This window comes from Pelmatolapia mariae, linkage group LG16_19 (genome assembly GCF_036321145.2).
Source record: "Pelmatolapia mariae isolate MD_Pm_ZW linkage group LG16_19, Pm_UMD_F_2, whole genome shotgun sequence".
In the NCBI taxonomy this organism is placed as follows: domain Eukaryota; kingdom Metazoa; phylum Chordata; class Actinopteri; order Cichliformes; family Cichlidae; genus Pelmatolapia; species Pelmatolapia mariae.
Window position 1 is genome coordinate 29,220,796 of NC_086241.1, and position 263,111 is coordinate 29,483,906.

The following is a 263,111-nucleotide window of genomic DNA, read 5'->3' on the forward strand; positions in this document are numbered from 1 at the left end:
AGTCTTTGAAATCCAACTTTAAAACCTGCATATGTCTGTCAGGCACATTTACTCTGAATTGCCTGAATTTGTCATTCTCAGTCCCCTTTCTGTGATTAAAAATGCACAATAATGATTAAATGGAAGAACAACAGCCTTTATACTCATTACTTTTAATAATATACTGTATAATCAACGATAACAAAACCCTAAGGACATGTTCACAAACATGAACTGCCTGCAAAAAAGAGTATGATACAATAAGTAAAATGTTACAGTACAGAATGCATTTTAACTGCTCACCATACAGACTGTACAGCATCATTTCAGTTTATGTACTCTTTGTCATTTAGCTCATTCATCATTTTCTAGCAGTAACACTCTCCGTTTCCTCTATAATTAGTACTAAATTACTTTGGAGTTTCTCTGAAATATTGTTGTAATTTATACATAATGTGATATAACCACTTTAGTCAATCAGACACAGTCTCTGTGACTGCTCCTGTCGTCATTTTCAGGAATCAATTTCAAATCATTCATGCACCAAACTCCAGCGTCCCTATAATGTAACCTTTTGACATGAATTTGAACGGCAGCATTTCCAAACGCTATTTATTCATTAGCGCCTTAATTTTTTTTTGCTGTTACATTTTGCAGGCTGCTGTCAGAAGAAATGAGGAGAATGCGCCACATTAGTTTGCATTATTAAATTACAGACAGCAATGTCTTGTCCCAGCGCTTTCCCCAGCGCTGCAGTTTGTCCACAAGTTTAAGCAGCAGCCTAAAAGATTTTACAACACGGCTGCTTCTGCTTCCTCTGGGTCTGAGAGAAGAGAGAAACCAATTTCGCAATTTGGGGCAGCGCTTTACTATTTATACACCACTCCTGAACAGGGAACACGCATAATCACACTGCGGCCCGTGCATGAGAGGAGGGAGCACGAGTGGGGAAGGCTGGCTGCAGTATTTATGGCTCCGTAGGTTTACTGTGTCAACAGCAGGCTTTTCTCTCTCCTCAGATCCCTAACTGTTCATGTCTCCATTTGTACACAACAGCTGGCAGTGGCTTCATTCCCCACATTCACCCAGGGTTTCTGTTTGGCTGTTGATTTATCCATTTGCCATCATTGTTCCGGACAGGAAGGAGTTGAGATGATGATTCAAAATGCGTCAATAAGTGCTACCAAAACAATTTTGTAACCTGATTTACACATTTTTTTATGACGCTACTGATCCACCTGCACAGATGTGGCAGTAGGATTAAAGCAACCACAGTTTTAAGAAGTTACCTTCCTACATTCCCTGACATTCATCTGACAGCTTGCTAGAATCACTTTGAGGCTGACCAAAAGCCGTTAGTTTATGTTTTTGCATTTTCTGCACCTGCTCTACAGATCTGCATTCCTCTTCGCATGAAGTCAGCTGCTCCAGAGTTCCTTAAGCTAACCATGCCTGATAGGACTTCTTGTTCAGCTTGACAGCTCCTTTATCTCAGGTGTCCACCATCTTCTTCAGGGATTACCACCATGACAAGTGAAAAGCACCAACCAGCTTGCAGCCAAAACTCCAAACCTTAGCAACGGAGATGTGGACTTGTTGCTCAGAATGCTTTTAAAGGTCTGTCAGAGGGGAAAGTTGAAGATCCTCCAGATTCTGCCAGATGTTCCCAGCACACTCTCACTATCCATTAAAGTGTACCAGTTTTGTCCAGCATTCTCCCCACCACCTTATCCAAATCAAACCCATCAGAGCTGTCAGTTATCAGCTGACAGCTCTGCTCCTCTCTTCACCCAAGTGTCCTGAACATACAGCAGGAGAGCTGACGACATGTTTACAAAATTGATCATCAACCTGCAACCAAGGGTGTCCTGGTACCACAGACACTTATGGACATCCTTGTGTTTGAACAGGGTTTTTGTTACGGATAAATAGAGGTTAGCACAGAAGTCAAATTACAAAACACCTCTTGGGTTCAGATCGAGCTCATTGCTCATGTGAGTATCCCCCAGCAGGACAATCGGGTCACCAGGAGGGGATTTCCAGCACCCCAACAAGGCCAGATGCTCTGAATTGTAATTTGGCACATAATACAGATGACAGTCACTCACATTCCCAGACACAGAGATCCTGGGAAGCATCCCTCTTGTCTAATGGAAAGAACCCCAAAGTGTAGGCGTTGAACTAGTAAACCCATCCCTGCTCACTGCCTCTCACGTTGGGCAACCGCACACCAGAACCAAGGCTGTGCGTTGAGGCAAGCCTAACTATATCTAACCAGTGTCTCTCAGTCTCAAACACTAGCTCGGGCTCCTTCGCCACCAAGGAGGTTACATTCCACATATCAAAAGTTAGTTTCAGCAGTCGGGGATCAGACTGCCAGGTGCCAAGGCCCCCACTTCTTACTGACACCACACTGCATTCCTCTACAGCCCTTTTTGCAGGTAGTGGGTCCACAACAGGGGTGCTTTTTATGTTCATCTTAGCTGAACCTGGCCCCCGGCGCAACCAGCAGACACTTGGCAATGAGCCCCTCCCCTGGGCCTGGCTCCAAGGTGAGGTCCTGCTGAGCCTAATCCAAGCAAAGCACCGTGGTTTATAACGGTCTCGTGACCCTTCTGTGCAAAACTCGTATTTGACCTTCATTTGAATATTTGTGGACGAATCAGAAGTGATCTAGAAGAACCTGGAGAATTTTTATGTATATAATTATTTTACCTACAATCTAGACAACATAGACAATAAAGATTTTCTTTTTGAAAGGAGAAAGTTTGCTTGTAACTTTAAAGAGACCATAACCTGCTCAAAGAAAAAAGTGAGCTAGAATGCAGGCTATGCTAGTTCACACATTTGAACCAGCATGAAGAGTGTGTGAATGTCTGATCGTCTGTTTCATGAAGTTACAGATACCCTTAACATGAAAAGTTATGAGGGGAGCAGTTTACACAGCTACTGGTATGACGAACATGGAAGGTTACATGCTACATCTGACCTAAAATATTCTTGAAAGACAGCAGAAATCTGGAGCATATTCCTAGCTGTGACACTTTCTTACAAGCTATCACAGTGCCTTGTTTTCAAACCATCCTCTTTTCAAGGCGAAGCAGTAAATATCAGCTCAGCAGCCAGCTGTCTTCTCGCCAAGAAAATCTGCTTGTTCAACATCCTGAAGTGGAAGTGTGTGTGTCGCTGGCCTATAAATAATGCGTGCCGCAGCATTGTGAGGTGGCAGAAGGAGCAGGCCTCCATTAGCCGTGCTGCATCTCTAATGAAGCCTGTTGACAGCGGCTGTAATTAGCCACAGCTCTTTGTGTTCTCTTTGTTGAGTGCAGTGTCGAGACGTTCCTTCATATCCCCCGCCGCTGTCATGTCTAGTCACCAACGCCTGCTTGTCACTACACCTGGCAAGCATTACGGTGGGAAATCTCTTGGGTGAATTTCTATGTGGGCAATTCTGATGCTGCTTCTGGCAGACAGCTGTTTGCAGCTGTAAATGACGACATCAGATGGCATGTCCAAAAGAGCCCACAACCTTTTTAAGTGAAGCAAGTACTGAAAAGGGGAGTAAAGTACTGTTCACAATACAGTTGTTGGCCTTTTTTCAATTACATTTCTGATTCTCACTGAAGTGCGAAATTCATTCAAACACAGAGTTCCCAAAAGTGGAATTGACATGTGAGAATAGTGTGTTTTACACACTACACCCCACAGCCCATTGTTCACCAATTGTGCTAGATTCACTTATTATGCAAATATACTCTTTATAAGGTTGGGGAAACCTGCAATCAGCTGAGACTGAAGAAGTCACATGGATGATTGACGAAAAGTTTCTCCCACTGAAAACGCTACGTCCAGATGAGCACAATCAACTTTTTGGGATTTCCTGGATGATTGAGCATGCATCAAGACAGTGTCCCTTATGTTACTAAATTCAAACTATTGATTCATTAACGTGTACATCATTAACATTTTGCATCTGGTGAAAGTGGGTGTTGCCCACTTTAGCCCATTGTTCCCTCAGTGGTGCTAGTTTCAGTCATTATGCAAATGTAATTTCTCCCACTGGAAATGCTTGTCCAGATGAACGGAATCAACTTTTGGGGGCACTCTTGTGTAGCTCTGTTTTGGGTCTCCACCAACTCCCGTGAGTAATGTCATAGCCTTCAACTACTAGTTACTCAGCTTTGCTCATTAGCTTTGCTCTGTATGTAACTTCTGGAGTTTTTGCAATTTCTTTAAATATTGCATCTGTCCTTGGAGTGAATTTGCTGGGACATCACAGGAAAATTGTTATCTAGGGAAGAGGATGCCATGTTCAAAGTCACTTAAATCAGCGGTCCCCAACCCCCGGGCCACGGACCGGTACCGACTGGACGAATAAGTCGTTTGGTACCGGGCCACGAGAGTTGAGGCTCGGGTGTGAAATTTACGGTTTTTATCATTAACTCGGTTTCCCTGTGTCTTTTCCCGTGTTGTAGTTGTTTGTATTATTTTGAAAGAAATATTTACACGTTACCATAGCAACCAGAGAGCATTAAGGGGCAGAGAGGAGGATGTTACTCTCAATGTTGTTGGTGCATTTCAGGAGGACGCTAATAAAGTTACGCAGTTACACAGTGAATTTGCGTTTATTATTATATTTACAAAATACCACAGTTTTGTCTTGGTCATATCATTTTATTTTGTTGTATTTATCCGCGAGACCTTAGTTTTCCTTGTAGACCATGTCTACAAATCCACTGAGTTGCTGCAGTGGGAATGACTGATTGCATGAAGTAGTTAAACAGTTATATGTATGTATAGTGGCAAAATAAAAAGAAGCTTTTTCTTGATAGATATGATTTTCAGCACATTCATGAAGTAGATGCCACTATTTTCAGCCTGGATCGATGTTAAAATAACAATATTTCCACTTCAACTTGTTTCTAGGAAAAATGTTCCCATGGTGACACCTACTGTAAGGAAAACTTTGAGTACTTTGAAGGTTTTTATTTTTGTATGTCTGTGACTAGAACAGCAGTGTAACAGGAGCAAGATGTAGTTAATAAAGTGTAATTTTCTAACATCACACTAATACCAAAACTGAGCCTCAAGCTTAGAGGTGGGCGGGGACTAACTTATTTGTTCATATTGAAGTTTGCCAGAAAGAGTGCAAGTACTGTTGCTTGCACTGTTCCCATGCGTTTGTGCATAACCAGTAAGCCCTTTATTAATGTAGTGTACGTATTACATAATTAGACTTTAATCTGCAGTATAATTGCATTATCTTCCAAGACAATGTCTGATTTTAAACATGTTAAACATGTTTAGTCTGAGGCAACTAAAAGTGCTAAACATGTTGAACTGATGTCTCATACCATCTTTTGCTGGAAGGTCCTGTTCTTGATGGTGGGTGGCTCGGTGATAAGGTCACATGCAGGAGCAGCGATACAGCATCTCTTTGTTGTGTAAAGACAACTGAATCACAAAATACTGCACAACAGTTGCTTAGCAACCTCTGTCTGGTCAGTGTTTGAAGTGGCAGAAAGCAGCAATCCGCTTCTACTTGATCTGCTGCTGAGATCTGACTGACAAGATGCATAAATGGTGTGTGTTCATGGTGGGAACTTACTGATGTGTAACCTGGAGATTTCAGCACAGAACTTTAGAGTTGAGGTGGTCTTAGGTTTTCTTTATTTTTTATTTTTATTGTAGACAGTAATGAAAAACTACAACATGTAGAGTGGAATTCAAGAATGAAGAATTCTCTCTTCAGCTGTTCATAATGTTACAGATTAGCCTGTTCTGAATTTTAAGATGACTCTGTAGACTTCTAAGATTGAAATAAAGTCTGTGAGTTTGGGAAACCTAAGTTTCTATTTGTGGTGAGTTCAGCATTGCTGAATGAAAATGCTTTTCTGTTTTCCTTTATTTTTTTTTTTGTATAGTGTGAAGCATGTAGTGTTTTATACAATAAAACAGGACTTGATACACAAACGCTGTGCACTTGTAGAGAAACCAGGTAATGAGATATAGGGCTTGTTGTTTTTTTTGTTTTTGTTTGTTTGTTTTAGTCGTTTTGATTTAATTACCCATTTCAAAATGACCCATTTCAGAACAGCATAAGTCAAATTTAGGAATGTACAAATTTGCTTTTAGAAGTAGGAATATTACCGTTGTTGCATTAATAGAAGCACACAACAGGTTCACAGAAATTATTGGTGGGAACAGGAGATGAGCTCCTAACCAGCTGACTGAGCAAAGTTTTGATATAATTGAGTGTCAAATTTCAGATGCAATCCCTCCTGTTAGCAGACTTCTCTCAAATGCTCATGTATGTAATCTGTTATTGGATGAATCTGATGACATTTGAAGAGTTTGCTTTTGTAATTTCTTCTTGTCACTTTGCTCAGTTTGACACAGAGCTAAACCTCCTTAGACTTACAATCTTCCTTTTGCTTTATTGTTACTGTCGGCTTGACTCCACATACTGCTTATCAGCTAATAAATGCCCCACAGCTTCATCAGCACCTTGATTTGCGCTGAGGCAACTGTTTTACAGAGTGGTTACACTGACATCTTGAGGCCAGTTGCTGTAAATACATATTCTTATCACTGAAGTATGTTTTAGAAGGCTCACATCTTTAGTTCTGTTCAGGAATGTAAGTAAATATCTGTAATTTTGCATCTTCATAAAATAAACAAATAAAATAAGTAAAAAAAAAACAATCACATGAAAAGAGTAAATTTGAAATTCATAAATAAGAACAATATTTATATTTTAGCATTAAATATATTTTGATTACAAAGCTTGCATATATTATTATTTCTAATAACCATTATAGAAACATTAAAAAATGGTATTTACCAATACTATATATGCAAGTGAGCTAAAAGCTCAGGTTTCAGACTGCTCTAAATACTCACTCTAATCACTTTTTTTCTTCTCTTGGCTCCTTGTGATGTCAGAGAGAGCTCATATTTCTAATATGGTCCTCAGCCTCATGCTGGGAATGCAGAAGCCCCACCCACCTGCTGCTCAAAGCTTCTGCTCACGAAGAAAAGGCATTTAGACAGATGTTGGCTTAAAAGGAGGGCCAGGGATTCTGAATACACTAAACCCGACTGTATAAAATAGATAAGGATAATTTTGAGCACTAAAACGCAAATTATTTATTTTGGTTTGTGGAGTAAACGTACACTGAGCTGGAGAGAAACACCTGGTGTAAACACAGAGGGTTAACCTCTCTGTGTTTCTCAGGTTAATCCTTTGCAGGGCAGATGTAGTTCAGCTGATTTAACTGGAGGATTAGCGTTGTCTCGCTACGTCCCCCAGCCTGACGGTCATCCACATAAACAGCACTGAGTGGAAGTCTGTGGAGCCCAACATAACAACAGAAAACAAAAACCAGTGAGTGGGTGGGAAAATGTAAATGGCAGTGTTTATACATTAACACGCACACACACAAGATTTAAACTAGCCTGTTATCCTTTGTAAAGGTTATTCTTTCATAACCAGAAATTGCAAGTTGAGTGGTGGGTGACATTCACTAATAATTTAGAAATCATTGAATATTTATGTAGTCTTCTTATTTTAAATAAATAATCATTATTTTTGAGTGTAATCTTTTTTCAGATGCTCACTTCAAGCTGTTTATGTACAGTATGCATGTGTCTGTGTGTGTTGGCCTAATAGGATTGGTTTCAGTGACCTGATCTCTGCCGTGTAAAGGTTTAACCTTTGAGCTCTTATCCTTGACAGAGGACCAGCACACCTGCTCGGTTTCTCAATTTTATAAGGTTAAATTAGGTTGTTGTGTCTTTTTGAATGACATTTTTATCTGATGGTGGCGATAAGGTAAAGTTACTGATATCCATCCTGATGGCCGGGACACTTTGCTCAAAACTCAAATCATCTAATCAAAGTCATTGGGATTCATTCTCTAGGGATCCGAGAGTATTTTGCTACCCACTATTATGACTACAAACCATTGTTTTTTTTATGTATTAATTGTTGATATGTCCAGAATTAGACAGGATATTTGGGGGGAAAGAGCAAGGGAATGATGTGCAGTATGCATAACCAATCTTCCATCAAGTTGCCCAGCAACTCTATCACCCCCAAGAACCTTATGCCTCAACAAGTATCCCTAAAACCTTCCTAATGTGCTACAAAATTTACTCTGTTTTAATATCAGATGGGAATATGTGTATCAAGGTACAGGACAGAGAAGAGTTGGACCTGGTTCTTTTTCGTGATGACTGAGCTGCAGCGTAACCAGTGACTGGATCTCCCGAGAGAACAACTGAGAGATTATCAGCATCCATGGCTTATTTGAAGTGCAGCCAGCAGGTGACATCACAACTGATCCGCCAACCACAAAGCACAGCTCAGCACATGATCCGCCTGTCACTCTAAACCCTAAGACAAGTCTCAAAGCCGGGCTAGCTGCCTTCTCTATGTCTTCTTCCTGCTTCGCCCCACCTTCTCGTCTTTTATTTCCTCTTTTAAATTAAGAGAGGGGAGTTTTTACTGAGAAGCTTTCCTTCAGCTGGATAAGATCAGAAACAGACGAGGACGGTCTGTGGTGTTTTCTCTGCACAGCCACAGACACACTCAGCTGCACAGGTAAGGACAGATACACGCTAAAATGATTATTCTGTACACTTACAAAACTTTAACTGAGGGTTGAGTCAAAGTTGTTACATTTATTAGGCTAATATCTATTCTATTTTTAAGGAAGTCTGGCTTCCGTAGCTCATTTTGTGAAAATGCTGTAGGACACAGAGAGGGGCCTCAGGTAGGACTCAAACCCAGACCACTGCATTTACCCTTTCTTCTCTCACCCCAACCAATCACAGCAGATGGCCGCCCCTCCCTGAGCCTGGTTCTGTCGGAGGTTTCTTCCTGTTAAAAGGGAGTTTTTCCTTCCCACTGTCACCAAAGTGCTTGCTCATAGGGGGTCATATGATTGTTAGGTTTTTCTCTGTATGTAATATTGTAGGGTCTACCTTGCAATATAAAGCTCCTTGAGGCGACTGTTGTTGTGATTTGGCGCCATATAAATAAAATTTAATTGAACTGAATATAGTCACACTGTCCAGCTTCCACCCTGACGGTTAGTCTCATCACCAGTGCCCTTTCCATTGTGTCCCAAATTGACACAAAGCAAGTTTTAAGCATGTGATCTGTTCACACTTGAAAAAATACTTGAAAAATGCATAAAATTAAGTACAGATGTGAAGCACTCATCCATAAATCAGTTAATCAGTTCAATAGCACAGTAAATTATGAAGAGCGCTGCCATAACAAATTAAAAAGTAGACTAAAGTGTCCTTAATTTAGTACATTTAGAATACTTCCCAGTGCACTTACTAGTTTAATAAGTTTAATTAAGTTTTACTGATATAGTGCCAAATCACAACAACAGCCAGACTATCACAACACAGTAAATTTCCAATTCTGCAGTATATCTGCAGAAAAGCACACCTCAAATAAGAAATTTTTATAAAAGTAAAAACAATGTTAAAAGATCATCATACAAGTGATCTATAGATGTTATGAATAGGATCATATGTGACAACAAATGAAGGAGGGATCATAGCTTTTAATATTCTAAAGTAAAGACCCTACAGTACTACAGAGAAAACCCCAACAATCAAGTAACTCTCTTTGAGCAACCACTTGGCGACAGTGGAAAGGAAACACGTCCTTCCTTAACAGGAAGAAGCCTCCAGCAGAACCAGGCTCATGGAGGAGCAGCTATCTGCCACAACTAGTTGGGGTCAACGGGAGGGAAACAAGATGAAGAAGAGAATAACTAATGATTGAATGCAGAGAGCTGTATAAACACATAGTGAGTGGGAAAAAAGTGAGTGAAGAAGAAAAACTCTGCATCATTGGAAGCCCCCACCAGCCTGGTCTTATTGCAGTGTCCATTATAGGAGAATATCGCTCTCTCTTTCTAGTCCCTGTCAGTACTCTCACTGAAGCATTTTGGATCAGCCAAAGGATTTTTAGGGAGTGTCTATGACAGAGTAATAATAATAGATTACAGTAGTCCAGCCTAGACGTAATAAATGCATGAACTAGTTTTTTCAGAATCACGCTGAGACATGATGTTTCTAATTTTAGAGATATGGAAAAATTTTAGAGATAACATCAGTTACCACAATTAACCAGCCAATTGCAGTTACACTGAAACCAATTTGCTGTTCTGCAGGATTACAAGCTGATTTATACTCATGAATTCATTCATTCATTAATTTTACCCAGAGATTTAATAAGTCTATAACATGTCTTGAATGTGGTCAAAATTATATTAACATGTATTTTTAACAACCCCACAGAGACACATTTTGTTCTGACATCAGAATTGATATGAACACATTAAAAGTCAAATACCAGCACATTTCAACCAGTCAGTACTAGATTAATACCAGTAACATGTAGCTGATATTGAATGTGATTAGAGCTGCTAAACCTGACAGTGTTTCTCAGGTTACTATAACACAACTTCTCTCATTTTTTCCACGTCTATCATTCCTTCAGTTAAATGTTAGATGATAAAGTCTTCGAAAGTTTGCTCAAATGCATTGTGAGCACAAGCTACTGATGTTTCATTTTTGATGATGGATTTTAACCCACCACCGCCTTTCTTCATAGAGAGGAAGTTAAATGCTAAATTATGACATTACTGTACAGCACTACATTTGCTCTGTGGTACTTCACAGTCACTGTGTATAAGGCTACGTTCACACTGCAGGCGAAAGCGCATCAAATCCAACTTTTCTGACCCTATGCGACCCATACCTGATCATGGTATGACAGTGTGAACAGCACAAAAACCGATATTTTCAAATCCGACCTGGGTCACTTTCATATGTGGTACTCAATGGTCATGTTGCATTATATCCGTCTTTTACGTTACTGACACAAGACAGATCAGCGCCGGAGAAGCGCCGGAGAAGACATCATGAACGCTTCCTGGCCATCCAGTGTAGATGTCAGTGAAACTGCTGGGAAGACAACGTTGGAGAAACGTGAACATTTTATTTGTACTGTATAATCTGTAGATTCTGACAGAAATCTGCAACTATCCTTTGAAGCACCGCTCCTCTCTAAAACAGCAATAAGGATAATTATTAGGCCATATCTAAATAACAAAATAACTTTACAACTTAAAGCAAAATTGGGAAACGTAAAGTCCGAAACAAGTCTTTATATTAACAGCCATCAGTCAAATAATACTGTTTGGTCTGGGTCTAAACAGAGCGCGTTGTGTGTGACGTCTCCTTTTGCGCATGCGGGTCGCTTTGAGGGTTCACACTAGAGCGTGTTTGCTGTCACATTTTATTTGTAGTGTGAACAAGCAGACAAAAAAATCAGATTTCATCAGAAAATCGGAATTGAGCATTAAGACCTGCAGTGTGAATGTAGCCTAAGTTTTTGTAATCTAGTCACTGATCCTCTCAGTTTTACTCAAGCACTTTTTGTTTAGGCCTTAGGAGTGGTGCATAAATATATTGCCTAAAGTGTCTCCATTCATTGGGCAGGTAGGACAAAACGCTATGTTTGATTCTCAGTTGGGCTAATTAAACTTACAGTGGGGAAAATAATTATTTGATCCTCAAGCCAAACATAACATTGTATTTGGTGGAGAAACCATTGTTGGAAAGCACAACAATACCATGTTTTTTGCAGTTGGTCACCAGGTCTGCACACATCTCAGGACGGATTTTGGCCCACTCCTCTTTACAGAAACTCTAAATCTGTTAGGTTTCTTTTGCTGCTGCTCGGCAACTTCCAAGTGTCAGCTCCTTCCACACATTTCTCCTGACTGAAGTTAGGAGACTGGCTACATCACTCCATGACCTTAATGTACTTCTTTTGCCACGCCTTCTTGTCCTTGATTTTACCTCACGTGACCCCATCCAGTGACCCTTGATGCAGTGAAATCGTCTTTTACCCTCAGCAGCTAAACAGTCCAAAGCATATAGTTTCCACCTCCATGCTTAACTGCTGGGATGGTGTTTTCTGGATCATGATCAGCATTCCTCTTCCTGCCAGAGAGCTCCATTTTGGTTTCTTTTGACCAGAGCACTTTATTCCAAGCCTTCTATGAATCATTTAGATGTGCCTTCTTAAGCATAGGGACTTTGCGGATGCCCCAAGATTTCAGTCCATTACAGTGTAGTGTGTTACTAATGGTGCTCTTCACCAAACCATGTGCTTTGTGCTTTATGGTGTGCTTCTTAACCACCTGTCTTCAGAGCTTCAGCCTAATCCATTTATCTCAAACTGGCATCACCACTAGTCACCTCAATATCCTCATTAACATGAATTAACTGACCTGAATTACTTTCTAAAGGGAGATATTCTGTGAGACACTGAGAGAGATTTGTGATCGATTTTATAAAGACTTTTTCTGTCTTTCTCTTTGTTCTCCTTACAGAAAAACGACACAATGCCAGCTGTCAAGAACAAGAAAAAGAAGGTGAAGAAAGAGGTTGTTGATGAGGAAGAGCAGGGAGAAGGTGAGGGAGTGACAGTCACTACCAGTGTTGGGAAGGTTACTTTTAAAATGTATTCCACTACAGATTACAGAATACATGCCCCAAAATGTATTTTGTAACGTATTCCGTTACATTACTCAATGACAGTAACGTATTCTGAATACTTTGGATTACTTAATATATTATCATGCTTTTTACAACTACATGAATGTACTATTGCTGTGTGATTTATTACTATTACTGAAGGTCCGCGGCTCCGAACCGTAGTAAAGGGACCTCTGGCTAATACGTTGGGTTCCGTGTCGGGCCTGTAGCCGAAAAATAGCTTTACTTTGTTGTCTGGGTCAAGTTTGAGACAGAGAGAGGCGTTGAAAGGCTGCTCCAACAGAACTTATTGTTTCGGAGGAAAACACGAACACAGTGTACAGTCGAGTCTTAATAGCTTACTTACAGCTGGGCTCGTCAGGCACTCTTCTTGGCTGCAGTGCTTATTATTATATTTACATGCTTCCAGCTCCCGTTTCTGCTCGATGACAACTCGTACTTTTCCACTCTCCTTTTTCTCCCTCCTCGCGCTCACAGACACATAACGGTCCATTCTCCCTGCAGCACGGACTACACTGCCCATGAGGCTACATTCTTTAGGGCTATGCCTGTAGCATTCTGCCTATTAGCTTAGCACAACAACAACAACAAAAAGGCGCTCTCTCACCCAGGAAACACACAGTCGCAGAGAGAGCGTCACCCTGTAACCATGGCAACCGTAACGCTGCCGCCTGGAACAACAGAACAAACAAAACCCAAACAGTCCTGACCCGCGACAATATGAAACAGGAAAATACCGCCATGTAATCCATTTATTTCAACAAAGTAACTGTATTCTAAATACCACCTTTTTAAACGGTAACTGTAACGGAATACAGTTACTCATATTTTGTATTCTAAATACGTAACGGCGGTACATGTATTCCGTTACTCCCCAACACTGGTCACTACTACCTGTAGTTTAAATGAAAATGTATTCTATCATCCAGTATTTTTATTTTGTTTTCTTCTCTTTTGTTCTGTTCTAGTCGCCCTGGATGTGGAGATGGAGGAAGTGATCAACAGGAGCCATTCTGACAGTAGAGACCCTTTGACCCCAGAGCCACAGGATCTAGCACCACAGAAGAAAAAGAAGAAGAAGAAGGCACCTACAGTTGGTAACAAAACCTTTACTAGCTTTAACACCTATGTGTAAAATGTTGTGACCCAAATCCAGAGGCAATACTAATTCTATACAGAAGACAAAAAGTACGTCTGAATTTCTGATTCTTTCTTTCAGTCTGTTTGATCAGAATTTGCATGATTTTTTTTTACATGTACTTTACACCCATTCTGTTTCTTACTATATATGCCAGTTTTCCTGTAATTGTCATAGAGGCAGTGGGAGTTCTAAAGGCACAGAATAAACTAGATGTTAGATGATGGGCTGCATGACAACAAGCGAGATTTAAAAAAATAAAGGGCCTCAGCTAACAATCATGATTGACAACTGTGACCTTTAAAGCTTTCACATCATATATTTCTTTGTCAGAGCATGAAACAGAGCATGCTGATATGCCAAATGGCAACATTGCTGAATCAGTGATAGATGGAGAAGAAATGAATGTCGCTGTAACCAGGAGGACAAAAAGGAAGAGGTGAGTACCAGCATTAGGTCAGATCCTCATATTTGAGCTAGATGGAAAACCATCACTGATGGAAAAATGCATCCAAAGAACTAATCCGTTCAATTTTTTATTCAGTAAAGAGTTCACTCATCATTTGTGACAGTCAGGAATCAAATTAGGAAAGTACAAGCAGTAGCATTAACTATGGTCAAAGATCAGCAAATATTAGTGAACTGTGGCAGTTAGCTTTAGCTGAAGCAATGTCAAAAGTTAAACTTAGTCACTGTGCAGTAATATGAAAAAGAATGTTTTCATAGGACTTTGGTAATAAGCAAAACACAACAAATGATTCAGTAGCTTGTAAAACCAATTTCAGTTCAATGCAATTCAATTCAGTTCAGCAAAGTTTTATTTATATAGTGCCAAATCATAAAAACAGCTGCCCAAAGATGTGTTATATTGTTAGATAAAGACCCTACAATATTACAGAGAAAGCTCGAATAGTCACACAACTCCCTATGGATAAGCACTTAGCAACAGTGGAAAGGAAAACCTCTTTAGCAGCAATAACTTAAAGTAATCATTTTCTGCATAACTTTATCAGTCTCTCACAGGAAGGAAATTTGGTCCATTCTCCTTTATATTTGCTGCTGTACTAGGAGCATGTTGTCCTGCTGCATGATAGGAGTACATGGTCAACTCAGTGATTGCAAGGCGTCCAGATCCTGTGGCAGCAGAAAAAGCCCAATTCATGCCTAGTTTACCACAGTGCTTGACAGTCAGTGTGACGTAATTGTGCTGATATGCTGGTTTTTCTCCAACTGTAGCATGTGCATTATAGATAAAAAGACATTGTTCCAGCCGTATTGTGGTTTATTCAGAAACACCTTTGTAAACTGAGACATAACTCTTGGATATTTCTGTAATTGTACTGCTACTTACCAAGATAATATCATGGAAGCAGTACTGTTGGAGTTAGTGTTTCCTGGTCTGTCTTTTGTCACTAAACGCTCATTTTTTTGTTTAATGTAACCTCATAGGGGATTTGAACCAGTAATCTTTCCTTTGCCAAGCTAACGTGTAAACCTCTACATTTCATAGCCTAAATTTATAAAATATGAATATGGAATTGAAAAGCAAAGGTGAGCTGTAAAAATTCATATATACAGGTAATGGAAAATCAAAATCCCCAAAATGTTTTCCCAGAATGGTCTTGTTTCAACACAACAATGCCAGATTACATTATGCACAAAGAAGAGACGTAATGCACTGGCTAAATGTTCCTGTGCCACCTTCTTTGAAACGTGTCACAGTAATAAGACTGAAAATGGTAATATTTTTCATATTCATGTTTTTATGATTGCATTCTTTTTGTTTGTGTGTCTCTGTTTTTCACGCCATCCCAGCAAAAGGGTTTACAAGAACAAAACAAACAAAAGGATTTGTACTAGCATATCTATAAATCAGTAAATTGCCAATGCACCTGTTGTTTAGATCAGTTATGAGCCAATGAGAGCTATCATTATGGAGATGAGCTAAATGACAGTAATAAGAGGTAATGGAAGGTAAAAGGACCTGATGGCAGCTTAATGGAGCAAACTAGCAGCTGAGGTTATCACCTTTTATTCCACTTATCTCCTATTACATTGTCCCTTATTTTCAATGTGAGCAAAAATGTGGAGGTGACATGTCATTAACTGAGTCTGTGTCTGTGTGAATAAAGACACAAGTAAGAGTTGTTTGTGTAACATATAGAGGATTTGATTTTGAAAGGAAAACCTACTTCCCATTTACACTCATAAATTAAACATGTTTCTTTTGAAAAGCTTGCGTCTCTTGGTAGACTCTGGCCTTTAGAGGTCTCTGAGCTTTATGTGCTGATAGTCTAGCATGTCTTTGTAGGTTATCAGTCATCCAGAAGATGGCAGTCATAAGCATTTGAGGTGATAACCCCACTATGGTTAAACACCTGGGACTCACCATCAGCTCAAAAAGCTGTGTTAGCTTGGCTTAAAGCAACAGTCAACAATGTCCAGATAACAAAGCCCAGCATGCAGACGTACACGATCAAAGCCATAATGATTATTACAGTTGTCTCCAATTACTCATTGGATTTCTAACACCTTGCAAGAGTCCCTGGTTGCTATGGCAACTCACAAAACAAAAGGGGAGATGAAAAACTGATTTTTTGTTTGGGGGTTCAATGTTTTTTCACATGTAGTCTTAGGTTAGTTTTGGTTAACTATACTACTTCAATAACACCAAATACAGAGTTTTGAGGAAACTGGATGTACATATTCATGTCAGTCCATGTGTCCACACCTAATAATGACCAAAGTTATTAAAAAACAGTACCATATTTCAGTCTGGATAAATGGATGGACTTAGTGCTGCTATGTGACAAAACCCTCTTCCCAATGTCACCTGGCAGGAAGGCGAAGGCTACAGAGCACTCCAGCAATGATCTGGGAGCAGAAGATGACGATATCGTCACAGACTCCCAGTCGCCCATCCCCCAGCATTCCCTGTTCTCAGCCCCGCACGGACACAGCCATCCGGCTGGCAAAGTGTTTGTGGAGAGGAACCGTGAGTATGAATCAGATTTACCAGGGTCAAATACACGACGTGGCAGCAAGATGATGAGAAGGATGATGATCCTTCTCATTTTTTGACCATGAATGTGAACAGCTAAATGCAGAAAAACATCTAGAGGTTTCAAACTCTACAAACTGCTTCCTTTAAATACTATAAATAAAACCATGACTTGACATGACCAGTGAACATTTCATTTAAGTGGTAAATGGACTGGCAGTTATGTAGTTAAAGCCAAGCCAAGTCAAGTTGCTTTAGTGCCATTTCAACTATGTGCAGTGGTACATTACACAGTGAAGACCATGATTCCTCCAAGACCATGGTTCTATATATAACAGACAAAAAAACTATACACGTGTCAGTGTTCTGTTAGTTTAAAAACTAACAGAACACTGACACACACTCATGATTAGTAGGTGCCCAGCTTTACCTCCTGAGCCCTATATGCCCCCTTTATTTTTTGACTTTTCCAATAAATTATCTAGTAATATTTCACAAAATAAAATTTGCTTGAATTTTTGTTTGTTGGTTTTACTTTTAATTTTTTGAATAAAAATTAGGATTACCTTCCTGGCCACACCACTGGCCTCTTTAATCCATCAGGCGCCTTGTCTATGTAGGTCACTGGCAGCTGACCTCATCTGACCCTGCAAATCTCCTCAGACACTCTCCAAGCACTTGGTGTTGCATGGCTTAACTGACTGCTGGCTCTGAAATGACCGCATGATCATTTATGTCATTGCTGCTCTTCAAGATTTCAAAATGTAAACATTTTTTTAAAAATGTCAGATTGGTGCACCCAGTTTACCTCAGTGGGTGAGCAGGTGACCATTTGCTGTATGGCCAGAGAGCAGTAGGCCTGGGTTTGAGACCAAGCTATGGCTGTTTGCTGCATGTCTTCCTCTATCTGTCTATCTTCACTGTCCCCATCCAATAAAGCTCAGGACAAAGAATAATTTGACTGGTCAACATGTAAAGCTGTGAATGTTAAAAACAAGTTCACTTAACTCCCAATAATGTTTATTATTATGTTCTTAGACAATGGCTGGATTCTGAGGTTTGGATCTGGTTAGGATTATTTTCTCCAGAAAATTGAAGTGATGGAAACATAATTGTGTGTGTGTGTGTGTGTGTGTGTGTGTGTGTGTGTGTGTGTGTGTGTTCAGGGCGGTTTCAGGGAGAGCGAGTGGAGCATCTCCGACACTCTGAGTTGATGGATGACTACATGGAACCCCGACAGCTCTGGACCACCAGAGATGTTGCAATACGAGTCCACAGCAGCTTCAGGTCTGCAGACACACACATACACATAGAATGGGTTACATTACATACAGGAGCTAGCTGCAGCAGCTGTTTCAAACTGTTATGTATCCTATACATGTCTACTCAGCCAATCACATGACAGCAAATGAATGCATTTAGATTTGTAGACATGATTAAGACAAACTGCTTAAGTTCAGACTGAGCATCAGAATGAAGAAGAAGTGATTTAAGTGACTTCGAATGCAGCGTGGTTCTTAGTACCAGACAGACTGGTCTGAGTATGATAGTATAGCATGTATTAGTGACAGGCTGGCAGGCTCAGAATTTGAAATCATGGACCCCTCCTTGCTTATATCAAAGGTTCGGCTGGGCTGGGTATGATGGAGTAATGGTATGTGGGCAAACTTTGGGCCCTTTAGTACCAACTAAGCATCATTTAAACATGGCTTTATCACTACAGTGTACCTGTATTCCAATGGCTGCTTCCAGCAGAATAATGCACCAAAAGAGCACCTGGAATAGGAAATGTGCATCAGCATGTCATCATGGACCAGAATGTTTCCTCCACCTTGTTGAATTTATGCCACAAAGAATTCAGAAAGTTCAGAAGGCAAAAGGAGTTCTAACCCTATACTAGCAGGGTGTAACTAATGAAGTGTCTGGTGAACGTATATCTGATATAAAATATTTCACATACTATGCCGCCATACTGCAGTGGTCCTAAATACACCAATTCAGCAGTTCTTTTCTCTTGTTTTGTCACAGAGAAACAAAGACATCAATTTCAATGAGTAGCATGAGTAGCTGCCATGAAACCAGTTTAACGTGGTCCTGTGGTGTGATCTCCACCTGCAGGGTGATAGGTCTGTTCTGCCACGGTTTTCTGGCCGGCTTCGCAGTGTGGAACATCATTGTTGTGTACGTCTTAGCGGGCGAGCAGATGACCACGCTCCCCAACCTGTTGCAGCAGTACCACCTGCTGGCCTACCCAGCTCAGTCTCTGCTCTACCTGCTGCTGGCCATCAGCACTGTGTCTGCATTTGACAGGTTTGTGAGTTTAATAACTCAGAAGTCTACCTCTACACTCTCATTGAGAAGCGGAGGTGGAACCCATGTCATTATTTAAGCTACTTAAAGGAGTGCGGTTCAGTTTGTGGCCTTTATCATATTTATCATACAATATTTGTCATATTAATTATCTTTGAAGAATCTTTAATTATTCAACTTATGCATTTTTACATTATATCTTTCAGCTCTTATTGTTTTAATTGCAATGTTCTTGTATTTTGTTCATCTCAAATGTTAAACTAACAATCCCCAAAATTCACTGCTCTTATAATTTGAAAGAAATTAAGAATCTGCACTTGGTGGAAACATGTACTGGAGACCTGTATTTCCACCAGCAATTGAAAGAAATAGTCTCATAATTGTCCAAATTCCCGCTGGACTGGAATTGTTGACTTGAATAAATAAGAAGGTGAAAAGTAACAGCTTTGCTGTTTTGCATCATCTGCAGAGTGAACCTGGCCAAGGCCTCCATGGCCCTGAGAGGCTTCCTCACCCTGGATCCTGTTGCTCTGGCTTCCTTCTGTAAGTAAGACAAGACAAAAGCAGAATGATGACGATGTTGATGTTAAGGCCTTAATGTGGTTAAGGACTATGCAGTCCTGTAAAAAACTAGATACACCTTTACTCCCTCCATAGAAATTACAAGAGTAAATAGGACCCAGGTACTGCTAATCAAATGCACCTGATTAATTCAGTTATATAAAGGCTTTAGCAATTTGCTGGTCTGTCATTCCAAAGTCTTCTTTCCAGGAGTGGACATAGCACCAAATTCCCCCCACGGTCAGACTGTGCAGTTAAAAATTGCAGGAAAACCAAGAGCTACATCTCCTGGCAAACTTAAGAAGTAAAAGTAAAGTTTGCCAGGAGGAAATCTCTTTTTCTCTTAAAAGGACATGGCAGCACGGCTTGGGTTAGCAAAGTTACATGTGAACAAACCACAGGACCTCTGGAACAAGACAAAGTGGAGATGTTTGGCCATAATACAAAGGACAGTTTAGAGAAAACCAAACACAGCATATCAGCACAAATACCTCATACTAACTGTCAAACAGAGTGGTGGAAGGATATTGAGCTGGGCTTGTTTTGTAGCGTCATGACCTGGACACCTTGTACTAATGGAGTCAACCATGAACGCCTCTGCATATCAAAGTATTCAAAAGTGAAGTCATCTGTCTGACAGGTAATATTTGGCTTACCCTGGGTCATGTAAAAGAACAATGATCGCCAGTTTGGCAGCAAATTCAAACCTCAGTGCTGTGGGGCTTCATAGAGCTGCGCGTGAACAAATGCCTACAAACTTGAAAGATCCAAGGTTTAAAGAAGAGTGGGCCAAAATTCCTCCACAACAATGTTAGAGACTGATAAAGTCATTCAGAAAACAATTACTCATTGTAAGGCCGATTAAGGTAGATCTAAAGCTAATGAATTCTGAACCTAGGCATGTTGGACCTGGTCATTTTTTATTTTTTTACTGGTTTTTCACAGGATCTCATAGAAAACTGAAAAAACGTTCTTTTTTAAATGCCTGTAAGTATCCAAACATCTTCTCTCTTTGTGTGCTCAGTGTATTTTATAGCCCTGATCCTGTCCCTCAGCCAGCAAATGGCCAGCGATCGCATCAACCTGTATCCCACTGCCAATGAGACTCTGTGGTGAGATTTTTGTTTTCATTTTTATAAGTCAACATTTTTAGCGTGATCTTGGAAAAGCAAAGAGGAAAACAGATGAAAGCAATACTTTCCACAAAAAGATCAAAGTTGACATGGCAACTGAATTTAAAAACTGATAGGAGCTTAAAGGGCTAAAAGGAAATATCTGATGCAGGATGGTTTAAAAGCAGGTGTTTTACATTTACATTATATACAATACTTTATTAATATTTCTGTGGTTCTAGTAGAACACTAAATGTGTATGAGAAGTTTATTTTTTAGCCATTTTTAGGCATTTTCAGGCAATTGTAGTCAAATGTTGTTTTTTCCCATGATGAAACTAATTTGAATATCTTTCTATATATTGAGTAATACTTACATTTTAATTGTATGGCAAATTTAAAAACAAAACTCTTTTAAAAACCAAAAGTATCCAGAAAACATTCACACATTTCCACATAAAAGGAACATCTTCCTTTTAACAACACTGAGACCTGAGGCTCCATTGCCAAAGACTTTTAAGAGGCTAATGCACTTCCTTTATTAAACTTAACTTGGAGAATCTCAGAGTTCTGCTATTTTCTCCTTACCATGGCTGGAAAACCCTCCTGAGGACTCAATCTTGACATGGAATGGTAAAATAATAACTGCTATTCAGTGTTGGGAAGGTTACTTTTAAAATGTATTCCACTACAGATTACAGAATACATGCCCCAAAATGTATTTTGTAACGTATTCCGTTACGTTACTCAATGACAGTAACGTATTCTGAATACTTTGGATTACTTAATATATTATCATGCTTTTTACAACTACATGAATGTACTATTGCTGTGTGATTTATTACTATTACTGAAGGTCCGCGGCTCCGAACCGTAGTAAAGGGACCTCTGGCTAATACGTTGGGTTCCGTGTTGGGCTCTTAGCCGAAAAATAGCTTTACTTTGTTGTCTGGGTCAAGTTTGAGACAGAGAGAGGCGTTGAAAGGCTGCTCCAACGGAACTTATTGTTTCGGAGGAAAACACGAACACGGTGTACAGTCGAGTCTTAATAGCTTACTTACAACTGGGCTCGTCAGGCACTCTTCTTGGCTGCAGTGCTTATTATTATATTTACATGCTTCCAGCTCCCGTTTCTGCTCGATGACAACTCTACTTTTCCACTCTCCTTTTTCTCCCTCCTTGCACTCACAGACACATAACGTGTATGGCAGTCCATTCTCCCTGCAGCACAGACTACACTGCCCATGAGGCTACATTCTTTAGGGCTATGCCTGTAGCATTCTGCCTATTAGCTTAGCACAACAACAACAACAACAAAAACGCGCTCTGTCACCCAGGAAACACACAGTAGCAGAGAGAGCGTCGCCCTGTAACCATGGCAACCGTAACTCTGCCGCCTGGAACAACAGAGCGTAGCTGTCAAACAAAACCCAAACAGTCCTGACCCGCAACAATATGAAACAGGAAAATACCGCCATGTAATCCATTTATTTCAACAAAGTAACTGTATTCTATATACCACCTTTTTAAACGGTAACTGTAACGGAATACAGTTACTCATATTTTGTATTTTAAATACGTAACGGCGGTACATGTATTCCGTTACTCCCCAACACTGCTGCTATTTAACTCCTCATGTCCTGCAGGCCTCCTGGTTCAGAGCAGCAGATCCTGCGGCCATGGATTGTGGTGAACCTGGTGGTGGCGCTGTTGGTGGGGGTGGCCTGGGCCGTCGTCTCCACACGACCGGACATCGACTACACAGAAGGCAAGTTTAGCTAAAACTAACCTGATATGACTTGAGACATTCCATCATCCAGTGATGAAAAGTAACCAAATATAGTTAAGTACAGTTCTCTGGTCTTTTGCATTACTTGTACAAAAATACCCTATTGCTCATAACAAATATGTATTCCTTTTAAGCTACAAAAACTTTTTTTTATAGAAAATGAAACGTAAAAATCACACAGAGGGATGTTACTTAACTTTGGGGACACCTTCTTGAGCAAACAGGAAACATTAATGATACTTCACATCCTGTGGAAACAGTGAAATAAACTAAAAAAAATTGTTAATAAAACTACAATTACAGAAATCGTAAAAGGCTTCTGTAGGATTTGCCAGGTGTTTTGGCCGCACAGCACACGCACATGAAGTCTCCTGGACTCCAAATACACCAGGTAGCCTGAAGGACACATCACTTTTTTTTCTTTTTTTTTCATTTAAATGTAGCTGTACAAATGGTAAATAAATAAATAGCGCTTTACTAGTCCCTAAGGACCCCAAAGCGCTTTACACAACCAGTCATCCACCCATTCACATACACATTCACACACTGGTACAAAGTATAAAGTAATACTTTTGATGCATTGCTGTGTTCCAGGTGTCATTCTTTACATCACCACTAGATAGAAGCAAAGTGAAACATGTTCAAACCCTAAAAACACGAGGTAGACATTCACATGTCATCAAGCCAGTGTGTGTGCGCTTTGTAGAAATGTAAGCTGATGGTCTGGATTTCCTTTTGCAGAGTTTTTGATGACAATGGAAGTGGAGGGTTACCCGAGAGGAGATGAGAACCTGGAGATTCCGGCCTGAAAACCTTCTCTCTCACTGTGTCTTTGTCTTTGACTCCAAGTCTGTTTTACTAATTTCATTGATGTTTTTGTATAATGTAGCTTTGTGTTTGAACTGATTTTGCAAATAAACTAATAAAGGCTATATGGTAATAGGCAGTTGATACTTCTGCAGGGGAATAAGCGCCAGAAGAGCATAAAATACTTTCTGGTGTTTGTACTCCACTTGTAAATGTTGTATGTATTATTTTCATTCCTCTATTTTTGCTTATGGTCGTTTGCACCTTTTAGCAGTTTTGTCTGTGAAGTCATTTTGTGTGTCTGTTGTGTTTTGTGTTCTCATCACTTTGCAGTTTTTGTGTCTTTGTGTGTTTTCTGTTTGTGGTCATTTTACCCATTTTGCCTGTACCAATTTTTATACACAACAGCATTTTTTTATGCTGTGTGTTGTAATTGGGAAGTCACTTTGCATGTCTTTGGATGTATCTGTAGCCATCCTTTTGTGTATCCGTTTGATGTCATTTTGTGTGCCTTGTTTGTTTGTAGCTGTTTTTTAAGTAATTGTAATATTTCCGAGCTCTTTTTGCCTCTTTTACCATCATTATTTGCATCACCTCCTGCATGTATTTCATAACAGTTTGTAGTCGTTTCCGAGATGTTTTGCGTGACTTTGATTAACATTCCCTAAAAAGAAGGTTAAACAGTCAAACGAAACAGTATCATGGCCCCACCTTACGACTGTGGGCTCTACACTTGTGCCTGGTAGTCCCTCAGAGCACTCCCACTCGCCCACTTTTCTTCATGCCATCACAGTAATGAGATTTCCGCACAGCCCCTGAAGGCGCTAGGATCCATCCATTCAGCGCGCGCTGCAGCCGTGTAGTAAAAGCCATGTAAAGATGGCGGAGCTGCAGATGCTGCTGGAGGAGGAAATTCCTGCGGGACGAAGAGCGTTGTTGGACAGTTTTACCAACCTGGAAAGAGTCGCGGAGTACTGCGAAAGCAACTATGTCCAGGTACATGCTCATATTTAAACAGCAAGTGTATAAGTTGGGTGAAATGACACATCGAGGTAATGTCAGTTGGGAGTAGGCGGTTTGGATAGAGGAGTGATGGAATGACCGTGCCAGATTCCGTTATGTTACCCGTTGCTTTTATGTAAAGAGGAAAAGTCACAGCGAATTCAATACAAACACTGACCCGCTGATGCCTGAATAGGAAGGGTGTCGGGGTCAATTCGGTTTTTTAAAAAATATCCCTAAACACATCTTTACTAGTGAAAAATCAACTTTTGTAAGTGGTTTGCGCAGCACCGTGTTGTTTTCTGATGGAGCGTGACTCTGTGGGAATGTGATGGGTGGATTTTGGTTAGTTTTAAAAGTTTGCTTTAACCGAATTAAGTTTGAATATGTTCACTGAATGGGTGCCGAATTAATTGTCGAGTTGCGTTTTTATTGTAAAATGTCTATTGCAAAGTTTGTGATGTTTATGTAAGCAGGCAATCGCTTGAGCAGAGATGGGTTAATGGGAGTCTGGCGCGACACTTAACTGGTATGTGATTGTGGCCGATAACTTACACCGTAAATCGCTGCTGAGATTTATGATTTACTTTTACTGCTATTCGTCTGATGATTTAAACAAAATCTATAAACAGTTTGTTTTTATTTATTTATTTTCATCAAATGATAACCGGCAGAATTAAGGAAATTTGAAGATAATTGTTAGTTTCAGTCCTGATTAAACATTGTTTCAATTTGCCATCAAAGTGGCAAATACGACTGTTATGACAAATAAATGTATCAGAATAATCTTTAGTATTATCCATTATAGATTCCTTGAAGATGCAGCTAATGATTAATATCCTCGCTGATTGACCTGGCAGCTTTTTCTTGATACAAATTATGCTTTTCTTTTTTATGCTGTTACAGTGGTTGATGCTCATATTAACATGGCCAAAGTTTCAGACCATGAGGTCCATGTATGTTCAAAACATACTTTAGAGTGCTCGAAATGCTCTGTTTCAGACACTTTCTTCTCCTCTTTGCTCTGTATGACGTCAGTGACAGCGGAGATCCCTAATATGGTCATGTCAGGCTCACAACTCTGGCTAATTTATGCAAATATGACATGGAGGAAAAGGGGTTTGCACTTATTGCTCTTTCCATCATTGATGGAACCGGATGACGTATGCGTCAAGTGGGCATATGGAAGGGAAGGGGACAAGAGTGGATCTTCTCTGTGGCTGGCAAATGGACCAACAACACCACAAGCAAGACCTGTACTATCACATACTTTGTACACTGTTTCTATCTGACATTAGGCATGCAGGCTGCAAATGTGCTCTGCACGCTGAACCATAATTTTTGTTTCTGGCTGTAAGCACATAAGGCCCACCACCTGCTTTTCAAACCATAGATGGTCTAAAACAGGGGTGGGCAATCTCAGTCCACGAGGGCCGGTGTCCCTGCAGGTTTTAGATGTGTCCTCGAACCAACACAGCTGATTTAAATGGCTAAATTAGCTCCTCAACATGTCCTGAAGTTCTCCAGAGGCCTGGTAACGAACTAATCATGTGATTCAGGTGTGTTGACCCAAGGTGAGATCTAAAACCTGCAGGGACACCGGCCCTCGTGGACTGAGATTGCCCACCCCTGGTCTAAAAGATGGACATAGCCACCATTATGCCACCTGTTGGTTTGTGAAGTCTTATTTTTGAATTTTCAAGCTGATGTTTTTTTCCCCCCCCAAACGTAACGTTTGTCATGTCATTGAAACCGGACGTGACGAGCAAAGGTTGGATCTAAACTGCACATACAGCAATTTTCAACTGCGACTTACTCGAAGCTGTTGTATTATAGCACAGTAATTTGTCATGGGCATAATACAGCCCCTTAAATTTAATGTTAAATTAACACTCATTATCCACTGATGGCTTCTTGAGAATGTGAGATAGTGAGTTAGACACCAGTAGCTGTACTGGGCTGCCATCCCTCCACCCCCGTACTTGGTTAGCGGAGAGTGTGTGAGTGTACGTGGGCAGACGAGGCTGTTACGGACAACTGTTCTTCCTCAGCTGGTCCTGTATACACACCTGTTCATCGCCACATTTCATTTAGATTCGTGTGTTTGTGTGAGTCTTACTGTCAGTCAACAAGTGAAAGTGCATCAACAGTCTTTCTTCTTTAAAGGCCAGAAGCACACAGGCGCTACATGATGCGTCACCGAAGACCGACACAGTGAAATCTTGTTCTGCACATCTACACTTGATGAATACCACAAGGGCACTTTCTTTTTCCCCTCTTTTATTCCTTCTCCTCTCTATTTCTTCCTTCCTTTATAACCTTTGACCTTTTTATTTCTCAACCTGTTTTCACACTGCACTAGCTTGGCATTAGCTTCCTCATTTTTAGCAGTCACATCAGCAGTAACATGTCATCTTCTCAGGAAAACTGAAAGTCTTTTTTAGCTCGTTAGACTGCTCACACTGCATGTTCAGATTGAGCCTAGCAGGGCTAACTCAGTACCCAGAGGATGGCCTACATTTATGCAGCCAGCAGATGATGTGATTGTTACATAATAGTGCAGTGTGCTGATCCTGTTTTATGGGCTAAATATTTGGATTCAGAGTTGACCCGGGTCAAGTCGTTGTTGGTCTTATGTGGCCACATCCTGGCATCCTTGTGGTCCGAATTCAGATTTAAATCAGTCTAGTGCTTTTTGAGGGGTGGGGGGGGGGGGTTACAGAGTGTCTTTATTCTTTTACTCTTGCATTCCCAGAAAGTTGATTCTGTTCATCCAGAATCAACTTTCTGGGATTTCCTTACCTGCATCAAGGTGCTTCGAGTGTTTATTTGTTTCCAGTGAACAGAGATTTTCAGTAACATAATGTTGCAACTGTACAAGATACAGTCATGAAACCTTGCACGTCTGTGGTTGACATCAAAATGAAGGCTGGCTTTGAACATGGGTGTGGTCAGTTTTGAGCATTAAATAAAGGCTTCCTGGAAGTGGGGAGGACAAGGGCTCCTTCCCATTTTATTTTGTGCAATCCCGACAAGCAGACAAACACCTGTGAGCAAACACTTGGCAACAGTGAAAAGGGAAAACTCTCTTTTAACAGGAAGAAACCTCCAGCAGAACCAGGCTCAGGGTGGGGCAGCCATCTGCTGCGATTGGTTGGAGGTGAAGGGAGGGAAATGAGACAAAAGACACACTGTGGAAGCGAGCCAGAGATTAATAATAATTAATGACTAAACGCAGAGAGGTGTATAAAAATGGAGAGCGTGAGAAGAGGTAAATGAAGACAAAACACTCAGTGCATTATGGGAAGGCCCCACAGCAGCCTAGGCATATTTAAAAGTTACTAAGAGAGGATTCGGGGTCACCTCATCCAACTCTAACTTTATGCTTTATCAGAAAGGAAAGCTGAAGGCTCTGTCTCCCATTCTACTTTTAAATATCCTAGGCACCACAATTGAGCCAGTAGTTAGTCTGATGGCAAAATGCTCTAATGAGGTACTATGAGGTCTTTAACATAAACTGGGGCCTGATTATTCAAGACCTTGTAATCTGTTATGTGGTATAAAAACAGATTTCCATGACAAATGTAATCTGAGAATATCTCTTATCTGAACCAGTTGCAAACTGGTCATTAGTTGTGTTTATTAATAAAACTATGTTTGGAAGAGGCAAAGTAGGAGGAGTGTATGGGACTATCGAGTCCGCCTGTATGCGCCGAGTTTCTAACAGCTGTCTGCAGATATCAGGCTGATGTCAGGAGACACAAACAGCAGGAGCTGAGCTTGTGTGCTGACTTTCCTGTTCTGCCTCTGCTCAAAGTGATAATTAAAGTGGATTTTAATGCTCTGCTCTGTTGAAGCCTCTTGTTCTGACTGCCCACAGCTGTGTGGGACTACTAGAATGTGTAAAATGATGACAGCTTTGCAGGTGGTGCAGATCTCAATGTTCTGCTGCCATGCATGTGGCATCCTTAAATAATACAGCATTTCAATTACACATTATTGGTGGAGTTTTAAGTTGTTGGCTCCTTTTAATAATCGGGGAAAAGTAATTTTTGCTGTTCTTGTGATCAATAATAATGATCATTATTGATCATTAACGTGGTCAGTTTTTAATCAGGGAAATGGTCTATCCTACTTTAGATGTTCATGCTTCAAACAGCCATCCAGACTCCTAGCTTTGTCAGGAAAAAAAAACAGAGATGACTGTTCCTGCCTCTTCCAAAGATGCTGGAGACCCGGTTTTCAATATAACACCACCCACACATCCTCCTCCTTAATGCTGTAGGTTTGTAAACTGAGATAAATTGAAGCTGCACTCTAGAAAGTTAGAGCCTTAAATAGCTGCTTTCTTTTTTACAGAAAGTCTGTTGGAATATTTACTGTAACACAAAGGAAAAGATATTAGAGAAAATGATGAAAAATGGTGAGAAAAATAGCAGCAAAGCAGGCCGTTACTACTTTTCTTTTTTTCAGATAAATTGCAAAATGTGTAGTTGTTTAGCGCCTTCAGCACAGAATCCGAGCAAGTCTGAACTGAGCATGTGCAGACACGTTTCTCCCCCTTGCCCCAACTACAGTCCTGTCCTGTTTTGTTCCTTCAGGGTTCTCCACAGCTGGTACCGGTTAGCTGTCAGCAGAGGTAGTTGTAATGTAACTCGACCTCCTGCTGCTCATTGAAAACACATGGTAGCGCTGCAGGAAGCTGGACATATACTCTGGTCATGGCTGTGTGTGTGTGTGTGTTTTGGGTTGAAAACCATGGCAATTGGTGCATCAGCCTCCACTTTCATTACTGATGCCAGGAACAGCTCCTGCGGGGGCGAAACACGCTGAACATTTGGAAAGATGGGTTTGTGATCAGAAGCTTGGCAAACCTGAGGTGATCATACATGCAGGCTCATAGAACAAAAGTTTTTTTTTTCTCTTTTTCTAATAATTATGTGATATTCAGCTAGCACTGTATAATTAATGTGCTGTTGCAGTGCAGGTTGTGGAGTGGCACTTCAGAAGGACAGTACAACAGTCAGTGTCCGTTTAGGTAGTGGTGCATGGTCACATGACTACCCTCTGTGGAGACCAGGTGGAACTGGATGCCAGCTGATGTAGAGACAGTGTTACTCTTTGATTCCCAATAATCTATTCATAATCAATTTAGTTTAGTTCAGTGATAGCTATTTTTTTGGAGCACGTGTCCAACAGAGTGATGTCTGCTTCTGGTACCTTAACACTGGCCTGAGAGTTCAGCTGGGTTTACAGTATGATGGTGTTTATGTTACCTAATCAAACTCCTCAACTAGTGAAATAAGTCATTGTTCATGAGGATGTTAGTTGGCTAAACAATTAGTTGGCACCAGAAATCCTGGTTTGTTAAGATGATGTTTAAAATGTCAGTTAATAAATCCTAGTAGACTGCGGCCTCGGGCCGACAGATAGAGCTGGGATTTTTAAGTAACATTACTGCCATATTGTCATACTGCCCAAACTTACTGACCGGGATGCCACCTGGATGGCTCCCAGGTGCATTGGACTGGTTTGGGATTGGGGGCCAGACCTCAGATTACCATGGGGGGGATTTGTCATCTCACATGCATGCGTGGCGTCCCCCAGGATGAGCTGGAGAAAGTGGCTCACACCAAAAACACCTGGGTTATTTTTAAATGACTGCTTTCATGAAATAATTCTAAATCTGTGGCAAGTATAGTGAACAAATGGAAAATATTTTGCTTTTTTTCCTCCTTTTTTTTTCTTCTACAGTTGGATCTACAGATTTAGATTTTTGGCTTTTTTTTTTCTCCGCCAAATGCACTTAGCTGTGTTTCCATTTTTCTTCAGAAATAATTAAATCTGGCTGTTTGTATTCCCAGTTTAACCTGCAGGAGTTTGAGAAAACTCCTGTAACATTTTGTACTGCCACAGAGAAGAAAATCACGACCGTTCCAAACAGCTGTCGATTTCTTTAAAATGGAAATAAAGCTGGGAGAAAACGTGTCAGCCATTAATTAAGAGTGTCGCACAAGAGGTGGGGAAATTATTGTGATCACAGTGTGTTTGTGGCTGATAGACAAGATGGAAAAGTGTGTGTTGTACATTTTATTATTATTCATGTTTTACTTACTGTGCGACCAAGTGGATTCGGATCCAGTGCAGTTTAAATTCATTTTATTTACTGCTTGGGCTTTGTTTTCTTTACGTTATTGAGGATCAATAATAATCACTAGCGTTCATCTGCAAAAGTGATTATGCTTCCTCATTTATATTACCAGACATTAGAAGCAATGTAAAATTCCATTGTGATTAATACTGCTTGACCCAGCAGCTGTTACCAAGCTGCAGTGATGCTGTGTATTGACATTTAAAAAGAGTGCTTTCACTGAGCGTTAAGAGGAGGATTGATGATGCTGATTTAAAGAGACAGCAAAAAAATATGTTTCTGTTTTTTTTCCTCTTAACTAAACTTTGCGTGACGTTAACTGACAAATTGTCTTTTTTGAAAGTTCCTCATTGTTCTTCTAGTGTGCACAAAGACTGCTTGTATGTTTTATGTAATCGAGTAATAAAAAAATAATAATTAAAAGTAGAAATACCTCCCAAGCCATTAACTTACATATGTGTACACACAGAGAGCGACCTGTCCTTGTAAGGTAAAAGCAGGCTCTTGGCCGTTGGTGGCTGTCTCTCTCTGACAGAAGCTACAAACAAACCTGTGCTTGGTTTAAGATGAACGGTGTAGTGCAGGGACTGATTCAAAGCCAAAGAGAATTGCACTTTCTTCCATGGTCGTACCTCTCCCAGTTGTCCCAGTCATGTGTGTTAGCAATTTGTTAAAATCCATCTCTCTGGCTTTCTCTTTTATTTAAGAGCTGACATAATAAAGGGATGAGATAAAGGGGCAAGAAGTGTATAACATCACATTTACCTTTGCACAGCAGTCATTTGGCGACTGGATCACTGCTCTCAGTTTTTTTACATCACTGGGGATTCACAAAGAAGCAAGTAAGGATGGTTTTACCCTGCCAACTGCATCAGTCTGGTTTGTGTTAGCTTATGTTGTGTACTTGTCTTGAATAAGTGGTGGTATTGTGGGATGCTGATGTGGGATATGATTGTCCTTATTTTTCTTTAAATGTCCAGACTGCTGCAGATGTGCAGTTTCCAACTGTCTTTTGTTATTGAGTCAGTCCTGTGAGCACAGCAGCCCCTCCTACCTGCTCTTCAAACCTTCTGATTGTGAGAGACAGCCAATCGAAAGACTGTTGACCAAAGGAGGGTGGCCTTAAGGAGAGAGCAAAGAAACGGACATGTTTCAGCGAGTGGATTTCTCTTACTTCTTTCCCATGAGTGGTTCCCATCTTTACTTTACAAGTTGTACTCATCACTGGACTTACCTCAGAATCACTGGCTACTCAGCTGATGTTGGAGATGGTGCCACCATTATTCTGTGGGTTTGTGTGGTCTTCGATGTCTTCTATCTCTTCATGTAATCCCACACTGACTCTGTGATGTCGAGATGAGGGCTCTGTGGAGGCTGTACCATCTGCTGCATGGCACCCTGTTTTTCTTAAGATGTCTTGACATTTACGAGCAGCATTTGCCGCCACACTTTGTGGCTGTTTTTAAATGTTGATCTTAGAATAATTAACAGCAGGAATGTGGCTAATAGACCAGAGTCTGTTTTGTTTAAAAAATAAATAAATAAATAAATAAAAAAGAGGTCAGGGGAATTAGAGCGTGTTTATGATTCTACATAGGTCTGATATGATTTATGTACATGAACTTAGTTGGAAAAAGGGAGGAGGGGATAACATCAACAGCATCATTACGTGTGCGGCTAAGTGTGTGCTGCTCTGCCTTCGCCTCAGGCCAGAGGAGGCATCCCTCCAACTAGGTCACTGCTAACAGGGTATCAGATGGCTGATGAGAACGAAGGGAGAGAAAAATAGGAGATATTAGGATGATGTGATAAAGAGGGAGGAGAGGAGAGGAAAGGGAGATGACTAAGACAGAAGAGGATGGAAGAATAGGGAAGGAGGCGGGCTGATTGTAGATTAAACAGTGAAGCAAAGATAAAAATGAGAATGTTTATCAAAAAGGACTGGACTCAAAAGTTACGTTCTTCATTAAGATTTAGAAAGTTTGTGGATGCTGACTATTGCTGTCATGGACCTCCTCAAAAAATGGGGCTGAATTTATGAATTTATTCACTCTTTTAAACTCTTGCTGGCATGGTGGTTAGCACTATTGGCTCACAGCAAGAAGGTCCTGAGTCCCCCGTGTTTGTGTGGGTTCTCTCCGGGTACTTCAGCTTCCTCCCACAGTCCAAAGACATGCAGTTAGTCGGTTTAGGTTATGTGGTCATTCTAAATTGCCCGTGTGTGTGAATGGCTGTCTGTTGCAATGTGTTTGCCCTGCAACAGACTGGCGACCTGTCCAGCGTGTACCCTGCCTCTTGCCCTAAGACAGCTGGGTTAGGCTCAACAGGATAAGCAGATAAGAGAATGGATGGATGGATTTCAAAAAGTCAATGAAAAACATTCACATAATTCTTGTGCCATTCTAAATAGTCTGACCAAAATGTTTACAAACATTTACTAACCTTCAATGACTCAATATAAAGGACAATAGATTGTTTTTGGCTACGTTCACACTGCAGGTCTTAATGCTCAATTTTTTTGATCAAATCCGATTTTGTTCACACTACAAATAAAATGTGACAGCAAACGCGCTCTAGTGTGAACCCTCAAAGCGGCCCGCATGCGCAAAAGAAGACGTCACATAGGGCTGTTCGATATAACGATATATATCGGATGACGATATAAAAACGTCTATTGTTTCATTTTACGCTATCGTTTGTTTCGTGGTGTCGGAAAATAAACTGTTTACGGCAATATTTTTTCACCGTTTTGATGGTCACTGTAGTGGCTATATTAATTTCTTAAAGTTCTCTCTTTCTCTTATATTTAATATAACCACACTACAGACGGACAAGCGCCTGTTTTTATGGGTTGTCGTTAGCAACAACGACGGTAAAACCATCGCGTGTTCGCTTGTTTATTTTCCACATAAACCTTTCACAATAAAGCTCAAGATCCTGTTGAGACTTTTCAAAATAAACGGAATCACGTGAAAGAGTATGCAGAGTGTTTATGGATGAGAAGCAAAAAAGAGTCGTCAGGTGCTAAAAAAATAAACCTTAGACGCAAACGTTAGAACGGGCTTTTCCCCGGAGCACGCCGTGTAATAAATACTCACGAAGAAGACGGCGGCCGTTACAACTTATGTCTAACAATGTATAGTGTCATGCATTGGTTAAAACATTCGACTCCAGGTACACGACGCCCAGCTGGAAACACTTCCCGCAAGTCGAGCTGCCTGAGATTCACAGAATTTTCATAAAATGTAAAATTTTTGTGATTTATATCGTTATCGGACGATAGATGTCTTATATCGGGATATGAGATTTTGGTCATATCGCACAGTCCTAACGTCACACACAACGCGCTCTGTTTAGACCCAGACCAAACAGTTTCAGACTTTACGTTTCCCAATTTTGCTTTAAGTTATAAAGTTATTTTGTTATTTACATATGGCCTAATAATTAACCTTATTGCTGTTTTAGAGGAGCGGTGCTTCAAAGGATAGTTGCAGATTTCTGTCAGAATCTGCAGATTATACAGTACAAATAAAATGTTCACGTTTCTCCGTTGTCTTCCCAACAGTTTCACTGACATCTACACTGGATGGCCAGGAAGCGTTCATGATGTCTTCTCCAGCGCTGATAATTGGCGTCTGTCTTGTGTCAGTGACGTAAAAGACGGATTTAATGCGACATGACCATTCAAACAGCAGTCGCTTTCTAAAACATCAGATATGTATCGGATTGAGTACCACATACGAAAGTGACCCAGATCGGATTTGAAAATATTGGATTTGAGCTGTTCACACTGTCATACCATGATCGGGTATGGGTCGCATAGGGTCAAAAAAGTTGGATTTGATGCGCTTTTGCCGGCAGTGTGAACGTAGCCTTTGTCTCCCATATTCTCGCTTCTGGATATAGTCTGTACAGTTCCCACATCGGTGCCATCAGACATGCCCCGAGCTGGCAGGTGAAAAACCGTTTAACACCACGTCTGACTGAGACCAATATTTGTGCTCTCAGATAAGTGCTAGAAAAGGTCAGTCCTGCAGTGCGTGTTTGAAAACCGCTACAGTCAAAAAAAGGTGGTGACTATTTAAACAAATCACTGTATTACATTTTTAGGAATTTAATTAAGAGTAATTAAAATATCATTGTTCCCTATCAAGGTGTGGGGGCATGGGAGTGGGGACAGCTGGCTTGGGAATGCCTCTGTATCCCCCGTGACCTGGATCTGGATAAGCAATTGAAAATGCATGGATGGAGTGATGGATGAAATGAGGAGCAGTGATAAATTTAGTGTGCAGACATCTGCAGCCTCGACATACTGCTGATAATCAGGTACTGTTACACTGTGTAACTTGTGGCCTTTATTCTGACTAGATTTAAGCAGATAACACTAAAAAAGATCACCATTACACTACACTAGGATGTCCACAACCTATATGTAGAAATGTTATGTCTCATAAATCAAATAGACTGCCAGATTCCTAGAATCAGCACATGAAGCATTAATAAGGCAGACGGCAGAGAATTCGAGCCCTCACGGTGACAAAAATATAATGTTAAAAAAATAGAACTTGCTACAAGTTCTCTGTCCACCCATTTGGAATGTAAAATATGAAAATAAAATCTCACTGTGCTCTTCGAAGTGTTAAAACACTGAGCTGAGCCGTCACAGCAGGCGTCACCTAAAACGGCTGGAAAGTGCTGCACAGCTCGCTGAGGGCAGAGGTCACCGCTTGAGCCTCTGTAACACCTGCTGTTCTCTTTTCTTTTTGCTCTGCTCTCACACATAGTTTATTATGACTTCGGCGTGCGGTTTTTGTTTTTACGCTGTAACAATAGCGACTTCAAATGCAGCATTGTGTCTCTGACTTGGTGAACCACTCGCTGGTTTGCTTTGAGGTTCGTGACACCACTTCTCAGTGTTTTCTTTAATTATGTCACTGAAGAAGTTTTTATGGTTTAGACTCTGCGACTGAATGTAGGGCTCTGGGTCATCTAAACCTATGACACAAACTCTTTGTGTGTGTTTGCATTGGTGTTGTCTATTGTAATATTTTTCACGTCTCTATAAGTGTGTAGTTTGTGTGTGTGTGAGAGAGTACGTGTGTAACACAGAGGCACACATGGATGTCAGTGTGTTTCTTGTCAACCTCGGGCGTGAATGAGTTTGCACTGACCTACATTGTGTTTCAGCAATTATACATACACATGTTGGGCTTTCTGTAGTCGTGGGGACCATAATTCCCTTGCCCCTCAGCTCAACACTGACCTTTATATAACATAAATTATAAATCCCTCAATCAGTTGGAGGGTGTATTTTAAAAGTGAGGAACAGCCAAAATGACCTCACTTCCCACATATGTCCTCGATCCCAAGTTATAAATCACATGTTGGTCCTCACAGAGATTTACAAACATGCACACACTCTCTTTATACATACAGTACACATGTGAACTCGCACATGTAGTTGCTGATGCACGCTGACACGTGCAGTCATGCAAACACACACACACACATTCTGCCAGCTTCTCTCGATAAAATGCTGACTGTGACATTCCAGCAGAAATCATAAGGGTTTTATTCATGTGTATGTCTGTTACTGTGAGGACTAGTTTTGATATTTCTCACTATTTTTGTGGTATTTCATTGATTTGTTGCAAACTAGGCTTCACAGATCAACTACAGTTATTCACGTCATAAATTCATACTAAGTAGGGAGTTAGCCAAACGAGGTCCACCTGAGCATAACTGGGCAAGCAAGGCATGTAATAGAACATTTCTAGTCTGAAAAATCTGAATAGCATATTACTTTGCCTCATCCGTTTTATCAGCCCCACGTTCGTGTGATATTTCTCATTTCCAAGCCTAATTTTTTTGTCTGTGAGTAAAATGGTTGCACTCTGTGACTCCTGTCCTGAATCTGTCTCCTCTCTCCCCGCAGTCTGCAGACAAGGAGCGGGCGCTGGAGGAAACAAAGAGCTACACCACACAGTCTCTGGCCAGTGTCGCCTACCTCATCAACACGCTGGCCAACAATGTGCTGCAGATGCTGGACATCCAGGCCTCACAACTCCGCCGCATGGAGAGCTCCGTCAACCACATTTCACAGGTCCGCTGATCTTTGAATGTTCTCATTTCTTCTTAGAGGATTAAACAGCCGCTTTGTATGTGTGAGGGATGACGTTTAATGAAAATTCCTCCTCGCACTGCCTTTGTTATCCAAGTCAGGCGTCCAGAGGCACGCTGAAGGTTTCAACCTGTAAACATGGTCTAAAATATGAAGTTTGTGAGCAGGAATGCCCGTATACAAAGACACTGGTACACACAATGCATAAAATTATACACACCCGCAAGAGGGCTCCTAAATGAAAGGACAGAACATGCAATCATGTATGCATGCATTTATGTTCAGCAACCCCGAAGGAGTTTGTGCTTACAAATAGGAGGCAAAAATCCAGAATGTTCAGCAGTAACAAAGTGAAAAGAGGTCAAATTATTAGCAGAAAGTGGCTGTGGTGGAGAAACTAGACCCTTTTTTTCTGTACACACTAAGATAAACAGGCTTTGATTGGTAATGTTTTTTTAGGGTTCAGGGTTAAAGCAGCAAACAATCTTTAAATCAGTATTTTTTATGATGGTGTATGCAATGAAAACGTAGACACAATGTTTATGGTGTCTCTGGAGAGAGAATGTGCGGCTCCTCTTTGCTTTGAGTTTTATAATGAGCTTCAGCTCAGGGTTTGGCTGTCTGACTACAACTTCAAACCGCGTTTGTTTCACTCTCTCGGCATAAGAACATCTTTTTCAGCAGCAGCAGGGAGCTGTTTTCAGAGAAGCGTTAAAAGGCCACTGTGCACTGTTCGGCTCTGTGCTGTGAAGTGAAAAACACTTATACCTTTAAATGTTAATGGGTAATGTTGGAATCACGGAGACGGGGCGTTTTCGAACCAGGTTAATACTCTATGGAAACGTAATTCTGTGTATGATCACCGTCAAATCCACGAAGACTCTAAAATGTGATACCAGTGTTCCTGTTTCTTTTGCAGGGGTTCTTTTAATCTTGTTTACATGACTTAGAGTAATATTGAATGCTATAGTAAATGAACAGTAATCACTTTCATTTAAATGCTAACTGTTGGAGAACAAAGAACAGAGCTCTAATTTTGTTTCTGTCAGCTGCTTGGATGAATAAAACCACCTGTAAGTGTGATTTCACCCAACAGTGGAGTGAAAGTGTGTGGTGCTGCCAGGGATCCGATCAGGCTTACACAACACTCTGCACCCACACATCTCACACTGCAGCTGTGTCCAACTTATTCCTGTTCCTAGAAAAACTCTGAGCTGACACGTCGCTCAGTGCACTCTATTGAGAAAAGAGCTATTTTCATTCACTGAGTGTTTAAATCCTCAACAGTCTCTTCACAGAGCAACTGTGTGCTTTGAGGAATAATCGTAGTTTTCAGTGGTACAGGGGCTCCATTCTCCTCGTCGGACCTCCGAATAATTAGTATAATCTGAATGCTCTGCAAGCAGAAATAATGAGATGCTTCTGTCCCTGTTATATCGGGCCAGGCTGTGGTCGCACGTCATAATTGCCGCTTTCTGTTCTGTGAGACACAGTCACATCTGTTGTGTAGGCGAACGCTTCATGCGGTGAGGAATTGCACTGAGATGATCGTTTAAAAATCCATTTTGCATTTGCGTGCTGCAGCGGCCGATAGGAGTCGTGGAAGGTGAGGCAGAGATGTCCCGGCGTGCTCGTACCGCAGGCCGGATGCTCTGTCTTTGATTGGCGTGGGAGTTCATCATCTCTGCTCTAAAACAATCAAGTACACTTTTACTGACCTTTGAAAAAACTGGCTACTACATTATATACTGCTGGAGAGTGTAATCTGTCATAATACAGCATAATTTATTAGTAGACTTCTACTTAGCCTGGGAAAAGCCATCGAGAAATGCAGACTGAGCCAAACAATTATCTCAACTTCACTGTGTGCAGATGACTCTCAAAGCTGTCACTGCAATGTAGATTAACCTGGTTGGACTATAACTGCAAATAAATAAACCAAATCCTCGTCCAACAAACCTCTCGACAAGAGGTGGGAGTTACCCAACACTCTACACACACAATACTTCACTCACAATGCGATTGTGGTGATTTTTAGCATTTTGCGATATGCTGAGTATTGCAATAACATGTATTGTTATTTATCACCTTTTCCAAAACAAATAAAAAAAATAAGAATGTTGGGATTTAGCCTGGTTTTCGCATGCAGCATGACAATTTTGAATTTGTATTATGAGTCTAAATCTGCAAAATAATTAGGATAAGTTTAGTAGTGTAGTGGAATAAATGACATTTCTCCCTTTAAGTATCCCCCTGCAGGCTGTAGGTGTCATTGTTCTGGAGAGAGGAGGCAGCTGCTGTCAGCCTGCAGCAAAGTTTCAAAACTTCATGTTTAAAAGTTAAACAATCATTTTATCTACACACAGACAGCTCTCGTGTTAGCTTGTTCTTTATTCCATTGCACAGTCTGTGCTTAAAACAAGCAGGTGGTACACAGGAGCACTTCTCTTCAGCTTCTTTTAACAGGTTTCTTCATGGCTCTCCACCTGCCAAAGTTTTGACAGCTGTTGTCATATCTAGAAAAACACTTTCCTTTAACCACTTGGGTTCTCTGTCTCAGCTGTGGCGCTGCAGTGTTTCTTCTGTGTGTCTGTGTGTGTGTCAGAGAGGAGATGCCATAAACCTATCATGTGAGCATTAACTTCACTGTTTGGTCAGAAGCTGCTCGGGCTGATCTGCAAGGACACTGTGAACTCGGTGTCTGTTTATTTCTCTTACTGGCTGCATGCAGCTCATATAATTCAACTTCACTTGGACCACACATGAGACCCACTGGCCATGCAGCAGCTGTTTAAAACAATAAGAATTATTGGTTGCGAAATACATTTCAGCCTTCTGAGCGATTAAAATAAAGACACGCGCTGCACACTGTTGGAAGGCTGTGATTAATGAAGCACTAGAGCGAGCAGAGTATGATCAGTGTTTCCAGTAATAATTTTGAAGTGATAGGAACATCCAGGACCAAAGCGATTCAGGACACCATCACTGTGGTGCACTTATAATACACACAGAAGTGTACAGGTTTCTGTTCTAGACTAAAACATGTGATGAGTATGTCCCTCACTCAACAAGGGGAAAAATGCTACATGAAGTTTGCACTTGCTTAAGAATGACTCTCATCATGCATCAACATCTTAATTAAACAAGAAGCTTAATTTAGCAGAGAAAAATGTTAATGTCAAAGTTTCAATCCTGAGTTATTTTTTTCAAAGCTCCCATTTAAACGTGATTGATTGTGATTGTTACCTCTGCCAAGGAGGTTATGTATTTGGTAAAACACTAGATCCATGCTTTTTATTCCCTTTATAAACATGATAGCTGGAAAAGTTTTGAATGAATACTGATAAAACTTTGTAGGTGTGTAGAGTACGCTCATTGTAATATTGTATTAAAGTTTTTCTCATATCCACCAAGGTCTTGAAGGTCAGCTTAAGGTTTATTGGTCAAAAATGGACAAAAAGCCTTAGAACTTAGAAGTCTTACAAGTGTCTTGTGTGTTGTCAACCTATAGAAAGTGTCGTATAAAAAATTTAAAATATGTCACATTTGACCTCTGACCTCTCCTTCAAGGTCAATAGATTTATCTGAAGGTCAAAGTGATAATAATAATTTATAGAGCTGTTTAAAACAGTTTCTTCTAACCTTTCCTTCTCATCAACCTCAGCTAAACTTTGTATTCACTGGTATTGCATTTATGTTGGTGCTACTAGCTTAAGCTGCATCCACACCAGGAGCAATTCATTTATAATCCGTATTTCAGTTTGGAGCACTGACACATTAAAATGAGAGTGCTATTTTTTTGTGATTTTGTTTGTTTGTTTGTTTGTTTGTTTGTTTTTCTTAATTTGCTCATCCTCCATTTTTCTTCTTCCAGACCGTTGACATTCACAAGGAGAAGGTAGCGAGGCGGGAGATCGGCATCCTGACCACCAATAAAAACACGTCTCGCGCTCATAAAATTGTAGCTCCAGCCAATCCAGAGAGGCCAGTGCGCTACATCAGGAAGCCCATCGACTACAGCGTCCTGGATGACATTGGCCATGGAGTCAAGGTAGGCAGAGTAATGAGGAAGGAATGTAATAACATCCGTTTATATGAACTCGCATATTCAAGTGTTTATAAATGATTACATAGATTCTCATCCATGCACTCAAGCGTGTGCATGTACCACCTTTTCTATTTTACTCTTCTTTTTTTATGTATTGCAAGCATTAGTAAACTCTTGAATGAATATCTCTGTACCAGGTTTGCATATCTATTAATAAGAAATACATTTTTAAAAATCTATTTAAAAAGAATTTGATAGAAATTGCATGTTTATGTGTATAACTGAGTGATAGTAGCCACGGTTTTTCTCTAAGCATGTAGAGTGTGCACTTGTAAATAAATAGTTTTTATTTAGGATAAGTAGCAATAATTATCTAGGCATTGTGCTTTCACAATTATTTCTTTAACTGCACTCCTCCTCCTCACTGTCCTCACTTTTCTGTCCACCAGCTCTTCTTCATCTGTATTTCTGCCCTTTGTCTCTAATGGCTGCTGGTATTCGCATGGCGCTGTTGCACTGTAACTAACCTTTAGACTACCCTGTCTCTTCTTTTCTCTTCTATTTGCTGTCATTGGCATATTAAGTGGTTGCTGAGGTTCAAGGTAAGGATGCACAAAACACCTACACAGATTAGAAGTGTGTGTGATAAATGAAGGAAATTGTGTAATGTGGAAAATGCCGTTAGAAAAGCAATAAATGCAGTAATAATCTAAGAAAGTGACTACTGTGCTATTACTGCAGTGGTCAACAAACCAAGCAGCAAAATATGCTAGAATCAGCTTACTCTTCCTCCCTCTGTCTCTTAACACTCAGCCCCCTTTCTTCATGCCAATTTTCACCTGATCATAAAAATCTATTGAATGCTTAATAAGTTCTCATATAAAAATCATAGCAGCCTGGTTAATGAGTTCTGTGCCTTTCATAAATGTATTATTTAGTGCACAGCCTGCCTGCTGTCCAACCGTGAAGTGACAGCTAGTGTTGGAACATGTTCGAATGAGTCCTGAAGGTCTTAAAGGACTTATAAATCATTCTAGCCAGTATCATAGGACACGGTCAGAGGTGGACTCTAGGACCTGATGTTTTAAAGCTGTTTCAGCAGAATGGGGTGAGCTACACAGGGGTGATTGTTGTTTTGGGTAGCTACTGATATGTTGGCTCTGTGAAAGGTCTGAGCTGAGCGCTGAGCATTAACACGGTTTGTTCTCACAGGTGAATGGTCAGCCGAACATGAAACTTGGAGGGGGTCTGTCTCGGTCCAACCCTCCCACACAAAAACCGCCCAGCCCTCCGAGGGCAGGCAAGGGCATCTTGGGGTATGTACACAGCCTAGCACCAACACTCCAAGTATTTATCTTGTCTTATCCTTTGTGCTTCCATGGTTTAATATAAGTGAATGTTCTGTGTATTTATTGGAACTTGGAGTATTTGTCTCAATTTTTTTCTTAAATGTATGGCCTCCATGGGATACAAATCCAATTTTGGAAGAGTTGTGACGATGCGTAAAATGTAAACAAAAACAGAATGCACATATTTGCAAATCTCATAACCCCATATTTTTTTCTCAGTAGAACATATAAAACATAGCAGATGTTTAAACTGTGACCATTTTCTATTTCATGAAAAAATATTAGCTCATTTTGGAAAAAAGTTGGGACAGGACCATGTTTACATGTTTTCACTGTGTAGCAACCTCAACAGTCTGTAAACATCTGGGAACTGAGGAGACCAGCTGTTGTCCCATTCTTGTCTGATAGAGGGCTCTAGCTGCTGAGAGAGCTGGGTCTTTATGTTTTTATTTTTTGCTCCATAATACGCTAAATTTATTCAGTCTAGCACGCTTCAGTAGAACTCACTCTTCTACCATGAAGCCGTCATGTTGTAATGTAATGATTTAGTCATCAAATTGCCTTGTTTTGTTTTTTAATGCCATACCTCAGCGATCATGGATATCCAATATTGATTTTCTCCTTGTCTATTGCGCACAGAGATTTCTTCAGATTCTTGCCTTCTTTAATGACATGCATACTGTAAATGATGAAATACTCAAGTCTTTGTAATTTTACATTGAAGAAGATTATTTCGAAATACTAACCTCTGCCCGTCTTTTATTCCCAAGTATATTATTGACCTGTTGCCAATTAACCTAATTAGTTGGACAATATTCCTCTTGTTTTTCCTTCTAATGCCACTAACTTGGAAAAGTAAATGATACCTTTAATGCCCCCTCACCCCCACCCCAGTGTTTGGAGACATATTTAGTGATTCCATATTTTTCATGAAATGGTAAAATCTCCTTCATATGCTCCGTTGTGAATAAAATATTGGTTTGAAATTTGCAGAATGCTGCTTTCTGATTGTATGTGGTTTTTACACAGCATCCCAATTTCAATATAAATGGACTGATAAGATAAATCTGCTCTCACAGATGTGTTGTTTTCTGAGCTGACTTTGAGATAAGTCGTGTGCATGTGTGAACCTCCTGCAGATTGTGTGTGTGTTTGTGTCTTGTGGAAGGATGGAGCGTCCTGCTGCAAGCTTATTAAAGATTTGACCCGGCAGAAGGGAATGACTGACACACACACACACACACACACACACACACACACACACACACACAGAGTAAAATGCAGTGCTCAGAGGAATAACGTCATGCGTTGTGAAAGCTTGTTGTGTTCTCTCCCCTCAAACATCTAGGTCACCCAGCTGTAGCCCTCCTTCTTTCTCTCTCCTTATCTTCATCTTGATTTCACTCCTTCCTCTCTTTTTTTAAACTTTCTCATTCCTTATTCCTTATTTATTCCCGTTGTCTTACTTTCTCTGGGTCCAGCTTTCTTGAGTAAATATTGGGTGGTCTGTAAAGAAACTTGAACAGTCTGCAGATGCTGTCTTCCTATCACTTTCCATGCTGCTTATGTTATGCTACTCCACAAACAGACCCGGGATAGTATGTAGAGCCAAGGTTACATGTGCTGTGTTTACATTAAAGCATTATGATAGACTATAAGATAACAGAACACAAACAATATATGCAAGTGACAAATGGTAAATGAATTCAGTCCTAGCCACTTTGTCACATGGTCCAATGCCATTTTTAGTTATTAACTGTTTGTTTAAAAGAAAGGTGTAACATTTTGAGAAAGAGATTATTATCACGTTTGTCTGTATATGCCTGTAGATATTCATAACCTGATACTCCTGGCAAATATATGTAACCAGTAGAGTTGGTGAGCTAGCTGTGGGCCTGTTATTTGCTGAGATGTATTCAACATTTGTGGAATCTTACCCATTAAAGCATAGGTGTCAAACTCTGGCCCGCGGGCCAAATTTGGCCTGCAGCCTAATTACATTTGGCCCGCAAAGCCATACCAAATTACACACATAAGTCTATATACCATAGACAATATAAAAGATGGATGTAAGCACTGTTATGTTGGCTGTTGATTTTGACCCAACATTTTGAGGCTTTAGCGTAAGAGTTTGGACCTTCCACCATGCTGGTACTTCTGAGCCAGAAGTTCTTGTATTTGGATTAAAATGATGGAGTGCCTATTAGCTAATTAGTAGCTAACACTAGGCAGCTTTGTGAATACAGCCAGAGACAGTATAAAAGATGGCTGTAGCAACTATGAGATTCACATGAGCATCTTGACCTGACGTCACCCTCTTGGTATTGTGATACTTGACAACCAAGGTGGTGTGGATGTTACCAGGAAACCACACACTAACTGGCTAACGACTTGTCAGTCACATGTTGCTAACCAATAAGCATTTCCTGGATAATCCTACTTTCTAAACCTCTTTTGGTTGTTTTCTCCACGGACTTCTATAGGACCATTATCCTTTTTCTAACCACAGGTATCATCCGCTGGTGGCCAAAAACAGGGATGCAGGTTTGTATTTATGTATTCACTGGCTTCACTTTTCAGACTTGGAAGCTACATCCATGTAAAATCGAATTCACCAAAAGAGAACCACAAGCTTCTTGGAATGTCCATATCAGTTACTAAGTGATAATGGTGGGTAAATTCCATGAAAATGCTCCAAAAGGCACCAACAGCAATAACACACCTAAGAGCTCCAGGTCTCCGGTTAGAGGAGCTAACTTACGTGCTGCTGCATTACCTTATTACAATATTTATTGCAATACTTTGATTGTCTGTGTGCAGCAGGTAGGCTGATAGGTGGCCTCATTCAGTCTGTGTTGTCTGCTGCGTTGCTTCCTATTTCCTGTAACCTGCTGATCAGCCACCTGTTGTACCATGTTGAACAGCACGGCAGGATTGTTTCCCTGCTGAAAGAGCCCTGACTAGCCAAAGATTATCACAAGACTGCAAACAACCCGTAATGCAACACAGTCTTACAATGTTGCGCTACTGCTGTCTCATTTCATAAGCAACACAGAAGTTAGGAATAGGTAGCTGTCTAGTTCTCGGTTATTTAAATAATTCTACTTTTTAAACCTAACGTCCACAAGTCTGACATTTGGTGCAGTATGACAACAAATAAGATGAGAAAGTGTTTGCATTCCTAAGGATGAGGGAGCAGAAGCAGCTCAGCAGTTGGCTGGAACTTTGAGTTGACTGGAGCTTTGGTGCACAAGCCAAATGTCTGCACACACACACACACACACACACACACACACACACACACTCTAACACAAACGTGTGTGGAGAGACGAGGAACAAATCACAGCAGTGAGCTGGCGTAATGCTGTAATCAACAGGCCTTCTGACGACTCACACTCACATAAACAACAACCCAGACGATTCAGAGAGTTTTCACCGTCTAAGTTTGACTGTTCTTTCTTTAGCACCAGTGTTAATCGGATTGGATTAACACTGCGAGCTTTAAACTTGGTGAAATAACAGAATCCTTTGCAGACAGACATAAATGGGAAACCCTAATAGAAAGTCCAAATAAATGGCTGTAAATCTGCTTGGAAATCATGCAGTCTTTTTCTTTTGCATACAGTGATAACTACTTGTGCATTACATGACTCATAGGTTGTTGAAATATTGGACGTAACTGTGTAATTATTCGTGAGGAGGAGTTAACCAGGTGGACACTGTGCCTGCTTTGTGTTATGTTTATGCAGTAAGTGACATTTATTGTGCTGATCCATTGCTGCACTCTGATTTTGGTCAGTTTTTTGTTTTCCTCTGTTGCCGTTCATTCGTCCTTATTCTCTACATACAGCTCTGTGACACGGGAGGAATTGTATTTCTCTAAAAATACACACTGGCCTTTGAACATGACCTTTACCAATTTTATTCTTTTTGTTCCACAGCAGGAAGGAGGCTATAGCTAGCTCACTTGCAGAAGTAAGGTGTACTTGCATATCAGTACTGATGCTTTAAGTGTGCTTGTGGCTATTTAATGTTACTTTCAGGAGCGATCCTTTGTTGCCAGAATCAAATTTGTCTCCCCATTAACCCTATCTTCACCCTTACGTTTCGCATGTACAGGAAGAACTCCCCCTACAGGACACTGGAGCCTGTGCGCCCCCCTGTTGTACCCAATGATTATGTCTCCAGCCCTACCAGAAACAATATGGCAGGGGGACAGCTTCCAAGTCCGGCCCGCACCGCTACCCTCAACCATCGACCCCGAACATACAGGTAGCCGGGTCAGTGGGTAAACGTGGCCTGCCAGAATGGGATTCAGAGCTTTTCCTTTTCCCTGCTGAAAATTCTTTTGCATCTCTAAATTTATAAAACTTTGTCAACTTTAAAATCACTGCTGGGTTTTTTTGTTGTTGTTGTTTTGTTTAGACATATTTTTCATTTCACCCTGACAGATTTGTTTAAGACAGACCAGCTTAAAAAGCTAAAGGAGAGATTGTTTTCTCTCTCATCCTCATGCAGTGTGTTTTAGTTAATGCTTGCATTCTTGGTCATTTACAGCTGATCTAATTGGCTTGCACGGTGACTAAAAATTGAGCATATATTTAAGAACACCTGGAGAGTCATTTTTCAGCTCAAGACAAAATGTATCCTGCAGAAAACATTCCCAGCTTTTAACTTCATCAACAAAATAAGATACAGGGAGAAAGATTTCAATATCACACTACAGCTATAGCCATACAGCCACAAAATCAAAGAATTGGCCTTTAAAAAGTCTTGATCAACTTCAGAAGCTTAAATCTGAACATCTAATGAAATCTGCTATAAAACGTCACTCCAGATACTGACAAACAAACTGCAGAAATACAGTCTTGTACAAAAGTGGTCACGTTTCTCTAGGCCTCTGTAATCGTTCACCTGCTATGGCTTCTCTGCTGTTGTCCAGTGTTTCCTCTGTGGATTTGCTCAGCAATCATGCTCAGGGAGTACATGCTTGTTTTGGTTCATTTCAAATACACTGTTCATTGCTAAAAGGATTTTATGTAGTTATTTTATTAGCCTAATCATACGTGTTAGTGTTACTGCTGAGAGAACACAGAGGACACACAGAACTAACTTTCTGCTTACATCCTCACAGCATCAACTAACTGATTTTATTCTTTCATTCATTTTCAGCTTGTAGTTTTCTTTTGTCTCCTCTGCAGTTTATGTAGCTGTTGGTGTCCTGGATAGGGGAGAGAGGCAAATACTTTGAAAGCAGAGCTTTGAATTTTGCATTCGCAAATAAATGTTTAAGTCTTTGACAGTGTCTACATGTTAATCTCACTGACAGCATAAAAGATGGACATAGCCACCCTGTCATTACCTTTCAGGCTCCTGGTATGAAATTTCTGAACTGAGCATTTTGGCCATCTGTGTGTTTTATACTCTTCATACTCTTTATATGTGATAAAGAGTATGACCAGTTAAGGGGTGGACCAGACTCTCACTTTCCAATAACTTTCCAATAACGTGATTGACAGGTGCGTAGCCAATGAACATAATCCTCTGTTCTGACACTTGGAAAAGTCACAAATGTTACAAAAAGAGTTTCATCATGAACTAGTCATTGAGCCACAGAGCAATAGAGATGTATGGTGCTTTTCTTGTAGATTTCTGTACAACCAGTATGCTTTCTGCAAACACAAGAGTTTCCCTCTGTAAAAAGAATGCAGGTTCACTTTTTTAGACCCAGAATTTACGTTCTTGTTATGCTGTCTGTGGTTGCTCTAAAAGGCACCCTTTGCGGTAATTGTGCAGCGCTGATGTAGCATTTTAAAAATGAATAAACAAAAGTATAGATTATTTAGAGCCTGGCTCTGTTTTGTCCAATCACAGCTCTGCCTCAGACTATTCTCAAGTCCTTCCCATCCAGTCACCACCTTCAACTCAGTCACTCTAAAACTGATCAGATTGCATGTGCTGTGTTTATGGTTTCATTGCTCCTGTAATGATGTTAGCTCTCTCTCTCATTCTGCTGCTGTTTGCTCTGCTGTTTCTTGTCTTTGCACTTTTCTTTTCATCTTCATCAGCGAGCCATCCTCTGCCCCTGCTGCCTTTGCCTTTAATATTAGTTTGCTTTTATCTGTTGCTCTTTTTTTATGTCTTTTGAAAAATCATGACTGAGTAAGCAGTCAGTCAGTGTTTCATATCCACTTTTTTTTAATTGTTTACATTTTCTGGAGTGTTAAAAATTGAGCTGTTTTTTGTTGATTGTGTAATTTTGGAAAACGGTGAAATACTACACATCAAGTTTTCTTGGTCTACAAGTTCAGAGGTCTTTTTTTGTAAACATGATATTAACAATGTCATAAAGCAAAAAAACAAGTTCCTCACAGCAGAATTACTCAGCAGCCTTTCTGCTCATTAAATCCAGTTCCAGGTTGTGAGGCTGAGAAATCGGCTCATATCCAATCTTTTGTTTCAGTTCATTAATTCTTATTAGCAAAGACGAGCGTGTACAAAACATCCAGTTAGAGGCTGATGCCATGTGACTCCTGTTTGCTGCTTTATTAGCGTTCGTGTTGTAAATGACTTGCCAGGCCAAAGGCCAGAGGGCGTAGTGTAAGAGGGCGAAGGCTGGAAGTAAGAAAGAATAAAGTAGAAAAAATAATATGAATATGAAACTATGTTGGACCCGTATTATTGGCGGGCTGATATTAGCTATTTGCATTCATAATGGCTGGAAAATTAAAGGTAATAAAAGCAGCTGCTTAGTGTAAATTATTGAGATTTAAGGTAACGCTTTGGCCCCACAACAGCTAATTTGGAACTGAACAGAGACACCAAAAAAAACTATGGTGTGTTTTTTGTAAAAAATGGTAATTGAAAAATGACTAAAAATAAATAACATAAATATGATTCCTTTATTCCTTTCTGGCTCATTTGTGACCGTATCACAGGCCAGACCTTGAAAATCACTTATCTAGACGATGTGTTTCCTGCATTCACTGCTGAGCCAAATGTAGGCTTGCTTCAGGCCATGTGTGCCCAGCTGCCATCGTGTAGGAGACAGCTCAACTCCTTTTTATCTGTGTAGTGTCAATTTTTTCTCTCATGAAAAGCTGATTTTATTTCAAAGTTGAAACTGTTTTGTTTCAGCATTGTTGAAGCATTTTGATAGGATGTAACTTCAAGCGTGAGAATCCTGGTAATACGACTTTTGGTCATTTTAATTGTGACCCAGGAACCATTCATTAGTAATATTGAGGTTTTTGTCCTGTCTCACTCTCTTCTCTTTGCCCTCACCCCCCAACTTGTCACTTGGCTGCCCCTCCCTGGGCCTGGTTCTGCCAGAGCTTTCTTCCTGTTAAAAGGGAGTCTTGTATTCCATCCCGCTGTCGCCAAATGCTTGCTCATAGGAGGTCTGATTGTTGGGGTGTTAATTTTATAATGAAAATTATACCTTAAACCTAAACCTGAATGTTTGTAGGGCTTTCCACGCATAGAGAGCAATGTCCTATCACACAGTTTACACCAATACATTTTTAAAGACATACTTTGTGTATGTTTGCTATAGTCTCTCCTTATAGGTAGCCTTTAAGTGTAGCCAAAATTAGTGTGTTTTTATGACTTTCATGAGCCAAGTCAAAGAGCTTTACAACCTGTTTGAGAAATTGCTGTTTCGTTTCCATGTGTGCCATAGATAATCTTATCCTATTGGTCACAGAACCTGCTGTAGTACTGGTGGTGAGGTGGGACATTTGACATTCATTTCAATGCTTTTTCAGCTTGAATGCTTTTATCAGAGGAGTCATGAAATAAAGGTTTGATAGGAGATTACTTGGCCTCGCAGCTCAGTGATTCTGGTATTTTACCCATTTGGAACTGAATCCAAGGTGGAACACATCCCTATGCAGGACACTGACTTCCCCCACTCTGTGTGTGTGTGTGTGTGTGTGTGTGTGTGTGTGTGTGTGTGTGTGTGTGTGTGTGTGTGTGCGCAGTGGTAGCAGTGGAGGCAGCCATCCCAGCAGCAGCAGTCGGAGCAGCAGTAGGGAGAACAGCGGCAGCGGCAGCGTGGGCATTCCCATCGCTGTGCCCACACCCTCCCCACCCTCCACATTCCCGGGTAACACACAGAAATATACACATCTGTGCTACACATCTGCCCACCATTTCTCCAATTCTAACTGGACTCTTTGTACTATTAAGATTTTATATTTTAAAGTCCTTCTAAAGTTATAAACTATATAAACAGCTTAATTTTTGAGTGTGTAATTTCTGCGCTTGAAATTCAGCTCCCCCTGCTGTTTGTGCTTTGTCACTCACTCCCTCCTCTAACCTTATTTCCTAACTCCTTCCTCCTTTCCATCCTTCCTTTTCTTCTGCCTGAAGTTTCCCCGACTGCCGGACCTGCTAGCTCATCCTCTACCGCCCCTAACTCTTCCCCTTCCCCATCCCCAACTCCTTCCTCCTTCTCCTCCTCCTCCTCCACCACAACCTTAACACAACCCAACGCACCTCTGCCGCCGAGCTCACCTTCTCAACATGCCAACTCACCTTCCCAAGCAAACTCGCAAGCGAATGCGCCAAACGCCGGCACCTCCCCACCCTCTAACTCTTCCCCAAGCACATCCGAAGTCCAATCGGAGCTGCTTCCCCCTGCCCCTCCACCTCCACTTTCCTCCTCCTCCTCTTCTTCATCACCCACTGAAGGTGAGTTTTCAGGGACACCTCTGCTCTCCAAACATCACCAAGTCCTCCTTTTTTCTCTCTGTTTCTGTGGATTTTATCCCCACCCCAGGGAGCTAATCTTTAACTCTTTCCTTCATGTTTAACACACAGAAAATTAAAATTGAATTGAATCACGAGTCATTGATTGATTGATACGCACTGTATTAAGAAAATATGAGTTTATAACGTTGCCCCTCTTTGCTGGTCAGGCCCTATCGTCCCTCAGTTCTACAGTATGAACCGGCCTCAGCCTCGACAGCAAACCCCACAGGTGGGGGGGTCACTGCCTTACCGCCGCCCCCCATCGGTGACCGGTCAGCCAATTACAACCCAGAATCAGGTCAATGGCGGTCCCTACTACAACCAGAGCCCAGGTATGCAGTATAAAAGCAGCCACCAGTCACTCCACTCCCACATTGAGAAAGTTTGGTAAAAGTTTTGTCTTTTGTGTTTGCAGCCTCTCCCCCACCCCCCTCCCTGCTCCAGTTCACCCCTCAGCTTCCTCTGATGGGGTTTGTAGCTCGAGTTCAGGAGTCCAGTGAGTATTAATCTGGATTCTTTTTCAGTAATTTATCAGAGAAATGTTTCTGCACATCATTTTTCTCGTGAACATCTGTGTGTCAAAACGGATGACATCATCAGCTTTTAAGCCCAGATTCAGTTCAGGTTGTGTAAAGTATCCCCAACCTCCAGTTTCAGACGCCCCCCCTCCCCCGCAGCCTGCCACTGAGAACCAAGTAGCGCACGAGGAGCCCCTGCCCACTCCTCAGCCAGCTGAGGATGGGCATGAAGAGGAGGACTCAGCAGTAGTGGAGTATAACGACCCGTATGCTGAAGAAGACCCACCGTGGGCCCCCAGGAACTACTTAGAGAAAGGTACACCACAGAAATACACAGAGGCAACAAAGTACTTGCAGTTTGCATTGTTTATGAGGTTGTCTTAGATCACTCCATCAGGCGTCCTTGAATTAGTTGCTCATATATGTAGCCTCAAACTGTGTCTCCGGGTAGAATAACACAACTTGGATTTAAGGTTGTCTACCCGGAAAACCTAATTCCCAAAGTTCCCCCAAAAATCTTAAGTCAGGTATTGATGTCTTTTATACTCATTAATTGCTTTGGATATTATTGGATTAGTTGTTGCATTAGTCACAGGGGTGAGCAGTTACATTTTTTTTAGTTTCCATTTGTGCGTAAAAACTGAAATGCATGTAATTACATTTACTGCACCGCTTCTGGTGAAATGACTGAACCCGCTGCTATTTAGTAATCATATTTTGGTGTGTTTGTCGCCCTCCAGTGGTGGCCATTTACGACTACACGGCCGACAAGGAGGACGAGCTGTCGTTCCAAGAAGGAGCGATCATATACGTCATCAAGAAGAACGAGGACGGGTGGTTTGAAGGAGTGATGAACTCGACCACCGGTCTCTTCCCTGGAAACTACGTAGAGTCCATCATGCACTACGCTGACTGAGCCAAACGTGTCTGTAATCACAGCTGCAGTCAAGAACTAGATGGGAAAATGTGACCCTGTTCCACGTTGCCATTTGTCTCCTTAAATTCACACTAATTGGTCACAAGAAAGTCAGAGCTTGTGAAAACAAAACGACCACTTAATCAATAACAGGCTTTACCTTAGTACTTTAGGACTAAGAGGTGTTTCAGGTGTGAGATATTCATTTAAAAACACCTGAGACCTGTCTACCTGCAAGTAAAAAGTCAGTAAAGTTCTTTGGGTATCTTCTTTTCAACCCAGTGTAATTCAAAGAAATTATGAAATGCGGTGCTTTCCAGCCACACAACAGCTCTGTTTCTCTGAAGAATGACTACACACATTTTAGAAAAGAACGTTTAAGTGGGACTTGATGGTACAAGTGTTGCCACACATTCAGGGTGTGACAACACTTTAGTTTTTTCGGGTCTCGGTCATACAAATGTGTGTATGCTGCAGAGGTGATAATTGTCCTAATAATCTAAGTCCTACTAATCAAAAGAAATGACTGCACCCAGAAGATCAAGACATGAGTAGGACACATTTGATTTTATTTTTTTTAATCACAAGAAATTGATTTTAAGATGTTGACATAAGAAATTTGTTCTCTTGCAACACATGTTGTGTGGAACTTTTTTCCATTTCTCATACAGATGTGAAACCATTTAGAATGTAAGTGTGGTTAAATGTCCATAAATGTTTTTAGAAATCATAGACATGATCACAACAGAGTGATTCTTATAATAGTAGAGCTGAAAATCTAGACATAAGCCAGTGATGTTGATTCAAATGGACACTGTAGTGTGGAACTATTAAAAGCTAATCCTGCGTGACTTTTAATGGTGCCAATCTGCCAAAAAACAAAACAAAAAAAACAATCCTAAGAGCCTTATCTGCCAGTGAGGTGAAAGAAGGTGTTCTCTGAGGGAGGAGTCTTGGAGATAAACTTGAGATGAAGGAAACAATAAAAGAAAACACTACAAGTCAGAAAGGTTTTTATGTTAAACAAAGCGAACAGCACAAAGATCTTCAGTAACACTAAACTCAGTGAAGTTGTGTGAGTGACCTTTTTGCAAGTTGATTGGATGCCATCCTGCTCTCTTCATGGACAGTATTCAGTGAAATCTGAGCTTGTCCTCATAGAAAGTTCCTTTAACATCACACATCCTGCTGTGATGTGACGTCTGTAAGTGGAACTGTGTGTTTTCCGGTAGCTGAAGTTTTCTTGTTAGTTCTGTGTTGAATGAAGCTGCAAAGGCAGTTCTGGCTGATATAAATGTATGTGTGTAACGAAACTAACATTTTATCTAATCCACAAGAGATCTGATCAATCACCAAGGTCAGACCAGGCAGCAGAACTAAGCTCTCCTGTGTCCGACCTCATCGTGGGTTTGTTGTCGTGTAGTAAAGTGGACCTGATCTAATCGCCAGGAGGAGATTCTGGAGCTGTTATCAGTTTTTTTTTTGTTTTTTTTGTTTGTTGTTGTTTTTTTAAGTTTACAGTGTGTTTGCCTGCATGCCTGATATATAACGGACATTTTTATTCGCCATATTCTGTTTTCTTTCTTTTCCTGTAGTTTCACCAGCTTGCTTTATGATGTCTGTTTGACCGGCTGGAGGTTGTGATGTTTCTGTGCAGTTTTTGCTTGTAATAGCCCTTTAACTGAAGCCCTGTGTGCTTGGACGTAAGACCGACTCTCAGAAAAAGGTGGATATTTTTGTGCCATATGTGTGTGTGAAGAGTTGTGTGCACGTGTGTGTGAGAACCAGTAAGAACCAAATGTTCCCTTGTTGACTGAAGTGACTTTGGACCTGAAAACAGTGTGTCCTTAATGTACAGTGTAACTTATGAGGTGTTTTACCACAGAAACCAGAGTATGCCAAATTAAATAACAAATAAGATGAGAAACAGTTTTCCCCTATAGATGTTTGAGTTGAAGGAAAAAACTTTTTTTCTTGATGCTCTTAAGGTAAAGATTCTCTCTTGTGTAGCTGCAAATAATTATTTTAATACCTATATACCAAGCTGACATTTTCAGATAACAATAATTGTATTTATTTATATATCCATGTACTTTCAAGTTTAAGCGCAAAGTGTTGTCCAGATTAAAATGAATACAAATCATCAGAAATTTACACACTTCCCAGTAGGAGCACAAAAAGAACAGGTGTAGTGTGAAGCAGCACACAACCCTCTTTGAAAAGGTAAAAAAAAAAAACCTGGTGTAAGTTCATATGTGAACACAACGGTCGCCCGCCTTCAGACAGAATGTCTTTAATGTAGACAGCAAATCGTTTGAGCTGCTGCAAACTTTGGCTCACTCTGGTTTTTGTTTAGCCTGCAATATCCCTTTAAAGTGTGGACTAAAAAATGAGATGAACTGTGAAATGTTATGCACAGCTTCTCCAAGGCCTTTAAAAAAAAGAAAGAAAAGAAAATCAGGAATCTGTTTCATTGCCCTCAGTGCAGACATTAACCTCTAAACAGGACAATTCTGGGTTGAGATTCACAAAATATTTTAAGAGTACCCCCCAGTGCCCCCCCTGGCAAGACTCTCCTATGATAGTAATAATTTCATTAAACGTGACCACAAGAGAAAGTAAGACACCCTACAATCAGCTGAAAAAATTCTGGACACGCCCCTGCTGAATTGCACTCATCACCTTTGAGTTTCTTATAGGAGCTTTGGTTTCTCTTTAGATCATCGCTTTCATTTTATTTCTCCCATCTCATTCTTCAGGATCTACCTGAAAGAACAGGCCTCAGGAGAAGCTTTCTCCTTTCCAAAGTGAACATGACTGAAAGCACAATGTTCTTTAAGTGAAAATACTAAATAAATGTCTTAACAATAAGCATGTGCTACTGTTGTGTGTTTATCAGACTGGACGGTAGAAACTGCGTACAGAAGAGTTAAGTTTTTTTGTTTAAAGGTGAAGATAAGAAATAATAATTAAATACGTATGCACACAAGAACAGAATATTTAAAATATGTGTATGTATGTGTGTATATATATATAGATATATATATATATATAGATATAGATATAGATATAGATATAGATATATAGATATAGATATATAGATATAGATATAGAGATAGAGATATATAGAGATAGAGATAGAGATATAGAGATATAGATATAGATATATATAGATATAGATATAGAGATATATAGAGATATAAATTCACAAACCTGCTTAAATGTTTAAAAAAAAAAACAAAAAAAAAAACGCAATGAAAGAACACTTTTAAGAGTGTATCGACAATGGTCATTTTATTTCGACAGGACAAAACGCCGGAAATGATAACGCGAGGACTGATGGGTAAAGGAAGAAGCTCTTTAGCTAGTCAAACCACTATTTTATGGTCAGCTGTAGTTTTGAAAGTGACTTTTATTGGATGACGCCTCACGCTTTTCGAGTCTAAAATTGCTGCTTTCCTATAGATTACTTAAACGAGTTTATTTTAAGGGGGAAGTGAAACACCACTGTACGAAACTACATCACCCATAATGCAGCTCTGTATGACCGAAGTACTGTCGTGAATTTAAACTGCTAATACATCGGTCACCGACTCTCAACAGTCGTGAAAACACCTGGACAAACTTGGATGTTTCTATCGGTTAATGTTTTGTTAGTTTTTGTAAGACTGTTATGCAGTTTCAGCACCGGGCAGAGTGGAGTTTATGGGGCGGAATATTTGGTATGACTATGAAAATGCCGCTTTATGTCAGTTAGCGCCGCAATGCTAGTTAAGCTAACTTTTTGCTAACAACTCGTTTGATTATTTTCATTCTGTAGCTTTTCAGATTTCCTCTTCAAATATGAATTAAACACACCCGGTTCGTTGCGGGGATGCTGTATTTGCTATATTAGCTATTTAAAGGGGGAAAAAACAGTCTTATAACGGTTCCGCCCAAGCAGAAAAGATTCAGGTGAGGAAACCATGACACTCGCTCCGAAGGAACTGTCCAACCTGCTGAGCATCATCTCGGAAGAGGCTTGCACCAACTCCTTCGAAAGCCTCTCCACTCACTTTCATCATTACTTCGGGAAAGCGGAGCACTTCAGGGTGGGCTCGGTGTTGGTCATGCTTCTGCAGCAACCGGACCTGCTGCCCAGCTCCCCGCAGCGGCTCATCGCCCTCTACCTGCTGTGGGAGATGTACCGCACCGAGCCACTGGCCGCTAACCCTTTCGCCGCTGTTTTCGCTCACCTGCTGAACCCCGCACCTGCCGGAGAGGAGCAGGAGAAGGTGCTGTCCGGTAGGTCTCCGTGTGAAAACGCTTTTTCCTGACTTTGGTTATGTCACCGAGAAAGAAATCAGCCAGGCCTAAACGAGCAGAACATTACTCAGATAAAGTAGAAGCAGTGAATAAGCTTTGATACAAAGTTGAGGTTTTCTCTGAAACTAAACTCAATATTTGAGGGTTGTTTCTTTTCTTCTTTTTTTTTCGAGTGAGTCTTCATGTTGTAACAGTGATGACCTATCAAGATTTTTGGCATCTTATACTCTAGACACAAACGACTCATGTCTCTGTGGCACATGCTTGTGCTTTGAAGGACCACAGCCTTATGTAATGTTGTCCCTATCTGTGAACAAATGGTTTCTCATTTCAGACAAACTTGTTCAGTTCAGTTAAACATTTGCCCTCAGATCTTGCTGCCAGTGTAACACCCAGTTACACTGGCAGTCTCAGTGTGACTGTGTAACATGATGAATGAGGGCATCAGGGATTATGAAGTGTATGAAGTCTCCTCTGTTTGGTGTCCAGGCTTCCTGCCTCCCATCACCCAACCTGAGAAGTTCTTCCTGTCCCAACTGATGTTGGCACCTCCCAGGGATCTCTTCAAAAAGACACCCAGACAGGTGTCCTGCATGGATGTTGGCAACATGCCCCAGTCTGTAGACATCAGTGGGTTGCAGCTAGCGTTGGCAGGTCAGTACCCACTCACCCATAAATGATCTACTGACTGAAAGACTAGGTGTGACTGGTCAAAACTGTCACTTGTTTATACTGGTTTGTTTTAAAAGGCAATTTTTTCTTCTTTAATCTCCAGTGCACTTTGTTTCTCTTATGTTTTAATTCACTGTTTCTGTCTCTTTGTTGTTTAGAGCGTCAGTCAGAGTTGCCCACTCAGAGTAAGGCCAGTTTCCCAAGCATTCTCAATGATCCAGACCCAGACTCATCCAACTCAGGATTCGATAGCTCTGTGGCCAACCAGATCATAGAGTCTCTGGTCACAGGCCCACGCCCTCCCCTGGAAAGTAAGTGTTATTGATGATTTGTTTGTTCATTTTTCAAAAAAGGCTTTTGTTATGCAGAAAACAAAGAACATTAAAAGCAGGTCACCTCAGCAGGTCATTGTGTTCCATCTTTTTCAGAATGATTTGATATGACACAAAGACCCTGAGTCAGTGATTTCTCTGTGTGTGTGTGTGTGTGCGCACAACATGAAAAGAGTGTCTTATCATCATGTTTCTCATCACTAAAAAAAAGTTGGGCTGGTTATTCACTTCTAGCTTACAAGACAGGAGCTGTGTGAATAAGGAGATCACAAATGAAAAACAAGTGAACGTTTTGCTTTGCTGGCAGTTATGTGGGTTTTCAGCTGTCAAGTGCACATCTGACTTATGTTCATCCATAAGTCAGATGAAGCAGCATGGTCACACAAGAACCTGAGTAGTTTCACTAGTGTGTGCATCAGAGCTTCAGCTCTCTGTCGCAGTGTCCCAATATTGCAGTTCATTGCTGTTCATATCCTGAGACACAATGCTTGGCTCTCTGAACATGAGATCACCTTTTAAAGCTGGCACACATGTAGCCATGGTTACTAGAGTAGACCGCCACCCATGAATAAAGCTACGTCTGAAACAGAACAGGATTATCACAAGTGTTTCAATATCGTTGTTTAATCCTCAGGTCACTTCCGCCCTGAGTTCATCCGGCCGCCGCCTCCTCTCCACGTGTGTGAGGACGAGCTGGCGTGGCTGAACCCCACCGAGCCAGATCACAGCATCCAGTGGGATCGCTCCATGTGTGTGAAGAACAGCACCGGCGTGGAGATCAAACGCATCATGTCCAAGGCCTTCAAGAGCCCGCTGTCTGCACAGCAGCAATCGCAGGTGGGTCAGCCATTTAATGCTTGTCTTAAAGTCAGGCACTGAAATTCCATTGAACTGAACTGAAACTATGGTGCTGCCACCAGCTGCCTTTGGAGTGCAACTAGATAAACCCAGAGAGGAATTTCAGGGTTAAAGTTGCTACTTCACAAAAAGGAGAAAAGAACAAGACAAATATATTAAGACAAGACATTGAAACATGTTTTGAAAAGTGTCAGAATGTGAAATCAACAGGAATAAAATGGAATGAGGTGGATTAATCAGAGGATAAAAATGGTAGTTTGCAGCTGATTGATAGTGGGAGTTTATTTCTGTTTCTCCAGACACTGGAGGACAGTATGCATCTTTATACAAGATGGTAATTATTTATAATTAACCACATCCAAACTTAACATCTTTTGTCTTACCATCACTCCCAGACCCAGAGAGATTCATTATACAGTCTGTTGTTACCGAGGATTAGCTCTGTGAACTAGCAATCTGTCCAGAGCATACCTCGCTTCTGACCCCAGGACAGCTGGGATAGGCTCCAGCACCCCGTTGACCCTGAATTATGAAGAGAGGGTTTACAAGACAAAGCATAAAATCTTTGTTTCCAGATGTGGAGCCAGTAATGGTTTGAACTTTTAACATTATGACATTATCAGAGGTAATATATTTATCATTTTTAGTTTTTTCCTCCTTCAGTGTATTTGAAATGCAGCGTGTAACTCTTTGCTTGTCAGTAACTCCCTGCATGCTCTGTCACTGCAGCTGCTGGCTGAGCTGGAGAAGGACCCGAAGCTGGTTTACCACATCGGTCTGTCTCCGGTGAAGCTGCCTGACCTGGTTGAGAACAACCCGCTGGTGGCCATCGAGATGCTACTAAAGCTGATGCAGAGCAGCCAGATCACAGAATATTTCTCAGTGCTGGTCAACATGGACATGTCGCTGCACTCCATGGAGGTCGTCAACAGGTGGGGGCACGGAGCCGTGGAGCTGCTTACAGAAAAAGGCAAAATGTGTGATTTGAAAAAACCAAAACAACCAAAGCCAGGACGATGATCAGAACACTGATGCTCTTAGTCGGTGTGCTGAGTTTTGAAAAGTCAAACTAAAAATAAAGTTTTGGGTTTGTTTGTGTTTTTTTTTTAATCCTGTCTTCAAAAGATTTTCGAGGTTTTGTGGGGTTTGTGTCACTGGTTACTTTTTAATCTGCGCTATGTGTGACTCGAGTAAAGCGGCCTCTCGTCAGTAAGCTCAGTTCTAGTCTCTAAACTAAACTCAGCTCACGCTATGACTCATTCAGAAGCTGACTGACTAAACCTTGTCTGTTTTAAGAGGCGTTCAATGTTTCATTGTCAAAAGTGGAAATGTCACTCTTTGGGGGTTTTTTGTCCGCAGGTTGACCACAGCTGTGGATTTGCCTCCTGAGTTTATCCACCTCTACATCTCTAACTGCATCTCCACCTGTGAGCAAATCAAAGACAAATACATGCAGGTAGAGTACAACACTCGATATAGTGATGCTTCTTCATATTTAATCATAATCCTTGTAAAAAAAACTCCATAAAAGAACAAAGAACTCCTCAAGTTTTGGAGCAGAAAGTCGGTATGTTGAACACACACACCCCTACTAATAAGTACTAAATAATAGACTAATAAAACAGTAGAATGACTTGAGGACACAGACTATAGCTCAGACTTGTTGACAGGGCTGTACCCCACAGCTCACCCCACTCTGAACCAGTTCAGAAGATCCTCATTCAATGTGTTTTCCAGTAAATTGGAGACCATGCTTTGTGTGGTGTTATTAGGTATTAATCACACTTTCTTTCTTCCAGAATCGTCTGGTCCGTCTGGTCTGTGTCTTCCTGCAGTCGCTCATCCGGAACAAGATTATCAATGTTCAGGACCTCTTCATCGAGGTTCAGGCTTTCTGCATCGAGTTCAGCCGCATCCGCGAGGCTGCCGGCCTCTTCCGCCTCCTCAAGACTCTGGACACTGGAGAAAACCCCACCGAGGCCAAACCTGCCAAATAATACTCGTCATAGATGGTACACGGGCGGGACTGAAGCAGCGGCTAAACGAGGACGGTTTGCTCTAATGCACACTCGTAGTGTCCCTGTACATCACAGAAGGAGAAGACTGTGCAGCTCAGAGGAAATACTGTAAATATGTTATGAAGTCGTTCAAATTTGAGTCATTTCTCTATATGCTCATCTTCTACAGTCCAGGTCTGCCTAAAGGACAGCAGCATTTCCTTTTTTCCCAGTGCTCTCCCCTTTGGAAAATGAAACCTCCTGAGTTTGTTTCATTAAAGAGATTGTTTATTTGACTCGGTGTAGTTGTATTTTTGGATTGTTGTTACATTTCTCTTGTCACTCACATCCCCCTGTGCCGCCTGCCTGCCATGGTGAGTACTTGAATGGCTGTGACACTCGAATCCTTTTTATACAGGAGGACACAGTATTTCCTGTAGACAGTTTAAAGACGCTAAATATATTCTACATTTTAAGAAAGAATATATCTGTTAAATATTAAGTTATAGCTAAGAGTGAACATGGTGTCAGTTTAGATCAGTAACTGCCAAAGAAGGCTAAAAACCACTTTTACTGATGTATCTGAACAGCAGCCACGATAAGAGCTGGCTGATCCCACCGCTGCAGTTCTCCTTTAGCATTTAGGACACACTGGTCTACTGGTTATGTTCATTTTTTAGGAATTGCTCCAATTATTAATTTCACGCCACAGGTGCTGAAAGCCTCAATGAAGGTAAGAGTTAAAGTGGGTCATGTAATGAAGAATGGGCGGCCAGGTGAGCAGCAAGTCTTAATACTGGCATCTAGTGTGTCAGGGTAATGGCAGTTGGAGCTTGTAACATTTTCCACTGAGATCAGAGAAAAACAAAACTATTTTCTGAGTGCGACCCGGGTGTGCATCCCACAGTGATGTCACAATGTCCATCAGTATATAATCTTAGTGATTACCCCACTTAAATGTCAGGATGTCAAATGAAAAATAACAAAAGTAGTAAAAAAAATTGTTGGTTTATTGCTTGCAAACATCACATATAAACATTTTGATTTGTAATCAGATGGCTGTGTTACACTGATCACTTGTGGTTTCACAGAAATTTAAACAATGAGATGGGAAATGTTGCAGCTCTGCATAGAAAATAAAACTCTTTGTGATATAATGTGGATTGTATGTATGCTCCGGCTAAGTCTTTAGTGGAAAAAGAACTATTTTTTTCTAATGTTCACAGTTAAAAGAAGATTGAGGAAAAGTGGAAAATTAATACAGCAACAAAGATGGACATTTAACCTCCAATCAGCTGCCTCAAAACCTTTCTCTTCTTTTTTTTCTTTTTTTTTTGTAGCAGACCGTTTTTGTGCTTGTTTCCTGGTTGTACCTGTTTATTTGTCCTCTTCTGTGAGTTGTGGATCAGCTACTGTAACAGACACTGAAGCTAAAAGTCTGCAGTGAAACACTTTGAACTTTTCCCCCTTAGTTTATTTGCTGGAGGTAGAAATCTTTGTAGCTGACTTAAACACTTTGAAAATCAAGACTGGTACAGATCCTTTTCTAATATTCGTATTTTCATGTAAAAACTCATTTAAAGTCACACCTGTGACCTGTGTGATTTTAAAGCAACTCTTTAGGTGAGGTTTAATTTGACCCTTGGGATTATTTCAGCTTCTTGGGTTTGAATAAAACAAAATTTTCTATTGTACATTTAAGAGAAACATGAGTGAAAGACATCAATCACCAGCAGATGTTACAAAATGTGTCCCATAGCCGTATTGCCATCATAAATCCAATATTTCTGGTCATTAAAAAGTTACAGTCTAAAGCCACAACTTGTGAGTGGAGCCTCTGCATTAGCAACTCATTTCCTTTGGCTGCTAGCCTTAGAGGTCCCCTCTTCACAGACGGGACGTGATTGTGGTTTTAGGCCCTCAGGCCACGAGCCATGAGGCAGGCGAATACCGTCATCACCATCTTAGGCTTGACTTCCACCAAGTCCTCGGGGAGTGCATACACCCGGGCGCCGATCTTCCTGGCCATGGAGATAGCGTACCTAAAGACACAGTAATTGTTGGATTAAATCTCCTGCTGCTGGCGATGCAGAGACATTTCTGAACTGTTAAGTGATAAGAAGCTGTAAGAAGAGCTGTACGTACTTTGCGTTGTTGAGCTTCTCCTCCTCAGTCAGGTCTTCAGTCTTCAGCAGGTCGTACCGGATGGATCCAGGCTGGATAGCATCGATCAGGTCAAGAACCGGCATGCTGGTGCTGATGGAGCCGTCCTAACCAACAACAACAGCAGAGTTAATGTAAATCTCTCTTTGTTTAGTGTTACAGATGTGAAACTACACTGCTATGAGCCTGGTTGCCATCCAGAGTGTAACCAAAACCTCCCTGTTGGGTTTTTGTTCTTGTTTCACACAGTGGCTTGTTTCAGACAGAGGATAGACTGTTAAGCAGTTTCATCAAGGCCCAGTGTAACATAAACTTGGATTATTCTGAACCACAAAGCATGCAAAGCAACTCTAGCGAAGTTCAGCAATAAAGATCTGGAGCTGGAAATAAGTAGAATAGGTTCCCTTTAAAGCCGTGATAAATCTGTGCACAGGAAGTGATGCAATCAAAACTTTGACACTGGAGCATTTAATTGGAGGCTAAGGAGGATTTCCATGTCCATACTGTCGAGGTGTGTTACCTTAAAGCTGGAGATTGTGGATTTTCCGGCCCTTGTCAGGTTGTCGTTGACCCAGGACACGATGGTGTCATCGATCACCTTTTGCCCATCGCCAAGGTCCTCTAAGATATTCAGGGTGTACCTGGGTGCACACACAGGTAGCTTAGAGATTCCTGAATGGGGCATTTCTAAGCAGACTATAAGTTAAATAGTTTCTGGTTCCCTACACCCTTCAATGCATTACCACGCTTTCTTTAACAGCCAAACCCCCATTCAAATATCTGCTGATTTCATATCAGGTTAGACCAACAGCCCTATATGTTCGCATCACAAATCAGAGCAACCAAAAGAAGAAGATGAGACCAAAGAGAGGTGAGTGAAGTGAGGTTTTACCTCCTCATGAGCTGCCAGAGCAGAGCGAGGGTGAGGGTTCGATTCCCTGCGTTCAGATCCTGACCCGCAATGCCGACCAGAGAGAACTTGGCCTCCTTCTTTCCTAGCTCCACAGCGTAGTTACAGTTCTCCAGCTGGAACGCACAAACAAAGGCTCGGGTTCAGCACGGATATGTGGATGCTTGAAATCCCTAAGATATTTGAATGTCTGATCTGAGTCCTGTGCCCTGTTGTTTACAGCTGGACACAGGCCAGATCAGATGAATCCTTTCACAGATATGTGTAATGTGTCATTACAACATGCATAGTATGTGTCGTAATGACAAACGTCTTGCTGGTCGTGAGGTTGCAAAAAAAAAAAGAAAAAGTTTTTGAATGAAAACATCTTTCACAAACAATCATTCGCTGCTGTGAATGAATACAGAAGTATTTCAAGAATTCACAGTGGGATCAGGAGAGCGAACATCATTGCAAATTTTGCATATAATATGAATGGAAATTTGATCTTTCTAGAAAAGGCAACGTGGATTTGGTGCAAGGTGTCAAATTTTGGGGGGGGGGGGGGGGGGGTTTCGTATCCATCATAAATTGATGTCTTTCCCCTGGAACAGTGAGATGGGAGGCATTTGAAGAACTGACACAGAAAGAGCCGGCCATCATGAGCCATCATGTCTGACTTGAACTGTGTTGAGCTGTTGTACCTTCTTCATGTTGCTGCTCAGTTTAGGGTAGGGAGGTTTGTTGACTCTGTCCCAGTCCACTGGTACTTTGATCTTCTCGTACAGCTGGAAGATCACCAAGGCGTCGTCGATGTCTCTGCAGCACAAACAAACACATCACGCTGCTTTGGTGTTGTAATCTGGAGAATGTGTTCATATTCTCAACATGCTGCATGTAAAAGGAGGACAGAGGAAGAGCGTTGAGATGTCTTACGCATAGAGATGGTTGACACGAGGGTTGACTCCCAGTGAGTTCATCCAGTTCCTGAAGGTGCGCTCCTCTCTGGTTTCACCTGGAAACAAACAACAAAAAATCTGCTATTAAAAATCCATGGCGGGAAAACGAGAACACTGAGGTCTAGAAAGTTGGGAATCTCTCACATATGAATTAAGCCCACCTTCGATGGAGCTCCAGTCGATGTCCTGGTTCTCTGGCTTCTTCAGAGCCGGGTATTTGTTGAACAGATTGGCGACAAAAGCCAAATTGAGCTTAGGGTTGCCACGGATGACATCTGTAGGCATAACGAACTGTCTGCACCCGAGCCGGTCGGCCTGGTCCAGCATGAGCTCCGCTCGCTTCAGGTCGTCTTTCTCCTGCGGAGCGAGCAGCAAGGCCGACATTAGAATGTCAGAACCAAAACCAGCTGAAAATCAGAGTTTCCTGCACTCAAAATAAGCATGTTTGGAAGAATCAGGTCTGTAGTCAACAAAGGTCTGTTTATGTAGTTAAACTGTTCTTTTTTAAAAAATTTGGCAATTAAAATAATAAAGTTTGTATTTTACGTATTTGGAAGGTCGCCTTTGGCTTTAAGGAATTTTTTATGTTCTGATATTTTTTGTAGAACAAATAATGAAAAAAATAGCATAATATAAATAATATATGCAAATGAGGCAGCAGTTTTTGTTTATATGGGCCCTGCTGATTCCCTCTGAGTCTTTATGAGCAATCAGGGACAGTAACACTGACTGATGTGTGTGAACTAGTCCTATAAATGGTCACTATGGCTATCAGATACATGTTAGGTTGTCTTACCCTGAGTCCTGACATGTCAACGGCAATGGGGGGAATTCCCTCTTCATCTCCTTTGGGTGCCACCTGGTTCAGCAGGTTGTAGTACGCCTTCGAGTCCTGGAACAAACAGTTTGGAAAGGTTACCTTCTAACAGCCGGACAACAACTTCACACTGTAGAGAAGAAAAGGTCTTTAATGTGAGTCTGTCTGTAGTACAGTATCGATTAAAGATTGATGTTGGCTGATTTTACTTTCATTTAAGAATGAAAGTGATCACAACACGGCTACACCAGTTCTTTTCTCCATTTGGTCTGCGGGACTCTGAGAACACAGAGTTAGCTTTACTTTTGCTGATGTTGTTCTCTTGTTTAAACCCAGCTTGTGTTTCTGGGCCTGAGACTGCTTATGCATTATACACAAGGCCCAGATTTGTGTGTGTGTGTGATCACCTTGATGTCATTGCTGAAGTTGTTGATCTTGCCACAGCCCGCCTCCTCCAGGTGATAGTTGGCCCAACGCAACAGCAGCTCCTCGGGGGAAAGTTTCATCAGATCCTCAAGACTCTCTCCATCCCGCAGCAGAGCGATCAGAGCTGCACGCACGTGTTCAGAGATTAAAAACATCCTCATGTGCATGGAGTGAGTATAGATTAGCTGGTTAGCAACTGAAAAGCAGCTGGTGGCTTTGGTTTTGCTTTTGTCTTAAATACATGAATCTAATTCTCAGCAAGTAAATAATATCACTTCCAAAGTATTTTTTTTAAACATCTGATGTCTTTTTTTAGTCTATTTTTAGCTTTCATTGTATTCTAAATGAGAAACACACACACCTTCATTCCTGCTGAGCTCGATGTCAGCGAACAGCCCGATCTTGATGACCTGCCACAGCAGACCCAGGACCAGGTGCTGCCTGCCCTCTTTCAGGTCCTCAGCTCCAATGTTCACCACATGGCAGCCAATGGCTGATGCCGAGTTCAGGGCCAGGTTCAGGTTCTCCTGTTAGATAAAGCAGTAAGATATCCCATGCACAGACACTCTGTTAGACTGCTGATTGTGCACAGTGGTAGGTAAAGAAGACGAAAAGCTTTGCCAGAATCAAGGAGAGTCTCACCTGGATGGTGAAGGGTGTGAGCTTTTTCTTGTTGATTGTTCTCTCATCGATGGTGTCGGCTACAGACAGGTTGATCATTTTACTAACAAGAGAGGAAAAACATCCAGATTGATAACGGAACTGTTTTCTTTCCCCAATTCTAAAGTAGAACTGATGAAGGCTACTTTCATTTCATTCTTTTTTTTAATGTCCCTGAAGCTAAAATATCTCAGCAAAGAAGTACAGAGGGGTAGAAGTTCACGAATCTGCAAAACTACATGGATAGTACATAATATCAACAGATGAATCCTTCATTCAGGCAGCACTCCTTTAAAAACAGGCTGGTTTTGTCATGGGCATGCATGGCCACTACCAAAAGTGCATTCCCAGTTCAAAAGCTTGTATCTGTGATGGTAAGATGGAGGATTAGTGCTTATGGAATTGGAAACTTGCACATCTGGATGACGTCTTTAAGGAAGCCCCTGATCAGACACGGCTAAGCTGCACTGCATCTATTACAACAGGTTGTGTAAGAATCCAGGTGCTGATGCAACACATCATGAAACAAAAAAAAGTGACAAGTTTACGGACTGTTGCTAAAAGCAGAGATGCAACACAGTGGTAAACATAGCACTGTCACAACTTTTTTTAGACCTGTTGCTTCCAAAAGTGAGGTAGTAAAATGTCCCAGTTTAAACATTTGTTTCCTGTGTTCTCTTTCGAATAAAATATACGTTTAAGAGATCTAAAAATTATGACACGATATCACAGTTGTCGTCTTTTTTGGAGTTGGATTTCTCATTTAAACTTTTAAATTTGCTCAAATTTTCAGTTTATAACCAACCAGTAAAGTTATTATAGCTATTTAAAACTGAAGTAATATCCAACCCAAGCACGTCTGTAAAACATATGCAAACTGGGTCAACCCCTGTATTTAAAACCGTGAGTTGAGTTTTCAGGAAGTCAGCTGTTGTTCCTGTGAAAGATAACGTACCAGAGAACGATCCCATCTCCCATGGCGGTGAACAGGTCGTTGGTGTTAGGATCCATGGGCAGAACATGTTTGCAGTCTGGATCCTTCTCCAGAGCTTTATTGATCCAGTTCACAAAGGCTACCTTTTCCTCCTCTGCAGACCAAAAAAAGCAAATTAAAGTGAGCAGCTGGATGATCATCTGCATCAACCACGTGCAAAATATTAACAAAACTGATTGGTTTTTTTTGTTTCTTTTTATAAACATATGTGTGTCAGACTTTGGTGTCTGATTCATTTAGCTGATTCTCTGAGGCAAGTTCAACAATGCACACACATAACAACAGATGTGCTTTTTACTGACTCAGACTATTTGAATTTTCTATCGGTGGCCTCATTTATCCTGATGCGCTTCATTCATACAGTTTAGCATCTCATATTAAATAATAGGTTTGTTTTATTGTTTACATAAACACTTTTAAGCTTGGTTGGCATCAAATCAAGTGAACTACTGATATGAAAACTCTCCAGTAATGTCTAATGTATTCAGATGGTTTGGGTGTGTGTGTGTGTTTCCATATCTTTGTAGGGACCAAAAATTAGAATGTTACTATGCTTACGGGAACCAACAGACCTTATGGAGACAAAATGCCTGTCCCCACAAGGTTGAAGGCATTTTTGAGACTCAAAATGTGGTTTTAGTGTCAGGCTTACAATTAGGTTATGGTTAGGTTTAGGCTAAGGGTTAGGGTTAGGCATTCATTTTTGATGGTTAGGGTGAGTGGGTAGAGAGAAAGTGTTATATCAATTTGATGGCCCTACTAAGATATGAAAACATGACTGTGTGTGTGCTGACCTGAGTAAGAGTGCTGAGTGCCAGTCTGCTCTGAGGTTCCTGCCACATTACAGATGCCCTCCTTCTTGGTGATTGCTTTCTTGAAGGTCTTTGCAACCTCTGCACTCTTTAGTCCATGGACAATCTGGAGATGGGAACAAGAAAGAAAGGTCAGAAATAATAATTTATGCAGTATGCATGAAGTGAGTGATCAACACACTATGTCTGCACTGTGTATTTGTCTGATCATTCTACAGTAAACTCACTTCAGTAAACTTATCAAAGTTGAGCTCTTCGCTGCTCTTGCTCAGCTCCTGGATCATCTCTCTGACTCTGTAGCCGGGCAGTGAAAGGTTGGCGGCCTTGAGGACAGCATCAAGCTCATCCTTGCTGATAATGCCGTCATTGTCCACATCTGGAGGAGGATGGAGGGGAAAGCATAACTTTAAAGAGGGTCCATTAAACTTTCCCTATAAAGTCTCATACAATGAAGACAGTAAAGTAACTCATGTGAGCCGCTCTAAATGGCTCAGGCACAGCTCTGTATGATGTCAGGTGGATATCCTTAATATGGTCATCACAGTGGAGCTTCTGTGCGCCCAAATCATCTCCTCTTCAACTCCAACCAATCAGAAGAAAGATGGAGTGAAGCTAAAATGATTTTAGTAAAATCATCATGCAAAGCTACTCTACTCTACTCTACTCACTCTGCTAACGGTGCAGATTGCACACTGCTCTCTAACACAACGTCCGGCCTGAAATAGTAGTCATAGGAATTGTTTTATTATCTAACTTCATGTCCGGTGTGTAACTTCCTTCTCATCTCTGTGGCTGCACGGGCTGCTGAGATTACACATCATCCTTACTTAAATATTCAAAATGATATTAGTTTAACCTGTTGCTGTGTCTTCTTAGGGATCTCTTCCTTACATGGCATTTGTATTTATTTGAATGGTAACTGTATGAAATTTGGAATGATCAAATCTTTGTCATGAGAAGAAAGAAAAATACTATTAGAGGAAAGAACTATCAAAAGACGGCCAAGTCTGACTTTTCCCACTCACCCAGGACATTTTAAACACACTAACAGAGTCAAAGTCTTACATCTTTTGAGCACACCGTCAGAGATCCTCTGAACATCAGACTTTCAGTCACTTTAATTTTAAAACTGTGTAATTTTAAAACTGTATATACTGTATATTCTGTGTATTTATTATTTCACTCTTATTGCCTGTTCTTATTGTCCTTATCTTCAACGTTATGCTGCTCTGTTGTTTGTTAATTGCCCCTTGGGGATAAATAAAGTCTTCTGATTCTGATTCTGATCTATCTTACCAATTTTAGTGAATGCTTCTCTAAGATCCTCCAGCTCCTCTGCAGTGATCGGTGGGGCGGTCATGTTGAAGCGTGAATCAGTAGAGGAACCTGAAACTGGCACAAGAGAAAAAACACAAGACATCCTTAAATTTAAAAGTCAAAGCCTGTCAGCACTGAGAAGCATGTAAGCAGGGACCATGTGGTGGAGAAAGAAAGAGGAAATTCAAAGATGGTATCCTGATTTTCTACTGTGAAGCAAACTGCTCAGTTCTCACTTCTGCCAGTGTAAAACTTCCTGCTTGTGCTTCACTTCCTGCCTGACAGACAAAAGCCTCTCTGTTCATTACTGCTGCGTGTGTAATAAGATCAGAGCACTCTGAGGTCCCCCAGGTAACCTTTAACCACCCACTGAACAGTCAAGTCGCAAGTACACACAAATTCTTTGCCAAAAGAGGAAACAGCACAGTGATGCTCTGGTTCACAAAAACCCTGTTTAGTAACCAGAATCTTTTCATTCACATTAAGCTGCGTCTGCATTTGTAGATGGCGGTTGTCTAGTCGACATTCAAGCCTCCAGTTTTGTAATTACTACCTCATCAAAAGTATCCTTTGCTCTCGTTGGCGGTCGCATCAGCTGCTCACCTTGAAGCTGAACTTGGAAACTGCCAACTCCCTGACATCCTACAGTCTCCAGTCAACACAACACTGCTGGTCTCTTCCTGAGTGGACATCTCTGAAGAACATTTCTAGAAACACGGTCCCTCTATCAACTCGTGCAGTAAATAAAGGGTCTACCCAAAGCTGTGCAACAACAACAAGTCTCACTCTATGGGGTGGTACTTTTTAATCGCTGAGAATCTTTTGAGGTACTGAGTGTAGCCACTGGTTTAGCACCAGCTACCATCGCTTCAGTAAATCAAGGAATCGCTCTGTGCATCTCTGTTAGTCTAGCTTGATGACTGTTTATGTTGTTTGGACATAAATCAAATGGATTAGGGTCGTCTCAGTTTGACGGTATTTTCTCTGCTGCTAGGCAATCAGGCGGAGCCATCACTCCTACTACTGTGCATCAAAAGAGGTTCTTATGCTAAAAGATCTGTGATGTAACAGAAAATTCAGATGATTGCAGTTTAGAGCCAAATAGAATTAGCTCAGAGACCACAGCAACCAAAGCTGCAGCTGTCTGAGAATTTACATTTCTGGGTGTTATCATTACTGATTTGATTTATAGTCAAAGACGACGTTACCCTGTTTGAGGCTGTGATAAATGATGAACCACAATTTAAGCTAGTGATTAAATTAAGAAGAATTAAACTAATTTATTTAGTTTTTGAGAGCTGATGAAGAGATCAAGAGATGGATCGATCGATGGCATGTTCAAACTCTGTCTAGCTTTCATTTGGGGACAAACATCCACCAGGAACTGGAGACAGAGATCAGCAAACAGAAACTCCCACACCATGTTGTTGCATGCAAGGTCACGTCGCAAATGAGGCATAGCAGTGCCAAACTTCAGACTGCAAGTGTGGAAACTTTGACTATTTGTAACATTTACTTCTGATGCTGTAATGTGACAGAAGGTCCTTTATTTCACCATTCTGCCAGTTTTGGTTTAACACTCTAGATCCAGATTTATTTATTCGTGTACTACTTACGCCACCGAGTAAACCTAATGTTTCCAGTGTCCCTTAGGCAACACAGAGACTAAATGAACAGAAATCATTGCATTATATTCTCCTTGCACTATCATGCGTTGCATTTTTAAAGAATGCGATTTAACTGGAGCGCTGTCGATTTTTGCAGCCAAACATTCACGTTGACAATGACCACATGTGTTCATGACCTGTTTCTTTTTTTCTTTTAAGAAAGGAAAAAGCTGCAGATAAGGAAGAGTGAAGCAGTTCTGAGTAGCTGCCAATCACATGACACACAGGACGTTATATTTCAGTCGGTGATGATTCACTCCGAGCATTTGTCGACTTCAGATCCTTTTTTGGCAGTCGAACGTGAAGAGGCACACAAAGAAACATTTAAGACAAAAGGAGGAAAGGGGGGTACAACAGATTTATAGGGAAGACGCTTTGATGATGACTTTAAAATTTATGGCTTTATTAATAAAACTGTTGGATGAAAAGCAACCTGATGTAAGGGATGATAAGAAAAGGCAAATTGCTGTAAAATGCATATCAATTTACTAGATGGTGTCGCAGTATAAAGAGACGTGTCTCAGCCTGCGTTTCCATGTTATGCAATTGAAGGATATTGATGAAAGATAAGTAACTGATTGCAGACAGCTGTAAGGTAATGACGAAATACTTCGTTTAAAATGACTGTTGTAAAATGACCTGTTGTTCAAACCTATGTTAATGAGGGGCAGCCAGTCAAAAGAAAGCTGCCTTAAAAAGAGCAAATTCAGCTGATTTCAGGTGATGTACCCAAGATAGGATAGATAAAGATGCAGCTAATATTGGTATGAGTCAGAATATGTAAATGTGTAAAAACACCCAAACTTCTTCTCCTTTTCTTTTTCCTATGAATGCTAAAACGGCTAAAGCTAACCCCACTGAGCTACAAGTGACTAACAAAAAATAAAGAAAGACTTAATGATGCAATTTTTGGATCAGATCCATAGAGATGACAGGTTACAGATGTATGAATCATTTGGACTGAACTGTGCAGGTTACACAGTAAATGTTTCTCAGCCTCAAGTGGGTAATAGTGAAATGTCCTTCATGGAGGGCTGGACTGGGTTTTGTTTAATTGTTTGTAAAGAGTGAGAATAGGTGTAGGAGATGATTAGGTCCTTTCTGCTGCAGCCCTTTGGACATGGAAGCAAGGCACTCAGATACACTAATAAAAAGATTCCTCGCCCGCAATGAACATGAAACAATAATTATGAGAACAATGCAACTGAAATATATAAAATCAAAGGTTAATTTATTCAAATAATTCATCATTAAGGAAAATGTGCCTGGTGTAAACTGAATTTGTACCAGTGAAGTAAATTTCATTTGGGCAGATTCCATTAAATGGAACATTTCACATTTACTTGTGTAACTAAATTATTTGGGAAACTTACATGTAATTAAATTAGTTAGCAATAAACACAGCCTGAAGTCAACTATAGATAGATCTATAGATAGTTGTTACAGCAGCATGATAAAGAATAAAAATAGTGCCGTCTAAGATATACAAAGATAAACAACATAGATAAATGTGCCACAAGCACCCAAAAAGGGCCTTATAAGGGCTTTATACTGTTAGATTATTTATACTATTAAATTTGGGCAAATTCTTTTTCTTTTTTTTGAGCGTGGGTGAATGACAAACGCAAGACTCAACCACTGGCAATCAATAAATCTGCTCTGGCACTCTTATTTTGGAGCTAAATTCACCATGTGCACACACGTAAGCTTTTCATATCTTTTAAGTATGAGAATTAGCTTTGAGCCACTGAAAATCAAGCAGCCTGTTAGACAGCAGCCAGCAGTCAGAAGCAGAAATGAAACTCAGCTCAGAGAAATTACGGGTCTTAACACTTTTAATGTGCTAAAAGTCTTGTAATGGGTCATGGAAAATAAATGACTCAGTCTGGCCTTTATGGTGCAAAGTGTTGCTGAGCTCATAAACCCAGCACTGATGCTCTTCTGTGATTTGCCTCAAACTATCTGTTTTTGTCTTTGGCAACAGGCTCCAGTTTCTTTTCACAGTTTTATTTTTAGACATTTTTTATATCAACCAGTTCTGACTGATTTAGCATCTGCATGCATGAGTTCTCCTTTTTTTGCTCATATTGTTTTCCGTTCTGAAAACTTTAACCCCCTTAAAAACAGGGTTTACGGTTCACACGGTTTAACTTTCTCATGTACATGGGTCATGAGTCCGTGTGTAATTCACCTTTTCCCAGCACTGCTTTGCATATTGACTCTGGCTAATACCTGGCCTAAACAGCATTCGTAATAAAACAAAACAAAAATAAATCTAAAGTTAGTTGAATACTGTGTCTGAAATCTCTTATTCTAATTTTTAACATAGTTAAAATAGTGAAGTGTTGCTAAAGCTTTGATGATTTAGGATTAATAAATCTCACCCCAGCAAGAGGCGGGACATGCACTAGCCTGTCGCAGAGCTGACACACAGAAGCAATGAGACAACCACGTTCACATTCACACCTACACCCCAACATGGACGTCTCTAAAGTGCACCCAAAAAGAACCCACGCAGACACGAGAAGAATGTGCAAGCTCCACGCTGAGAGGCCCCAGCTGGGATTTGTACCAGTTCTTCTGCTGTGAGGTGACCCTGCACCACTGTGCCACCTGATATTAAAACAATCTAACGGTAAAGATTTCCACCTTCCACTTTGAAAATAATCGGAGAACATGCCACCAAAGCTCTGCACACTGCTATGGTGAGCTGGCGTCATTACAGAGAAAAGTGTGGGGGAAACATGATGCAAACAGGTCATTTTAGTGTGTTCCATGTGTTAAAGCGAGGGCGGTACGTTTCCTCACCGCAGCGTCGCACATCCCATGTTTCGTGCATGCTGTCATTTGTTTAACAAAGCCTCACACCACAGGAAACGCTTTTACACCTATGTTTCTCCTCATTTCCATTTGGCCTCTTAATGGCCTGCAGCGGCACGATCTAAAACATGCAACACTAGCAAGCGTCAAGAATTTCCTGCACTGAATGTGCACGTGTTACTTCATCTGTGGGCAAGCATCCTGTTTCATCAGAATATTGCATGATTGACAAGTAAAATCAAATAGCAAAGTAGTGTAGCAGAAGTATTATTATTTGGTAAACATGAGTACAAGTACATTAAAAAGCTGCACAAAGCACAAAGAAAGAGGGTCGTCTCTAAGCATCATGGCCCGATCTCATCTCACCCCTCCCTGAGAGCATTTACACATAATTAGTGCACATTGTCCAAGCAGCTCTTAGTTAACTGTATCCACAGCTTAGCATCTTCTCTAATCATAAAGTATTAATCGCTTGTCCTGAGATGATCTCTAAATTTCTGCCCACCCATTGCTACCTTAAAGGGATTTTTTTGCAGTTGAAGTTTGAAAACCGCAAACTTCCTTTTTCAGCTCTCTGCACTGTTCCTCTCCCCCATGCAGGCCTCACTCTGCATCTAACTGCTCTTATTGTTTAATTTATGTATGGCAGGTGTTAAATGATTAAAGGCAACATGCACGCTGTAAACAAGGCGTTTAGGTTTGGAGCAAACAAGGTTTGGAGTTTTGTGCTGTTGGTTTCTGAGGCAGGGCAGGCTTTAATGAATACAGCAGCAAAACTGAGCTGCAGTCAAGAAAGATCCAGCTTCAGTACTAAAATCAATGGCCATATATGCGATAATACAGCATTACAAAGATGTCCTGCAGAGATGTCCTTTATCTCTCGGTCCTTCTTGCTCTCTCTCTCTCTCTCTGTCTTTTAATATTTAATATCTATTAAATATTAAAAAGAAAAATCTGAGTCTTTCTCTCACCCTGCAGTTACGCCTTCAGGAAATACCTGCGTGGATTAGAAGCCACCTGACCTCTAACCTGACCTCTACCTTCTTTACCTGAGAGACGTGGTGAGGAAGCTGATCTCTGGGCTCGGAGGGTTACACTTGTCGTCCGTCTTTATCTCTTTCGTCCTCAGTCGGTTCTTCTGGCTGCTGTGCTGCTCACTGCTTTTCAGACAGCGCACTGAGTTGGGACCGAAAGCAGGGCGACGACGCATCTATTCAAATCTAAGAGGAAGGAAGTGACATGCAACACTTGAAACTAGAAACAGGAATGAAAGGCGTTTTTTGTCTTTATATGGCAATGCACGGTGGCTACAAGTCAAGGTGACCCCCCCACCGCTAAAAGTTTGAAGCTTCTTTTACAGTTTTTGAGCAGTCGCCGGAGCGGTCGCCGTGGGCGTTTAGGTGTCGCAGGACTCCAGTGGTATCATTTAAAACATTGTGACATCAAAAAGAAGGTGTTAGTTAAAAGAAACAAATTCAATAGATGAATCAATACTGAAGAAATCTGGGCAAGTAGTTTTTTTCTGTCACCTTATATCATTTAGTATCTACTTATTTAATCTGCAGTTTAATTTTTATTTGGATATAATTGTGGTTGTTAGTGAGAGATAAAGCAAGGAGGGAAGCTGAGAGGCAGGTAAAGACAAAAAGTAGAGAAAGACTACTAACAGAGAGCTGGAGTTACAAAGAGCCATGCACAGAGGAACAGTTAGGTAGCTACAGACACATAAGCTACAGCTGTTCTGTGAAAAAGAACATTTTCATGCCCACCTGTAAAAAACTAAGTGTGGCATTAATGCTTCCATAGAAACTAAGAGGGTAAGTATCAAGTGCAGTTAATTAAACGACCATCAAAAAGTGTGAGCACCTCTAAAAAGCATAGGTTGTGGCAGTTTGCAGGTCTGGAGTAGTTAAGTGCAGGGGTGTGTCAGCACAGTGCATCAACCTTCCCAAAGTTCCAGCAAATTCCCTCCAAAGTCAGACTGTGCAATTCTCAGAGAAACTGCAAAAATACACAACAAAAAAACAATGTCAGACTTTAGCTTGCTAGCTGCAGTCTTTAATGTTAAAGTTCATGATGGCACAATTAGAAAAAGACTGAACAAATATGACTTGTTTGGAAGGTTTGCCAGGAGAGAGTCTCAGCTCTCTTAAAAGTACATCTCAGCACAAACCACAAAGACGTCTGGAACAATGTCCTTTGGATAGATGAGACCAAAGTGAAGATGTTTGACCATAATGCACAGCACTGTATTTGGAGAAACCCAAACACAGTTAATTAGCACAAACACCTCATACCAGCTGTCAAACACGGTGGTGGAGGGGTCATGATTTGGTCACAGGACCTGGGCACATTGGTGTCACTGAGTCACCGGCGCGAACTATTCTTGAGTCAAATGTGTGACCATCTATCTGATATCTAATGATTCCAAGCACACCCATCAAATCTACAATAGAATGGCTGAAAACGAAAGGAATTGAGCTTGTGTAATGGCGGAGTCAAAGTCCAGACCTCAGCCTGACTGAAATCTTGTGGTAGAAACTCAAGAGAGCAGTGCGCAGACAAAAAACCTCAAACTTCAACAAAGTGAAACAACATTACAAAGAAAATGGACCAAAATTACTCCACAATAATATGAGATACCAACAAGTCATAGAGAAAAGATTACTTCAACTTATTGTACTTAGTGCACTTTGTTTTTCACAGGATTGCTCAGAGTCCTCTGAAAGCTCTCTTTTTCACGACATTATACAGTACTGTGCAAAAGTCTTGAGCCACCCCTCACTTTTTTATAAAACGGAAAATAGGTGCAGTGATTTATGGAAACGGGCAATTGTATCCTTGTAACTACCCTGAAAGTCCATATTTGGCATGGCCACCTTTATTCTTCAGCAAAGCCTGAAAACTCAAAGGTAAGCTACTAAGTAATTTGTGTAATCTCCAAAGGTTGATTCTGTTCATCTGGACGTAGCGTTTTCAGTGGGAGAAACATTTCGTCACTCATCCAAGTGACTTCTTCAGTCTCAGCTGACTGCAGGTTTCCCCAATCTTATAAACAGTACATTTGCATAATGACTGAAACCAGCCCACTGAAGGAACAATGGGCTGGGAGGTCAGTTTCTTGATCATTAATATGCAAATTCTCATGACCACTGATCAACAACCACTGATCAAAGCCCACTGATCAATGTCCATGAGTACCATTCACAGAGAGTTGGGAAATGGCTGCAATCACAGCATTGTATGATGGCGAAAGATGTACCCTTAGCCCCCCTCCTCGATTCAGAGATGGTCTTTCCCTTTTCACGTAAATGGCCTCCTTGACTCCACGCTCAAACCAGCGGGAGGGGAGGAACAGGGAGGAACGCTGGTTTGAGCGCTGAGTCAAGGAGGCCACGTCCAGATGAACAGAATCAACCTTTGGAGATTTACTTACCTGGATGATTGAGCATGCATCAAGATAATTTGTGTAATAGTTTGAACCAAATATTAAAAATATGGATTCATCACTCCACTAGCCCACTGACTGCGTTACCCCTGAATGTGTGGTTTGTTATCTAATTGTGAAAACAACTGGTTGATCCTGGTTGTTCCTAGGGGTCACTTAAGCAAAGTAGTGCCGTGTAGTAGCTATTTGTAGCTGTGCCCATAGAGGGATGTTCTTACAAAACCACTTTCCAAAGAGCCCACATGCTGCCACCCACTGGTAATTTTTCTCCTGGTGACCACTTGACTGTTTCCATCTATTTTAAGATGTGACTAATTACAAACAAAACTGGAGTACATAATATGTCCACTAAAGTGTTTTTGCATAACTTAACTAACATGCCATTTTAAGCCTTAGTGTGTTATTCTGCTAGGTTCTTAGCAACTCAGGACTATAGTAAATGCTAACTAAATCATATTTTTGATGTTTCTCAAACTTTTAATAATGTTCTGGTGATAAAAATGATAGAATTACTGTTGGTCTGGTCCCTAAGCCCGGCCACACTGTTACAGAAGCTTATCTGTTTGGCTTATTGCCATAGTAACTTAAGGGCACTATATCTGATTTAGTTACCAGCACTACTTTCCTTGATAGATGTTATTACCTGGTTATAGGTCAATCAATGGTATTCTGCACTCTCATTGGTAGTCACTTCAATTATTTAACGATTAGTTAGTTATTATTAACCTCTGGTTCTCTTCCACAGTGTGTCTTTTGTCCTGTCTCCCTTCTCTCACCCTCAACCGGTCACAGCAGATGGCCGCCCCTCCCCGAGCCTGGTTCTGCTGGAGGTTTCTTCAGGTTAAAAGGGAGTGTTTCCTTCCCACTGTCACCAAATGCTTGTTCAAAGGGGTTCATATGATTGTTGGGTTTTTCTCTGTATTATTGTAAGGCCTTTACCTTATAATACAAAGCGCCTGTTGTTGAGGCGACTGTTGTTGTGATTTGACTGCTGCTGTTATAAATACATACGTTTTTTCAATGGACAAATTTCAAAGTGGAAAGCTCTCTTGAAAAAAGAAATGGCCTTCTGTTGGCTGTGGTCACCAGAGGAATACAAAAGAAGAACAGAGCACATTCTCACATACATAAATCTTCCTTTTAAAAACAAACGAAAAAACAAAAAATTGAAATGTCGTTGTCTAAATTCAAACCAAAACTGCTGAATCACTTAGTGTTGCTCAAATCTGGTCTGAGCAGCATTAAGTGGATCATTTCAAGTCATCTGGTGAGTCAGTGACATCCAACCCAAAATGGAGCATCACATGGTAATGATGTCAGGTCAACATCTGGCTGATGTTAAAGAAAAGAAAAAAGTGACAGATGATCAATGTTAAATTGTGTTGTAATAACTGCATTTTCTGCAGCCATGTGTAATTTTTTTAAAGTAGACTCCTGGATGCGTAAATAACAGGAAGTGCACTGCGCAATATCTGTGTCTAAACTCTGAGCACAGTCTGTTCCTCTTTCTCAACATATCTTTATTTTTATTTTACCCTTTCATAGCAGAGAAGACACCAATGAAATAAATAGCATTAATGAGTCATTTTTATTTAATGTCCCAGTAAGCGATGAAGCTAGACTAGCACCGTCAGTTACCATTAACACACCTTTGCTTTTCCTGCCTTGACATGTCAAAACAGCTGCTATGAAAAGGCTGTTTGTGTTTAGATGCACATTTATTAATACAGTTCATACATGGAATGAAGAACAGCCAAAGCATCAGATCCATATGGAGCAACAAAGAAACTGTGACCTTTCTCATGTCAGAGAAACTAAACTGGACTGGACAGTTAGTGCCACCTGCTGCTTGTCTCAAGGAAACAGCTGGTGTCAACATGAAGGCAAAGAAAAAGGTTTTAATGAGCTCATTTCTTGAACTCAATAGATGAGATACATTTATAAATAATAAATTAACTGCAAGGCTTTGAAATTTCACATATTTACAGATCCTAAGTCACAAGTAATTTTTGCATTTGTATAAATGTGCAACCTGGTTTTGCTCGTTCACAGGCTGCAGTGCAGGAGGGGCACAGTAAATGTTGGTTTTTGATCACTGTGGGGTGCACACAGCTGGTATTTTTGAATCTACTCAAGCATGAGCGACATTGCTTTTTGCCTCCTACATGGCAGCAGGTGCTTTGACACCTCTGAATGTGGATGGGGCAGGTTTGAGGGGATCCGTCAGGCAGCAGGTTTACAACTGCGTCCGAGAGCAGGCCTCGGGCCACATTTGCACCGTTCTCACAAACAGAGTCACTGAGGGCTTCCACTGCAAACTACTGCAAACACCCTACCCCCACTCCTCCAAAAAACAAAAAACTCAAAGTCAAGTGTCATTGCAATGTGTCGCTTCCTGTTTATCCTGATCTGAGAAGGTGTCGGTTGCTAGTAACTAACTAAAGTTGCTGTTTTGCTAAATTATAACTGCAAAGATGCTTAGGCTCGTACCTCAGAGATTTTACCTACAGGAAAAATCACCAACATAAACTATTGATTAATCATGTTTTGTTAATTGGGGTACTATTTACTAAATGTTTATCAAAAAAGGCTCATTTGCATCATATAATATGGACTGATCTTGGATAAATGTGCAGTGAACCAACAGAGGCTCATAGTCCATAACCAGGAATAGTCCTAACCTTTGTGTTGTTTGTGCTTCCAGCTTACATCATGACGTTGTATTTACACTAATATTCTGATGGATTTGAATACTGCACCTTTCATAAGTAGGCCCAAACTACTTCACCCATCAGGGAGTCAAATTTGTTCATGGTGCCCCAAATTAACACTTTATACTGTAAAATGAACGATATGTGTTTGATTAATAGTCTATATTTGCCTTATCTGACTTAAAAGCTCCCTCTTATCTCACCACCACCATCACACTGGGATTCCCCTGGAAATGTCTCACAGAGTAAGCCTACTGAACCTCTTCAGTAGAGGCGCTTCGTGTTTCTAACAAGTTTTATGAAGCCTGTGTCGCCTCAGGTCTGACCTCGCTAGAAGAATTTGGACTTTCAGGCACAATATCCCATTGCCTGTTAGTATCACATTAGCAACTCTTTGCTACATTCAGAACTTACTCTACACCCAGCTGGTAAACACTAATATGCATTCATAATCATCTGACAGTTCATACTACATACTACAGTTGTAGGTGAAGACACTGGTTTCTCTTTAAGACATTCTGTTCAGCCTATAGTAGTGTCAGATTTTATACACAGGTTGTTTTCATGTAAGATCTAAACCTGGAAGGTAACAAGTATTGTACAACTTCCAGGACTCTGATTATAAATATCAAAAACCATACCTGATTTAAATTTGATATCTCCCTTTCCAGGTTGGCTCCTTGTGCATCTCTTGACCACTTTCATTTTAGCTGCACTCATGGGCTTCAAACTTGCGCAGCATGGAAACATGGGTTTCTTTTGCAAACTGACCCAGTTCAGTGTGGAGGAGCATCACTGGTAATGAGACTGAGATCTCTGGCTTGAATCCTGAAAACAAAAGAGTCTGCAGTGGCCAGAAGGAAGCAGAACAAGTCAGAAGCATGACTGGGAGCATATAGGGAGAGATCATCAGTGTGAGGTTCTACTACTGTATGATCCTGCAGCACCTACAGCAGAACGCTGTGAATTTTATGGTCCTCCAATAATAATAATGTAAGATAAATGTGAAATCATTAAAGCAGTAGATTAGTGAAAGCATTACATTCCTTCATACAAAGCAACAAAACACAAAAACACAGCATGTTTTCTGTGTCAACAGCAGGTACCTATTATCCATTATATAATCATACAGTATGATTGTCACCAGAATGGTTCATATTTTTTCTACAGACACAGGAAGACGCTCCTGGTTTTGAATGCAAAACCCAATCAAATCTGTGTTTCCTCCCTTGAGATGCTCTGGCAGGCCTTTACTGCTTCTCTGTCTGCTTGTTTGAAGGTTATTTTCTTAATCAAGGGAGAAATTCTCCAATCATCCCCTTTAGCTGTCTTCTGTGCTCTTTTGCACCTTTTGGAGTTGCTGAGTTAGCCTGTTCAGAATCAGAGTCAGAAATACTTTGTTAATCCCAGAGGAAACAGCATGGTCACAGTTGTTCCACAACAGTAAGAAGAGTAAGAAATATTATTTGTAATAGTGATAAGTTAAAGTATCAATATTATATATAATACATTATACTATAGAATAGCTTTAATGTCTCTAAATCTCTGCCTAAATAAATAAATAAATCTGGGTAAATTCCCAGATGATTCCAGATGACCCCCCTAACCCCCTTGGAAATTACACCCCTGGCATTGATACTCCAATCAATACTCTAAATTCAAGTTCAATATATAGCCCACTGAATTTTGTAAATAATTCATTTTTGGGGTAAATTAAAAAAATACAAATCAAACACACACTATGAAATTTGTGTGTAACATCTACTAAAAAAAAAACCAATTCTCTCTTTTGATCTAACAAATTATTGTAGAAATAACTGTAGAATGAGTAATCACAGTGATTTAGTGGTCATTAAATTGTGTTCAGAATTTAAAAATACTGATTTATCTCATAAATCCGTTCTACATAAGCTGCCTTTCTAAGTTAAAAGTATTGGTATTGTTATTGCCAATACTAGCCCTGTAGTTACTCCCAGCTTTAATGAAACTTTGAAGTGTATCATAAACAGGAAAATGATATTTGTCTTCAGAATAAAAGTTGTGCCTAACTCCTGCACCTAACAAATTTCCAACAGGTGCGACTTTTACTTTGAAGGACAACTTTAATGGTTTCTGGTTTGCGGGCACTCTTCACAGTTTCCCTCAGGGAGAAGCGAGTCCCTCTTTACTCCCAAAATATGAACTCAAAGTTCACCACCCAGTGTTTAATGGTACATTCATTATACCCGTGCAAACTCCCCTCCTCTGACCTCCGTTGCTACGCAGGAAAGTCACGTGTCGATGACGTGAACGTAAACAAAGGCTGAACCAATCACAGTCGGTCAACTCCGGCAGCTGACAGTTACTTCCGCTAGTGTCACGGAGTTGTGTTGTCAAAATGGGACACGACAACCACCACCACCACTTATCTTTGTGTTTTTGTGATTTAATGAGGTAGGAATTGTCTCGCATGTGTTGCTTTATTTGCACTTCAGTGATAAAATGGTGTACAAAGAGCTGGTGCTACCCCCCCCCCCCCAAACAAACAGGAAAAGTATTGTTGAGAGCTAACTTTAGCTTAACTAGCAGCTAGCTGACTTATCATTAGCGTAATCAACAGTAATAACAGATTTACTGTCGCCTGTCCAGTTCTAACGATAGTAACAGATTAATAATTATCTTGAGTAGAGCTTGTTTTTAAGTGTCACACATTGCCAGTCCTCTTTTTTCCGTCCCTCCGCAGGCTGCTGTGGTCGCTGCTGGTGCCATGCCTCTACCTGAGCCTGATCCTGACCCTCGTCCTCCTGCTGCTCCTTTTGGGGGTCCGCATGTGGCTGCAGGGGCGCCGCAAGGCCCGCCGGGCTCAGGATGATGGCCCGGCGGTGGCTTTCTTCCACCCCTACTGTAACGCGGGAGGAGGCGGGGAGCGGGTCCTCTGGTGCTCCCTGAGGGCCCTCATGCACCGGTAAAATATTTAAAAATAATTTTAAGGGAAAGTATGTCTCACGTTTGTTGTTGTTTGTAGGTTGAAGAGGAAGTCACTTCTCTTCCAGCTCTGTCCTTGATTTCACAGCTATGTTTGGTTGAAACTACCTCTACCATTGTCTCCAAGACCCACAGACCATCTAGTGAGACCATTTAGAGCAGCTTCTTTGCTCTCTAGCAAATAGTATAGTACAAGTGACTGCTTTTAAAAACATAAGCTGACCCTCAGACCACAGAGATAAACCCGAAGTTTAAACACTAATGTAGAGTTTCTGCCTTTATCCCAGATATCCCGGCGTCTCCTTTGTGGTTTATACGGGTGACCAGGGAGTGACCGGTGAGCAGATTCTGGAGGGAGCCCGGCAGCGATTCAACATCACACTGCCTCGATCAGTCACCTTTATCTTCCTGCGTCACCGTGTACTCGTGGAGGCCAGCTCTTACCCTCACTTCACCCTGCTGGGTCAGAGCGCAGGCTCAATGTTCCTCGGTAAGATCTGGGCTAAAATGGAAGACTAAATAAATTCAAGTACTCATTTATATTACAGTAAGATTTTTTTCTTTGATTTAATATATGGGAACAAGATGATGTATATTTCTAACATTTGCTTTCATTGTAGTCTCCACCCTATTTTGCTAACGTTTCTGCAAACATGAAACACATGATGTGTATGTGATTCCTTCATATAGATGTGATCCAGTGCTGTGGATCATATGTTTTGAATTTTACTGAATTTATTCTTTTCTGTGGGATCAACAGGTTTGTAAGTTGAAGTGACGCAGTGTGTGTGTGTTTTAGGGTGGGAGGCACTGACGGCCTTCGTTCCTGACCTGTATGTGGACTCGATGGGCTACGCCTTCACCTTGCCGATCTTCCGCTACCTGGGAGGCTGTAAAGTGGCAAGCTACGTTCACTATCCCACTGTCAGCACCGACATGCTGTCTGTGGTCAGAGAAAGGAACCCAAGGTAAAAGTGAATTTAGACACAGCTCCATTTAATCCAGAGCTTCCCAAAGTGTGGGGCCCGCCCCCTAGGGGGGGCGCAGAGCCATTGCAGGGGGGCGCGGTATGAAAAGGGGGGGAAAAAAAACCCCAAAACGCTTGGACACTGCTAGCACGGGGCGCCCACACAAAGGCAAAGCAGGAGATGAAGCATAGCTGAATATGTTTCCAAACCAACTTCATTCTAAGCCAAAGACTAGAAAATATGGTGAAGCATATCTGCCCTTTGGTTTCACCTGCACAAGTGCCAAGGTAGGTCTCCCCTGCAGAATTGGTTTTCCCTTCGTCGGGAGCATGCGCTGGGCTGTTCAAATCACGGACAAACAGTATCCTACATTCTTGATTTTTAGTTCACAAACACTTGTTGTAATGACTAACTACTCCTGACATTTTGGAGATGTTAGCTCTTTATACAGTAAAGTTACAGTGGGATACAAATAATATCAGGCTGATCCTGCCACGATTTGTTCCCCCAGTTCAAACATTTCCCCGGGGCAAACATTTTTCTTGTAAAACAAAGGGGGTCTAGCAAAAAAAGTTTGGGAACCACTGATTTAATCCAACAACAGCAGCTTACAAATAATGTACAGCAGGCAAAAAAATAAGATCAAATAATCTCAGGCTTACTCTACACGGTTGTGTTGGTTAACAATGGTCACTGTCAAATTAGGCAAGTACAGAGTGATAAGTTCTTGCATTGACTGAAATACATGACTGGTTATCCGTTGCTCATCAGTCAGTCGTACTTGCTGTCTGGTACTGTGTTTGATGTCATCAGGTAGGACACCACCAGTGGCTTCTCCTGAGAAAAAACAAACACTTGCTCTGTGCTTTTATTAGTCACGCTCACAGAAGAGGACCTTAGGCTCCATCTTTTACCATCTTAAAGTGCTGCGATTGCAACTCTCTGAGTGGTAATCATGGACAGAAAGAGTAATTGAAAAAAAATTATCCAGCCTTTCTGTAAAATGAAAACAGAATTGCTACGTACACGATGTGTTCAGTGTGGAGTGTGTAACTAGATTTGCCCTAAGCTATTTGGTTGTGCTGTATGAAAGCGTCCCAGGCATTTGAGGCTAATCCAATCCTGACCTGTAAATGTTCTGTTGTGTGATTACTCTTGCCCAAAAAAACAAAAACCTTACCTTTCATCTTCGTCTTTATATTTCAGATTCAACAATGCTGATTTCATCTCAAGAAACCCCATCCTGAGTGCATTGAAGGTGGTGTACTACTGCTGCTTTGCTCTGCTGTACGGCCTGGCCGGCTCCTGCAGCGACGTCATTATGGTGAACTCCACCTGGACGCTGGGACACATCCTCGCTCTGTGGCGCTCTCCGAGCCGCACCAGCATCGTCTACCCTCCATGTGACATCAGGGCCTTCCTAGATGTCCCGCTGGAGGACGAGGATGAGATGGAGGGCTGGGAGGAGCTTGGAAGAGAAGAAGAGGACGGCGGCAGAGGGGACAGGAAGCGCCACTCCATTGTGTCGGTGGGTCAGTTCAGGCCAGAGAAGGATCACCAGCTCCAGATCAGAGCATTTCGCAAACTGCTAGACAGGAAAGGGGACGGCCCAGGGGGGAGAGAGTCTCTACGGCTGGTGCTGATTGGCGGATGCAGGAACCAGGAGGATGAGGAGAGGGTGTTGATGCTGCGGGGACTCTGTCAGGAGCTGGGCATCGCTGACCATGTTGAATTCAAACTTAATATCCCCTTTGAGGAGCTGAAGAGAGAGCTGGTGGACGCCACCATTGGTCTGCACACAATGTGGAATGAACACTTCGGCATCGGTGAGGACAGCATGTGTTACTAAAACCGTACAAAGTATTTCTTTTTCAATAGTACTTACTGCACAGTTTTCCACAGAAATGAGTGAATGAAAAACTTAACAGTAAGACTTTTGTATCAGATCAGCCGGTCTGAACATTAATCCTCCATCTTTGTCTCCAGGTGTGGTGGAGTGTATGGCCGCAGGCACCATCGTTCTTGCCCACAAGTCTGGAGGTCCAAAGCTGGACATCGTGGTGCCGTACGAAGGCAGGCAGACGGGCTTCCTGGCTGACAGTGAGGACAGCTATGCGGCTGCCATGGAAACCATCCTGTTGTTGTCACCAGCCGCTCGACTGGAAATGCGCCGTAATGCCAGGGACTCTGTAGAACGATTTTCCGACCAGGAGTTTGAGTCTTGTTTCCTGGCTGCCATGGAGCCTCTGATGGGTACTCTAGAGCGATGAGTTAAAACAGATGAGGTGCCGAGTCCACCAGGGACCAGAACGTTGTTGGTCTTTTAAATAGTGCTACACACATATATAGGATTGAACAGTGAGGGTCATGTGTATGTTTAAAACTGCTTAAGCTTGAAGGTTTAAGTGTGATGAGGTGGATCATTTTCAGCTTAATAATCTCACAAAGCAAGTCAACATCATCAAGACAAATTCGGGGTGGACACCCAGAGAAATAATTGGGATGAATAAACAAAACCAACAAAGAGTGTAGGACTGTGCGTGTGTCAAACTTGTGTGAAAGTCTTCAGTGACAGCAGAGCTGGAAGCACGATGACGGGGAAAAAAATCAGGTGAAAAATCACATTCTGTTCACCTCCAAACTGAGTCATGTGTTGATATGACTTTACATAAAAAATTACAAGACACCTTGAGGTTCAGGAAATATCCTCTTTAATCTCATAATTATAGCTATTATTTATGTTCTCTGTCATATACGCTCCAGGAGCAATTTAGGCAACCCTGGATATCCGGAGATCACCTGGGTTTTGTTAGGATGTGCAACAATGGACACTCATAAAAGGTAAAAAAAGACAACAATGAGGCGAGATCATCGAAAGGTAAAGCTAGGTAACAATGAAAAAGAACGTTAACAGAGTTCTCACATAAAAACGAGAGAGGTTTTAACATTCCCCGATGAACGTTTAATTCCCGTGATTTATTTTCATCCTCATATCTTTACAGTTTCAGATTGGATGTTATCCACATAACTGCTTCGCCCCATATGTGCTAACAACCTTTTGTGATTAGTAAACTAAAAATACAGATCGAAACTGGTAGATAAAACTCACAAGACACATTTAAATCCAACAGCTCTAAAGAGCTTTCACTGTTGGTGGAGCTAAGGCTTCTGTGTTCGTGCTAAGCTAAGCCACACTTGCTGCATCTCTGTGCTGGAGAGAAAACTGATTGTGAGAAAGACCATAGGAACACTCACGTTTCTCAAAATGTATTTCTTTAAATAATTTAATATTGCGGGGAGAGTGACATTCCAAGCTACAACACTTTTAAGCGTGAAGAAGTGATTTATGTCCAGTTAATACTGATATAGTTTGATTTTATTTTTTGCAGTGGCGTGATGTTAGCAACATGCTTGTAAATGTACGTGAAGGGAAGGGTGGAAATTGATGAAGAATTTCTTGTAACGCTTTCTGTGTGCACAAGAAGCACTTAAACCCACAGGTTTGTGGTTTTAGACGATGGCCAAAGTACTCTTAATTTAAATGTTTTTTCAGCTGTTGTATTCCTGTTTGTGATGAGGTCCAGGCATGGAAATATTATTATATGTAAAAGGCTGACTAACTTTTATTTTTAAAGAGGAATTAGAACTATTTAAGTCTGTCCATGTAAAAAGGCTGTTTGGAGTTTGTTTCACTTGCAAACTGCAATTAAATTAAATAATGCTGCAATAAATGAAACACTTCAGATTTGTTGTGTGCTGCCAGCCTGTGGTAAAAAACACACATGAAATAAACTAGATGAGCTATCATTCGCAAAAGTAAATCATTACCAAACATGATTAAAACTCATCTGTTAAATGTCATATATGAGACCTGTACTATGAAGCCAGTTTAGCCGCTTTGCTGCGTCCTGCGGTCCATCACCATCAACCAATAACATGTCAGTGAAATAGTGTCATATTATAGTATCATGGAGTCTCCGATAATTCCCACTTGTATTAATTTAGTAGTGCTTTTCCCCTCTTACAAGCCAAAGTGCCTTAAATTTCACAAAAACTCTTGTGCTTTTAATAGTGTATGTTTCCTCACACACACATTCACGTAACTGCACATTATTCAGGCTTAACATCTTATTCCACCGGGCTATTTACTGGAATAGGTTAAAGATAACTTAGAAAGTGTGACTTGTGGTTACGCCAGATAAACAACCTAAATTAACAATCCTTCACAGAGTCATGTATTCACATCATGAAAACAATCACTTTTTATTATCAGATTCCAGTTACTCTTACATTTTTGTCCAACTCCCACAAAATAAAAATGTTAAAGTTTGCGGGCGGTTAAGGAGTCTGATGCTGCTCGTTTGAAGCTGTGGTATGTTGTCTGTGGGACTCGGGCTCAGAAGGAAATACCTTGAACGATCCCGCTTCTTCACTTGAATTCTGGACCTCTGCTTGGATTTGAGGATCTCCAGAGCTCACTGCACCTTCATCCATCTCCTCCTCCATCCTATCAGCTAGTGGTTCGCGTTCCTGCTCCTTTTCGTCTGAGCTTGTGTCCTCCATGACAAACAGGTTCCTCATGGAGTCTGCCACTGCTTCTCTCAGCTCATCCTCTGACTCCTCAAAGTTCCTAATGAGAAAGAGTGGAAAAAATTAACACTTAATGACATGTAAGAGTTTAAAAAAAACCCCACATTGACCAAAATGTTTGATGTAATTAAGTAAGATTTGTGATATTGCAGAATTCTGGGTGTGTGTACACTGCTGAGTAAAGACAGGTAGAGGCTTTTCGACTCGCTACACATTGTGGCACAACCTCTGTGTAGAAATGTGGCTAAAAATATGAAGCATTGCAAAAATCATTGCTCAATGTAAAAAGTAACTTTGTTGTCTATAATACATTCATATCTTATATATCTGGTATTGTTCTATTCCCCCCCTCTGAAATTCAGAGACATGTAAAGCTCTGCACTGTTACATGAATCAGTAGCACTGACGAGCAATTTTTGGTGCATTTTTTCACTAAATTGTTCTGGAATTTATGACTAACATGTCCAGAGTTATAGTTGACAGTCTGATTCTCTTTCATTTAATCCTTTAATTTCTGTACAATACTGTAATAAACTGATATCTGATAACTGTAACTCCATCTGGTTCAGCTCAATGTGGCAGCATGGAGTAAAAATACGCAGTATATTAAGAATGTGAACAGAAGGAAGTGTTGACTTACGTGTCATCGTCATCTGACCTCGGCTCCAGACGCTCTTCATCCATCTCCACATCAGACTCCTCCTCTCCTTCCCCATCCCTTTCCTCCTCTTTGTCCGGGTTAATCTCCTCCTCTGTTCCATCCTGCTGTGTCTCTAAATCTTTTTCACATTAAAGACATTGCAGGACCACTGAGAACAGCACATTTTACCCTTTACACTGCTGGTTTCAACACTGATCAGATGTGAGTGTGTGATGTCTCACCTGTGGCCACTGAATCTAGAGTTGATGATGTGAGCTCAGCCTGAGCCAGAGCTCTCAGCAGGGTGTTAGGGGGCTCGTCAATCCACTGCCTACGACCTGCCACTTCCTCACCTTAAAATCATCATTTTAGTGTCTTGGTTACAATGTCCAATAGAGCGACATTATTCAGAGAAGCACAAACCGACTAATTCTAATAAACATTTTGAGCATCACCACCCAGCTGTTCTGCGGGTATGCTGCACCTTGTCCAGCCTCGACCGCCGTGTTGTAGACTGAGTTGATGTCCATGTTGCCGAGCGCGTTCAGCAAAGTCTGAGGAGTCCTGTTGCTCCACCCCCTCCTCCCCTGTAGCCAATCCTTGAGCTTCAGCTGTGCTCCTTCCTGGAAGGACAGAGTTCGATTCAGTGGATCCACTTCCTGCATGGAAAAGGAACGTAAGAGTGAGAAGAAGATTGGCAGTTAGAAAGATACTAAAGACTATATTTATTATATTTATATTTATTTAATTAATTATTTTACCTTTTCTTTTATTTGGCTTTGATTGATAGCTTATGTAATTTTATTATATAGTTCCTATGTACAGCACTTTTGTGTCAGCTGTGGTTGTTTTAAAGTGCTTTATAAATAAAGGTGATGATGTTGATGATATCTTCTGTCTCTCACCTGGTCATCCTGTTTTCTTCCTTCCTCTTCTTTCTCCTCCTCTTCGTCTTCCCTTAGCTCCTCATTATCTAATCGGATCTCAAACATGATTCCCCTCTGTAGACGTCACAAACCCCCAAAAAAGAGCAAAAGATACAGTAGTCTTCAGTGCTTCAGATGTGTCAACAACTTAAATGATCTGGAAAGGTCTTCAATATTCAAATAGTTTGAATGCAGGTATACAAGTAGAATTACTGGACTTAACCTCTGCAGAATTGTTTTTGTTGGTATAAACTCACGTTGTCTTTGTGTTTTCTCTCCAAAGCTCTCATCTGGTCTCTGTTCTCCTCTCTGATCTGCCTCAGAGCTGCTTCAACATCCTGCAGAAACCAGACACAGAGAAAACTACAGTTATCATGAATTCTTCTGTAGAATGAATATTGTATCCCTAAATATGTGTACAAACACTACAGTGATTGCTTTAAAAATAAAGCAGAATATACTGTCAAAGTATGGTTATAGGGTCGTAATAGTTCATGAAGATAATACAGGTATATGCCATGCAGACACAGGGTGTGATTTGCAAGGAGAATGGACCTTTAATCGATCTACAGTACAAACAACACTTTATGCACTGGCAGTGCTTTGATAGTTGAAATGATATTGCATAGACGTGAATAATCTGGATTCTGTTCTGTTCCAACTTTTCATTAACCTCCTAAGGCCCGAACTCTTCCACGACATGCATTTTTAATTTCTCTTTGATATTTGGGCATATTGGGGCCCGATGAATGTAAAAACAAAGAATTTCCAGATTTTTTTTTTTTACCTTATTTTTGTTTTTAAGAAAAATGAGAGCCACAAATGAGGATATTCATTTTAAATTTTGATAGAACAGTAGCAGTATAATGTCCTCGTAAGTAGATATCAGGCCCATGTAGAGCAAAATTGAGTATTTTGGTCAAAATAACCAAAAATGTGATGTCCACATATGTGGACGGCAGGCCCTAGGAGGTTAAGCACCATTGTTTCAGAGTCAAAACTATTACATTATTAATATAAAAAATAAAATAAAAAGATTTAGAGTGTCACATTTTACAGGACATTCAATACAAATATTTCCAGTGGGTGTCCAATGCATGCCTGGTCATCTACATCAGCATTCCCTAAAAAGGTGAGATCTATAGTCTCTTATTTCATTCCATTGTATTCATTCAGTTATTGTTGTCTCACATCCTGCAGTTACAAAGCCTTGATGTGAAGAAAGGCTACAGTTTGTTAGTTTGGCAGCTGATGGTGACGCTGCTGTGATGGGCTGTTAGAGAGGAACAGTCAGTGGAAAGACCAACCCTAATTTGACCATCATACACTGCATTCACAAGTTAGAGCCTGCAGTCCATGATGGTGCAGAACATGTTACAGAGATATTTTCACATATTTATGAAGTGTTTGTTGCTGGTCTGAATAAATATAAAGCCTTTTCCTCTCTGGAGGTTTGCATATATGAGTAAAAGAGGGGCACTGCACTGCAAATATCACGCTACACGAAAGCAGAAAATTTATAACTGGCCTCTGAAAGAAATTAAATTAGCTTTAGAAAATTGCTCTATATTACTAAAATATCATCAATATGAAGAGAGTATTTGTGATTCCTATCCAGTGATCTATTTCACCAGTGCAGGTGCTGCTTTCTGGGGCTCTTTGTTGTCGACAGATGGTTCTATGTCCTTGGATTGCTCCAACACAAAGGTCTCGAGTTTGTGTTGTGGCTTGGCCTGAAACATGACAGGATGAAAATATGTTAATGCTCTTCATTATTGACTGAGAGTTGCTATTATGTGTATTTACTGCAGAAGGTTGATTCAACCTTTGAAGTGACCCAAACTGTAAAAGGGTAAGTTCAAGAGTTCAGGAGTTTGCACGTACCTCTGCTTCAGCTCTCATCCTCATCTGTTTCATCTCCAGGTGATATTGCTGTCTAATGAGATCGAGCTGACGCAGGTACTCCTGCAACCACACACACTCTAAAAGCTACTAGAAAACATTCCTAGGAGAGTTTTTCTGCATTTCTTTATTTCTGTAAACACATTTTTGTCCTTCATTTAGATACTAAACATAACTGCTCACTTTAATGGCTGCTGTGTCTTGTGAGTGTGTCCCACCTGCTGACCCCCCTGTCTCTTGTCCAAAGGCATATGTTGGTGTTCAGGTTTGCCCACCTCCTGCTCTTGACCACCAGGCTTGCTGTTGCGCTCAGCTGTACATGGACGCAGACCCTGAACAACAGAAAAGCAAAGGCTAAAGGTAAAAGTGGCTAAACGTTGTGAAAACTGTGCCACTTTCATTTCTTACAGTATAGTCTTACAGGTAATAAACTCTACTGTGCATTAGTACAGTTTAATAGTGAACAGTTTTGATGTACTTGTGTTCCACTACACTAACCACAACATTACAGCTCCGCTTATAGTTAATACACTAATAGAAGAGTAGATATTCCAGCAACAGTGCGTGGAGGCACAGAGCTTGGTCCTACCAGCTGTTTCTCTGCTCTCAGCTTGTAGTGGTTGGCCTCCTGTCTTCTCTGCAGGTATTCATTTCGAGCGGCAGCCACACTGACAGACACAGGAAGATTAACTGTTACTCAAGAAAAGAACTGCTCACTTCAGTTCAATTCAATTGTATTTATGTAGTGCAAAATCACTGAACAGGTGCTTCAAGGTATTTTATATTGAAGGTAAAGACCCTACAATGATACAGAGAAAACACCAACAATTAGATCACTGTCTTTGAGTAAGCTCTTGGCAACAGTGGGAAGGAAAACTCCCTTTTAACAGGAAGAAACCTCTGGCAGAACTAGGCTCAGGGAGGGGCGGCCATCTATCATGACCTGTTGGGGTGAGAACAGGAAGGCAGGGCAGGACCGTTCTTCTCCCTTGCAAAAAACTCTGATCTACTTGAAAACTGAACAGCTGCTGACTGTTTTTATGAGTCACTGCTATTTAAATAAAGCGTGCTGCTAGGTCCTGGTATGAGTGCAGTTCCAAATTTATGGTCGTCTGGATGAAGGCTGGTCTAGTTTTGGAGACTTTTCCCTGATGCTAGGGAATCAGAGCTAACCAAGAAGATATAAAAAAAAATGTATCTTTTTATTTCTGTAATAAAAGGTTTTTAGAATTAGGACGGTGACAAAGACTAGTGTGCATGTGCAACGGTGAGCAAAGCAAAGCTCAACCCACCTGACAGAAAAACTGTTTGCAAAAAACCTCCATCAATGGCCACAACACATGAGTGTTTTCAGATCAAAGTGTAGAAATGCTAAACATTTTGCCCAATTACTGAATGTGTGAGATGTGAACACACAAAGGAGTTTAATGTAAAGATATGTTTATGGTATATTACCGTTTTATCCCATTTAACTACTTAAAAAGAACCTTTAATGGCTGTATGTACAGCTGAAACAAATCATTCATTAATGAAGATGAACTCAATTGACAACTATGCTACTGTAATGATAGCTGGATGTACTTTCTATCCAGAACTGTTTTTATTGGTTGATTTTATTTAAAGTTTTTACAGAAACTGTTTCCTGAATAATTGTTAGTTACAGGTGTACTGGTCTTTGGTCACTCACAGCTGATATGGTTCCACAGAGCAAGGAGCAGCTTGGTCTTCACATTGCTCCTTTGGTCTTTCCACAGGAGGAAGAGGAAGAGGAAGAACATCCTCTTTGTTCCTCCTCTGAAAGGCATCCAACTGGGCGTGGTAGTGCTGGTAATGGCTGACAGGCTGCTGACCATTAAACCTGTAATTAATATTACATATTATACATGCATGATAAACCATCATCATTAAGTGAAGCTAATGGTTGATTAACCAAACCTGAGATCTGTATCTGTATGAATGATAAGAAACATACAATAGAGGTATAAGAAAGTACATCATTTCAATTCTAAGGTTTTACATATCAGGACATAACTTGATGAGCTCTGGAGACTTGATGATGATCATTTAAATCAAGCACATTTGATTAGCAGCACATGGCTGCTACTTACCCACTTAATTCCCTCTGCATCCAGTAAGGGTCTACTTTGTCATACACTGCTTCTGCATTTTGGCTTAATTTTTGTTAAATACATAATGACATGGTGTAATTTGTCTATGTTCAAATCCAGTCTGGGGACTTTCTGTGCAGAGGTTGCATGCTTTCCTGTGTCTGTGTGGGATTTCCCAGGGAACTCCAGCTTTTTCCCACAGTCTAAAAACATTCTCGGGGTTAGGCTAATTAGTGATGCTAAACTGACCATACATGTGAATGTGAAAGTGAATGGTTGTCTGTCTCTCTGTATTAGCCCTGTGACAGACTGATGACCTGTCCAGGGTGTACCCCAGCTCTCACTGTGTGAAGCTGGGATGGACTCCCCAGTACCCCAACCCAAACTTGAACTGGATAAGCAGAAAAAGGATAGATGGACGTAATATGTCATGTTCATATGAGGCTGCAGCTAGCTATTATAAGTTCTAATTTTTTTTAAAGATCATCTTGAAATAAGATGCACTTAAAGCTGGTCAGGTTACACAGCTGTAAACAGAAGTGTCAATATCAGGCGGGAATAGGACCAAAGGAGTTACTATGCGTTCACATAATTCTGAGCAAACCTTTGGATCCCTGGAAACTCTCTGTTGGCTGCTAGCTGTGCTTCTCTACGTTGAGGAGGCTGCAATTACAAACAAATGCAGTATTAATACAACAGAAATACAAGAAAAACTAAAGAACTGTATTATACCGACTGAGCTGTGCTTCCATTGCTTTACTGCAGCTTTGTTAAAAGAAGAAAGAGTTGCAGTAAAGCAAAAATCATGCTTGGGTGATACAAGCTCTACTCCAAATCTGAAAAAGCACCTACTAGCTAAGTACAGCAGTTCCACACCACTGGAGGTACAGTAGTTAAAAACAAGCTAGCAAGTCAAGCAAGTCATTAACCGCTGAAATTTACAAAGTTACTTTTTTATGGTGGTAATCAGTGAAACTGTGGATATTGTTTCCATGTTATTACTTTATGGTGGGTGGGTGTGTAGGCTTTGAGAGGGACTTTCCAATCTGGTCTAGCAGGCACTCGCTTGTTGGCATTCCCCGGCCTCTCGGCTACTCTAGCCTTCTGAATCTTACCTGGAAAACATGAGAATCTTGAGTTAGAATAACAAGGAGTGAGCTGTTTTTTGCTGTCTGTGAGCACAGAGTCACACGCTGTGATTGTTGTTGATGGTCGCTGTTTCACAGATAAAGTTCACTTTTCTTGGTTTCTGTGTTTTTAATGTGTCACTTTCACACATGACATAAATGTAGGTTTATATGCGTATACAGTGGGTTTTCTTACTGCTTTGACAGTGCATGCAGTTTTTCAAGTCTTGGTTTTTGCTTTTTTGATTAAAAGACTAAACCACTCACACAACAGGTAAAAATAATGTGCAAGTGTTGAGACAAATAAGTTAGGTAACCATTGTGAAGGAGAAAGTGAAAATAAACACCCCCTCAGTGATGTGTCCTTGGGCTGTGCGCTGATGTTATCAAAACACAATGTGAGCCAGGATGTGAGGTGATTACATTTAGTCCAATCAGGTTCCAGCTCTTCCCCAACGGTTACTGAGTGATACGAGCGGACAGGAGTTTCCCTGCAGCTTATCAGAGGTGTTGAAGGACAGTCGTGGCGTGGGTAAGCTACCACTGGGTGTCACTACAGTATACACAATTGAAGACTCAGAACAGAACTGAAATTATTAAGAGATTCTGTTACTGCTCTTATACCTGAAGGCTTTGCTGATGTTTATCTAATACCACTCTTAGAGCTTGTACTATAAAAAGTAATGCAAAAAGTTGTAGAAAAAAAAAAACACTCCCGCATCACAGATAGTGACTGAAAAGACACCACAGGGAATTATGTTTCATATGTGCACACAGCATACAGAAGCATCCCTACAGGTATGCTTTATGTACTTTAAATTATTTTGAAAGTAAATTAAAACATATAACCATCAATAAACACATCAGACAGACATCTGAAGCCCCTGAATTCGCTCTGCACCATAACAACATGGTCCAAGTCATAATGAACTATCTTGAGCAACACAACAGAAAAAGAAGTACAAACAGAAGTATTGCAGCAGATGGTCTGGGCCGTAAGGAGTCTTGACCTCAACATCATGGACACAGTCTAGGAATAGAATAGGCAGAAGATACTGACAGAACCTAAATCAGAAGGGAAAAAAATCGAGGCATGTTTTCCAGAAGATGTGTGAGGAAAAAAAGCTGCCTTCCAAGTAATTTAAAATTTTGTATTGTAAGTCCAGCTGCACCTTGTGTGTTTGCTGCTCCTGCTCTTGTTTTAACTGGTTGAGACCCCACAGCTTTGTTTCTATGCAACACGGTGTGGCTAAACTCCTCTTGCATCACCTGCTCACACACAAGAAATCACAAAAACAGAAGCAAACCTGCACATTCATATATGTATTTATCTGAGATTTTTATGACCAAGTCAATAACTGAAATTTACAAACATTTGAACTAACACACTAAAATCATTTCATGTAATGTGAGATCTGTTTGAATTCATGCCCCGTGAAGTCGTGTCTGAAAAACAAAAAAATTCCTGAAATCTGAATGATCTAAAATCTCAATTAATATCAATTAATATCAATTAATATTTAGTAATGTTTCAATCTGTTTGACAAATATATTAGGCACTGAAAAAATATTTTAAAATATTTATAACTAAGTAGTTGTTTAGTATTATGCCCATATAGTACTATTTTTTAAGAAATTTGTTTGCTGTGTTTGTATGATCTTGATTGATTGATTGATTGATTGATTGATTGATTGATTGGTTTATGTGTTTGATTTTGTTTCATGAATTAGTGACAGTGCTAATATTATCTTATTCCTAAACTATCTGTTTTATGTTGCAAACATGAACAATTTCCTTTTACTGAGACGATTTGATGACATCAATCATCTGTGAACCAATCCGATTGCAAACCTGAGTATCCAGGTGTTTGCTGATATGTTTCTCCAAAATAGGACGTCGGAGGACTGAGGTGACTGAGGGACGGTCTCGTGGGTTGACCTGAAAAAGAAAGAAAAAAATGTTTGTTTTCATGTGTATGCACAATTAAAGTAAAAACTCAGCACTTCCTGGGAGATCCAAATGTATTTTTAGCAAAGACCCACCATCTCGGTCTACCAATGCAGTCTCTTCCCTGTAGGAAGCATCCAGACTACCTGCTTTTACTCCAAAGTGACATCCTGGTCGCATGACCAAACCACTTCAGATATTAGCCCAAAGGAGCAGTTGTTCTACTCCCTGCTAATTACAGTCTGACTCATTACTAATTAAGTCTGAGTCAAAAGTCCAGCTTCATGTTCATACTTGTTGGTTTTGCACACTTGCTTATCTAACTCATATCCACAGACCAAATGAAAAACCTGGAACTGACATGAGAGTGTCTGACCTTAAAGAGCTGGGTGATCAGCAGGCGTAGGTCGTAGGAGTAGCGGCTGGGTACTGGGCTGTAGCGCCCCCTGCAGATTTTACTGACAAGCTGTCGCAAGCTGCTGGCCTCAAACTGCAGGAGACAAGTCGACACAGACACACACAAATACCCCATGGGATACATATATGCAACACAGAGAGTCAATGTAAATGTCTCTACTTTGGACGACCAAAACAGATCCTGTGTCAGTTTCCTATTTGGTCTAATTCCTGATTCTCTTACTGGCCTCCTACACAGAGGCCAGCATTAGCGTAAGTGTTAGCATTAAGACAGCATTAGTGAAGCTGAGTGTGTGAAGCAGCTTTGTGTGTGCAGGGCGTTGGGCAGCTTACTGGATGTTTTAGGGTACAGAGTTCATACAGGACACACCCCAGAGACCAGATATCCCTGCAGGAAGGAAACACACACACACACACGCACACACACACACACACACAAGGACAAAGGTTAGAAGGAAAGATTTCAAAAACAATCTGACATCATCTTAACCACATCAACTTTCTAGTGAGACACAGACTTTATTACATCACCTCTCACCCCAGTGTTGATTTTTGGGGGTTTATTTACTAAAGTGTGTTTGCAAAGCATGTTAAATTATTATTTCTGATACACCTTGTATAACTCAATATTTCCTTGTGAAACTTAAGTTTCCAGTCCGCTTGAGCTGAACTCACAAACATTACAAACAACACCACAATCTTAAGAGCACTGAAGCAGCTAATCAGAGCATAGCGGCCAATAGTAAAAATTCTTTTCAGGCATTTGCTTTCTTGGCTCAGAGCCAAGCGTGTGTGTGGGGTGTTTGTCCTCTCGCAGTTTGTTGGGACCTTTTAAGTGTTGAGAAGTTAAAGGCATTTCTGTATTCTTTTGAAAGGACAGCTTAGGAGTTTGGAATTAGTTCACGTCAGTAGGGGTGTCACACAAACTGTGTGTGTGTGTGTGTGTGTGTGTGTGTGTGTGTGTGTGTGTGTGTGTGTGTGTGTGTGTGTGTGTGTGTGTATGTGTGTGAGTGTGGGAAAGAGGAAGGAACTTTGACCTCAGTTGTATCAAAATAAGACTGCAGAAGAGAGCAGCAAAAACACAAAAAAGAATGGAGGAAGGACGAATCATCAGCTTAAGATGTTGCATGTGAGTTTGCTTTTGGCAGGCCTGTATGTGTCTCTCTGTGTATGTGTTTGAACACATTGACGTGAGTGAAGGTGCTGCAGCCTGAGCAGATCATGACTGGAAGATTACAGCACCGTGCTCTATTATTACACCCACAAAGCTTATCCACAGTCACAGGTTCTAGCAGGGAACCTCCTCATTCTGGCCTCAGCTATTTGTTCAAACCCTCCCCCATCCAATCACAGCTTAGTTCCCAAAAACAAGGTGTAGCAGGGATTTCAAGATCACAATGATTTCACCAATGATTTCCTGGAACAAAAAAAGGTTTTAGGCTTCTGTGGCTGATTCCGTGTGATGCACGCTGCATACTTGTGTTGCTGTTTCCTCAAGATAAAGATGTCTTAAAAATAAAAGACAATTTTTGAGACAGTAAATTTGAAAACAGAGCAATTTAAAAACTGTTCTTCAAAAACTGTGGGCCTTTAAGGATAATAGTTTTAAGGGTTAGAAGGATTTTTTTTATTTTCAAGAGACTGGAAAACATACAGTCAGGTCCATAAATATTGGGACATCGACACAATTCTAACATTTTTGGCTCTATACACAACCACAATGGATTCCAAATGAAACGAACAAGACATGCTTTAACTGCAGACTGTCATCTTTTATTTGAGGGTATTTACATCCAAATCAGGTGAACAGTATAGGAATTATGACAGTTTGTATATGTGCCTCCCACTTCTTAAGGGACCAAAAGTAATGGGACAATTGGCTTCTCAGCTGTTCCATGGCCAGGTGTGTGTTATTCCCTCATTACCCCAATTACAATGAACAAATAAAAGGTCCAGAGTTCATTTCAAGTGTGCTGTTTGCTTTTTGAACCTGTTGCTGTCAACTGCCAGGATGAGATCCAAAGAGCTGTCACTACCAGTGAAGCAAGCCATCATTAGGCTGAAAAAAACAAAACAAACCCATCAGAGAGATTGCAAAAACATCAGGCGTGGCCAAAACAACTGTTTAGAACATTCCCAAAAAGAAGGAACGCACTGGTGAGCTCAGCAACACCAAAAGACTAGGAAGACCACGGGACACAACTGTGGTGGATGACCAAAGAATCCTTTCCCTGGTGAAGAAAACACCCTTCACAACAGTTGGCCAGATCAAGAACACTCTCTAGGAGGCAGGTGTATGTGCGTCAGAGTCAACAATCAAGAGAAGACTCCACCAGTGTGAATACAGAGGGTTCACCACAAGATGTAAACCTTTGGTGAGCCCCAAAAACAGGCAGGCCAGATTAGAGTTTGCCAAACGACATCTGAAAAAGCCGTCGCAGTTCTGGAACAACATCCTATGGACAGATGAGACCAACATCAACTTGTACCAGAGTGACGGGAAGAGAAGAGTATGGAGAAGGAAAGGAACTGCTCATGATCCTAAGCATACCACCTCATCAGTGAAGCATTGTGGTGGAAGTGTCATGGCGTGGGCATGTATGGCTGCCAGTGGAACTTGTTCTCTTGTATTTATTGATGATGTGACTGCTGACAAAAGCAGCACAATGAATTCTGAAGTGTTTCGGGCAATATTATCTGCTCATATTCAGACAAATGCTTCAAAACTCATTGGACGGCGCTTCACAGTGCAGGTGGACAACGACCCAAAGCATACTGCAAAAGCAACCAAAGAGTTTTTGAAGGGAAAGAAGTGGACTGTTTTGCAATGGCCAAGTCAATCACCTGACCTGAATCCGATTGAGCATGTATTTCACTTGCTGAAGACAAAACTGAAGGGAAAATGCCCCAAGAACAAGCAGGAACTGAAGACTGTTGCAGTAGAGGCCTGGCAGAGCATCACCAGGGATGAAACCCGGCGTCTGGTGATGTCTATGTGTTCCAGACTTCAGGCTGTGATTGACTGTAAAGGATTTGCAACCAAGTATTAAAAAATGAATGTTTGATTTATGGTTCTTATTCTGTCCCATTACTTTTGGTCCCTCAAGAAGTGGGAGGCACATTTGCAAACTGTTGTAATTCCTACACCGTTCACCTGATTTGGATGTAAATACCCTCAAATAAAAGCTGACACTCTGCAGTTAAAGCATGTCTTGTTCGTTTCATTTGGAATCCATTGTGGTTGTGTATAGAGCCAAAAATGTTAGAATTGTGTCGATGTCCCAATATTTATGGACCTGACTGTAGCAGAGGACTGCAGGGGACTGTACTATGAAGAAGGAAGTTTGTACTATGCGGTTTTCCTGTACTCCAAAACAACTCAAAAACCTGGGACCAAAACTAAGAAAGATGATAAAAACGACATTGTGACATATTGTTTCATACTGCTGTCCCATAGGAACATTTAAAAAAGGAAATATTCACATATAAATTATCAGGAATTTATTTTTATGTGGTTTCCTACATAAGCTGCTCCTAATAAACAGACTTTACACTCTGGCTCCACTACTAAAAAAAGATCCTGATCAAAGTTAATGACAGATCAATTTATTTGTCCAGACACTCAGATGTCTGGTTTCAGAGCTGAACCATACACAACTGAAGCTTCAGCCCCACACGTGAGGTATAAAACATCCAAAAAGAGGTTATAATATGGCGCTTACTGGTTGCACAGGTATAACGGAACAACCTGAACAGTATGATGTATCTATCATACTGGCAACCACACATACGTACGTCTTGTTGTTATAGGGCCGATTCTCACAGATCTCTGGGGAGAGGTAGTACGGTGTCCCAACACAAGTCCTGGCCAGCTCCATGGTACTACACAATGCACAGAAACAACACTATTAGGGTAAATAAATTAACTGTAAATACAAGTTTATATATATGCGATCAAAGAACACACTAAATTACTAGTGGTCTCATAAAGCAATATGGGTGTTTTTCATACAAATGTTTTTTTAGTAAGGGCACTCAGTGTAAACAGTTGGTTGAGGCAAAGTCTTGAAAGAAGGATTTGATTTGTTTTTTTGGTCAGCCATGTAAGATGGAAGTCATCATTAGTGGTGACGAGAAACATTAAATATATGTTCTGGAGAAAAGCAAATGAAATGACTTTCTGGAAAAATGTAAACACAAACAAGACCAAACATAACTTTAAACTGAAGCTCCTTTTGTCAGTGAGTCAAAATGTAAGAAAATGAAGCTATGAACTTAAGTGATCAGGAAAATATGTATCATAAGTTAACAAAAACATAACAAAAACACATTCAAGGTAACTGGCAACTAAGCTTAATGGACTGCCATTAAAAAAGCCAAGGTCAAGCCTAACCAAAAGTGCCATCTGAGGAGCAGCTTGACTGCAAAGCGTTATGGTTATTGTAGGTTAAGAAAGTGAAATAACTGGCTCCTCCCACTTTGTTGAACACAGACAACCAAGACCAAACTCGCTTTATTTTGAAAAACCGACCACATTAGTATTTATTTTCATGACATGCAAACTCAATGTGCTGTACACAGAAAACCATACAAACCTGTGAAGGTTCACAATGCCTAAATACAGGGAAAGCAGCAGTTTTCAATGTATGCACAGATGTAATTGATCTAAATAGATCTCAGGTCAGCAGGCAGCCTGTTCCAAAGTACAGGACCACATTAACTGAAAACAACTTCAGCACACTTAGAGCTAATTCAAGGAACAGTTAAAGGATTTGCACTGGATGACCTGAGAGGTCTGACTGGACTGTAAACAGTGAGCAAGTTGGGTGAGTTGGTGGTTGTGGAGTGAGGTGGGGGTTGGGGGGGGTGTTCAAACCGTTGCATGCTTTGAACTAGTAATAGCATTTTATAGGCAATTCTATATTGTGCTGGGAGCCAAACAGAGTGCTTTCAGCCCTGAGGTAATATGATGAAATTTCCTGGTACCTGTTAGGATTCTGGCTGCTGCATTGTGAATGAGCTGAAGTCATCCTACTGATGATTTGGATAATCTGGCAAACAGAGCATTACAGTAATCTATACTACCTGATATGAATGCATGGACCAATTTCTCAGAGTCAGTTTGAGATGATATTGATGTGATTATCAAAACTGAAACCCAGAATGATTGAAAGACTCTAGACTTGGTCACTGTGAGAGACAGAGTGGATAAATATGAATGCATTTTCTGTCTCTGACTTTTTGGAAAAACAATAAATATTTCTGCTTTGTTTCTATCCCACTCTAAAAAACTTTCCAGACATCAAGCAGTTAATGTCATCAGTGCAGTTTGTGAACAGAGGTTAGTTCATCAGAGGAAAAGGATAAGCACAACTATGTGTCATCTGCATAAGAATGGGAGGATATCTTATGATTCTTCGTGATAGTATCAAGTAGGAGTATGTAAAGGTTAATCAGCAATGGACTAAGGACTGAGCCTTGAGGATCCATCCATCCATCCATGCAATCAGGAACCTGACCTGGTAAACCCACTGTGTCATGAAGTCTTTGGTGCTGAAAGCAGGAGTGAGGTCATATAGAACTAAAACTCAGACTCTTTGTGAGCCACTATTAATGTTTAGCAAGAGCCGTCTCTGTGCTCTGAGTGGATTTGAACCCTGATTGGTACTTATGATAAAGACTGTTAAATATATATTTACTCAGTTGTTTGTAAACAAGTTTAAAATATTAAAGAATAAAGAATAAAATATTAGAAAAAGGAAATTATGTCAATATTATTTTTCTTAAATAGTGGTGTGATTATTACATATTTTAGAGAAACGGAAGATGCCAGTATGTGGAAAACTACTGATACTGACTAAATGATTTGTAAAACATGAGCTATAAATTTGAATAGTTTGGTGGGAACAGGGTCAAGGGACAAGGTGCATACTTGATGAATAATTCCTTCCTGATCTTTAAAATTTAAAGCTGAGAATATGAGGCATTGCTAGGTAAATTACTGTAACAGACTAAGATATTACCTCTGGTATCATGAACTTTGCTCTTGTAGAAAGAAAGAAATCCGTCACATTTATTTATTGAAAGAAATTCAGTTGGTATGGTTTTGGAGAGATTAAGTAGTTTGTCAGTGGATGAATATAGAAAAGCAGTATTAGACTGGTTTTCAGTTGGGAGATGTAGGGTTGTCTGGCTAATTTCATTTTATTGTGTATCAGTAAAATATATTTTTATAGAGTTCAAAATTAATTTGTAGCTAATTTTTTTCTTTTCTATCAGCTCTCCTGCAAATCTATGAAAAACACCAGATAGTGATCTTGAAGTGAAGCTAAAGGATAAATGAATGTCAGTCGTACAAGCAGAAGCTGGCTGAACTCCTACAAAGCGTAAATCAAAACTTGCTGGTGGCGCTCATGAAAATCAGTCAAAGAATATTCTTCGGCATTAGGACTCATTCTCTGCGAGCCATGATTTTCTGCCCAAATATTCATCAAACATCCAATTGCTGAGACATTTTGAACATGTTTGCTATTTTCAGTCATGTCTAAAAATTATTGCATGCACAGACTGTTATTTACAGGACATGGATGTGTTTTTATCATTCTCTGCAAGCAGCCAGAAAAACTACAGACAGACCATTATTTCCACAACCATTTGTTTACATGTCCGGGACGACAGTTTGTGGAATGATAATCAGTTGTTTGGAAGTCATCCATGTTTTACAGAGGGCTCAGCGACAGACAGCTGCACTGTGTGTGTGTGTGTGTGTGAAGATGACACTGACTTACTTATTCAACATTCTTGCGATTCCAAAGTCCCCCAGCTTCGCTTTCATCCCTCCGTTGGTTAGGAAGATATTCTAGACCAGAGGGAGAGCAAGAATGAAAGGATGTCTGTGTTCAACAAGGAAGGCACTAACATTTTTTTTTTGTGTGTGTGTGTGTGTGTGTGTGTGTGTAAACGGATAAGACTGATGAAAGACAGTGATGGCCATGAGTAGTCTATGGTCAGTTGTTTTGAGATATTGTTCGAGCTGGCATACAGCAAGGTCTTTGTTCAATGCAAAGCTGATCTCAGGACAGTTCAGCTGTACAATGTGCAATGATAACACTAAATAATTATAAAACTCAACCTCAGTCTCTGTGGGTAATGTTTACCATGTAAATGTCCAATAATGAATGCATGATGTAAACTCTGCATTGTAAAGCTCAGTTAAAGTGATGATTCTTGCTCAGTTTGGTTCTGAAAGGTGACTGTGATCACAATCCTTGTCTGTAAAAATGATAATCACACTTACATTGGTTGTTGTTAGGACACAGACTACAGATATAAATAACAGGTCATGTGCATTTCTTTTACATCCAAAATCTATATGTAAATCATAAAGACATATAACTATTCATGAGTTTGATCACTATTGGCTCAACAGTTGGCAGTTCGTCTTGTAATCGGAAGGTTGCTGGTTCGAGCCCCGGCTCGGACAGTCTCGGTCGTTGTGTCCTTGGGCAAGACACTTCACCTACCGCCTACTGGTGATGGCCAGAGGGGCCGATGGTGCGATATGGCAGCCTCGCTTCTGTCAGTCTGCCCCAGGGCAGCTGTGGTTACAACTGTAGCTTGCCTCCACCAGTGTGTGAATGTGAGAGTGAATGAATAGTGGAATTGTAAAGCGCTTTGAGGGTCTTGAAAAGCGCTATATAAATGCAATCTATTATTATTATTACTATTATTTGAAAAAACACCATTACTATATAAGGCCACCTGTTTTGTGTAATTTGTTGAAAAGTTCGAAGTTTACAAATACCGAATGAACAGAACAAGCTGTTCTGTTCATTCAAAACAGAACAGCTTATTTTGAATGAATTAGCTTTATATGTGATTGCAAGCTGTAGTGAAGCAGGTTGAATACTTGAGCTTTGATGTCTCTGTGGAGAATCTTCCGGTCATGGATGTGTTTGAGGCCCAGACAGATCTGAACAAACCAGTCGACGATCTAAGAAACACACAACTCTGTTTTATTACTGTGGCATTTTCATATGGATAGAGAGTAAATTACCACCTGATGAAGAATATAAATGAAAACCTCCACAAATAATGTCCCGATCAGGCATAACATCATGACCACCTGCCTAATATTGTGTTGGTCCCCCTTTTGCTGCCAAAATAACTCAGCCTAACAACCCATCGAGGCATGAAGGTGTGCTGTGGTATCTGTCAGCAAGATGCCAACAACAGATCTAATCATTAGGGATGGGTATCGAAACCCGGTTCTTGTTGAGAACCGGTTCCCACTGTTTCAATTCCTTGGAATTGTTTGCCATTTTTGCAAACGATTCCCTTATTGATTCCAGTCACCCCGAATGATGTCACCACGTTCCGGAGCGTCATTTACCTGGCAGGAAACACGGCACCTAAGCAGCTCAAATACTCAAAAGTTTGGTTATACTTTACGAGAACGGATGACAACAGGGCAACTTGCAATACTTGCAAAGTAGATATTTCATTTAAGGGAGGAAACAGTACGAAAATGCAAAAGCATTTGCTCACAAAACACACGATGACCTTAAATGAATGTCGTGTTTTTAATTCCACACCGGACATGTGAATCTCAACCCAGCAGCAGCGGTAACGTTTGCACGTCCTCTCCCGTTAATGCAGCAGGTAAATAATCAACTAACTATTATGTTAGCGCAATTTGCCTTATTACAAAACCTGCCATTACTGTGCGCTGCATTTAGGTGACCATGATGAGAGAGACAGACAGAGTCTGGCTGGCTCAGATGCTGGCAGTTCTCGCTGCAGTCTTACTTTGTTATTGCTACAGAAGAATATTTATTTTATTATTTTACATTTACAATTTTTTTTCCTGGGGACCCTGTGACACCCCATTGAAGAGCCGTAGGATGTGGATCTCTTAAGATCTCACTGTTGGGTTTGTAAGGCCATGTTACTCCTAAATTTCTATCTTGTTCAAAGAGAAGATATAAAACAAAGTTCTAAGCTAATTGACCTTAGTGTTCTCCTTTTTTAAAACTAAGAATCGATAAAGAATCGAATCGTTAAACAGAAGTGAAAATGGAATCGGAATCGTGAAAATCCTATCAATACCCATCCCTACTAATCATTAAGTTGCGAGGTGAGGGCTCCGTGGATTGGACTTGTTTGTCCACCACATCCCACAGATGTCCAATTGGTTTGAGATCTGGGGAATTCAGAGGCCGAGTCAACATGTTAAAACTCTTTGTTGTGCTCTTCAAACCATTTCTGTAACCATTTTTGTTTTGTAGCAGTGCACATTATCCTGCTGAAAAAGGCTACAAAAGGCCATCAGGGAGTACTGTTTCAATGGTGTGGTTGGTCTGCAATAATGCTTTGGTAGGTACCTCATATCAAAGTAACATCAACATGGATGACAGGACCCAAAGATTCCCAGCAAAACATTTCACAAAGCATAACACTGGTTTGCCTTCTTCCCATAGTGCATCCTATTGCCAGGTGTTCGCCCAGGTAAGTGAGTCACACAAATCCGGGCATCCACGTGAGGTAAAAGAAAACGGGATTTGTCCAATGACACCCCGTTCTTCCATTGCTTCATGGCTTAGTTCTAATGCTTATGTGCCTATTCCTACCACTTTCGGTGGTGGGCAGGAGTCAGCACGGACACCTTGAGTGGTCTGCAGCTATCCAGCCCCACACACAACAAACTGTGATGCTCTATGTATCTATGTAACCAGCATTAACTTTAAGCAATCTGAGCTACAGTAGCTTGTCTGCTGGATTGGACCACACAGCCCAGCCTTCGTTCCTCACATGCATCCATAACCTTGTAGCTGGTTCACCACTGTCCCTTCCTTGAACCACTGTTGATTAGGTACTGACCACTGCAGACCAGGAACACCCCACAAGAGCTGCAGTTTTGAAGATGCTCTAACCCAGTCATCTAGCCATCACAATTTTTCTCCAAACCTTACACCTTGAGGGCACTTGCTCCCTAATATATCCCAGCCACTAACAGGTGTCATGATGAAGAGATAATCAGTGTTATTCACTTCACCTGTCAGTGGTCATAATGTTATGTCTGATCAATGTGTGTTTGTACTGTTATTACTTACGTGCAGTAATAACAGAGACTGAATGTCCGTCAGTGTGTTTTTTGAACATATTTCAGTGCAAAACTATCACAGTGAGGAAAATCTGATCAGTCTTTATCAAATAGCTAAGGCCAGGGTGAGGTATACCTGCTCCTCAGTGAAAGGAACTCCTTTCTGTATGTTGATTTTCTTCATCAAATCTCCTCCGTCACAGTACTCCATCACTATATAAAGGCTGCCTCTCTCTATACAGACATCCAGAAAACACTTTAACACTGATATAAACTGATACATTACATCTTCTACTCTGAGGCCCACACATACCTTGAAAGGACTGGATGAAGGTGACAATGTTTGGATGTTTCATCTTTGACAGCAACGTCACCTCTTTCTTGGACGATTCCTTTTCCTTTGCTGACATCTGAGCAGCAAAACACACAAAAATAAAAGGAGTAACGTGTTCTTGGGAAAAACACTTCTAAATAAGCACTAAATATACTTTAGAATTGGTCACTTGAGCTTTAATGTTTTATCTGGGCTGCAGCTAACCATTCATCACCAGTGTTTTTCAATGTAAGTATATTATTTACTTAAGTTACTCTTGTAACAAATAACACTTAAACAACACGTTTTTTAGCTGAGAGATGTAGAATGTCTCAAGGCCTGTAGTGACATACAAAAGACATATTCTAATGTACACAGTGAGAAAGACAGCTTATTTAAGACTTGTCTTAGACTGTACTGACTGCAGAATACGAGTTGTTTTGCCATAACCTGATTCCACTACAAATGAAGCTGGTACCTGTATATCAGATAAGCTTAATTTGTGCTTGAAGCATACATTACAAAGCTGAGACACTACAAAGCTGCTTGAATGCATGTGTAAGTCACAGAGAGGGATATAGTGTGATCGTTTTCCTGATCCCAGGCAGCACTGCAGGTAGTGAAACTGAGCTATGCTGCTGTACCTTTCTGAGGCTGATCTCTTTGACCACACACTGTGTGTTTCCACCTCCCCCTTTATCTCTGACCAGGAAGGCTTTTCCAAATGCACCCTGCCCAATCTGTCTGATAACCTCATAGTCGTTCATTGCGCCTGGAAGACAATATGAGGGGCAAACAGCTTAACTGCTGAAACACAAACTCACTGAGACTGAGTAATAATGGAAAAAAAAAAAATCCAATAGTAAACTTTTTGTTCTCATTTTAAAAATTAATGAAAATGTTAAAACGGTGGTAAAACAAAATAAAATAAATGTTAAATAAAATAAATAAATCTTAGTCGCATGCAACGTATCTGGTTATATATACTATGAATATATTAAAAAAAACAAGACGTCAGATAATAAGCACGTAAAATATTTCAGGGGAAAAAGTGTCCCATGTTCAAGTAATTCGGTTTGAGGGGAATTGTGTTTTATGCGTGTAAGCTATTTCCCTATGCCCTCGCCTTAAAAAACGAATCAGTATTATTAACCCTTTCATGCATGAATTATGACAACCTCAATCAGGATTTTTTCTTTCTCAAGTATTTTTATTCATCTTTAGGGCATGAAAAAAGATTTTTGAACTTCATTTTTTTAAACATGTACTATTCAAAGAGTTTTTTACATGTCCACTTAGGTGGAAACCTTGCTGACCAGTGGGTGGCAGGGTATGGAGTGACACATCAGTGTCCAATGTAGTGGTTTATGTGCAAGTATACCATCAACACTGACACAAATACAAGAAAACAGACTTTGAATAGCTTTCCACTGTTGTGACCACTATGCGTGAAAGGGTTAAACAATTTGGAATAAGTTTAAACAACTATTAACGCGTTTATTTTTCTTAATTACAAGTCGCCGTCGAACACAGACGGCACTAAGGCCGTTGCCATGGAGACTGAAACACAGGCTACTAGCATTCAATTTAGCATGTTTAACACAAGTTCACCAAAGAGGAGGACAGTGCTCACTTTTTCTCTCTTTTAGCGACACAGAAGCTCTGCACTTACCCTTTCAAAAGTAGCAAAAGCAGAAGTCACATTGCGAAAGAAAACGGCGGCAAATTACTTATAAAGTCATTAGAAGAAGCGCTTGTCTTCAGAAGTGTTGAACTACGGTAAGCGCGAAAGGAAACCACGCAGAATGCTGGGAGTAGTAGTTTTTGTAGTCGAGTTTGCCATTAGCTTTCGCCTTTATATTTCCCAAGCTGCTCAGCACCGTTTCATTTTGTAGTCTTGTGTTACAGCACCTATTATTCATTAATTCATTCGTTCATTTTTATTTGCGCCATAAACTACTTAAACTGCAACACGTTTGGGCCATAAGGGGAATTTTTATTTCTTATTTTTATGTTAATGTCAATTATTATTATAAAAAAGGTTACCTGTTAAATGTATTTGTCTATAATTTCGTTTAAGTCTAACTTTCAACAGGTTATCTATTAAAATGTTCAAAGCAGCTGTTGCATGTCACTTCCTATACACATTAATTACGCATGTTGCAGTACCCGACCTAGACTCTGTTTTATTTTTACACATAAACAGGATCCTGTTTATGTGTAAAAATAAAACAGTGTGTCCTGTGTCCGTGTCGCGACACGGACACAGGAAGATTATTTTCTATTGTTTGTTTTATATTACTTTCGATTACTTGGTATACCTGCATTGTAGTGTTATCTAAAAATCTTATGTTTACCTGTATCATTTTGGACGTTTTTTTAAGATAAGAACCTTTATTTATACTACGTTTTGGTAGTTATTAAAAATGTATCAGTAAATAGATGTAGTGGACTGGGTGTCTGCCACTTGGAATCAGAGCCAAAGGTGGATCATGTTTCTCTTGTCAGATTTTAGCATTCACACCCCAGATTGATATTCCAGGCAGCCATCATGTCTGTAGTTATTCATGGTGTGTGTTGCTCCATTTGAAAAAAGGTGATGTAATCCTCTGAATAGCTGCAATATAAAATAGATCCTCACATCTTCAGTTATGAACGGGGTATTAGGTAATCATATCTCCGACTGTAATGATGGCAAAAACAAACGGATAGACGTGTTCAGGACAGATAAATCTTTGGAAAAATGTGTATTTGTGAATAAATGTGAAATGCAGCTAATGTAAAATACAAATCACTATATGTACTGTAAAAAGCAAAACAAATTTATATATTATTGGGAAAAAAAAGTAGGAACTTTGGTTGTTTAACTATTACTTAATTACTCTGGTGTAGTGAGAATAGTTATAGGAGATGTCTCTACCAGTAGGAACAAAATTTATACCCCCCTTTACATTTCTGAAAGCTGTCCAGTGGGCCTTAATTGAGTCTTTTCAGGGCCAAATCTGGCCCCTGGGCCTTATGTTTGACACCCCTGATGTAGACCCACAAACAGCATGTAGGCTCCTGTTTGAGGGCCTCAGGCTGGCACAGGTTGGTAAGAGGAAAGCAGCTCTGAAAGACCTAAACTGAATCAGTACAAGCAGACACAATTTGAAATTAGCAAACATGAGTGAAACAATAATGAAGGTTTAACACGTAAAACAGACATCAAAGAAAACTAATAGTTTTTCAGTCCAGTATTTAGAGCAGATGTAACTGTACGAACCTCAGCTTTTATGACCTGTGTGCAAACACCTCCCTGCTCCATCAAGGTGACTTTCCATCCACTGCTTTTCCCATGAGCCCCCTGAGTGAGGGCTCTCTTGATTAGTGCTTTAATCATAGACAAATTTCCACCAGGATCCTATGACACACAGGCAGAGAGCCCACTGTGACAGCTGATCTATGTTAGTTCACTGAGGTAACGACTGCATGTGATGACACCGCTGTAAACAGCATGGCCACTGACACTGTCAGTCTCATTTTTTATCATGAGTTATGATGTGTATGATGAAAACAGAAACTGTGTGGTGAACAGTACACTGACGGAAGAAATAATCTGACCTTTCATTAAAGTCAAAGAACCCATAAAAGATGTAGAGCTGATGCACTAATGTGGCACGCTAAAATATACATGTACTGCTGGTTTCAAGCAGTCTGATCCTTTGCTCAATAACAGAAAAACAGTCAAAATAATTATTAGTGTATATACACCAATTAAAAGTTTATAGGATTTTTCTGAAGCTTCTGGCACAGAAACACACAACACACCATTTATAGTTTCTACCATTTTCTTTATTCTGTAGGTCTGCTTATGTTTATAGAGATCATATACACAAATTGGTACAAGAAGAGTTATCCAAAAAAAAATAATAATTACACATTCATAAAAAGACAGACAACCCCCTGTGAAAAAGATTTTAATATAAGCGTGTTTTTATTTCTCTGAGCTCTCTTTCATCTGAATTAAAATATTGTGTTTTCGGTCAGATTACGCACACTTTAAAGCTCAGCAGCAGAAGCGTGAATTTACACTCTTATTTTAAGATCATTTTCCAGTTAAGAAAACAAGTGCAGTGTATTAACAGCTACAGCAGACAAAATACAAAAAAAAGTCTTTATGGACTGAGTGGTATAAAAGTCGCCCTGTCTTAAAATGTTATATGTGAACTGAAAGCAAGGAAATCTCATATTTACCCACGTCTATTAATGAAGAGCTTGATACTATGTTTGCAGTTAATTTGATTAAAATAATTTACTTTTGTATACTCAGCTGGCTGTAAGCTAATTTATCTCTGAAAAGGATTGCTGTATAGAAATTGGAAAATAAAACAAAAAACGCAATGCTTCACTTTTTTTTTTTTTTTTAATTTTTAGGATCACTGAATATTCACCCAACAGCATCACATTTCACCACGCTCACTCACTCAAACTACCTGAAGTAAAGGACAGGAAACAATAGACAGGTGCGGATTAAAAACACAATCTCACTGCACGCCAGTGAGAGCAGTTGTGAGGCGACGAGGCGTCTTAAGGCTCACAGATCAGGGTTTCCACCACAAACTGACTCCCAAAGTGACGAATCTTGTGGCAGTTCAGAGCCTCACGCTTCTGCATACCTGTGACGTGATCAGAGAATCTCTTATATAAACTTGTATGGCTGCATTTCGTGTCTCATGTTGCTGAAAGAGTACACAGAACTTCCAAACATTCAAATGCACAGATTACAGGTCGCAATGATTTACAATCTCTTAATGCTTGCTAAATATTTGTATGGCAGTGCATTTTGTCTTTGCCTTTCCTGTTTGGCATCTGTAGTCTTATATCTCTGTATGTTTAAACCTAAATGAAAGCCTGACATGCTTACCCAGAATCCTGTCTCTGCGCTGCAGTTTGTAGGTGTCTTTGCCTTTGCAGAGGTTGTTGATGAAATAGCCGAGCTGGTCGACGTGCTCCAGGCGCTCGGTCACCATCATCTCCTCACGGACCAGGTAAGACTGAGGCAAGTAGGTGCCAGCCTGGGCAAAGGGAGGAACCAAATGCAAATTATTTAAAGCATGGTGCAAATATGTAAGAGCTTGCGCTTTTTGTTTCTGTATTTCAATTTTTGGAGATCTCTTCATTTTCTTTGAGGAGTGCCAGATTCTGCTTAATCGTCATTAATACCGGAACCTGTATTAATAGATCCATGGCAAATATCAATTTAAAGCAGGGGGCTTGGTGGTTTCAATTCATTTATTTTCGTCCCAGCTGTTTGGAACAGTTTGAAGTGTTTTAAACGAGGAAGACGTTAAAGCATCTTCCCCGAGCATCAGTTAGGAACTAGTTTGCTTAACATGTCTGGGAAAGTATGGAATGGTAAATTTGAGCATGTAAGACAGCTATAAATCATGTCATCTAAAACCTAGATTATACTCCATAGTGGATGAAGGAACGGACAAAAGGAGACCTGATGACCGAGAAGTCATTCCTGTTAAAATTCTTTCAAGTCTCATGAGTAGTTGGTGCATTGTAATGTAAATTCTGTGGGGACAAACCTGCAGGTTAAAAGAAAAACAAAAGAAAAAAAAAAAAGGCAAACATGTAGACGTCCACACAGACCCTCACACTCACTGTCTGATGATGAAACTGTTACTTGGACCTCAGCAGATTTATGGAAATATAATCCAGGCTTAAGTCAGCACAGGAAGACAAATAGGTCTGAACCCTGCACAGTTACCTTGATATTGATGAGAAGGTCCAAAAAGTCTTTGGGAGGCATGACAATGGAGGTGTTGAGTGGGATGACATAGCACTTGTTCAGACTCAGATCCAGGTAAGCAGTCAGCCTCTGAGAAAGAAGGAATACAGTTAGAAAACAGAAAAGTAACTGGTATTTGCTTTTTTTTTTCTTTACCTAGTAACGGAATAGAAAGCTGAGTTGGTTATCTTTAAAATCTAAATGTTAAATAGCTAAATATATCTGCATACAGTTTCCCATAAAGGTGCCTATGCTGGGCGATTTGTCTCTGTGTCACATGGATGGGTAAATCATCTCAGGCTGAATTCCTACTGGCTGGTTAGCAGACACTGCATCTCTCACAACTCACATGTTCTTCCTAAAATTCTAAAGCTGTCAGAATGTTATTCCAGGTGATGTTTGGTGTACTTTGAATCCCTCTAAATGTGCAACCGTAGCTTTGCGTCAACATCACTATTTCCATCTTTTACAGTACATACCCGGCTGAAGTCGTGGACGATGTCAGCTGGGTCTCCATCTTCAAACTCGGGCACTGGCACACTGATTAGCTCCACCTGCTCTGTCTCAAACACCCGGATCGTCTCTGACATCTGACGCAGGTGGTTTGGCAGCTCCACCTCCACCTATGAACAAGTGCGTAACATTTTTAATAAGTTACAGTCACTGGTTACTCAGTGAAACGCTTTCCTTCTACCTAAACATAATTCAGAATTGTTTTTGGATCAAGTCATATTTTCTTAAAAAATACTTTTGGTACAGAAATAAAACCACATGGAGCAAAGCTTGGAGGCCTGTCAGCTCATACACTGATTTATGGCAGTGATGCGAAACTGACTAGGCTCACTTTACTAAAAGAGCCCTGCAAGCAGAGGTCAGTTAGTCACCAACTCAGGACATTAATCAGTGACTCAGTCGGTAATGATTAAATGAAAACAATAGACACACTGAACCAGTGTCACATCTACTGAACAGAAACATATAAACACAGGCCTGTGTTGCAAGAGAGTTCATCATACTCGTTGTATCTCGTCCTTATCTGGCTTCACTTACCCTCGCATCTTCAATTAGACCAACCAATCAACGCTTTGGGATTTTCAACTCGATACATAACCCAGAGTTTCACAATCTAACCACAAACCCGTTCACACATGAAAGAGCGAGGAATAAGGAATGTGCTAGAAATGATTCACAATCTTATTTAAGATCGCCAAGTACGAGGCTTAGGCTCAGATTTACAGAACAATGATTTAGATTTAAAAATGCTTGCAGCAAAAACCCCCAATTTTCCTAAAAATGTGATACCTGATGGGTATGAAGAGAAAACCAAAAGCTTTTTTCTGTCTCTAAAACCAGCTGGCCCTTCTGCTATCACTCTGGGGTCAAGAAATTGTTTGTTTGTTTTTTTTAAATAAATGAGCAAAATACTCTCCAGAGAACTGATCAGTGGGTCAGTGGGTAGTGATTTCATACCCGCTGGTCTCCAGCTTTGACATATCATGCTCCAGAGCAAATCAGGTTTCCATCTTGAATGGCCACCATATTGATGTAGTCCACTAGCAAATCAACCCCCGTTGTAACCCTGATAACCGAGGGTTAACCCTGAAGTACCTCACTGAGCTCCCAAATCCTGCTTCATAACACAGGCCTCTGATAAGGAAAAGATACTATATCCAGAGTTTTGCCATACCTCATCCTCCTCCTGGATCATGAAGTCTTCTTCGCGGTATTTGACGCCACAAAAAAATACTTGGCCCTCCTGTGGTTAAAAAAAAAAAGAAAAAGAAAGAAGGAAGGAGACAGAGATGTGACATTTTTGACAAATAAAGCGTAACAGAACATACATCTCAAATTTGAAGAAGTCTTATTCCCAGTGAGTCCTTCAGTTTCGTCTACTTCACAGCATTTTGTTATAACTAATAACATCAGTTTTTGACGTTAAAAGTTTAGTTCTCTCTGGAGAAATGCATAAAAACAGATACTACTTCTGTAGACACAAAGTTTTTCTGAATATAGAAACAGTGCATGTTCGCATTTCCTTAAGGAATGTAATGTGACATAGACATGGAGACAATTTGATTCTCTTTAAATTTAGAGAGAATTTGGATTAATAAAAATAGAAGAGGAAATTCAGCCACATCACAGCCATTTACAGAATAGTAAACAGGAAGCCTGTTCAGATCAGTGATAGGTTTATTCAGTCTTCAGCTACAAAAGATGAGCTCAAGTTGGTAAACTCAAAACAGCTTGGTCTAGTTTATGTCTAGAACTGCCACTGTACTGTAGGCGGAGCTTAACGTGACAAGAACAGCTGGCAGTGGCGTACATGCTCCGACCTGTCGCGCTGTGTCAGTTCACATTTACCTTTGCAATTTCTGATCCAAGTTTCATGCCTTTTCTTACCCATGTCATGAACAGAAATTAAATTTGAATGTTTTTTCTTCAGAAAGTGGAGCTGAAATGTGTTTAAAAGTACATATAAATTTGTACCATGTGCTTTGCTCTTCACTGTCAGTGTGAGCTGCAGGAGTACAGCTGAGCACGGCGCTTTAAATGAGGGTGGTTTTGTTCATGGAAGGAAAATAACATCCTAAATTATATGAAATTTTGCCAAGTCAGCAGTAACATACATATGGATGTTTATGTTCATCACTGTCACTGTTTTAAACAGAAAATGTGGAAACTTATATATTCCATTATGAAGTTGATAAAGTGGTGTCACCATTGGCCATTAGTTTTTAATCATAGATGATCAACTCTTCCTGAGCCACCACTGTCTGTGACATTCTGTTATAATGTTGTTAACTGCACTTCTACCTGTCTGCTTTCATATTTAACAACGCACTATTTTCTCCATGCGCTGTATGAGATACTTACCAAATCGTCCTCAGGCTCGCTACTCACCTCCATGACATAGTAGCGATACAGGTAGGCACCTCCGACCACCACTCCAGACAGCATGAGGGCCAGACCGAGGCACATGCACCAGCACCAGGCACGAGACTGGTGACGCACCAGCACAGCAGCCTCAGCGTCCTGCAGGAGAGAGCAAAGTACTGATTAGATATGATTAAGTTTAACTGCCTCCAATTATACATTCAGGGATCAGAGAGAATCCCCCAAGGATCAGTACGCATCTGGTTATTATCGTTAAATACTTGTGATGATTTTCAACACATACCTATTATTTCAAACCCTCACAAATGCATTTTCCTGAGTTTTTTCCTTTAAGTATTAAGCATTCAAAACCACCCTAGCCTTCAAGGCAGGGCCTCCTCCCAGAAAACAAATACACTGGTGAAACTGCAGCTGGTCTGGGGAGAAGCACTTTCTTAAGGATAAATACAGGGAACAAAAATGCAGTTTCATAAACCACATACTTCACAGCTGACAAATACAAATAATGACAGCAACACACTGCTGAGTACCACATATGAAAAGCTTACCATGCTGGACCTACTCAGGTAAAGTCTAAGTTCATGTAGGACAGTGCACACACCAAGTACTGAGGTTATATAAATGTACTTAATAGCACTCCACATTACATTAATGGAAAACAAAAATCGGTCGGATTCCATCCCCCGTGTTGTTAAACTACTAAGAAACAGAAACACACATTTTCAGCAGTATGGGTTGAATACTGTGCACATTTTTTGGTTTTGTTTTTTTTAAATAAATTCAAATGCACTTAGACTCAAATAAAAATCAGAACCCATCCCAACTTTCACCAGCTTTTCAGCTGGGAAAATCTCCTGAATTACGACAACTATTAAACCAGAGGCCAGGGTGTGAGATGAGAAAAGTGTGTGTGTGTGTGTGTCTGTGTAAGAAAACAAAGGCTTTCTTGAGATCAGATGAAGCAGGCTCAACATCTCTTTTCAGACTAACACAGCATCAGGGTGACTCATCATGATGCGAATCACAGAGGGGGGAAACAAACAGAGACAGAGTGAAAAAATACCTAAAAACATGAAAAGAAACGAAAACAGAGGAAATGAAAGTGTGGCTCTCAACTCGTTCTGTTATTACTTCACTGGAATCTTCAGGAAAGGGGAAACTACAATAAGATCAGATTTACATTTTCTGTTTGCTACTTGATTTGTATTTTCTTCTTCTCTCTCTGACCAGTGGGCAGTAAAAAAAAAAAAAAAAAAGAATCTGGGCAAGGTGAGGAAGCATGTTTTCTTGTTCTGGTTTCTCATCTCACTGGAATGATCTCTTCATGCTATGTTCTTTTATTAGATTTGAATCGAGTTGCAAAGGCTGGAAGAACCGATAACAAGAAGTACTGAAGCTGTCCTGGTAGCTTTAAGGCAGCAAATGTTGATTTTTTTTTTTTACCTCCGTTTTCTTTTATTTACCAGTTTCCAACCAGTTCTCTTCTTTGCTCCTGAGCAGCTATTGTACAGTGGCATTTAGAGCCCCCTTTTATTGAAGTCCAAATGTTTTAAAAGGAAGAAAACACAATCCACATTTGTGGAGAACCTTGCACGCTTTCATTTGCTGAGTAGCAATAAATGCAGGGACACTTCAAGGGGCATCTTTACCACCAACACTATAATACTGCCTTTGTGAGGATGAGAAGCTGTTATATTTGCATCAGCTGAAAGTCACGCTCTGCCAGAAGAGGCTCACGAAGCTGCTAGCGTGGCGACATTACTAAATGATATTGCATGCAAGTCCAGCTGGCATTTTTGTTTTAATAGCGATTTCTGTTTATGCCATAAAAGTTGCTTTCTCTGAACAACGTAACAAAGGAAGCTGAGATTCTAACGTGAGCTGAGAGGAGAAATGAAGATTATGGGATTATGGGCAAGTAATTCAACAGCTAAGAAAAGAACAGGGGTTTTAGCTGCAAACAAAACCTACACTGTGTACTCCAGCCGGGCACCTTCTTTTAGGATAAAAACCTCCAACACATTTGATGTTTGGCTCCACAAAATTATTACTGGGAACACGTCTGAAGTACAGCTGATCTGTTGCTTTCCTGTGAATACCATTTTCTTTTTTAAATTTCCTGTTAAGTCTGAAAATAAATTGTGCGGTTTCCGTTACAGAAACACAGATGAAAACATTTCATAATCTTTTTTTGTGGCTGTTTTGGGGGTGGGGGGGCACTGATATTACATAATTATGCTTTATGCTAATTTCCTAAATCCTTATTGGTCTAGAACTGGTTCAGTTCAACAGTATGCTGTATACAATAACACAAGAGTTGACAGGAAAATGCTTATTATTATTATATAATCAAACCCAGGGGATATTATGGTTATTAAATCATCCTGGTTAGACCAAGGTCAGGACTACATGTGTAAATTTTATAAAATGAACAAACACAGCCTTTTGTCACACTGATCATAGTTAATAATCCCTAAAATGTTAAAGGTGTTTTTTCATGTTTTAGTACTTGAACTTAACACATTTATACACTGGATAAAATTTTTTTAGGACATCCTCATCTTTTGTGGTCTGTAGATATACTGTGTCATCACAAAACCAGACTTGTCAGCATGAATTATCTCCTTTGAGAACAGCTGACTTCCAGTTTAAAACTTGTTTTTACGTTTTTGATTGGTCAGTGAAGCATTACCATGCATTTCAGCATATCGGTACACTTTTCAACTTGATAAATGTGGGACATGCCTCAGCACTTTCTGGTCAAAAGCAAGGGGGGGGGGGGGCACATTGGGTAGAGAAGAAGAGTGTTAAGAGCCTTGTCTGGTTTTTTTACAGCAGCAGCAGGGTGGCAGCTGAGAAATAGACAGTCAGCCCCTTCAGATCTACAAGTCAAAGCACAGAAAGCAGGAGAGGACTCTTAGAATGTAACATTTTTCCTGGAATGAACAGAAATAGCGATTAAAAAAAGGAACCAAAAAGCAGACGTTAGCATGAAACCAAATATGAGGACAAATAAGAGGAAGTGGGGGTGAGACCATACACACAGGCTGACAGATCAGCAACATGTTAGTATCAGATGCAGTCAGTTTAATAGAACCACTGCCTGGCAGAAAGACACCAAATTGGGAACAGTTCCTGAGGCTTTTCTCCATCAGCTGTATAGCTGGGGTCACCTCTGCTAAATAAGGGGTTTGCTCCAATCACTGACATGCCTTTTTGATTTTAAGGGTAGAAAAAAAAGTTAGCAAAACATAAAAAGCAGAAGTCTCTGTAGCAAACAGAATAAAGGAGTTCTGAGACCTTCAAGGAAGGACACATGTATTGCAGTTTAATTAAAAAGCATTGACTTTAAGGATCCTGATTCAATATCATGAAAGAGACTTAACACAAGCAAATAGCTCATTCACAGGTACTCACAGCTCTCTCTGAACAGAGCAGAAGGAAGGAAACTAAAGCAGGAAAGTGTAGAGTTGTGCTGTCCAAAACGCTGCTAGGGTGTGAATATTGGTTCCAGTGGCAAAGCTGCAATAAGTTTACTAAGGGTGAGGTTAAATAAGGACTGATGAGGACTTTCTCCCTGAAATGGTGAAATGGATGTTACTAATAACATATATGTCAGACCTGCTCTGTGGCTGAACTGCAGCTGACCATCTATGGTTGGTTCATGTCTTTAATGAAGTATGAGCTGCATGTAGTAACATACAATCTGAAAACTGCTCGCTATTCTCCAACAACAATTTAATGCACAGACCATCAAGCACAACGAGGAAGCACCAGTAGCAAGTTCACCAAGTAAAAACATTTTCAAATTTCAAGACAAAGTTTGTATCAGGACCTCTGCTGTGAAGCACTGCTATGTGTTTTTCCAGTTTTACAACCATCTCTTAAAGTCTCACCAACAACAAGACCTAACAGGCCTTCAGACCAACGTTTCATAATTCCAACACACGCACCCTCATTATACCACTCCTATGTCAACACAGGAAAGCATGCTGACGTCATGAGAACAATATGTACAGTCAAAAACTCTCAACTCAACACTCAAAATTTCAAAATTTGAGGTTAATGTAATCAGATTACATTTTTCAGTACCTGTACACGTTTCTACAGTAATATAACTCGCAATCGCTTTGAAATCTCTTTGGGCTGGATTTCGACTTTCCTTTGTGTTGCCATTTTTGTGTTCTTGTGCAAACACTAAAAGAAAGATTGTGTTTCCTCATTAGGACAGGAATATGTGTTGCAGTGTGGTTTATATTGTTAATTGGTAATTATGTACCAAGTCATTTATAGAGTAATGCAAAAGCAATGCAACAGTAATGCAATAGTAGTGCAATAAGTTACTTTCTCTGGTAAGTAATTAATGGACATACAGCCTTACTTTTGAGAAAAGTAATGAGCATTGTGTAATACACTACACAATATGGCACTCTTTTTGAGGAACAAACCCAACACTGGTGGCCACAGAAATCCCAGGTTTGAGCTGCTGCTGTGAGGATGAAGGCTGCTGGTTCACACTGTGCTGAAGTGTCCTCTGGGCTTCATTCACAACACCACAGGGATCAATGACAGTCTTTGTGTGTGTCAGTGTGTGTCTTTGAGATGAACCTACGGGCTGACCACACTAAACCCACCACAACAAACAAACATTTTCCAGTTAATTATGTCTGTGGATTCACATGGTAAGAGCTATTAATCTCTGTGTGAAGAACTTTAGAGTCATTGTGGCCACAAACCCCCCCCCCTCCCAAAAAAACTAAATAAACAAACCCTGTTAATTTTCCAGTGTTAAGATATGTTTTTTGAATTAATGTTGACAGCCAGGAAAAATAAATGATGTTTGTGCTCAGTGGTCAACAAGTAGTGGAAATCCTACAGAAAAGCTTTAGAGTGTTGCTTATTTGTTGAATGTAAAAGACGATCAAGTTTCCAGAAACAAATCTGAGAAGTGCTTTCTGCCTTTCACGCCTTGATGTAACATAAGACATGAAGTGAATTAAATTAGGGGATCAATGTTGACATTTATGCTTAGCATAAAGATATTAAATGTATGACAGTATAAAGATGAGGAGGAAAAGCTCATTTGAGAAGCTAGAATTCACTGAAAAGCAAAAGTACTTTTGCTTTGAAAGCAACTTCATGATTAAATGTAAACCACTGGCAGTCATGTGTGTGTATGTTCAATTCATTATGGTACGAATTCAGGAATATTTTAGTTATACATATATTCCATTTCTGTCAGGCTTTGGTTACCTATTAATGCAGTTCTTTGTCTTTTGCAGGCATACTGAAAGCTTTAACACTTTTTAGTTCACCTCAACAAATATGTTTTATGTTCTGTATTGTGGCATTTTCCTTGTCAATAATCAATATGCAAATAAAGTACTATTTAGAGCTCCTTGTGATCCTAAGCACGATTCAGTCTTTCAGTAAATGTCTTAAGCGGATAATGCTGTCCATAAGCATCAGGCTACCTGAGGACGGCTTGTGTTTCCATCTCTGTGGATACAGGTGAGTATCATTGTCCAAGGCGGGTTTTATTTCAGTCTACACATGAAACTTTATCTTCACCTCTGAGCTACATAGTGTGTCTGTGAAGGCAGTAACTGGGTTACGTTAGGTCGTAGAAAGAGTTTAAGGAATTTAAAAGAAAGCAGCAAATCTTTGTGTTTAAAAAGCCAAAGGCAGCAAGTGTGTCACACTGGCTTAAAGGAAAAAAACAAACAAAAAGAAACACTGCAGAATAAGAGCACTCATGTCCAACATAAAGAAATTAAAAGAATGTGGATTTTCTAATGGAAATAGATCTAAAAGTAGTTCTTGGTGTACTTACAGAAGAATTTAAGGGAAGGGCTGAAATCTGTTTGACAGAAATCCTATTAGGGGCTTCATGAAGTGTATTACAGGTGGTTAAATGTTGATCCTCCACCACACAAAGTATTTATAAGTATGTAAACATACATTAGGACATAGTTATGTGTCACAGATATAATACTAACAGCATCATGGTGTGAGGCAACCCTACACTTTTTCACTACGTTAAGCAGTGGCTGTGCACACCATTCAGTTAGTGTGCACCATGTAAATGTGCATGGGCTTCATAGCTGCTGACATATATATGTGCCTGCTTAGTTAATCCTCCCTCTTCTTGAGTTTTAGTGGTCGGCAGCATCCTGTGGGAGGCAGCTAAAGCTCTCTGGCTAAGTCTCCAACTGACTGATTAGACTGTAATCCTTTTCAAGCAGCCCACATGTCTGAGACACCAACCAGAGAACAAACAAGCAGAGAGCAACTGAGGAAAGGTTAGGTCTGTAATCCAAATCTGTAATTAGGTTTACTGATGAATGTGAAGGTGGAAGCAAATTTTTTACTGGCACATGTGGAATAGCTCCTTCTCAAAACTGAGAGAAAACATTATTTTCATTAGATTCTTTGCTGAAAGACGTGATAGACGGAAAAGAAAATCAATATTACGTAAAAAGGAGACCTTTTAAATCTCAACAGACTACTAATGATAATGATAATGATTTCTTCCATATAGAGCTGGGCGATATAAGATTTTTTCATATCACGATATGTTTTTTTCATTTCAGGCGATAACGATATATATCACGATATAAGCCAAATAACTATATTTGTAAGATTTAAATGTGCCGTTGCTCACAAGTAAAATGTGAAATAATTAGCAGCTTGTTTTAATTAAAATATTTATTTCCCATAATAAGTTCAACAGGGTAGATGTACTTAAGGAACATGAGACTTCAGTTTCAGATAAATAAAGGCAAATATTGCAAACTACACAAAAGGCAGCCGCTAAAGTGTTTAAGTTTCAAAATAGAACAAACAAAACAGACTAATAAATTGTCAATTCCACTTAGAAACAAAATATTAATTCTAAAAATAAATCTTAGTTTGTTTTACAGAAGAACAGACAAAATTGACTAACTTTTGTCAATATCAAATAAACTGAGAACTAAAAGGAAATTCTCAATCTCTCCTTGTTGTATAGCTTAGCTTTTCAAACAGTTTTAACAGTGACTTTAGTCTGACAAAAGCCGAATGACGAATTAGCGCTTTCAGTCAGAGATTGAGCATGCACCGGTTTATTGTATTTCCAGACTTGCTTTCGGCACAATTTACAGTGCGCGCTACTCTGTTTTTTGTCAGACTTGAAATAGCCGAAATACCTTCACACTACGGAACTTCTATGGCCCTTCCGTTCGACAATCTCTCCGGCATTGGAACCATCATCGGTTTTTTTCTTCGGTAACCTTCGCTCACGCTCTCGGTTGATTTTTCTCTAGTCGGCAAACTCATTTCCTTCATTACCCGGGCAGCCCGGCTGCAAAAACAAATACACATGTGCGCCTTGGCACTTGTGCTGTACATAACAAGTCACGTGACGTGACGCTGCGGCTGTGATTGGTTCGGCTCTGCGCTACTTAATTTGGATTGGCTGTTCTTTTTTTTCTTTTTTTTAAGAGGACAAGAGAGATGAGGCCTATCGCAATAGTTTAATTTTTCTATCGAGAAAAAGTTATTTCGCAATACATATCGTTATCGTTCTATCGCCCAGCTCTACTTCCATAGCTGATTATACTGTCGTCAAACAGGGCAGGGAGGTTCACCAGGTTTCATGCTGAAATTAGGAATCAAAGCACAGCAAGTATGTACATGAAGCTCTTAACCTAAATACTGCAATAAAGTTTTGCTTCAAAATGCCCACAACGTCAACAAGATACAACCACAGGTTCCCTTGAGCATCTGCATAAACAGCAGGTGTAAGCATGTATCTGCTCCGACTCAGCCTCTATAAAACCACATACACTCAAAGTATATGACACCCAAACTGTGAGGCTCGGCAGATACAACTGCTCAAACATTTAAAACTGAATTAATAAGATAAGAAGAACTTTATTTATCCCGAGGGAAATTCTGTTGCAATTCAAAGGCTCCTCCAAATGTATGGGCTCAAAATGTGGTCATAAATATTTTGTACTTGTAAATCAGTTTTGTATGTGTAAAAAGAATTTGTGTGTGCGTAAAAAAGATTTGTATGTGTAAAAAAGATTTGTGTGTGCGTAAAAAAAATTTGTATGTGTAAAAAAGATTTGTGTGTGCGTAAAAAAGATTTGTATGTGCGTAAAAAAGATTTGTATGTGCGTAAAAAAGATTTGTATGTGTAAAAAAGATTTGTGTGTGTGTAAAAAAAAAGATTTGTGTGTGGACTTAGCCAAAAAACCCCTGCAAGTTACAAGTACGGATTTTGACCCTATTTTTCTTCCTTTCATTTGATTGGTCAATGTCATGTCAATCACAAATGTAACAATCCAATCAGAGAACAGATGGGTTTGGCTGTCGGAGGGGCACTTTTTTTGAACTGCAGGTCTTTGAAGGGAATAAATGCCCTTTTACATGCCAACCCAGCGTTTTCCTTCATCACCAGGAAGGAAAACAGTCTGTGGTCGTCTGAGTTTGGTGATGTTTGTGTCACAGGTCTATGTGCTTAATACAGGGACTTCCACAGCCTTTTCAACAGCGCTGCGGACCGAGGGGGGGGCAGTGTTTTGGAAATGACAGTCTCCATTACAAAGCTTTCTTCGTTATGAATTAGCATACATGTTTTTATTGAACATTTGAAGAACTAGCAAAAAAACCCGAAACTCTTGTAGAGGACATAAAGTCAGAGATAGAAACGACAAGGAGCAGGTGCATCTAGTACAGGTAGAGCTGCTGCAAAAACCCACAGAGCCCAGCAGCCAGCGCAACAAATTCTGGATCCTTTGCTTTTAGTTAGCATTAGCAGCACATCCTGTGTCCGATGTGAAAGGACTTTTATGCTGCGCACTGTGACTCACAGCAATGGTCCCGGGTCAGCCCTGACTTTGTGTTAAACTAATCCTAAAGTAATGATGGTATTTCTAACCACTGACATACCACAACTTTATCCTTTCAACAGCTGCTGAAAGTTAGGGGACCTAGCTGCTATCGGATATTTATATAGAGATCCTCCAGCTTCAAACTGTATTACCCTTCAAGGACCTGCAGTTCAAAAAAGTGCCCCTCCGACAGGCAAACCCATCTGTCCTCTGATTGGATTGTTACATTTGTGATTGACATGACATTGACCAATCAGATGAAAGGAAGAAAAACGGGGTCAAAATCCGTACTTGTAACTTGCAGGGGTTTTTTGGCTAAGTCCACACACAAATCTGTTTTACACACATACAAATCTTTTTTACGCACACACAAATCTTTTTTACGCACACACAAATCTTTTTTACACATACAAATCTTTTTTACACATACAAATCTTTTTTACGCACACACAAATTCTTTTTACACATACAAAACTGATTTACAAGTACAAAATATTTATGACCACATTTTGAGCCCATACAAATGCGGCCGACAAATGTGTCCTTCATTTCCCTGGATTTGAAGGATGGGTTGGGGGTATCCTTCGTGGCCCAACCTACCCCAGAATTCACAGCGTGGCCCGGCCAATTCCAGGTTCCAACAATGGCGGCAGCTACTTAGTTTTAATATTACTCTTTCTGGGTCACAAAATTTTCAAGATATTTTCGGGTGACAATGTAGCTGTAAAAACTTCAAATATCTGCTCGATTTATCAAGACATCACATATTTGCAAAAGTGCTCTGCCGTTTTCAGACCCTGCGCAGTCTTTCGCTACTGTTTTATTTGTTCCTGAGTAAATCGGTGCGGCTGATATTAAAGTTACAGCTGAATCGATGTTACAAAGAAAACTGATTAAACAGAAGTGTGAGGTGGTCGAGAATTTACTCCAACGTCATGTTATATTTTAGGAAGCAAGGAGCAAACAGCTGAGTTTACTAAACTCCACGTCCACACGTATTTTTGAAAACAGAGATTAAAAAAAAAAAAAAATCCCGTCCACACGTGCAGTTTTGAATTTTTTTTAAAATCTCAGTACGCATGTAAACGCCAAAAACGAAGTCAAACACTGTCAAGAACATTCCAAATCCTAACCGTGTAGAAATGTTGGCCAATCAGAAGTCTAGAAACCTGGAAGGAAAAGAGTAAACAAGATTTTAACCTTAAGTACTTCTGAAAAGTTTTTGGGGTTTCTGGGAAGGCTGCTAATTTTGTGTTACTTTTAAAGTGCCTCGCTGTTTTCGCAATTTTGCAACTTTGCATGCTGTTTTTTGTTTTTTGTTTTTTAAACAGCGCAATGTGTTCTGCGTTCCTGATTGGCTGTAGACCATTGTCAATCAATCTCGTGCTGTGTCTCCTGTACAGTACAGAATGCGTTCAGCTTGTCAAATTTACATAGATTTTTGATCGCTAGCAGTGTGACTCTGAAGTGCTGTACTGTTTGTTTGTAAGTTTTCTCCCAAACAAACACAACAATGTCAACGAAACGTTTTGCACCCTCTAAGGCACCTGCGGGTTCCTTTGGTTTCATTCTATAATACTGGACTTTATTTTCTACGAAGGTTTGAACTTTGAGAGTGTTTAAACAAGAGAGAAAAGTGTGAAAATGTTCATGTCTGTCTGAGAAAAGTGTATAAAGCGTATAGTGAGGGGTTTTACAGTCTTAAAACATCTCTAATAATTGTAAAAAATAAAGTTGGCTACTTCGCAGATTTCACCTATCGCGGGTTATTTTTGGAACGTAACTACCGCGATAAATGAGGGACCGCTGTATGCTTCTCTTATCTGTACTTCAGCTTAGACACTTTATCAGCTGACACGCACAGGCCAAAGTTCAACCTTATCCTCTTTTTCACTCATCACAGAATGAGAGGATGAAGTCGCACACTGAGATGGTTTTGACACTTTTGCAATATGCATAGTTTGTAGACTCACTTCTTCTATTTGACACATCAAACTTATTATCAAACGCAGCTGCAGAAGCCATTTTGTATCAGTCAGTACACAGAAGGTTGCACGACGTTGGTCCCTGGAACTTGCTCATTTATAAATAAATGAGGGAGTGGTTCGGCTGCTTTGTCCTGATTGTTACTTTTTAAAAATGTATTTATTTAAATTTAACCTGACTTGAAGACAAAAGTGATTTCTCATCACTACATAAAAGTCTCTTGGTAGCTAGCTGTGTTTTACTTATTTAAAAAATATAATTTAAGTTGTGCAAACTTTTTCTCAACATATAATTGAAAGTAAAAAAAAAAAGCCCATCAAGTCAGAAGAACAAAACATTTATATTTAAGCATGAAATTAAACACTAGACTCTTCTGAGACTGAAATTTTCAGCGCAGCGGTTTCCTCCTGTGATGTTCTACACTCAGCTCGACACGGCTGGAGTTGATTTGAGGACAGAGATGTGAAAGCTGATCTATAATAAGCACCACCCGCAACTGCTGTAGCACTACAGCCTGATTCAAACGCTGCCGCTCACCGACTGTGAGGTAAGCACAGGTGCTCCTCCATCCAAAGTTAAGCTGAGGTGACTGGAGGTTATTTGCCTTACCATCTAAGCAGTGTTTGTCATTTAAAACCAAATGATCATATATTGGCCTTGTTTTTCTAATCTTGACATTAAGTACTAATAATGTGTTTGTTGTGTAAATGTGCCTTACAAGTGCAAAACTGCACTGTCTCAATGACAATATCTTAATGTAATCAAAATCTTGTAGTGTGCTGTTGAAGCACTTGGTCAATAAAACTGATAATTTAATAAATAGAAAATTTATAAAGAGAAAATATCTAACTGAAGAGCGCTCTAAATTTGCACAAAGCGGCAATTTTATAAAGCAGATAAAATAGTACATTTATTAACACTTGAAATAAACAATAAGTGGACAAAAAGCATAAAGATTTTACTAAATTTGCAATAATTATTCTGCCGACTTGTAAGTCAAATAACTGTTTTAAACATTTTAATTTGGGGGGTGGGGAATCTAATCTGTTGGCTAAAGCTGAATTTACCATGTCAGACTCAGAAATATTATGACAGATTATTTTCTGTGATTATTTTTTGTGCATTAAATAATAGGATAAATTGACTGCACGAGAGGTTTTTCACTGGACATGAACAAAGTTCTGGTTTTGGACACAGGACGCTACAGCTGGTAATAATACTTGCTGAGTTTCCTAATGTGTTTACGGTCACCTGCAAATTATATGCAAGGTTGCTACTTAAGAGCACTGCTCATGCAAATATTGACACACATACTGTTCTTGTTTCCAGGTACTTCCAGGTATATTTGCATCTCAAGTCATGAATAAGTAAAACAGATAAAACACACACACTGACATCGTTCTATACCAAATGTACACACAGTGGCTACACAGCAGCTGTCTCTTATATAGCAACTAGGAACAACACCGAAAGTATAAAGGTGCAAGTCCAGCACTATGACTGTGCATGGCTCACAGCCATCCTGTATAAAAGAAAGACTGTAAACACAATCAGGCAGGCAATATAAAGGGCTGAAAAGCCACATCACAAACAGCACACTGCTCTGTAGGTGCGGGCATGGCCTTCAGTTCAACTGCTGTGCAAGGATGTTTCTGTCAGACCTTAACAGGTTAAACAATCCCCAATAATCCTGAGTGTGTTTCATACTAACGACAGTCACTGAGACAACTATAGAGGGAAAAATAGGTCAAGCTAAATATTTAGGCTAAGCATATCTTCGTGCTTAGTTTAGCTGTCCCTGAATACACCACAAGTGCTCAAACAGCGTCTGTGGAGCCAAACAGGCTTGCAAATTTGTTCCTGTTATACATGAACCTCTATGTGTTTCATTCACATGGCTTTTTGCTGTCTGGTAATATATACCAAGTCACTTTAAAAAAAATCCCATCTATTTACTCAGAGCAGATACATAATCAAGCACCTTTAATTCATTTGCAACCAATCTTAGAGATATTTGTATTTGATGCAAACACAGTATCCATCATAAAACATGCTGATAACTGTTATTCAGTTTATCTAAATAATACTACAAAATGTCAAGTTTACAAAAGCTCAATATGCTGTTTTTCTGCACATAACTGAGCTAAAATATAAGAAGAATGAAAATGAAAGGAAAGTCAGACAAGAGTTTATCAGACAGACAGTGACTCAAAGAGAGTTAAGAGGAACCAAACAAAAAGAGAAACTATCAAAATTCATAATGGCTTTTCTTGTAAATGTACAACAGTAGCAGATATACTAAACACATTTAGCAGCACATCTAACAACAAAACACTGCAGAAATGTCAGCAGCAATCATCATAGGATCTTTCAGACAGAGTAACTAAAGCTAGACAATTTACTGGATGTTAATTGTAATCCAAATTTAGCTTTCATCAATTGTAGTCACTGTTTAGTTCAGCTAGAGTCAAGATGATGCAAATACAGCCTTTAATTAACAAGATCTATTCACAAGTAGTAAAAATTGGAAAAATGTTCTGTAGTCAAGTTTGTGATTATCAGCAGTTGCAGGTGCTGGATTTTTAACTGGATTGCTGTGGATCTCTCACCCACTCAGCCTCCAGCGGCAAGCAATCAAAGTTTTGGTTAGCTATTGGATCTCTATCATTCCCTGTGAAACAAGTCTTCCAAAGTTCAACAGTCTGCTGTGGTCTGGACCGCTCTTTGCCCCTGCAGACATTCTTTTGTTTAGTCTACCAACCAACAAGGAGCAAGTGGCTGATCTTATGAGACCTCCTGCCATACATAGTAATCATGTGGCATTCTCCCCAATCAGTAATGATTAATAACTGATTAATCCAAACATCCAAGGAAAATTCACAGCTATAACAGGAGGCAGGAATGACCAAAACGTCTGATGAGGGCAGAATGGGATGGCTTACAGACAAACTCACGGTCTGCAGCCTGTCAGACCACAAGACTCATGGCACATTCAAGTGTCTGCCATCAGGCCACCTTGTATCAGCAAGACTTGGCTCATCCCGCACTTTAAAGCATCCTAGCTCCTATTTTTGCATCATAACTCATCTGTTGTTTACTAATCAGCACATATGGCAGTAAACCAGCAAGCTGCTACATTTACAAGATTTGCAGCTCACTGAACTACAACAGTGTCTGTGTTCACATGAGCAATGAGGAAATGAAGATCCTTTGCAGCAGTAAAACAAACAGGAGCCAAGACCTCAACAGATTGACTATTTTTTATAATCAAATAACCTCCCCAACACACACAAACACAACTAGCAAAAACATAAAACATTTGCTAGTTCCTGTTTGGTCCTGTGCGGTCTGACCAGTAGAGCAGATTCCTCCCTCAGGAAACAGAGCAGCAGGAAAATTTCCATGAAGGCAAAATAGATGACGGTGTGATAAGCTTAAGCCTGCTCCATGGGGGAATTTTTTTTTTTTTTTTTTTTTAGAATTCTTTGATTTTTAAATATGTTAGAAAACACTTTCCAACATATTTCCTTGACTGCGGAATGAGGTATGGGCATGGTTAATGGTTTTAATGGTATTTTTAATGGTAATGCTTATCAGTCCATTACTTTAATGGTATTTTTATCAGTACTTTCTGAAGAAGAAATTAATCAAATTAAAAACAGAACTGAATTTACATCACATCATGATTTTTTCCAAACTATTTTCTAAACTAAGGCTAATGTACTGTATTAGCATACTGTTCCTTTCAGCAATTTTTACACATAAACAAAACAAAGTTCAACACGTTTAATGAGAGATTAGAGAACCAGAGGAGCTATTAAAGACTTAATAGTCTTTCACTTATTCAGCTAATATTCATCCACCTATGACCACTACTCAGGGGTACTTAAATCAGATTAGATATGATCCAGTGCTCTCTCACTGCTACAGACAGGACTGGCTTCTCGTGCTGGGTGCGGGCAATAAATAAACTTCCCGTTCCATCTCTGCTCCTGTCCACTTCTGTTGGTGGTTTAGGATAAATGGATTTTTTCTAGTTGCGATTAATTTAAATCAGCTAACCGTCTGTTAAAGCAGCTGCTGACTTATAGCTTTAGCCTGACATTGCAACGTTTGATAACCACTTTTATCAGTTTTCGGATCCTGTTGAGCAACAAGACACACGCCTCGTTCCTTGACTGTAGAATGATTTTTTTCTTTTTTGTTTTGAGGGCATGTTAATACATTTGAAAACAGATCTGATACGGTACAGGATTTTAAATCGCGTCTTAGAAATTTAGTAAAGCATCCTCATTTATGGAGAACTTGTTGACTTTGCCAATGATAAATCAATCATTACTCCCTATCAGAAATGTCTGTTCTTCCACATGAGCACCGGACTTCCTCAACATCTTTATCCTGTTTTGTTTTGATTTCCTCAGTTTGAGATATATTGCTTTATACAGCCACTTTATTATATATTTGCCACTTTTTGACATTTTTGACATTTTATTTAAATGTTAACTTTTTTAAAACTTGCATTGTATTTTATTGCATTAGACTTTTACTTATTTAGCGCCTTCACTTTAGTTTTCTGAACTCTTTTGAACTCTTTGGTTTACAGGTTGAGTTAAATTTTTGGCAGTTGTAACAAAGAAATTTTCAGACTTTTGGGACAATAATGCACTTCTTATCCTATCCAGACTTTGTTAATTTAAATTAAATTAGAGGATAGGGGCTGATATCTAACTCTAAAAAAACCAGAGGATACAATCTACTTTAAAAAAGGTTCATTAAAGGATTTCAAAGGATTACATTTCAAAGAAATGCTACTGAACCCCACGCACGAGACACATGGCACAAAGTCCTCATTTGCTCTCTCCACAAGTGATAGAAAATCCCCCAAAACACAACCCCAAACTAAGTGCAGAATCACCTCTTTTCTACTTCAATCCCCCTGAAGGAGCACATTAAGCTCTGATTATCAAGATTAAAAAGATAAAAGTCTGTGACACTGATGCTCAAGAGGGGGGGGGGCAGCCCTGTCACCTTCATACAGTCTAATCCCACAATAACCATGCAGGCAGACTGTGTGAAAGTTTCCAGATAAGGCAGAACTCTCACCACAATGAGTCAAGATAAGATATTCTCACAGCTGCTCATCGAGAATTACACTTTGTGGTTTGTCACTCAGCACACATCTTTGAAACTACAAGCAGCTGTTTGCGTTTGCAACTGCAACATGTAGCACGGTTTACATCGCAGCGCTCTCTGCATACAGAGAGAGCCCAGAGGTCCTCCGTCAGAGTGAAACAGAAACAACAGGCAGCTCCTTTTACAACAGGGTGGAGGCCAGCGGGAAGATCTTCTTGTAGACTTTACCGTCTGAGAGGCAACACGCCTCAGCAGCCCACACATTCAACTCCACAAGTCAGCTCGAAAGCAGCTGAATAATACAACAAGCTCCTTCGCAGGTTGAGATCACACAGCAGTCACAGCCACTCTGCAACTCCAAAACTGTCATTTAGTTGCACTTTTCTAGTGAATGTTGTGTGAAATGCACTGCAGTGTCACCATACTGCACAGCACTCCTTTGGGTTTTTTTGCTTCTTTTTTTTTGGGGGGGGGGGGGGGGGGGGATTTCTAACTTTTGAATGACATTTCTAGGACACTCTACATACACACCTTTCAGACCACAGAGGATGGCGAAGTGACAGACTCCCATGCCTTCCTGTGAAGCCTTTCCTTCCTAAGCCGTCATTAATTGCTGAGAGGTGCAGATTAAAAATAAATACATTTGCATGGACTTTTGAGTTTAGTGATGGGGAAGTTCCCACCTACTATGCTTTCTCTTTTTTGAGAGTGGCACTTTTCACCAAGAGGCAATAACATAACATCTGCATTTTCTGTTGTGTTTTTTTCCCCCTCAGCACATGTTCACGTCCTTGAAGTTTGAGGCGAACTGATTGCAAAAAAAGGAGGAATAACTGGTGAGAACACTGACAACTCCTGTAATACGAAACCAGATTAAAACCCATCTTAAAATTTGTCAGGTAAAAATCTACACGTGATTTTGGTGTTTAAAAACCCACCAAAATCAAATTCTGTTTATTGACTGATCGGTTTGGAAACTGCACGCTTTAACCAGCTGGTTTACTTGCTGACCTCTAAAACGACATGAAAAGTCAGGCAAAGCTCGTTCCTGCACTTTAGAGCCCATAAACTTACATTTATGTTTTCAGGGTATTGCCAGACCAACTTAAAAGGTGTAAATATTCTATTTATGTGCATTTAGTCGGTGTATAAAATAGATTTAAAAAATGGAAACAAGTAGAAAATACCGGAAACATCAAGAGTATCAAAGGTGAAAAAAACAAACGCCACATGAGGAAGTAACGTCCACCGAACTCTGAATTATTTGACGTTAGTATTTTAAAAACATATTGTATGATTTTAAAATGTATTATTTAAAACTGTTCAAAGAGTGGGGAAACTGAAATATATCAGGAGCCCTGTTAAACAACAGTATTGTGTCTCTACGCATTTATGCTTAACTGCGCCTTTCCCCCCACCGAGAACCTAGTTTGCTGTTAGCCATTTTCTACTCACTTTGTCCTCCTCGGGAATAAGAGTTTCGGCGTCCTTCTTCACATCTTTCTGTGCCAGAGCCGTGTTAAATGATACCTTGACCATCTTGGAACAAGTGGCGACAATCTCCGAGTGAAAGGGGGAAAAAAGCAAAACGACAGAAAGCAAACAACAGCAAAGAGAATTTGCTCCGAAGTAAAAATAAGTCCCACTTCTCTCCCGGCCAAGTCTGATCTGTTGTTGTGATAAGAGCGACGTAAAGCTAGACTTAGAGTCGCCGCGCTTCCGGCTTTAAAAAAAAGAAGAAAAAAAAAGCATAGCCACGACGATTAGTCTGAGACGTTCCGACATTTGACTGAAATACGAAGCAAAATGGCACAATCCAAGCTTAAAACTTAGCTTAAAAGCAACATCAATGTGAAATTATGTAATTATCTGTATCTACGTGCTTTATTATACCTTATTATACTTGCTTTTATTATGCTTTATTTTATAGCCTCTTCTATGTACGACATGTATTTCAAAACGATTTACAATATCCCGAGAAGCACAGGCAATGGGAATGCAGGATAAACAACAAATAAAACAATGCAGAAAACAATAAACGAAAAACTCAGTTAACATATTTAATACTACACCTACTTAAAAGAACATATAAATGACTGTTAAATAATAAAATAGATAAATAATACAAAAAAGACAAGTAACAGTCTAAAATGTTTTATTTAAATATAGAACATTAAAACTGTGCAAATATTATGAAAGTGATTAGATCACGACTGTTGCTCCTAGAGCTGTCAATAAATATTATATAATTTACTTCCGAAATGTAATGGAACACATACACTAAACTCAAGACTTTATTACTATGACTATAATTATATAATTTATAGAGTTTATTACTTTGCTGGGATGTATTTACATAACCAATCCATCAACACCAAAGGGTGGGGGGTGGGGGACAATCCGAGCTACACACACACTGATTAATACGGTAAAAGTAAGGCAGGGGCGTCAAATATAAGCCCCAGGGACCAGAATCAGTTGCCAAATACTCTCCAATTTGACCCCTGGGACAACTTTTTAAACTGTATTTTCACAGGTTTTATGAGTTTTTTCTTTCAATTAAAAAAAATGTTCTGTTTTTATAAGTAAAAGACCATCTGTGCCATAAGCTAATAGAACTTTTTCTTTATTAATACATTTGGGTGTAAATTTTATACAATTAACGTAATTAGTGGGAGTAATTTATGCATTTATTTCTTACATTTTAAGCCCAAAGAGTTGTGCTGAAAAACTTTAGTATTTCTCTGTAATGCAGAAAAACTGAGATGTATTGTGTAATGTGTAGTTAAACTTCTTTGAAATGACAGAAATGGGAGTTAAGATCAAATCTGGTTTTATATTTACACAAGAAGTTTGATATCCCTGCCATAACATAAGAGAAAATAAGAAAATTAACATAATGACAGGAACTTGATTATGACTAAAAACATAGTGTGTTAAGAAATAGCATTCAACATAAAAATCCAAAATGTAAATAATTTAATGGGCTTCAAGGAAATATACACATTTTTGATTTACAGAAAAAAACAGAAGAACTGTCAGTTTTACCTAATGAGCTATATAATGAATTCAGAATATATCTTATTTCTTTGATTCAAATATCTCAACAAACCACGTGAATAAAATCAGGCTGTAATGTGAGTTTTCATCTGCGAAAAGCAATATCCAACCATGAAATACAGATTCACAGTACACAGCTTGCAAGAGAAAAAAGTTTTATGTATTTTATATTTTAATTACTGTGGCACTTTTCCAATTTTGTATAAATGCTTGCATTACATAAACTTTTATGAAATTTTAAGCAGGTTTGTACTTTTATTTTGACGGTCCGGAAGCTTCTTCAGTTTCGGTTTGCGCTGTCTACGGCCTGCCACAGATCGGGGGAAACAGCCTACATCTGGGAAACGGCTGCTTCCCCCTGGTCGGGGACATGGGAACTAAATAAAATAAAGCTGTGTGAACACATTTATATACAGTGACAAAACAAAACAAAACAAAAGATTAATGCAATTCTTTCACGCCAGCTGGAATGTGTGATGTGTGATATACTAAAAAAAACACACACAACAACAATGAAAAAAAGATGCCAGAAGTATTGTACTCATTTTTATTTTCAAGCGCTTGAATCGTTACTTAAATATTTCCACTTTATTTCCCGTCATAATAATATATATATTATCAACCTTTCCAACTTAATGTACTCTTTATTTTTTTATTGGTGTCGCTTTTCGCTTGAATCAAGGTGAAATACGCTGATAATAGAAAAATATATTTGACGCTCTTACTTGTGTAAATGAGAGGTAACCTATAATTAAAAACATAGGTCTGATAAATAAGTGCAGTGCATTAAAAAGTTAAAAAAAAACCCGGAGGAATTTATTTGGAGTAGATGAACTGAGTACAATTATAGATTATATTATAGATATATAAATAAGGCACCATAAGTCTAGGTTAGAATATGGCTGCCAATAATATTAATAACGCCAATAAATGCTACGGAAGTGAGAACAGGAGTCATATCTCTAGCATACCCTAGAGACCAAAACGCAAATTGCCCGAAAACAACAAAGACGAAGAAGAATAATTTTGGAACGTCATTTCCTGTCTTGCGCAAACCAGAGGAACGAAAGTAAACATGGCGGCGGCGGAGAAATCGACGAAGGAGAGACTACTGTCTGTGCTGGATGATTTGGAGGTTTTATCCAGGTAAAATTAAACTTCGTGTGAGCGTTTTCTCGTGTCTCGTGTAAACTGTTTGGTAAGCTATCAGTATTTTATCTGTGAAGAGATAAAATACTCGGAGCCGTGAACTAGCACCCTCAGTTTGTGCTGATTACTAGCAGACATGCCGCTCATTGGCCGAACCTACGGCTTTTCTGAAAGAAAGATAACGAGCCCTGGGATTTGAAACAACCTGAAACACTGTTCTAATTTTTCTGTTGGAAACTGTTAGCAGTTAGAAGACTCAATGTGTCCATTTTATAAAACAAGGTTGTTGAAGAGTTTGTGGGTACTACACTCTACGGCTAATAGTAATTTTCCAAAGGAAACTACCACAAGAACGGCCAAAATGACTAATCAGAGAAACAAAGCGAACATAGGCGTGCAGAAAACGATCATCAGTATGAGCTTTAAAAAGTAAATAAATATATAAACATAGAAATTGATTTGTTGGATTGAATTGTGCTTTTTGACCCATTTTTAATTGTGTGTGTGTGTGTGTGTGTTCATTTCAGGGAGCTGATAGAGATGCTGGCCCTGTCCAGGAGTCAGAAAATGCCTCAACCTGGAGAGGACACGCAGGTAACACCCCACTCAGCCTTTAGTCGACACACAGAGATTTAAACAAACTAATGACCATCACAGTGACTGTCAGACCATGCGTAGTCCTAGGGTTAGTGGTGATCAAAGGCCTTCTAGAAGCAAGTCTCACTATGTGGCAGCTATTCTAAAATGTCTCCAGCTATATATTTGGTCAGTGTTGTGAAACACTGTCCAGTTTGATACTTGTCTGCCACTCGGTTTCTGTATTTGTCCAGTTTCTGGTACTTGATCTTCAAGTTCTTTGTGGATTTGCACAGTCTTTTGTTTTTTGCTTTTTAAAGTTTTGGTGAGACAGGATCACTGTTTCTTTAAGGACAAACCTGTGCTTAATTGCTAACCATAATTTGTTTTAGATTTAAGCATTTAATTTTAATGCGGTCACATTTGAAGATATCTAGTTCCTTCCAACTGATTTTCTGTCGTCTTGTCCATAAATCTTTCATAGCTTTTGAACCTTTTATTGTGTTAGACTTAAGTGATTTTAGTTAGTTACACTAACCTGTATGAAGCGTATGAAATAGGAAATCTTTGATAACAGAATGTGTTGATGCTTTATCCATAAGATCCTGGAGCTGTTGGTGCAGAGGGACAAGGAGTTTCAGGAGCTGATGGAGGTGGCCCAGCAGCAGGGGAAGGTTCACCAGGAAATGCAACTGCTGGAGAAGGAAGTGGAGAAGAGAGATAGTGACATCCAGCAGCTCCAGAAACAACTGAAGGAAGCAGAACACATCCTGGTGGGTTTGGCTTGTCTCTCTTTTTATCCAGAGCTGTGCAGCGCTGACAGATTGAAATAAATGCTCAAATGTTTTAAGTATGCTGGTGTAGCTGATACTGTGCTCTTACAGCAGAGGTGTTCAGGGTTATAGTGTTGCTATTGTAATGTAAAGGGGCCTATGATTCTCTTCTTTTTCTGATATACCGTGTTACAGATGTTCATATTAAACATGGCCAAGGTTTAAAATAATGAGGCCAGCATAAAAAGAGTCATGATAAACAGAAACTACATCTTCTTTAAATTCTAATATGTGAGAAGTGATAAAGAGGATTGATATATTTCTGTCTATCTGTTTCAGGCCACTGCTGTTTACCAGGCAAAAGAGAAACTGAAATCCATCGAAAGAGCCAGGAAAGGTGAGGGAACACTCCCGACACGTTCTGGTGAAAGCTATGTTTGATGGCTGGTTTTCTCTTTGATGGCTTGCCCATAAATTGACACTGTTTACATGTTCTCTGCAGGAAGCATCTCATCAGAAGAAATCATCAAGTATGCTCACAGAATCAGTGCCAGTAACGCTGTGTGTGCTCCTCTCAACTGGGTGCCAGGTATGTGCCAGGCTCTCTGTATCTCACACCGGGTGTTGGTAAAAGTTCATGTTCAGCTTCATTCACTGTTGTCATACTTGACAGGTGATCCACGCAGACCGTACCCTACCGACCTGGAAATGCGTAGCGGGATGCTTGGTCACATGGCCAACCTGTCCACCAATGGTGTGAACGGTCATCTGCCAGGAGACGCGTTAGCTGCTGGGAGGTTACCAGGTAAGTCCAGCTGAGCACTTAAAGGAAGGAGTACCCATGCCTCCTGACAAAGAGATTTTAGATGAGGTCAGAGGTTTGTTACGGTGATTTCAAAATGTATCATTTATCAATTTATCATTATAATGATAAAAAGTTAAAGGATGGCTCCATTATTTTTCTTTTTATCAAGTATAAACACTGAACACAGGTTTTATTTGTTGCCATTCAGACTGCATCTACATCAAGCTCTGTAACATAAGAAACTTGGCAAAAAGTACCAGCTTTCAGATACTATATAAGGGAGCTGAGAGAGAGGCTGAGATAAGTAGTGTCAGTCAGTGTCTGGCATTTCACAGAATAACCACTTTTCTCTCATGTCACCTCAGACGTCTTGACGCCTCATTACCCGTGGCAGTCGTCTGATGTCTCAGTGGGGATGCTGCCCCCTCACCATGGCAATGATTTTGGCCTGGAGCCTCCGGGTCACAACAAGGAGAACGAAGATGATGTAGAGGCCATGTCCACAGATTCCTCCAGCAGCAGTAGTGACTCCGACTAAAAGCGTGTCTCAGAGTCAAGAAATGAGACGTGTGTGTGTGTGCGCGCGTGTCTGTTTGTTCGACTTAGAGCTCACCAGCGAGCAACATCTGAGCAGGCATCTTCAGCTTCAGTCATTTATTGTGCCTCTGAGAAATTGTTTTTTTTAAATTTACCCTTTTTGAATATTAGTGAGTTTATGGTGTTAGTAGGTGGATTATGTTCCCTTTGGACAGAACCAGGCTAACTGGCGTTATTATACAGTTCAGTGAAACTACTGTATAAACTAGAACTAGCAAAAATGAACGTGTCATTCTGGACTCCTACATGAAAGGAGACAGACCAAAGAATATCCTTCAGAAAACAAAGACAATAATTTGCCTTCTTTTGCTCTTTGGTGACACCGTGTGTGTGAGAGACTCGATGTCTAATTTTAGTTGGTCACGGTCAGAATGTTTGCAGCGTAGTGTAAGTTGTGTAAATATGTCTGTAAATACTCAGTCTTGTAAATAAATACTTTTTGAATACAATTTTTTTTCTACTCTTTTTGTGTCTGGATTTGTTGTTTTGTTATTCATGTTTAGGAACACCAACTTTCAAATGTTCCTGAACAGCATTAGATACAGTCAGAGGTCATCTCATCCATTACGATTCAGTACGTTTCATGGTGCAAGGTGTTGGCTGTATGTTTTTATTTATCAAATCTTTGAAAATTTGAACTGACACGTGCTGGAACACTATTTCTCACTGGAAGTGGAAGTAGAACATAATGCAAAAGAGCAATAAGTACATCAGGGCCATCTTGCATTTGACATAACTTTTTTGAGTGGAATGATAAGGAGATAATAGAGATACAAGCCAGAAATTAGCACTGGGTAGAAAAGGTTTCATTTCTTGTTACATACAAGTGGAACTAATGTCAGAGTGCAACACGGTGCCTACATGTTGTTGTTGTTGTTTTTTTTAAATGAGCCATGAGATATGACTTCATTTATTAATTTACAAGTTTATACTTGACACTAAGAATTCAGATTCAGAAAAAAACAATAAAAAATTGTGTTCATTTTGAGATTTTGGTTGAAATTTCGAAATTTCGACCTTTTCCCCCTCACTATTTTGAGGGGGAAAAGGCAAAATGTGGAGATTGCACATTGTGTTTATGGTTAAAAATAAACAATTTACTTGTAACATAAATCGATTCTGAAGTACGATTTTACTAGCTCATCTACGCAAGGCACTTTGTAGAGGGCTTTAATCTCTACATTTCGACTTTATTCTCAAAATACTCATTCCTAGTTTTTAAAAAAATAGTATTTTGAATTTTTTCTCAAAAAGGTTTTTCAACTTTGTATATATATATTATTGATTATTCTGAGAATATATATATATATATATATATATATATATATATACAGTGTATATATTACAGAATACCGAATACATGCCCCAAAATGTATTCTGTAACGTATTCCGTTACGTTACTCAATGAGGGTAACGTATTCTGAATACTTTGGATTACTTAATATATTATCATGCTGTTTACAACTACATGAATGTACTATTGCTGTGATTTATTACTGTTACTGAAGGTCCGAACCGTAGTAAAGGGACCTCTGGCTAATACGGTGGGTTCCGTGTCGGGCTCGTAGCTGAAAACTAGCTTTACTTTGTTGTCTGGGTCAACTTTGCTAGCGAGAGACAGAGAGGCGTTGAAAGGCTGCTCCAACGGAACTTATTTTTTCCGGAGGAAAACAGGAACACAGTGTACAGTTGAGTCTTAATAGCTTACTTACAAATGGGCTCGTCAGGCACTCTTCTTGGCTGCAGTGGTTATTATTATATTTACATGCTTCCAGCTCCCGTTTTTGCTCCGTGACAGCTCGGACTTTTCCTTTCTCTCCCTCCCTCGCTCACAGACACATAACGTGTATGGTAGTCCATTCTCGCTGCAGCACGGACTACACTGCCCATGAAGCTACATTCTTTAGGGCCATGCCTGTAGCATTCTGCCTTTTAGCTTAGCACAACAACAACAACAACAAAAAAGCGCTCTCTCACCCAGGAAACACGCAGAGAAAGAGAGAGAGAGCGTCACCCTGTAACCATGGCAACCGTAACGCTGCCGCCTGGAACAACAGAGTGTAGCTGTCAAACAAACCCAAACAGTCCTGACCCGCGACAATATGAAACAGGAAAGTACCGCCGTGTAATCCATTTATTTCAACAAAGTAACTGTATTCTGAATATCACCTTTTTAAACGGTAACTGTAACGGAATACAGTTACTCATATTTTGTATTCTAAATACGTAACGGCGGTACATGTATTCCGTTACTCCCCAACACTGTATATATATGTATGTATTTTCTTTTTTTATTTGGCCATAACATTCCTTTCATGGGACTGAACGTCAATTATGAAGTTTCCGACAGCATTTGAAATTACCAGAGGGGAGGGCGTCTTTGGAATCGCACTACGCATGCGCGTTCAATCCACTTTGCTGTAGAGGGAGACATGGCGACGTCCCTGATTTGCGGCCGTTTGACGGCTAGCCTGAGAACTTCAGGGGCTAGAAACACTATTAGCTCCGCTTGTAAGGTAAGTGTGTATCCACAACGGAAGACAACGTTTGGGCTTTCGTGGAATGTGTCTGTTATGGCACCACACCTTCCCCGAGGGTTAAAAGTTCTCCGAATCTGACAGGGTCAAATTTGACATTAGCACAACTCCATTGAGTTTCCGTTATTTTGGCTAACACGCTAACTAGCACATAGTTAGCATGGCCGGCTGTCAAATCTGCAGATTAAGCAGTAAACGGCCAAAGAATCACTGTGCCCTTAGTCTTTTCTGTAGCCGTACACTTCGTGTGGCTGTGAACGGCATTCTTGGTGGAGGATATGCTCAGTGAAGCTCAGTGACCTCCACCGGCAGCTGCTACAGCTTCCATCCCAGCGATTCCTCCCCCGTGGCATCTGTCCCGCTAAGTCTTCTTGGGAAGTTATCTGGACAAATCCGCTCAGGCTCGGAAGCATAAACAGCTTTCACTGCAGAGATACGCTGTAAATATACAACGGGGGGAAAAGCAAGATAAAATGACGGAAGAGATCTAACCGGGAAGAGCGCGCAATTCAACCCGGAGTCCATTACACCAGGGCCCCCATAAGATAGAGCCTGACCAGCAAAACTCTGAATACTCTACACTGAGCAGAATGACGTTATTTTTGTCGTATTGGTGGGAGGCTTTGGGTCTCGACATTCTGGTAGATGTTCTTCTGATACCACCAGCCTAGACATTGCTGCAGACACCTGACACCACAGGACAAACTCAGTGGTCTAATGGCTGTGCTCTGGCAGTCCGGAGCTGTTTTGGAAGCATGAAGAGGACCTACACAATACAAAACAGCTGGTTTTAGTGTTTTGTCTTATCGGTGGTAAAAGTATCAGCATTCTTAACAGAAGTCTTTGTGTCATCTTAGGTGAAAGTTTGAAATGCATGTAAAACTTATTTTGACACATTCTGTTCAGATAACATCAGCAAAGCTTTACATTTGTTTTACTAAAAAGGTATCTGCAGGTTGTTGAAGCTCTCTAAAAGCACTGCATTCAGTTCTTTTGTCCAAAACTCGGAATACGCTATTTAGTGACAAAATATTAGCATTTTTTCAGCTAAAAGATTTTATAGGATACTGGTTTGAAAGATGGTTGAAAGGTGTAATATAGATCAACGAAAAAGAACGGTGATCTTTAAATTGTTTCATTCTTTTTAGGCTACCTGTCAGGACTCCGTTTGCCTACATTTGTATTCATCAATAGGAATTTTTGAGTTATCCATCTGGAAATGTGATATAATGTATATTTTAATTGCAGTATTGTTCTGTTTTTTCATTTTGGATGGTGTAACAGTGAAATAATACATGTGTTACACATGTGGTTGCAAGAGGGACTTTAAAAGTCTTACTTGAGTAGCCAACAAAAAGTCTTCAGTTGCTCCCTTTTTTTTCTGTTCATTGTAATCTTGATAGTGTGTGCACACCTATTAGAGTTAATAATGTCTGTTTACACACACTTTTGCTTGTGATATAATTTTATATAGTGTGTAAAGGTAACAGAACAAAGTAATGTTTGACTAATTGTCTGGTATCTGAAACCTCAAAAACCGTGACAGGTTTAGTTCTTCTTGTTCTGTTTTAGCTAAGCACTCATTTTTCAGTCACAGGTACGCCATACTGGTACCAGGGGGGATGCCTTTTGGCCTTCAGAACTGCTTTAATTGTCCGTGGCACAGATTTAACAAGTGGCTGGAAACATTCCTTAGAGATTTTAGTCCATATTGACATGGAGCATCACACAGATGCAGATTTGTCAGCTGCACATTCATGGTGTGAGTCTCTTGCTCCGTCACATCCTAACGGTACTCTGTTGGAATGAGATCTGGTGATCGTGGAGGCCATTTGAGTACAGTGAGAGCTTTTAAATGATGATCAGTTTGTACTTAAGGCCCCAGAATGTTCCAAGAAAATATTCCCAACACTATTATACCACCTCATTAGCCTCAGCTATTGAAACAAGGCAGGATGGAGCCTGTTACGGTCAGCTTTGATGCTATCATCTGAATATCACAGCAAAAATCCAGAATCATCATTCTGTTGACTGCTTTCGGTGAGCCTCAGTTCCTGTTCTTATCTGGCAGGAGTGGCACCTGGTGTGAGTTTCTGCTGCTTTAGTCTGAGTGGTTATTGGAGCTACTGTTGCCTTCTTGTTAGCTCAAAGCAGCCGACCATTCTCCTATCACCTCTGACATCAACAAGGCATTTTTACCTAGAGAACCGCCACTCACTGGATGTTTTCTTTTTTCAGTAAACCCTAGAGGTGCAGATCAGCAGTTTCTGGTACTCAGACAAAGCCCGTCTGGCAGCAGCAACCATTCCACCGTCACAGTTACTTAAATCGCTTTGTGTCTCTGGTCTGATACTGAGTTTGAACTTTAACAGGTTGTCTTGACCATGCCTATTTGCCTAAATGCTGATTAGATATTTGTGTTAATAAGTAAATATGTGAAGCAGGTGTACCTAATAAAGCAGCCAGTCGTCTTCTTTTTTTTTTTTCTTGACCAAAAATAAAAGGTTGTATTTTTCTTTTGGTCCACTGATTTAGTTGAGGAAATAAACGTGATTGTCTCATGCCCAGCTGACATGCTTTGAGTAACACTTTGTTTCACATCCTTGCTGAAGTTTCCAGTGTTGCTTTTGTGGTCCTACGGACTGTGAACGATTCTCTCTTCCTCCAAGGATGGTTATGTTTTGTGGTGTAGGAATTTTATCTCGTGGGTTTAGTGTCTGCGATTTTCACATGTTGCTCTAGCAATATTGAGCAAAAGTTCTTCAGCTTTTGCTTAACAAGTGTGCTGCCATGGCATTGTTTGATCAGATTTAGGACATTTTACATAGACTTTAAATAAATCCTTTTCTTATGGACAGGAACAACACAATGATGTGTCTGCTTGTTTTGAGTTAAAAGAGATTGTTTACTTGCAGGTTAGATTGACATTTGAAGATGGCAGATGTACTGGTTTTAAGTTCACTGCTTCCTGTGCTTGTTCTTTCTGTCCCTTCAGGTTCTTGGTGGTTCTTCAGGTCTGTTTGGCGGCCATGTGTCCCAGCCCCAGCCCCCTCACGTGCAGCAGCAGCAGAGGAACCTCTCGCTACATGAGTACATGAGCATCGGCCTGCTGAAAGAGGCCGGTATCTCTGTGCCGGCCGGCATGGTGGCTAACTCCTCAGAGGAGGCGTACGCTGTGGCCAAGCAGATTGGTAAGGCTGAACAAGGTGTTAACAAGCAAGTTCACTTTCACTGGTCTTTTCTCAGACAGTTTCAGGCTATGATTTTAACACGTTTGGTAAACTTGTTTAAGCAAAACTGTCAACATCTCCACTTCTCCATTGGGAGGCTTCTATACTTTTTTCTATTTTGTGTTGCTGTAAATGAAGCTGTGATTGGACTGTTGACTCAGATCACCTTTTATTCTGGCAAACTGTGAATTGCATTATAATCCTTGAAATATGTGACAATTCAGGTTGGGCAACGGCTTTGTTTCCAGAGTGAAATTAGTCAACAGCTGTTTGACGTGTTGCTATGTAGTTTGGTTAATATATTCTCCCAAGAATGATCTGTGATAACTTTTGTGTTAACTCTGCATAGTTTCAGGGTTTTAGTTGTTTAAAATTGGCAATGTGTGGCCTAAATAATGTTTAAAAGATCATAGGCTAATTATTGAGGAAAATGTTTAACAATTGTGGTATTATTATAAATATCCAACTCCATGGTGATACTTTCACTTGACATTCTTAAATACGGTGTAGGTTTTAATGTGCTTCTGCTTGGTCATAATGTTGTGTGTTCACATTTTTTGAGCCACTGCAATTTGAAATGTGGTGATAGAGCTTATCTTTATTAGTTTTATTTATTTAGACAAAATTGTGCATGGTGGTTTGTTCAATAGGTCAATGTCCCCGTGTCTAAGAAAACCTTAGTATTATTTTTGGTATAAAACGCAATAGAGGTCATCAGTCTATCCTGTGATGTATCAGATTTGGGGTTTTTCTGTGTGGAGTTTGCATGTTCTCCCTGTACCTGGGTATATTTGTCCTATAGCTGTACTGGTATTTGAAAACATGCTAAACATGTACATGTGCAAGCAGCCACACAAGAGGTGTACCTGTATAAAAAAAAAAAAAAAAAAAATTGTATGTTAAAGCTTCAGTTTAAAAGGAAAGGACCAGATTACAAACCTGACTGGACATTTAATGTTATTCCCTTATGTCTGTGAGAATATTGTTTTTTCACAACATAAAAAAGGCCTAAATTGCTAAATCACAATGTGTACCTCATTCTGTCCCAGTGGTAGCAGTGAGAAAGAGTGTGTGGTATTGTAAGCCATGAGTTTCCTTGGAGACATTTAAAAATATGACCTTTGCTGGTGAATTACTGTTAGATAAGGACAAAAAAAACCTGTAGTTCTGTTATTTAGAACAGTTTAAGTGACTATTTAAGTGATTTTAAACACAATGTCCAATCTCAGTCAAGATGCACAGCTCCACACTTTAATGGATAAAGAAGCACTGACATTTGAAGATGTTGTATATGCATTTAATTACAGAAGCCTTGAGAAACCCAGCAGGTTAAACTTCCAATGCCTTCAATGTGAACTGACTGTGGCAACATTAACGTTTTAAATAAATCATAATTCAACCTTGTCTGTAAAGAAGCCAAATTACATTAGTACTGTTTCTATTCCAAACAATCTCATATTGCAATTCTTGTTTAATAAACAAGTATAAGCCATCACTTTCACAAACTTGAGTAAGTACAGCAGTCTTACGTTTGGAGTCGCTGTAGTTAAACTCTGTTGTGTCAAACTTCAGTCTGGAGACCTTTGAATTTAGCTACCACTTTAGTAGTGTTATGAATGTATTATGAATGTTTTATCTGTTAATGGTCCACCACCAAGCCACTGTTGTGGATTTACTAGTAGTGATTTTCTTTGGTTGGTCTTATATGAGCAAGAAGAGCACTTTAGAGCTAGGGCTGTGCGATATGACCAAAATCTAATATCCCGATATAAAACATCTATCGTCCAGATAACGATATAAATCACAAAAAATTTAACATTTTCTGTAAATTCTGTGAATCTCGGGTAGGTGAAGTGTTTCCAGCTGGGCGTCGTGTACCTGGAGTCGAGTGTTTTAACCGATGCATGAAACTACACATTTTTAGACATAGGTTGTAACGGCCGCCGTTTTCTTTGTGAGTATTTATTACACGGCGTGCTGCGGGGAAAAGCCTGTTCTAACATTTGAGTCTAAGGTTTATTTTTTAGCACCTGACGACTCTTTTTTGCTTCTCATCCATCAATACTCTGCATACTTTTTCACGTGATTCCGTTTAATTTGAAAAGTCTCAACAGGATCTTGAGCTTTATTGTGAAAGGTTTATGTGGAAAATAAACAAGCGGACATGCGATGGTTTTACCGTCATTGTTGCTAACGACAACCCATAAAAACAGGCGCTTGTCCGTCCTTAGTGTGGTTATATTAAATATAAGAGAAAGAGAGAACTTTAAGAAATTAATATAGCCACTACAGTGACCATCAAAACGATGAAAAACATATTGCCGTAAACAGTTTATTTTGCGACACCACGAAACAAACGATAGCGTAAAATGAAACGATAGACGTTTTTATATCGTCATCCGATATATATCGTTATATCGAACAGCCCTATTTAGAGCTATGTTTGAAATGAAAAACTTTAAAGATGCAGGTGTTAAACATTTTGACCCCATTGCGCTGCATTAGACTTGAAAGCATTTCAAGAGATGGAATGAAAGTTTTGACTTTAACCACGCTATTACTCTCTGACAAACCCAGTGGCGTGTCTATCCATTTATGCTGCTAACTCTTTCATCACCCCTCTGGACCTGAATGCCACTTGGAGGCTTTTCTAACAGTGTGTGTGTGTGTGCGTGCGTGCGTGCGTGCACGTGAGTGTAAGAGTGAGACAGACAGAGAAAGACTCCCTCGCACACCCAGTCTATACATAGCCATCTTCTGCTTCAGTGGTATCAGTTGACACTCAGCGTGCACAGTTCTTGGATAGAAAGAAGATGCACCTGTTGGAATCAATACACACCCTGTTTCTTGTTCATTGTAAATAACATGAAAGGAGCTGCATGCCATGTTATTTTTTTCTCCTCATATGTTACTCCTGTCTGATTTTGCTGTTTATGTTCTTTAAGAATGACTCCTTGACAGCTACCCCTTTGACTGAGACCATTTCTGAGGAGGCTTGGACGCCCACATTTGTGAATGTGCTAACTCAAGAATAAGACTATGTAAAATTTTGATACATTAGGTGTATCTGCTAGGAGGCTGAGTGGTACCACTGGCTGCTGCCACGTCTTCTTTTGTCCTCCACTTTTCTAATTTCATCAAAATTTTTAAGAAATTTTACAGACTGCTCTAAAGAGCTTGTTTGAGACAGAGGATGAACTGTGATAGGGTGTGCCAAGGCCAAGTATAAGATAAAAGGAAATGATTAAACTGAGCTACGCACCCCCCCCCCCCGTCCCAGAATGAAACTGTGTATTGATGAAAATGAACAAAAGTACTAATTAATGGAAAAAAAACTGAAACATGCTGTGTGCTACAGCATGCCATGCTGTTCTTAAGGAAGTTAAAGCTAAATGTGTATATAACTAACTATTATCATGCAATATTAGCACAGTTAGTGATAAGTTGCCACCTAGATTTGAAGAAAACTGGTTCAAAAGCCAAACTTGTGAACAAACCTTCAAATAAAACTCAACTATGACCCAGAGCTTTGTGTCACTGCATATTTTTGAAACGGTCAAGGGTGCGTTAGTTGCCAACTGGAGTCCTTCCTCTCACTTTTAAACTCAGCCATTATTGCAAAAGCCTCATGGTGTCGTGTAAGCCTTTGGCCATATTGTTTATGCGTGACAGGAGAATAAGATCAAATTAGTCCATCTAAACGTTGTGTCACTACAGAAGGAATACAAATGGAGGTCTGTTTCTGTTAATATCAAAATTGAAGTAGAGCAGTGATTGGTACATTTATGGAACAAAGCAGCAAACACATTTGAAATATGTGAGTGTAAATATTAACAGAGAACCAGGATATTTTTTTACTTGATTATTAACAATGTACAAACTTCATTTCTGGCCGGTCTAACTAATTAGTTACTATGACATTTAGTGCATTTAATATCACAGTGTGTAATTGATGAATGTTTGTGTGTGTGTGTGTGTGTGTGTGTGTGTGTGTGTGTGTGTGTGTGTGTGTGTGTGTGTGTGTGTGTGTGTGTTAGGTTCGAAGGACCTTGTGGTGAAAGCTCAGGTTCTGGCTGGCGGCAGAGGAAAAGGGACGTTTGAAGGTGGACTAAAGGGAGGAGTGAGGATCGTCTACTCGTAAGTAACCCAGCCTTTATAATTAAACAAAATAAGTCGTTACTGGCAACAAATCGGCTATATCACGATTGTCTTTATGTAAACACATCTTAGATAAAATCCTGTCCTCACTTACGCGTGTACCAAAGAGTATGTTTTGCTGCTTCACAGTAAAACCCACGTTTAAGATTATTAACATGAAACAGGATCAGCAGGAAATGTTTGTGTTGGCCATGGGAGTGAAAAGATTGTAGGAGAGATAACGGTAAATAACGATCATCCTAGCTCCTCATTATGTTGTGGCACAGAGAGGAGGAGAGGAGAACGCATACATGAAGAGGGAGGTGGGAGACACCAGGGAGTTCAGCTCCTTCTGTATGAAGAAACAGTGTTGTGTTTAGAGACCTTAATGATGTTTGACCATGTTTACGTAGAGTGCTCATCAATTTAACCTACCCTACCTTGAGTAGTCTGACTGTGCACTTCTGTGAAAAACAGCCTGCGATTCGATAGCTTATAAAAAGATCTTTAGCAACAATAACTTAAATAACGCGGAACACTGGACCAGCTCTTTAGCCTCTCGAGGATACTTGAGGGTGCATGGGAGTTTGCCCAACCAGTCTACATGTGTTTTGTGGACTTGGAGAAGGCATTCGACCGTGTCCCTCGGGGTGTCCTGTGGGAGGTGCTACGGGAGTATGGGGTGTCTGGCCCATTGCTACGGGCCATTCGATCCCTATACAACCGTTGCAAGAGTTTGGTTCGCATTGCCGGTAATAAGTCGGACTCGTTCCCGGTGGGTGATGGGCTCCGCCAGGGCTGCCCTTTGTCACCGGTTCTGTTCATAATTTTTATGGACAGGATTTCTAGGCGCAGCCAAGTGGCGGAGGGCTTTCACTTCGGTGGCCTCAGAATCTCATCTCTGCTTTTTGCGGATGATGTGGTTCTGTTGGCTTCATCGAGTGAAGGCCTCCAGCTCGCACTGGAACGGTTCGCAGCTGAGTGTGAAGCAGCGGGAATGAGGATCAGCACCTCCAAATCTGAGGCCATGGTTCTCAGCCGGAAAAGGGTGGAGTGCCCACTCCGGGTCGGGGATGAGTTTCTGCCCCAAGTGGAAGAGTTCAAGTATCTCGGGGTCTTGTTCGCGAGTGATGGGAGAAGGGAGCCGGAGATCGACAGACGGATTGGTGCTGCGGCTGCAGTGATGCGGACGCTGCACCGGTCCGTCGTGGTGAAGAGGGAGCTGAGTGTAAAAGCGAAGCTCTCAATTTACAGGTCGATCTACGTCCCTACCCTCACCTATGGCCACGAGCTGTGGGTAGTGACCGAAAGAACGAGATCGCGGATACAAGCGGCAGAAATGAGCTTCCTCCGAAGGGTGGCTGGCCTGTCCCTTAGAGATAGGGTGAGAAGTTCGGCCATCCGGGAGGGGCTCAGAGTAGAGCCGCTGCTCCTCCACATCGAAAGGAGTCAGTTGAGATGGTTCGGGCATCTGACAAGGATGCCTCCTGGGCGCCTCCTGGGTGAGGTGTTCCGGGCATGTCCCACCGGGAGGAGGCCCCGGGGCAGACCCAGGACACGCTGGAGAGATTATATCTCTCGGCTGGCCTGGGAACGCCTTGGTGTTCCCCCGGATGAGCTGGAGGAGGTGGCTGGGGAGAGGGAGGTCTGGGCTTCTCTGCTTAGGCTGCTGCCCCCGCGACCCGGCCCTGGATAAAGCGGATGAAGATGGATGGATGGATGGAACTTAAATAACTTGAAGTCATCACAACTGTGCTATCATGAACTTTGACATGCTAGCTACGGTCTGTAGGGTCTGAGATGTAGCTCCTGTGTTTTTTGTAGTTTCTTAGCATTGCAGAGTCTGCATTTGCGGTGGATTTTCTGGGCTGTTTCCACTGCTGGAAAATTGTGAGGGGTCTTGAATGTTTAATCTCTCTCACTGCAGACGTACGGACTTCAAGTTGTTTTTTAAATGGCCTTACGCTCCCAGACTGATGCTCACTAACAGCTGCTTCTCTAAAATCATTGCTGGTTGCCACCCTAACCCTTACCCCCCATTTTTGTCTCCTACTATATTAACCTACTTTTAATATACCGTTGGAAACCCCGCCTCTGCTCCTAATAGGTAGGATTCGTTTTTTTCTCATGCCTACAGATTGTAGAGCTGATTGAATATCTGAGCTGCTGTAGGCATCAAAGTGCTTCATTAGTTTTTGTTTAGCACAGCTGACTGCTGTGTAATTGGAAAATGCTGCCTACTTGGCAAAGTGTCTCCAGTGTGGCAGCAACAAACTGCAGTACTACTGAAAAATGGATGAAAATGAACTCCAGACTTCATCTGAAGAACAAAATAATTAATTGGACTATTCATTTCCTCTTAATGAGTTTGACAAGCCTGTTCTATTATCTGTTTTCAGAAGTTACTGCACAGGCTTTGCATACTGTTGTTTAGAGGACGAAGGCTGTAAAGAGTGGAAATTGACTTTTTCTGCACCGTACAATACACGGAGCAGATTACACTTACAACCTTGGTAACTGTGTCCATCCTCATTCTCCTGCTTACTGACTAGCTCAGGAAAGTAGTGCTGGCAGATATGATATAAATGTTAATAAACTCAAGTAGCTGTTTAATAATTTTAGTTTGTATTGTCCTTACAGGTTTTTATCTATTTGTTTCATAAGTTTTCTAATTTACTTGTTATGCATTAAAAAGTTTTAAATTTCCTGTGTCCTCATCTCCAGGCCAGAGGAAGCCCGAGACATTTCATCTCAGATGATTGGTCGAAAGCTGTACACCAAGCAGACCGGGGAGGCGGGTCGTATCTGCAACCAGGTGTTCATCTGCGAGCGCAGGTACCCACGCAGAGAATACTACTTTGCCATCACCATGGAGAGGTCCTTTCAGGTGAGGGAACACAGGCGCACCCACAAGAAGCCAAATGATGTGTTTGCTCAGCTGAGAACGATGCTGTTCAGGGAAAATGAATTTCATAAAAAAAACAAAAACAAAGGTGGCTGAACTGAATGTCATGCTGTGGGTGGAAAAGTTCAAAAGGAGTGCTCTTAATACCCATTTCTTTGTGTCTCGTAAATCATGCATTAACTTTTCAAACAAACCTTTAGAGGAGATGATAAATGTTTTATGTTGAATGGTGTTCAGGCTTTGCTCCTCCCCTAAATGGCCCAAAAAATCACAGATTTAGTGTTACTAATAACCCATCAGTCTCTGTGTAGAGGTGATTAGTATTAGTCTAAGTGTTAGGGAAGGTACACTTAGACTACAGTAATTTCATGATGTTTCTGCGTGGGATTGAATGAGCTCTAGATCATTTTAGTTTAGCTGTTGACAGTCTGCAGGCCTAGTTTGAAAAGCTCAAGCTGCTGCTGCTGTTTGTTTACTTAAACACATTAAACACATTGCTCATTCATTTAATTTAAGATCTGTATCATAAGAAAAATCAGCTCTGAAAAAATTAGAGGCAATTTATAAACTACAAAAATTAGATGTGAAATTAAAGATTTAGATGAGATTAACTGTTGTTTTTGTAATGAAACTGTACATCGCACCTCCCCTCTACAATGTCATCTCATCTTTTCATTCAGATGACCAAATTAAGCAAAGCACACATAGATTCATCTGTCAGTGCTTAAATGCATCTTGACTCATCTTCATTGAACTCATAAAAAAAAAAAAAGTCGTGATTCAGTTAACAGATTTTGCCCTGCTTAAATCTGATTTTGACCACTAGATGGCAGCACAATACTGAAGATAAAGACTGTTCAGCATGACTTACACCAGTATAAAGTCAGTGTTTTTATATGTGTTAAGAATTTTAACACTTTCACTGGATCTTTTTCAGGGTTCAGTGAGTCTGTATGCTTTACTGGATGTTCAGGTTTTTATTCATAATTAGGCAAAGCTGGTAACATGTGTGTCGATTGTGTCTATAACTTGATCATCCAGTCATAGACCATGAACTATGCGGTGAGCAAGAATTTTATAATGTGTTTAAAACGTTTGCACACTGTTGTATATAGTATATAAAATTCTGATTGTAATGTATTCCACATGTTCTTACTGTATGGAGAAAGGGATAAAGATGCTGCTCACCACAGAAATTCCTTCTTAGTATTTTGCCGTCATCACAGCAGAAATAAGGAGGTCTCAGGTCAGGAGTCTTTGGAACAAAACCTTGTATTAAACAGGGTTTGTGATCTGAGGAGCCTCCTTAGGATGTGCAGTCATGAAGACCTGTGTGGATAACCTTTTTATTTATTTTTTTCTCTGTGCAGCTGTGTTTATGAAACTGCTGCAAGCAATCAGCGCGCTCAGTGATTAGCCTATTGACAATCAGATGAATGTGAAATTAATAAGTATTTTCATATTTTATAAACTATTTAGTGTTGCTTTTCTAACAACAATGAAAATTACTTACTCCGGTCTGAGAGTTTCTTCTTTTACCTGTTTTACATGACTTTAAATAGAAAAGCTGAGGGTTTGTGAAGGTTTGAGAAAATAATCTGAAGATAAATTACATGATTATAAAATTGTTTATTGTTGTCTTTTGCATTTTATTATGAGGACCAATGTTCCCTCTAATTTTTCACGTGTCTGAGCGAACACACAAACTCCCTGAGCGATCCCTTGGACCACTGTGAGCGACATCAGACGTGTGCACTGTGGTCACGCCAGCATCGAATCCATCCAAGTTACATGGTTTATTAAAATAATCAAATTACAGCATTTACATTTATGTTAGACTACTTTTAATTAACTGCTTTAGCCCACTTACAATGAAAATGTAAAAAAAAATCTTGTTCATGACCTGTGTAGTATGTTAACACTATTGGAAGTAAAAATTTACTTGAACACCAATTTTGAAAACACAACTTTCTTTTTTTTTTTTTAAATAAAGCTCTGACTTGTATTATGAGTCTGTGGTCTGGGAGAGAGTCCTGTAACTCTGTCTGCAAAATACAGTATATAATGACCAATGCTGGGCAATTAATTATATAGTTACTTCTTTAAAAAAAAGTAACTGAGTTTTGCAAACAAAGTTTTTTGCAGCTATTTTTTTAAATGCAGCCAAGGTGTTTTTAAATAAACATTTCAAACTATTTACAGAACAATCAGCTGTTCTGCATCAAGTCTGATGCCACACAAATTATTTGTGCCACTCCAAAAAATAATTTCTGTCCACTATGAGATAAAGGAGAACAACAGCCTGATACCTGCAGGCCTGACAACAGGAGATGTATCACTCCTGTAACACCTGTAACATTCAGCAGTCGCCTCATTGTTCTGACACACTCAACAAAAACTACACTACACACTAACTACACAAGATTTGCGCTAAACGTCTCAAATCTCTCACATCTTAAAACACTGCCGTCACTCCTAAAACTTCCCCCCGTTACTTAACAACTAGATGCCACGTTGCCATATCATTTTTTTGATTGGTCGACATGGTACTTTTTTGGACGAATAGGAAAGGGGGGTGGAGTTTGTTTTTGCTCACATGCGGAGAGTGCTTTCGAGCGTTTTCCTTATAAAACGCAGTTTTTACCGTTTCTTCCCGCAGTAAATATAAACAACGATAGTATTCAGGAAGAAAACCAAACATTGCATATATTTTTATCATAACTCTGGTTTTACGTGGCCTATCAACACAATTTAAAAACTGGTATAAAGTCCACACTTTTCCCGTCAGTTGTTCCGTCTGTCCTACTCACATCTCCAATGGTTGTACACGTTGTCATTAACGTGGCTTCACTCCACATCAGTCACGCCGCTTTGCTAGCTAAAACACCGGTGTCGCATATAAGGACGCTGTCATAGCCTGTCAACCACGTTGATTAGCTGCGTATATACGAATGTGAATCGCATTATTGGCTGGACTATGGGATAAGGTGGCATTGTTCTAATCCCATACGGGAGCAGCCAGTCACTTACTGACTAACACTGCAAAACAGAATTGTTAAAGTATTTTAATTTCAAATCAGGTTAGATTTTTTTGTGCGCAACACAGATTTTCTGTGCGCAGAGACCGTGCCAGCAGTGCGCAATTGCGCACGTGCGCAGCTTAGAGGGAACATTGATGAGGACGGTGATTTTACTGTGCAGGCACAGACTACTTTGTTGCTTTTGTTATGAGAGGTTTGAAGACATTGGAATTTATTTTTTATTTTTTTCATGGCAATAGCATCTTTTAGTTTTTACACACAAAAAGATGAATTTTAAGTCTGCAGGATGTGGCTTCAGATTTGATTTAAATTACAGGAAGAGCAGCCAGGTCAGTAAAAAAACAGAAGGTAATTTTGATTGTAATTATTGGGAGAGGATAGTCAAAACCTCCTTGCATAAAATCACTCTTATTAAATCACCCGTTTTCTTTGTAAAGGTGTCTATCCGGGGCTTAGGTTTCACAGATTTCGAAACAAAAATGTTGCAGTAACTCTAAGATTTTAAATCCCCATCCCTCCCACTTGTGTCCCACAGGGCCCTGTGCTGATTGGCAGCTCACAGGGTGGCGTGAACATTGAAGATGTTGCAGCGGAAAATCCAGATGCCATTGTGAAGGAGCCCATCGACATCGTGGAGGGCATTAAGATGGAGCAGGCTGTCAAGGTGCGATCAATGGTAGATGTAATAAGTCACGAAACAGACTTAAGGTGCTCCAACTTTGTAGTTTGGGCTGCAGGAAGACTTGGAGGAAGAGAAAGGGGAGTGTGTTTGTGTGCGTTCGTGCTGCAGTGAGTGCTAAAATGTCTAAATCACAAGGGTCTCTTTGCTGTTTAAAGAAGGTTAACTCTTATCTAAACAAGGTCATTGGTTGGAGAAATTGTTGCATTCTTCTTAGCGTGTTTTTACACATATTTTTGATATAATTAAGGTTTTTCGAATTTTTAGTTTGTTGTCCGTTAATGACAAATTTCCGCCCATCATCCCAAATTTTCCTCTGAGCCTAAGTTATAATCATTTTATATAGAAAACAACTGATATTTTCTCATGTTTACAGTATGAAATTGGTGCCTGGTTTAGAATAATCATACTTTTTTTTATTTTCAGTCTGATGTTTGCCTTTAAAATAATCTGTTAGAGGAAAAAAAAACCCTATCCTGTTTTAGATGATGTGCCAAGCAAGATAAATAATGCTCCGTGTTCTGCTTTATTTACAAAGATGACTCTACAAGCATTCATCTGGAGCTTTTTACAGAATCAGATTTTCACATGAGATGTACAAACAATAACGGCGATGAAGAAAGAAATGTTATCAGTTAATTTTAAAATAGTCTCAATTAGACACTGGCTCTAGTCCTTATGAAGGAGTAAGCTTGTTTTTTTTAGGGACAACAGGTTGTGTAGGTAGGGTTGGGTATTCCTGCAGTGCATCAGGAAAATATTCCCAGTGTTTCACTTTTGTCAAATTACAGCCTTATTCCAAAATAGATTACATTCATTTTCTACCTCAGAATTCTATTCACAATACCCCATAATGACAAAGTGAAAAACATTTGCTTGAAATTCTTGCAAGTTTATTAATAATATAACATGTACAGAATTTTTCACAGTCTTTGCTGTGACACACAAAATTGAGCTCAGGTGCATTATGTTTCCACTGATCGTCTGTCGGGTGTTTGTACAACATTACTAGAGTCCACCTGTGGTAAATTCTGTTGATTGGACGTGACTTTGGAAAAGCACACACCTGTCTATATAAGGTCCGACAGCTAAAGGTGCATATCAGAGCACAAACCAAGGAATTGTCTGTAGACCTCTGAGACAGGATTGTATTGAGGTACAGATCTGAGGAAGGGTACAGAAAACAGCATTGAAGGTCCCAGTGAGCACAGTGGCCTCCATCATCTGTAAGTGGAAGAAGCACCGGGACTCTTCCTAGAGCTGGCTGCCTGACTAATCTGAGCCATCAGGGTAGATGGGCCTTAGTCAGGGAGCTGACCAATAACCTGATGGTTTCTCTAACAAAGCTCCAGCATTTTTCTGTGAAGTGAGGAGAACCTTCCAGAAGGACAGTCATTTCTGAGGACTACACCAATCAGTCCTGCATGGTAGAGTGGCCAGACAGAAGCCACTCCTCAGTAAAAGCCACATGACAGCCCCCCTGGAGTTTGCCAAAAGTCACTTGAAAGATTCAGACCACGAGAAACAAAATTGTCTGGTCTGAGGAAACAAAGATCAAACTCTCATAACTGCTCATCACCTGGCCAATACCATCCCTACAGTGAAGCATGGTGGTGACAGCATCATGCTGGGATGTTTTTCAGCAGCAGGAACTAAGAGATTAGTCAAAGTCGAGGGAAAGATGAATGTAGCAATGTACAGACACATCCAGCACTCGGCTCTGCGGCAAGGTTCATCTTCCAACAGGACAATGACCCTAAGCACACAGACAAGATAACAAAGGAGTGACATCAGGAGCACTCTGTGAATATCCTCAAGTGGCCCAGCCAGAACCCAGAGTTGAACCCAATTCAACATCTTGGAGAGATCTGAAAATGGCTGCCAACCGACGCTCTGCATAAAGTCTGATAGCCTGAGACGTTCTGCAAACAAGCAGATCATATTAAAAAAAGCACACACACACAAAAAAAACCGAGCATGATACTAAAAATGACTTGAGGCTGTAATTGTGTCATTATGGTTGTGTCATCATTATTATTGCTGTCATTATGGGCCAATGTGTAAAGTTTTGCGGTGAAATTTTAAACCGTTCTGGAATAAGGCTGTAAAATGACAACGTAACTGTAACATGATGTGGAAGAAGTGAAGCGCTGCAAATACTTTCTGATGCACTGTGGTCTACCTTTTGTCAACAAGATGATGCTGCAGTGTTTGTAATGTAGCTGCTGTACTTTACAGCTACTTGAGCAGCTACTTGTGAGAGAGTGAGGATGTTCCTGCTACATGTACCGAACAAATAAAAAGCACTAGGGGGAAAATTCAGCACACTTGAGCTGAGCACTCAGGTGTGTTCACTCAGTCACGCTTGGATCATGAACTCCATTAATTGTAGTTTATTTCCAGATCACCTGAACAAACTCAAAACATTACAGCTTTCACAAAACTATCATGTTTAATAATCATTATCACTGCATCTGCACGTTGCAAAAGCTTCTTCTCGACCGATCTTAAAAAAATGCGCTCAACAAAGAAACATGATCTTAATAATAATTTCAATTAAAAAAAAACTACAAAGATGAAGTGATCACCCTGTAGCCATGACACGTTATGTCTGCTTGTTTCCTGACATAAATCAACTTGGAATTCATAATTACAGAAGGCTTCATCAGGTTCTCCCTCTGTTTCTTCTTACATCAGCAGGAGTGCTTTCAGTTACAAGCTGTATCTGTACAGCTCTTGTTGGGTTTTCTCATGGAAGCTGCCATCAGTCTTTTACCACTGTAAATATGTACTGCTCAAAATAAAATGAAGGGAACACTTGATCATCGCAGTCTTACACCAAGTCAGTTAAACCTCTGGACATCAGTGTGTCCAGTTAGGATGCACAACAGGACAGACCCAGTGTCACCTGCTTTGGTATAAATGAAAGTAACAATGGCTTCTTCCCCTCAGAAACATTAAGCACTGATTCTAGACTTGAGTTCTCTAAAAAAAGTTAGAGGAATTGTAGTAATAAGAAAATCATTCAAACAGAACACAGTTCATGAAGAAATTATTCTAATCACCTTTAAAAGAAACATGAATTTCGTTATTTTTCTATCAGCTGACTTTCAGAAGCTAATGCTGGAGTTCTTTCTTGTTTTTGGTGGACTTGATTTATTTTGTTTACAGATGTACTCATTTCTCCACCCTGTCTCACTTCTGACTGTCTTTCTTTTCCTTTCCACTTTATTCCTGTTCCCCTGTTGCTGCACATCTCTTTGGCTCTGAATATTGAATATGTTGGTTGTCATAGTGAAAGCAGAGACTCAATATATTTGACAGAGAGAAGAGGTGTTGATTGCAGGGCTCTTAAAGTAGATGGAGCGGCATTGATATTCCTTCACTGCATTTATTTTTGTCCGCCAAGACCACATTTTTCAAACGACGTGATGTTCTTACAGACCCAGCAGGCTTTCCGTGCTTCTAATGAGACCTGTCGAAGCTACTGTTTCTGTTTGAAATTTCACTTTTGTCTTAATGTCGACAGGAGTTAAGCTCTGTGGGAGCAGTGAATGAGACAAAGTGCTACATATGTGACCAAGAAAACCAAAACAATGAGCTGAAAGATGTTAAAGATATCAGGACAGTTAGAGGAGATGGTTAAATCAAGCTATAATTCTTATGCCATTGTTGATAATGATCAGAACTCCCTTTCACTCAGTGTGCAGAAGTTTTACTACACATTTAATTCCTGCCAAATCTTAATGTAAGTAAACCATACAAGCTCAGTGTTTCTACGTGATAAAGAAATGCTGCAGTGGTAAGTAAATCTGTCAGCAAGACTTTTTGGGCAATGACCTACCAGAACTTTTTCTGTAGCTGTACACTTTAATTTAAGCTGCTTCGTAGTTATAAAACAGAAGATATTTGATCATTCATAATTTTTTCTCTTAAAAAAATATGAAAATACAGAAAGTTTCTTTCTTTCTAATTACTTAATTACTTTGATGTGTGAATGTAGTGAATGCTGTGAACCTAAAAGTATAAAATTCCTCCTTCACATTCTCCAAAGCCGGAGTACAGTCTTTTCTCAAGCCGATTTTGGCCCCTGGGCTTTATGTTTGACCCCCTGATCGCGGCTGTAAACATGCATTCTTTGGGCATTTCTCTGCCATTTGTTTGAAAATAGCTCGCTGCTGATTATTTTTTTTTTTTGACAAAGTACATCTGTCTGCAGGTTGCTCAGAAGATGGGCTTCCCTCCACCGCTGGTGAACGAGGCAGCCGAGACCATGGTCAAACTGTACAATCTGTTCATCAAGTATGACGCGTCAATGGTCGAGATCAATCCCATGGTGGAAGACTCTTCTGGCATTGGTAGGCGCACACACATGCACCTGTCTGTGTTTCTGTCCTTTTAGGGTGGTGCTGGGTCTTGTCTAGCCTTTTCCCCTAACCTAACCCAGCTGTTTGGAGTGATGTATAGCCTGATCATGTGGGCAAACAAATGTGTTTACAGTTGTTTTGAGCACATTTTAAGCTTTCAGTAGCAGGAAATATGTGTTAAAATCCATCAGAGATGCAACCTGAGTGAGAACAGACTAATCTTTCCCTTCTGAGTCATAACATCACTGTTCCACTCTCTATCACACACATTCTGTCTCATTGAATTTTTAATCATGTGGTCTGGAGAACAAAAAAGAAAACATCCTCTTTGAACACAGAGATGAAGTCAGAGTCACTGTTAGGTTAGGAAATACAGCTTGAAAAAGGAATATAATGGCATTATTTTATGGTATTTTAATAAATGTAAAAACCAGTTTGGTCTTACCAAACAGTTCAGCATGTATTCAAATGAAAAGCATACAGGTGCCCAAATTTAGTTTTGGAATTTTTTTTTTAAGGATTTGTAAATCTGGTAATCTAAAAAATGGCCATTCATTTCATTGATGGCATTTCATAAAAATTAATTACATTTCTTTTATGTCTTAATCCAAAAATAATATTATTAAGGAAAACAGTGGTGAGAGGCTGCTGCAAAACCACATTTATTGCAATCATATGCAATGAAGTAGCAATCTTGTTGCTTTGACGATGGGGATCAGACCTGTGACCGGTCACAGTTGGCTGTCACATTAAAGGCCTTTGGTGATAAAACTGGATCAGGACACTGCTATCAGTTTGCAACTGAATGGGGTTGTTTTGTGATAGTATGCCATTTAACTGTGATAAATCACTGGGAATCACAGACCTGTGGTCATCTCCATGCACAGAAATCACCTTTAATAAATAGTGATATAGTTGCTTCAGGACGACTGTTTAGTTGGGAAGTGACTTGGTGCTCGGTAACCTTAATATAACCAGAATACAAGCTGCCCGGTGACCAGTTGAGTCTCCTACTGCAAAGAGACTCATCAGAGAGTTTAGCTCATTGGCAGACTGACCGAATCTTTTGGCAAATATTTGCAACCCTTCTTTAAAGTAAAATATTCAGTGCAGTCACTGGGCAACCACCATTTTTTGTTTATTTGTTTTTTTGCACAGGTGGATTGATTATAAAAACTCTGCTAACTTTTGTTTTACCAGGAAATGCTTTCATGGTGATTATAGTAACAAGCGCTGTTGCTGTGAATGCTACACAGCAAAGAGAGGCTTTACTTCCACATTAAACTACAACTCTTCACTGCTGTTGTGTTATCAGTCATTTTGTTCAGAAAAATATGTACTTGGACTGAATTGTGTAATCATTTTTGTCCACGTGCATGCTCCTAGATATGCTTAGGGTCTGTTTTTACTTAGATATATAAGCGAGAGGCAGCATCAGCTTCTTGCTGCATTTTTCACTCTTTTCCAAATCTTCCAGAAGATTGGTTGGAGTTGCACTTTTTTCAGCTACACAGTCATGTTGCTCAAGAGGGTTGACCCTGACAGACATTAACCATACACGACTTGTCAGTTTAATCATTAGTTAGGGAATTTACCTCTTGACAAATATCAGGATTCTTTCATTTCCCGGGCCTAGTTGACATTAAAGAAAAATGGAGCCATGCTAGTCTTGCCCAGGTTTGCAGTCTTGCTGACTGAGATGTGAATGGTGTGTGGTTGGTATGCTTATGTAGCTCTTGGCCTCTAAAGGTCATTTTCATTTTGGGGAACAGACTAATTTAACCGGACTTATGGGTCTCTGGCAAGGAGGAATGCACTGGGGTTTGTCTATGAAAGCATCCTGGAGATGATGAGGAGATTGATTTCAGTCTGAGGTGTGCGTGTTGTTCTGTCAGTGAGTCAGAGTTAATGGCTTTGCCTGATGCACAGTGATGAGCTCCTCAGGCATGAATCACAGCTCTCAAACACACTTGTGAGGAAAGGAGACCGCTGACCTTTGTGCCAAACACTATGCTGAGCGCCTGATGAAATGTTAGGTCCTTCTTCTGCATGATCATCATGTCGTTTGAAAAAAGAAAAAAAAAAAAGAAAAAAAAAAAGATATATATCCTTCACTGTAGCCAGCTGATTACAGACATGTTAGAAATGTTCTTCTGTCCTGCGGTTACTGTTCAGGTATGACTTTGACTGAAGCTCAGAGTGTTCCTTTTTCCTTGTACTCATAATCAAAGGCAGACATTTTAGCAAAGTGTAGTGAGAAATGAGTTATCCTCCTGAATTTTTTTTGTTTCTTTAATAAGCAAAACTCTCTCCTCAACATATTCAATTATTTGATAATTTCTGAGGTGATATGCATTTAGAAAAACAAAAACTCTGCTGCACATTTACATTCCTGGTGCCAGTGCTGGAAACACTCTGTGTCCCAGAGTTGATCAGACTTTTTTCTTTTTTTCCCCCCCATGGCATGACTCTCTGGCAGATGGAGAGATGAGCTGACATTGATCTTCCTCTAATGCCAAAATCTTATGTGTCTCCTTGTCAACAGTGATGTGCATGGATGCCAAGATCAACTTTGACTCCAACGCAGCATACCGCCAGCAGAAAGTGTTTGAACTGCGGGACTGGACTCAAGAGGACCCGCGGGACCGGCAGGCCGCCACGGCTGACCTCAACTATATCGGTCTTGATGGAACCATCGGCTGTCTGGGTCAGTCCAAGCGAAATGTCAGAAAAGCTATTTAGTAGTTTCATTTTTTGTGTTTATTATAGTTTTTGAACTTATTTGGTGGTCATTTTGAGATATGTTCTCAGTTGTAATCCTGATTGGGTACTGCATTTCCCATAATGCTCGGTAATGCCAGACAGAAAATGAACGTTATAGGTTATAATGGTAACCCAGAGATATTAATATGACCAAACTGGACAAGATATGGATATCTATAGATTAAAAAAAGGAGCTTGCTAATTTGTCCTGCGGTATCCTGCAGTCAGTCAGTCTCCTATTTACTGTCTTTTTTTCCCCTCAACTTTCTAGCCACCTCAACTCCATACACAGCATCCCACAACCTAAAGCCACCAAATAAGACACCTTGTGACCTTTTTAGTGGAACTGTTGCATTTGTTTTTCTTGACTTACTTTAGACAACGTCTCAGAAACAGTTCACAGGATCCAGCTGAGCTGCTGTGTTGTGTCCAGTGCTGTGCTAGCTTATCTAACACAATTCTGTCTCTTAACAATGAAAAGCAGATCATACACTGTGTTTTTTCTCTTTCTTACGTCTTTAAAAATATCCAAACTCGGTAGCTGTTGTTGGCTCTAACACTTTCTACTGGCTCAAAGTGCGAGGGACTCATAAATACAGTGGGGTGGTATTTTACAGCACAGTGGCACCCAAGTCTTGTTTCCATGTGTAAAAACTATTTTTAGCGAGAGTCTGTAATGTTTTGTCATCATTTAAAGATTTCAAAATGGATATTAAACCGTTTCCAACCACTTTCACATAACATAAGGAAGTAGTACAGTTAGTTTCAGAAGTACACACCTGAGCTAGGGCTGTGCGATATGACCAAAATCTCATATCCCGATATAAGAATTCTATCGTCCCGATAACGATATAAATCACAAAAATGTAACATTTTCTGTAAATTCTGTGAATCTCGGGCAGCTCGTCTTGCGGGAAGTGTTTCCAGCTGCGCGTCATATAGCTGGAGTCGAGTGTTTTAACCGATGCATGAAACTATAAATTTTTAGACATAAGTTGTAACGGCCACCGTTTTCTTTGTGAGTATTTATTACACGGCGTGCTGCGGGGAAAAGCCTGTTCTAACGTTTTAGTCTAAGGTTTATTTTTTAACACCTGGCGGCTCTTTCTTACTTCTCATCCGTAAATAATCTGCTCTTTCACGTGATTCAGTTTATTTTGAAAAGTCTCAACAGGATCTTGAGCTTTATTGTGAAAGGTTTATGTGGAACATAAACAAGCGGACACGCGATGCTGTTACCGTCGTTGTTGCTAACCACAATGCATAAAAACAGGCGCTTGTCCGTCCGTAGTGTGGTTATATAAAATATAAGAGAAAGAGAGAACTTTAAGAAATTAATATAGCCACTACAGTGACCATCAAAACGATGAAAACATATTGCCGTAAACAGTTTATTTTGCGACACCACGAAACAAACGATAGCGTAAAATGAAACGATAGACGTTTTTATATCGTCATCCGATATATATCGTTATATCGAACAGCCCTAACCTGAGCTGCTTTAGTTCAAAGTGGTGCATCAGTATCAGCCATTAAAACCTACCAGCCTATCACCAATTGGCTTTTTATAACGACTGTCAGACCAGACTTTGAGTGTAAAGACAGCACTGTCGTAGTAGGAGCTATTTTAGTTGTGATTTAAATGTAATGCGTTTCCATTTAATGCCAGTCTTATTATCAATGAGTGTTTTGGGGGTTTTTTCCCAGTACATATTCAGTGCAAAAGAAGAAAATCGTCTGCCTGAATCATTTGACCAGTGGCTTTGTCTGTTTTAGTAAATGGAGCAGGTCTGGCCATGGCTACCATGGACATCATCAAGCTCCATGGCGGCACACCAGCCAACTTCCTGGATGTAGGAGGAGGAGCCACAGCTCATCAGGTGACGGAGGCCTTCAAACTCATCACCTCTGACAGAAGGGTAAGAAGATGCCAGCTTCCAAAGGCTGTTCAGGGTTTTAAACAGGAAACTGTTGAAGCTTGATGTAGCTCACCCCTCTGAGCTCTTGTAACATTCAGTTTTTGATGAAGTTGTTTCTTTTTTCTTCTTTTCCTCAGGTTCAGGCTATCCTGGTCAATATCTTCGGAGGAATTATGAGGTGTGACGTCATCGCCCAGGGTATCATCATGGCTGTAAGAGACTTGGACCTCAAGATACCCATCGTTGTGCGGTTACAAGGTGAGGAGCAAACTGTTATTTTTTTTTCTTTTTCTTAAAAGGATTTAAAATGTGGCATTGTATTCATTAATTTGTTAAATTGAGGCTTTGACTTTATCCTTATTAGAATTTTTACTGTTGTTAAATAATTTCCCATGAATTTGATGGGGGATTGATGGCCTCCTCACTACAGAGGGAGGGAGGCAAGTCTTTGTTCTGATCCTCACCCATCACAGTGAGTCACCAAATCCTTCTGAATGTTGAACGAAAGGATGATGACCTCAGACATCTGGTAGCAGCCAGTTGAAGTGATTTGGGAATACAATCAGAGATCAGGATCAAAGATTATATATATCTCATCTGCACTAGGAGCCCCTCAGGATCCCTCCATGAGAAGATCTTGCTGAATTCAGGGATGTCTGATCTTAGTGAGCTATGGAATGCAAGGAAATCCCGACAACTCTCCAGCACAGTATCTCAGATTGAAAACGAGTACAGATATTTGTAACGCAGATTTCATTACCAACCTGACCAACAGCCTAAACCTCATTTTAAAAGGAAATGGAAATAGACAGGGGTTTGGTTCCAAACACAGTGTTGTAATGTTCAGGATCAACCACAGCCACAGGCTCCCCCTCCAGTGGAAACAAACACACACACTCTCCCCCACCTTGTCAGGCGGGTTAACTGGCAGCAGCTGGCAGTGCTGAGGGGGGGGACTCGTGTCTGTTTCGTTTGATGCTTCCTACTTCAAAGTCTGGCTCCTGGAAACACGCAGAAAACGACAAACACAAATGAGGTGTGAATTATTGTGATATCGTGTGATATATGCATATGTACATTCATACTCTATATTATCATAGGAGGCCAAGTGTTGAATACAAAGACTTGCTGGTCCTTTGTGGCCTTCCAGAGAGCTGAATCCCTCACTGGGTGAAATTCCTCTGCCAATTTGGTTTTCTCATCTTTATTCATTCGGCAGTGCAAGGCAGTGAAATTTGCAAGCACAAAGAAATGGTGCATGCTTGTATTTGGAGCCTAAACAGAGCTGACATTTCTCAGTTTTCCTCAGGGTAACATTTTCTGCTCCTGTTTTCTATTTTGGAAACGAGAGGATGTCACCTCAAAATGCTGCTGCTGAGGTTTGCGTTCCAGTGCCAAGACTGTAACTGCACTGCAGCTTTAGACATGTTACGTGAATTAAACAGGAGCGCTGCCTTCTGTTTACGTGTTTAATCAGTTTTTTTTAAAGTTATTCTTTACACATTTTATAATCTAAGATGTAGAAGCGCTTCTGAAGTTGGATTGGAGTCATTAGGTAGTTCTGTCTTATATCTCAATTAGCACCTCTGTGGTCTTGTCTGCAAGTGTAAATGCACTGGTGAAGAACAGGACAGGTAGTTTTGGTCTTATTTTTTATTTAATTTTAGGGAAGCTTTGCATGTTGAAAATAATCAATGTATTCCTTATTTATCACGTACAGAGCCTCTGTGCTGCCACTCAGTTCATATGCTCTCTGAAATGAGATATTTCAGCTCCTCTCCTGTTAAATCTTTCCCTGATAAAAATGACATTTGATGGCCTCCTCTTCACCTGACCTCCCCTTAATCATGAGTTTTGACTCAGTATATGTCAAAGACATGGTTTGATCACCATTATAATAGTTTCTGGGTAGCTGCATAGTCAGAGACCCAGGCCCTTGCTAACTTCTGATGCACACCCATTCATTTTGTTTTATATGACAGAAATGACTCAGTTCTGAAAAGCTTCAATTGTTACTGCTGATTGGCTTTCAAGGGTTAAAAAGTTAATGCCACCCTCCTTTTCTTTTGATTGGCTGCTCCTTGCATGCTGTATTTTTGTTTTATTTATTTTTTTAAATAGGATGTTATGATCAGCAGTGTCACAAGGCTTTGGATGATGACTCCTTGTTGGAGTCACCTGAACAGAGATGGACTTGGGCTGCTTTAAGGTCACTTTGTATAAAATCTGTTTCAAAGAGAAAATAAGATATGGGTGAAAGGTTCAATAACAGAGGAAGTTGCCTTCTTTAGCAGAGTACATCCTAGTTCATGGTTTGCAGCAGATGTTTTCAGTTCCTTTGTAGTGATGTGTGCTTCTTTAGAGGTTTGGACATACTTAACATACTTGCACAATAAAAATATTGCTCATTAATATTGGCCATAGCAGAATCATCTGTATTTTATATTTTCTTCAGGGAGTATTTTCACACAAAAAGGTTTTGGACATGGTTGAATGTAATTGAGTTTTTGTTGGTTACCTATAGCGATGTGATTAAATACCGTGGTTTGTTTTTCTACCTTCAAAATGAAGTTAATTGACTGAGTGCGGTTGATACTGTAAGGCTTCAGAGTACTCAGTCATTCAGTCATCTGAAACTAAATACTCTGCTGTTAGTCTAAAACTCTGAAGGCTATTTGAATTTTAACACCCTGCAGTACAGGGTAAGATGGACTGCAGCAGATCATTTGCTAGAATGCTGTGATTGATAATCAAATACATGCAGGCAAGAATTCCTTCATGTATGCTTCATCTGCTTTTATCTTCTAAAGTTAGTGGTAAAGGGTAAAAGAAAGTAGTTGGAATAACTTTCCAAAGCTGTTAAATTCTGTCTTGTAACCTTTTAAACATCTCTGCGGTGTTTTTAACTTTGATAAAATTTAAGCATCACACCGATGAGCTTGAAACTCAAATGCTTCCTGGATTTTAAGTCAGAGTTACAAGTAGCACCTCTGTAAGGCTCTACATCAGCACAAAGACATGCTTTTCCTGTGAGCAAATCCACAAATGTGCGTGTGACCAAATGACTTGTTAATCGGGGCCGGACTCGGATACATCAGATGGGTCACAGCTCCTAATTCGACTCTGGAAACTTGACTGGACCACGTTCTCCTCTCAAAACAGGAACATGCTCTTTTAAAATTTTAATGTTTTTTTTAAATAATAAATATACTGTGTGTGTCTACACACTGACAAGTTACTTTGGTATGTTTATACGTGCTCTTTCGTGTCTAAGACTGCTTCCTGGTTTATCCTGGATTCATGGGTTTGTGTATTTGTGTCAGTGGCTAATTCTATAATGGTTGTGTCTGCTTTGCTCTGTTTGTAATTCTTTTCTGGGTTGTGAGGTCTGTCTGTATAATCAGGCATTAAAGCAGATGTTGTTGATCTCCATTGATTTGTCTTCTTTTTGCTGATGAAGTACCTGTAAAATAAGCCTCCGTTACCATTTTTTTCCCCTATGGTTGTATCTGCGGTTGCCATGGCTGCACAGCAAGCCACAGAGGCAAGCTGAAAAAAGTTGAACCATGAAGTGTGAAGGCATCCACCTTCGCCTGGTTGCCGTTGCAGTTTGCCTCGAAAACAAAGGAGGAGGCAACGGCTTGCTGTCTGACAGCAGCTTTAATAAAAACTGTCTGCTGGGAGGTTATAGGGCAGTTTTAGGGAAATTGAGTTTTCACTTTGGTCCGGCGAACATTTTCTTTTTCATCAAAGAAACTTCATCAGCTCTCCAAACTTCTGGAAAGACCTTTTAGACATTCAGCTTTGTTTTTCCCGAGTGCAAATGGAATCTGTGGTCTGAGGGTGGACAGTACAGGAGGCACGGGTATCCACAGAAAACCACAAGGAGGTGTTTAGCTTCCTCGAGGTTCAAAAACATTCAACAGCATCCAAATGAATGTTTGCCGTATCAAGAAACTCTATCAGTTCTGACAGTGACACAGCTGTAGAGTGGTCAAAGGTAGTGCTGTTTTGAAAAACTCACTTTTTTTTCATGTATTTTTTTTGTTTGTTCTCAGGAACAAGAGTGGACGACGCCAAAGCTCTGATTGCTGCCAGTCCGCTGAAAATCCTGGCCTGCGACGACCTGGACGAAGCTGCAAAAATGGTACGCACAAAGACGCACGTTCAACTCAAATGCTCACGTCATGAATGGGGAGAGCAGAGCTGACATGTACCTGCCTTTAGATGTGTCGCTGTATGTGAGGAGGAGGAGGTGTGTGTGTGTGTGTGTGTGTGTGTGTGTGTGTGTGTGAGAGAGAGAGAGAGAGAGAACCAGAGAACCAATGTGAGGAAAAACGTCACTTTACATTTATAGCACAAAGTAACCAGAAAGCAGCAACAGTGTGAAAGCGTATGTGAGAACAGGGTTGGGGAGCAGGTGTGCTGGGAGGCAGTTTGATAACATTTTATTAAATCTTACTCTGTTCTAAACACTTTTCACATCCAATTAAGCTGCTTGATTAATTGCTTAAAAGTGGATGGATTCCAGCTTTAATGTAACGATTATATACATGGAAAATGGTTGTATTTGATCTAAAAACAGGATATTAGTGATGAGCAGGATCAGCTTTGTTAGATATGTGAGTTAGCGAGGAAATGAAAGGCTTTGTTCTGTTCTTCTGTTTTCTAACTCCAGAAGATTTTCAGGAAAGATGAGAAATAATGAAATCCCTTCAGATTGTTGTGAGTGGAGAGTCCTTGTTGTTAGATTAGGAAAAGAAACGTGTATCAGTCAGCTGTAATAGTAGTTGTCGTGTTTGGTATTTTTGTTATGCCAGAATAACTAAATATTTTTTAAAAAAAGTTTAGAATTAATATGATTTTGGAGAAAATTACTAGACAAGTATGACATGATATGGCATGAAACTGCAGCGTGTGTCTCAGTGCACAAAACACAAGAACAAGACTGCACGTGTGCAATCAGCTGATTAACAGGTGCAGCTGCTCTGTGACTGTTCAAGTAGAGTTTGAGGTGTGCGTGTGTCGAGAGAAAAATATGCGTCTTCTAGATGACACTTGGGCGGCCCACTCCCATGGTAAAAGTTCTAGAAAAAGTTTTACAAATGTAGAACGTCAGTGGCTAAGTTGGTAGTAATGAGGTGAAGTGAAGCATGACTGCTGTGAGTGATGGGGATGTCAGCTGTAAAACCTGAAGTGCACTATATCTCAATCCTAAATTGAAAGCAGAATACCTGCATAACACCTGAATTTCAGACTTTTCAAGCACAGTCAGGAGGAGGATTGGGATCCCATTGAAACAGCTGCATGACTTCAGAGACCTGTATCATTTGTGTCATCTGTTCTGTATTGACTGTCTTAAAAAATGTCTCCTTTTTAAAACACGGGTTTATTGGTTAAATAAAGGTCAATTGTAAAAGTATGTTATGTTAAATTTTATTTCATGAGCCCACTCTGCTCTGTCCACAGGTTGTAAAGCTTTCTGAAATCGTCTCCCTTGCAAAGGAGGCTCAAGTGGACATCACTTTCCAGCTGCCCATCTAAGAAACCCAACCTTTCAGATCTCTTCCTCCAAGCACTTCCTCTCTCACACCCTTGGGTCAGCCTATCAACAACACGCCACTCCACTACACAATCAAACAGCAACATGAGCTAGAGAGAAGACACATTAGGTTAGCCCTTTGTTAAACCTCTTTCTGGCTCTGTGGCACAATGACACGACTCTGAACAGGTTCCCCCCCCCCCCCCCCCCCATCTCCCTCCTTTACTCAAAGTCTCAAACCCAGAAAAAACCCTTAAGTTGCACTTGAGTCGATACGCACAAACCTCCTCCTTCTCCTCCCCGTTCTTCTTCGCTCTCTTCCACCCTGAGAGGGAGACTCGCGGTGAGCCTTTCTGTCTTCTTTGGTACTTGTTGCGAACACTTCCTTTGACCTACTTTGAAACAATAATAGAATAAAAACAGTAGCTTTGTCTTGTTACTCAGTGTTCAGGTTGGGGCTCTTTTGAGTTGGATCATTTCCTGTTTTCAGCTGAATGCTTGTGAGTTGGGACCCACTAGTGCTATCCATTACACGGTTTAGCACGAGTGCCTTTCAGTGCGATCTCTAAATAGGAATGTATTCCTCCATTCACGATTTTCTTTGTGTGTGAGTGAAGAGCTACAAACACACAAACAACATGCTGGCAAGCTTGACTCTGGCATCAGGAAACAACCTCAGTTTTCTCCTTAATGGAGAACCAGCAGCATCGATTTAATATTGGTGGGGTTTTTTCCATGCAGGCCTCAGTGTTATTTCTGTACCTCCTGTAGGCATGAGTTCCTCAGCCTCCTTCATTACTCCTCACACAGCAGATGTTTCCTCCTTTCAAAACTGCACAGTCGGCACTGACGGTCTTCGGGTTCATCTCTGACTTTACCTGAAAGTTTGAACGGCTCAATCCGGTTTAACCCGGGTTTGAACGAGTCACATTTGTTTTCCTGAATTATTAGACACGACACCTGCGGGCGTATCGATCGACGTCAGGATCTGAGCGAGTATTGATGAGCGGGCCTGGCGTTTGGGCTGTGCCCCAGCTGTGGTGGAGCTCGTGTGTGGGTATGTTGAACACAGGTGATACATCACAGCTAACTTTCTTTTTTTAAATAAATGAATTATTCAGTGTTTGTGTTGGGTACCTCAAGTTTTGCCAAGGAGGAACATGGAGATCAAAAGTTGAATGATCTCAAAGTAAATCAAGAGAGCCTGGTGTACGTTCCTGTTCCCGTGGAAACTGCTCCTGCTTACCTGCCAGGTTTCAACCAGATGGAGTTCACATCTTGTGACCATCTGAAAATCAAAAAGGCCGTTCTTTTGATGTCTTTCATGACAATACTTTTAAGATCTCTTTGTTTTGTGCTGCTAATTAATCCAAATAAGGAATTTGAAGTATTCCCGGGCAGTGTGAAAATAATTAAACAGATAATGAAAAAAGTCCTCAGTTGCAGTCTTCGTGTTTTAATATTGAGATTGTTATTTTCCAAATTGAAACTGCACAAAACAGGAGGACGCCAACACTTCCACTGTCATCCAAACAGTACTTGGTTATACTGGCTAAAGGGGGCAGCCAGGAAGTCTGAAGGTTGACGTTCACAAGTCACAAGTTTTTCCAGTTGAGCTCAAACTGAAGAGGACAGAAAAGTCACTGGTTCCGATTGCAGGTTTATCACCTTGTTCAAAGTGGTCATTGTAGGCAACTTTCTTGTTAAATGAACTACTGCCATAATAATTTTTCCCCCCCTTGGAGCATGAAAGTCACCAGAAATGGACTGATGACTGCTGAAGACACTGGAATTTTGTGTCGCTCTTTATTTATCTGCTTTATTCTCTCTGTGGAATAATTCGCTGGTTTAGACCTCTGCAGTTGCTGCTCCCGTGTGTTCAGTCGTGCCATCGCGCCACAGTCTATTAGCTCCTTTTTTTTGTTTCTGTTTGTGAAGTCAGAGTCGAGGTTGGGGTACTTATGTCCTCCGAGTCAAACGGTAAAACGACTGTAGGTTCTTTTTTTTCCTTCTCCCCTTTACTCCTCCTCCTCCAGCTCTCCAAACACAAGCCGACATTGTGAGTTGTACGTCATTTATTTTATCTTGTAAATAACCAGACTGATGTTCTCGCTCTGTAAAATATTTATGCTCCTCACAAAGAGCACAGCAAAGGAAGAAAAAGAAAAGAATAAATACAGAGAACACCAACTTTTCCCTGGTTGAATTTCTTGTCTCCTGTGTGTTTGTCTTGGACACTGTACAAAGCTGAGCATTTATTTTGGTTTAATCTTCTTACCAAAAAATGCCTAATTGGTGCTGAATGTAGTGCCACCATAAAGCCTCAGAAGCCTTTATTTAGTTTCCTGTTAAAGAGCAACTGTTTAATGTTTTGTATGAGTTTGAAATCAAGAACCTGCAATAGTCTTGTGAGATAGTGGAGAATACTTCTATTCATACATCCAGGCCTCCACCCATTTCTTCTGCTTATCCGGGGCATGGGTCACAGAGACAGCAGCCTAAGCAGAGAGGCCCAGACTTCCCTCTCACCAGCCACCACCTCTAGCTTATTTTGGCAGGAGGTCCTTGGTGTGCCAGGAACACCTACAGCCGGAGGCATTCTACTAGGCTGGCTCCTTTCAATGTGGAGGGTACCAGCTCTACTCTGAGCCCTACTCGGATGAGTGAGCTCACCACTCTTTCTCTAAGGGAGAGGCCAGCCACCCTTTGAAGAAAGCTTGCTTCTGCTGATATCTGCCATCTCGTACTTTCAGTCACTACATAAGCTCATGACCATCGGTGAGGGTAGGGTCGTAGATGGACTGGTAAATGGTGAGCTTCTCTTTTATGCTCAGCTCTGTCTACCATGACGTACTGGAACACACACACAGGCGTGACTGCAAAGTGTCTGTTAATCTCCCCTCCCCCCTCACTCGCGAAGAAGATCCCGAGATATTTCAACTCCTCCACATGGGGCAGCAACTTGTTCCTGACCCGGAGTGGGCACTCCACCCTTTTTCTTCTGAGGACCATGGCCTCAGATTTGGAGGTCCCAATTCTTGTTCCTGCCGCCTCACATTCTGCTGCAAACTGCTTCAGTGCTCGCTGGAGGCCACCACCTGAACAAACCAGCAGGACAACTGCAAAACGCAGAGATGACATTATAGATGAGTGTTGGTTTGATCAAGCGGTTTGGAGAGGTAAAACCTGTTCCCTTGTTAGTCTTTGTCGAACTGATTCCAAGTATACCAAAAAGAGTGGCCAAATCAATGTTGGATAGGATGAATGCACTGGTGAGCTTAGCAACATCAAAAGGTCTGGAAGACCAATGAATTGGATGATTGCAGAATTCTTTCCTGGGTTAAGATAAAACCTTCCACAACAAACAGCCCAGTCAACAGCTGTCACGACTGTAGGTGGCTCATTGTCAAGAGACACCTTCATGAATGGAAATGCAGAGGGTTTACAACAAGGTGCAAACCACTGGTTACAAAGGATACCAGAGGATTAGACTTTGCCAGAAAAAATAAAAAAGATTCTGCACTGCTCTGGAAAACAGAGGACAAATGACACCAAGTAAGTCACAGTTACAGAAAACAACTAATATTCACTCTAAATTTATCGAATTACCCACGCTGTACAGCCTCTATTCATGAATATACAGATTACTGTCAGTAGGTAATAGAAAAAAAAAAAACTTTTTTACTTGTTTGTTTTTTTGTTTTAATGTTATGTACCCTTTTCTGTAATTTTGCTGAGGTTAAAAATGTTCTCAGAATGAGTTAAACTATCACAAACAACAGGGAATATGTTTTCTAATGTTTACCTGTGTAATCTCAGTCCCATCTGAATGGTGCTTTAAACCATGGTCTTTGTTTGATGCTATTTTCTAACAATTCTGCTCGGTATGCAGCAGGATCATTTTGTTGTTTAAATAATAATAATTTTGTAAGCATATTTCCATTTGTGTTGGGCCTGTAACGACTCTGAGCGAGCGCTCTCTGATTACAGGTTCTGTCAGAGTCACCCACGCTGGCTGTAATGGCAGGTTGATTACTTGAGTGGGTGTTTCTTGACAGCAGGTTAAAATGCTTTTGACTCTGTTGATGGAAAACAACACATGATGATTCAAACTCTGGTCAAGTTAAAAACAAAAAACAAAAAAAAAACTGGAGGAACATTCACACATGGTTAACATTTGAAGATTAACCTGTTTTAGTTTTTTAACAAGGTAGAAGTCTTCCAAATGCATTTAAAAAGAAAAGACGTTTAATTTGGGCACTTTGTCATCTTTCAGCTACCCTGCTCTGAAGTTGAGAAAATCAAACATCAGTCAGGTCAGAGGACAGAGACCAGTTGAAATTGTAGAAGGACACGAAACAGATAAAGAGTTAGATATTTCACACACTCGCACTGAGTTGGTCGAGACCCAAAATGGAACTAAAAAAGAATGAGTGTGTCCTATAGTCAAAGCTTGACCAATCAACTGTTTAATAGGTTTACAATAACATGCCAGATGATACAAGTTGAAATCATAGATGGTATAGAAGATGGATGAAGTTTATGGGTCTGAAAACTGAAGCCAACATGGAAAAGCCTTAAACTTGCATTCTTCCTAATGACCAGCAGTGGGTTGCAGAAAGCCTTCCAGTTTTATAGAAGTCTACGACCCTCAGCTTCCTTGTTCTCTTATCCCAGTAAACTCTTTCCTGATGACTATGCCGGCTCATTGGCTAATGGGTTGCCAATCAGAAGTCGAAAACACTCAGCTTGAGGCTTTATAATGGGACTTCAAACCAGTGTTTGACATCACAGTGGCTTTTGTGCTGCCCATGTTTAAGATCAACAAATCTATTTATTTAATGATAGTTATGTAAGTTCATGCTTATTGTATCCATAGCAACTAAGTAACAGCCAGGTGCTAATAATCAAATGCTCTTCATTAATTCATTATCAGTGAGTGTGTTCACCTGTGAAATTTTGACAGCTTTTAGCTTTGCACAGCAGCATCTGAATAAATCAGACTTCTAGAAAGACTTAGGACAGATGTGGCCAAAGTAGTGATGTTTAGCTATGGTGCACAGCCCCATGTTTGATGAAAACCAAACGCAGTATATCAGCACAAGCACCTCATACCAACTGCAATGCATGGTGGTGGAAGGGTGATGATTTGGGCTTGTTTTGAAGCCACAGGCCCTGGGTACCTTGCAGTCATTTATTTGACCTAAATTAGGTTGCGCGGCACAGATCATAGACATACATCACAGTTGAAAAGGGAAAGAATCAAGGTTTTACAATATATTAGTCAAAGTTCAGACCTCAACTCAATTGAGAATTGAAATGCTGTAGTGTGACCTGTGCAGAAAGAAATGTTTGTAAAAGAACTGAAGCGATAATGTAAAGAAGAGTGGGCCAGCAATTATTTCAGGTTACTACTGCTCAACAAGGGTCTGCAAGATACTGAATCATAAGGTGTAGTTAGTTTTTCGCAGGACTGCATAGCATTTGGTGAAAACATTCTTTCTTACATGACTATTGTTCCTTCGCAATTCATATAAACTAGCGTCAAAGGTTTTGGACTACTGACACCAGATCTTCAATCAGCAAATTTGGACAACCTCTGTTATATTTTTATGAACACATATTTAAAAAATAAGGGTAGTAATATCAATTCAATTCAATTCAAATATTTATTGTCATTGTCAAAAAAAAACAATGAAATTGCGTTTGGAGCTTCCATACACCCGTGAATAAAATAATAATAAGTGTAAAATATGACTCCAGTGCAATAAAACAATCCTAAGCAACAACATACAACATGACAAGTAATATTTAGAAGTTGGATATGGTTATTGTCCGTGAGAGAGAGGGGACAAAGAGTTCAGAAGCCTCACAGCCTGTGGATACAGGCTGTTGGCCAATCTGGATGTTCTGGCCTGTATGGACCTGTACCTTCTCCCTAAGGGCAGCAGATGGAAAAGGTGGCGCGCAGGATGATATTGGTCCCGCAGGATACTGTGCACCCTCCTCAAACAGCGAGTGCGGAAGATATTACTAATCTCTGGCAGAGTTGTTCCAATAATTCTGCCAGCTTCTTTCACCACCCGCTGTAGTGCTTGCTGATCGGCCTTGGTGCAGCTGGGGAACCACACTAGCAATCCATACATCAGAACGCTGCTAATGGCACAATTATAAAAGTTCAGCATCAGAGGTCTGGGAATGTGTGCACTCCGCAGTCTCCTCAGGTAGTAGAGGCGCTGTTGGGCCTTCCGTGCAGCTAAGGTAGTATGGTTACCCCAGGACAGGTCCTCGGTCACCGTTACTCCCAAGAATTTAAAACTGCTCACCCTCTCCACCTCCCCACCGCCAATAAAGAGAGGCAGATGGTTGCTATGACCCTTCCTCCGGAAGTCCACAATGATCTCCTTGGTCTTTTTAGCATTTAAGACCAAGTTATTTTCGTGGCACCATGACTCTAGTTGTTGCACCTCTGTCCTGTAATTTGTCTCATCATTGTCAGATATAAGTCCGAGCACTGTAGTGTCATCGGCAAACTTAACTATGAGATTGGACGCACAGGAGGAAATGCAGTCATAAGTAAAGAGAGTGTATAACAGAGGGCTCAGGACACACCCCTGAGGGGCACCGGTGTTGACCACAAGGGTAGAAGAGGTGTTCTTACCCACTCTGACACTCTGTCTACGGTTAGTAAGGAAGTCTGTAATCCAGTTGCACAGAGAGGAATTAAGACCCAGTTGGTGAAGTTTGGGACGGAGTCTGTATGGCCGGATGGTATTAAAAGCCGAGCTGTAATCTACAAAGAGGAGCCGTGCATAGGTGTTCCTGTTTTCCAAGTGCTCCAATAGTGTGTGCAGCACTATGGCGATCGCATCCTCGGTTGACCGATTCTTCCTGTATGCAAACTGGTGCGAGTCCAGAGGTGGTGGACAAACAGCTTTAATATGTTTAATAACCAGTCTCTCCAGACACTTAGCGGGAATGGGAGTGAGTGCCACAGGTCTGAAATCGTTCAGACATGAGACATTTGACTGCTTTGGGATGGGAACAATGGTTGCCACTTTAAAACAGGATGGTACCAGTGAACAGGACAACGAGGTGTTATATATAGAGATGAAGACGTCTACCAGGTCCGCAGCACAGTCTTTTAACACCCGGCCCAATACTCCATCTGGCCCGGCCGCCTTCCTGATGTTAATGCTCCGGAACACACGCCTCAGCTCGTGAGTGCTCAGGACTGGAGCAGGGTCAGTTGAGGGGAGAGGGGACAGGACAGGGTCGGTGTTCTCCCTATCAAAACGGGCATAAAAGAAATTTAAATCCTCAGCCAGAGTAGGACTATCGGCTGAGGATGATGGTGTTCTCTTTTTGTAGTCCGTGATAGCCCTAATGCCCTCCCAATCAGTCGATACAACAAGAATAACCGCAATAACTACAAGCAAGAGCTTGTACTGTCACATTGTGAGTTCATTTTCCTGTGTGCATTTATGTGTCTGAGTGTGTTCTGGCTGGTAACGAATCTAAATAAAACATCTACGGGAACACACCAGTTAATCTGTAAAAAGATGCCAAAACAAGCAAAAAATATAAAATCACTTCTTAAAGAATGACACACTGATTCATAATGTGCAGTGTGAAGTCATTTACTTCACGGTGCAAATTATACAGTTGGTCAGACAGCTGCTAAAATGCAGGTGCTTGATGTTCACAAGCAGCAGATCTATCAATCAGTCAATCTGCACACAGCCACACGTGCCCTCTTCCAGTTCAGGCAACAAGCTCTAGCAGTTCTTTGCTGCTGAAATCCACAAGGGCAGCACTGTTTTAATATGGATGGCGATATCAGCAGGAAGCGTGAGATGAAGTCACTGCTTTAAAGCTGAATGTGGATATGGCCTTTGAGCGCTGGAAGGCCGTGTCACTGTAGAAGAGATGAAAAGCTGGGTTAAGTCATCAGAGGACTCCCTGCTGAGTTCACATCTTCACTCAAATTAAAACCTTGCCAATACAACACACACTCACACTGAGCTTTGAAGTCTTTGCTCCAGCCTCTTTTTCTATGATTTCCTTGGCTGTAGCACCAGGCTCAAATCTCGACCCTGTGGCTAGAAAAGATGATTTTGATTGTACACAAGACATTTCATTATATCTCTCCCTGCCATGTTTCTCCAGAGATGAAAAGACTGCTGAGGCCAAAAATCTTGTGATAAATGGACCTTTTTTTATTTCTAAAACTAATTAAGAGGGAAAGGAGGGGTAAGCTGGGCTCTGATTTGTCATGGATGCACTGTATGCATTTGGAACTAAAATATGAAACTCGATGACACATTTTTAATTTTCTAAATGTGTGTTTGTGGGTGGCAGGCACAGCGTCTGTGCTGGAGCCTGGACAAACTGCACTGAATCTGTGTCATGAGTAATTTTAGCTGCAATGGAAAATGTAGCAGTACCTTACTAAAATCAATTGTGCAGTGTTTAATAAACTTACAGCGGGTGGTCAAAGTAAAACAAATGCCCTCTACAATCTAAGTCTAGCTTTGTTCATCTCAAAACCAAACCAACACTTTTAATCTGATGTTGTTTTTCCTTTTTTGTGTATGTGTGTGCGTTATTGCTAAGTCATTCAGTTAAACCAAGAGAAGGTTGTTTTTTTTCCTCTGTGCATAATTTATATTTGTCTTTGGTATGGAGAACAGACCCCAGCAGAACATGGAGCAGATGTGTATCACATCTGTGACATGTGATAGAGCATGAAATGAGAGGCGGGGCTTGAGGTGGGTTCCAAAGTGGCCTGCAGATGTACAGCAACTTTTAACAGACTCAAAGCAAAGATTACCAAAGTCTCTAAGAGTAATATTGTAGGTTTGAAACACATTACATATATGAATTGCAACATAATCAGTGAGACCAAATGGCAGAAAAGGTGGGTTATGAGGAAAAGCTCATTCACATTAGAGTAAAACTGGGGGAGTAACTTCCTTGTGACAGGGAAAACACAATTATGGCATTTCGTTTCAGTTTTTTTGCTTTCACTGACAGATTGAAAGTGTTGAGAGTGGTGGGAAGTCCCCCAGCTTATCTCATTACATCTGAGAGAGGATCAAAGGACTTAGTCATCAGTATTGTACATCAGTGTCTAGACCTTGGATGTAAGTAGCGCATGTTAATTTAATTTATTTATTATATAATGTGATTTTCTGTGTACATAGACAACTCCTGGAAGAACTGGACTACCTGTACAACCTGTAAAACCATTCCTGTTTTGGGGATTGTGCCATTGTTGTCCCTTTAGTGCACCTGTTGCTATAGTTTCAACATTTTCATTAACAACCCCTCTGCTACTTAACCCATCAGATCAATATCCCACAAGTTTACTTGACTTGATTCTGTACTTTGATTAAAAAGTGTTCCTGTAATTGTTTTGAATTTCTGTTTAATGTGAATTTCTGTGTATGAAGAGTGCAACAGATTTATGGCTTTCAAGGATTTTTTACAGTCAATAAGCAATTTGACCCCATTTAATTGAAAACAGCCACCAACCCTTTGGAGTCCATGTTGATTTTTAATCTATTCTTGATCTTGCATGCATGTACCCTATGTAAGCGAAATCACAGCCTGATAGCAGACTGATCAGGTGTCTTATTGCTGTTTTAACACTCATTTTCCTGTAACAAAGACACTTTGAAGACAGCAGCTCACTGCAACTGGCTGCAGACTCGCTCCATGTAGTGGTAAGACTACACAAATTTGGAGCGGGAATCACAAGTTCGATTCCCACCTGGTATCCAGTAAGGGTCCTGGCTAGACCCCCATGCTAAAAAAAAAAACAAGCCCTGGAATGGTGCGGCTATGTCTGCAGCTCGGACACAAGCATTTCACTACATGTTGTACTTTGTATAATTGCGTATGTGACAAATAAAGGTTGTTTGTTTGTTTTGAACAAACCACGTCAAAAGCAACAATAACTTCACTGCACATGGCTGCAGTAAAAATCTCCAACCACTGTTTTCCATAGAGTGACTGCGGGACTAATTTGCTATTCACTGACTTTCATTACTCTTCTCTCCAGAGCATACCTCCACCTCTCCAGTCTCTTTCCCACCTGCTTCCTACTCTCACTACAGAGAACACCATCATCTGCAAACCTCATAGTCATTCAGGCTGGACATTCCTGCCACTTCTCAACATGTGCTGCACCAGCTTCACATACTTCTCTGACACCTGACTTCCTTATACAAAACCACACTTCCTCTATTAACAGGTCTATCCCTAGATCTTCAAGAATGAATGTGGGTCATATGATCTACAGATGATAGCTTGGCTATCTATGCTTAAACTAGTTTTATTAATTATTTTTACTCTTTCATTGTATACACTGTCACCAAAACCAACTGTTTCTTCCCTCCTACAGTGACTTCAATCACATCCAAATTGTTCTATTTAAAATCTACTGTGGTTGTGTACAGAAAAAAAACCCACTGTCATTGTCCCCAAACCTACGGGCCTAAGTGTATTAAAATACCATAAAACAGGCACCAACATGATGCATTTTACTGATGAAATTTGTGAAAATCTTAATTCTTACAATGGGCTATTTTTACACATTATGCCATGGCCTAAAATAAAAGGCTTCTCCACCACTGATATTTGAAGTGTCAGCACGGATCACATCAGGGACTCCCACTCTCTCAGCAGAGGCGACCGTGCTGCTGCTCACACGTGAATCCTGACGCCTCTGGCTGGTCATTGCTCACTTTGTTGCAGCAGAAGTGAGGGAAGAGCAGCAGGAAGGAACCAACACTTTAGAGTCCGGGCTGATTTTTAATGTGTCCTTAATCTTGCATGCATGTACCATGTGTAAACTAAAACAGAGCCTGATGAAAGTTTGTAAATTAAAAGAATAAAAACAATAAACCTTAATATACAACTAGATTGTAAAATAATGCTGTGAAAGATTTAAAAAACTATAAAAAAAAACACATTTGTTTCCTTCATGCTGGACTGTAATTCTTGTCATCATGACGATTCATGGCTCTTTGGAAAGCCTCCAGCTGATTGAGGGGAATCTCAGGAACTAAGAAGAAGGATCCTATTTCCTCCACATTAGCTTCACTTCATCGGTTTCATGTAAAATATAGAACAAAATTTAAAAATCACTCTTGCCACATAAAAAACCCATAGTCCCATCATACCTCCGGTGACAATCAAAGTCAGCCAATATCAAACTGAAAATGAAAGCATGTTTTTTTATATATATATTTATCAATGAAGGTTTCTGAAGCATTATATGAAGTGCTTCATATAATGCTTCTTTTAGCTTTGTCTTTGATCATGGGAAATGTGTGTTTGTTGACCAAATCTATTGCAAAAAGTGAATTTCACATATTTTTTTTATTTTACAAAAGAACTTCAATGACTATCACAGACTATATTTCATAACTTTATGTCATCAAATCTTTTATCCCGTCTTCCTTCTCTCACCCCAACTGGTCGCAGCAGACGGCTGCCCCTCCCTGAGCCTGGCTCTGCTGGAGGTTTCTTCCTGATAAAAGGGAGTTTTTCCTTCCCACTGTCGCCAAAGTGCTTGCTCATAGAGGGTCATATGATTGCTGAGTTTTTCTCTGTATGCATTATTGTAGGGTCTACCTTACAATATAAAGTGCCTCGAGGCGACTGTTGTAGTGATTTGGCGCTATATAAATAAAACTGAATTGAATTGAAATTGTTATAGTCGGCTAGCGAAATGTGGAGGCTAGTCAGTGGTGCTGAAACAACGTTTATCTATTCCCATGTCAGAATCCTAGAACTCACATGCTGTTATATTAGTGTGTGATTGCCTGTTGGACCAATGCAGGACGCAGCTACGTAAGCTAAGTTTTTACAACTACTATTTAATGGTATTTTCATGGTTTATACGCTTGCACTACTGTTTGTAGACCTATATGAGTTGTTTTCAACTAACTGTTCCAATTTTAGCAAATTTGTAAAAATTTTGTAAAGATATTTTATTTTGGAAATTCATTGATTTGACAGCTTTACAGCATAATGGGTGTCTTAACTGTTACAGTAAAAATGGTTGACATCATAAACTACTCAGTGATATTAATCTTGACTTTTTAGTATTCTGGTAAACAAAACAGCCTGAAAAAAATCACAGGTTTACAGTTATCAGTATTTGTGTATAAGCACAAAAATAAAAAGTGTACCGATCTGGCCTATCTCTTTTATTTGGAAGCTGTCGAATTTGAGTGCATTTATGTGTATAAACCTGACACCTCTACAGCAATCTGAGAAATCCATCTTCTCAACTTTAAATTTTCAATCAAATCCAAACACATGTTTTCAAAGACCTCTTGCTGGGTGGGAAACCTGTTATTTTCATTCAAAGATATCACTTTCAGTACCATGAGTTCAGGTGGGGTTTTTTTTTCTTTACATATTATCTATTACCGGCAGATGATTGCTTTCTGCCCCAGTTGTCACATAAGTGTATCTGAGACATATAGGGTTCATAATGGTCCAACCTCTTATTTCAGCCACAAATCCACTTCTAGTCTGTCACTGTTTCCAACATTAGCCAGCATTTTGATGGTCAATCTGCCACTGACGTCACTGCTAAAAGCTGAAACAGAAATTTTTTTGCACCACATGTTTACTTAAAGTCTTATTTCAGTGAATGCTGTAAAGCATGATAAGACTTTGGTTGACTGGTTTGTCACTCTGGGCAGCAGAGTTATTTATTATTGCCTGATACTGATCGCTGTGTGCAAAATACACAGTATTCCACTTCCAAAATACCAGAAAAACTTTGCATCACCTTTGTACTCTATTGTTAAATTCAAAATTAAAATAAAAAACTTAAAGACTCCTGTAGGGCTCAGTGATGGGGAGGCCCTTATATCAGGAGAGGAAAGTCATAATAAAAGCATCACTCATTCAGCATGTGTAAGCCATAAATGATGAAAAAAAAGGTCTTTTAATTAGAAATGAGAGAGAATGGAGAAAGAAGGCTGACTGCTCAGGTGAACCCTCACTGCTTTAAGACGCCCATTATTAAATAACTGGCATTATGGGATATCTATGTAGGGCTAGACAGATGGTGGTGTTGGGAGTGATAGCTGGCCACTTTTTGAGGTTTCCTCTTGGTAAAAAAGCCTACATTTTAAAGAAAATCGATCATTATTTTACAATAAGGTTTAAATTTCATATACTTAGATAGGAACACGACTTACTTGTGGACACTGGATAGTTGAATAAGAGTAGAGACAAACATAACCTTGATTTCAATGAATGATATAATTGGATAATGAAAAGTCAATCACACTACAATGCAGGAAAAAAAAAACAGTTTTGCCTTTGCCTTTTTTTAAGCTGTTAATTTTTCTATTTTGAACACACAGATTTCATGATGCAGATGATTTTCGTGCATTGCATTACAAAGCGGCTGTGACTGTGGGCAACATTTTGTAATAATGTTTTATTATAACTTCCTACTATAAAGTGGAATCCAAAGCATTTTGCTTGATTTTGCTCTGATTATATGTTTATTTGTGTTGATACATGTGTATTATTTTTCCAGTGAATTTGAAATCTACTTCTTCTAAGTCACACACACACACACACACACACACACACACACACACACACACACACACTCCACTGTAGATCTCTCTTCTTGGCTTAGTCTGGAAACTTGGTGAAATATACTCATTTTCATCACAGAACGACAGCGTGTTTTTTTTATGAATTGACTAAATTGACCAACAACTGCCTGCCACCTCCAGCCCACCCAGCTCGCTGCAGCTGACTGGCCTTATCACAAGTTAAGTAAATGAACTGGCAGCAGCAGCAGCACAACTTCTGTAAACTCTGAACCTTATCAGAGCAAGCCAGCTGAGAGCAAACAGCCAGGGAGCCGAGCCACCTGTATTCACACTGCTGGAACTCCATCACTGTCTGCACCCAGCGAGGAGATAGCGGGGAGGGGGAGGGAAGTGAGCAAGCACACGAGAGGAGGATGAAGCACAGACGGAAAGAAAACTGTTTATCTGAGTTTTTGTGACCTAATAAAACTATCAAATTCAAGCAAGGCTCATCATTTTCAGCCAGAATCAGTTGAGATGTTAAAGTGAAAACTGTTTTACATCAGAAAGTTTGCTGCAGACAAAGGACATGGTTCATTTTAGTTCACAGTACACGGCCTCACTGATGACGACAGCCCTGAATACTGACACACAGTCAGAAAATACAAGCTGATACACAAAAAACCTCAAACAACCCGAGGCACGTCTTGATTCATGCTCAATCATTAACGTATGTAAATCTCAAAAGGTTGATTCTGTTCATCTGGGCGTAGCATTTTCAGTGGAAGATATGTTTTGTCACTCATCCAAGTGACTTCCTCAGTCTCACTGAAGACCTCACAGACTAAAGAAGTTACTGAAAACGCTACGTCCAGATGAACAGAATCAACCTTCTGGGAACCCGAGGCACATTTACAACATAAAAGTTGCACAGATTAGCACAGTTCCAGATCTGCTGCTTATATGTATATGTATATGTATATCTATATGTATATGTATACGTATATATATACATATATATATTTCAATGCAAGTGACTTCTGATTAATATCATAATATAATATCATTTGTACAGCAAATGACAGCTTCTAGACCTTTGATTTGGAGGAATAACTCTTAAAGAATCTTTATATTGGGGATAATTGTAATAATAATTACAATGATAATAATAAAAATTTATAATAATAATAATAATAAAGATTTCTTTGGGATGGGCTAAAGATGTGGTCTGACTCTCCCATCACCCAGACTTATTAATTAATGAAAAAAATTAATGTAACTCTGGATGGATTTAAAAGTTGTGACCTTGCATAAATTTACCAAAATATCATCAAAGATAAAGCCAGTCCAATGGAATACTGCAGGATGTTAAGCAGCACCCATTTTGGCTTTAATGTTCTACACTGGGAGCATTTCCTTACATGTCAGTGTGGGCTGGTTAAGCATGAAGTCAGTGAGCCATTCACCTACTGAAGCATGTGCCCCCTGCCTGCCTGAGCCCACTTCCTCTGTTTCACCTTCTTCAGGATGAAGCGTCCTTGGCAGTGCTGTTCCTCCTTAGTGCAGCAGCCCAACAACCCTGCACACAAGCCTAGTCTGAGCTGCCTGGAGCCTGTCCCAGCACCCTTTTATCTCTACTGTTGAGGACAACTGATGCCAGGTCCATGTCTATTCCTTTGCCTGGGTCAGCCAGGGCTGAGTCTAACTTCTTCCCCACTCTGAGGAGGAAGGTCACTAGGCCCCAGCCTGTTCCTCCACCTAGTATTAATACCCTCTAAGGCTACGTTCACACTGCAGGCGAAAGCGCATCAAATCCGACTTTTTTGACCCTATGCGACCCATACCTGATCATGGTATGACAGTCTGAACAGCTCAAATCCGATATTTTCAAATCCGATCTGGGTCACTTTTGTATGTGGTACTGAACCCGATACATATCTGATGTTTTAGAAAGCGACTGCTGTTTGAATGGTCAAGTCGCATTAAATCAGTCTTTTACGTCACTGACACAAGACAGACGCCAATTATCAGTGCCGGAGAAGCGCCGATAAGACATTGCGAACGCTTCCTGGCCATCCAGTGTAGATGTTAGTGAAACTGTTGGGAAGACAACTTTGGAGAAACGTGAACATTTTATTTGTATTGTATAATCTGCAGATTCTGACAGAAATTTCCAACTATCATTTGAAGCACCGCTCCTCTGTAAAACAGCAATAAGGATAATTATGGGCCATATGTAAATAACAAAATAACTTTATAACTTAAAGCAAAATTGAGAAACGCAAAGTCCGAAACAAGTCTCTATATTAAGGGCCATCAGTCAAACAATACTGTTTGGTCTGGGTCTAAACAGAGCGCGTTGTGTGTGACGTCTTCTTTTGTGCATACGGGTCGCTTTGAGGGTTCACACTAGAGCGCGTTTGCTGTCACATTGTATTTGTAGTTTGAACAAGCAGACAAAAAAAATCGGATTTGATCAAAAAATCGGAATTGAGCATTAAGACCTGCAGTGTGAACGTAGCCTAAGAGACTGGCTTGCCTGAGCCCCCCATGTTTACTGTGCCAGCTTTCTAGCTGACTGTTTTTCTTGAGCTCCCTCAGTATCCTGAGCCCCCCAAGTATCTCTGAACTGAAAAAGCTACAGAGATCCAGGAGCTCCTGAACTTGCCGAGCTCGAGTGACTAGAGACAAAGAACCTTGATCCTTTTGAGCAATCTGAGCTGGTCATTACATCCAATACTGCTGCTGTTAGCCCTGGTTAGCTGCTCTTAGCCCCTGTTAGCCGCTGTTAGCGTTAGTGAAATTGTCTTTGAAGTGGATGTAAAATAGCTGAACTCTGATGCTTAGTTAATAAACTCTCATATGATGCAAGAATGTAGTCAAACTGTCAGAGGGAAATTGTGATTTTTAGGCTATTATGTTAGCTATTAACCTACTGTTGTTGGTGTTTGCTTGGCTCTTGTCAGCTGTCCGTAGGTGGGAGGGTCACACGTCTAATCTACTGATGAGACGTAATTGTGACAACATTGGAAATAAATGAGCATGTTTATGCAAATTTTTCTGTTAGAGCTCTGACTTTAGTTCAGGAGATTAGGCTTGAGGTGAGGAGGAAGAGGATGGCGTTCTATTAAGATGTCGGTGGCGTTGTGCCTTTCCTTTACGATTTTTGCTTCTTAGGTCAATGGGACCCCTTTCATATAGATATGATCCTACATATCTTGAGATTAAAGGTTTGGGCATTCATTTAAATGTCCCTCCACTGCGCATGAATGCCTACAGCTTCTCTTTCATCTTTGTTGTGATCCTCTGTTGCTGGTCTCTAGCCATGTCCATAAACTGCCATTAGTCTGAAGGGAGATGTCCTTCACGGCCACTGTATTAAAATATGGTGAAGGCTCCCACAAACTGCAAACCCGTTCCTATATATTTTTATAGATTAGTTATAAGTTCATGAAAATGCATCAGCTTGTTAGAAAATGTAATTATGCACCATTTTCTTATTAAATAATCTAAAGAAAATCATTTTAAATGTGTTTTAAGTCTGATAGGTGGGTTTTTCATGAGCAAGAGCTGGACATGACCTTCTGTCTGTGCCATGATTACAACAGTCAAGATGAGACAAGGTGAAAGCATGTTAGCATGAGGTAAAAATAAATGATAACCACGTGGTCCTTTTGAAGTGATCCTGGGTTGTAGGAGGCAAAAATGTGCTACCTTGGTGAGTAAGTCCAGACTTTTCAATAATATGAGCAGAGACCTGATTAAAATCTCTCAAGGATGCTATTAGTGGGGTATCCAGATTTCTCTTTTTCAGGAGTGGCCTGCAGTTTTTAATGATGCTGGAGAGATGCCTGTGAGAAATGAGCAGTTTATAATTTGCAAGAAAACCACTGCCGCAGAGCAAAACAGCTTTTCAAAAGCTTGTAGGCAGAGCGCCTAATGAGCAAGTAAATGTTTAACTTCCCAAAATATTTCTTAGAAATTTCTATTAATTGCACCAAATTCAGAAATGGCCATAGTTTTTGCACGTTTGATGCTATCCCTGCTCAACTGAGTGGATATAATATTAAGTTTGGTATTTTTAGTTGAAAGATTTGAAAACCCTTTTACATTTTTTAGTGGACAGGGGCTCCTCGTGACTCCTGTCAGGAATCTGTTGGCATGTCAACAGAGGCAAATAAGGCATAAGTTCTATAATTCCATGTATTATAACAGAGATGGAACTACCCAGCGTTGCATACCTTTCTGTTTGCAGATTTTATACTCAATATAAAGTCTAGTTACTCTCCATCCTCATTCTTCAATCAAAGCTTTTGACTTAAATAAAACTTCTGTGATTTTTTATATTTTATTTCTATGACAACCTAACTGTTTCTTTTAATACTGAAACCCTCTGCTAAGGTCCTTACTCATACTGTATTTTTCGGACCGTAAGGCGCACTGGATTATAAGGCGCTGTCAATGAACGGGTCTGTTTTCATATATAAGGCGCACCGGATTATAAGGCACATTAAGCGAAACAAAACAGTCATATAAGTCAAACTTTACTCAACTTATTCTTCTTGCTTCCTCCACTTCCGTACCATTTATTCATTAATGATGAATTTTCTCGCAGCTGCTCTATTCCCGTGTTGTTGCAGGATATTAATGACTAACCTCGTATTGTGGATGGATTCTCTCAGTTGTTTTCCTGACTGAAGTTTGGTCCGTTTATAGCATCCTGCCATGCAATTGCATTTCTCCCTAACCCAGGGCTCGCAAAATTTCAAAATCCCTGGTAGCCCTTCGGGCAGGGACTCTTCAGTTTTTGGTAGCCCAAAATAAATTTAAGTAGCCCGAATAAAAAAGGGAGCAATTTTTTTTATGTTTTGTTTCCTGTTTTGTTTCCGTTACAATATTATACTTTAATGTATAATATTGTAACGGAAACAAAACATTAATCAAAAAATTGTTGAAACACAAATTACAATATTGTATAAAAATTACAATCATCAACTCAAATACTTGGTTGTAATTGAACAGAAATTTCTATGAACTTGTAAGAACTGTACAACAGGAATCAGTCTGTGTCAGATCCTGAATTTGAAATTTCCACTGAAATCACAGGTAAGAGGCAAGTGGAACCAAGATCTTGGACATTTGCTTTTTGAAGTTTGCAAAGACTGCTAAATTTTGCCAGTGGTAGTAGTTTGCAGACTGAGCAATAATCCATTTCTTGCATTTCTCATGGGTTCTAATGGGGGCCTTTCTTAAAATTACTGGTCCCAGTAACAAAGGCACTTGTCGACTCAGAAATCGAGGGAAACCAACAACACACCCGGCAGAACATTATGTTATTTACAGGGGTGCACATAAGTGGTCCGCATGTGCGCATTCGCTGTCAAAATAAAAGACGCGCACCAGATAAGAAGTTGCAACGCGCGTTTGCGTACATATAAAGGCACTGTTTTTGTCCGCTAGAGTGGGATTTTCATGGCACATTCTGCACCAAATCTCTGTGCATTCATCATTTGTTTAAAGCCAGCTCACCTCCTGCAACCACTTTTCCTAGAATACACGCTTCTTTTGTGGTTCGGACTCCATCTGACATTTCTTTGGAGGTGGAGGAACACCAAAGTAATTGCTTAAAGGAGCTTCTTCGACATCTTTAAGAGTTCTAAACAAATGTCTGTCCTCCTCCAGAAAATCTTATGGACGCAAACACGCGTTGCAACTTCTTATCTTGTGCGCGTATTTTATTTTGACAGCGAATGCGCACCTGCGGACCTCTTATGTGCACCCCTGGTTATTTAGCTTGTCATATTCCAGCCACAGAAATTCTTTTGTCCATGAAACCATAAAGCTGCACTTTCTTTTTGCCTTATAGTCTGATTTGTCATAACTTTTCCGTTTTGTGGTAAGCTTTTCTTTGGCTGTCACTTCTTCACCCTGACCGGTCTTATTTGGCTCAGCAGAACTAAAATATATATCCTGCTGCCTTTACACACGCACTCACATAACACTGAGCGATTCTCTGCGCGATCAACCTCTCACATGTTTAAGCTTGTTGCGGGAGATTTCACTTGTCATGTTTGCATAGTAAACTAACGATTGATAAGATGATGTCAGAGGAATTGGTGCGCAAATTATCGTCACTCACCAATCAGTACTGTCGCTCTCTATACACAGTTCGCGCGATTGCAAAGTGAAAGCAAAAAACAAGCGCAAATTCAAATGCGATTTCAATATGTCACATATAGGGCTGCTCGATTATGGCAAAAATGATAATCACGATTATTTTCACTGAAATTGAGATCTCGATTATTTGATGATATTTATTTAACAATAACAATGTATTGAATAATGGCTTTAAAGATTGTCAAAAATAGTATAAAATGGTGTGCAAATACTGGTAACAGTGCAAATGTTTGCAATATAAAAAATAAAATGTAAACATCTATGTTTAGTGAACTTTGCCATGTCGCTCTGTGGTGGACACCAAAGTTTACACATTATGGTCGTGTCCAAATTCATGGGCTGCATCCTCCCGAGGCCGCATTTGTAGACCGATTATGTCACAGCGACGCGCCGAAGGCTGTCCAAATTCGTAGACTGCTCCGAATGCAGCCGACAAATGCGTCCTCCTTTTCCCCGAATTTGAGGATGGGTCGGGTGTATCCTTCTTGGCCCACCATATCCCAGAATTCATAGCGCAGCCCAGCCAAACTCTAGTTTCGGGCAATGGCGGCCGGTACTACGTTTTAAAATTACTCTTATTAATTTTTCTGGGTCACAAAATAAACTTTTAACATATTTTCAGGCGAGAAAGTAGCTGTGTAAACATCAAATATCTGCTCGGTTTATCAAGATATCGCATATTTGGAAAAGTGCTTCGACGTTTTCGGAGACGCCTGCTACCCACCAGCTCGATAGCTCACCGGGAGCTCGAGGGTCACTGAAGCCGCTGAGAACGGCACAACTCCCGGCACATCATTTTCAGATCACCGCGGACTTTCGCTACTCAGGTTAAACGTAATATATAAGTCACTTAGACAACCTAAAAATGTTATTGTTGGACTTTTTCAGTGTTTTGTTTGTTCGTGAGTAAATCGGTTTGGCTGAGATTAAAGTTATTAGATTAGATTAGATAAAATAAAACTTTATTAATCCCCCGAGTGGGTTCCTCCTTGGTTTTTATACAGCTGACTAAACGTCAAACAGAAAACTGATTAAACAGAAGTGTGAGACGGTCGAGAATTTACGCCAGTGTCCTGTTATATTTTACATAGCAAGGAGCAGACGGCCGAGTTTATTAAACTCCACCGAGACAGCGGTGACGTTAATCAGAAGGCTGGACCGTCCAATTTCACTGCCGTTTACTTCCGGCCTACCCGACCGTCTGAGGACCCGGCCTACGTAGACCGCGAAGGCCGGGTCCTCAGGAGGATGCAGCCCATGAATTTGGACACGACATATGTCTACTTGATCCACGTCTGACTCCGCGAACCCATAATGTTTCCACACCACTGAAGGGTTTTTTACCTCTCTTTTCAACCAACGGCAGTCACTCTCCTCTCCAAATAACTTCTGCTTAGCTTTCCGAGCTTCCCTCTGTTAGCTCCTCTTAATTGTTGTGCCGCGTGTTCGAGACGCAGAGAGGTGCGCTCGATTTGCCACACGGAGCAGCGCGAGTGTAAAGCACGAGGGAGGTGCTAATAATCGGCTCAGTCATTTTTAATGATCGTTGAAAGCCCAGATCGTAATTTAGATTAAAATTCGATTAATTGAGCAGCCCTAGTCACATATTGACAGTGGTTCACCGATGCCAATGACATATTTACCCAGCTACATTTCCGAAAGAATGCAACAGCATTGACATATATTTTTCCTTCCTATGATAGCCCGACGGGCAGGGGAGGGATAGATTCTGGTAGCCCGACTGGAAAAATCGCTAGCCCCGGGACATCGGGCTAGCGATTTTGCGAGCCCTGCCCTAACCATCAGGAACCTTCACGTTAACTTTTATCAAGTGGAAAAAAGTTAGCGTCCTTCCACTGTGTTTATGTTATGCTAACGTAGCTGTGTCGCTAGCGATCACGTAGCACATCATTATGTACCAGCTAGCCCAACTTCAGTAACCCTACAAAAGTCACTGCTGTTTAGTTTTCTGTCTTCATTCATGTTGGAAGTGATAGCAGAGCTGTACGTTTTAATTTTTTCAGAAATCTCTCAGTCAGAACATGCTATATCATGTTTAGGTGGAAACTAGCAAGCTAACTTCCTGCTAACTTTTAACTCAGTTAAATTTAATAAATTCTATTTTCATGGATGCCTGGATGTTAAACTTAATTGTTACACCTGGTAGAGCAGCAACACTGATCATTTTATTAAAGATGAAATAATTTAGACAGTTTTTAACTCTCAGTGATGCTGCAGTGTTTGTTTAACTTTGGGAAGCAGATGGAGTTTTGGACCCAGGTTACTCCGCGAGGCTCCAGACTACGGTAGCTGTAATGCTCCGACAATGCATCAAGCCGTGCGGCTTCGTATCTTACCAAAGTCATACTAAAACTTTTTTGACAGATTTTTGAGCCCCGTGTTGATACATAAAGCTCACCAGATTATAAGGTGCACTGTCGATTTTTGAGAAAATTAAAGGATTTTAAGTGCGCCTTATAGTGCGGAAAATACGTTAAATACATTTAACCACAAAGGTGTCAGCAGTGATTATCAAAAGTATGAAGTAAGGCTGGAAGTTCTCCAGCCGTGACATCACTGATGTGTTTGATCAGTTGTTTAAGACCACTGACATTTAAAGGGCTTTGTCATGTCATTCATACATACCTGAGTAATGATCTGTGCAGGTATTTTTTAAATCCATCTTCAATGTGTTATCAGTGTGTCACAGAGTTCCTGTACATTTTATACATATGTGTGGTGTGTTTTTATTACAGATAAGTCAGTAATTTGTTGATCAAAGACACTTTTTTTCCCCTAGTTTTGCCTGTCTACACCACCACTGTGGATTTGGTGGATAAATCAATTCGTCAAATTGTGATTGATGTTCAGACTTTCAGCTTTAATTCAAGGGCTTACGTTGACTGTTTAGGAATTAGAGTCATTTTTATACTTAGTCCCTGATTTTTAGAGGCTCAAAGTTATTCGAGTTTTTTCACTGTTATTTTAATATGTGGCCTAAAGAGATGTTTGTGAAAGGGAGGGAGCATTAGGCTGAAAAAAAAAAACAACAACAACACCACACATGAGAGAGAGAGAGAGAGTAAAAATTCCAGGAGTGGCCAAATCAACAAACTAGTGCATTTAGAAACAAACTAGTGCAGCTTAGCAACACCAAAACACCCAAAAGACCACAGAAAACATCAAAGTGTATGATTACATTCTTTCCATGGTTGTGAGAAAAAACTTCTAATAAAACCAAGCTAAACATATCTACAGTCTATAGTCTACATTCAAAAGACATCTTCATGAATGAATTGGGTTACAAGATTCAAGAACAAGAAGACCAGACTGGTAGAAAACATCTAAACGACCCTGTTGTGACAAAAAAGTCTTAGGACAGATCAAACCCAGGAAAAAAGTAAAAAAGTATGGAAGAGAGTAACAGCTGAAAAAAAGTGGCCAAAAAACTGAAAGTCTGAACTTCAATTAGACCTAATTGTATAATGGTTTAAACTCACAGAGTATGAGCTAAAGTTTTCCCCATTTTGGAGGAGGTTGTAGCTCAGGAGGTAAAGCATGTCATCTACTAATCAGACGGTTAGTGGTTTGATCCTTGGCTCCTCTGGGCTGTGTGCCAAATATCCTTGGGCAAAATACTCCAAATTGCTCTCTGTTGCATCCATCGGAGCGTGACTGTTAAATAGAAAGCATTAGTTCTACTTTTCTATTTAGAATTAATACACAGGTGGATTTTTGTTGTGCAATAAAATTTTAGCTGGGTAACATGCACTTCAGACGTGCAGGACTTTGGTTGACAGTTGACCAGCTACCATGATGACTCCATCTCATGCTAGCATCTCTGCTCACGCAGATGCCATGGCTCGCGTGACTCTGTTTCATCTTCTCATCATCTCCCTGCCAACGTTCAGACAGTGATCGGTGGGATGAGAGAGCAGACACTGCGGCAGATGTTTCCTCGCTGATAGGATTGTAAAACCATCTGTTTAACATCGCCTCATCAGACGGTGCCTCATTAAATCATATTTAACAGTGTCACGTTGGTTTGAATTTATTAAAGACGGTGAAAGACAGTGAGATGAAGAAGATCAGTAATGAAGACGCTTACGTTATGTATGAAATGCAATTTTAGGTAAACCATCACACGCTAATTAAAAAAAGAAATGTCTAAAAAATGTAGACATGCAGAATTTGGAGACAAAAATGCCTTAAAATTTAAATATACCTGCTTTTTCGATTATATGAAGTGGCAGTAAGTGTATTTTTGGTTGATTTTGTTCATTTTAGAGTAGACCCTGGATAGACTGTCTACTATCCACCTCAAAGTGCGTGGAGAGGTCAGTGGCTGTCACATAAGGAGGAGCTTCTGGTTCCCCTGGGTTATTGCATCCAGACTTTCTAAACTCCTTTAATTTGAAAAGGCTGTATTGAATAATTCATAATAATCCAGGCTCCAGTAATTTGCTGTATACCTAAAAACATAATTTTATATCATGGACTTGTAGGGATTTGAATGCATGAGTGCTTTGATTTTTTTATTTTTAGAAGAAAAGCACATATTGGAGAATAGCACACAAGAGTGGTGTGGGGAAGTAGAAGCAGCGCACACACACACACTCACACACACACAGGATGAAAATCAGAGCATCTGCAAATACATCAGAAAGACGGCCCCAGAGATGAGCTGCTCCAAGAATACCTCAGGCTGCTGAAGACAGACTGTGATGAGGAACAGGTGGAGGAACCTCTAATGGGCAACCAAGCCCCTACATGGGATCTTCCATTGACAGCTAGAGAAAGTGGCTGACATAAAGAAATCCTACAAGTGGCTAGAAAAGGGTGGCTTAGAGGACAGCACAGAGGCTCTGATCATGACAACATAAGAACAGGCCTCAAGCACTAGAACGATAGAGGAACGAGTCTGCCACAGCCGACAGGAACCAAATTGCAGACTATGTAAAGCTACACCGGAGACTATCCAGCACATAGTAGCAGAATATAAAATGGGACATTGTACACTGAAAATCACAACCAAATGGTTGGGCTAGTGTACAGAAATATCTTCACCAGGTATGGACCAGAAGTCTGCAAGTCCTGATGGGAGATCCCACCAAAGATGGTTGAGAATAGCAAGGCTATGATCCTGTAGGAGTTCCAGACAGACAAGCAGATTCTGGTTAACCAACCAGCCATTGTGGTGGCTGACATGGAGCAGAAGACTGCATTTGCGAAAGATGTGGAAATCCCAGTGGACAGCAACATCACGATGAAGGAGCACGGGAAAATAGAGAAGTACCAGGGCTGAAGGAACAGCTGTAGCAGATGTGGCATTATGAGCTGTAACCCCAAAACTGTAAGACTGGCTCCAGCAGATTCCAGGCACAACATCCGAGGTTTCTGTCCAGAAGAGGGCAGACCTAGAAACAGCTGAGATACTTTGACAAACCCTCAAACTCCCAGGGCTCTGCTAGAAGACCGGATGGACTGAAGGTTCTGAAGTTTCCATTTAGTCTGATTTGACACTTCTACTCTGCATCAAAAGAAAATCTGGAATTTTTTAAAATCTAAATTGATTATTAGTTACACTTTGCATTAGTGTTAGTATTACGTCACGGAAGGGGTGTGTGGTTCCTGCATTTAGTCTCATGGCGTACGGTCACCTGATGAATCTGTGAGCTAAACCAGCACCTAACTTCGCTATATTTATCTACAATAGTCGATCCTATTGGAAACTATACAGATCAAGTTACAAAACATACAATGACCTAAAAAAATCACAGTGCCAAAACGATATCACAGTAATATTTCATCCAATTAACTTTTGTGTGAAATGCATTTTTAGCGTGTCTATTTATTTGTCTTAAAACGTGATAACGCCACAGTGACCTTGACCTTTAACAACTTTAACAACTCTCCTCAAATCCTCTTTGTCATCCAATGAATGTCTTTGCCAAATCGGAACAAATTCCCTCAAGACTTTTAAAACATAGCACATCCACAAGCGTGGGACAGATAACCAATCCAAAAAGACCCTAATGATTCTGTCCACAGCACAGGAACGTAAAACTCAAAGGATCGATAAAGTCATTAGATATACCCTGAGGCCACACAAAATATTTCTGCACTCTGGCCTGTGAGACGAGTAGCTGCTTTCCAACCTGGGCGCTCACTGAAAGCAACAAAAGAAGGCTGTTCAATATCATAATTCAGTGTGTCTCTGGCCATCAAAGGTTCAAGTGTTTGATCATAATGTGATTTGTGATAAGCTGTCATCTTCAACAACAGCAAGCCATTTTCTTCAATGAAAAAGGCATTACACGCTCTCCTTCACTGGTCATCGGGGAAGCTTGTTCATCCTCTCTGGATCTCTGCAGGTGGAGGAGTGTGTGATGAGTCATTGCACTGTTTTTCTCTCAGCTTCAGTGTAAGAGAGAAGAAAGGGGTGACCGGACTCTGCCTTCATAAATATAGATAAATGAGGCTGCCTGCTGATAGAGCTGTCTCTCACACACACATGTGCACACATACACACACATACACATGGGTGTGCACATGTCCTTCTATCAGCACTACGCTGACTTTCAAACCAAAGTTAACAAGAAGGACTGCCTTATGTCTCTGTGAGATCTCCATGGCCAAAACTCATGTGATCATAATACTCTTAATTTACCTCATTAATATTCAAATGTGTGCTTAATGTGGTTTTAATTACCTTCTACGCATTGTTCCTGAGTTATCATAAGGAAGAAACGAAACACACCTGAAGGTAAAGTAATATTCAAGCACTAAAACTTTCATCGCCCGGGAGCGATTTTGGCAAACAAGACAGGAAGGTGCTGAAGATAGAGCAAAGTCCAAAAACAGTACAAGAGCTCGCACACAAGGAGATAACTTTGAATGAACAAATATACATGAGGAAACCTAAAAACAAACAAACAATAAACAACAAAGAACACCAACTAGCAAAACAAACACGAGGAATACACACACGCTAGGAAGAGACAAATGCAAGCAAAGAAAGCATGGCAGTTATGCAAATGAGCAAAGAATACAAGCTGGAAAACAAAGGACTATGCAGTCCCGTGAAAAATGAAGTATACCCTTACTGCTTCAACAGGAATTAGGAGAGTTAATAGCAGCCAGGCATTGCTAATCAAATGCACTTGGCTGCTTTTGACATGCCAGGAAATTCACCCCACGCTCAGACTATGAAAACTGATCAGTGAAATTGCAAAAAACGCAAGAGCTACATGTGAGACACTACAGGCCTTTGTTAGCATGTTAAATGTTAGTTCATGACAGAACAAGAAAACTAAACAAGTTTGGAAGAGTGACCAGGAGAAATCGTCCTTGATAAGAACATGGCAGCACAACCTAGCTTTGAAAAGTTACATCTGAACAAACCACAAGACTTCTGGAACAATGTGTGTTGGACAGATGAGACCAAAGTGGAGATGTTGGACCACAATACACAACACCATGATCACAGAAAACAAAACACGGCATATCAGCACAAATACTGTACACCATCAAACATGGTGGTTGAGGCGTGATGATTTGGGTTTGCTTTACAGCCACAGGAGCTCGACACCTTGCTGTCATTGAGCTGACCACAGTATTCTTGAGCTAAATGTGAAGCCGTCTGTCTGACAGCTAAAGCCCGGCCATGCAACTGCACAATGATCCAAAGCACAGCAGCATCTGCAATCATCGTTTAACTGAAGCGACGTTGTAAAGAAAAGTGGACCAAAATTCCTATATGAGCGACTCACACAGCCACACAGAAAATGAATACATCAAGTTATTGCTGCTAAAGGTGGTTCTACAAGCTACTGAGTCATGGACAGTGTTGGGAAGATTACTTTTAAAATGTATTCCACTACAGATTACAGAATACATGCCCCAAAATGTATTTTGTAATGTATTCCGTTACGTTACTCAATGAGAGTAACGTATTCTGAATACTTTGGATTACTTAATATATTATCATGCTTTTTACAACTACATGAATGTACTATTGCTGTGTGATTTATTACTATTACTGAAGGTCCGCGGCTCCGAACCATAGTAAAGGGACCTCTGGCTAATACGTCGGTTCCGTGTCGGCTCGTAGCCGAAAAATAGCTTTACTTTGTTGACTGGGTCAAGTTTGAGACAGAGAGAGGCGTTGAAAGGCTGCTCCAACGGAACTTGTTTCGGAGGAAAACACGGTGTACAGTCGAGTCTTAATAGCTTACTTACAACTGAGCTCGTCAGGCACTCTTCTTGGCTGCAGTGGTTATTATTATATTTACATGCTTCCAGCTCCCGTTTCTGCTCGATGACAGCTCGGACTTTTCCACTCTCCTTTTTCTCCCTCCTCGCGCTCACAGACACATAACGGGTATGGCAGTCTATTCTCCCTGCAGCACGGACTACACTGCCCATGAGGCTACATTCTTTAGGGCTATGCCTGTAGCATTCTGCCTATTAGCTTAGCACAACAACAACAACAACAACAACAACAAAAAGGCGCTCTCTCACCCAGGAAACACACAGTAGCAGAGAGAGCGCGTCACCCTGTAACCATGGCAACCGTAACGCTGCCGCCTGGAACAACAGAACATAGCTGTCAAACAAAACCAAACAATCCTGACCTGCGACAATATGAAACAGGAAAATACCGCCGTGTAATCCATTTATTTCAATAAAGTAATTGTATTCTAAATACCACCTTTTTAAACGGTAACTGTAACGGAATACAGTTACTCATATTTTGTATTTTAAATACGTAACGGCGGTACATGTATTCCGTTACTCCCCAACACTGGTCATGGACTACACAGAGTCCTGTGGAAACATGATTATATGTTGCATATACATGATTACATTATATTTCATGTTTATACTATTTTATTCTGCACACTGCTACCACAGTAATCACATGCCTGTGGTTATCACAACATGACATAGGCTACTTCAACAGAAAACACATACATTATGTACAGCAACAATAAAGATCAAGCCTGCACCTTCTGATTGAAATTTTAAAAAATGTATTTGGAATAGATTAATGAATTAATAACCATTAGAAAATCATAAAATAAATAATAATCCCAAACTTCACCAATTCAGGTTTATTTATGCAGCACCAGTCACACAAACAGTCACCTCGAGGCAATTTATAGTTAAAGACCTGACAGTGTTCTGCAGAAAACTCCAACAATCAAACGGCTCCCTGTGAGCAAGCACTTTGTGGCAATGGAAGGAAAAACTCCCTTTTAACAGGAAGAAACCTCCAGCAGAACCAGGCTCAGGGAGGGACAGCCAGACTGTTTGAGGGTGACTGGAAAAAAGAAAAGAAAAATAGAAAATAGGAAGACAGGACAAACCACAGACTAAGGGAGAGAGGGACAAAATTGAAAGACATGCCTATAGCAACATAACTATGAAATCATTCAGGGTCACTTGAAAAAGCCCTAACTATACATGTCACAAAAAGGAAAGTTTTAAGTACAACCTTAAAAGTAGAGAGGCTGTCTGGCTATCAAGTCCAAACTGGGAATTGTTTCCACAGTAGAAGGGAAGAGCATTGGGAGGGGTACCTATGAGTGAATGATAAGTCATAAGTGTTGATACTGCTAGTAACAAAAAAATATCCATATCTGCAGTGGATATTTAGCAGATCACAGCATGTATCTCTGGCACAGTTACTTTGATCCCAGTCACCATTGAGGGGGCAGGTGGGAAACGAAGACAGACTGACACCTGGACAGACAGATTTTCTTACCTACATGTGGCATGGGAAGCACTAGCTGTATACAGTGACACACACACACACACACACACACACACACACACACACACACACACACACACACACACACACACACACACACACACACACTGGATACATTTTGAAATCCAGTTCAGGTAGGTGAGTTCGGTGAAAATACTTGTAATTAATTCAGCAGTTTGCGGTTATCAGAATATCAGTTGCAGGCTGCTAATATCTCTGTACTCTTCTAGTGAGACTCAAATGTAAATCTGATGATGTAAATACCAGTTTGACTTGTTAAATGGTAATTTAAGAGACATTGCTGAGGATGGGGCCATCCCAGGGATTAAACAATGCTAACTTCTTATGTTAAATCATGCTAATGTAACTTTGGGGTTTTCTAGTTCTCTGTCTTACAGGAAGCTGACTTGATCTTCATTTTTTTTTAAATATCAGGAATATTACTAAGTTAAGTTGTGTTATCTCCAAGGTGGAATTAGCACCTATTTGAAGATGGTAACCTCTTTAAATTGGGCAAAGTCTGTCCAACATGCAGCTGCACATCTCCTAACTTATTCCAGTAAAGATGTCACATCTCTCCAGTTTTAAAATCCCCAGAAGTCAGTTTTAAAATTCTTGCTTTAACTTTTAAAGCCGGTCGCTTAGGTCTTCAGAGCAGAGATCAGTACTGGTGCCACTCATTTTAAAACACATGGAGATCAGGTCTTTAGAGTGGTAGTTCCAAATCTCTGGAATGAATTGCCCTTATCGCCATTTTTATTGGAAAAGGTGATGAGAAAAGGCTTCATAAAAACAGCTAAAAGCAGAATAGGAGTGTAATTTTTATTAGAACTTGGTTAATTTTTTTCCTGAGCTTGTGTTGTTCACAAATCTGTTTTATTATTTAGCTTCTATTTAATTGTTTTTCTTTTGGTTTGACCAGTTGAAACCCTGTTATTGAATCTCAAATTCACATATACATGTAAACCTTTTTCCACCTTTTTTCTATGGTCAGTTTCAATACAACTCAGATCATTTCGATTTATTGATATAACTTACAACAGTCATGTTATTTTATTTTATTTGTAAGGTGGAGAGAAACCCCCCAAATTCCCCTATAATGGGGTAAAACACTAAGAAACTTTTAGGTGAACAAATCTCAGGGCTGGAGTGAAGGGGCCGAGTGAAGATCAGAATACAGAAACAACATATCCCACAGGTCCTGTGTTATTCCCATTGGTGACTTTTAGGAGGAGAAAAAAACCAGAAGGAAAGAAAAATAATCTTTCTAAGGCATGACTCAGCCCATGGCTTCCAGAAATAGTCTTTCTATATCAGCGCCCATCACTCAAACGGCTGTGAGCTTTGTGAGTTTTGTGGTCGCAGTCGCTTCCCCGCTCCACGCTGTGTCTCTGTCACAGCTCCTCAGCAGGGCAGTGCAGCCCCTGCTCATTTTGGACCATTTTAAATTCTTGCCATTTTGGGGAGAGTTAAAATTAGCTCACCGGCACCCAGCAGCCCTTCATTCAGAAGTTATTACACCCTGAAGCAGCTCTGCTCACCAAATCGACAGGAAAGACAGAAAGTCCTTTTGTACAACGCAGACGCCGGGGAATAAAGATGACACAGAGGATTTGTCAAAGACCTGCTTGGAATAAAAATGTCATAAAAATCTGATACATACGTGGATTTGTGTGTTTTGTAAGTCAGAGCTGCTCTCACAGACTCTGATAAGGTATTTGCCTTTCTAGATTTAGAAGCACAAACTCTTACAGCAGCTGAATGCGTCTTGAGCTCAGTGAGGGCAATGTGAAGATGATCCGTGAGGGTGACACTCTGATGCACTTTCTGTATTTCTGCTCTTCCTTTCTGCTGATATGAACCGGCACATAGAAGCTTAGATCTCAGTTATGATCACTTCTTATGCAAAATGAGGCTTGAATCAGGCTTATTTGTGATCTGCACAAACTCTGATCCATTTGTCCAAACAATTTGCAGATCTAGAGAAGACTGATAACTTTCTGCCAGTCATGGCCACTAGGAAAGAATTAGTAATGCCTGACTGATTGACAAATGATTGCTGAAGGCTGCTTACTATCACTATGTGAAACTGATCACTGCTGTAGCCCCCTGTAGTTTATATGGAAGACACCTACATGTCTTTAAACACTTGCAAACTACCTGCTAAGGAGTTGAGAAGCTGTAAAGAGAGTGATTAAAAAAAACATAGTGTGTTTGCTTTCAGAGGCTTTTAAAAAGCACTCCTTTTAAAACATGTTGTTTGGTTGAAGCTGTGAGGTGCAACTTTCATTTTGAAGGCAAACAATCTCCATTTCTGCTTTCAGTCACACTCTTCGCAGTTTCACAGCTGCTTAGTGAATATGTGAGTGTTTGATGAAAACTCCAGGAGCCAATGTGCTAGTGACCACACCCATTGTAGTGTGCTTTTGGTACAGGATGTGTTTCGTAGCCAATTTCAAGTTGAGTCAAGTGGCTTTTTTGACATTTCAACCATGTGCAGTGGTACAGTACACAAGAGACAGCGTTCCTCCAAGACCTCGGCGCTACATGTAACAGACAATCAACACAGGACTACAACACAGGTTGGGGAATATACATTTTTCTCTAGCGACTGGAAGTTATCAGGGGCCAATGACTGATCTGTACGCCCAATTGACTGATGATCGTTTTAGGTCAGGGCCGGTGTCCTGCAGGTTTTAGATGTGGTCTTGGTCCAACACAGCTGATTCAAATGGCTAAATGACCACCTTAACATGTCCTGAAATTCTCCAGAGGCTTGGTAACGAACTAATCATGTGATTCAGGTGTGTTGACCCAGGGTAATATCTAAAACTTGCAGGACACCCGCCCTCGTAGCCTGGAGTTGCCCACCTCTGTTTTAGGCGCACTGGAGTGCAGCATTGCTGAATGCTTGGATGCATCAGGTGGCAGATTTTTAATACTCTTGCTTGTCTTTCTGTCTTTCCTTCACAATTTAAGACCCTCTGAATGTCCTCCTTTTTATATCTAAGCTACACTAACACATGAGATAATGATGAATCTATATTTTATCAGCCTCAAACAGGCACACTTTCTAATAGCCAGCAGAGGGTGATTTCTCTAATTGCAAAAAGAAGTGCTTCCTATAGCACTCTATAAGAAAATGGCTCTGCTGCTGACTTTATGATGTAAATGGTCAGTGACAGGTTTAAGGTCTCAGTCACAGTGAGGGTAATATCTGTCTGTGTCTCTGTGTTAGCCTCTCGATGGACTGGCAACTTTTTGCTATAACAGTTTAAAACGGCTGCAGAGCTCCTGTGACACCGAGTTACATGGACGGATGACCTTTATGTAAATTACGGTCTTGAAGTTGTGTGTAGTGTATTTTACTGTATATAACTGTATATAACAACAATTTATACAAATCATTCTTGTATGGTATTTTCTTTCTACTAATTTGTTTTTCCTTCCTGACCCTTGTCCTGCTGTTAATTTCCCCAGTGTGGGATTAATAAAGTCTATATTTCTTCTGTGGGATTTTATTTCAAATTTTATGAGTCATTTAATAAGAACGTGTCAGAAATGCAAACAGTCATCTGTGAAAGAAGAATAAACACACACACATTGAATGTAAATGTAGGACATAATCCATCTCACAATGCTGCTTACATAAAGTCACTAATAAAACTCAAAAAAGCAAAACATTTACCTGGAGTCGAGTGTTTGTATAATGTGGTGGACCTAAGATGAAGGGGAGGGGGAATGGACTGTTTCTTCTTGTGGAGCTGACTTGTATGTGTGTGTACAAATCATTTAGCTTCCTGATGGCGTGTCTTCCTTGCTGTATCTGGACTCTTTGCTCTGTTTCCCCATCTGAGGCTCTTATCTTCCCTCCCTTCTCTATCTCCTCTCAATGAGACACATCACAAATGTAATAGTGCTGTGTCTATTCTCGGGGTGTGCGTCTCTGACATGAGATATTGGACTGTAATAACCTACGGCACTCTGCCCATCTTTGATTTCATGTTTCGGCTTCCTGTTCCTCTCAGCAGATTGGCTGCTGATGTTTCGGATGTCAGGATCAGACGTTGTTTATTGGGTCAAAAGCTTTGCTGCCTGGAAGTGTTCGGGAGGCTGTTACAGATCCCGAGAGGGACTCAAAAGCTGAACACTCAGTGGGTAAGAAAGAGATGAACTACTGTTGTCCACACTTTTTTTAAAAAAATGTAATTAACATTACATTTGAATTTTAATTAGAAATTATACACTCATCTTACAACAACCTATTCCACTCGAATTCTCTCTGGGACTAATACAATGCTGGCCTTTGTTATTATAGTTAACATATACAGGGAGGATGTTTTCCTCATCTGGCCTAAGGCTTTCTACATGTTCTTTATTTGTATTTGAAAAAATAAACAGAAAATGAATGAGTCACAGGGCTCAAACAGATAACCACGTTCACACTGCAGCAATAAAAAGTGATTAGTTCCTGTCAAACTGCTGCAAAGAAAAGTCTAATTCTCTTCCAGCTTTGTCAGCCTCCTGCCTTACCTCAGGTGGAAGGTGATCACAAGCAACAGATGCCTTCACCATCTGATGCAAACCATCTTTAAATCTCTTCAGGCTGTGGCATCTTATTTTGATTGCCCCTCCTTATCATGTATTAAAGGCCCGTGAGAAGACAACCTGAGGCTCCAGCTCTATGAGGATGTTATACTTGGAGAAACTAGTTAGCCGAGGCATCATGATGTGAACCTATGGTATGCCAGAAGCAAAAAAAAAAAAAACAACCCTTCCTCATAAAGCGCCTGAGACAGATCTCCACTGACAACAATATCTAGAGGCAGTTTTCACCTTGTGAGTCTGTGTGTGTGTGTCACCATGACTGAGTGTCATCCAGGAGACACCAGAGAAGAGTCTGAAGATGGGTGTTTTCAGACCAGTGAGTACTGAGTAGAGAACACAGGAAGCATGGGGCAAAGGAGCACATACACATGGGTGTAGTCCCAGAACTCACTGATGCTGCTGTATAACCCCATCACAAAAGCTTTGTGTTTGCGATCGTGAGATGAGGTTTTGTAGTTAGGCAAAGCTTAGATTACTTTCTCTTTCAGTTCTGTGTTGTAGGACCTTTCAGCTGTTCAGTGCCCATGCTGAGAAATCCAAATTGGATGTATGTAATCCATATTTATTTAATTATTATTATTATTATTTTTAAATGACAACCTGGTGACACAATAGTTAGCACTGTTGCCTCACAACAAGAAGGTCCTGGGTTTAAGTCCACCATCTAGCCAGGGCTTTTCTTCTCTGGAAACTCTGGCTTCCTACCACAGTCCAAAAACACACAGTAGGTGGGGCTAGGTTAAATCAGGAATCCAAATTGACAGTAGGTGTGAGTGACTGAATCGTCAAACAACAAGCCTACATAGACAGCACCATGAAGGTAAAAAGATATCGACATGGAATCACTAAACAAAAATTACTCTCCATGTACAGAAATCAAGAGGATCCACAGAGGTGCTGCTCCTCCCATGTCAGCAAGCCTCCACAACAAAACTCACTCTCCCAGCATTCCCTGGAGTCCTTATTAGGTGACATCAAGCTTACTTTCTGTGCACATTCTGCCCTTTGGTGACCTTTTACTTCTTTCTCCAACTTAAACTTACTTAATCTTGGTCGATATGTGAGTTTGTAAAACTGAGAAAGACTTTCTATGTAGGTAGAATTTTTTTTAATTTTCCATTTGACATTTATTCACAGACATTTTTCTAGCTGTAATTCTGCGACTCCCCTCAGAACAAAGGTCAGTCATGAATGTAAATATCTGGTAGCAGGTAGCAAATCAAGAGGAGATTGCGCTTCTCCAGCTGATTTTAAAATCTGTGATAACATCCAGGAATTTTTCCTAAATGCTCTGTAAACTCATGTGTGTTAATTTAATGAGTATTGCAGAACATCTCGCCTGCTCTACATTTACCTCTGCCTGTAATCATTGTTTTAATGGCATCTCTTATACCACATAATAGCAAAACTAACATAGTATATGCTTGTGGCAGCAGATGAAGATAAAAATTATTTTTATAAATATTATGAATTATTAGAAGGATAAAAACTATTTCATAATTACACTTGCAGATAGATTTGTTGGGGCTATAGAGCCTCAAAGCTGACTCACACTATGAGTGGCTCAGCTTTGAGCTTCTGGCTGACCCATGTTTGGGCTCCAGGCATTTAGCCTGCCTCGTCCCTCTTTTTATTGGCTGAGCAGTCCAGTGCCCATTGGTAACCTACCACCTTGGATGTTTAGGATTTGTAGTTTAAAAGACATTTAGGACAGATCTCCTTTAAAGTCCTCCTACAACCCTGATCTGGATCAGCCCAGTGGTCACATGGATGGATGGATGCTTTAAAAATGGTAAATGGCCTGCATTTGTATAGCGCTTTACTTAGTCCCTAAGGACCCCAAAGCGCTTTACACTACATTCAGTCATTCACCCATTCACGCACACATTCACACACTGGCGATGGCAAGCTACATTGTAGCCACAGCTGCCCTGGGGCGCACTGACAGAGGCGAGGCTGCCGGACACTGGCGCCACCGGGCCCTCTGACCACCACCAGTAGGCAAACATGGGGTTAGTATCTTGCCCAAGGATATATGGCATGCAGCCAGGAGGCAGCCTGGGATCGAACCACCGACCTTCTGATTGGTGGCAGACCTGCTCTACCACCTGAGCTACAGCCACCCTTTAAAGTCAGACTGGAATGCCTCTCAGTCACCTGTTTTTGGTCTAAAACAATAATTAAAGTGCAAATTTTTTCAAAAGAAGAAAAATATATTTTCCTCACAGCAGACAGAGGTGTTGGTGTTGATGGCCTTTGTAACTAAGCACTGAAACAGAAACAGAACAGACAAGCCAAGCAAGCTGTCAGAAGGAACAGAAGCAAGGTGGGGCCTGTGCTATTCTGTTTACCTTAAGAGCGCCCTGCTCTCAGCGCCTCAGACGACGCCTGTCTCAGAAACAGCCTGATGAAACCAGTGTTTGTTTACCAGAGTGTTCTGCTGTGAATGATTTAGGCAGGTGGAGTAGATGTAAATCAGCATATGAGATGAACTCATCATATGATTGTACATCACTGAGCTGTGATTGAACACTACTCCTGAAGAACACGCACAGTCAGCTCGAGATCCAGCAACGTTTTCTGGCACTAAGTACAGACAGCCAGGCCTAGAAATTAACCAACGCCTCCAAGAAGACATAATAATCTCCTGAATGTACTGTCATATTTAACCAAAATGTAAACTTTGAGGTGACTCAGGCAGTTCAACATGGCAAAGGTTTTTCCTTCCAGGGAAAGAGCAACATCCTGTGAGCAAAGAGATCCCAGGATTAAGGATCGAGATGTACTGGGGAGTCCTAATGGAGTATGTCCTTTTTGAACTTCCTAGTTTGGTGAAGTTTCTTCCAGGAATTGTATTAAAGGTACCGGCATTCATTTTTGGGGGTTGTTTAATGAAAAAAAGTTGTACTCATAATATACATCACATCTTCCAACAAATTGATTGATTTTTTGATTGATTTGTTACATACATACATAAGCTTTAATTAACCCATCCTGCCATCTTGAATCTAGTGGTCGACACAGACATACAGTAGTACGTCTTATTAGTTACATTCAATTTGACGATTACAAACAGCTCAAACTATAAATGATCATTTAAAATTTGCACATGGATACTATCATTATCTCTTTCTCATTATGTCTTTCGCCTCCTCCTCTACTTCTCTGTCTCCTCCATTACCTTTTCCTCATCCTCATCTCCAGCCTCATCTCTCACAGAAACGAATAAATGTTTATTTATTCCTGATATTGTCACAGTTACTGATTGACATGTGGCCCTCCCAGCCAGCTGACAACGAACTGACTAAACAACAACAGCTGGTTACAAGCTAACATTATACCAGCTAATGAGTGTTTGCTCCAGATAACTCTCTCTTACTCTCTTACACACACACACACACACACACACACACACACACACACACACACACACACACACACACACACACACACACACACACACACACACACACACACACACACACACACACACTATGTAAGTGCAAAACAATCATAGCAATAATCCATAGTATCAACAGTATCATTTCAGCTTTTGATCAGCACCATGGACAGCAACCTTGAAGAGAGGCTGGGGGAGCAGATGCATTTATATGAGCTTATGCTGTAAACTCACAACACCTTCTTCAACTTGGCCACCACAAACTCAAAACATCCTTTATATAACATAGGGACGAATGTGATGTCTGCAAGCGTGAAACAAAAGAGAGAAGCCCATTAGCCACAGGTCCTCACAGACTGACTGGATGGTTCATCGTATAACAAGCACCCTCATTTATAAAATTCCCTTCCAGACATGTCTCTATCTTGTACACATGCACACAAACACACACACAAATTACAACACAAGTGCATTTTCAACATATAAGGGGTAACAATGTTTCAGTCCTTTACAAAAACTACTCAAATTCATCTTTCCAGCCTCGGACTCAATTATAAAACAATTGTCCAGTAATAGTATCGTTTACATGGAGTCAATGTTGTGTGTCATTGTGCAAAACAAAACAAAAACAAGTACGCCCAACTGGTCGCAGCAGAAGGCCGCCCCTCCCTGAGACTGGTTCTGCCGGAGTTTTCTTCCTGTTAAAAGGGAGATTTTCCTACCCACTGTCGCCAAAGTGCTTGCTCATAGGGGGTCATATAATTGTTATTGTAATTGTAATTGACGATTCGTGGCTCTTTGGAAAGCCTCCAGCTGATTGAGGGGAATCTCAGGAACTAATAAGAAGGATCCTATTTCCTCCACATTAGCTTCACTTCATCGGTTTCATGTAAAATATAGAACAAAATTTAAAAATCACTCTTGCCACATACAAAACCCATAGTCCCATCATACCTCTGGTGACAGTCAAAGTCAGCCAATATCAAACTGAAAATGAAAGCATGTAAAATATATTTTTTATATATATATATTTATCAATGAAGGTTTCTGAAGCATTATATGAAGTGCTTCATATAATGCTTTTAGCTTTGTCTTTGATCATGGGAAATGTGTGTTTGTTGACCAAATCTATTGGAAAAAGTGAATTTCACATATTTTTTTTATTGTACAAAAGAACTTCAATGATTATCACAGACTATATTTCATAACTTTATGTCATCAAATCTTTTATCCCGTCTTCCTTCTCTCACCCCAACTGGTCGCAGCAGACGGCCGCCCCTCCCTGAGCCTGGCTCTGCTGGAGGTTTCTTCCTGTTAAAAGGGTTTTTCCTTCCCACTGTCGCCAAAGTGCTTGCTCATAGGGGGTCATATGATTGCTGAGTTTTTCTCTGTATGCATTATTGTAGGGTCTACCTTACAATATAAAGCGCCTTGAGGTGACTGTTGTTGTGATTTGGTGCTATATAAATAAAACTGAATTGCATTGCTTTCTTTCTTGCTGTAGTACGACTGATAGTCCTTGCTTTGTAAGAGACGGTCTGACTGTACATGGAGCTTTGCTGAAGAGCGCTGAGAGCATCAGCTCAGAGTTTCTGTGTTTATTTATATCCTCACACGTTTATACAGAGCTGCGAGCTTGAATTCATATTGCATGACAATACACGGTAAAGGGACAGAAATCAATCCGTTTGAAAGCTGGAGAGTGTGACGCTGAAGAGGGAGACCATGCAGGTGTCACCATGACAACTTATCCTCCACAGATCTCCTGATCTATGAAGTGACAGGCTGCTTTTTGGGGGGAGGAAAAGCAAACCTGAACTCACTGTGTATGTGTATGTGTGTGTGCGTGCGTGCGTGTGTGTGTGTGTACAACATTGCAGTGTGGGGTGTGAACAAGATCCCGGCACATCAGATCCAGATACATTTTACTGTGACGAGTCATTATTCTGACATTTGGCCACAGGGGACTTTCAGTGAGAGTGTCAGGCTGTTCATCGCTGGTTTGACGGTAAAGGCTCTCTGCCTCGACCGGCAGCCATCAGAGTGCAAATATATAGTGCATCACGAAAATCTACATTCCTACAGGACAAAAGGGAGAACCAAATCATCTCATGTGGCTTCCAAGAGGTTGCTATATTAAACACAGTCAAGTAAATTAAGTCCTTAATGTCTAGTGTGTTAAATTTGATACGTGAGTTTTTGTGAGTTATTGTAAGTTTTTGAGACTTTATATCAGTGTGATTTTTTTCCTCAAGAAAAACATAAATATCTTGTACAATACATTTTAAGCAATAAACTGCAAAAACAAACAAACAACCAAACAAACATAAACAAATATTAAAGTCCTACATTAATAGTAACACCTAATGACTTGGCTTTTTCCTCTCACAGTTTGATAGTATAAAAATATTATTAGACTATTTCATCACAAAATGTATATATTTATTACAATAAGTGAATTTGAAGAGGAAAGAAATGGCAATGGGAAACAGTGAATATTCAAGGAAAAGAACAAAAATGACTGATCCTGTGCACATATTAAATCACAAGCAACAGACACCTGTAGTTTAGATTTCCAAGGGCTCAGTCACACTAGAGTAAAAATAAGATGGCAACGGGTGGGCCGAACATACAGCACCCTCAACCTCTGGGAGATCACTGAGGTCACAGGGCGACTGTGTAGATCACCTTGTGGGAGGTGAGCTGTCTCAGTCTGACTCAGACTTATTGCAGGTAGTCTTAAACAGATTGGTGAAAGCACCACTTTTTGCTCAAGGAACTTCTATGTGATGTCAGGTCCTGTGCTGGCTCATTTTTAGCCAAAAAATATGAAAGATCATTTTAATAAGGAATATGGTCATGATCATTCAGATTATATATATGCTCTTTAGCTTTATTGTTTTTTAATATAATTTTTAATATAGACACTCATCCTTTGTTAATCTCCAAGAAGTTACTCTCAGAAAAAACATCAGCACTGTCACTGTGAGCATCAAACTGTCTTACCCCCAAATTTTAAAGTTGAAAGCTTTACTTTCTTTTTGTTGTCTCCAGTGCTGAACATACCTCCATGGGCTTGTTTGGGGTTCTTCTTGAGGAGTGGCTCTTATCGTGGGTCCCCTGGTCATTTCTGACACTGCTACTGCTGCTGCTACTGTACTGTAGCAGCTTGTCATTCTATTTCTTGGATTGCCTCACTGTTTTTTAAATTTGGCAGTAGTCCTTTCACACTTTCATGGTAGAAAACATGGACATTTAGGACAATGTTCTGAAAGACTGCACACCAGTTATCACCACATGTTGAGTAGTAGTTTTTTGTGTGCTGCATCATAACCACAATGACTGGTGTGTCACCTGAATAAACAGAAGAAAGGAGGAGAGGAATTAGAGCTGGTAGACTTGCTTGATGGACAGGAGGAACATGATATCATTCTTAGCTTTAATTGAGTCATTTTGTTATTCTAATCTGTGTTACCACTGCATTGACTCCTTAAGACACAAACAAGTGAAAGTGGAAGAATAACCCACCCCACCCAGTCTTAGATTCAGTAGATCAGAGAAGCTTGGAGCACCACTAAGACTTACTGGTCTAAAAATCCTTAACTGTAAATACACAGGAGCTGCTTAATGTTATTTCACAGTCATCACATCTGAACGCTGTCTTGCAAATTTTACTCACCAATACTGACCCTCAATGACCAGCTGACATCACAGTTTTTTAATAATCTTATATTTTTACAATCACGTTGAAACTAAGCTACAATTTAACATTACAGACGCAGGAAGCTAAATTTTAAAACCTCTGTTTGAAGCAGAAAGACTTATACATAAGCTGAAACATATATGAATAAATTAAAGGTATAAACTGTCACAACTGGGGCAGCAGTCGTGCGGAGGTGAGGAGGAGGATCCAAATAGCAGACAGTGGCGGAGGTGCAAGTGAGTTTTATTTAAGGTGAACAATAACCAAGGTGCGGGCAGAACTGAACATAAACCTAAACTGGGAAAACTAACACAAAAGGAGGACACGGGGCGAGGAGCAGAGAGACACGGTGAAACACGGAATAATGCTGAGTACACAGAAGATTCACGGAGAAACACAGACGACGCGACGAGGAGCACCGGCAGACACACAGTATAAATACACACACCAGGTAATTAGGAAATAGCACACAGGAGGGGACACAGCTGGAACTAATGGGCATAACAAGACACCAACCTACAAAGTAAAACAGGAAACTCACAGACTGTTTCACAATACCAACTCGGGGACACGAACAGAACACAGAGGAAAGACACAGGTAGGGATGATAGAAACACTAAACACACAACTCAAACCCTAAGAACAAATACAAAACAGCAGAAACTGGAAAATAATAACAATAAACTCAAAACACTGGGTCAATGACCCAGGACCATGACATAAACATGCTTACATTTACAGGGAAACACTAATATATAATAGCAGACGATAGTAAGAAATTACACAATGGTGTAACACAGCTTCCACAGTGTGATCGAGCTTATTAACTTATCTGACAGCTTCTTCATGGCTGCCTTCACATCTGACCCAACATGAGAGCTGATTGGACAGAAAAGAATGATGCTGCTGCATCCCTGCAGGCCTGTGCTCTCCACCTGTAGACCCTCACAGCTACTCACATGACTCAGCAGAACATTGTCAGCCCCAAAGGTTTCTCGTGTAGTGACTATGTGAACATTTACTTTGTGTACAACTAAAGAATTAGAAAGAAGGAAACAGAACAGAGACATGTCATCACTCCAAGCAACACTTTCATATCAGCTGATACTTTCACTAAAAGCTTCATCATAGAAAGACAAATCAAAGTTCAACGTCCTTTTGAGTTTGTAGACGGACAGAAACACTGCTGCATAAGAATCATGCATGAGTAACAAGGTCATTGATGTTCTCTGCAGCTTTATAATATGAGATATATCGCAAGAAATCCTGATATGGATATATGCACTGATGAGTCCTCAAGAGTTCCCAGAGATGTTGGAGTAACGTCTTTTATAAGTAAATTTTGGATGTGCATTTTTTGTCATTGGCAGGACCTGTGTGTACAGGCTAATTATAGTCCAAATGGGGTTGTTGTGGACATCAAGTGAAACTTAGACTTGTGTGTGCGTCTTATAAAAGGCGTAACCTGCTACTTAGCTAGCACTTCAAGACTAAAGGTAAGATTTCTTTAGCGTGTTTATCAGTGGAGTAGCACATAAACCTTAGAAAATCACTATTGCTTTAGAGGGAATCTTAAATTTTGGTAAAATAAAAATTAAATATGGAAATGAAGAAAGATCATATCAAATATAAATAAATATTCAATATTCATTTTGTTTTAATGTAAATTTAAAGTGCCAATATTAATAAAATATATATATTTTTCTTTTAACACACACACACACACACACACATACACACACACACACACACACACACACACACACACACACACACACACACACACACACACACACACACACACACACACACACACACTTCTAGCAGTGGGAAACCATACCATCCACTGTCATCACCATCATCATCATCCATGTAACTAATCCGAAGCCTTCTGCACAACACAGTTAAAACCACGATGATGTTCTTTTTTGCTGGATGCAGCAGGAGCATTGTCTGCTGACGTCACATGTCACAGAACAGACATGTACAATTAACATAGTTGAACTATGTTACAATTTCAAGAAAACATAATTCTACAGTATTTATTTTTAGGAATTTATGACAATGTTAGTACTTGGTCACAGCACTGTATATCTGTTTTACTCTGCAGCACCCCCCCCCCCAATACAATATAAAATTTCAATAGAAACAAAAATCAAAGTATTGCATATCTTTTATATGAGTTGTAGCACCACCGCCCCCACCATCAACACAACTTATTCATATTTAATAAACATGTGCATTTTGTGTTGATAAAACGCGATTGAAACATGTTTAGATGAAGTAAGTTGAGCTCTTGGAATATTTTAATCCTTCACAAGTTTGTCACTTCATTTCAACACTATTCAATAACTTTTACCTCAGTACTACTTTGTCACTTAAATACTACATATTGTCTTCATATTACATAATGTTCAACAAAGCCTAGAGTCTGGTTAACATAAAAATTGAATGGATCTACAACAACTACCATGCTCCTATCTTTATCTGGGTTGCAGGGGGGCTGGGGCATAACCCTGAAGTGATAGGCAGGGTACACGCTGGACAACTCACCAGTGTATCAGATAGAGACAAACAACCATTTGCACTCGCATTCACAGGTAATTTAGAATCACCAGTTAACCTAACTCTAATGACTGCATGACTTTTAATTGTGGGAGCAAACCAGACTACCCAGAGAGAAATCACTGTGAACTAGCCAGATTGTGGATTTGAACCCAGGACCTTCTTGCTGTGAGGCAACAGCACTAACCACCATACCACTAAATCAGGCTTAACAAAAGTAGGAAAGCTATGATTTCAAGGCTTGATGCAGAGTTGTTGAATTTCATACAGATCCTACATGATTTAATTATGTTCAAGATAGAAACATGAAATTTTCGTGTTCAAATTACAAGGTAGACCTTTTTAATGGAACAACCACCCAATTTACTTTTTTCGGTATACCAAAAAAAGTAGTATACCAAAACCACGATTCAAAGCGTGCGAGACTGAAATCCCGTGCAGTGTTGTGAGATTTAACATTGCTATATTATTGACTTACTTCACTCGAACATGATATGAACAATTAAATCTACCCTCTCTGCATATCATATAGTTTCTACACTATATAGTTACACTTAACTTTAAAGCATGAGGCAATTGTGTTAAATACACGCACGATGCTTACATAAATCCAAGAGATGGCCAATCCCTTTTTTTCAGTGTAAGTCAAAACCATTTTTCTGGGTCTGGACATTAATTTGCACTCTACTGCATCGTTCCTGTGAAAACCTATAGCCAAGAAATTAACACCAACAAGGATGTTGACACTCTGATCCTGAGCACACTGAAACTGATGATTGACTTGTTTCTTCACTGACAGTTTGTAAACCCAAGGTCTAAGGCAGGGGTCCCCAATCCCAGTCCACAAGGGCCGGTGTCCCTGCAGGTTTTAGATGTGTCCTTGATCCATCACAGCTGATTTAAATGGATAAATTACCTTCTCAACATGTCTTGAAGTTCTCCAGAGGCCTAGTAATGAACTAATCATGTGATTCAGGTGTGTTGACCCAGGGTGAGATCTAAAACCTGCAGGGACACCGGCCCTCATGGACTGGGATTGGGGACCCCTGGTCTAAGGGTTTACAAACCCTTGCTACTAGACCACGCTACTGTGGTAGACTAGACAATATAGTGTAATCCTCGCACCACAATGAATGGCTTTGCTCAGACACATTACTACTTATTCAGGATGAGATAACATTAGATTAAAGGATCTTCAAAATGATAATCAGTTTTTAAAATTATTTTCAAATTTTTATTCGACCTGACATTCAGTCTGTGTCTTGGATATGACTTTCTGAGGCTATACTGTATTAGCTTCTAGTGAAATCAACGGAAAACTACAAAGTCACTGATGTAAGAAGTAACAAAACAATTTAGCTCTTAGACAGAAGAACTACATTTTCTGTGCAGTTAGAATAGGAAAGACATTAGACCTTGGAAACTACACTACAGAGGGCTTTTAACATGAACTGACACATTTCTGTGGCTTAGCTATTTCCCATGACTAGAAATCAGAAAAGAGAAATACAAATTAATGAAAGTTCAGCTTCTCAAATTGAAAAAGGGCTCTAGAGTCATTTAAAAACAAAATAAAAATGTTATTCATGCAACACTGATTTATTAAAGAAAGATATCTCCATAGATAATATTGGTAGTTAAAGAAAGGTATCATAAATGTTTGCCCTAAAGGACGAGGAGTGTATTGTGGTCTTTAGGTGTTTTCTTCGCAAACTTCAGGTTAGTTACTGATACTGGTAATAGACACTGAGGTGTTCCCAGGCCAGCAGATAAAAACTTTTCAGTGTGGCCTGGGTCTGCCCTAGGGTCTTTGGCAGAAAATGGATGGATTCATGGGTGGATGGTGTCACAACGGATGGAGCAGACCCGAGCGCAGACGCAGGATTCAAAGAATTACAGCTCAATAATTTATTTACACGACACCAAGTGCTGAATATGTACAACGTGCTGGGCAAGGGGGTCCAGGGCTCCAAGGGAAGATGGGGAGGAAAATCCACAAACTCCACATTCTCCTTTCCATTCACACTCCTCACTCTTCCTCAGCTCACTCACACTTCTCTTCAGTGACACACGCTCTCACTCCGTTCACTCCATGCCACTCAGCTGCACTGGGGGATCCAGGGAAGGCAAACACAGATAGGTCCAGGCAATCTATATACAGAAGTAATGATTAGAACACGAGCTAAAGAACTTCAGGAAAATAGTTACTCAGAATTGCTAGGGCTACATGAACTCTTGTTCAGGTTGTTCAATGATCCAGCGATGAAACGCTCTGAGCTACACAGCCTGAAGTATTGGCCGAGGAGACAGGAGTAATCAGCAACAGGTGGCGTTGATCCGAGCAGGTGTGTGGCCAAAAGCGAATGCCCAATAATGAACTCTGCCCAGGGAGGCAGGAGACAGCAAGGAAGAGAAACAGAGTCAGAACAATAGCAGAACCTGTACCCCAGAGAGAGCCAGCCGGAGAGAAACGGGGACCATGACAGATGGAGTGTTTATTTGTTCTTTGTGTCATCCAATCTAAATACATTTACAGGTACTCAAAAACTAAGCTGTTTTTTTTTTGTCTTGGTTTGAGTCCAGAGAACATGCTGCAAGTGGTTTAAAGAAGATCAAATTTTTAGTAATCCTAAAAATTTGACAAACTGGGCATGAGCAAGTTTTAGACAGAATGGAAGAAAACACTAGTTTTTGAAATTCAGTATATGGAATAAAAAACAGGTGAGGCTAATAAATAAAGGCACACTATGACCTAGGTGCTTCAGGTGTGAAGAACATTAAGTGTGTGTCCTAAAGGCAGTGTTTATGTCCAGAGTTGATGCAGTTTATAGGGCGGAGTTCTTTAATGTCTTGGTGAAAGTCAGTGAATAGAAGATTTTTACAGTAAACACTATAAATCACACGAAACAAGAATGTAACATGACTATTTAATGCAATTTCTTTAACTAACAATATTATCTATGGAGATATCTTACATCAACAAATCAGTTTTGCTACATATTTATATGCAGCCAAATGATAATACAAAGAAAACCCCAACAATCAGACAACCCATATAAGGAAGCACTTGGTGACAGTGGGAAAGATAAACTCCCTTTTAAAAGGAAGAAACCTCCAGCAGAACCAAGCTCAGGGAGGGTTCAGTGGCTCATGGAAAGACCCCTGCACCCTAGGCATATTGCAGTGTAACTAAGGGAGGGTTCAGGGTCACCTGATCCAGCTAGGCTTCATCAGAAAGGAAAGTTTTGAGCCTTATCTTAACAGTAGAGATAGTGTCTGTCTCCCGATTCAAAACTGGGAGTTGCTTCCGTAGAAGAGGGGCCTAAAAGCTGAAGGCTCTGTGTCCCAATTAACTTTTAAATAATAGGAACCACAGCCAGCAGTCTAAAACCAAAGTAACTACTATTTAAGACCTTGTAAGTGAAGGATTTTAAATTCAATTCTGTATTTAACAGGGAGCCAGTGTAGGAGAAATATGCTCTCTCTTTCTAGTTGCAAGATGCAAGAGATGGAAGAAAGTTTTTGCAAGAAAGCAGTCCTATAAAGTCCTATATATTTGTTTAACATGCACATTCAACAACATGTCCTTGTCAGACACGACTCCAAGATTCCTGTGTTAGTGGAGGCCAAGGTTATGTCGTCCAGAGTAAGAATCTGGTTAGATACCATATTTTTAAGAGTTTTAGGACCATTTCACATTTTGGAAAGGCAAAGTGCAAAATAGACAAGATGGACCAGTGTGTCTATTAAATGTTTTGCTATGATACCCTGACACTAATCTCTGTAATAAACATGTTATAGTAAACAGTACTGAATGCTGCACTAACAGGACAGTTTTAACAGGACAAGCACAGAGATGAGTCCACCGTTAGAAGCCATCAGGAGATCATTTCCACCCTTCACTAAAGCTGTTTCTGTACTGTCATGATTCTGAAACCTGACTGAAACTCTTCAAATAACCCGTTCATCTGCAGACAATCATTTAGCTGTTTGACAACTACTCTTTCAAGAATTTTTGAGCTAGAAAGGTTGGAGATTGACCTATAATTAACTAAGACAGCTGGGCCAAGTGAAAGCTCAACCCAGATGACTGACTGTGTATGGGTAATATCCTTGCACGGGGTAAGTAGTACATATTATGCCAAACAAGACTGTGGGAAGTGAGGGTACAGACTTTGCTGCAGCGTGCTGTGTTGAATCTCTGAACCTTAACAAATTAAAAGCTAATTAGAAATAACTGATTTTTATACCTCCACATTGGTTATTTGTTTCAGATTAGCAGATATAAAATCTATTTAAGCACACTTTTGCAGGCTCTGCCACTATAATGTACCACTAAATTTATGGAAAAGTGCACTGTTAGGTGTATGCTGATGATCTGATGCTTTTGCTTTTCTTGTGAAGCTGTGGATGATCTTATCAAGATGTTTTGTAAATCCTTCTTTCCTAACAGCCAGTTCACACCTGCTGTTGTGTGCACTTTGTGTATGCTCAAAATCAGATCAAATGCTGGTGAAAAACAGTGTTGATGGGGATTGTTATAAAGAGTGAATCCTTGAAAGTATTGTGTTGGCATTGTGCACAGGCCTATGGCTTTCCTATGAACCAGTGCCCAAATGCAAATTATGCAGCTTTTGGGTTAATATTCATTTTAACTTCCATAGACAAATATTGCATTTTATTCGAGTATAATTATTCGAGTAAGTTATTTCATATATCGTGATTGTATATGAAATCACACATAGCCAATTCATATATAATAGTATCATTCATATAGATTTTTTTATATTGGTGTTAAGAGCACAACTTCCTGTACTGCGTCGTCCACACAGCAATGACATGAAACGTGTTTCTTTGCTGATATCAAACATCTGTGTTTCTTCATCTCCAGAATTCACAGCTGTCAAGAGCCACTGAACTTCTGTGTGTTCATCTTCTTTGCCAAGCTAGCTGACCTTTTAACAAACACAAGATGCAGACATGATGAAAAAAACAACAACTATGTGGTTGAAGACAACAGAAAAAAACGTAAATAATATAACATACCATGACACAACAGGGAGATGTATGCGGGTTCAGCAGCTCTGCTGGCTTCTTTAATTGACTTGCCTGGCAAAGGACAAGCCATGAAAATATGGTTAGCTTTGTCTAAATTGTCACTGTCATCTAATCAATGTGACCGTTTAAAGGTCGTCTGACATATTATTCTGAGTGCCTGCTCAAACACAACTCAAATACAGACAGCTGACATCTAGAATGAGTCAGTCCAGTGGGAGCAAAAGCTCAGCAGCTTCACTGCTTCAAGTGCTCGTTTCTGAATGAGCAACACTTAAAACAAGTGATTTTACTAGCAGGTTTTGTTCCCTGTCATCACTCTTATTGGACTGTTTCATAACTGTTTTCAAAGGAAAAGCTGCAAGAAGCCTTTGACTTCTAGCAAACAGCAGACACATAATTGCCACGTTCCTATATTCTCCTGTTATGTTGTTTCTTGTAGTTTTTTTTCCCCTGTGTATGTATTGTTTTTATTTGCTAGCATCCCTCAGTGTTTCCTTCTCTCTGTCTTACCTTTTAAACTTTGTCTTCCTTGGTTCTACTTCCTGTTTTATTTTGGTAGTTGCTTTCCTGTGTGTGTGTCTCACTCACTTTTACTTCCTGTCTTTATTTTCCTTTCCTTGTGACTGTTTGCCCCAGGCTTATTAGCAGAGGTGGCAAAAGTACAGACATTCTGTACTTAAGTAGAATTACAGATACTAGTGTTAAAAATACTCCAGTAAAAGTTGAAGTACTGATTCAACTTCTTTACTCAAGTAAAAGTGAAAAAGTACAGGCTCTGAAATGTATTCAAAGTAAGAAAGTAAAAGAAGCTCCTAGAAAAAAAAATCTACCAACTATTTTTATGCAAAGGTTACTGAACCTTGTGCTATATTAATGTAATAATTAAAAATAATGGCTTGCGTTTGTTTTTTGGGTTCTGAGTCATCTAATAAACCTCACCTAACAAATGATTGTCAGTATAGCAGTCAATTTACCAGAGCCCTATCCTACGACCTGATACCCAGGGTATCTGCACAAGTCTTGTCTCTGACTTGAATCAGCTGGTTTGATTGCATTCTGGTTATATAAATGTCACCAATTTATTACAGTTAATCGCTGCATTAACATACAGTTTGAATGCAATCACCATATTTAATGGCAAACTGATAGCACACTTACACTGTCTTATCAGTGTTTTATTGCTGTCTCGATACACCAAAGTTGCTTTGAAGTCAGCAAGTTCAGTGCAATTTTTGTTGGGCCACAGTCTCCAATCTTTTCCAACTTCAGTGAAAATAAGTTCTCTGTATATCTGGGTGTTTAAAACAAATCCATGAGATCACTCCGAGACTGTTCATGTTATGCATTTAATAAAAGGGACTATCGGCCTACACAGAAAAAAATTAAATACTGTGATAGTGTTAACTTCAAAAATGCATGCTATGAGCAAACCATTGACTCCAAACCAAATCGAATCATTTTAGCCAAACTGTGCTCATACTTCTTTTAATATACATTGAAGTTTGTGTGAACCTGACCCTACAATCCCATTGAGAAGGCACCAGGCATCAAAATCAAGATAGAAACAGAGAAAAATGGCCCCAACATAAGCATCTTAGAGCAATTCTACAAACTACACAGCAGTCCTCATTGTGGGCCATGTCTGCTTCCCTTGACCTTTATTGAATGTCAAATCATCTCCATGTCTGACTGTGAACTGGCTGCTGATACTGACTCTACTAGAATTAATGTTTCAACATTCCAGTAATATAAAGTACTGTGTAAAGCTCCAGTTTTGAGCTTCACTCACCGTCAGATCATCAGCCCACCTATGTGTTGTATAGTCTAAATACTCAGTTTCATACCTAGAATTTCTTTGTTCAGTCTAATCTGCTGTGCCGTTCTAACATTTTCCTGTCCTCATTCCTCACAGTTACTCCCCCAAGCACCAACCACAGTCTCGATCCCTGGACTCCCAGTGTAGCCCCTCTACCCTGGCTGCTTAGTCTCATGCATTATGGACCATGCTAAAACCCCATTTTTCCCTGAACCATTCAGTTCTCACCTGCTCAGTCACAGGAATTTGATGATCCCTGTGGACCTGTGGACTCCCTGTAGACCAGCTCTCTCACTGCCTTTACACAATCTTGCAGTACCATGTTGAAATTATTTTTTGGAATAAAACTTGAAAACCTTTCTATTTCAAATGAATCAAGTGTTTGCACCTTAACTATATTATTTTCTACATGTACGAGTTGATTACTAGTTATAGATGGAAATGATGTACTCTCTGCACCCTACATTTATATGGCAGATATAAATGTAGTTGTTTTTAGTCTGAAGACAAAGGCTTTATTCAAAGCTTTTAACCACAACAAATTTGAGTTTTCCCCATTATCTCTGTTCTAATGTCTAGTAAAAAGCTGTGTGTAGCCAGGGTTAATGAGTTGTTAACAGTTCCATTACAGAGCAATTTTTCACTTTATGAAGCTCTTCAAATGGTTTTATTTTAATAAATATTCAAATGATATAAAATTTAACCTCTTTTAAAAATGTACTCTAAAGGAAGAGGCAGCCAAAAAATTCAGCCCAATCAGCATCCACACCAGTGTTCACAGACCTAATGAAAGGTCATAGTAATCACAAAGATGTTTTTCTTTTTTTTTTCCCAATGTCACTGAGTAATTCATTCATAGTTGTCAGCACATAGTAAATCGGCTCAACTTATACATAAATTGGCATAGTTGATATATTAAAATGTAAATAAACATGCACAAAAATTAAAAATCATCCAAACATCCAGTCAGTGTCATCTGTCCTAAAATGCTGCATTGTATTCCAAACTACTGTCACTCAAAATGGTTAGTTTCAGTTCAGGTGACATTCCTGTAACCGTTTAGCTAGGAGCAATCTTTTGTTTTCCATGTGTCACCATCAAGCTCAACATGTCCGGGATATTTTTCTGATATCTGACTTCACTTACCCTGACACTGGCAATCAGGATAAGCAATCACATAAGGGTGGCTATCAACTCAGTAATTCAATATACGATATGACTGGATATTCTGTGTTGATCACTGAAATGCACATATATATTCCCAGGTGTCTTTCAGTTTGGCTGGTGAAAACAGGACCTGCTTCTATAGGAACTTTGGTACTTTTAGAAGTCATCAGTCTGAATTTAAGGTTCAGCCATTTATAACCCCCGATTGCCAGTAAAACTGCATCACCATTAAGGCACAGAAACATGTATTATTGCAAGAATGTATTCTATGTAATTCATGTGTTGCTTAGATGTATTCTTATGGGGTGTGAAACAGATTTTGCTTTATTTTCCAGCTGCACCCCTGGTGACAGTTGACAGCCGTACAGTATGTCCAGTAAAACTACAAAGACCGCTCTAGATGATTAAAACTAAACTCAAACACTTCAGTGCTGAAGGGTAATGTTCACTGATTACCCATCTCTCAACTAAGAAGTAACTGCTTGTAAATTCATTTGCCTTCTTGAAATGTAGCAATCAATGTGACATTGACATTAGTAATTTAGACGTCTAAGGAGCTTGGAAAAAAAGTGTATGGTCTTCTTCAGGTTTCTTGAAGATGTTTCACCTCTCATCGAGAAGTTTCTTCAGTTTGAAGAGCAATTGGTGGAGAGTCCTAGATTTTAAGCTCGGCACACGATTCAGGTGTTCATCTGTATAGGTCACTCTTTCGAATGCCAATGTTCACATTTTGGACAGAGAAGACAGATGGTTTGAAAGAGGAGTGAAAGAAGCCATCTATGTCCACTGTGAACGACCATCTTTGAACAGAGGTGGTGTCTTACGACACCAACTGTATGCCATCTATAATCCAGTTTTGAGATCCATTCCCAGACGCCTTAACTCCCACTCACATCCTGGGCCATCTGACTTCAGTAAATCACATGATAGGGTGGGGCTAGGTTTCACAGTGGGTTCACCTGAAACCTTGGCTGACCCACACCCCCCGTTTTCACACCTTGGCTTGTGTGATTAGGTAGAGGATGAGTAGGGGGTCCATGACCCTCTTGGGGACACTTCCATAGGGCTTAAAATCTGGGACTTTCCACCAATTGCTCTTAGAATTGAAGAAGCTCCTTGGATGAGAGGTGAAATGTCTTCAAGGAAACTTAAAGAAGTCCAGACGCTTTTCTTTCAAGCTCCTTAGACTACAATGACCTGGATGACTGACAACCTTCACAGAACACTGATGTTATGTTACACTCTTTTTCTCCAATTGATCTTTCTGAGTTAACTTCAATAATTACTTCCTCCAAACCATCAACGTGTCTTTTAGACCCCATTCCTACAAAACTGCTCAAAGAAGTCCTGCCATTAATTAATGCTTCAATCTTAAATATGATCAACCTATCTCTAATAATCAGCTATGTACTACAGGCCTTCAAGGTGGCTGTAGTTAAACCTTTACTCAAAAAGCCATCTCTAGACCCAGCAGTCTTAGCTAATTATAGGCCAATCTCCAACCTTCCTTTCATATCAAAAATCCTTGAAAGAGTAGTTGTCAGACAGCTAACAGATCATCTGCAGAGGAATGGCTTATTTGAAGAGTTTCAGTCAGGTTTCAGAGCTCATCACAGCACAGAAACAGCTTTAGTGAAGGTTACAAATGATCTTCTTATGGCCTCTGACAGTGGACTCATCTCTGTGCTTGTCCTGCTAGACCTCAGTGCAGCGTTCAATACTGTTGACCATAATATCCTATTAGAGCGATTAGAACATGCTGTAGGTATTACAGGTACTGCGCTGCAGTGGTTTGTATCATATCTATCTAATAGACTCCAATTTGTTCATGTAAATGGAGAGTCCTCTTCACACACTAAGGTCAGTTATGGTGTTCCACAGGTTTCAGTGCTAGGACCAATTCTGTTTACATTATACATGCTTCCCCTAGGCAGTATCATTAGAAGACATAGTATACATTTTCACTGCTATGCAGATGACACGCAACTCTATCTATCCATGAAGCCAGATAACACACACCAATTAGTTAAACTGCAGGAATGTCTTAAAGACATAAAGACCTGGATGGCCACCAACTTTCTGCTTCTTAATTCAGATAAAACTGAGGTTATTGTACTCGGCCCTGAAAATCTTCGAAATATGGTATCTAACCAGATTCTTACTCTGGATGGCATTACCTTGGCCTCCAGTAATGCTGTGAGGAACCTTGGAGTCATTTTTGATCAAGACATGTCCCTCAACGCACATATTAAACAAATATGTAAGACTGCTTTCTTCCATTTGCGCAACATCTCTAAAATTAGAAATATTCTGTCTCAGAGTGATTCTGAAAAACTAGTTCATGCATTTATTACTTCCAGGCTGGACTACTGTAATTCATTATTATCAGGATGTCCTAAAAACTCGCTGAAAAGCCTTCAGTTAATCCAAAATGCTGCAGCAAGAGTACTGACAGGGACTAGGAAGAGAGAGCATATTTCTCCTGTTTTGGCTTCCCTTCATTGGATTCCTGTTAAATCCAGAATTGAATTCAAAATCCTGCTCCTCACATACAAGGTCTTAAATAATCAGGCCCCATCTTATCTTAATGACCTTGTAGTACCATATCACCCTATTAGAGCACTTCGCTCTCGCTCTGCAGGCCTACATGTTGTTCCTGTCATGGTCCTGAGTCTGTCTACTCAGTGTTTTGTGTTTCTTTATATTATTTCCTGTGCTTGTTTATCCTGTTATCTTTGGTTGAGGTTTGCCATTTGTTAAGGTTTTGTTCTGTGCCTGTCTGCTCCCACTTCTGTGTTCCCTCCGTCTGTCTATGGTGTCACTGTGTCCGCTCGTGAGTCTGCCTGTCTAGTTCAGTGTCCTGTCTGGTTCTGTGTCTGTGTTTCCTGTTTTATTCTGAAAGTTCATGTCTCATGTCAGTGTGTTCAGTTTTACCTCTCCCCTGTCTCGTTAGCCTCATTTCTCCCAGCTGTGTCTCCCTCCTGTTGCCCATTCCCTGATTACTGGTGTGTGTATTTAAGCCCTGTGTGTTCTCCTGCCTGTTGCCGGTTCGTCTGTGTTACTCTGCGTCAGTCTGTGTTGCTCTGTGTTCCATGGTTCCTGTTCGTCGTCTGCGTCTCTCTGCCTCTCATCCCTTTTTCGTATGTTCCCAGGTCTGTTATGTTAGTTCTCCCAGTTTAGGTGTCATCAGTTATTTGTCATACTCCACTGCTTGTTGGCCACTACTCCACCCTGTAAATAAACTTCACCAGCATTTTCATCCACTGCTTGCATCTTGGGTCCTCCTTCCTCCAAACACCACACGGCTCGCCTCAGTAGCCGTGACAGTACGAACCGGCCACAATGGACCCAGCAGCATTCAACCCGCCCAAGGAACTCCGGGAGGATATAGTTTACTCTGTGGACAGATTAATTAACGTTTGGCTGGAGCACGAGGGGAGGGAAGTTCGCCAAGCCATAGCTAATCGGCTACAGCGCTTGGTTTCCGGTCTCCCCTGGCTGCTCAGCTCACTTCACCCGCTCGCACAGGGTTTCATTCTGAACGAGCTCCGTCTTCACCCCCCGACTGCTACCACCCACCCTGCAACTCACGCTTCCCTGTCTGGTCCGACGGAGGATGTTCTGCCCGGCCCGTCAACCCAGCCTTCAAGAGGGAAACGGCGCTCACGCCGCCGACGTTCCTCGCCACAGTCGGACCTAGGGATTTCTGAGCGGCCGGCTGTGGTGAGTGGACAGGACAATATTATTGGTCTGAACTGCGGGCCTGTTTACTCCGGGGTAATGTGCTGTACGGCAAAGGACAATGACTGTTTATCGCCTCAGGCTCAGTTAGCCGCCCGGCCAGAGGCTCAGTTAGTTGCCCGGCCAAAAGTCCAGTCGCCACCTCCACCACATTCAGCCTCACAATCCATGGCTCAATTACAGCCACAGCCAGACGTATTACAAACCATGTTACAATCCCTAGCCCAGTCAGTAGCCCGGTTGGCAGAAGAATCATTAGCCTTATCATCCGTTCAGTCCCCAACTTCTCCACCATTATTGTCTCAACCTTTGCTTCAGTCGCCCTCAGCTCAGCCACCTGTACAGCCATCATCTTCACTGACTCCTCCTGTACAGCAAGCTAGGTTGATTCAACCCGAGAGAAACCGTTGTTCACCCATTCGTTCCAGGCAGAGAGAAAAACCAAACAATCCTGTAGACATTCCTCAAGAGCTGGCCAGTTCTGAGACTGAGATACACTCCAGGGCCTCCCCAGAGGCTGGGTTTCAGCCCCCAGCAGACTCTGGACCCCTGGAGGTTAAGAAGCCAGCAGAGGACTGCACCCGGCCGTCGCTGCCTGAGCAGAGTCAATGCTCTGTGCAGCTGCAGTCTGCTGTGTGTTCGCCAGAGGCCCGTGTGCCTGCTGGTTCTGTTCTGTTCCTGCCAGAGGCCCGTGAGCCTGCTGGTTCTGTTCTGTTCCTGCCAGAGGCCCGTGTGCCTGCTGGTTCTGTTCTGTCCCTGCCAGAGGCCCGTGAGCCTGCTGGTTCTGTTCTGTCCCTGCCAGAGGCCCGTGTGCCTGCTGGTTCTGTTCTGCGCCTGCCAGAGGTCCCCGCACCTGCTGGCTCTGTCCTGCGTGTCCCAGGGGTCCCAGTGCCCACTGGTTCTGGGACTGTTTTTGCTGGAGGGCCCGAGGAGCCCATCCGGCCTTCTGCTTCATCAGCTGGAGGGCCCGAGGAGCCCAGCCAGCCTCCTGCCTCGTCAGCTGGAGGTTCAGGAGAACCTAGCCAGCCTTCTGCCTCGTCAGCTGGGGGGCCCGAGGAGCCCGTCCAGCCTTCTGCCTCGTCAGCTGGGGGGCCCGAGGAGCCCGTCCAGCCTTCTGCCTCGTCAGCTGGGGGGCCCGAGGAGCCCGTCCAGCCTTCTGCCTCGTCAGCTGGGGGGCCCGAGGAGCCCGTCCAGCCTTCTGCTTCGTCAGCTGGAGGGCCCGAGGAGCCCAGCCAGCCTCCTGCCTCGTCAGCTGGAGGTTCAGGAGAACCTAGCCAGCCTTCTGCCTCGTCAGCTGGAGGGCCCGAGGAGCCCGTCCAGCCTTCTGCCTCGTCAGCTGGGGGGCCCGAGGAGCCCGTCCAGCCTTCTGCCTCGTCAGCTGGGGGGCCCGAGGTGCCCGTCCAGCCTTCTGCCTCGTCAGCTGGAGGGTCCGAGGAGCCCGTCCAGCCTTCTGCTTCGTCAGCTGGAGGGTCCGAGGAGCCCAGCCAGCCTTCTGCCTCGTCAGCTGGGGGGCCCGAGGAGCCCGTCCAGCCTTCTGCCTCGTCAGCTGGGGGGCCCGAGGAGCCCGTCCAGCCTTCTGCTTCGTCAGCTGGAGGGCCCGAGGAGCCCAGCCAGCCTCCTGCCTCGTCAGCTGGAGGTTCAGGAGAACCTAGCCAGCCTTCTGCCTCGTCAGCTGGAGGGCCCGAGGAGCCCGTCCAGCCTTCTGCCTCGTCAGCTGGGGGGCCCGAGGAGCCCGTCCAGCCTTCTGCCTCGTCAGCTGGGGGGCCCGAGGTGCCCTTCCAGCCTTCTGCCTCGTCAGCTGGAGGGTCCGAGGAGCCCGTCCAGCCGCCAGCTGCAGCCTGATCACCCTCGCCAGCTGCAGCCTCATCACCCTCGCCAGCTGCAGCGCCAGCTTCATCAGCGTCGCCTGCAGCGCCAGCTGCAGCCTCCTCCTCATCTGCTTCAGCGCCGCCTGCGGCAGCAGCCTCATCCACGCCACCTGCAGAAGCCTCCTCATCTGCTTCAGCGCCGCCAGCGGCAGCAGCCACATCGGCAGCAGCCACATCGGCGTCACCTGCTGCAGCGCCTCCGTCTCCGGCTTCCACGCCGCCACCAGCTGCAGCCTCAGAGTCTTCATCCTCGCCAGCTGCAGCCTCCTCATCAGCTGCATCACCCACGATGTCGCCTGGTCCAGCTCCAGCTTCACCCAAGCCGTCGCCTGGTCCAGCTTCAGCTTCATCCGCGTCGCCTGGTCCAGCTTCAGCTTCGCCCGCGTCGCCTGCAGCAGCCGCAGCTTCATCCACGCCTGCAGCAGCCTCTGCATCCGCTTCGCCTTCGTCTGGTCCAGCCTCTGCTTCAGAAGCCTCTGCCTCGTCTGGTCCAGCCTCTGCTTCAGAAGCCTCTGCCTCGTCTGGTTCAGCCTCTGCTTCAGCTGCCTCTGCCTCGTCTGGTCCAGCCTCTGCTTCAGCTTCATCTTCCGCCTCGCCTGGTCCAGCCTCCGAGTCTTCCGCCTCGCCTGGTCCAGCCTCCGAGTCTTCCGCCTCGCCTGGTCCAGCCTCCGAGTCTTCCGCCTCGCCTGGTCCAGCCTCCGAGTCTTCCGCCTCGCCTGGTCCAGCCTCATCGTTTGCTTCGCCATCGCCTGATCCAGCTGCAGCCTCGTCCTCATCTGCAGCGCCACCATGTCCGGCTTCCACGCCGTCGCCTGCAGCGCCACCATGTCCGGCTTCCACGCCGTCGCCTGCAGCGCCACCATCTCCGGCTTCCACGCCGTCGCCTGCAGCGCCACCATCTCCGGCTTCCACGCCGTCGCCTGCAGCGCCACCATCTCCGGCTTCCACGCCGTCGCCTGCAGCGCCACCATCTCCGGCTTCCACGCCGTCGCCTGCAGCGCCATTCTCGTCTGGTCCAGCCTCCGAGCCTCCAGCTTCGCCTGGCCCAGATTCAGCATCAGCTCCAGCGTCGCCTGCAGCAGCAGCCTCCTCGTCGCCAGCTCCAGCGTCGCCAGCACCAGCACCAGCTTCAGCTACGGCTTCGTCCTCGCCTGGTCCAGCCTCCGCTTCAGCTTCAACGTCTCCTGCTCGTCCTGCTTGTCCTGTCCGTCCTGCTCGTCCCGTCCGGCCGCTTTCCAGGCCAATGACTGGACGTCCTTGCCGTCGTGGACAGCCCCCTTCCGGGCCGATGATTGGGCATCGCCGCCACTACCTCCCGCGTGGCCGGCCTCCAGACTGCCTTCGTTTGCCTCGCCGCCGTTGCCGCCAGCACGGTCGGCCCCCAGAACTGTTTCCACGCCATTGCCTATTGCGTGGCCGGTCTCCGGACCTGCCCCACTGCCGCTGCCTTTCGCATGGTCGGCCTCCGGAACTGAACTGTTTTGGCCTCCTGCGCTGTCGGCCTCCGGGTCGGCCCCCTGAACTTGGCCATCTGGGCCTTTTTGGGCTCTGTCCCTCCGTCCTGGACCCCCACCGCCCGCCCTGGTCGGGTCGCTTTCTGTTTTTTGGTTTTTGGGTTTTTTTTGGGCAGTTTGTGTTTCTGTTGGGCTGTCTGGAGCCAGCCCTCGAGGGGGGGGTACTGTCATGGTCCTGAGTCTGTCTACTCAGTGTTTTGTGTTTCTTTATATTATTTCCTGTGCTTGTTTATCCTGTTATCTTTGGTTGAGGTTTGCCATTTGTTAAGGTTTTGTTCTGTGCCTGTCTGCTCCCACTTCTGTGTTCCCTCCGTCTGTCTATGGTGTCACTGTGTCCGCTCGTGAGTCTGCCTGTCTAGTTCAGTGTCCTGTCTGTGTTTCCTGTTTTATTCTGAAAGTTCATGTCTCATGTCAGTGTGTTCAGTTTTACCTCTCCCCTGTCTCGTTAGCCTCATTTCTCCCAGCTGTGTCTCCCTCCTGTTGCCCATTCCCTGATTACTGGTGTGTGTATTTAAGCCCTGTGTGTTCTCCTGCCTGTTGCCGGTTCGTCTGTGTTACTCTGCGTCAGTCTGTGTTGCTCTGTGTTCCATGGTTCCTGTTCGTCGTCTGCGTCTCTCTGCCTCTCATCCCTTTTTCGTATGTTCCCAGGTCTGTTATGTTAGTATTTTTCCCAGTTTAGGTGTCATCAGTTATTTGTCATACTCCACTGCTTGTTGGCCACTACTCCACCCTGTAAATAAACTTCACCAGCATTTTCATCCACTGCTTGCATCTTGGGTCCTCCTTCCTCCAAACACCACACGGCTTGCCTCAGCAGCCGTGACAGTTCCTAGGGTATTTAAAAGTAGAATGGGAGGGAGAGCCTTCAGTTTTCAGGCCCCTCTTCTGTGGAACCAGCTTCCAGTTTGGATTCGGGAGACAGACACTATCTCTACTTTCAAGATTAGGCTTGAAATTTTCCTTTTTGGTAAAGCATATAGTTAGGGCTGGACCAGGTGACCCTGAATCCTCCCTTAGTTATGCTGCAATAGACGTAGGCTACCGGGGATTCCCATGATGCACTGAGTTTTTCCTTTCCAGTCACCTTTCTCACTCACTATTTGTTAACAGACCTCTCTGCATTGAATCATATCTGTTATTAATCTCTGTCTCTCTTCCACAGCATGTCTTCTGTCCTGTTTTCCTTCTCCCACCCCAACCAGTCGCAGCAGATGGCCGCCCCTCCCTGAGCCTGGTTCTGCCGGAGGTTTCTTCCTGTTAAAAGGGAGTTTTTCCTTTCCACTGTCGCCAAAGTGCTTGCTCATAGGGGGTCATATGATTGTTGGGTTTTTCTCTGTATCTACTGTACAATATAAAGCGCCTTGAGGCGACTTTTGTTGTGATTTGGCGCTATATAAATAAAATTGAATTGAATTGAATAGAAATAGTAGTGTGGACATATTGTTCTTTTAGCAGTTTTTACTGCAATCGTGAACCTTTTTCTCTTCACGTCAAAGCTTTTATGTGTACAATGTAGAGATGGACCGATCCGATATTATGTATCGTATCGGTCCGATACTGACATAAATTACTGGGTCGGATATCGGAGAGAAATAAAAAATGTAATCCGATCCATTAAATATCAAAAAAGCACCTCACAAAACTTGCTACACGGCGTAACTCGCCTCATAACCGTAGCACGTCGGAGCAGTGTGCTCACGTGATAGAGCGGCTGTGTGTATCTCCGAGGAAGTTATCCCAGAGAGAAGTAAAGCAAGTGTGTAAGTTCATCTCTGAATGTTTGTAAAGCATTCCCACGTTAAGCTTAACAACCGATATATGGAGCCTCTTCTCTCTCCCTCTCCTGCTGCTACTTCAATCATGAAACTGCTTAATGATCAGCTGATCGGCTTTTCTGTCGCGAGTCCGTCTCTCTTCTTTGTTTTTGGCCCACTTTGCACCAGAAAGAGGAAACCAGCGGCTGAACAACAGCAGCACGTTTAACCTTGATAAGCTGTTGTTAGAATTTATTTAATATTACTTTCTAGACCAGGATCCTTTTCAACGTAGCTGACGGCTGGTAACTGTGCAGGGGCGGATCTAGCAAAGTTTAGCGAGGGGGGCCGATAGGGCATGAACAGGGAAAAGGGGGCACAAAGACATACTTTTCTTTCTTATTCTCATTTAAAATGTCTAGCTTTTAATAAATAATTATCTGAATCTTACACCTAAAGTTTTAATCTTATGTAAAATATATAGAAGTCCATTACTGTATATAGTAACTGTTAAATCTAATATACCCTAGTAAGCTATACTACTTTTTCCTTTGGGAAGGTACCATCTGTGCAGTCTGCAATTCTGTAGAAGAAAGATGTTGAATCTATTTAATTATTCTTGAAAAATAATTTATTTCTGTGCATTTTTTTCACACTGCATCAAATTAAAGTTGATTGCGTCGATTAAGCATCATGAGGTGGAGGTTGGGGTGGTTCCCTATTTTTTTTTTGCTGGGAGTTTGCAACCCTATTAGTTAGGTTGCTTAATATTTCTGCTAAGTACTCTTTAAAATACCAGAATAGGGAGGATGGAGTAGGTTTAAGTTTATTAGATTGATCAGTATTGCTGAACTATGAAATATTTTGGGTGCAGTGTATTTTTTACATACAGGTATAACAGAATAGCTTTAGTGTTGTTGTTTATTTAAACTTGAGTATGAACTTATACAAAATGCAGCAAGATATTTAAAAAACAGTTTTATTGATTAAAAAACACACTGTATCGGATTCATATCGGTATCGGCAGATATCCAAATTTATGATATCGGTATCGGACATAAAAAAGTGGTATCGTGCCATCTCTAGTACAATGCTGCTTCCAGGTGTAAACGTGTGTCTGAATACAAAACAGTGCTGAAAAGAAGCATTGCTAGTCTGTCAGCTTTTCTCTGGAAAGCAAGCACGAAAAATCATAATGTGGAAAGAGTATTGTGAAGAATAGCAAACTGTCTATTTCAAATGTAGCACACATTGTTTCCTCGCATTTCCTGCAACAACCATGTGTCACCTTGTCATATTTCTTGTGTATTAGGGTTGAGAAGATGATTTTATATCGCCTTTCCAAGTTTTTTTTGTGGGTCACTGCAGGAGTGAATTGGCAAACACATTCATCCACTGTGGAAATGGACACAGATGTGAAAACAGTCTGCAGCATGCATTCAGTCACATTCCCACAGCTCTGGATGATACACTGTGCTTGAAAATTGCAGCAAACATTTGCTGTTTAGGAACACGAATCACTTTTACCCCCACCCACCCAACTAACCCGTCTTTCTTTGAACTCCTAAACGTGTTTCATCCACTGGCTGTTTGTGATGTGATGTAGATGCTTTCTAAAAGTATATAATTTAATTCAATTTAGCCACATTCTTAAAAAAGATAATATAGCAAAGTCTGCTCTGAAATCACTTTAGAAGCACAAATACCTCTTTAAATAACCAAAGTCATTAATTAATTTGAATATACAAGACTAATCAAATTTTCCTCTGTGGGCTTTCAGTTTTGTGAAACAGCCTCATGGAGGAAACCTTTGAACCTGTAACATGGACAGAGATGAATCAGTGGAGCAGCAGCTTACTGTTAAGAATTAACACTTGGCTGCCAGGCAATAATGCAATCTTCATGATTAATCATGCCCCAGTGCCATCTTTCCATCTTGCATTCTCTCTCAACCTCAGCCCCAGCTGGACCTATTAAGAAGATCTGGCTCGGCAAATTCTTGAAATATTGAATCTCTGAATTAGCATCTTTAGACAATAAGCTGCACATTAAATTCAAAAAACGCTGTGTGTGCAAATAAGTTTGACTTTTTTCTACCTTTTAGAGATCTTTTGAAGCTTTTCTCTGTGCCATACTGGAGCTAAAAAATTAAACATTTTCATAGGCAGTATTGAAGCCATACTTTTGATGTGTCTTCATTATGGTGCTATTCACCTCTTACTGATGATTGGATACGAGCCTTCAACATAAATATTAGTGATGCTTCTCCTTGAAAGTTAAAGCTTCTAAGCATCAGTTGAAGATCACAGACTCAACTCAGTTCTTGGAGTCAAGCGTATGTTATTTATCCACATAATATATGTGGTGCTCATGATTAACTGATGAGAGAAGCTTATGTCTCCAGATGAAGTGGTGCTTTTGTTACCAGCTAAGAGAAATCTGTGTGGCAGAGCCACTGTGTATGGTTATTTTCAAATCAAATCGAAATCCCACAAACATAACTTATTTAAGTAAATTGATTTATTTCAGATTTCTGTAGCAGTACCATTTAACAGGAGTGACTATGACAAAATACATAAACGTTTAAAGCTACATTGGCACAGGAAGTGATCTGCAGAGATACCATGGCTACTACAGAAAGATATTCCTCAACATTAAAGAACTATGGGCAAACACATCTCTGGTGACATGAAGTGGGCAGATCTCGAGATAAACCTTTCTGAACTTTGAGCTGGACAAGGCTGGACCAGCTGACCCTGAATCCTTCCCTCACCCCAACCGGTCACAGCAGATGGCCGTCCCTCCCTGAGCCTGGTTCTGCCGGAGGTTTCTTCCTGTTAAAAGGGAGTTTTTCCTTCCCACTGTCACCAAAGTGCTTGCTGGGTCATATGATTGTTGGGTTTTTCTCTGTATCTATTATTGTACAATCTGCTGTACAATATAAAGCGCCTTGAGGCGACTGTTGTGGTGATTTGGCGCTATATAAATAAAATAAATTGAAATTGAATGTTTAGACCTTTACTAGCTCCCTAGCTTATTCTAATTTTGAACAACTGTAATCCTAAAACCCGTGTTTGTTAAACCAGGTTGAACAGTCAGTCTTACCATTTAGAAACTTTTAACCCTCAATCATGCTTCAGTGCTTGTTGATGGAGGTGAGGTGACATTGTTAATTAAGGTCTGACAGTGTGATCTCCACATGCTGTGGAAATTCCATAATTCCATATCCATAACAAGGTGCAGACTTTGTTATGCCAAAGTAATTTGCTTATCATCATTTTCCATTCATCATTTTCTGTGTTTGTCAAAAAACAATATGAGTCTGTAACAGCTGCACAGGCCATTAAACTCGTTGTTTGTTTCTTTATCTTGCAGCTCAAGGATTATAATACCTTTTCCCTTCATGTTAATTTGTCACTGGAAGAGAAGTCTGGTGTCTGTGCCATATTAAAGTCAGACCCTCTGGCATCCAGAGCCCAGGTAGAGCACCGTGAAAAATAACATTGAAAGAAAATGGAGTGTGACAGCACTGTACTATCAACCAGGAAGGCGGCACATTTTCCTTTTAATATTTTAAAAGAAGTAAAAAAGCTTTTGAGGGGACAGAGTTACACTTATATTATATTAACGATATTTATAATATTCTATAAAATAAAAAGAAAAGATATACATTTTTTGTTTTCTCTCTCTCTACCACACCAAATTCACTTACACAAAATTACAACAACAATAGTTTCAGGCAAGTTTATATTGTAGGGTAAAGACCCTCAACTCATCTGTTTCCACTCTCATCAGCTGTCATGATGTGTGCTATGTGGCAGGCAGGAGATTGCACCCAAAGACTCGCAGAACACAGAGAGATGAGTTTAAAACGGCAGCTTTATTGCTGGAAAAACTTATCATCAGAAATAAACTTCAAAAAACGAACCAAAACCTCAACACGACAACGAGAAACTAAACTGTATACTGGAAGCTAGAAAGTAGGAGACACAAGCGAGGGGAACACAGGACAACACAACACAGAGCATGGAAAACACAGTGCTTAAATCCACACTGGAGTAATCAGGGAATGGGAGACAAGAGGGAAACAAGGCTGGGAGAAATTAGATCTAACGAGACAAGGAAAGCAAATCTAGAAACACTGACATGAGACAGACTTTCAAAGTAAAACAGGAAACACACAACAGGCACAGAACAGAGGAAACATGGAACACAGGGACAAGAATAACGAGAGACACGACTGATTATGGGGAACAAGATAATAAACATGAAGACTGAACTAAACCACCAGTAATCATAAACCACGATGAAATCACAAAATAGCAGTAATAATAATGATAATAATAATAATAATGATAATAATAATAATAATAATAATAATAATAATAATAACAACAATAATAATAATGATAATAATGATAATAATGATAATAATAATAATAATAATAATAATAATAATAATAATAATAATAATAATAATACAGAAAACACTGGGTCACTGACCCAGGACCACAAGTACATATCAGCTTTCCAGAGAGACTCTTTGCTAGTCTATCTTAGCACCTTCAATCAAGTTCCATTTTGATTAGGGCTTGTGCTGCTTTGTGCTGTTTTAGCTTTACACTGATTTATATTGGCCATTTGATTTTGTTTATATGCCAACCGACCAACCACACTGCCTATATGCAAAGAGTGAGTGCTTTCGGGGGTGTTCCATTAAAAAAGCGCAGACCAAAATGTTGTATGTCCAAAATATTTTATAGACCATATAAATAGCAATGTTGTTTCCCCCTTTGATGGTTTAGAAAAATAAATCAGAAAATTATTTTGTCACACAAGGAATTACAACTAGAAAATAAGCCTGGTATTCAAATGAACATAAAAATTGGACCAATAATTTGAAATAATGTATTTTGACCACCTACTGGCCATGGTAATATTATCTACTAAATCTGAACAAAAATTCAGTTTCTGAAGTGTTCTCCTGTGAATTATCAGAAAACAGAGAAAACATCCTGGGTATGAATGCTTGTTTCAATTACGTTGCATCATAAAAATGTAAATGTTGTAGTTGTAGTAACAATACTGATGCCTACCGTTGGCAGTAGAAAGAAATGCTACCATCAAAAAAACAGAGATTTTGGTGTTACGCTGTGACACTTGGAGTAGGTGTAAAATTGATTTGGTTGCTGTTTTAACTGAGCCTAAATGTGTTTTTCAGCTCCTTTTCTCCTGGACTTATGATGTTATCAGGGCACACTAACGCTGGAGAAAAGCATTTATAAAAATTTACCAAATGTTTTACTCACATGAGCTATAAAGACTTGTCACTTCTAACTATACTTAGGAAGAGAAGATTAAATGTACTGTTTTATTGTATAGTTATTGTGCATAGGCAGTGTTGGATATAACACATTCCAAAGTAGTAAGTCACTGTAATCACATTACATTTACATGTGTTATTGCACTAAATTCAGCCTGCTGGGCAGACAGAAGGGAAAGGAAAACATAAAACAAACACACTTTGTTCTTCCTGTACCTTACAGTCATCTGATTCATGTGCTGGAGGAGAAAATGTTGATCTAGAGCTTTTCAGGAGTGATAATATGGACATTACTTTCTCAGTGGTAAACTGCAAACTGCTTCCATGAGAAAAACACAACTTTGAGTCTTTGCAAGCATCTGCACAGACAGCATGCTAACATAAGGCTAGCCAAGAACCCAGAGGGCTGTTCTTGGTAAAATACAAACTCAGTGTTTTTATATAAAAACTAGTGCTGTCAGCATTAATCTTGTTAGCGTCAACGCGTTAACGAGCTAAGCGCTAACGTGTTGACACTGTGTAGCCCCACGCAAGGGGCGATCCGCAGTATCTCCCTAATGGAGATTTGCCGCGTTAATGTGGTTATGGCATTAACATCATTTTAACAAGATTAACGCTGACAGCACCAATAAAAACAATAAAATAATCCAGTGCATTCTGACCCCAGCCCAGCAGCCAAAGCCTTCAATAAGTAACAAAGGCAGTGATACTCAGGGTTGCAGCATTGTAACCTTCATTTCTACCTGTACATATTTCTATAGTATAGAATCACCTGAACGTGTTGAAGTAGCTTTGGAGTGTTTTTCAAATTTGTTTTTTATTATTTGATTTTGTGTTCATTCAGTCACCTCGAGATGCTATATATTGTAAGGTAAGGTAATGATCCTGCAATATACTGCATTACTTTCTCAGATGTGTATTTAAGTAGCTTACTGCATTACTTTTAATAAATGCAAGAAAATTTTTTTAATTCATAACATTTTTTGGATGCCAATGCTATACAAAAGTACATAAAAATGTATCTTATTTCTGTGGTAGGAGGGGAGGATGGACCATCCACAACCTTTTGCTCTTTAAGTCTTACTTTCAGTTTCTTTTCCTAGAAGTGAAAGGTGTTATACCAATATAATTTATTTACAATATTGTGTTGTAAAACCTTTAATGTTTTCAGTAATCTCCCCACTTGCACAGGTGTTTTTATATGAAACTATCATGATGTCATGAGCATGCCAGAGCAACAGGTGACAATGTAACCCACATTGTAAAGAAATACTGGCCAATTAACAGTAACATGATGCAAACAAAGACATGAAAGTGCACACCTTTGCCATTGCAGAACAAAATCTCTGGTTTCCTTATCTGCATGTAAACACAAAAACAATGTTTCTTATAATCTTAATCCTGTCAAAAATGTTTTAAAAAGTTAGTTTTCGGTGATACTAAAATACTCTGCATGTGTGGCTGTAGCCTTATATGATATATGTTTTTCTTTGTTTTGTCCGTGTAAGGAAAGGTTCAAGGGCAGAAAGAAGATTGAAAAAACTCTTGTTCAGATGCTCACAGTGAGTGAGCAATAACCCGAAAAGAACACTAGTGTGCCTTTGATAAAATGAAGCCTAATATTATGTGAAGCTCACATGGTAAAGGAACATCATCATGTTTTGTGTGGAGGTGAAAACGTCCTGCAGTGTGCAACTTATAAAGTTTCACCCTGAGATCAAAGTGCTGTCAAATGCAGGACTGTGAAGTGTCACCTTAAAGTGAGGCAGATGTCTTTCTGCGGATGGAGGAAAGAGATGCCTAATTGGCTTGTATCAAAGACCTGCTGCACATACCACATGATATAACATGTACTGAGATCTCACAACATTAAGCAACAACTTCATCTGTCATTGCTGCAAGACGGCTGTGGATTCCAGTCTTTTTGTCATGGCGAGTGCTGTGTGGTAGGCAGGATGAAGGACCCAAATGCAGGACTCAAATGCAGAAAGTTAAACTTCGGGCACAGCTTTATTGCTGGGAAAAACTCTACATAAAAATGAACTTCACAAAAGCAAACCAAAATGTCAAATATGAAAACTAGAAAGTAGGAATCATGAGCTAGGAAATCCTCTGAACATGAAGGGAGATAACACATTACGGGAGGGAGTGTGAAGGTTAATGACATGACCACAAGCAGGGGAAGACTGAGGACTAAAATACACAGGTAGGATCACGAGAGGATTGGGAACGGGAAGAAACACAGCTGGGAAAAATAAGAAATAATGAGATGAGGGAAGGCAAAACTTGATACACTGACGTAGGACACAGACTATCAAAATAAAACAGGAAATACAACACGTAGGCACAGACACTGACTCAGAGACATGAGCTTAACACTACGACATAACTGACATGTTAATAGGACTGACTAGACAAGAGACGTGGGACCAGGACAGGCACAGGCCGTTTCTCAATTCTCAAGTATGCGAGTCCGTGCTCGCGTTCTCGGCGAGTACGTACTGGCCAAGAACGCGAGCACGGACTCGCGATATGTACATTTGGAACACCAGCGTACGTGATGATGTCACAGGTCCGGAGTTTCTACTGCAGTCCCCTCTTAATTTAACTGTGAGTAACATGTTATGAAGCTTAACTTTAATCACAGCCAAACCGGTTTACTCAGGGACAAATAAAACACTGAAATAAACCAAACATTAACATTTAGAAGTGATCTAAGTGACTTATATATCATTTTTAACCTCAGTAGTGAAACCTCTATTAATAAAAATAGTGTACATGTACATACGTGTACATACCTTAATAAAAACAAGCAGGTGAGATGTTGGAACGCTTCTATTTTTATTTTAGTGGACACACAATAGACAGCTGCTGGGGTTTCTTTAACCTGAGTAGTGAGAAGACCGCGAGCGGGGGGGGGGGGGGGGGGGGGGGGGGGGTGGTTGCAAACGATGTGCCGGGAGTCCGCTGTTGAGTTTTGGACGAAATGCATTCTGGGATATTTAGCTGTACCAAGTCCACACAAGTCACCACCGATGCATGCTCGATAAAACACATCTGGGACTTTTTCGCGTTCTCGGCTTGATGCGTACTTCGAATTGGAACAGTACTTGGTCTCCGACTGATGACGTATCACGAGAATGCAAGTACGCACAAGTACGCATATTGAGAAACGGGGACAGAGAAAACATGGGGTCAGAGACTGAACACAGAACAGGGGCCATCAAAATAAAACAGGAAGCACACGACAGGTACAGAGACACGGATTTGATACTGAACAGAGGGAACACGGAGTACAGGGACAGGAGTGACATGAGAAAGACATGAGACATGACTGACTGAAGAACAAGTGAATAAACACGAGGACAGAACTAAACCTAAGAACGCGAAATCACAAACCCAGAGGAACTGGGTTAGGGTTAGGGCTAGAAATACAAAACAGAAACCAAAACCCTAGTAGCCATAAACCAAGATGAAACCAAAGATCAATAATGATAATACAAAAATCAAAACACTGGATCACCAACCCAGGACCATGACACTTTTACCTTTTACAACTTTTTCATTTAGAAAAAGAATTAGATTTTATATGAAACCCCAAACCTAAACCTACATAAGCAACAAGAACCATTGATTTAGAAACGTGTTTGTGATGATGTCATCTCTTTCTATTTGTTTTACTCCTAACAACAATGTTTAAATGTCTGTGACCTATTTGTCTGCAAATTATAGAAAAATTAATTGTGGAGTTCCATTAACAAGTCAGGTATTCAAAATGTTTGAGTTTGATGATATTTCTAACCAAATAACGCTCATTACATAACAGATTAAGAGTAGCCTTTTTTCCCCCAAAAGGCCCTGAGGTCTCATGCAAGATAATAGTGTTTTACATCTTGCATTCCAAGATATTACAAAAGAAACTATCGTTCAGGAGCAATTACAACTTAATCTTGAATTACATGGTGACCTCATGTAAATCTCAGCACAGTGTTGTAAAGCTCCAAACAGAGAAGCTTAATTGGCAACATACTGTAGCTGTAGTGTTGATTTTTTTGTTTTTTGATTAAATTTGTGAATTAATTTTAGTAGTTTTTCACTAAAAATAGTTTAAAAAATGCCAGAAAACTGCCTGCATGTTTTCCTAGTTTGTTATAGCTGTTTTGTTGCTGCTTTACATGCAGTTCTCACTGGACTGTAGATGGTTGTTGTTCACCAATCTCTTTCTTAACATTGCATAACACCATGTATGCAATGGAAATGATCTCAGTCGGCTTTTTTTCACAATGGAATGGGACGCTGTATTTATCTCCTGAAAGATTAATGACTTTCTTACGAGCGCTACAGTGTGCGATTCTTCTGACTTAAATGAGTAATGTTATTAAACCAGCTGCACAACAGCAGTTAGTAATAAAGTGAAAGATGGGCAAATTGAGTTTATTTCTCAATGAAAACTGATATGCAAACTTAAGTGATCTTGGATTCGAAGAAACAGCCATGCAGTGCTACTTTTATATCATAGATTTTTTGGCAGCCTGTTGCTGTCATAATCCCTACACATCTGTGGCCTAAGTGTTAAAACATTGATATTGTTAATATCTCCATTGAGGTGGTATGTATTCATTTGCATTGTGTTTTAAGACACAACTACATCATTCTGTCTGGTTTGATCATTACCTAACATGTTACCCCTGCTATCATGTTAGCATTACAGCATTAAAATCCTTAAACAGGTCACATGAAAAGGTGAGGCAAGGTCTCACAATTGTTTCACCTGAAATCTCTGGTGACACCTTTTTTTTTTTTACACCTTGGCTCATGTGATGCGGCACATGACCAATAGTGGGTTAACAACCCTCTTATGGGGCAACTCCCACTAGGAGTTAAATGCCTGGGACTCTCCACTATTTGGTTTTAGAAATGAGGAAGCTTCTTGGATGAGAGGTGAAACGTACCAAATCAACTGACTCTGGAAGAAAACACGAAGAAGATGATCATGCTCAAGGTTGCAGACTGTGTTATTGTGTTAGTGTAGTACTATGAAGTCACACAGATCCTGACATCGTGCCAGAAATGTTTTATTCTGTTCATACAAACAAACTATTTTTTCAGCAACTCAGCAAACACAAAAACTGACACCTTCATTAGTATTTTACCTGTATGGAGCCCTTTTTCCTGACATAAAGCTTCCTTGATCAGTTCCAGTTTCTCCAGCTCTCCTACAGTAACAGTCTGTCTTCTGGAATCTCCTTCATGCTATTGATTCTGTGCTGCAAGACACAGCAAACCTTTTGGCAATGGCAGATTTTGAAGTTCCACCCTGGAGGAATTCAAGTACCTGTGGAACGTCTTTAGGGTCCTGGTATCGGCTCATGCTGCCAGCTGTCAGAAAAGATGATGAGGGAACCTCCGCCTGTAAAACCATTGATGTTTTGGGGGTTGTCTCACTGCTGTCACTCTAGTGCACCTATTTTTAAAACTTATCAATAATCCCCTCTGCTACTTAATTGACCAGACCAATATCCCAGAGGTTTAACTGACTCAATGATGTATTCTGATTAAAAAGTCTTTCTTTCTTTCTTTCTTTCTTTCTTTCTTTCTTGAGCACATCCCTCTGAAATTTAGTGGAGTAGAAATATAAAGTAGTACAAAGTGGAAATACTCTGCAATGTCAGTGAATCAGCCAGTGGATGATGCAGCATCAATTTGTATGCAAACACACTACATGGACTTTTGATCTTGATAAAGATGCCATGTCTTTGTTTTATTTATTTTTTTACTGCCTTATCTCCCGGTGTCCTCTTCATGCTCTTTTGGCTTTGATTTTCTATTCAGATTCTCTATGCATTAATCTTATCTGCATCTAAATCTGCATCTAAATCTGTTGCTGCTGAAGATTTCCACACTTTCACATTTCCCCCACAAACGTAGAATCTGATGTCTCTCCTCACACTGCATCTATTATTATGGAAATCTGGGCACCCAGAAAGTAAGCCAAGCTTGATTTATGTGATCCTGATCATCATGAAGAATTGTATGAGTTAAGAGGATTTGACTGAAACACAATTTTGCTTCTCTAGAAGTTTTGTAGCATCTCCACAAGGTCTCAGTAACCAGGAAAATCATCTTTTCCCTCGCTTCATCACAGCTTCTTTTTTTTAAAAATGCAGCTTTTAAAACAATTTTATTTTTTCATCCACCTCTTTGGTCCAGATGGGAATGAAGTCCTGCTGATGGACTGACACCACAAATGTGGTTTTAATATTTTCATTAGGGCTAGCAGTATGGCATCATGTTCATAACTGTACTACAGATTTTCAGACTCTTTTTGAGTTTGCACTTAAAAATGCAATATCAGACATGATCAGACACTAATACTTTTTCTAGATGTCATTTCGATAAATGTCAAATTTGGTCCAGTCTTCCTCTGTCACGGTTCTGGGTCGGTTCGACCCAGCATTCTGAGTTTATTATGTCTTGGGTTTATTTTTGCATTATCGAGTGTTTTGGGGTTTTGGTGTTTTGCTTATTTACGATAGATTATATTACTGTGGTTCTGGTTTGGGTTTTTTTTCACAGGGTTTGTGTTCTCATGTTTTGTGTGGGTTTAGTTCTGTGTCTGGTCTGCGTCCTTGTGTAGTGATTTCCTGTTTCCTGTTTTATTGTGAAGGTCTGCGTCTCATGTGAGTGTGTTCAGTTTACCTCCCTTGTCTCGTCTCTCTCGTTAATCGCTCCCAGCTGTGTCCCCCACCTGTGTGTAATCTCCCTGTGTTTCTCTGAGTGTATTTAAGTTGTGTTTTCTGTCATTGTAGTTGCTGGTCCGTCTGTGTATCCACCATGTCTCACTCGTGTGTTTTCCCTGCTGTCAACCGTCGTCTGCCTCTGCTCGCTCTCATTCTTGTTCAGGTTCGTGTCCAGTAGTTAGTTTGTTCCCAGTATAGTTTAGTCCTTCCACCGTTTGCCATTTGTCCATTTTTATTTTGTGTTTAATAAACCACCTTCACACCTTTACAAGTGCCTGCATTTGGATCCTCCTTTTATTACTTCCACATCTACTTCTACATCACACTCGCCGTGACATCCTCATGTCAGCTGCTGGTATGTCTAACCCATTTTTAGCCTACTGGAAACCTGGATGTAGTGATTTTTGACGATCTGATCAGTTATAGTTTGGATACAGTAGTGATACTAGCTGTAATGTTTTACAATAAATGCCTATTAAGAAATTGTTTTTATCCCTTAAATAAGCTACTGTTGTCACCGCACCATGCAGGCAGGCAGCACAGATACCCAACGTTTTGAACACAATAACTCAAGAACAAGGTGGTGTAAGGTTTTTAAACTGATACCGTGGTTCAGGGGGTTGGGAAGCTCATCTTGTAACCGGAAGGTTGCTGGTTCAATCCCCAGCTCTGTCTGTCTTGGTCGTTGTGTCCTTGGGCAAGACACTTCACCTACTGGTGTTGGCCAGAGGGGCTGATGGCGTGATATGGCAGCCTCACTTCTGTCAGTCTGCCCCAGGGCAGCTGTGGCTACAACTGTAGCTTGCCTCCACCAGTGTGTGAATATGAGAGTGGAATTGTAAAGTGCTTTGAGGGTCTCGAAAAGCGCTATATAAATGCAATCTATTATTATTATTATTATTATTATTATTATAGGTGCTATTAGAAATCTCAGATGAGGTCAAATCTCAGTGACCATGAGGTCAATGTCAGAGGACAAGTTTTTCTGAATCTTGTGAATGATAATTGAAGAAGAAAATCACTTCGGATGTTCAAACTTAAACCATAGGTGCTTCTACTAGGAAGGCTGAGGGGTAGCACTGGTGGCCACCAGTTACAAGGCAGGAAGCTCGTATCTGATGCCAAAAACAATGAGTTTAATTAGCTTAAATGTAGTCGGAACTAATCATTTGTACCAAATACAACTTGTTATACTTATCAAAAATAATTAATTAGAAAATGGCCATTATCTTCAATACTTGAGGAAAGTAAAGGCAAGTCACCATAAGCTGAAATAAAGTGGTGCAGGCGCTGGTTCTGAGGAGGGATATAATTATTTTACCCCCTGTTCTGGTGCTATAGGCCACATTAAGAGTACATGAAATCTGCAATGAATATGTCATGTGAGGAAGCATACAGCAAATGATGGTTAAAAGGGTCCATGCCCACACAGTGTTAATTTTCCCTTTTTATAAGCTTATTAGCGTGGCCCCCTACATCACTGTCAGATTCTCAAGTGGCCATTTTAATGTTTGGTCCACTGTTGGTTGTTGCTGTCACCATCCTTTGCATCTGTTCATCTCTCCACATCTTCACCTCAGCTGCTCTGCCTTCCAGCATCACTGCACTGCTCAAGTGTGATGGAATACACTGTTCCTGTTCCCTGTCAGTCTGAAAAATTAGGCTCCCCTCTGTCAGAGTCCAGTTACAGCGCCTCCTCGCTTGTATCTGTCATTCGTTTGCCCTCTGTGTTCTCCCCTCATGTACCTCATGCTTCTCACACTTTGTTTTCCATTTTTTCTTTGCTTTTCTTTACTTTTTTGGATTTTTGGTTTCTTGTTTTGTGAATGCAACAGCCAAATCAATGTTCACTTCATGTTCACTGTGCCTACCTCTGTGTCCCGCATTTAGGTCTTTTCTCTTCTTTAACTCTAGATAGATGGGTAGATGTTAAGATGGCGCGGCCATGTCCAGACGCCTTCCTGACCTCTCCGCATAGACTACGCACCTTTTTAGTTGTTTGCTTATTTATTGCTTTGTTAGACACTCCAAAATCTTTTAGTTTTATTTTATTTATATAATGTATATAATATTACTGGTCATAATGTCCTCTTTGTATATATTGACTCACTGTATATAATGTTCTCTCTCTTTATGCACAGTCGAGGAGCATATCAGGTCACATTTCACTGTGTGAAATAACTACTTGTATAACTATGCACGTGACAAATAAACAATCTTGAATCTTGCTGCCGGTGACCCGTTCAACAACTAAACTTTGAAAGTCATCTGTAACCGGCTTTACAAAGGATTTAATGAAATTCCTCCTATCATCCCCAAATACCCTTGTGGAAAAAATGTAATGATACAAATTGACAGTATTTCCATTATTTAATAATTCTATAATTTTCATGAAATGCTGGTACTCTTTAAAATAGTTCAGCTCAAGGGCAAAATGCTGACTTTGTAGTAGAAAGGGGTAGGGAAAAACATAACACTCATCATCTTACTTATCATTTCCAGCCAGAGGAGAGGATCTTTGCCAAACTGAGAAGTTCTTAATGCTGTCCTGAATGCAGGACACAACAGATGCAGACTGGCAAGGAGTAAATCCAAGCGAATGTAACAAAAACACAGCAGTCACATTAAGGACTTTGTTGTAATTTAAAGACCTTACAATAATGCAGAGAAAACCTGAATAATCAGATGACCCCACTTTTAACAGGAAGAAACCAGTAATGTGCAAATGAGCAACTGATTAATGACACAGGTCAGGACAGGAAGGCAGAATCAGATGGGGACACGGGTAAAAAAGGCAGCAAGAAATGGCTAACCACATTCATAGCACACAGTCTGGCACAGCAGTGAGCGTCCCTCTGTAGTAGAATACTGATTGCTGATGACAGCAGCTGGGTCAGCAGGTCATTGGGTCAGCTGTAGTTAATGGGAACATCTCAGTTCTCATAACAGCACCCACTTTCCCTCTCTTTTGTCTTTTTTGTTTTAGTCTTAACCCCAATTTGCACGAGATTTATTTCTCTAGAGGGTATTTTAATATGACCTTTTCATGTCAGTGGTTATAATCCAGTCTGGAGTGCATGTTATTTTTCACCTTCTCTCCAGTAATTACTAAAGTGGGAATTTTCAGCAAACTTGCTGGTCCTCCTGTAATTTAAATTGATCCCTCAGAGCCACGTCCTCCAGCCAGCATACAGAAAAGACCTTTTTAGGAATCATCACTCAGCATCATGAGCTCATGTCCTGTTATGTCAGCATTACATTGGTACTGTTGTCTCTGTGGTCTGTTTTTGTCCTCGTGTGATTTTTTTTTTTTTTTTTTTTTTTTTTTTTTTCAGCCATGTTGGCTTGATTATCTTCATGGTAAAAATGTGGTCACAAAAAAGTACAGCATCCACGAATGTCTTGAAACATTTCATCAGCCAATGTGGCTCCACTCACTTGAATAGAAAGCTAACACACCTAACACAACCAAAAACACTATTTTTGACAGATAAACTGTTAGATTCAAAAGCACAGCACTTTACATAGAAACTGACTTTTTCTTTCTTTTTTGCATTTGGAAAGTGTCTAGCAAATGATCTTTCAAATAGAAAACTGGTGTGAGGTTCATCTACAAAGTCCAGTTCATCTCCAGTGCGATCACTGCATGGTTAAACAAATCTTACCCTGGACCACCTGAAAAGGTGGGCAGAGACACCTTTGTGTGATCACTCTCCACACTTCAGCACAGATCTGCAGTTTTTCATTAATGACAGCTACCTTTGTAAAACAAAAAACAAAAATTTTGAGCAGATAGAGTACAGCTACTTTCAGCTATTCTTTACAAGGGGTTGTCACAGCGGTTAGCACGTTTAATTTGGCAGAATTTTATACTGGATGCCCTTCTGGACGCAACCCCAGAGGGATCTGTGTTTCCTCCTAGGATCAAACCGGAGCTCCTTCGCTTACTTTTCACAAATTTCAAAAGGTCATGTATGTAAATGAAAAAGAGAGAAAGGAGCTTAGAAAGTGCTCCCAAATTGTTGAAGGCGGTGTGAGCATTGCATAGCGGGGCTGAGAGTGACAGTCGTAGGGTACAGGCCTGGTGTGAGTACACTAACAGAAAAACAACTGGTGTGATAACTCTTTATATGTTGGGTGGTGGTTGTCTTATTTTGTGTTGTAAACTAGTGCTGGTATGCACAAATGCACCAAGCTTAAACCTTTATTAACACTGGTAGTCATTACAGCAAACTCTTGGGCAGCATCTAGCTTTCCCTGAGACATATCCCATAGTGCACCAGGGTGAGGTCATCAAAAAACATAAAGGACCAATCCGACCTTCCTTAAAGCAATGAGCTGCGTTCAAGAACAACATGTTAAATATATTACAGAATAGTACAGTTGTGTCCAGCCCTGAAGACGTATCCAGGTTCTTTGGAATAGTTCAAAAACTATTATGAAGGAATTACTGTAAGACACAAATGTTTTTTTTTTTTTTTTTTTTTTTTTTTTTTTTTATTTATACATAAGTACAATTTGAAACGTTAAATATTATGTAATGTACTCAGATTAAATTTACTGGAGTGGTAAACCTTTGGATCCTATATTTCAGTTGCATTTTACTCAAAATTGCTGCTATATGTTTATGAAGTCAAAGAATCATTATTTAGGCATATTAGTTTTGGGGAATTATTTTTATAATACTCAAATCCTTAATAGATAGATAGATAGATGTAGTAGCTAACCTCAAAATGAATGGTAACCTGTGCGTTCCTGCGTTTCTGTGAATTGTCCTATTATAAATATTATATGTAACAGCTGAAATCAAAACAAACCACAGCACTGCACCTAGGTTACATGTAGGTTCATATTATGTGTACATGTTTCTTGTTTATAAATACATTTTACTAAACAGTTTATCGATAGTTTTCACTTGAGGTCAGAATACTGGGACACCTGGTGGAAAAACATTACTGCAGTTTTTTGCCCTGCAGTCATCTTTTCAACGTCATCGAGTTTAACTTGGACGCATTAATCAGCATTTATTCGATACTAATGCAACCCAGGCTGTCAACGGTGGCTCATTTAAACTGTAGGAATTATTTACCTGACACTGGAAAAATACTCAGCTTCACTGTTATGGTGAGACATTAATGTGACAAATTAATAATACAGGAACTTTTCTGGCTCTACACTGTCAAAGTCCAAGTCAGAAAAATGTAAGATTTACATGTGGTGGTTAGTTTGCCATAGCTATGTAGCACTAAACTTTAAGGATGAACAGTTTCTTGTTCTTCACCGCATTCAGAGATTTAAATAAAGCTGCTGAGGTAGAATATGGATCAGAAGTTCCCAAAATTCATACTTTCTCTTTATATCTTTGTTTTTCCACCATGATAGATGATCCAAGTAGTCTTGGTTTGAGACAGGTGAAAACAACAACACTGTTTTCCTGTACTACTAACCGTACACTATTGGCTATTTGTAAAACTGTACTACTGTTTTGTACATTCTATAAGAAGCATTTGTAATGGTGAAACTAATTTGTATTATTTGTATTTTCTATAGATATGATAATATATTGTGATCTTTTATAGGACAACAATAAAGCGATGAAGCCATGATATAGTGATAGCTACAGTTCCTGGCATTGGAAATGTCCATGTAAACATTTCTAAAATGTTGGAGTAAGTCACTTCAAAAGTAAATACAGTATCTATGGCCACTGGGTCAGTTGGTAAAGGTTCAGGGAAGAAATTGAATGAAATAACAAAGAAAAGATCATAGTTATGGTTAATAGAAACTTTATACAATGTACATCAGGGTGTAGAATAAATCTCAGTCTAAAGGTGGTGTCACCAGCGTGCCACCATTTAAACTGAAAGTGGCTCACGACAGCACACAAGTATGTTCGTTAAACCAAATCATTTATACTGGAGCACCCAGCCCTCATTTTTCCACCAATTTTTGACCTGTTTGTATGCGTGTCTGCTCTAAATTCTCACCTGATGCATTGTTTTGATTCCCTTTTATTTATGATCCAATTATCTCTGCATCTCCAAGCAGCACACTGAGATACTGAACAAAGAGTCACCATGGCAACCTCTCTCTCTCTTCTATGAGAGTATGACATCAGCATTTACAGATACAAAGTTTATATTATTTCAGTATTAAGATTTTGCTTAATGGTTTTCCTGCTTTTTGAGTTCTTTGTCATCTGATTGAACTTTTCTTTCATTCTTTGTTTATCAAAAATTACAGTACATTGTGTCTGCGAGCATGAAACATTGTTACGCTTTGTCAGTCAGCATGGGGGCCTGTTGGATTCTGCAGGGCGTTATTCACGTGGACAGTGCTGAAAAGGCACGGGGATGCAGTAATGCTATGAATTGTGGGTAAATAGGGAGTAAAGATGGTTGGATTAATGTAATCGGTGGTAAGTCACAGCAGGGGCTCGGCAGGCAAGAGAATAAAGAGACTCAGTATGCCTCTGGACAGTGAAGTGAAAACCCAGCAGGAATCTAAAGAGACTGAAGACCATTTAAATCAGGAGCTGCATTTTTTACTAAACAGAGACCGATGATGGTGAAGGAGGCAGCTTGGTTGTTTGGTCAACCATTTGTCATCAACAGTAACTTTAAAAGTAACAATATTAAAATAACCAGATTTTATCAGTGGCTGTTTTCACGTGTAAATGTACTTGCAGTGACACACCAACTGTTCCTTTAGTATTAGTGGCTGAAGATGAACTATGTCAGTCCACCAAAGTGAGACTAGCACTGATCAAATCAGTCTAGTCTAAGGAGTCCAGAAGTTGGCAGGCTTTGACACTTAATCTGCATTATGTGTTAGCTATGTGGGTTAAAGGGGGAGAAAAGCATGCACTATATAGACAGAAGTACTGACCGCACCTCCTCATCTTTGAACTTTGGTTTTTTCCACTCCTATTACCACAGGTGTATAAAATCAAACCAAATATATACATGCACTCACTTAAATCTTTTAAAGTCAAATGCTTCAAAATGCTTTTCAATGCTGTAATATGACAGTGGCATGGCTTATTACCTTGTTGTTAGTGACTGGTAGTGTCTCTTTGTCAGCAAATTGACCAATACTCAGAACAGTGGAAAAGTTCAAGGAACTCAGTCAAGATCTAACAAGAACAGTTAGAAGATTTACACAAGTTGGGAAGATGTCTTGGAGCCATTTCACAACAACTGCAGATTCCAAGATCATCAGTTTGATCAACTGTACATAAGTACAAGTTATTTGGATGTGTCATTTCTTTACTGAGGCCTGAAAGAAGACCCAGACTGTCACTGTCAGATTAGAAGAACCTGGTTAGGATGTTCAAGAACAACCCAGGAACCACCAAGGCCCAATCCTGTCATGTACTGGAAACTGGAATCAGTGTCACTGCCCACAGTGAAGCGAGTTTTACATGCACTGAGTGGGTCCATGAAGAGTGCTGACCAAGAAAGAATCCCCAACACCTTCAAGCGTGACTGAAATTTGCAGTTGTTCTCATGGACAAGAGGGGTATAGTGTAGTCCATGGCTTGGAGGGTCAGGGCTGTTTCGGCAGCAAAAGGGGGACCAGTGCAATATTAGGCAGGCAGTCATAATGTTATGCCTCATTGGTTTTTCTACTTATGCACACACATACCTGATACATGAAAGTCAGGTTTGGTCAAATTAGTACTAATTTGTTTTCTGCTACTGAAATGAAAACTGTCATAGAAGATGTTTGAGCAGGTGAGCTAACGTAATTATGTTGATTCAGTGACTAAATCAGTCTCTGAATGTTTAATGTTGTAAAGCTGGAACTCTGCGTTCATTTGATTGAAACATAAATGACATTATAATTACATCCATAAAGTCTAAAGCCTATACATTGTGGATCAAAATTCTTTACCAGCTGTGGCAATAAAGAAACAGAAATGTTCTTGCACTGCTGGGTAGAGCTGAAATCAAAGTCAGCTAAAAGAAAATGACTAAAATGTCCTTATTTTTAGGGACACACATACAGAGTGAATCTCGTGTTTGCCTGTGGGTTTGTGGATGTGGGCGTGAGAGATTCAGTTTAGCGAAGCAAGTTCTTTCTTTTTTCTTCTCGTGTTTATGAGTTGTTTTATTAAAGCACATGTCAGTCTGTCCTTCTCCTCCTCCTTCTCCTCCCACCTCGTCCTGCTCGGCGTTCTCTCTCCTCGGATAATAAAAAGTTGGGCTGTGTGAAGAGGAGGTCTCTCCGGGGAAGCGTGTTCAAATGAAGAGATGTTCTGATATAAAAATGTGATAATCAACACTTTAAAATGTCCTTGGGCTCCTTCCATCACAGTTCACTGTACACCATTTTTCAATTTTGATTCTGATATTAAAAATTTTAAGTGAGTGTATGTTGAAATAATGGAATTTCTAACATTAGTCTGGAGGCTCCACATGTACCTCAGATGCTAATGATTTTTATTTAACAGATTGTTTAAAAGCAGGACAGGTATGATGAGAAAAACAGGTGTCATAGCCTCCAAAAACAGATTGAAGCTCAAACTTTTTTAGTTTGCTGAGAACCACTTTAGCTAGAGAACTTGTGGGAAAAAAGTGGTGATGCATGAACTATCAATTGATGTGTGGCCATGGAAGAATGGAGCAGTGTACACTGCGTGGCTGCAGTAGCCATGAGCAGATTATTGTGATTAATGAGCTGACTGATATAACTCATTAATCAGTACAGCAGACTGTTTGCAAGATAAGACAGGATGAACACAAAATGCTAAATATTAGTCTGCACTAAGAAACATTCAGACAAGGAAAAAACTGGCACCTACAAGTAGGAGAGTTTTACATGTGATGATTAGTGTTGACTTGTGCAATGCCAAATGTCTACAAAAATGTCTAAATTAACAATGCAGTTATAACATTTGTTACATTTTGTTAAATTTTTGTGTCATAATATGCTGCATGTTTTCAGTAGGTAACAGAACTAAACTGTAGGCTGGTCAGTTGAGCACCTGAGCCCTAACTGTAGAGCTGTTCTGTTGGAATATATGTTGAATTTGTTTTAGCATGGTCTTGCTGAAATAAGAGCCTCTAACCTGGATGGCATCTAATGTTACTTAATAGTACATTGTGGCCAGAGGTTTGGATACACTCAGCATGTGTGCATGAATGTCACGGTAATTATTAGCTTTAAATCATTTCTTTGAATGAATGTTTTTCGAGGCTGGAATGATTGTACAGCATGCATCTTAAAGTGTACATGAAATACCACATGTGGAAAATATTACTTATATATTACACAATGGAGCCCTACTCTAAAACCTGTCATAGATTTAACACTGTCTGTGAAGCTGAATTTAAGAAATAAGTGCTTAAGGTTAAAATTTTAAGAGCATGTGTTGTGCTATCTTGTACCAGTGCACATTGTGACATCACTGCTAATAAACAGGACCAATAACAAAATGGAAAACAAAGACTCTAAAACTGAAAAGCCATCTAAGGGGGTGACTTTTGTGCTGCCCCTGGCTACAATAATGAGTTTAATGCTATAAAACCAAGGATTTACTTTTTACTTTTCCCGTTTCCAACGGTTCCCCGTTGTTTGGCTAGTTGCACTACAACTGGAAAATCCATTTGTTAGCGGTAATGTTCAGGTTTGTAGACTAAGCGATGCAATCAGCTGGCAGAGCAGGTGTTCACAAGATGCGATCAGCACTACTTTATGGAACCCCCAGTCATCTTGGGGTTAAGTATTCCTTTTCAGAATCACACCCAAACAGTTTACAATGTGCTGCGTATAGTTTAAAACTTGCAGCAGGTTGATACCTGCACATCACAGCACAAAAATACTGAAATTTCTTCCCAAAGCATGAACGGGAATCCTACCATCCATCAGCATCTCTGCAGGTAAACAAAATCGGCACATTAAAGTCTCCTTCACTTACATTTAGATATTGATTTTCCTCACTTTTCATGCAAATTAATCCACTCAGTGTTGTAATGTGGTCAAACTAAGAAAAAATCCACAGCAGTTTGTCAGCAATGCAAACCAAAATAAGGTAATAAGGCTTCTTTTTTGCAGACTCATGTTTTGGCAAGTTTAATCCATGTTGATGGATGTTAAGATTCCTGATAATGCTTCAGTAAGAAATTTATTTGTGGTTGTGGCTTGATGCACATGCAGTAACCTTTTATGCATGTAACTGTTTTATGTGCTTGGGAAAAGAAAGTCTTGGTAGCCGGGGATCAGTCCGCCAGGGCCTCCGCTCCTGGCCGCCGCCCGGCACACAATGCACCCGACCCCTATGGCGCCTCCTGCAGGTGGTGGGCCTGCGGGAGGATGGGCCCATGTCCCCTTTTCGGGCTGTGCCCGGCTGGGCCCCATGGACTAAGGCCTGGCCACCAGACGCTCGCCCTTGGGCACCCTCCCCGGGCCTGGCCCCAGGGCAGGGCCCCGGTAACCCTATCCCCAGCAGGATAAACTGTTCCCTCGATGTTTTCCTCATAAGGGTCTTCTGAATCGCTCTTTGTCTGGTCCCTCACCCCGGACCAATTTGCCATGGGAGACCCTACCAGGGGGCAAAAGCCCCCGGACAACATAGCCCCTGGGATCCCTGGGACACACAAACCCCTCCACCACGATAAGGTAACGATTCACGGAAAAGTCTATGCCAGGGTGCTGGAAAGGAAAGGAAAGTTCGTCCGCTAGTTGAACCTGAGATACAGGAGGAACAATGTGGTTTTTGTCCTGGTCACGGAACACTGGACCAGCTCTTTATCCTCTCAAGGATACTTGAGTGCGCATGGGAGTTTGCCCAACCAGTCTACATGTGTTTTGTGGACTTGGAGAAGGCATTCGACTGTGTCCCTCGGGGTGTCCTGTGGGAGGTGCTACCAGAGTATGGGGTGTCTGGCCCATTGCTACGGGCCATTTGATCCCTATACAACCATTGCAAGAGCTCGGTTCGCATTGCCGGCAATAAGTCGGACTCGTTCCCGGTGGGTGATGGACTCCGCCAGGGCTGCCCTTTGTCACCGATTCTGTTCATAATTTTTATGGACAGGATTTCTAGGCGCAGCCAAGTGGCGGAGGACTTTCACTTTGGTGGCCTCAGAATCTCATCTCTGCTTTTCGCGGATGATGTGGTTCTGTTGGCTTCATCGGGTGATGGCCACCAGCTCGCACTGGAACGGTTCGCAGCCAAGTGTGAAGCAGCGGGAATGAGGATCAGCACCTCCAAATCTGAGGCCATGGTTCTCAGTCGGAAAAGGGTGGAGTGCCCACTCCGGGTTGGGGATGAGTTCCTGCCCCAAGTGGAGGAGTTCAAGTATCTCAGGGTCTTGTTCACGAGTGATGGGAGAAGGGAGCGAGAGATCGACAGACGGATTGGTGCTGCGGCCGCAGTGATGCGGATGCTGCACTGGTCCGTCGTGGTGAAGGGAGAGCTGAGCGTAAAAGCGAAGCTCTCAATTTACAGGTCGATCTACGTCCCTACCCTCACCCATGGCCACGAGCTGTGGGCAGTGACCGAAAGAGCGAGAGCGCGGATACAAGCAGCGGAAATGAGCTTCCTCTGAAGAGTGGCTGGCCTCTCCCTTAGATATAAGGTGAGAAGTTCAGCCATCCGGGAGGGGCTCAGACATCGAAAGGAGCCAGCTGAGGTGGTTCGGGCATCTGACAAGGATGCCTCCTGGGTGCCTCCTGGGTGAGGTGTTCCGGGTATGTCCCACTGGGAGGAGGCCCCTTGGCAGACCCAGGACACGCTGGAGAGATTAGATCTCTCGGCTGGCCTGGGAACGCCTTGGTGTTCCCCCGGATAAGCTAGAGGAGGTGGCTGGGGAGAGGGAGGTCTGGGCTTCTCTGCTTAGGCTGCTGCCCCCGCGACCCAGCCCCGGATAAAGTGGAAGAAGATGGATGAATGGATGGAAAAGAAAGTCTTAACTATGAGATAACTGGGGGTTAAACCAAGACACTGATGTCACATACTGTATTCAAAAGATGGTTGCTACATATGGCCTAAAACCGTTAAAGGAAAAAAAAAAATAGCCAGCTTTACAATAATGTTAAATCTGTGACTTTTTTTTTTTTAATTTTTTTAAAAGGCTCCATGGTGTAAATTAGCCATCATACATTTATTGTTTCATGCCCACTTCAGTGACTTCAGTGACTGCACTGGGAATTCAGAGATGAACTAGTGTTCCAGAGCCATGTTGCATTTCTAACTACAGAATGTATTTAATGCATTGGTGCAGGAGTGTTCAGCAATCACAGCTGTTCAGTGTTGGTTATCACCCTTTTGCCCTTTACATACAGAGATTTCTTAGGACTCTATGAATTCTTTAAAGTTATTTACTGTGGATGACCAAATTGCAAAATTCATTGCAATTTTATATTGAGAAATATTAAGTTCAACTATTTGATTTAAGTGATTGCTCACAAACCAGTGAAAGTCTCCTCTATGAAAACTCTCTAACAAGCTCTTTTTATATCCAGTCATCTTCGTTAACTTCATTAATTGTCCATGGGTCCAAGGATTTTTTTTAAGTATTATACAGATTTCTGAGTCTTCTATTTACTACACTATAGGCTACATTCTGACTTACATATTTTACATATTTTATTAGACACACACAGCCTTTTTTTCCATTTACCTGAGAATGTTGACCTTGTTCACTTTTTATCTCACAAGTCTGACCAAACCTTTAATTTTTTACTTTTGTATCTTGTCTTACATTTACAGGAATTTTGAGCCTTTAACGTTTTGATTATAATTTTGACACCAAAGTTATTTTTTAAACATTTTATTCAACTTTGACTTGAAATCTGACTGAACCGGAAATATTTTTTTCACTCATACCTAACTTCTCTTTTCGTTTCCTTTTCAGTTCAAAGTACGACCATCAGTGAATGAATTAATGACAGTTAGGGATCAATCTGCCTTCCTTTGTGAGCAATGAAGGAGCTCAATCTGTCAGCCAGATGATGAACAACCACTCAGGAAAAATACTTTAAATTGAATAAGAAAACTGCAGAGGAAAGCGGCTGCAGCATCTAAACGCTGTGAAGAATTGAGGGAAACCACACATGCAGATGATGATGATCAATAAACCTGCAGGGCCTGAAGGCTGAGGCAGAGATAAACTATAATCCCTGTTAGATCTCCTTGGGGAAATGGCAGTGATGGAAGGATCAGGAGGCGGTAAATGAGTGAAATGTTTGGGATCAATTTTGTGGTATCTTCTCCTGCCAACATTCCCTCTGGTTTATTTTGATATCTGCTGCTCTTGTTATATTGTTTACTCTGAAATCGCGGCCTCGGGGGAATCTTTGAAAGTACGCGAAAGATCCTCAAAGTCAATATTTAACCTAAAAAAAAAAGCTAGATGAAGTTATAATCCTAGGTACAATACTGACTTGTCTCTTATCTACTGTGTTCAGTGAAGTCAAATTCATGAATTTTATTTGACACCTGGGATTGAAATGGAAACAAAAGAGCCATAAGTGGTTCAAACTAATGTCATTGGTGCAAAAGCTGTTAAAGTGCTGTTTGTTTTGTTTAGCAGGCTCTGAGAAAAGGGCTAAGACGAAGTTGCCTGAAATAAAGAAAACAAGATGTAAAATAGTGTGAGCGGAGGAAAAAAAAGTAAATCGAAAGACTGTAATTATACACATTTGATTACCAACTGTGTGGTTTCAGGATGTAATAGAGGCCTGTCACAGAGCATAAGGAGAGGGGTAATCAGTGGACACAAAGTGCCACTGTGCCAGCGTTGGAAGAGTGACAGCAAAACTATGGATTTTAATGGGAGGGCCTCTAAAAATTGAAAGAATCAGGCCTTCCTAATGCATATTTTGTGTTTTACAGTTTCATTTGACATGTTTTTGCTGAAAACTACGATTTTCAGATAAAACAAGACGTCTGTCACTCCCTGAGTCATCAATCAGAAGTTTGTTATGAAATGTATCAAACCCCTCCTGGTTTGAACTTTTTGCTAATCCAAGGCCAGTTCTTTTCAAGTGTGACATCTTTTTAAAAAATGTCACACTTGTCTTTGGAACTTGTGTGCAGCATCTGCAAAGATTGATTTTCCTCATATGCTACAGGTGGAAGGGGAAAATAAAATAAATGAAGGTATAGTGTTGTTTGTTCTGTGTAGTCTTGTCATATTCTAATCGTATTTCCTCATGGATAACCGTCTTCAACAGCTCAGTGAAGACCGCTTGGTGGGTGGTTTGGATGATAGACGGAGGAATGAAGGCCAATTTCAGTGTGGACTGAAGAGATTTATGCCAAACGTTACACAGCCCCATTGCTGTCAAATGTTGTGAGTGAGATGAAACACATGCTAATATTAGTTCCCAAACACAGATTTTCATTGCCACTTGGACCGAATAAATCCTTGTGAATGTAGAACTAAGAGGGAAGTACACAGATGTATGGTATACCCACTTTCCCATATATCTCCTAGAGTTGAACTCTGCTCAACCAACCTGATTTTTGACAGTCTGGGAGTAGACTCAAAGGGATTGACTATTCTCTTTGGACTTCACTTACATTCTCATAACCTCCTTGATTGAAAGTTTCAGTGAACTATTTTACAATAACCAGGAAATTTTTTTTTTTGTAATTTGTTGGATTAAGCAAAAAGACCTTATGAACTTTAAACAGTTCCCTTTTTGCTCTGTTCTGCTGGGTGCACTGACGTCTATTCACTGGAATGCTTGGATACTCACAATGAATTTCACATTGAGTTGATAAACAAAGAGGGAATCTTACCTAAGAGTCTTCTGATTGTTAAGATTTTGTGTACAAATGTGTGGCATGGCTGTAGTGGTTAGCTCTATCTGAGATTGAACCTTCCCTAGGCCTGTGTGTGTGGAGTTGGCATGTGACTTCCTGTTGAGCTCTCCCCTGACAGATTGTCATGATCAGCCAGGAAAACAGGATGGCTGGGTGATGGCAAGGAGAATGCAAAGTGCTAAACAGGCGCCCCAGGAACACCAGGAACCTGTTCATGTGTCTAATCATTTTCCCCTCTCGGCGACACACTCGCAAGGGCACAAATTCTGGTAATTGCCGATTTTGTTTTGAGACATGTGAAGCTAGAGACACCAGCAGTCATAGTGAATTGTCTTCCAAGGCCCAGAGCAGGAGACTTTGAGGGAAATATAAAGGTTCTGGGTAAACGCAAATTCCGTAAAATCACGTCATTCACGTCAGCTGTCATGACACCTGGTTACGTCAGGGCTTGTGGATTTTTGCAGTTAGTTGCTGCTATTCTCTTTTGCTTCCAGTTTTACATACATATGAATGTGTTAAAAATTTTATATATTGTTGTTATTAAGCAATTGGAAGCACCTGCTTAAAATGTATCAATGGACATTCAGACTTATCGCTGTATAACTGAAGAAAACTTAAAAGTTCTGAAGTACTTCTTTCTTTCATTCATACTTCCTCTTTATTTGTCACGCAGAATGTCTATTACAGACCATATGCTATTATTTAACAGGCACCACAGTGAATATTTTATCTGATATGTAATCCTGTCTGACTGGGACTGAAAATATCTTTATTGTTACTATTATTTATTTATTTTTTTTATTAACTAAGATTTTGTTAAGAGACTAAAAAGCAAATGTTGAGAAATCAGTTTCATCAGTCTCCTGCAGGGAAAGAATATTTACAGAAATGTTAAAAGAAAAAAAAAACAGAAAAAGAAAAAAACAGCTTGTGTGTCTCATCTCTGTCACAGTCTGTTCATCATGTGGGAGTGAGGAGGGATGGAAGGACACGAGCATGAATGGGGGAAAAACGAGAAGATCGATTTGGTAAAAATGGAAAGAGGCAAAGCAACCCTCACTCCAAAATTGTGTCTAATGTTAACACAGTGTTGTTCTTTCCCACATCTCTTTCTTTCTGTCTTTGTTTGACTTTTTTCCTGTGCTCTCTTAATCATCTTTACTTCTTTTTCTCACCTCCTACTACTTTGATTTTGTTCTGTCTCCTTTCCTCCTCTTCTTTGTTCACCAACTTTCCCTGTTCCCATTTCTCTTTTCTTTTTCTTCACATTTTCCAACGCTCATCTCTTTCCTGTCATCCATCCATTACGTTTTCCCTGAAAAAGTTTCTACATTTGATATATGTGTTTTTTTTTGTTTGTTTGTTTTTTTTATGGGTGCAGTTTGCCTTTTTTCCAAACCTCTCTAGTTTCATCCATGCCTCATCTCTCTTCCTGTGTTCTCCCTCATCCCTGCTCTGATTTGTAATTAATCCCCTCTTCTGCCTACGCCTATCTCCGGAGGGATTTGTGAGGAATCCTTTAATTACCCTGTGCTTACTAAAACCACTTAAAAACTAAACTTCTACAACCGATAACAACCTCTCCAATGGTGGTTGAACCTCAGAGGAAACGCCTAGAAGGACATTTTGATTTCTGCACTTTGGACACCAACTAGTACTTCTTCATCTCGATTAGCAGTCATTACTGTAGTTAATATTTGTAGGCTTCAAAGTTTGCCCAGGAAGTAAGGTGTTACTTATGCCCTTAAAAATTCTTCTCTGTGGCTGACTCTGCCTCATCTCAGTGTTTTTGTAAGCCAGGGAGTGTTTGAATAATTTATGGCTCAACTGGAACAAGCCTAAAAAGAGGCTATAAGTATGTATTTAAAGGGTAATGATGTGTGTGCAGAACAGCAGGTGCACCAATCAGAGCAGTCATGCTGACTGACATTTCACGACTACTACTTGCACAAACAGAAAGGTGATAGATTGTGACCCTCCCAGAGGATTATGATATCACACCCTTTACAATCTCCTCAGCACTGATACACAACATCATTATCTGAGACCCCAGGGAAGCATGGCCTCGTGAGTGGGTGTTGGGGTGGAGATTGTGGGTAGCATATTAAAAAAAAATTTGCCATTGTAATTAATTATTTTGTATAATTCATGTTGACTTTTGTGGAATTAAAAAAAAATCAATGATACGGACTTAATGGGATGTCACTTTATTTTCTTTTTTTTATTCAGAATTTGACCTCGCAGATCAGGTTTATTATTTTAGTGAGATGCCCACGACAGAGATTGAAGGTTCAAACCATCAATACATACAATTTCATATATAAAATTACACATGGCACGAAGATGAATCTGAAGATTTTTAAATAATCAAACAGCAAACAAGGAGATGTAATAAACTAAAAGCTTCACTTCACGGAGTGACTTCTGTGGTGCTTCCACCATCACGTACAGCCAAAGACAATTTCAGCCCAAAATCCTGATTTAAACCAGTGGTTGCATCTCTAATTTCAGGCTTTTGCGTTTGTCTGTTAATTATTTAAAATGATTAAAAAAACAAAACAAAACCCTACAATACAGCTGATGTGAAGCAGACAACAATAAATAATGAATTTAAGGTCACACAAATTAAAACATTCAGTATGATCTCATGGCTGTTTCTAATATCACCAATATTTCAAAATTGATCAATTTTAATATGATATTCGAAAAGTGCGCAATGTGATGCATAAGAAGTACAATTTGAAAACATTTTAGTCTTTGGGCCCATCAAAGTGAGATTATTTTTGTTTCCATTGAATATTCTTTTTATGAAATAGCAGAAGACGTTAGTCCATATTTAATCTGTGTTTGATATATCAAAAAACAAAAAACAAACCAAAATCAGAACAAAAATATAAAAGTGTGTTTGTGCATTTTCTACAAACTAAGTGACAATGTAAATTCCTATAGCACAATTACACACATCTTGAGGCATTACTAATGTAACCATACTTTACATAATGTAATAATGTGTCCTCTCAACTGAGAATCTGGATCAACTATAGAGATCATCTTTCAGTAAATGATTATTACTGTGGACCTTTGCAACAACCTAAAGTGAAAAGTTAAAATTCAAACAAACACAGTTATTGTTTTCACAATACTTGAATTGTTTTAATTAAACAACATAAAGTTTCCACTTTCAAACCTCCTGTTTTTCTGTATGGGGTTTATGGTTTGTCTTTGTTCCCGGGTGGGATTCCTCCAGGTGCTTACGTTTCCTCCCACAGTCCAAAGTCATGGTCATGGCTTAACAGTTGAGTCTAAATTGTATTTTTTTTATTTAGGTTATTGTCTCGCCTTGTGTCGGACTGGTTACCTGTATCCTGTCTCTCAACTCAGGACATCTGGGACTGTTTGTTAGAAACTGAAAGTTTTAATTCCATTTTTCATGTGGTTCATTTTGATTGATGTTGCAAACTGGGGAGAAAAAAGGAAAGCATTACAAAGAGCAGATTGTGTCATTCATGCTCGGATAGAAACACTTTTTAAAATTAGACGTACTTTGCCTGCATGTGTGTTTGAACTGCTCTTGGCTTGTACTATTTTAAACAGCAGAAGACAGATGGGGCAGAGATAAATTGTTCACAAAGACAAATTGGATGGTTGAACCGTACTTGCTGTGGGCGAATCAGATTAATACAATATGAGACACTCTCTCTCTCGCTCTCTCTCCGTTTGCAAATCAGAAGTTCCACCTTGTGCTCCAGTAGTGCTCCACATTTATTTCACTCTGAAATTGAATCATTAGTACTGAATCAAATGGAAGAGTAGCTTATTTTAGTAAAAGCATTGAAATGGAAGGAGTGGTGCTCCCTCTGTGATCTTTGATTTGCCTGACAGTAAAATGCTAAAATTGGAAATGATCCTTTAATTTGAATAATTAAGACAGCTGCAGTCATTATAGTTGCAGCTGTTTGTACCATTTAAAAATGTAGATGAAATCCAGAAAACAACAAATATAGAATTGATTCTTCACGTATTTGGACAGTAATCAGCAACCAAGAAACTCCTATTGGCTCAAAAAGCACTGACTACAATTGCAAAAGGCACATTTATGTGTAAACATGTGCTTTTATTTCTGAGCTGTAATGCCATCAGACAAAACCCCTTTTAAAACTATATATATAGAAACCTATATAAATAGGATTTGTAGAATCAGACATGCAAGAAGAGGACACAAGAATAATATGGCTGCAATACTTTGTTTGGACAGGGTGTTACACAGCAGTGATCCCAAGCACAGAGAAACACTCAGAGGCAGATGAAAAATTGAACAAAGTCTGTACAGCTGGCGAGGAAACCTGCTTGTCTCTGAGAGAGACAGAGTTTAGAGGCTGTTGAGTATGCTGGCTTGACAGAGGTATGCAGGTTTAGCTGACAGGTTGCAGAGGACTGAGGATCAGAAGCAGCGCCAACAAAGCTGCACGGGAGTTGGAGAAGACGTCTACTGGGGGGTAAGGAACGAGCAGAGTTACCCAAAGCTGCACAGAAAAACTAAAATGCTAGAAACATTGCAGCAGTGAGTTTTTGTGGAGTGTAGATTACAGCGGCATGGTTGGGGCAGAACTGTGTTTGCAGAGAGTGTTGTTATTGAAATGTGGTGCAGCTGGCAGGCTAAGCCCAAGATCTGACACTACTGCTGTAGTCAGATAGACAATGAGACACACACATACACAGAGGAGGAGGAAACCACTCAGAAATTGTGGTTGAATAGTCCATTTTGTTAAGAAAGTCTTTAACTG

At 40.5% G+C, this 263,111-nt stretch overlaps 9 protein-coding genes across 14 annotated transcripts; 6 read left to right on the forward strand and 3 right to left on the reverse strand.

The window, feature by feature from the left end:
* Nucleotides 1-8,378: 8,378 nt before the first annotated feature.
* Nucleotides 8,379-23,860, forward strand: LOC134645721 (transmembrane protein 237A-like). The gene is made up of 11 exons (XM_063499276.2): nt 8,379-8,584; nt 12,411-12,492; nt 13,545-13,673; nt 14,048-14,153; nt 16,555-16,709; nt 17,882-18,002; nt 18,834-19,025; nt 19,495-19,568; nt 20,611-20,698; nt 22,344-22,465; nt 23,228-23,860. The coding sequence occupies exons 2-11, from the start codon at nt 12,423-12,425 to the stop codon at nt 23,293-23,295; spliced, it is 1,125 nt and encodes a 374-aa protein (XP_063355346.1). The 5' UTR covers nt 8,379-8,584; nt 12,411-12,422; the 3' UTR covers nt 23,296-23,860.
* Nucleotides 23,861-24,023: 163 nt separating this feature from the next.
* LOC134645720 (abl interactor 2-like) lies at nt 24,024-55,023 on the forward strand. 4 transcript variants are annotated; one of them, XM_063499274.1, is made up of 12 exons: nt 24,024-24,289; nt 36,382-36,549; nt 40,442-40,618; nt 41,200-41,217; nt 41,828-41,931; nt 46,084-46,236; nt 49,947-50,071; nt 50,338-50,658; nt 50,886-51,050; nt 51,134-51,214; nt 51,370-51,552; nt 51,977-55,023. In XM_063499274.1, the coding sequence occupies exons 1-12, from the start codon at nt 24,173-24,175 to the stop codon at nt 52,150-52,152; spliced, it is 1,788 nt and encodes a 595-aa protein (XP_063355344.1). In that variant the 5' UTR covers nt 24,024-24,172; the 3' UTR covers nt 52,153-55,023. The 4 variants fall into 4 exon arrangements, with proteins under 4 accessions (XP_063355344.1, XP_063355341.1, XP_063355343.1 ...); XM_063499271.1 differs by lacking the exon at nt 50,338-50,658; XM_063499273.1 differs by lacking the exons at nt 46,084-46,236; nt 50,338-50,658.
* Nucleotides 55,024-55,475: 452 nt separating this feature from the next.
* On the forward strand, nt 55,476-60,612 carry cnot11 (CCR4-NOT transcription complex, subunit 11). Its single transcript, XM_063498173.1, has 7 exons — nt 55,476-56,436; nt 56,947-57,111; nt 57,288-57,440; nt 58,096-58,298; nt 59,049-59,251; nt 59,679-59,775; nt 60,119-60,612. The coding sequence occupies exons 1-7, from the start codon at nt 56,118-56,120 to the stop codon at nt 60,314-60,316; spliced, it is 1,338 nt and encodes a 445-aa protein (XP_063354243.1). The 5' UTR covers nt 55,476-56,117; the 3' UTR covers nt 60,317-60,612.
* Nucleotides 60,613-61,308: 696 nt separating this feature from the next.
* Nucleotides 61,309-75,018, reverse strand: lcp1 (lymphocyte cytosolic protein 1 (L-plastin)). The gene is made up of 16 exons (XM_063497862.1): nt 74,890-75,018; nt 69,333-69,428; nt 68,264-68,412; nt 68,019-68,142; nt 67,186-67,318; nt 66,213-66,294; nt 65,932-66,097; nt 65,552-65,694; nt 65,124-65,219; nt 64,489-64,684; nt 64,305-64,383; nt 64,073-64,187; nt 63,372-63,505; nt 63,000-63,120; nt 62,462-62,586; nt 61,309-62,358 (listed from the first exon to the last, which is right to left on the reverse strand). Exons 2-16 carry the CDS (start codon nt 69,394-69,396, stop codon nt 62,229-62,231), a joined length of 1,857 nt encoding a protein of 618 aa, XP_063353932.1. The 5' UTR covers nt 69,397-69,428; nt 74,890-75,018; the 3' UTR covers nt 61,309-62,228.
* A 7,336-nt stretch (nt 75,019-82,354) lies between these two features.
* On the forward strand, nt 82,355-86,814 carry LOC134645893 (GDP-Man:Man(3)GlcNAc(2)-PP-Dol alpha-1,2-mannosyltransferase-like). Its single transcript, XM_063499518.1, has 6 exons — nt 82,355-82,432; nt 82,722-82,943; nt 83,251-83,453; nt 83,763-83,931; nt 85,138-85,757; nt 85,918-86,814. The coding sequence occupies exons 1-6, from the start codon at nt 82,377-82,379 to the stop codon at nt 86,199-86,201; spliced, it is 1,554 nt and encodes a 517-aa protein (XP_063355588.1). The 5' UTR covers nt 82,355-82,376; the 3' UTR covers nt 86,202-86,814.
* A 126-nt stretch (nt 86,815-86,940) lies between these two features.
* Nucleotides 86,941-110,029, reverse strand: LOC134645892 (serine/threonine-protein kinase Nek5-like). Of its 2 annotated transcripts, XM_063499515.1 has the most exons (24): nt 109,677-110,029; nt 108,649-108,776; nt 108,005-108,101; nt 107,828-107,925; nt 105,499-105,582; nt 104,378-104,448; nt 101,385-101,471; nt 97,923-97,977; nt 97,549-97,662; nt 97,077-97,163; nt 96,397-96,493; nt 95,100-95,212; nt 94,702-94,760; nt 93,677-93,847; nt 92,579-92,657; nt 92,208-92,321; nt 91,972-92,076; nt 91,719-91,820; nt 90,345-90,425; nt 90,067-90,162; nt 89,646-89,820; nt 89,404-89,514; nt 89,162-89,300; nt 86,941-88,561 (listed from the first exon to the last, which is right to left on the reverse strand). In XM_063499515.1, exons 2-24 carry the CDS (start codon nt 108,769-108,771, stop codon nt 88,270-88,272), a joined length of 2,550 nt encoding a protein of 849 aa, XP_063355585.1. In that variant the 5' UTR covers nt 108,772-108,776; nt 109,677-110,029; the 3' UTR covers nt 86,941-88,269. The 2 variants fall into 2 exon arrangements, with proteins under 2 accessions (XP_063355585.1, XP_063355586.1); XM_063499516.1 differs by lacking the exon at nt 109,677-110,029 and having other exon boundaries at nt 91,972-92,052; nt 108,649-108,960.
* A 1,787-nt stretch (nt 110,030-111,816) lies between these two features.
* Nucleotides 111,817-134,367, reverse strand: itm2bb (integral membrane protein 2Bb). 2 transcript variants are annotated; one of them, XM_063499521.1, is made up of 7 exons: nt 134,132-134,367; nt 116,685-116,816; nt 115,471-115,539; nt 114,263-114,406; nt 113,763-113,873; nt 112,911-113,061; nt 111,817-112,662 (listed from the first exon to the last, which is right to left on the reverse strand). In XM_063499521.1, the coding sequence occupies exons 1-7, from the start codon at nt 134,213-134,215 to the stop codon at nt 112,574-112,576; spliced, it is 780 nt and encodes a 259-aa protein (XP_063355591.1). In that variant the 5' UTR covers nt 134,216-134,367; the 3' UTR covers nt 111,817-112,573. The 2 variants fall into 2 exon arrangements, with proteins under 2 accessions (XP_063355591.1, XP_063355590.1); XM_063499520.1 differs by having other exon boundaries at nt 116,658-116,816.
* A 2,430-nt stretch (nt 134,368-136,797) lies between these two features.
* Nucleotides 136,798-140,085, forward strand: med4 (mediator complex subunit 4). Its single transcript, XM_063498825.1, has 7 exons — nt 136,798-136,882; nt 137,413-137,479; nt 138,064-138,234; nt 138,574-138,631; nt 138,737-138,823; nt 138,908-139,039; nt 139,405-140,085. The coding sequence occupies exons 1-7, from the start codon at nt 136,812-136,814 to the stop codon at nt 139,575-139,577; spliced, it is 759 nt and encodes a 252-aa protein (XP_063354895.1). The 5' UTR covers nt 136,798-136,811; the 3' UTR covers nt 139,578-140,085.
* Nucleotides 140,086-142,038: 1,953 nt separating this feature from the next.
* On the forward strand, nt 142,039-172,946 carry sucla2 (succinate-CoA ligase ADP-forming subunit beta). Its single transcript, XM_063500290.1, has 11 exons — nt 142,039-142,152; nt 145,169-145,364; nt 149,441-149,540; nt 152,265-152,427; nt 156,022-156,150; nt 160,385-160,523; nt 163,078-163,239; nt 165,072-165,214; nt 165,352-165,472; nt 169,273-169,361; nt 170,684-172,946. The coding sequence occupies exons 1-11, from the start codon at nt 142,069-142,071 to the stop codon at nt 170,756-170,758; spliced, it is 1,401 nt and encodes a 466-aa protein (XP_063356360.1). The 5' UTR covers nt 142,039-142,068; the 3' UTR covers nt 170,759-172,946.
* Nucleotides 172,947-263,111: the final 90,165 nt, after the last annotated feature.

Excerpts from the sequence above, each read along its gene's own strand:
- itm2bb (XM_063499520.1), bottom strand. The coding sequence starts at position 134,215 with ATGGTCAAGGTATCATTTAACACGGCTCTGGCACAGAAAGATGTGAAG. Across the intron at positions 115,540-116,657 it reads GCGAGCCTGAGGACGATTTG|GAGGGCCAAGTATTTTTTTG; the intron begins GTAAGTATCTCA and ends TTTTAACCACAG. Across the intron at positions 113,874-114,262 it reads TCGTCCACGACTTCAGCCGG|AGGCTGACTGCTTACCTGGA; the intron begins GTATGTACTGTA and ends CTTCTTTCTCAG.
- LOC134645721 (XM_063499276.2), top strand. The coding sequence starts at position 12,423 with ATGCCAGCTGTCAAGAACAAGAAAAAGAAGGTGAAGAAAGAGGTTGTT. Across the intron at positions 12,493-13,544 it reads TGAGGAAGAGCAGGGAGAAG|TCGCCCTGGATGTGGAGATG; the intron begins GTGAGGGAGTGA and ends GTTCTGTTCTAG. Across the intron at positions 14,154-16,554 it reads AGGAGGACAAAAAGGAAGAG|GAAGGCGAAGGCTACAGAGC; the intron begins GTGAGTACCAGC and ends GTCACCTGGCAG.
- cnot11 (XM_063498173.1), top strand. The coding sequence starts at position 56,118 with ATGACACTCGCTCCGAAGGAACTGTCCAACCTGCTGAGCATCATCTCG. Across the intron at positions 57,441-58,095 it reads CCCACGCCCTCCCCTGGAAA|GTCACTTCCGCCCTGAGTTC; the intron begins GTAAGTGTTATT and ends TTTAATCCTCAG. Across the intron at positions 58,299-59,048 it reads CTGCACAGCAGCAATCGCAG|CTGCTGGCTGAGCTGGAGAA; the intron begins GTGGGTCAGCCA and ends CTGTCACTGCAG.
- LOC134645892 (XM_063499515.1), bottom strand. The coding sequence starts at position 108,771 with ATGAACGACTATGAGGTTATCAGACAGATTGGGCAGGGTGCATTTGGA. Across the intron at positions 89,515-89,645 it reads GGCGGTCGAGGCTGGACAAG|GTGAGGAAGTGGCAGGTCGT; the intron begins GTGCAGCATACC and ends GATGATTTTAAG. Across the intron at positions 88,562-89,161 it reads AGGTCAGATGACGATGACAC|GAACTTTGAGGAGTCAGAGG; the intron begins GTAAGTCAACAC and ends CTTTCTCATTAG.
- LOC134645893 (XM_063499518.1), top strand. The coding sequence starts at position 82,377 with ATGGGACACGACAACCACCACCACCACTTATCTTTGTGTTTTTGTGAT. Across the intron at positions 82,433-82,721 it reads TGTTTTTGTGATTTAATGAG|GCTGCTGTGGTCGCTGCTGG; the intron begins GTAGGAATTGTC and ends GTCCCTCCGCAG. Across the intron at positions 83,932-85,137 it reads GTCAGAGAAAGGAACCCAAG|ATTCAACAATGCTGATTTCA; the intron begins GTAAAAGTGAAT and ends TTTATATTTCAG.
- med4 (XM_063498825.1), top strand. The coding sequence starts at position 136,812 with ATGGCGGCGGCGGAGAAATCGACGAAGGAGAGACTACTGTCTGTGCTG. Across the intron at positions 138,235-138,573 it reads AGGAAGCAGAACACATCCTG|GCCACTGCTGTTTACCAGGC; the intron begins GTGGGTTTGGCT and ends TATCTGTTTCAG. Across the intron at positions 139,040-139,404 it reads AGCTGCTGGGAGGTTACCAG|ACGTCTTGACGCCTCATTAC; the intron begins GTAAGTCCAGCT and ends ATGTCACCTCAG.
- sucla2 (XM_063500290.1), top strand. The coding sequence starts at position 142,069 with ATGGCGACGTCCCTGATTTGCGGCCGTTTGACGGCTAGCCTGAGAACT. Across the intron at positions 152,428-156,021 it reads CCATGGAGAGGTCCTTTCAG|GGCCCTGTGCTGATTGGCAG; the intron begins GTGAGGGAACAC and ends TGTGTCCCACAG. Across the intron at positions 163,240-165,071 it reads TGGAACCATCGGCTGTCTGG|TAAATGGAGCAGGTCTGGCC; the intron begins GTCAGTCCAAGC and ends TGTCTGTTTTAG.
- lcp1 (XM_063497862.1), bottom strand. The coding sequence starts at position 69,396 with ATGACCGCCCCACCGATCACTGCAGAGGAGCTGGAGGATCTTAGAGAA. Across the intron at positions 65,220-65,551 it reads ACTTCAGCAATGACATCAAG|GACTCGAAGGCGTACTACAA; the intron begins GTGATCACACAC and ends TGTTTGTTCCAG. Across the intron at positions 64,188-64,304 it reads CGTGTCAACCATCTCTATGC|AGACATCGACGACGCCTTGG; the intron begins GTAAGACATCTC and ends TTTGTGCTGCAG.
- LOC134645720 (XM_063499274.1), top strand. The coding sequence starts at position 24,173 with ATGGCGGAGCTGCAGATGCTGCTGGAGGAGGAAATTCCTGCGGGACGA. Across the intron at positions 46,237-49,946 it reads CATCGACCCCGAACATACAG|TGGTAGCAGTGGAGGCAGCC; the intron begins GTAGCCGGGTCA and ends GTGTGTGCGCAG. Across the intron at positions 50,072-50,337 it reads CCCACCCTCCACATTCCCGG|TTTCCCCGACTGCCGGACCT; the intron begins GTAACACACAGA and ends TTCTGCCTGAAG.